This window comes from Dama dama, chromosome 19, assembly GCF_033118175.1.
Source record: "Dama dama isolate Ldn47 chromosome 19, ASM3311817v1, whole genome shotgun sequence".
Classification (NCBI taxonomy): domain Eukaryota; kingdom Metazoa; phylum Chordata; class Mammalia; order Artiodactyla; family Cervidae; genus Dama; species Dama dama.
Genome location: NC_083699.1, coordinates 20220671 through 20464463, shown reverse-complemented (window position 1 = coordinate 20464463; position 243793 = coordinate 20220671). Strand labels below are relative to the sequence as shown.

Genomic DNA, 243793 nt, shown 5'->3' with positions numbered 1-243793 from the left:
AACCGCCACAGTTTTCCTCCAGGTAGGGTCAACCAAGTGCAAAATAAGGTTACTTGATGAGTTGGGCTTGCTCAACGGAAGTTATGTGTTTGTGGTGTGTATGTGTGTGTGTGTGTGTGTGTGTGTGTGTGTGAGAGAGAGAGAGAGAGAGAGAGAGAGAGAGAGAGAGAGAGAGAGAGAATGAATGTGTCTTTTTAAGCATGACCTTGCAGTTACTTTTTGAAATCAGTTAAGTCTGTGCTCTCAATTTCTTCACAGTTAATTTTTATCTTTTTAAATTGACTATCTCCAGTTCAGAAAACTTGCATTCAGATCTTGTCTTCAGATCAGCACAGTAAAGCATGGATTTGCCCAAATCCTCAGGAATACAATTCCCTCCCTTGATATAGATGTGGCAACCTATTTGCAGAATAATGTGTCAGTTTTGCTGGTACGTCAGTTAAATGTACTCTGCATCAGCAGAAAGGATATTCTCTCTCTAGAGCTGTTACTTCTTTTACATGTTCAATTTGTCACGAATCATGTTTTGAAAGACAAGCACATCCTATTTTTCACTTTACTATGTAACTTGGCAGGGGATTGTTTCTTAGCTCTTTTGTTTTGCATAAGTGTGCATGAACTAAGATATTTTCCTAAATATAAGCATGTTAATGTCCATCTAAAGTTTTTGAAAAGTGCCAGAATAATTTATACAATATTACAATATTTTTATGAGTTTAATTTTCTATTGCTCCAGTCAATATGTTGTAAAAACTAATTTTTGAAGTAAAATCAGTGCTGGACAGAAGTGATTAAGGTTTTCACGCAGCAGACTGCTCTAGATTGAGTTGGAATTGAAGTTTGTTTACTGCTCCCTCTGTCTGGAATGCTTCTTGCCTTGACTGTCCCATCTCTTCCTCTATTATTCAGAGACTTCTCTGATAATCTAACCTAATTTGAACTCTTAATTATTTCCTATTTCTTGATCCTGCTTATTCTTCAAAGCCCCTGACCAATAATTATGTGTTTGTTTATTGTCAAATAAAATATACATTTGACAACAGGAGGGGCTATGTTTTCTTCACAGCAGTATTTTCACAACCTAGAACAATGTTTTCAGAACCTGGAACTCCATAAATATTTGTTGAATAAATAAATGAATGAATGGATGAATGAATGAAGGGAAGAATGCTGGAAATAACTTTCCTGGCAATTCAAAGAGCACAGCTGCCTGAAAAATACAGTCCTGCACAAGAAAGTTCTAGTAGCATTACACATTCACTTGAAATCTGTCATTGCACTAGATTTAAAGGAAGGACTTGGTGAATTTATACCATGAGCACTAAGATAACCACCATAGCTGCAAAATCACCACTATTTTTCAACCATGTAGCATCTACTGTGGTTTAGTGCCTAAAACTTAACATACATTGTTTCATTTAATCTTTCATGTTACATCATGCGTGGGCTAAACCAATGGTTACCTTATTTAACCAGTTAAACTGGGCCTTACAATTCACTCAAGGTTCCACAGCAGGTGAGTTGTGGCAGGACCAGGACTCAAACTCAGCTCTGCCCTCATTTCTAAGCCCAGTCATAGCTGCAAGGCTATCACTGTCTCTTCTCATCTATACTGGTTATAATCTTACACAGTTGAATCTACCAAGTGAAAACATTTAATGTGTCCTTAAATAGGTATTGGCAGGCACATTAATATGGAAAGCAGTGGTGCAAGAGTTAGTATCTCAGCTATTGCTTAGCAGTTGAGATGATTAGTCCAGTAATGAGATTCAGTGTGAACAAGCTTAGACATTTTTTAGACTGACTGCAGAACAAACCCCTGACGGCTTAGACGGTAAAGAGTTTGCCTGCAATGCAGGAGACCTGGGTTCAATCCCTGGGTTGGGAAGATCCACTCCAGTCAGGAGAATCCCCATAGACAGAGGAGCCTGGGGAGCTATATCGTCCATGGGGTCGCAGAGTCGGACATGACTGAGGGACTAAGCCCAGTTCAGCAGAACCAACCAGACATCCTACTTGCGGCTTAAGTAAAAACAGAGATCAAAAACTACGGCATTTTTAGGAAGCCAAAAATAAGTTCACCACAGGTGACTCTCTGAAAGGGAAGAGTTGAGAAGTGTGAGTTGATTCTCTCTGTCTCTCTCTCAACCCCCGCCCCCCATGTGTCATATATTTGATATAAGGAAAAGAGCGTTTTAGTCAGAATCTTAGTCAGAGACTTAGATTCTGGTCCTGACTTTGCCTATTGTGACCTTTGGTAAGCAGCTGAACAGTATGTACGTGAGAGTTCTGAACTACTTGGGTTAATTCTTCGTGGGTCTGCCATTTGCTAGCTCTGTAATTTTGTGTCGTTATTCAAACTTTCTAGAACATAGCAGGGGCTCAGTTAAGTGTTAGCCAACTGTTACCCACTCGGGCACAAAGCTTCCAGCACCTGCCCTTTCCCTTTTCTTTTTCTCTTCCGCTCTCTCCTTCTTCCTCCTATTTTAAAGGGCTCCCTTGCGCCCTCTGCGGGCCGACGGCCATATTACCAAGCCTTCTGGTTGCTATGGATACCGAGGTAACGCGGTAACCAAGGAGACCAAGGCAGAAGCTCTGGGCAGCCGGCGGCGGCTTGCTAGGGTGACGCCGACGTCTGGGGGCTCCAGGTGGGTCGGCTGGGTGCGGTGGCGGCGGGCGGTGGGCTTCGCAGTCGGCTTAGCGGGCAGCGCGCCGGGTCTGGGTGGTTGCAGGAGCTGGCGGGACAGCAGGAGAGGAGACTGGGCTCCGGGGGAAGCTGGGGGTGCAGGCCCCGCAAGTGTTTGTTGAGCACCTGCCGCGGGCCTTACGCTGGGCTAGGCACGCGGGCTGCAGGAAGTGGGCTGACTTCCGGAGTTGAGCGTCTTTTCTCTCCCAACAAAAGACTTTCCAGGCAGTGATGCTGTTGGATTCATGAACGAGGGTGAACCCCAGATAGTGAAACTTGGGGCTTCTTCACATCACTTGTACCCTTTCTATAACACAGACTTCTGGAATGAAGTCTTTTGAATCTTACTTGAAAAATTTGGTGCCCTGACAAAAATCATTTTCACGCCCCTTTTGTAACCTTCCTTCTGCCTGGGCAGCCACATGCAGACACTTCATTCTTAGAAGTCAACTCTTCCCAAGTAAAGATCTCGGTGAGGGGTGCCAGATTCCTGAGAAATCTGAAGCTGTGGCAGTTTTTTCTTCTTCCTCCAGTCAGCGTTAGAGGAGCTCAGAAATATAAGTTCACTTACGTGTGTTTATATATGCAGAGGTAGCAAGACGTTAAAAGAGTATAAAGTTGGCTACCCCGGATTAGAACTATGCTAACTGCATGTTTATGGAAGACGAAACACACACACACACACAAACATACACACACAAACATACACACACACCCCTACCTCTACTTCCCTCTAGCCCCTTGTCTAGAGTCTGCTAGAGGTCTGTCCTGACCTCCCATAATATTGCCAGTTGTGTCACAAATTAATTATTTGAAAGAATCTCGGTCCTTTGTTTTTTTCCTTCAAATCACTTAATACTTCCCACAACTATTTGCTTTTAAATTTTTTCCTACCTCCTCCATCAGAGTGTAAGTTAATGAGGGTTAGTGCTATCCTTGCCTGGTTCACGTTGTTCCTCAGTGCTTTAGCTGGTATATGACACATGGAAAAAAGCAAACAAAATGATCTGTTGAAGTAGAAGAGAGGGTGTGTTTGTTTTAATTATTTGTTTTTTCCATTGAGTAGATTATTCATTGAATTTAAAGCAGTGGAAAAAATTAAATACTAACATCTAGCACGTTATTACTGATAGTACACTGTGTGTGGGCACTCTACTAGTTGCTGGGGATTCAAAGTTCAGTGGTAGGTCTGCCTTCAAATATTTGGGATACTTGGGGAAATAACCTTTATATAAGCAAAGTGGGGGAAAAAAATAACACAAGGCAGCATATAGTAGCAAATGAGTGTAATACACATTATTACACATGTTCTTACAGGAGAGAATCTCACTTCTGATGGAAGAAACCTTGATGATAAAGGTGGCCTTCGAACTGGGCACTGAATAAAATAAAAGTTGGTGAACTGAAAAAGTGGAAAATAATGCATAAGGCTTAGGAAGATTGGAAGGCATAATGGAGGATCTTAACTACTAATCAGAGTAGCTAGGTATTTTTTCCCTGTGTTTAGGGGGAACTATTTAGAGACTAAATACATGGGAGCAATTTGACACGCACTAGGGTTTTAGTGGTGTCTAAATAAATTGCTGTAAAATTTAGAAAATAGTTTTGGTCAAACAGTTCTTTCTCTAAATTTTATGACAGCTTAAGAGTACAATAGTGGGAAAAATCTGAATGATATAGATTAGTTATTTTAAGTTGTAGATTTTAAATCCAAAGAGGATCTAACAGGACTGAGAATAAAATCATAATTTCTTGTTTGTCACCAATCTTTGACGGGAGCCTTAATTTTCCCAGGCCTGAAAGATATTCACAAGAGAACACCTTGGATAACAGTGGCTTGTATGAGAATGGATGGGAGAAATAGACTATCAATATATAAAAGGACTTAAGTTTCTAAAAGGTATGGTTTATACATTTAGAACTTATTATATGTAATCATATAAAGTTTTTAGTTGAATAGAGTTAATAGTAATTATATATTACTTTATTATTGTGCCTTTCAAATGACTTTTTAAGCTCCAGAAGAGTTTAAGTCTGACCCAGAGGCTCATTATGTTAAAAATAGACTTGAAATCAGAGCAGCTATGAATAAAGCAGCCTTGCTGCTCCCCTCACTTCTCAAGGTAGTTTCTAAGACTTCCCCTTTCCGTGAACCCTGAACTCTCTGAAGCCCTTTAGGAACTCACAGCTTTATAGCCACGAATCAGAGACCTTTTGTTCGATATTCTGCAAATTAGGGAGGAAGAGGCCCGCAGCATCTTACACTGGATAAACAAAGAGGCTCAGAGACCCCTCTCACACAAAGGTCTCTTGAGTGTAAACTCGGTATTTTTAATATTATCATTTTTATTTTATTTAAGAAATATATTGAAATGTAGTTCGTTTACAGTGTTGTGTTGGTTTTCAGATGTACAGCAAAATAGTTCAGTTATATATTATTCAGATATTGAGTATAGTTCTCTGTGCTATGTAGTAGGCCCTTGTTGGTTATCTATTTTGTATATAGTAGTCTGTATATTTTATCCTTTCTCCTTCCCTTTCCCTTTTGATAACCATAAGTTTGTTTTCTATGTCTGTGGGTCTCTTTCTGTTTTGTAAGTAAGTTCATTTGTATCATTTTTTTGGATTCCACATATAAGTGATATCATATGATATTTGTCTTTTTTTACCCCTGGTGGCTCAGACAGTAAAAATTCTGCCTGCAATGCAAGAGATCCAGGTTCGTTCCCTGGGTTGGGAAGATTACCCCGGAGAAGGGAATTGCTACCCACTCCAGTATTCTTGCTTGAAGAATTCTATGGACAGAGGAACCTGGTGGACTACAGTCCACAGGGTCGCAAAGAGTTGGACACGACTGAGCGACCAACACTTCCACTACTTCACTTAGTATTATAACCTCTAGGTCCATTTCATTCCTTTTTTATGGCTAGTAACATCCCATTGTCATTTTCACAGAACTACTTTTCAGTTTTAGTTAGAAGTTATTTTAAAACGTTATCTTACCCCTTGATGTAAAGCCGAACTTTTTCAGTTTTTTGTAAATGAACCTGCACAGAGAAGGTAAAAAGTGGGTGATTTGGGTACCATTTAGTGCTGTGAAGGACTGCTTAATTATCTTAATTGGCTGAAATACTGAATGCAGCCATGATATTAATCTCTGATTTACTTTCAAGGCCCATGGTAGGAGAAAATGACATGTACTTATTTAGTAGGCCACTCAAGCACAAGATATTATACTATGGATCATGTGTTTATAGTACTTTCCTTAGCTTTTAAAAAATATGTTAATTTTAAAATATTATATATAGCATAATACTTTAATATTATAATATATTGTATATATAATACATAGGTATTTAAAATAAGGATCATATCAGACAGAAAATATTACCATTTTTTATTTAATCAGTTTTAATTAAATTCATTTTTCATTTAACATTTCTTGCTTGGGTCTTTAATTTCTTAGTACTATGGTAAACATTTTAATCCATTCAAAACGGCTTGCTTATTAGACCCCTTTAGTATGTGCTAAAGTAAGGAAAAATCCTTATTTATCGACTTTTAAATCTTCAGGTCTAAGATTATCTGGATGGCTAGAAGAATCAACTAACCTTAGAAAAGATAAATTTTCCATTACATGAAAACAGTGGTTTCCCAAATAGCCCATTTTGCCAATGGTGTGATGGTAAATTCTCTTTGCCTAGTGCAACTTTTGGGGAGGGGGAGGGAGGTTCAGGAGGGAAGGAACATATACATATAATTATGACTAATTTGCATTGTTGGATGACCAAAATCAACACAACACTGTAAACTGACTTTTCACCAGGTAAAAAATAAATAGAATGAGAAACAAAAATAAAGGAACAAAATATATGAGCCATTCTGGGTCATATTGTGCATATGTATCTGGGGGAGAACAAAGTTGAGGACAGAAAAATGATGCAACCTAATAAATCAGGTAAAGAGAAAACTTTCCAAGCAACTACTGAACTTTTGCTATTCAGTTATAAGAAAAAAAATTGATCAAAGGACATATGGAATGATGAGGCTTGCATAACTGTATATCTGTATTTCCCTGGTTCCATCAGGAGACTAAACTTTTGTGCTTTGCTGTTCTTCCTGCTTGCGTTGTTACATCCTTGTTGTCCCAAGAAGGTGACTAATTCTCTGTTGGTTTTAGGAAAGGAAATAAGCAGAACAGCATGACTCACAATTATAATTTTCCTTTTTTCTTCATGCAAGAAAATTGACTCGTGTGTGACTTGATAAAACATTTAATTGAGAAGAAGCCTCACTAATTGCATTCAGTGAAGTGAAATGCCCACTGAATAAGACTATTTATTGGTTAAGTAACATTATCAGCAGAGCTGTAAATCTGAATTATCTCACCCTAATGAAATTTACAGATTTTTCTTTCATTCATTTCAGTCTTTATGTATCCATTCAGCTTTATGCATAATGTACATACACATATAAAATTGTATATATCAATGCATAAATGAAGCTAAGGCAATTTAAGCTATTGTAATTAATCAGACATTAATTTTCCTTTTTTCTTTTTTTTTAATGATAATGACAATGATTACATTATGGAACTTTTCATGGAAAACTTACAGTAGATTGAGGGTCTGGCAGTTGGATTTCTGATAAAAATCAAAAAGGGATATATAGACTATGTTACTCTATGTTCTAGAATTTTTTAAAAGGTATCTTTTGTAGCCTCTGTTTGATAGAAATGAGACGAAAGTTTTACCTACAAAGAAAGGATAGGAGCAAACCAAATTTGGTTTTTCATTCCTGTGATTTCTTCAGTTCTCTTTGACATGGATTTCAGCTTTGAAAGACAGGACTGGGTGGTGGAGAAATGAGTCTGAGTTTGATGTCTCTCCTAGTACTTTCTCCTTTCAGAATGTCCCACAGTATTGTCTTTATTTGTGTGATTTTTTCCTTTGATTGTGAGTTCTTTGAGGGAAGAAACCATGTCTTATTTACCATTGTGACTTCAGGACTTTCAGTATGCATCAGAAAGGAGCAGCTGAATAACTGTTGATTGAAGGCACAAAAAAACCCTAGTCTTATGATATAGCCATTACGTTGCTTACAGTGTAAAATTATTTTGTATAATTCCATTTTGGAATTCTCTTCAGAGAATAAATTCCTTCAGAATTTCTCCAAAGTAGTAAAGCTCTACGCTTCCAGGCTCGATTTGATTTCTGGAGGCAGAGTAACTTGAAACTAGATTTGAGTGAACAGTTATTCCTGCTGGACAGTATCATTTTTAGTTTTGAATGAAGAATAGCAAAGTAGATTTGTGTGTTTGTGGACTCAGCAGACAGTCTCAAAAGAGACATTCCAAAACTGTTTTGGTCAGTGGTTGCATCATTGAAATTATAAAATAATCCCCCAGAGATTTGATTCATTTGATTGTGTGGAATTTAATGTTACAATAGATTTACACTTGAGAACTCCTATTTTATTACACTTGATATTTTACTTACTCAGGGTTGGGAAGATCCCCTGGAGAAGGGAAAGGCTACCCCCTCCAGTATTCTGGTTTGGAGAATTCCATGGTCTGTATAGCCATGGGGGTCACAAAGAGTCGGACATGACTGATTGACTTTGACTTCACTCACTCCTATTCTGATGCCGTCTCTCCTAAGTCTTTGAGCAAAACTTCCAGATTTATTTCCTGTTCTTCCTTATAAAATTTTCATACTGAGTTAAGTAAGTCAGACAAAGAAGGAGAAATATCATATAACACCCTTTTTATGTGGAATCTAAAAAGAAATGATACAAATGAACTTACAAAATGGAAAGAGACCTACAAACTTGGAGAACTAACTTATGGTTTCAGGGGTGGGGAACGGATGGGAGAAAGGGATAGCTGGGGAGTTAGAGATGGATATATACACACTGCTGTGTTTAAAATGGATAACCAGCAAGGACCTACTGTAAGGAGCTCTGTTCAGTGTTGTGTGCTGGCCTGGGTGGGATGGGAGTTTGGGGGAGAACGGTTACACGTACACATGTGGTTGGGTCCCTTCCCTGTTCACCTGAGTGTCACACATTGTTAATCAGCTATACTTCAATACAAAATAGAAAGTTAAAAAAAAAGTTTTATCAGGGACTCTTATTAGCTACATTCTGTATTCTGCATTCTGAATGCTTTAACTAGGCACTTAAAGTCACCCATATTGGGCCTCAGCCTACATTTCCAAATTTACACCTACTTCCCCTCTCCATTCAAGAGCTGCTTTCCCCTCGCAGTGAGGAAAGTTCATCCAATCCACATGTTCATATATTAGCCTCCTTTCACATTAAAGCCCCACATTAAATGCTAGCCAGCTTGAATTCTCTTCTTTGGCTCCCCTCTTATATTGGTAACTTTTATAGCCTTTGTAACTCCTACCTTGTTTTATGGTGTTTATGGATAGGTCTTTTGTGCCCTGTTTGACTCTATACTCTAAGCCAGAAAGCAGATCTTCTTGAGTCCTTCATATCTCTCAGTATAGTGCTGTGTGTGTAACAGAGCCTTAATAAACATTTGTAGGGGTTATGAGTATATATATAAAATGATGGTATCAGGTAGTTTGAGCATTTATACTATGGACTCTATGATATTGCCTCTTATATTTAAGAGTGTCTGAACCTTGAAAGTTTTTATTTATATAAAAATCTAATAATTGTGCATATGCTGTGCTTAGTTGTGTCCAACTCTTTTGTGACCCCATGGACCGCAGCCCGCCAGGTGCCTCTGTCCTTGGGGATTCTCCAGGTAAGAATACTAGAGTGGGTTGTCATGCCCTCTTCCAGGGGATCTTCCCAACCCAGGGATCGAACCCAGGTGTCCTGCACTGTGGGCGGATTCTTTACCGACTGAGCCACAAGGGAAGCCCAATAGTTGTGCATGCAATTCAGTAATTCAGCGTTACAGAGTAAATGATTCTAGAACCCCAAGTAACTGGGATACTCAGGAAATAGGGTGTTCTGAATAGCTTAATTTTCTGGTTAACTTGGAGTTAGGCAAAAAATCTTTTTTTGTTTCATTTCTTGTTGAAAAATTCTTTCTAAATATGCTAATTTCTGATTGTAGGCAGAGTATTGTTATAGTTTTTTGGTAAATGAGGATATTAGACTACCTTAGGGTAATTACTGCATACCTTATATATATATAAGTTTTTGAGCTTGAATTGTGTTTCTAAGGTTCTTTTCACTATATTTAGCTCTGGATTTTATTTTTGGCTTGGAACAAATATCTGATATATATTTTTGTAATCTTAATTATAGAAAGAGTCAGAATATGTGCTCTTTTTGTTTTAATAAATTTATTCTTCACTTTCAGTTGAATGTTTCCACAGTCTTGTGCTATGTAATTTTTGGTAAAATTTTTGTTCCATCAGATATGTTATAGCTATAGCTATATTAGTGTGTAAATATTTGTATAACTTATATTTAGTATATATAATAATTTCTTGTTGCTTAACCTTTGATTTGACCTTGTCTCTCAAAATTATTTCTGGTTTAAAATTTTTCCTGAATTATATGTAGTTTCAAATTTGTAATGTAATCATTTTACCTCTGAAGTAATTCTTTTGCTTTTATTACTTTTTCAGAAATTTTCACAAGTCACAATAATTTTTAGGCAATACTAAGAAAATCATGAACACCAAAGATTTTATGGTTCTTCCATGGGGAAAACCTGGAAATTCTGTAAAGCTAAAATATAAGTAAGTGCATATATGTTTATTACTTAAATAGAAACAGTTGCTAAAGTTTCTATATATCATAATTTAAATACTTTTCACGTGAAGCTATTAGAGTTGAAGTAAAAGTTTGTGAATTATCATCTCCATTTTCTTCACATTGCTCTATTTTTATAAGAGAGTAGGTTTGAAATATTATAAATCTATCATGGTTTAAAATGAGGACTAAAAATATTTATGGCACAAGAATCTATGCGAATGGGGATCATCAACTATTGAAGCAACTTAACAGAAAGTTACTAATTTTTCTAACACTTATTCAAAATTAGAAAAGAATCACCCTGAAGAACTGAAAGAAATTGAAATTGAGAGAGACTGTTAAGGTGAGAAACCTTTAAACAGGGAAAAGAAATCACTAACTACGCTGAGTTCCCTGCACTCTAGAGCAGCTTCCTTCCCAATAGCTATTTTACACATGGTAATAATGTATCTATTTCAATGCTACTCTCAGTGTGTATACCTATGGCTGATTCATGTTGATGTATGGCAGAAACCAACATAACATTGTAAAGGAATTATCCTCTCATTAAAAAGAAATAAATTTTAAAAAAATTATAAAAAAAGATATCAATGACTACCCTTGCACTTTGCAATTTAAAGAACATTACATTGAATCAGTTCTCCTAGGAAGGGTACCTTCTGTCTTAGATTGCCTGGAAGACGCAGTCAGCCTGAACCAAGCAATTCTGGGTATCGTGGGAATTTCAGGACTTGTAGGGGGTACCAAAGGGTTCAATGTACTCTCCCCCTTTGAGGTCATCTAGAATCACTGGAAATTTCCAAGGCCTTCCTCTCAAATATTATTCAGGACCAGCCAGCATGGGCTAGGGGCAGAGTATTGATTTTTAATATTAGTTTCTGAGTTCCCTGATCCAGATCAATAGTACTGTGGTTACTTAGTATCTTTAGAGCTTTCCTAACTCTCACTTCACCTTTGAGATACTGTGTGTAAAAGCATTGTGTCAACTGGAAGATGTTATATGGCATTATCATTATTAGGTTTATTAGCTTTTGGTAGGGAATGGAGCTATCTAATTGCTAGTATTGCCAATTTTCCTTTTTTAATGCAAAAGAAATGGGTCCTGCATTTTGCTGATGTGTTTTAAATCTATGTGTATTTACCTTTAAACACTTATTTAACATTTGTTAAGTACACATATTCTACACATTGTGCTAAGGAATGATGGATACAAAAGAAGGAAGTCACAGTCTTTGCCCTCAGGTAGCTTGTGGAGGATGCGAATATATAAAATTGTATCTACAAAGTCATGTGAAACATGGTGTGATACTAAAGCACAGGCAGTTATGAGAACATGGCCTAAACTGCTAGGGCAGAGGTGAGGAGGTCTTCAAGCTTTGCCTGAAAGATGCAGTTACTTGGGTGGTTACTGGGTGAAACATGTGCAAAGACACACAGACACATAGTCTGGGGACTTTCAGGCTTAGCCAGTTTGCTAAGATTTATAGAACAAAATTGGAGAGACTTGCAAGTCACCCAGTTAATAAATTAACTTGTATGCCACTCTAAGGAGTTTAGGATTTGTCTTGGAGGTGAGGGGGAGTCACTGTTCCCTGGCCTGTATGTCTCCTTGATTCACCCATGATTCACAACCTATAGAGACTAGGCTGGGATCCCCCATTCTAAGGTCGTTGCTCTGGAGTTTCTTTTCTTGCCCTTTCCTGTTCCAAGTCTTTTTGGTTGGCATTGTCTTCACAATTGTCTTAATGTTGTCTGACATGTTAGAGTTCTCCAGCTCTTCTCTCTGTTTCCCAGCCTCCACACAGTGTTAGCGGGTTGTTTCTGCCTCTCAGATTGGCTGTGTTGACATGGTCTCTGTAGGATCAACTTCAGCTGCCCTTCTGGGTCTGCTGTCTCCAGGAGGAATCTTCTGTGTTGTTCTAGACCCACAGAATCCCACAGAATCAGTTTGACCACTTGGTCAGGAGGCCAGTTCCTTTTTTAGTCTCTTTCCTCTACCACAGTGAGAACTTCCAAAACATTAAAAGTTTTGTAAGCGAATAAGTGACACAGTCACGTTTGTGCTTTTGGACTCTTCCTCCGGAGGCCATGTGGAAAGTGTTGTAAGCTGCTGAGACTTTGGGCCAGTGATTCTGAACTGTGCCCACAGCCCACCCCGGAGTGACCTCGTTCAGGAAACAGCGCTTAGGGTTAGCTCGGGTTCCTTCCTTTTCCCTTTTCTGCTCAGTCTTTAAGTCCAGTTAATTTTGTTTCCTTATAGTTCTCGAATGTTGCCATTTTTGTCCCCACTGTCTCTGTCTAGTCAGACCAGCACAATATCAGGGTTATGGAAATAGTCTCCTAACTGGCTTCCTTATTCTCAGCTTTGCACCCTCTAATTAATATTCCATTGTACAGCCAGAGTGATGGTTCTTAAATGCAAGTCTGATCAATTCTCAATTCTCTTAAAACTTTTTAAAGATGCTTATTGCTCTTTAAGAGCACAAGTACAAATCCCAGTTTCTCATCATGGCCTACACAGCTCCTCATGATGCGGCCACTGTCCGCCTCAGCAGTTCCATTTCTTGCCACTTTCCCCTTCCTGTGCTTCACGTCTGGGGACATGGAACTCCTAGTTCCTGGACCCACACACCGCTCTTTTCTACCTGTGCCTGCACTTTGCTTTCTTCCTGGAATAACTGCTCTCACCACCTCCCTTTGACCGGCTCTGTCCTTTCATCCCTTAGGCCTCAGCTCAGTCTTCACTCCCTTCAGGAATGGTTCTGCTTCCCCCAGGGGCTAAGAATGTGCCCTTATGTGCTCAGGTGTCCCCCTCGACTTTGCGATGAAAGCACCATTACACTGTCCTTCAGTCACCTTCATGCTTGGCTGTGTTCCTTTCTATAATGGAAGCTCCATTGGGTCTCACATCCTGTCACTTACGAGTGCTTGTTTGTAGTTAGGGCTGAATTACTCCTTGTGGAACAGATATAATGAAAATAATGCCTCTCTTCCTCAATTTCTTCACCCACTTCTCTGAACCCTCTGTATAGCTTTTGCCTCCTCTTACTTTCCATTTATCTCCCTGGACTTGGGGTCATATCTTTGACTCAACTTGCTTTTTGGTGACTGCTCACTACCTCTGAATTATTTCCCTTTCTTATCTTCTTTATTTTTATTTTGGTTCCTTGCCATAGCACACATACCCAAGTAGCCCACATTGCTTAATTATAATAAAGCACCAATGAAATAATGAAGAGATTTAAACTCACGACAGATAATGAAAGCTAGAGAACTAGGTTGGTTTACTTCTACGAAACAGAGAGTGAGTGACTAATGCTGAGGAGGGACCAGAGTTGTAAGACAAAGGAAATGGCTGTCAAAAGCTTGATGAGATTCAGACATTATTACAGACTCTTTTGTCCAGGAATCTGTTAGGGGCTCTGCTCTATCCTCAGAAAGTTTTCTTTTTGTTGCTTTCCTTTGTGGGAAACAATCAGTGGTGCTTGCCTCAGTTTCCATTTATCCCTTTGATGGCTCCTCAACCAAAACTCTCAACAGGAGCTTTCTTCCTAATAGGCTCCAAGCAAACTCTTCTGTCTCTTTCTTTCGTATTGTTCATACATGGCATAAAGGAAGAAATTTATTGGAGTTTTCCAAGATGATTTATTTAGCAAGTATGTGTATTCTGCCTATACAGAATAGTTATTTTAAACACTGTGATTCAAACTACTTGAATCCTTTGAAGGCAGTGTGAAAATTAGAAAATGATTTTTAGTTTATTTTCTGTTTGCGTGTCATGGATATTTGTGCATATATAAAGACATAGCTCAGGCATAAAGTGAATATGATTTGAAACCTCTGGCAATGTAATATGAAAAACAAAAGTCCAAGATTTGAAGTTGTACCTTGCTTGAGGTTATTAATTGATGGCAAATGCTAGCTTTAGAAACTGTATTTCAAAGATGAAAAAGGAAGTAGTTAAAATACGCTATGACATATTTATTACTCCTAATTTTAATTAAGGACAAATAGGACTATAAAATTATTTTGCCTTTTTTATTTTTTATTTTTGGAAGGGTTTGTTTGTTTGCCTCAAATGAAATTTTACATTTAAATCTTCTGCACTTAAATCTTATTCAGAAATGCTCAAGAACTGAGGATGGAGAAAGTACAGCTAGAGTTGGAGAACCAAGAGATGGAAAAGAAACTACAAGAGTTCCAATCAACAAGAAATAAAGAAAAGGAAGAACGAGGGTGGGTGACACTTTTAAAGAATTTTAGAGAAATAAAGTGATTTCCTTATTATAAGCTGAGGTCCTTATGTCAAGAACTGTTTTATGTTCATGTTTTATGTTAATGTCAAGAACTTCCAATTCTTCCCTGGTGACTGAGAGAGTAAAGAATCTACCTGTAAATGCAGGGAAGCTGGATTCGATCCCTGGGTCAGGAAGATCCCCTGGAGAAGGGAATGGCTACTCACTCCAGTATTCTTGCCTAGAGAATCCCATGGAGAGGAGCCTGGCGGGCTACAGTCCCTGGGGTAGCAAAGAGTCAAACATGACTGAGTGACTGACATGTTCACTTTTTTTTTTCCTTCCAGTGACGATCTGTCCTGAATGAGTCCTTTTTGGATTTTACTGATGAACAAGCAATTTTAAATTGCCCCTCATTTTTCTAACTGTGTTCCCTTCCTCTAAACCTTATTTGGTCTTTGCATGCGTGTCTGCTGAGTCGCTTAAGTTGTGTCCGACTCTTTGCGACTCTGTGGACTGTAGCCCGTCAGGCTCCTCTGTCCATAGAATTCTCCAGGCAAGAATACTGGAGTGGGTTGCCATGCCCTCCTCCAGGGATCTTCCCAACCAAGGGATCAAACCCATGTCTTTCGTGTCTCCTGCATTGACAGGCGATTTCTTTACCACTAGTGCTGCCTAGGAAGCCCACACTTTCTTATTTCTCTTCTTACAGTACTCTTCTTAACCATTTATAGGTCAGAATGTTGGGGCTTCTCAGGTGGCTCAGAGAATCTGTCTGCAATGCAGGAGACATAAAAGATGTAGATTTGATCCTTGGGCTGGGAAGATCTCCTGGAGTAGGAAATGGCAACCTGCTCCGGTATTCTTTCCTGGAAAATTCAATGGACAGAGTAGCCTGGTGGGCAGGCTGCAGTCCATGGGGTCACCAAGAGTTGGAAACAGCTGAGTACTGAGCACCCACATATTGAGAACAGCAGTGAGAGTTTCTCTTTGCTCTCATAAAAGTGCCATCAACAGGTGATTGCCAGTTTATGAGCAGCATATTTTTATTTATTTAAAAAGACTTTTGGGATAGGGATTTACATGCACACAGATAAGAGTTTTCAAACCCTCAAGTATGTTTGAAATATTGTTAGCAAACATGCTTTAGCTGAAGTTATATTAGTGAGAACTCTCTAATAATTACACTTGCATACCTGTACTAACTTTATGGAGAATTTTGCTTTGTTGTAAAAATAATAAATATAATTAAAATCAAGTATAACTGATAGTTATATAATGGAAACGATCTCTTCTTCTCTCTAGGCTGACTCCCAGCCCATACTGTAGTACCACTTTTAACAATTAAAATGTTTGTCCCCACAAATGTCTTTGTACAAGCCTGTATATATATGTGTGTGTGTGTATGTGTATGTATGTGTGTAGGTGTGTATTTGACATGTCTTTTACATTTTTACAAGTGAGGTCATCTATAAAAATATGTGAATGGATTCACATTCTACTTTTCTCCTTGCTCTTTTTGCCACTCTTGCCCCGTCAGCACACGGTGATCTCGTTGTTTTAATGAGTTGCATAATATTTCTTTGTGTGGATATAATAGCACTTATTTTTCAGATCTTTATTAAGTTTTTAGTATTTTGTGATTACATATGCTGTCATGAATATGCTTTTATATATATTTTTGCTTACACATGTAAGAGTATCTATGGGATAAATTCCTACACTTGTAATTTTAGATCAGAGTATATGGCAGCTTACCTTTTTGTAGATACTGGAGAACTTTTCTTTCCAATAGGCTGCAAAAGTGCCTAACTTTTTTCCTGTAGAGAATGAGAGTGCATTCATATACTTCTGGTGTTCCTAAAAGTCTGGTCACCAGACTCTGTGTATTCAATTCGCTTTGCTTAGCACTCAGGTGATGATCATCAAATATCTGTGAATTACCTTCTGAACCATTAAAGAAAATTCAAAAGTTTATTATAGTTTCAGTGGTATTTATCTTTAGAGACTAAGTCTTTGAAAAAATGTTTATGACAGAGCTAAGTCGCTTGAGTTGTGTCTGACTCTTTGGAACCCTATGGACTGTAGCGCCCACTAAGCTCCTCTGTCCGTGGGATTCTCCAGGCAAGAATACTGGAGTGGGTTGCCAGGTCCTCCTCCAGGGGATCTTTCCAACCCAGGTATCAAACCCACGCCTCTTATGTCTCTTGCATTGGCAGGCAGGTTCTTTACCACTAGTGCCACCTGGAAGCCTTCGTGACACATGCACACATCTAATAAGCAGAGCATTGGCTTTTTTTTTTTTTTTTAAAGAAAAACTAATTTTATATTGGCGAGCATTGATTTAATCAAAGATATTTCAATGCGGTACATCATCCCAGGTGACAAAGTTTATTGTGTGTCTTGGTGTTCTTATCCTAATGATCCAATGGCCAGTTCTCTCTTTTTTATTGTTGTTTTTGGGCTTTTGTTTTCTTTTGTCTTTTTATTTTTTTATAAACTTCACTGCTTTGGACTTAGTTTGGGCTCCTCAGCAGACCATGAATAAATATATCTGTGAAACAGAGTTCTGAAATTAGCCCCCAAGAGTAAGTTTCCATTAGTGGAGGAACCTTTTCTAGATGTTTTCAAAAATGTTCTAAAGCTTGCCTGGGTTTTCAGAATAGTAAAATGCTTTTCTAAGGTCACATAGATAGTAAATGTCATAGCCCAAATGAGAACCTGCCACTCACTGGTCAGGAAGATGGAAGTTTGGTTTTCCAGTCTTGGTTTTATTATTTATTATCTCTGTGACCTTGGGCAACTTTTCTTCTCATTATTGTTTAAAATGGGACTTGGGCTTCCTGCTCTGTTGACTTAAGAGGAGTTTGTGAGGCTCAAATGAAAGTGCTTTGAAACTATAAAATGAAACCTTTTTCCTTCTTAGCAATCTCTGTTACCTTTCACTGTGGAAACTAATTTGAAGTCTTAATAAGGCATTCATCACGTAGTTGATCTGCTGAATTTGGGGGCATATTGCTTTGCTTCCTTTTTCTCTTTACATTTGAGAACACTTAGCTTTTAAAACTGCATGGCAATCTGTAAAATTTCCTATAACTCAATAAAACTATCTTTAGTCATTGTAAATGTCTTTAAAAATGAAATTCTTCATCTGTGTTTGGACATTTCACTTTTATTCATTTCTTTTCAAATCTTCCAAATATAGTAGAGTTATATTTTAGAATTACTGAGGCTATTGTGGCATTATTGATATTTCATTTTCATTTTGTGGTGGTCTGTTACATGTTAACAACTGAATTTCCATTTCCTGAAACAGGGAAAATATATTTGTTTTCATTAAAAGGAGAAATGTATTTAGTAATTACATTTTGTCTTCCATTGATATATATTGAAGGTCAAGTGGATATCATTGGAAATCTGGACAAGTGGGCAAATTGGGTAATCAATCATACATGATGTCACAAAATAAAGGAAATGTTATTAAGGTAAGAAAACACTATTTGATTCTCAAGCAGTTTGCTAAGAATATAGAAATTATTTTTTCAGATCTTGCCTTCCCTTCCATACTTAAGAATCGACAATTCTTGTTTTTAAAAGCTTTGCATATTATTGGATTTTGAATTTTATTAAATTTTATGTGTTAATATGCAACTTTCACTATTCAGATATGTTTTTGTTTTTCATCTGCAAGTTGATTTTTAAAAATTCACCTTCAGTTGAATTTTTCTAACTTCAGTTTCTCCTTTCAGTTCAGTTCTGGTTTTCAAGTATGGGAAGTAGAACTACATAGTTCTATATTAAAGTGAAAGTGAAGTTATTTGATATAACAGATGACAGACTTTTTCTGCCTTTTTATTATATCACATTTATTTAATGTGTTCATGTTCTGCTTGAATAATAATTATTCATAGGTTGTTGATTCCATGTGTGAAGATACCCAAGGGAAAACTGCTTTAAAATTTCCCAGCTATGGAATTTCTTTATCTTTACTGTGTATGTAAAATATAACATTACATTATATTTAAGGTTAAAAGCAAAGGAGTATCCTTATGTAATGAAAACTGCTTTGCTTCTGTATTCTTTAGTACAAGATCCGTGACTTTGTAAGTTTTAACTTATATAGCTTTTTCCTTTTTATATACCTATCATTAAACTTTCATTGGACCAGTTGGCATCTACAAATATCTTATTTGGCACTTCTAGCCTTTTTGGCTTTGAAAAGGCATTTTATTCTTTACTGTCTTTCTCTTACTGAGATATGTGACTTTAATTTTTGAGTTAAAAGTTTTATAATCCACTTTGCATTTTTCATTATCTTTCTGAGACATTGTTCCAGGCTTTAGATGTTGTTGTAAATATATTAAAAGTGCTGACTCTTTGTGATTATTGATTTATTTATTCAATAGCATTTATTAAGTTCCTTCTTTGTCTCATAGCGAATTGTCCTTGTTCTCAAGGAGATCCTTACGTGATGTAGAAGACAAGGCACATATGAAAATATCTATAAGAAAAGTTGCTATGTAATTTTTGCCATTTAGTGTATGAATCATTTGTGCTTGGGAAATAATAGTATACCTCTAAAATATTTGAGAGTGTGCTAGATATACTTGTTAGGAAAATTGATGAATAAGTCATAATGCCAGTTCCCATAAACCTCATAATTGAGTAGGAGTCACCCTCCTACTCATGGGGCATGAGTAGGGAGAATGGGGTGGGGTGGGGAGGCACAGAGGTGGGAGATAAAGCAAGATTGGGTAGGATGGGAGGAGGATTGAAAACCAGACTCAGGAGTCTTGACTTTTTTCACTGGGTGAATGGAATTCCCTAAGAGTTTTGAAGGCAAGTTTAAGGTAATGATGTGTATTGGCTGATCTTCTCAACATCCAGTACATTTGGAGTTTGTAAGTAGAATATCAGTTCAGTTCAGTCGCTCAGTCGTGTCCGACTCTTTGCGACCCCATGTATCGCAGCATGCTAGGCCTCCCTGTCCATCACCAGCTCCCGGAGTTTACTCAAATTCATGTCCATCGAGTCGGTGATGCCATCCAGCCATCTCATCCTCTGTCAGCCCCTTCTCCTCCTGCCCCCAATCCCTCCCAGCATCAAGGTCTTTTACAACGAGTCAACTCCTCGCATGAGGTGGCCAAAGTATTGGAGTTTCAGCCTCAGCATCAGTCCTTCCAATGAACACCCAGGACTGATCTCCTTCAGGATGGACTGGTTGGATCTCCTTGCAGTCCAAGAGACTCTCAAGAGTCTCTCCAACACCACAGTTCAAAAGCATCAATTCTTCGGAGCTCAGCTTTCTTCACAGTCCAACTCTCACATCCGTACATGACCACTGGAAAAACCATAGCCTTGACTAGATGGACCTTTAGAGCAAGTGATATTCACATTCTTTTTGATCATGTACCATATCAATAAAGAATTCATTTTGAGAATGAACTTTCTATCCACAATTTTTTATTTGCTTATAGATATAATTTATTTATATGCATACTAATTTACTAATATGTGCATTGTAAAACAAAATATGGAAGTTAATCAAGGATGATATAAATATGAAGAGATGTTTCTTTTTCTCTCTTTGGGCTTCTCCTGAGCTCTCTCAGCCATGCACATATGCTACTTTTGAGGCCACTGATACAGAAACAGAGAGGCTACTTACAAGACTATTAAAAGGTCAGATGAGAAGAGTTTGAATTAGAATGTAGTGGAAGAAATATAAAGGAAACATGGAACCAAACACAGTGAGAAAGGAAAGGAGGAAGTAAAATATATAAGTGATATGCCAGGATGAGTTGCCTAAAAGATAGAATAAATAAAGGAGCTGGAGAAAAATTTCTGGTGTTTAGATTTAGACTTCTTCCTTCCTTCCCTCTCTTTCTTTTCCCAGACCTATTGAGGTATGATTGGCTAATAAAATTATAAGATATTTAAAGAATACAACATGATGGTTTGATATACATATACATTGTGAATGGATTTCCTCCATTGAGTTGATTAACATATCCACATTTGCTTTATCTTTTATAAGAACATTTAACTTCTACTCGTAACAAATTTCAAAGACTTGGAGTTTTGTTTGCACTCTAATGTGCTGGCTGGAGCTGAGAGAGTAAATGTGCACCCTAAGAATTTGTAAAAAAGGAGAAGAAAGGTGTGATGTATAAAGGGCAGGTATGAAGGATAGAGCTTAGAAGATATGGAGGCAAAGAAAAGTTTAATATTTGCTCACTACCTGTTTTGTACCAACCAACGGTGCTTTTCCTATTTTATCTCTTTAAGTGCTTGTGTCACTCTTAAGAGACAGTTGCTCTTTTTTACAGTTCCACAGATAAGTAATTTAACACCAAAAAAGTTGAATAACTTGCTCATGTCAAAGGTCAGGGCCAAGATTTGGAATGCAGGTTTTGAACTGAAGTTCTAAGATAGTTCAGCTTAGTTCTAAGACAATTTCCAGCCCTCTAGTGAAAGGAGCCTGAGAAGAGAAAGAACGGGAGAAATAGAGTCAAAGTAATGTAATTTCATAGGAGATAAAAGTCAAAGAAAACATCTTTAGAAAAAAATGGAGAAGTCAACCTTGACTGATGTATTTGTAATGAAAAAGTTGAGTATAGTTTTAGATCAATGTTTTTCAGCTGGGGGCCGTTTTGTCCCCCAGGAGACACTTGGCAATGTCTGGACACATATTTTGCTATCACCACTGAGAGGGATATTTTTGGCTAATGGGAGTGGCTACAAGTCAGGAGTACTGTTGAGCATTAGAGAATGAGCTGGGCAGCCCTCATAACAGAGAATTATTTGGCCGAAAACAGTGGTACCAAGGTCACAGAATCCTGTGCTACACAATATAGATTAAAGTCCTGACTCATCTAATTAGTTTTGTGATTTTAGACAAAAATTTAACCTTTTCAGGCAAAAATCTAACCTGTGACCTTTCTCGGTCTTATGTTACCATGTTTGTGAACATGCATAACAGTACTTGCTGACTACTTCACAGAGTTTCGAGCAGTGCATGAGATAATATGTGTGAAACCAATTGTAACATGAACTGAAAATCATGTTAAAATGGTTATTTACAGAGAGTGAGAATTTTTAAAAACAATACATTTGATTTGATGGTTGGGTTGTCATCAGATGTAAGAATTTATTTCAAGTTGTTGAAAAAGAAAGGCAGGTGGCAATAAGTAAAGGCTAATACTTTATTATGTGGGAGACGATGCAAGTGAGTTTGTAGCTGAGGGGTATGTGACTAGTGGAGGAAACACTGAAGATTAAATGAGCGAGGCACCAGTTGCTCGGGGCTTTGAAGAGGTGGCTCCTTAAGGAGGACTTGACCAAGGGAAGGAAGGCACATTTCCTTGAGACAGGAAAGATGGAAAACAGGTGACAGTGAAGGAACATTTTTAGAGGTTGCTTTTGACAGGCAGTGAGGCAGCAAGCTGTGGAAAAATCTTTTCTAGGAAAACCTCAACTTTCTTAGTACATTTGAAGGCAAGATCAACTGTTCACATTAAGGAAGGGGAATGGGGGTGAATTTGAGTTTTTGGGACTGGAGAAGATCTGGAGCTGCCACTGTGGGAATCACGTTTGAGGTTTATTAGAAATGAGCACATAGGTTGCTGAAGAGCCATAGGAGCCCAGTAGGCTTGTTCAGGCTGGATTTGTAGAGGACCCAGTAACTAATGGGGCTTCCCTGGTGGCTAAGACAGTGAAGAATCTGCCACCTGTGTGGGAGATCCAGGTTCAATCCCTGAGTCAGGAATATCCCCTGGAGAAGGGAAGGGCCACCCCACTCCAGCATTCTTGCCTAGAGAATTCCATGGACAGAGGAGCCTGACAGGCTACAGTCTAAGGGGTCACAAAGAGTCGGATACAACTGAGCAACTAACACTTTCAGTTGCTATTATTTCATCACAGTGGTAGGTAGTTATGGGATGTCTAAAAGGAAGGAGGTAAGGAGATTGTGGTTAGGGCTCAAAGAAACTCTGAATTTGGGATTTTGAAGGTGTGGCCATTCAGCTTGCTGCTTAGGTCCCAGGTTTGGTCATAATGGTCAGGGTGTGCTGAAGAGGCACTTTAGATATGCATAGCAGTCAGCCTGTAGGAGGGTTTTTCAGCATCAGGATGTCAGGTGAACACAGACATTGAGCCTCCAAGACCATCACCTTAGAGAAGTGATGGAGAGCAATACTGAGCAGACGGCCGAGGTTCAGGTGGGAGAGGATTCTGGGCCCTGGGAAAGGCAGTGAGTGGATGGTGGGAGCTTCAGTAGAGGCAACTCGGCTGAATGATGAGAGCAGAACAGTGTTCTGGAAGCAGCACTGAGGAGCAAACAGGGAGAACAGTTTCCTTCGCTCTGGGTGAGTGCAAGGGAATAGAAATGTAGCTAGTCCCTCTGGAGAGTCCCGTGGGGAAGGTTGTGTGTGAGAAAGATGGGGCCAGTTACTGTGAACTTTTGGGAGAGATATGTTAAGGAAAGGTTTAAGGCATAATACAGTTAAATGACTATTTAAAAAGGGTTTCATGGAAGGGCGGGGCAGCCTGGATGGAAGGAAAAGTAGTGGAGAATGGCAAAGGTTAAGTAGCTAATTGGTTAAGAATGAGACTTTTGGAAAAAGTGGCTTGTGGAAGGAGCGTGGGCCCAGCATGGCAGTTTAGGACATTAGTGGCAGTTTGGAGGCATTTGTGAATGCTAGGGAGGCCGATGAAGACAGCATAGTCTGACCCCAATGGCCCAGATGATATGTCTGAGCCTCTAAGCTGTCCTGGCCCCTGATGAGACCCCTTTAGCATCTCCTGATGGAGGCATAAGTTGGCTAATGAGGTATATAGCTTCAGTATATTGAATTCATAATGTTTTATGCATACAAACATAGTCATATCCATATATATATATATATGTGTGTGTATATATGTGTGTGTATATGTGTTCTCAGTCATGTGAGCATTGAGTCCTGTGAGCATATAGTCCATGGGGGTCACAAACAGTGTAAGATAGCCCACGAGGCTCTTATCTCCATGGAATTTTCATGCAAGAATACTGAAGTGGGTTGCCATTTGCTACTCCAGGGGATCTTCCTGACCCAGGGACTGAACCCATGTCTCTTGTACCTCCTGCATTGGCAGGCAGATTTCCACTTTGCTACCTGGTAAGCTTTTGGACTGCAAGAAGATCCAACCAGTCCATCCTAAAGGAGATCAGTCCTGGGTGTTCCTTGGAAGGACTGATGTTGAAGCTGAAACTTCAATATTTTGGCCACCGCATGTGAAGAGTTGACTCATTGGAAAAGACCCTAATGCTGGGAAGGACTGGGGGCATGAGGAGAAGGGGATGACAGAGGATGAGATGGCTGGATGGCATCACCGACTCGATGGACATGGGTTTGGGTAGACTCTGGGAGTTGGTGATAGACAGGGAGGCCTGGTGTGCTGCGATTCATGGGATCTCAGAGTCGGACACGACTGAGCGACTGAACTGAACTGAAGCTTTTGGAGTAGGGTTGGATTAGGGATACACACACACACACACACACACACAAACACCATGTGTTTGCATATGTGTGTGTGTGTGTGTGTGTGTGTGTGTATCCCTGGTCCAACCCTACTCCACTCTCATCTTTTTCCCCAACAGATAAAAATCAGACTTAGGAAATTCTGTTTGCCTAAAAATAACAAGCTAGCAGTTTGTTCATTGAAATATTATATGCAGTTTGATTCATTTGAAGTAAATATGGCTGTATTCACAGAGCTGAAAAATATTCACAATAACAAGAACAAGCTACAATATGTCCCTAATAATGGGTTTATTCTGCCTTAGTATGTCCATTCTGCCCAGGTAGCCTATAACCACATGTTTCAATTCAAATGTATCATTAAGGTAATAATATTGGAGAATTTGGTTATGAAAAATGGGATTAAATTATCTGTAACTTGTATAACACTGCCAGTTTACAAATAAAAGTGTTATTCACATAAAAAATGACTATTTCAATTCTATTTTCTAGTCTGCTGTGTTTGGTACATAGCATCTGAACAGCTCCTTAAAAAATGTGAGAAAACAAATGCTCTTTTGAAGCAAACCCACTAGATTTACTGAGAATAATTAGGCCTAAATTTTCAAAGATGACTGCAGTGGTACAAGCTATAGACGGAGAGGCAACCATTGTTCTCATATTCTCATGTGCAAATTGGGCAATTGAGCATGGAAATTGAAAATTGAAAATAAGGCATGAATTGACAGTGTGTGTATAAGTGTTCACCATGCTCTGTGAATGTCTGTGTACTTCAGATGTTGGTTTTAATAAGACCAAAGCAGGTACTTGGAATAGGCAAGTCTGTTTCATTTCTTAAAACCTGAAGATCCAAGGATTTTAGGCAATTATTTATTTGAAATACCTAGCCATAATTCTTACGTACTCAATTTTTTTTGGCTACACCTTGGGAAAGTCCGGGATAACAAAAAATATATTTGAAAAAGGCTATGTCTATGACGCTTAAATGCTTTTCTAAATTGGGCAAATACAGATAATAATGTTAGCTTTTTACAGTTTTGTGAGCAGAATAGCTCAGTCAGAATTCAGTTTAGATTCAGTCTACACAAATATTAGACTTTGTGTGTTTTGGAAAGATCAGAGATGGAGAAGGCATACTGAGCCTTTATAATATTTAAAAGCTAGTGCTTTCCTAAAATCATTTCATAGAGATGTGTAACTTTTGTTTAAAGATAATTTATGACATTTTTTCCTGAAAGTTGGCTTATATATGTTTCTAAAATATATTTTCCATTTGTGAATTTTCTCTTGATTTAATTAAAAGCTCTATATTTGCAGTAAAGATGATCTCCTATTATATTATTTGAAAATGTTTGTTTTGTTCAAGATGCAGCAAAATGTTATGGCTTTATAGTATTTTTGTTAGTCACTTAAACTTTGAGTTATATCTGAAAAATAGTATCTATTTTGTTAATACAGTTTTCTGCTGGAAAAGTGAAATTAAAATTACTGAAGGAACAACTTCAAGGTAAACAGTTTACACTGTATTATTAGGTATTGTAGATATAATTATTTTTTTAACCTTTGAATTACATATTGAATTACATTTAACATTTGAATTACAAATTATAGTTCTAAGACTATTCATGCAGTATAATGACTCTAAACCCCAAAATATTGACTCTTTTTCTGTGATATTCACAATATATTTTATCTGTGTTTTGGGGAAGGGCACTTATTTTATATAAAATATCAACTTAGGATATGACTATAATAATAGTATTTTTGAAAGATGAGGACTTACATAGCATTGCTCCTTAAACTTTATTAATATAATATCTTAAACAGGAAGAAAATTCTAGTGGTATAAAATTATAAATTGACATTTTACCCTAGGAAATTAAAAGAACATTGAAATTTGCTTTTTAAAAAGAATTTAAAAGTAGCAAAACCAAATTTTGAATTTATGGTAATTCTAAAAGAAATGAGATTTATAATATAGAGGATAAACATTTAATTTGAATAATTAAGATAGTTTGATAGACTATGTTCTAGAAATACATATAACATTTATTATGGAAGTTGTTCTGTTTTGGCTTCAGTTTCATCCAGAAATGGGACAGAACTCTATAAGAATTCTATCCAAAGTACAGTTTTTAACATTCTGTAATTTTATGTCTAGTTCAGTTGAGCTTACAGCGGAATGTATGTGTGTGGCCCCGTGGTCACAGGGGTTGGGAGGGAGACTGTGGGCTCCCCAGTCTACTGGGAAGATTAGACTTGGCTCCATGCCATTCTTATTGGGCATCTGATATGTATACACTATTTGAGAATATAGAAATGTGCATAATTTCCTTATTTTATCAGTCAGAAAACTGAACATTGTATTTTAATGTGATTGGTCTTTCTTTGTTTTTCCTTTCAGGACCAGTGAAACAACCACTAAATTATAAAATGGCAAATTGTTCTGAAAGTAACAAACCTAAGATAAAAGGGAAGGTCTGCGGGCAGTGTGAGAAGAAAGCTGCTCTGCTGGTAGGTACACTGGGGTCAAATCTTGGAGCAGAACTCTCAAGTGGGCGCATACACTTGTCCCGACTTAACCTGCTTTGGTAGCCACGCACTTTTCCTTCATGACCCTTGCTGGGAGTGAATTGTGCAGGCTGCTGGGAAAGGCCAGTGCTAAATGATGCACTGAGTCTCAACTTCTCATTCCTGTTTAAGAACATGACCTAACTCTTGTCCTCTCTCTCTTGAATCATGCCTATCAGCACAAAAATATGCCACAGTATTTCCCAGACCAAAGAAGAAATTCTTCTTTGATCCCAGATCTCTTCTTGCATCCCTTTCAGTAACACTCCTGAAGAGTTGTCTGCACTTACTATCATTATAGTCTCTCCTCCCATCCTCTCTTTTTTAAAAAATTGAGTTATAATTTACCTACTGTGAAATGGGCAGATCTTAAATGTATATGTCCCCATCGAGAAAATATAATACCCCAGAAGATTCCCTTGTACCTTTTCCGATTCATTCCCTTTACAAAACCAACGACAATTTGGATTTTTAGCAGCATACCTTTAGTGGTGCTAAACTTATTCTTGGAATTTATAAAAATGGAATGACACGGTATATTTTTTCTGTGTAAGGCTTTGTTGTCTTTTTGTATTCTTGACCCCTGAGTTTGGAGTGCCACAGGGCTTAGTCCTCAGCCTCTTCTGTAGTCTGTTTATGTGGTTCTTTAGTCACTAAGTCATGTCTGACTCTCTAGCAACCTAGTCCATGGGACTTTCCGAGGTAGAATATTACAATGGGTTGCCTTTCCTTCTCCAGGGGATCTTCCTGACCCAGAGATCGAACTTGTGTCTTCTGCATTGACAGCCAGATTCTTTACCACTGAGCCAGCAGGGAAGCCAGTCTATTTGTACTTACTGTTTGAATAGTTTCATCTCCTCTCTTGGCTTTAAAGACCATCTCTATTTTGATGGTTTCCAAACTTATGAACACATCTCTAATTAATATTTCCCCCCTGAACTTTCAACTCAGACTCCCAGTCAACACTTCTACTTGGATGACTAACGAAAATCACTTTAACATGTTCAAAATTCAACTCTTCAGATCTCCCTAACAATTTTTTTCCTTACCAAGGTCTCATATCAATAAAGGTCAATTCAAACTACAGCCCTTTATAAAACAGAAACAGCTGAGTTGTACTCTCTAGTTCTGTGAAGCTGCCTCATCCATCAATACAACATTTATCCCTCTTTAGTGTATGTTTATTTTCTGTTTACCTACGATGTAAACTTCATGAGCATACGGACCTTGGCTTTCTTCACTACTCTGTGCCTGCCACCTAGAATTATGCCTGCAATTTAATAGGTACTCAGCACACACTTGTTGAATGTGTTTGTTTCTTTAGGGCTTCTCCAGTGGCTCAAAGGGTGAAGAATCCGCTTGTAATTCAGAAGACATAGGGAGATGTGGGTTCAATCCCTGGGTTGGAAAGATCCCCTGGAGGAGGAAATGGCAATACATTCCAGTATTTTTGCTTGAAAAATTCCATGGACAGTGGAGCCTGGCGGGCTATAGTCCATGGGCCCGCAAAGAGTTGGACACTAAGATTAGTGACTAAGCACAACACACAAGCACACACATTTCTTTAAAATGTTTCTGTTGTTGAAACACTGTTATCACTGAAGCTAACTGAAAGAAAGATACCCAATATCTTTTGCAGTTAAAATATCACACACTTTGGAAGCAGGTTTTTCTCCAAAGAATGTGATGGTTATAACTAACATTTGTGGGTTACTATAGCTAATATTTATTATAATTTCAGAGAATTTGGCTGTAATCACTTCTGATTTAAGATTGTATTACTGGCCTTATTTCATGGCAATTTTAACTGAACTCAGAGATTTAGAATTCTTTCTAGTAAAGAGCTAATAATACTAAATGTAAAACCCTGGCTCTTGGTATAATGCTGTTACTATTATATAATACTTCTTTTCTTCTTACTGATGTAATGGTGGACTATAATTTGAGGAATTTTAGCAAGTTATACTTACCCAGAAATGTTTAGAAAATATAAACAGTGCTAATATTCCTGAAGCTTGAAGTATGAAAGCTAAATGGGACTTAAGGGCAGAACTGAATTGTTTGAAACTGTTCATGATCTGACAATCATTTGGCATAGGAGCTATGAGTCAATATTTCTTGTGACTCCTTTTCTATGTTGAACACTGTATAAAGGCCATGGAATTTGAAAAAAAAAAAAAATGGCACATGTAGATAAGATTTGGCTAGGAAATAAAGGATCTGTTTTTCCAGGGCGACAGAAAAGCAAGCAAAGGACCTTCCAGTGTAAATGGCACCTGCTTTGGCTGGAAAGCAGATGAGAGCAACAGTGTACAGTGATGACAAAACTGATCTGCCTGAAACCTGTTGTAAATAGAAGCCAGGATTTAGGCTCTAACTTAAGAAAGGATATTGTTTGATTTTAAATGAAATTAACATCCCATCATGCTTTTAAAGCACAATGTTATTATTATTTTTTTTAATTTCAAGCTTGGCAAATGTAATGAACTCTGTAGTGTTGAATTCTAAGGTTACCTTGTATTCTTAGCTTCCATCATTCTAGATGGTCATGCTGATTGGATAATCAGAATCAACCTCTCTCTATCTTATGGCATGACCTTCATCAGGGAAGATTGTATAGGGATGGGAGGTAGGGATTAAGAGCTTGCCGTTTGGAGGTTGGCATTTCAACCTCCAATTTACCTGTTGTTAGCTCTGTGACCTTTAGCAAATGACTTAATTCTTTTATATTTCTCTTTTCTCATTTGTAAAATGGGATAAAATGGATAACAGTAGTCTAGACCTCAGAGTTATTGAAGATAATGGTTAATGCATGTGAAGTATTTAGCATCGTGCCTAGCACATTAAGAGGAGGTAGTAAATTGTATGCCTTTTTTGTTGGCACATTTTATATATGTTGTCTTCATATATATTGGTGGTAAAAATAAACCCCTCAATTTGCAAATTTCTTATTTTGAAAAGAAATTCCAGAGGCTTTTGGCTGTTTCTTTATGGCAAAAGGGAAATGGATAGTTGAAAATTACTTATTAATTTGGCAAATGTGGATAATTTAAACTCGGATTCTGAAGTCTTAGCATAACTGACCCAGCCTTGATCAAATTAAAAAGTTATATGCTATATATGTACCACAGCTTCCTTATCCATTCATCTGCTGATGGGCATCTAGGTTGCTTCCATGTCCTGGCTATTATAAACAGTGCTGCGATGAACATTGGGGTGCATGTGTCTCTTTCAGATCTGGTTTCCTCAGTGTGTATGCCCAGAAGTGGGATTGCTGGGTCATATGGCAGTTCTATTTCCAGTTTTTTAAGAAATCTCCACACTGTTTTCCATAGCGGCTGTACTAGTTTGCATTCCCACCAACAGTGTAAGAGGGTTCCCTTTTCTCCACACCCTAATGAGATGGATGAAGCTGGAGCCCCTTATACAGAGTGAAGTAAGCCAGAAAGATAAAGAACATTACAGCATACTAACACATATATATGGAATTTAGAAAGATGGTAACGATAACCCTATATGCAAAACAGAAAAAGAGACACAGAAATACAGAACAGACTTTTGAACTCTGTGGGAGAATGTGAGGGTGGGATATTTCAGAAGAACAGCATGTATACTATCTATGGTGAAACAGATCACCAGCCCAGGTGGGATGCATGAGACAAGTGCTCCAGCCTGGTGCACTGGGAGGACCCGGGGGAATCGGGTGGAGAGGGAGGTGGGAGCGGGGATCGGGATGGGGAATACGTGTAAATCCATGGCTGATTCATATCAATGTATGACAAAACCCACTGAAATGTTGTGAAGTGATTGGCCTCCAACTAATAAAAAAATAATAATAATAAAAAAAAAGTTATATGCTAGAACTGCACTTAGGTATTCCATCATTGACAAATCATCTGTGGTGGAATGAAGCCCTTATCTGTGTTTTTAGTATGTTCCTGCCAGATATACAAATTGCCTAAAAAGATTTTCTAGTTGTTGGTCATTTTCCCCCAATTTAAATCCAAATATGCTTGTATAACAAAATATATAAGCTTGTTCTATGACTCCAGCTTTGATCTTCCAGTACAATATCCCTTTGGTAACTTTCATTAAAAATCTATTGTTAGCAAATATTTGGCCTAGAATTATATGCTGAAGGCTTCCCTTGTGGCTCAGACGGTAAAGAGTCTGCCTGCAATGCAGGAGACCCGGGTTTGAGCCCTGAGTTGGGAAGATCCCCAGAGAAGGAAATGACAACCCACTCCAGTATTCTTGCCTAGAAAATCCCATGGATGGAGGAGCCTGGCAGGCTACAGTCCGTGGGGTTGCAAAGAGTTGGACACATTTTCACTATATGCTCAGACTGACACTCAGTCGTCTATATTACATTGTAGAAATGGTGCCCAATATTTATGAGACATTCATTAAAATATCAGCTGGTACGTTGTAGAATACATTTTGAAACCTACATTAATACAATACTACTTCCATATGTGTATGTGAAATTATAGCTTTTGATTTTGTACTTAAAAATTATGGATTTAGTTGTTTGTATCTTCATTTATTTGAGACTATAGCTCTTGAAACAAGAGTTGACAGGCTATAACTATTTCCTGTACTGGGGATAGTACTTATTTTTCTTCCACTAAAATTATAAATCCAATTTTGTGTAGCTATAATCACACTTGACAAATGCACTTGAATTTTGATAAATACTAGACCATGCCATCATTTGACATATTTGATTTATTTTATTGAAGATTTTATCAAGGTTTTCCCATAAATGATTAGTATTGCAATCAATGGTTAATGATTAATTATTAGTAATGTGGGTATGGGTAAGAGTTTAAGCTTTGAGTCAGACCCTGGGGTTGAAATCCTGTCTCCATTAGCTGTACGATTGGACAAATTCTCAATCATTATGTTCCTTTGTTGCCTCATCTTCACAATGGAGGTACAATGGTCATGCCAACTGTATGGGGTTCTTGTTAGAACTGAATGAGATGGAACACATGAAACCCTTAGAACAATGAGTAAGTGCTTCCCGAATGCTGTGAATATTGTTATTTGATTTGACTTTTCCTTTTTAGTTTCATTTTAGGTACATAAAATTAATTACTCCTTTAACATTTTTTGGGGCAGTTTTCTTAATCATTTCATGTTTAATAAACATGGCTACATTATTGTAGGTAACTGCATCATCATATGGGAATTTGCAATACAATTTTAAAAAATTAATGGACTCCTTTTGAATTTTATTTTATTTATTTTTCATTGAGGTATACTTGATTTACAATGTTGTGTTAGTTTCAGGCATACAGCAAAGTGATTTAGTTAAATATATGCATATGTATATATATACATGTACATTTAGTTATGTATGTGTGTATATATATATTTTCAGATTCTTTCCCTTTATCGGTTATTAAAAATATTGAGTATAGTTCTCTGTCTATACAGTAGGTCCTTGTTGGTTATCTATTTTATATATGGCAGTGTGTATCTGTTAGTCCCAAGCTCCTAATTTAACCTCTCACCTTCCCCTAAGTTTAGTCTACTTTTTTTCATCCTACACACTCTAATCCCTTTTTACTCACTGTGTGGTCTGCATCCAACAGCTGGTGGACATCACCTGGGAGCTTGTTAGAACGCAGGATCTCAGTCCCATTCAGACCTCCCAAACCAGAGTGTGCACTGGAGCTAAATCCCGGGAGATGCATATACATGTGCAGTTTGAGAAGCGTCACCGCTGCATTGCACATCAGGCTACCACTGAACCGGACGAGGCAGAAGACCCTGGTCCGTCACTCCCCAGCCTGCTCTAGCTGCTTTATGCCTATTGTACCCTGATGCAATGAGAGGAGAAGGCGGGGAGAAGATTGGTGGGCATCCTGAAGGGGAGGAAATGAAGGAAAGCTGAAAGGAGCTCCTTGACACAGGCTTTCTGACTGTCTCCAAGCCTTGTGCTTTCCTATTTGTGCCATCAGTTATTCTCAACCTAGGCCAAACTCAAGGAAATGAGGGCCATTGGCCATTTGTGCTATTTTTTATCATACTGTAAGAGGTGTTGGTGTGCCTGTACATCTACACAGTAGTAATTGCTCTTGCAGTAAAAATTTCATTTTCTTTCTTCACTTTCACTCTTGCTCAGCACCATCATAGGTAGAAGTATATCACATTTTCTGACTTGTCCATAAATTTAAAAAAATTGCATTTTAACAGCATATAGCATTTGCTAGATACATACACATTTGTGCATAATCATTTCATCAGGCATAAGCATTGCTGACATGTTTTTTCTTATACTTTTTTTTTCCTTTGAGGAATCTTCTAAGTATGCTTTTAAAAATCACATTTTGAGAATCACCAGTGAAGCAGTGTCATTCAAAGAAGTCTGTGGGGATTTTTGGAGACAAATGATATACGCATCCTTTGAAACAAATTATGTCATGTAAATCCATACAGAAAAATAAAAGAACTCATTATGAAGTAGTTTTGACCCAGAGATAACACTGTTAATTTTTACCAGGTTAAGAAATTTGATCTGAGGTTGCTGGGGTTTTTTTTTAGTGATTTATTAAAAAGTTTTACATATGTACATGCAACTAGCACTTAAGCCTACTTGCAACTGTTATATTTATTTTGTCATGAGAATAGTTAAGGGTTTTCAAGTTAATTTTTCTGAGTTACCTCTTACTGGCACAAATGTTGTCCTATTTCCTTGGGCTTCTCAATTTCTTGGTGTGTAAATGGAGAAATAAAGATGAGAACAATGAGTTCTTTATGCATATGTTTTCTCAAAGTCATATTTGATGAAACTGTATGATTTTTCAATATCTTTTAAGGTATGTCTTGAATGTGGAGAAGATTATTGCTCAGGATGCTTTGCTAAAATCCACCAGAAGGGGGCACTGAAACTCCACAGAACAACTCTTCTGCAGGTATGACATCTTAAAATGCTCTACTTGTAGTGTATTTATAAAATGTTTCAACAGGAAGACATATAAGACCTGTTTAATTATCTAGAATTTAGGACGATTTGCATTAATTTCTAAAATTCTATTATGTACAGTCTTTGCATGTAACTTAAAATTACTTGACAACGGTAATCTGGATTTTATTTTGCTGTTTAAACTGTTCTTTAATATAGCTCCTGAAACACTTAGCTTGATTAGAATTTTTACATTAGGCATTCTAACTGTGAACTTGACATTTAAAACTTAGACAATATTTTTTTCTATTGTGGTTTCAAATGAACACACGATTTGTTTTAAGTATTATTTCTATCTAGTTTATAAATAGAAATCTCTTGCTTTCTTCTCATGTTTATTTTAAAAAGTCTTTTATTTGTCCTCCCTCATTGTTGTTTAAATAAGCTTAGTTCTCAGGTTTCTACTTTTCCTCCTACATATCACCAGCGTTTATTATCCTCATGTAATCATTTTTTTTTTAATGCTTAAACTCAAACCCTGTCAGATGTCTTTAAGTTTCTAATACTTAAACAATAAATATGGCTAAATATAGACTTGACATTTTATGCCAGATACATCTGATGATGCACTGGTTTGTCATAGATTTCACTTATTGTAGAGTCAGTGCGAGGCAGTGACCCTGCACTGATGAATACTACTAGGATCCTGCTCCTAAGGATCTGGAGATAAAAGTGAGAACCCAGGATCTTGGGGTTAAGGGATTTAATATTATCTTGTATATTTTATGATTGTCTATATTTGGAAAGATCACTGGTAGACTTCAATCATTACATGTTGCTTCAACATATATGTCATCAGTAGCTCTCACAGATGCTGAAGACCCGAGTCATAACGGACATAAAGCATAACACTGACCTTCCTTTTATCAGTATTTACCCAAGTCAGTTACTTTTGAGTGGCTCTTCAGTGTTTAGAGCCTTCTGGCAGAAGTGAAGGAGGGAAAACAAAAACCCACTGTCTATTCCCCTGCTTCAGGGAGTATCGTACAACTGGACAGTCATAGGAAATTAAAATGAATGTGCATAAACGTGAGTGTAATAGTTGAGTGTAATAGTTAATAGATAAATCATATAGAATTTAACTAAAGGCACTCCACTGTGAGGGTAAGGAGTATAATCACCCCACTGTGAATTCACATTAGAATTTTCCACTCAGCGATTTATTCAGCATATTTTCCTAAGTGTCACTCAGTGAATTTAGGCACTGTTTTAGCTGTACGGAGTATCAGTTCACTTCAGTTCAGTCCTCAGTCGTGTGCAACTCTTTGTGACCCTATGGACTGAAACTCGCCAGGCTCCTCTGTACATGGGATTTTTCAGGCAAGAATACTGGACTGGGTTGCATTTTTCTTCTCCAGGAAATCTTCCTGACCCAGGAATTAAACCCCCATCTTGTCTCCTGTGTCTTCTGCTTTGGCAGGCAGATTCTTTACCACTAGCGCCACCCGGGAAGCCCTTCTTGCCTTTAATCAATCGTCCCATTGACTATCTGTCATTTTCTTACTATTTCTGTACGCTCTTTAGTCCTTTGATTTTTTTCAGTCATCTTGCTTTATTTTCTCCTTGTTTCCATCATTCTTCCCTGTGCATTAAGGTAATGTTCTTGATGCCGTTGTATGTTGACCTGATGGTCGTTGTTAAGCAGTGAGTGTATATCTCTTTCTGCTTGGTGGTTTAGTCATATTAATCAGCTATAGTATTTTTAGTTCTTCGCCATTTTTGGTAAAAGTCATGAGACTCTTTTTGGTCACCTGTTAGTCACATACTATTGTACGTCAACTGTATCTTAATTTAAAAATATACATATTGTGGAAACAAGAAAAAGAAGTAAAGAGATTTTTTTCAATGACTGTTGAATTCATACCTAATCTGAGAATATATATCTGAATACTAAGCAATACTATATAAAAAGCAAGCATTCTAGGCTAATGGCTGCTGTGCTTTATATTATTTAACCTATGTTGGCATTTAAGAATGACCTGTTTTAAGTGTTGTAAACCATTTCAACCCCAGCCTACAGATCAGTGAGTCTTTACAAAGTTCACAGTCAGTAGGGACCATTTTGTTCTGGCATATCTTGTTTCATTTAAGAGATAAATCCCTAAAAATTATCGAAAGCAAACTATTACCATTTCCATGTTGAATAAAATAATTTCAAAGGGTCTGTCTTTTGGTTTACAATTGATTTATACTTAGAAGTGATTTCAGCACAAGTTTATTTATTTTTTACCTTCTCCAGACCTCTGTGAAATAGTTAATTATCTGCAAAATAACGTGTAAATGCATAGAGTTACTGAGGATGAAAATTCTACTTCTATATTTGGAATAAATTTTCAACAATAAAGGTTGAAAAGAAAGATTTTTTCCACTGGGAAAGCCTCACATTGGTGAAAAATAAGGTTTTAATATATCAGGAATTTGTATTTCCTTTTAACAACAAAAGATCAAGCAGAAGAGAACAAGGTTAATTAGAAATAAACGAAAATGGGGGAAAACAGATGAAAGGCATTCCATTTTGAAGTATGACATGCACAGAGAGAGGCTGGATTGAGTAAATCATTACTATACTCTGGTATGTATATTTTAAAAATTGGAATGGAGATTTTCTTAACCAGAGGAGGAACCTTGGGAAGGGAGTTGGTTAGTCATGAGGCAAGAGATAATTGAAGTAGAATTTCCATGTTTTCTAGTATGAAGCATTTATGTTCATCCTTTTTATCTACAAGATAAGGTATGCCTATATACATATGGATTATAAGTGAGAATATTTGTTCATTTGAACATACATACAGGAGAATAATTGCCAGGCAGAAGCTCAGTTATCATCAGAATACTATATGTTTTCTGACTTAATGGTAGAGTGTTTTCTTTCATTTGACAATGACCAATATCAGCTTTTAGATTCACATTATCATTATTTGTTAATGTTTAGAATACTACAGTATTTTTTGACCATAGCTAGTCATTTAGATAATAACATGGTTACTTGATGATCTTAAGGTACCAGTTTTAAATGCTATGTGCAGACATACTGGAGATGCTATGTTGTGACACCTAGATCCTCCTCTTTAGAACTGAGAAACCTTCCCTAACCTCCTGGAATGCTGTCTGCAGGTCGATCATAGCAGAGTTTCTCCCCAGGAGTTGCCTTTGCCCAAAGAGAACTGCCCGGCTTCTCTTGTGGCTCAGCTTGTAAAGAATCCACCTTCAATGAGGGAGACCTGGGTTTGATCCCTGGGTTGGGAAGATCCTCTGGAGAAGGGAAAGGCTACCCACTCCAGTATTCTGGCCTGGAGAATTCCATAGACTGTATAGTCCTTGGGGTCTCCAAGAGTCGGACATGACTGAGCAACATTCACACAAAGAGAACCGCCACCTCTAAGTTTACACTCCATTTCTGGAGGCAGCCCATCCTCTGGTCAAATATCTGGTCTAGGTTAAGGTACAAATTCTCAGAAACTTATTGCCTCCATTGAGGATGACTCAGATGAACTATTACAGCTCCTCTTTGGGGGTTGACAGTTGCATCAAATTCAGCTTTTCTCTTTGCCCAGTTCTGCTATCTCTCCCACAGCCCACAGGTATTATTCTTAGAGCACACCCCAGTAGAAGTCAGGCAGGCAAATCTCAGAATTTGTTTCTTGGTGAACCTGATCTGTGACGCTGTGTAATGTAGAGTCAGATTATAGATGATTGTTGGCCAATTTTAGAATGTATTGAAATTTTTGAAGGGCAGTATATCACAACTCTTTCTTCACTTTCCAGATTCTAAACCAATTGAGAAATAGGTATTAGAGTCAGAAGGTAGAAATCAAAATATCAGTTCTATTATTGATACAGTCAGAATTAGTGATTGCAGCACAGGTGTTCAGATAAATTCAGCTTCCTGATGCTTCCTGAAATTTAACTTTTTGTCTCTTCTCCCAGCCCTCATATTGTAGACATTTCCCTTTGGCAGGGCAGGCTCAGTCTCTTAAGTCCTACTCTTTGTGACCCCATGGACTGTAGCCCACCTGGCTCTTGTGTCCAAGGGATTCTTCAGGCACCATTACTGGAGTGGGTTGCCATTTCCTCCTCCAGGGGACCTTCCCCACCCAGGGATTGAACCTGGGTCTTCATTGGGAGGCGGATTCTTTACCACTGTGCCACCGGGGAAGTTGGCATGGCAGGATTCACCCAGAAAAAAACCTCAGTGGAGATCTGGATTGGAATACATCTTTCTCAGGGCAGTCAGCCCTTGGAGAAGCCAGGACAGGCAGAGGTGAGCATACTCTCTTTTTCTTCCCAAAGTCTCACAGACAAGAATAGAAAGAGAAGGATGGTGAGTACATGTTCCCTCAAATTAAAGTCCATGTAATGTCAATATCCTGACATTATATAGCAATATATAAATTTGCTATTTATGAATATAGTTAGCATTAAACAAAAGAAAAAAGTAAAATATTTAGAATATATATATATATGTAAACAATTGAGTATTAGCTCAGTTTTTCTTTTCTTTCTTAAATATGAATAATTCCATATAATTTTGAACTTCTGTCAAAGGATTTTTTATGCTGTTTTCTTATTGACCATTTTCTCCTCTATATCTTCTGATAACTTTCGGATCTTCTGAGAACTATTTCTGTCTTATTCATCACTGTATTCTCAGTGCTTAACATCATAGCTGGCATGTAAAAATCACATTTTTGAATGAATGAAAGAAAACATGAATAAATCCTGATGGATACGATGAAGCTCATGAAATAATTTAAGACTACATTTTAAGTGGCACAGTTTCTTTTTCTCTGAATTTTGAAAACCAAAGATTGCATAATTAATTACATGGTATGTTAGTAAGTTATGTTGGTGAAGGGTTAAGGAAAGCTTTTCCTCTTGTGTCTGAGAATTTGACCTTTAGTTACCTCTCTAGATTTTTTTTTTTTTCTCCTAGGAAACAGATAAAAGTCTTAATATCAACTGTGTTTCTAGACCATATATTCATAAAATGACTCTGGATTGGCAGATTGCCTCTCAACAGGAGGGCCGTAGTTATAATACCCGGGGTGAGCCACAAGTCTCCCAGTGCAGTGTTGGGGAGCTTTGTAACCGAGGACCCTCTGGGGCTTCAGAACCGTCAGAACGGGACTGCCTCGGGAAATAAGTCCTTTAAGCCGGGTCTGTCCCTCACCTCTCTGAGCGGTACTTCTGTGTGAGCTATTGTAAGACTCCCACCAAAAAATAACAGCTGATGCCGTCTCATGGGCAGACTGTTGTTCCTGTCCTTCACCTTCTGAGCAGACTGTTGCCAAGAGTGGTTTGATGACAACCTGGTGAGTCTGAAAGTTTATTTTACTCAGGTAGACTCCATGAAGGATGGTCAATTAAGTCTTTGATTAGCTGACATTTCAGAAAACAGAATGATGTTATACCCAAAAGATAAATAAAGGACACACATAGAGACATCACTGACAAGAATTTTTTAAAAAACAGTTTTTATTAAGATGTAGCTCACATACTCTGCAACTCATCCATATGAAGTCTGCGATTCAGTGGATTTTAGTATATTATGGATGTATGGTCTTTGATGACTAGCTGCTTTTCAGGTTCCATCTATGTTGTAGCATGTATTAGTGATTCACTTATTTATGGCCAAATAACCTTCCATTGTATGGATATACCACGTTTTGTTTATCCATTCATCATTTGATGGACATGTAGCTATTTCCATCATTTGGCCATTATGAATAATGCTGCTGTGAATATTTATGTATGGTTTTTTTTGGGATATGTTTTAATTTCTCATTGCTATATCTCTAGTATGGAATTTCTGGGTTGTATGATAACTCTAATCTCTAACTGAGGAATGGCCAGAGAGTGACTGCTCCATTTTATACTACTATTAACAGAGTATGGAAGTTCTGATTTCCCTGTGCCCTAGCCAACACTTACATCTGACTTTTTGATTCTAGTAGCCTAGTGGGCATGAAGTAGTATCTCACTGTGGTTTTCATTTGCATTTCCCCCAATTACTAATTATGTTGAACATTTTTTCATGTGCTTATGGCCATTTTATATCTTCCTTGGAAAAATGTTGATAAGGATTTTTGTGAAGACAGTTTCAGAATACAGGGCATGTTTAAATGTGGATACATTTTAATAGCCTCTACCTCAGTGAAGTTGTATCTGTGATGGTGATATTTTTAGATGCCATACTAAGAAAAGTTAGGGGAAGGGAAGAGACTAAATTTGAAAGGGGTGTGAAAAGTGAGAGTAGGACTTCTGCTATCACTGGTGAAGAATTGGAAGAACATGAGTGGTTTAGGGAGTATATTACAGAATAAAGTGACAGAGTAACAGATGCAGTGGAGAAGAAAGAAGCAGTGTGAGGGTTTAATGCAGTGATGGCCCAAATCCATCTCAAAGGGAAATGAGAATGTTTCTGTAATATTTAGGCTAAAAGAATCTGTAAGATAAAACTCATATATGCAAGCTCAGGATCTTGCAAAAATATTAGGAGGATCAGATTAAATGACAATAAATATGGAAGTATCCTATTCATAGCAGGTGCCCCATACATTCGGTTTTATTAGTCAGAATATAGTATTTAAAGAAATTCAGTGTTAATTGTTAGACCACCCAAATTTAGAATCTAGGAAACAAGGTATATTAATGATAATGAGTCAAAAGAGGGATAGTTTGAGAAACATTTTCAAAAGTATTAGAGTAATATATATCTTGGAAGACTTTTGTGAAAATACAGTGAGGTAAAATTTTAGAGAAATACAGACTTCCTCCTTATCCAGACAGAGAATAATTAATCTCAATAATTAGAGGGGGCAGTAAAGATCATTAATCTGAGAACCCATGACTTACCAATAGAATATGACAAAGGTGAAGGGATTTTGCAAACATAGTTATGGTTCCAGATAAGTTGATTTTGAGTTATAAAAAGACAGCTGATTTCGGGTGGGCCTGATTTAATCAGATGAAAGCCCTTAAAAGGGAAACCAAGGCCCTTCCTGAGTCAGAGAGGTCCTCTTGTTGGCCTTGGAGAGTAACTTGCCCTGGAGTGAGAGGGCCTGGGAGAGGCCATGTGACAAAGTATGGGTGGCCTCTATGAGCTGACAGTAGCCAGCCAGGAAACTGGAACCTCAGTCCTGTAGCCTCAGGAACTGAATTCTGCCAACAACCTTGTAAGCTCAGAAGAGAACCCTAGACTCAGGAAGGAATGTGTCCTGGCCCACACCTTGACTGCAGTCTTCTGAGACCCTGAGCAGAGCATCCAGTTAAGCTGGACTTAGACTCTGACCCAAGGAACCCATGAGATAATAAATGTGTGTTGTTTAAAAAAAATCATTCGTCTGATCACATGTCTGAACCTTTACTCAATCACAATGATGCTGATTATTTGAGGAGTCTTTATAATTTGCAAGTACTACTTATATTGTCTTAGTTTTTTCATGGAGTCTGATAAATTTTACAATAGTTTTTTATTTTTACTCTATTTTATGTTCATTTGTATTTATGAGATAAAAATCATCAGTTGTGAGGTAACAGTATTGCTAGGTATAATAAAACAAGGGGACAATTATTGATTGTTATTTATTGGTGAGTTGATTCTGATATGCCTAAGTGTATTAGTCGCTCAGCCATGTCTGACTCCTTGCGACCCCATGGACTGTAGTATGCCTAAAAATCTGTTTTTCAAAGTATTGCATATTAAATCACTTGTTCTTCATGTGTCTCAAATATGCATAATTGCTGAAAGCAGCTAACTCATCTGGATTCATTGTACACGTAATATTAGTTGAAAACAATAGTACTTGCTAAGATAATTAATATAGTGCATAATTATATGGCATTGAAACTGCAAATAGAAAGCAGATTGCAGGTGTGAATTTTCTATGTTGTTTTCTTGTTGCTATTCTGGCTTTTTTAAGATTGCTCTCTAAATAGAATTTTTAATGTTGCAATAAAATTTGAAAGGCTGAGATCACATTTTGTTATCTTTTTTTTTAGTGTCAAGTGATTTAAAAATTTTGACAATATATTACCTTTTGTGCTATTACACTTATATGCTATATTGTCTTGTTTTTAAATAGTTTAACTGCATTTAGTGTTTTATTTCATTATTCTCACATGTTACTTTATGATAGTACTAAATATTGAGTCCAGATTACTTTTATTTGACATTTACTGTCTATTGAATAGTAAATTGCATTTATAATCAGAGGCATGTATCCAGTTGCTTGCTTATTTTTTATCTCTTTATGTGTCAAGGGGGAATAATAATACATAAATCTTTGATTAATAAAACCTATAGTTTCCATTAGACCTTTAGAGGAAAGGAAAATCTAAGGGTTCTTTAAGTTCTACTTAAAGTTATACTGAAAGAGTGCTAGAATAAGCAATAAACTTCAGTCACATGAATGCCACACTTCCAGGATTTGATTCCTATCTAGCTTGCACTAAGTAGTTCTTTATACCACTGACATTTTTGTACTACTCATGCAAATTCCATATCTGTTTTTAGAAATATGATGAGCAGTACTGGATTTGAAACATGATTCTGTTGTGAGTTCCTCTGCTGCAGTTCTCTTTCATCCTGCAAATAATTTAGTTTTCTCCTATTTCTTCATATATTTATATGGGGACTTTTATTCAAACCCTGTTCTTCTTTCTGGTGTCTGCTAAATGGAAATTCCTGTCCTTGTTTCTTTTTTACCTTTTAGCTGGCCTGAAGTTGACCTTTTTTCTCTCTTTCTTTTGATCCTAACAGTATATGAAAACTTTGCTCAAGCCTTTTACTTCAAGTTTCATAGAAAATTCAGAATTGACCCTATGGCAAAGCCTATTTTTAGGGAATAAATTTGTACTGAGACTACCTGTAAAGATGGATTCACTAAAAGTAAAATAATAGTTTGCCCCAAGAAAAGAGTATATATTTTAATAATGTGAAAAAACTGGGAGATAAATTTCATCTTGATCTTGGAAAAACAGCAACAGGGACTTTGTTCCCTGCCCAGGAATTGAATCTGGGTAACCTGAATGAAAACTCGGAATCTTGGCCACTAGACCACCAGGGCCTAGAGGCTAGAAGCAAAGTTCCCCTGTCTCTTCTTGCCCCATTTGAAAAATGAATTTCTCAAGGAGGCAAAAACTGTAAAAACAGGCACAACGTTTATTACTAGAGACACAACACAACGTGGGGGAAGCTCACAGAGAAAGACTGTTTATTTAGGACAGAAGCAAGGCAGAAATACACCTCAGGAGAGAAAGGATTGTGGGCGTCTTTCCTAATGAGGAGTGCAGTAAAGAGGAAGTTAAATCAGTGGTAAAGGGCAGTTCTTCTGGGTCTTTGCTTACCTTTGGCCAGTTATCTGGATTCTCTTCCCACATCTGACCTGCTCTAGGACACTCCCCAACATGAAAAAGTGAAAGTGAAAATGTTAGTCACTCAGTTGTGTCCGACTCTCTGTGATCCCATGGACTGTAACCCATCAGGCTCCTCTGTCCCACAGGATTCTCCAGGCAAGAATACTGGAGTGGGTTGCCATTCCCTTCTCCAGCGATCTCCCAACTCAGAGATCAAACCCAGGTCTCCCGCATTGCAGGAAGATTCTTAGGACACTCACCAAAATGAGTGTGTGTCTTTTTGCCAACATGTTTTCCAGCATAGAGGGTAGTGGGAGGTTTGACAGCACCTATTATGGGTTGGTGCCCCCTCCCTTTTGACCCCCAAGGAGCCTTGCTGCACAGATGCAGTCCAGGAGGTCTCTTTGACTTCAGGAGTGGTCATCTTATCTTTCTACTTCAGCAGCGCTCAGCTCCTGTCAGTAACTTGGTCCTTAAAGTGTCTGGCAAAGTCAAAGCTCCAATTTTACTCTGCTTGACAAACAGCAGCTGTCCAGCCCAGGGGCCCATTTACCATCTACCTCAAACTTTTTCATTCCTGTTTAATGGTTAAGATGTTCATAATTATGCATTTTTATAAATACTTTTTACTTTGCAAAGATATTTTTACTAGGTGGAAATTTAATGGGCTTGTTGCATCTTATAATAGATACATGATAATTTCAGAAAATTTATCTGCTTGATGTGGTTAGTAGTCCTTTTTTAATGTAGCTCCCGACTCAGAGAGATAGTCTGGTTTGATATTGTTGATTTTAGATAACAGGATCCTTATACTCTCATCATGCACTGTATTTAATGCAATATATAAATAGAAATATGCTAGCCAAATTAATCCGTGGAGGAGATTTCTTTGGGTAAATATACCTTGAGCAAATGTTTTGATGATTTTTAATAAAAAGTATATTTTACTCTAAAATATAATTCTTCAGTGTACATGTATTACTGCCATAACACAATAAATGATTTCTAAAAAACTTGCCATTCTGGATAATCCCCGACCTACCTAACAGGGCTCTGCGTATAATTAGAGTTAGGGCTCCACGTATAATTCAAATCCTATGAGGCTTTGTAATCAAAGCCCTAACAAAAACAGTAAACTCTCCTTATAAAACCACCGATGCATGGACCTTGAGGACTTGTGCTTTTTCTTCTGTGATACAGGTCCTGGTAGCAATTCACACCTAATGTCATCATTTTGCTTAAATGAAAACTCTGAATCAAACTGCTGTCTCCTTTATTAATCCATTACTTTAAATCAGAGAGAGTATCTATATAACATCTTTATCTGCTCAATTGTGTCTGACTCTTTGCTACCCCATGAACTGTAGCCTGCATGGAATTCTCCAGGCAAGAATACTGGAGTGGGTTGCCATTGCTTTCTTCAGGGGATCTTCCCTACCCAGAGATCAAAAGCAGGTTTTCCTGCATTGTGGGCAGATTCTTTACATGAAAGTGAAGTGAAAGTTGCTTAGTCTTGTCCGACTCTTTGCGGCCCCATGGTCCATGCAGTCCATGGAATTCTCCAGGCCGGAATACTAGAGTGGGTAGCCTTTCCCTTCTCCAGGGGGTCTTCCCAACCCAGCGATCGAACCCAGGTCTCCCAGTTGCAGGTGGATTCTTTACCAGTTGAGCCACAAAGGAAGCCCATTTCAGAGATACTGTCTGAAAGCATCTTTATAACTTCTTTATCTGCAGTCATATTCTTTCCAGATAGCTTAACTTCGTGAAATGCATGGTCATAAAAGTCATTAAAATAGTCTATATTCCCACTGTGGGGAGGTCTTTTTATAGATTTCCAGCTTTTTTTCCTAAGGTCTTTATATATTGCTAAGATTTTGGCTTTAATTGTGAGACAGCTTGCCCCTGATTACTTCAAAACAGTAATGTTGCTGGAAAGGAAAACTTAAGAATCAATACGACTCCACATTATACTGACATCATTCCCCTGTTTACCAATTGTGTGTGAGATAATTCACATCAAAGAAACCAAACTGTACTTTTGTAAAATATTCTCGATATGGGGGAAACGTGTTTTCTCAAAAGTAAGGCCAATAAAACCTATATGCATACACATATTCCCATAAAAAATTCCATTAGTGTATAACTGGATCTTCCTGAAATGATTTTTATAATTAAAAGCCATCTGAATTCCAACTGTGTTCAACAATCCTTATAACCAGTGAATCCATAATGTTTTCTTGGGTTCTGTGTATATGGAACACATTTTTTCCCCTGTGTTTCTGCATATGTGTATACCTCTGTCTCTACCTCTATTATTTGCCTCTATTGTGTTGTACTCAGTTGCTCATTCATGTCTGACTCTTCTGACCCCCTAGACTGTAGCCTGCCAGATTCTTCTGTCCATGGAATTTTCCAGTCAAGAATCCTGGAGTGGGTTGCCATGCCCTCCTCCAGGGGATCTTCCTGATGCAGGGATCGAACCCACCTCTCTTGCATCTCTTGCGTTGGCAGGTAGATTCTTTACCTCTGCGCCACCTAGAATACAAATGTCAGAACATCTCTTCTGCAAGTATTAGTTTTCGTTTTTAATACTAGGCTGTGGTTGCAGTAAATCTCTTCTAAAATTTTGGAACTGGAAAATCAATGAAAGTTAGCACCATGAAAAGAGACATTTGAACATTTTTTCCAGACTTAGAACGTAACATAGGTCTAAACCGTGTGTGAACCTCATTGAACTGGAACTTCTGGATTGTATAAGGAGGCCTGGCTATGTCAACATGATCATTAATATTTATTGCTGGAGAGCCAGTGTTTGGGTTGATGCTGGTAGCTAGAGTTCTGAAGCACTGACACTATATAAAGTATATCATTTTTCTAACTAAACTAAAACTTTTACTCTTGTACCTTAACTTCTGTAAGGTGCCATCCATTCTAAAATGCTATAAAATATCAGCCCTCTTTACTTTGATTAATGATACATTGTCAGAGTGATAAATTCTTCTAGAGTGTAATTTGAAAGATAATATCATTCTCGGGAGAAAAAAAAGTTCAAGTAAGAATTTAGAACAGTTACCAGATGAAATCCTTACCATCATGGAGTGTAGCGAAGGATGTGGGGGAATCTGGAAATGCTGGCAGTAAATCACATTCTTTGGCTTTAGTTTAAGCTTCCATCTTACAGTGAGATATATGATTTACTATGTGTCCTGAAGGCTGTTTTAGTTTGATTTTTAAACATTTTTAGTATGTGGAGAAGTTGCACAGGTAAATTTATTCAATTTCAGTCTCCTCTGCCTCCTGTTGCTACCTATTAGTACTACTATAGGTAAATTTTCATATCTAAAAGATGGACATGAAATTATCTTTGAGTTTTAAAATTTGAAAAGATCTTAATAGATATCTGGTAGCATTATGACACTTGATATTTATAGTTATCTATTTTAAATATTTTATAACAGTGACCTTTACATTCTTGTTCATTGGTTACTTATTACGTAAAACGATAGTTGTCATATTGTTAAATGGAAGATAATGTATTTTGTGTTGCAAATCTAGATATGTCCTTGTAAGCAGAGACAAAAGCCTGCAGGATATGTGTGTTCTCAATTGCTCAGTTGTGTCCGACTCTTTGAGGCCCTATGGGTTATAGCTTGCCAGGTTCCTCTGACCATGGGTTTCTCCAGCCAAAAATACTGGAGTGGGTTGTCATTTCCTTCTCTGGCAGATCTTCTCAACCCAGGGATCGAACCTAGGTCTCCTACATTGCAGGTGGGTTCTTTACCTCTGAGGCACTCAGTGATGCTCTCAATGATTGCAAAAACCCAAAACACCTCCCACATTTTCAAATCTCCTTGCCTCAATTGGGAAGGACCAGTCCTTGTATTAGTTAGGTCTCTTTACACTAGCTTGGGCAGAAAAGAATTTTTTCTTGTTGTCAGTGACCTCACAGATGTCTCATTATATGGGTGTAGGGGTGATGTAGCTAAGTCATGATAAGAAGCAGAGCTGGATATTTTAAATTGCTGAATGCTCAGGCAAACTCCTTCTTCCATCTTTATTATTTTTTCTTGTGTGTCTTCTCTAATGTTTTCTTGTAATTAACAAATTACAAAGATACATAGTTGAGGATCAGTGACAGGGAGAACAATGTTGCTTTCTTGATTTTTAAATCTAAATCTTGATGAGCTCAACCTGGTGCTCATTTCTTGTCCAATGAACCATGGCCCAAAGCGCAGAAATGTGTTGAGTAATTGTAACCTCCTTGGTGGGACTGGTGATGATGAGCCCTGCTATGGGTTAGGAAGAAATTCTGATAGAAGGGGACATGACAAGAGATTGAGCATTCACCCTAATGCAAATCTCTGCTATAGTCAGCCTAGTGAAGAAAGAAGCTTCCTGTTTGTTGATTGATTTTTTAATCCAAATTCCTTTTATTGAAATTTAATTTACATGCTATGAAATTCACATTGTAATGTACAGTTTAATGATTTTTAAAGTAAATTTACAGATCTGTGGAATAATCACCACAATTGAGTTTTGGAAAATTTCCATCACACCAAAAATTTCCTGGTCTTTTTTTTGCAACCAACTCTTGCTACCACCTCTTGTCCCTGGCAACCACTGGTCTGTTTTTTTATTGCTTTAGATTTGTCTTTTCTAGAAATTTCATATAAATGGAATCATTCCTATGCAGTCTTTTGTGTCTGATTTCTTTCACTTAGCATAAGATTTCTGAGGTTCTTTTGCAGGGTAACATGTTCATTGTAATAGTTTATTGCATTCTGACCCTGAATAATATTCCATTGTATGGATGTATCATATTTTCTAACTCCAGTCATCAATTGATGGGCACAGATATTTTAAAGACTTTTGGCTGTTAGGATAATGATGCTAGGGATATTTGTGTACGGTCTTTGCACAGACTTATATTTTTATTGCTCTTGTATAGAATAGTTGAGTTCCAAGATTAGTATTTGTTAACTTTTCAAGAAACTACCCAAAGAACAGAATACAGGTATTTCCTTCTCTGTTTTCTAAAAGTGTTTTTATTGGATTGGTTTAATTTCTTCCTTAACTGTTGGATAGAATTTGCAGGTGAAGCAACCTGAGTCTGGGCTTTTTTTAATGGGAAAATTTAAATTGCTAATTCAATTTCTTTACCATATTATTCTATTTTTTTTCTTGAATCAGTTTTGGTAATTTGTTTCTTTCGTTGAATTTTTCCATTCAATGTAAGTTGTCCATTTGTTGGCATAAATATTTCAAATTCTACTATAATCTGGAAATTAGTGTAGGTCTATAGGGATGTTTCTTATATCATTGTAGATTCGTTAATTTGTATTTCACCCCATCCCTTGGTCAGTTTAGTAAAGGTTTAAAATTTTTTATAAATTTATATCCAATTTTGGTGTTGGAGAAGACCCTTGAGAGTCCCTTGGACTGCAAGGAGATCCAACCAGTCAATCCTAAAAGAAATCAGTCCTGAAACTTCATTGAAAGGACTGATGCTGAGGCTGAAGCTTCAGTACTTTGGCCACCTGATGTGAAGAACTGACTCATTGGAAAAGACCCTGATGCTGGGAAAGATTGAAGGCAGGAGGAGAAGGGGATGACAGAGGATGAAATGGTTCGATGGCATCACCGACACTATGGACATGAGTTTGAGCAAACTCTGAGAGTTGGCGATGGACAGGAAAGCCTGGCATGCTGCAGTCTGTGGGATCGCAAAGAGTTGGACACGACTGAGTGACAGAATTGAACTGATAAAATTTCAAGTCTTTCCAATTTTAGTTGCACTGATATTTTGCAGTTGCTCTTATTTCATCAATTCTGCTCTGATCCTTATTTTCTGAATTCTACCTCCTTTTGGACTTTTTTCTTTTCTTTTTCTACCTTCTTGAAGTGAAGCTTAGATTGTTGATTTTAGATCTTTCTTGCTTTCCCAAAATAGCACTGAAAGCTGTAACTTTCACTCTAAGCACTGCTTTTCCTGCATACCATACATTCTGATATGTTGTGCTTTTATTTCCAGTCAATTTTCTAATTTTCCTTGTGATTTACTTTTCATCCAAAGATTATTTAGAAATAGGTTGTTCAACTTCTAAATATTTTATGATTTCCCCAAGTTATTTATTCCTGATTTATATTTTTTTGTTGAGATCAGTGAACATACTTTGTATTTCAATTCTTAATGAATTTATTAATACTTATTTTATGTGGAGCATATGTCTGTCTTGGAAAATGTGTCACATGATCTTGAAAAGAATTTGTGATCTGATGTTGTGAGGTTGAGGGTTCTTTAAATGTCACTTAGGTCAAGTTACTTGAGATTATTAAAGTTTTCTAAGTACTGATTCTCTGCCTGGCTGTTTCATAAATTTCTGGAAAGGAGGTATTGAAATTTCTAATGAAACAGCTAGGCAGAAAATCAGTAAGTCCATAGTGTTAATTACAGTGTTAATAATGTTTCTATATATGATTTTATGCTTTCAAAAGAAAGACAATAAAAGACAAAAAATTAATACATCTTTTCCATTTACTCATATATTTATGCTTCTGGGTTGCTGTCTTTCTTCTGGTAGATTTAATACCTTTCAGTCTTAAAACCTTTCTTTAGTATTTCTTGTAAGGCTGATATGATAGAAATGAATGATCCTCTTACTTTATCTATTGAGGAATGTCTTTATTTTTGCCTTCATTTTTAAAGGACAGTTTTCTGAATGTAAAAATTATCTTTGGCAGTTTTTCCTTTTAGGACTTCATATCATTCTACTACCTTCTGGGTCTCCATTTTTTCAGATGTGGAATCAGCTTGTTATTCATATTGATGCACCCTTATATGTAATGAGTCCTTTTTCTCTTGTTCCTTTCAAGTTTTTCTGTTTGTCTTTGGCTTTCATAATTTGATTATGGTGTGTTTTGGTGTAGATCTCTTTATGTTTGTCTTTCTTGAAGCTTGTTAAGCTTTGTAGATTTTTGCAATAATAGTTTTCATCAAATAAGAGAAGTTATGGGCCCTCGTTTCTTCCTATTTTTTAATGCTCATTTCTTTCCCTCTGATATTTCCACTAAATGTATGTTGGATGCTTGATGCTGTCCCATAAGTCTCAAAAGCTGTGTTCATTTTTTTTTTTTTTTTTCAATTTAGGTGATTGATCTTGGTTGGTCTTCAATTTGATTGGATTTTTCATTTCAAATCTATTGTTAGCTTATATAGGTCATACTCAAGAATTTTCTTTTTGTGTGTGATTTCCGTTTTTAAATCAGCCCTTGTATAGCTCTCATTTCCAGGTTTATCCCATTTAATGCTTACCTGGTCCACTCCTCATCCCAACTGGGACCAAAACCTCAGGTTGTTGGAGCCCTAGGTTTTCCTCATTCATTTATAACCAAAATTTCTAGTTCACTGATAATGCCAATGTAACTTCAAGACTCTCTCCTCCACTGGAATCAGGCACACTCCCTGTTCGCAAGGCTAGTCTTGACTTAGGAATTGACAAACCTGAGAAGGAACATTTAAGATAGGAGCAACCCCATGCAAGTAAGCCTTACACTTCAGAAAATTCAGAGTAGTTTTTTTTTTTGTTTGTTTGTTTGTTTTAATAAATATCTATCAGTTTGTTTGCTTTTGGTTGATTTCAAGAGTTCTGAAATCATTTTTTTAAACAAATTTATCCAGTTTAGTATTTGTTTTATGGTTGTAGAATTATGTACTGACCTCTTCTTTATTCCGTAGCCAGAGATCTATTGAATTTGGCAGGAATTCTATTTTCTGGATATTTAAACTATATTTCTTATTTACAGAAAAATAGTTTGCTATTGTGATCTATAAAAAGACAGCAGTCATTTGAATGTCCTGTTTTATACCATCACTCTACTAAGTGTTTTTCACATAAGATATGCATTCACAACAGCTATCCTAGGCTGACTGTCTTCATTTTACAGGTGCAAACATTTAGGCTTAGAGAGGTAAATGATTTGCCCTTTTCTGTTGTTATTAAAAGTGCCATTGATTTTACCTGTATTGACTTTGACTCAGGTAGCGTGGGTATAGAAATGAATGTTCAAATGGAATTTTTAGTCATTTTTATCTCAGTAAGTCAGTTAAATTAGACTCAACCACCATTTCTCAAGTACTTGTCAGCATCAAATGATGTTCTAGTTGCAAAGCATGAAGGACAGGGCAGCAGGGATTTTACATGGTCCCCTCTCTCAAGGAATCAAGGGATTCATCATCACAAAAGAGAAGATAGATATTTTCAAACTGTAACACAATTGACTGATAAGTGTTCTGACACAGTGATTCTCAAACCTAATGTATGTTCAAATTACAGATTGAACTGTAGATTTTGATTCAGTGAGGCTGAGTGGGGCCTGAGATTTCATATTTTTAGCAGGTTTTCAGATGATAGTGATACTGCTGATATATAGATCACGCAGTAAAAAGCAAAACTCTAGCATAGATGTAAGCTGGGAGTTAGTAGAGCACACGGAATTCATGGGCTTTTTAAAACTTGCTGTGGTTAGTTGAGGAAGAAAACTTCATCTCAGAGTGATCAATAGTTTGCTCTTGGAGTGATGTCAGCATCATGGTAGCATACGATGCTCTGTCTCTCTCTTTCAACGTACTTCTAATAAAACATCCGTAACACAACAAAGCTTCCTCTGTCCAACACGCCAGGATGCCAGAGAGTTCCACACATCTGTCCATCTAGGGGTGAATGGACTGGAACAACAGAGGAAGCAGAGCTGATGAAACAGCAGAGGTGGTACCCATGATGCCAGCCCTCTGGCCATGGCAAATGCTCCCGCAGCCCCAGAGAACCCACCTGCAGCCGGAGAGGCGGAACGCATGCCTCCAGAATCCCAGCTGCAGTGGCACCCACAGGGAAGTGGGCAGTGGTGGAGGCAGGGGTCCTTCCAATCACGGTGGCGCCTGAGATTCCGGCCTTACCCACGTGTGGCAGTGGCGTACTTGAGCCTGACACCCCCAGATGCCGTGGGGCTGCTCACGACCCATGCTTTTCCCCCTGGCCATGGTGGTGGTGCCCGCAATCCAGGTGACCTTGGATACAGTGGAGGTGTCCACTACGCTGGGGGCCCCAGTGGTGGTGCTAGCAACAGCAGTGATAATGGCAGCGGAAAGGCATCAGCAGGCCCTGAGGCACAGGCAGTGACAACCTGGGCACTAAGGATGCCTCTGACAGAGGCTAGGAGGGTTGAAAAGTGCCCACCCTCAAAAAAAGCCAGAGGCAGCTCAGGTAAGGGAAACGACATGTGTGCTATAGCTCGACTCTGTATCAGACCGATCACTAGTCAGGGGATTGAAACAGTAATCAAACCCTTCAAAAACAAAAGTCCAGGCCTAGACAGCTTCACAAGTGAATTTCTACCAAATGTTTAAAGAAGATGTGATAACTTTCCTTCTCAAACTCTTCCAAAAATTTTAAGAGGAGGGAATTCTTCTTTTACAAGGCCAACATTACCTTGATACCAAAGACTAAGCAAGAACAACACACAAAAAATAAAATCACAGGCCAATATCTCTGATGAACATAGATGCAAAAATCCACAACAAAGTAATAGCAAGCCAAATATAATGCATTAAAAAGATCATGTAAAATGATCAACTGGGATTTATTCCAGGCTTGCAAAAATGATTCAACGTTTTCAAATCAACCAACATGATACAACACAGTAACAAAATGAGGGATAAAAATCAAATAATCATCTCAGTAGATGCAGAAAAAGCACCCAACAATATTCAACATCCATTTATGTTAAAAAATATTTAATAAAATGGTGAAGTAGGAAATGGCTACCCACTCCAGTATTCTTGCCTGGGAAAATCCCATGGACAGAGGAACCTGGCGGGCTATAGCCCACGGAGTCTCAAAGAGTCGGACATGACTTAGTGACTAAACATCACGTAATATACTTCAATATAATAAAGGCCACATATGACACACCCACAGCTAACACCATACTCAATGTTGTTGTTTGATCACTCAGTCCTGTCCAACTCTTTGTGACCCCAAGGACTGTGGCATGCCAGGCTTCCCTGTCCTTCACCATCTCCCAGAGCTTCCTTGAAGTCATGTACATTGAGTAAGTGATGCCATCCAGCCATCTCATCCTCTGTTGTCCCCTTCTCCTTTTGCCTTCAGTCTTTCCCAGCATCGGGGTCTTTTGCAGTGAGTCGTCTCTTAACATTAGGGATGTGTGTGCAGTGAGTCGTCTCTTAACATTAGGGGTGTGTGTGTGTGTGTGTGTGTGTGTGTGTGTGTGTGTGTGTGAAATTGCTTCAGTCTTGCCAGACTCTTTGTGACTCTATGGACTGTAAGCCCACCTGCAGGGCTCCTCTGTCTATGGGATTCTTCAGGGAAGAATATTGGAGTGGGTTGCCTTTCCCTCCTCCAGGGCATCTCCCTGACCCAAGGATTGAACTCAGATCTCCTAATGTCTCCTGAATTGGCAGGCGGGTTCTTTACCACTACTGCTACCTGTAAAGCCCCTTTCGCATCAGGTGGCCAAAGTATTGGAGCTTCAGCTTCAGCAGCAGTCCTTCCAATGATATTTAGTGTTGATTTCCTTTAGGATTGACTGATTTGATTTCCTTGCTGCCAAGGGACTCTCAAGAGTCTTCTCAAGCACCACATTTTGAAAGCATCAATTCTTTGGCACTCAGCTGAAGAATTTCGTACTCAATGATGAAAACCTAAAAGCTACCCCTCTAAGATCAGGAACAAGACAAGGATGCCCACTCTTACTACTCTTATTTAATATAGTATTGGAAGTCCTAGTCAGAGCAAGTAGGTAAGAAGAAGAAATAAAAGGTGTCTAAATTGGAAAGAAAGACATTAAGCTGTCACTATTTGAGGATGACATGATTTTATTCAGAGAAAACCCTAAAGACCTCACTGAAAAGCTATTAGAATAATAAACAAAAGACATAAATTTGCAGTAAATTTGCTATCAGTATAAAAAAGTTGTGTTTCTATACACTAACAACAAAATTGAGGAGAGAAATTAAGGAAACAATTCATTTACCATTGCAAAAACAGCAAGAAATGCCTGTTGCTGTGAAGTTGCTCAGTCGTATCTGACTCTTTGTGACCCCCATGGACTGTAGCCTGCCAGACTCCTCTTTCCATGTGGGATTTTCCAGGCAAGAATACTGGAGTGGGTTGCCATTTCCTTATTCAATTTAACCAAGGAAATGAAAAACCTGTGCATGAAAATTATGAAGATCTTGCTGAAAAAAAGTGAAGACACAAAAAAATGGAAAGGTATTCTGCACTCGTTGGAAGAATTAACATCATTAAAAATAACATACATATGATATATTTTTCACATATCTAGGAACTTTGAAGTATTATGGTGAATTTCTAATCTTAATGATTCTGTTAAATTTTTCACCTCTTAGGATCAATAGATGGTTTAAGTTTGTTCTATAATCCTGCTTTTATAGAATATTTTTAACTTTGTTGCTAAAAATCTTGTGCTTTTTTTCTGAAGTCCACATTATCCTTCAACTCCCCTCTCCCCTGCAGTATGCAGGTGAAATAAGTGAAAGGAGTATGTCTATTCCTCGCTTCATCATGCTTGTGCTTGGTCAAACATGGAAATAAATAAGTGCAATAAAGTAAAAATAAAAACTCAACCTCCCACTTCCCACTCCATCCCACCCCTCTAGTTTGTCACAGAGCACCAGTTTGAGCTCGCTGAGTCAATTATCCAAATAAATTAATTAAAAAAACAAAACATGCACACCGAGTTTTAACCACTGGGATGCCAGGGGATTCATCAGTTTTTGTAAATAAAATTTTATTGTAACAAACACAGCCACAAGATTAAAAAAAAAAAAAAAAGCCCAAACTCAACCTAATCTCCACACAAGTGATTGTATATATGTATGTTATATATGAAAGTTGTTTAGAGAGTAAATCCTAAGAGTTTTCATCATGAAGTATTTTTTTTCCTATTTCTTTAATTTTCCATCTACATGACATGATGGATGTTCGCCAAACTTACTGTGGTAATCGTTTCATGATGTCTGTAGTTTTGTTTTGTTAAATGGAAGGAGCGATGTTCATATCTATTATTAGAGATACAATTTAATAATTTAAGTTTCAGGAAACCAAAAATAAAGCACATTTTCTGTGTAAGGTGGTCTCCCCTGATAGCTCAGCTGATAAAGAATCTGCCTGCAATGCAGGAGACCCTGGTTTGATTCCTGGGTCGAGGAGATCCGCTGGATAGGCTACCCTCTCCAGTATTCTTAGGCTTCTCTGGCGGCTCAGCTGGTAAAGAATCTGCAATGTGGGAGACCTGGGTTGGGAAGATCCCCTGGAGAAGGGAAGGGTCACCCACACCAGTATTCTGGCCTGGAGAATTCCATGGACTGTATATTCCATGGGGTTGGAAAGAGTAGGACACGACTAAGCAACTTTCACTTTCACTTTTTTTTTTTCTGTGTAAGGTAAGACATTGTGGGAAAGAAAATTCACATTGGCATTTTATATATTGAATTAACAGAATTTTAAGATGTTTAGATATAGGCTTCCAATGTTTCAGCTATTCATGACATTTACTTTATCTTTTAGCAGTAAATTTAACTGAAGAATTAAATTATTTTTTGGCCATTTCAAGATCTCTTAATATGTTACCTAAAAGTGTTATAAGGATTGTTGAATTATTGTTAGCAAGATTCATTTTGATAGGAATAATCTTTGTTCTGTGTTACTTAAATATATATACTTGAATGATAATTCTATCTTGATAATTTTATATAAAATTAATACTATTGCTTTTTGATATTTTTCAAAATATAAGGTATAAACTATAAGTTTTAACCACCTTAGAAATAAATAATATTTTGTTGTAGGGAATTTAAAATTAGGTTAAATTGGATTACTTTGCTTAAAAAAATATTTATTAAAGTGCAGATATTTCTGGAAAAATGAAACATCACCATTGGCTTAATTTCCTTTTTCTTTTTTCTTGATAAATCAATTTTATTCAGATTCAATTTATGAACCCATAAAATGCACCCATTACTTCTGTGTTCACATTGTTTCAAAATTGTAACATACAAACAACATAAAATGTTACCATCTTAACCATTTTTAAGTGTACAGTTTGGCAGTGGTAAGTATGTTCATATCATTATGTAAAATGCTCCTTTGAAGTATGCAGTTTAATTAGTTCTGAAAATATGTTTGTCAATACACTTGTGTAACCTCCAGTATAATTTAATGCACAGTATTTCTATCACTCCCCCCCAAATTTTCCTTTGTGCCTGTTTATGGTCTTCACTAACCGCAAACCAAGGAATAGCATCAAGAAGGCAACAGGTCCTGGCAAGGATTTGGTGGAAATGGACCCCTTGTACACTGTTAGTAGAAATGTAAATTGGTTCAACCATTATGGAAAATAATATGAGGTTTTCTCAAAATATTAAAAATAGATCTACCATTCAGTTAGACAGTTCTACCCCTGAATATATACCCAAAGAAAATTAAAAGAGGGTTTTGAAGAAGTAGGTACAATCCTATGTGGCATCACTCACAATATGGAAAGAACCTAAATGCTAGTCAATGGGAGAATGGATAAGAAAGCTGTGGCTTATATACACAATGAAGTATCAATGAGCCATGAGAAAGGGGGATATCCTTTGGCCCTTGTGACAACATGGATGGACCTTGAACACTTTACGCTGAGATATGTCAGACAGAGACAGAAAAATACTGTATAATATCCTCTATATGTAGAATCCCAAAAGTCAAACTCATAAAAAACAGTGAGTAAGGTGGTGTTTACCAGGGTATGGGAGGATAAGACTGTTGTTGTTTAAGGGTACAAACTCATAACAAGTGGTGAACAAGCCATGGAGATCTAATGCACAGTATAGTGAATATAGACAACAATTGCATATTATAAATATGAATTTTTTTTAAAAAAAATGAGGACTGCTTAAGTCTATAAAGGCTTTTTGATGATCCTTGGGAAAATTTGGAGCTGATGCCATAGGTCTTTATATGGACAGTAATATGTGTGCATAGGTCATATTAGTCATTTTTCATAGATAAATTTATTAATTCAGTGTGAAATAACACTGGTTAATTTGATGTTCACTGATTTATTCCAAAGCCAGATTGCAATGAATCTTAATAGATTTACAAAAGGTCATAACTGGAAAGTGTCAATGTAGTCTTAGCTATTTAAATAGGTAACTAGATGAAAATTTTATAATAGGGATGTTTCCATGGGAGAGTATAAAATAACCATTTCTGATCCCTGCTGAAGTTTGCTTCTGTCTTGAGAACATTTGTTTAAGAAGCAAGACCTATTCCTTGTGTACCTAATACCAGGTTTTCAGCGAGTCTCTGAAGGGTTTGCATCTTCCCTCGAGTTTATCTGGTTCAAGCTTAGATGAGGTCCAGACTCCTGCAGTGTCCTTGGGCAAATCAGGGTTATTGCTGCTAGGAAGCCCTTCAGAATATAGGACCTTCCTGGGATTTGCCTGTTTTGTTCTTCCAGCCATGTGAAGGCATTTGACAAGGTCTTTGAATTCTTTTGTTTCCCTTATTATTTATTTTAATTCTGTAGTTCTCTCTGTCCCCTGCAACACCTTATTTTTAAGTTATTTTGCTATATTACTATTTGCCAGACACTGTAGTAACTGTAGAGACTTAAGAGACATGATGTTTTTTCTTCTGTGAACGTTTATGGTATCGATAAACATCAAAAAATGATTCAAAATCAGTATTTGTGTGGGCTTGTAAAGATCTTAGAATAAGAAGAGGATACAAAGAATGGACACCTCATGCAGCTAGGGGAGGAAGGCAAAGAGGGGTTCCTGAACCTGTGGGAGTAACTTGGGGTGAATCTAGAAGGGGAGGTAGGGGTCTGCCAGGCAAAGGAGGTAATAGAGGAGGGAGGGACTTCCTGGTATCTCATGAGCAAAGGCATGACAAAAAGAACTTGGAGTTTGATAGGGCACTTCCTGATGTGCACTTTGAATAGTTAATTCTTCCTAAAGATGTTTTATCACCAAGAAAATACTCATTACTGCTTATTCAGACCCCCTCTACATCAACTATATTTAGTTCTTTAGCCATGATGTGCACAAATAGCTCATCTATCTGTTTGGGGTCGATATAGTGGAAAGGCTATGAGTCATTAGAATTATACACACCTGGGGTCACTTCCCAGTTCTGCCACCCACTCACCATGTAACCATGATCAAGTTATTTAAACCCTTAAAACTTTATCACTAAAACAATGATAAAAATAGTTAACACTTTAGAGTTGACTTGAGGATTAAATGATATGGTTTTTAAGATACTGAAGATAATGTGAGCTCAAACTAGTCCTTCAGTATATGGCAACTCTCACTATTATATGGCTGATATAAATGGCAATTTATATTGTTAAATATTGAACAAAATGCATTGAATTTTGCTAGTCACAGAATAATGAAAACATGATTTAATATATATAAATTACTTAGGCTGACATTGGGCTTTTTATTCCTATCTTTTTTTTTATAGGCAAAATCGCAATTATTATCCAATGTATTGGATGCTGCCCATCAGTTTATAAAGGAAGTTAATCCAGATGAACCCAAAGGGGAGAATCGTTCTACAAAAGAGATTAGTAAAAGCCAGCAGGAAACCAAGTCTCGTCTTCTGCAGGGGAGCAGCTCTCAGGTAAATGGAGAAAAATACAGTAGACATTTTCTGTCATACATGATCATGGAGACTGTCATTCATTCACATACTAGAGGTTTAGAGTTTTAAAGATGATTTGATCACATTGTTGTTTAATATGAATTTGTTTTCTTATTAATCAAAAACATTTTTACTGTAAAAATCCTTTTGAGGAGATTGCTTTGATTTCACTGGCTGCTGGTTTTTTGAGGAATGACCTTTTGACTTTATTGCTTTCCAGGCATTTCCACCACATCAAGAAATGAATATTTGGGAGAAACATAAGAAAATAACACAATGCAATATAGCAATTTTATTTTAATCAGGATCTCAGGGAGACTAAAAGTGCAAAACCTTTCTAAGTGTTTTAAGTGACAGGCCATTTCACAGTTATTTAAAATCAGATTTATAACAAATTGTGTGGTTATTCAAATTGATTACTGATCCTAGATAAGCTTATATCTACTCATGTCGGTATTTTAAAAATAGACTTGTATTGATTCTTTAGCAGGAAACAAATTTCCTCAAATTTTGATCCTTGTAATAATCCTCATTCTTTTAGGTGTCACTCACCCTTTCACATGGGCGTTCCTGATAGCTCAGATGGTAAGGAATCTACCTATAATGCTACCTGGGTTCAATCCCTGGGTCAGGAAGATTCCCCCCCCCCCCAAAAAAAAATGGCAACCCACTCCAGTATTCTTGCCTGGAAAATTCCATGGACAGAGAAGCCTGGTGGCCTAGAGTCCCCGGGAACACAGAGTCAGACATGACTGAGCGAATAACACTTTTGCTTTCACCTTTCAGCGTACTTCAGAAATAGTGACTTGGCAAAAGTCACACACACACAGCTTGTTACGTTATGACAGAGTCAGGCTTGAACTTCAGTCTGTTGAGTTTCAAACCCTTGATCAGAGAACATAAAAGAAAACATGTTCTGTGTTAGCAGGGTCTCTTTACAGCAGAGAAACTATACTTGAATTGTCTAGAAAGAGTAGCAATCTGGTGGAGATTTCACTAGTAGATCTGCCACGGGTGCTTGTGAAGAATCACTGAATGAGTTACAGCCTTATAATTAGAATAATAATATGCTAAGGACCAACCATGCACCAAACATTGTTCTATGTATTTTATGTGTATCATCTCTTTTCTATCCTTTTTTAATTTTTTCTTTTTTTCAAATGAGAAAATAATGTCAAAATATAGTTTTTTTAAACTGCCCAAGATATCATTGATTGTGGAACTTCAGTTTCAACTCAGATCTTATAACTCCAAATTACTGGTTTTTAATCACTACCCAGAGGCTGAGATTTTAAGAGTTTCGCTTTCATGCTTGTCATTTTATCTAACTTATCCTACCAGTAAAAATAGTGATAAATCAATAGACTCACATTTATTAAATATCATATGCTAGGCATTGAGCTTAATCCTTTAGTTGCTTTATCTTATCCAATAATGACAATAACCCTATAAGTGTTGCATTATTATCATCTCATTTAACAGATGAGAAAGTCAGAGAGGACTTAAGTTACTAGCTATACTAGAAAGCTATAGGGCTAACTCCTTTGCCTGAGCTTTTAATCCCTAAATTAAATGCTGCCTCTTGTCCCCATCAGTAACTGTGTCTGCTCTATAGACCCTCCACCTCTGGTCTTAAGCTAAAAACTATTAATTCAGTGGTTTCATCCAAGAGTGCCCAGTAGAATCAACTGGAGAAACATTAGGGAAACACATGTGAGTGAGTTCAGCAACTCTGGGGGTGGTCCAGTGATGGGCTTCGAACACCTGCTTGTTCTGTCGAGTACTCCTGTTTGGGCATCATTCCTGCTGTCAACCTGCATACAGGGCACACAGTGAAGTGCCCCTGGCGTACGCTTGGTACTCCTCTGTGCTGTAGAGCAGAGTTTTTCCAACTGCAAGAAACATCAGAAGTACTGCATGAGCTTTTTGAAAATATGCATTCCTGGCTTGCCACTCAAATTTGGATTGTTTTTACATTTAGGTTAGGGTCCAAGAATCTGCTTTTTATTTATTTACTCTTTAGGACTAAATTTTTTATTAAAATTTTTTTTCTTTCTTTTTTTTTTTTATTAGCTGGAGGCTAATTACTTCACAACATTTCAGTGGGTTTTGTCATACATTGATATGAATCAGCCATAGATTTACATGTATTCCCCATCCCGATCCCCCCTCCCACCTCCCTCTCCACCCGATTCCCCTGGGTCTTCCCAGTGCACCAGGCCTGAGCACTTGTCTCATGCATCCCACCTGGGCTGGTGATCTGTTTCACCATAGATAGTATACATGCTGTTCTTTTGAAATATCCCACCCTCACATTCTCCCACAGAGTTCAAAAGTCTGTTCTGTATTTCTGTGTCTCTTTTTCTGTTTTGCATATAGGGTTATCGTTGCCATCTTTCTAAATTCCATATATATGTGTTAGTATGCTGTAATGTTCTTTATCTTTCTGGCTTACTTCACTCTGTATAAGGGGCTCCAGTTTCATCCATCTCATTAGGACTGGTTCAAATGAATTCTTTTTAACGGCTGAGTAATATTCCATGGTGTATATGTACCACAGCTTCCTTATCCATTCATCTGCTGATGGGCATCTAGGTTGCTTCCATGTCCTGGCTATTATAAACAGTGCTGCGATGAACATTGGGGTGCACGTGTCTCTTTCAGATCTGGTTTCCTCAGTGTGTATGCCCAGAAGTGGGATTGCTGGGTCATATGGCACTTCTATTTTCAGTTTTTTAAGAAAAAATACTTAGGAGTATATCTACCTAAAGAAACAAAAGACCTATACATAGAAAACTATAAAACACTGATGAAAGAAATCAAAGAGGACACAAACAGATGGAGAAACATACCGTGTTCATGGATTGGAAGAATCAATATTGTCAAAATGGCTATTCTACCCAAAGCAATCTATAGATTCAATGCAATCCCTATCAAGCTACCAACGGTATTTTTCACAGAACTAGACCAAAGAATTTCACAATTTGTATGGAAATACAAAAAACCTCGAATAGCCAAAGTAATCTTGAGAAAGAAGAATGGAACTGGAGGAATCAACCTGCCTGACTTCAGACTCTACTACAAAGCCACAGTCATCAAGACAGTATGGTACTGGCACAAAGAGAGAAATATAGATCAATGGAACAGAATAGAAAGCCCAGAGATAAATCCACGAACCTATGGACACCTTATCTTTGACAAAGGAAGCAAGGATATACAATGGAAAAAAAGACAACCTCTTTAACAAGTGGTGCTGGGAAAACTGGTCAACCACTTGTAAAAGAATGAAACTAGAACACTTTCTAACACCATACACAAAAATAAACTCAAAATGGATTAAAGATCTAAATGTAAGACCAGAAACTATAAAACTCCTAGAGGAGAACATAGGCAAAACACTCTCCGACATAAATCACAGCAAGATCCTCTATGACCCACCTCCTAGAATATTGGAAATAAAAGCAAAACTAAACAAATGGGACCTAATGAAACTTAAAAGCTTTTGCACTACAAAGGAAACTATAAGTAAGGTGAAAAGACAGCCCTCAGATTGGGAGAAAATAATAGCAAATGAAGAAACAGACAAAGGATTAATCTCAAAAATATACAAGCAACTCCTGCAGCTCAATTCCAGAAAAATAAATGATCCAATCAAAAAATGGGCCAAAGAACTAAACAGACATTTCTCCAAAGAAGACATACAGATGGCTAACAAACACATGAAAAGATGCTCAACATCACTCATTATTAGAGAAATGCAAATCAAAACCACAATGAGGTACCATTACACGCCAGTCAGGATGGCTGCTATCCAAAAGTCTACAAGCAATAAATGCTGGAGAGGGTGTGGAGAAAAGGGAACCCTCATACACTGTTGGTGGGAATGCAAACTAGTACAACCGCTATGGAAAACAGTGTGGAGATTTCTTAAAATTTTTTTTAACTGTAAACTTTTTATTTTGTACTGAGGTATAGCCAGTTAATAATGTTGTGATAGTTTCTGGTGAAGAGTGAAGGGACTCAGCCATCCATATACGCGTATCCATTCTCCCCCAAACACCCCTGCCATCTAGGCTGGCACATAACATTGAGCAGAGTTCCATGTGCTGTTAGAAAAGGTCCTTGTTGGTTAACCATCTTGAATATAAGTGTGTACATGACCTTCCCAAAGTCCCTAACTATGCCTTCCCCCTGCCCTGGGCAACCATAAGTTCATTTCCTAAGTCTGTGAGTCTCTTTCTGTTTTGTAAGTAAGTTCATTTGTATCACTTCTTTTTAGATTCCACATATGAGGGATGTCATATGATATTTCTCCTTCTCTGCCTGACTTATTTACTCAGTATGACCCTCTCTAGGTCCATCCATGTTGTAGCAAATGGCATTATTTCATTCTTTGTAATGGCTAAGTAATAAGGAATCTGATTTTCAATTGGTTTACCCAGAAACTTGAATGCCTGGAAGAATCAAAATGGTGGATTCAAGCCAGTGGATATCCTTGGAAGGGAGTGTAGTTCATGAAAGCTTTCATTTTACAGACTGAAACCTGAGCTTGAAATACTAACTCTGGTTTTCTTACAGCTTATAGTTTTGTAACATTGGGCGATTTACTTAGCTTTCCTTTCCTTTTCTGGAAAGTGGGGATATTAAAACATATTTTGCAGGGGTATATTTGGCGTAGAGGCCATAAATGACAGCTGAAACATTTAAGAGTGAATATACCATCCTCTGGCTTTTTCCTGTCCTATCACCGCTGTGTGGAAACCAAGTATTCCATAGGCATAGCTGTAAAATGCAAATGTCTTATATCTCTTATTCACTGCTTGGAAGGGAGCTGCCCTGGAGAGCTGCTGAAATCACTGGAACACTCAACTCATTTTGTATTAAGCACTGAGTTTTTAGTGCTTCTTCATGAGTGTAGTGCACACACACACACACACACACACACACACACACTGCTTACTACTGAATACTTGAAAATACCTTCTCACATACTTCTAAGACTCAGTATTTCCAAACTAAGTTCATCACCTTTTCTCCAAACCTATAGATATTACTGTTGGTGACAGCTTTCTTCAAGCTTTTCAAACTAGCAAGAACAGTTATTTTCTATAATCATTTATCTTCTTCCTTTGCAATTCCAATCAATTACCATGTCTTAAAACCATCTGAAAACCCTTGAGTATTTGGTCACTTCTATTCTTACTGCTCTTCCAGATACTAAAATTAATAATTTCTTAAAGTGCAAAAGGTTTGTAAAGTGAAAAGGGCATTTAATTATCTCCCCTTTTGGAAGTTAATAATAATTTCAATTTTGTAGGTATGCATTAACACAAATACTAATATGTTGCATGCTGCTGTGCAAACAGACTTTTTACTTTTAACAATATACTGTTGTTATTCATATAAGTATATCCCACAGCCTTCTCATTCTATATTAAAGTGAAAGTTGCTCAGTCACATCTGACTCTTTGTGAGACTCTTTGCAAAGCCCTGGATTGTGACACTCCAGGCTCCTCTGTTCATGGAATTCTCCAGGCAAGAATACTGGAGTAGGTAGCCATTCCCTTCTCCAGGGAATCTTCCCGACCCAGGGATTGAACCCAGGTCCTCTGCATTGCAGGCAGATTCTTTACTGTCTGAGCCACCACTGAAGCCCAAGAATACTGGAGTGGGTAGCCTATCCCTTCTCGAGGAGATCTTCCTGACCCAGGAATAGAACCGGGGACTCCTGCATTGCAGGCAGATTCTTTAACAGCTGAAATACTCCATTTATTAGATATGAAATAACTTTTTAAGCTATGCTTTCTGTTGATCAGTATTTACACTGTTTCAGTCTTTTGCAAGTATGAACTATAGTATAAAGAATAATTTTGAAAAATATTGTTTTGTATATGTGTGTGAGATAAAATCCTAAAATTCCTAGGTGAAGAGGTTTATGTGTTTGTAATGTTGATATTGACAAATGGATGTGAATTTTAATTGGTTTCCTTACATCTGAACTCACTATTCTCCAATTTCTTTCTCTCCCACACTACTGTGTGGGACTCTGCAGTAGCTTTGCATTTCCAGTATATTTAAGTATAATTTTCTTTGGATGGTGGGAGGATCCTTCACAGTCTGCCTCTTCTTTTTTCTACCCTTAATATTTTCTTATATCCCACTTTTTGCTCTGTGAATTTCCCTGGTGGCTCAGATGGGGCTTCCCTGGTAGCTCAGACAGTAAAGCATCTGCCAGCATTGCAGGAGACCTGGGTTTGATCCCTGGGTCAGGAAGATCCCCTGGAGAAGGAAATGGCAACCCACTCCAGTATTCTCGCCTAGAGAATTCCATGGACAGAGGAGCCTGGTAGGCTTTAGTCCATGGGATCGCAAAGAGTCAGACACGACTGAGAGACTTCACTTCGCTTCTTCAGATGGTAAAGAAACTGCCTGCAATGCAGGAGACCCAAGTTCAATCCCTGGGTTGGGAAGATCCCCTGGAGAAAAGGGAATGGCTTCACTCTATTATTCTTTTGCTCTAGAATACTGCCCTTGCCACTTTTTGCCCATGGGATTCTTGTTTTCTCTGAGTTAAATTTTTTGTTCTTTGCTTCTGTTTCTATTGTGGACTTAGTAAGCTGTGTTTCACAGCAATGACTAGCGTAGTGTTTGTAGGTTTTAGACACTTTTTGTTTATGTTGAATTTTATATATGCACATATTTAACAATCTTCTCTCAATTGTTCTCTAACAATGTGCCTATTTATTTTGCAATTAAGGGCTGAACATAGTGGATTCTACTGCTTTATCTAGAAGGTACACAATGGAGCTTTAGCAATTTGATCAGTGTAGGTAATCCACATTTTATAATTCAGAACTGTTGTGGAACTTATTTTGCTTTAGTTCCCCAATTTTGGTGTTTTCTGTGATTCACTGGATAACTGCCAAATCGTATCTTTATTTTCTTTTGTGTATTCACAGTAAATCTATATTTTGTACTGAATTCTCCTTTCTCTCCAGCATTATACTGAAAAGCAGGCAGTATTTCATATGCATTAATTGATATGTCCTTTCATTCAACTGACTTTTAATGAGCACCTGCTTTGTGCCAGTTACTACTCTTGGCCCTGAGGAAACGGGCAACATTCCAGAACCCATTATATTCTAATGGGGAGAGATCAGCAGTAAACACACATGTAGAGTAAATTCAGGTGGATATAAGTTACTGGGAGAAAAATAAAACAGATAAGGGATCTGAAAGTGGGGGAAAGGACTTTGTTTTTATGTCATCAGTAGGGTCATTGCTTATTCTCTGAGCAGGTGACATTTGAGCCAAGACTGAATGAAACGAGTGGAATGACTATATGAAAATATGGAGAAGGATCATTTTAGGCATTAGCTACAGCTAGCATGAGGCCCTTGAGTGGAATATGCTTGATGGGTTCCTAGAATTGCAAGAAGAGACGTTTGGCTGGAACAGGATGAATGAAGGGGAGACCTGGAGGAAGTGGAGTGAAAGGCAGGGGAAGACAAGCTTGTGTACAACCTTGTGAGCCCTGGTAGGAACTGAGGGTTTCACAGTCTTGGAGGATTTGGAGCAGAGAAACCACCTCAGATTTACATGGTAATGAAACTGCTCTTTCTGCTGTGGGGAGGTTGCAGGGAGCAGGAGATTGGAGAAGTAGGGTTTGATGCAAGGCCATCACTGCTTTCCAAAGAAAACCCTCATGAATAACATAGTGGCAAATCCTCAGTCCTGTAGGCTCTAGCTTTAATATTTTTCAAAGATACCATTTATAACTGTCTATAGAGTTTTAAAGAAATCAGAAAAGCACGTAAATAAGTACAAATTAAAAACATAAGTAAAAAAAAAAATGTGTGATTTCACAATGCTCAATAATCAATGCTTCCTGTATTTTAAGATACAGAACATTTGGCAAAGCACACTTAGATGCACTGTTAATTCATTTAGGTAGAAGATCCAGCAACAAAAAAAGAAGAATGTGCAAATCCGAAAGACAAGCCCTTGTGTGAAGTGCCTTTCAATGAAGAAGCTTCTGCCCAATCCTTTCAGAAAGTTTTAAGTCAGTGGAGAAATGGACATCATGATGACAATGAGACACAGAACTTACATGCAGCAAAATCAGGTACAGTTTTTTTTTTTTTAATAAAACGAATGCTTTAAAATAAAGCTGATTTTATCTCCATTCTCTGTGACAATGAATGCAGTGTTCAGAAGCTATTAACATTGGGATAGTAGTTTGATATAACTCTTCAAATGAGTAGTCACTCTGTGGCCATTGGTTTGGTGGTTTAATATTTATAGAACACTGAATGGGCCTTTTTGCCTTTTCATAAGTCTTTTTGCCTTATGGCAGAAAGCAAAGAACAAAAGAGACTCTTGATGAAAGTGAAGGAGGAGAGAGAAAAAGTTGGCTTAAAACTCAACATTCAGGAAACTAAGATCATGGCATTCAGTCCCATCCCTTCATGGCAAATAGGTAGGGAAACAATGGAAATAGTGGCAGACTTTATTTTTCTGGGCTTCAAAATCACTGCAGATGGTGACTGCAGCCATGAAATTAAAAGACGCTTGCTCCTTGGAAGAAAAGCTATGACCAACCTAGACAGCAAATTAAAAAGCAGAGACATTACTTTACCAACAAAGGTCCATTTAGTCAAGGCTATGGTTTTTCCAGTAGTCATGTATGGATGTGAGAGTTGGACTCAGTAGTCATGTATGGATGTGAGAGTTGGACTATAAAGAAAGCTGAGTGCCAAAGAATTGATGCTTTTGAACTGTGGTGTTGGAGAAGACTCTTGAGAGTCCCTTGGATTGCAGGGAGATCCAATCAGTCAATCCCAAGGACTGATGCTGAAGCTGAAACTTCAATACTTTGGCCACCTGATGTGAAGAACTGACTCACTGGAAAAGACCCTGATGCTGGGAAAGATTGAAGGCAGGAGGAGAAGGGGGCGACAGAGGATGAGATGGTTGGATGGCATCACCAGCTCGATGGAGATGAGTTTGAGCAAGCTCTGGAAGTTGGTGATGGGCAGGGAAGCCTGGCATGCTGCAGTCCATGGGGTCTTCAAGAGTCAGACACGATTGGGTGACTGAACTGAACTGAACTGAATGGGCCTTGGGGATATATTTGCCTTTGTTTCCTGCATAAATTCAGACTGTCAAATGAATAGAGAATTGGATTCTTTCAGCTCCTCCTCTTCTAGCAGAAAGTTTTTGTTAGAACAACTGTTCCTTTATTGAACTGTAATTACAACACATAAAACAGGAGGATCTACGAGACAGTAAAGTAAATAATTTTTTTTAATATGTGTCTTGAGAAATATATTTCAAGGACTGCTGTGAAGTTCAGGGGGATAATTAATTTGTCTTTTGTTTTTCTTTCTTTTTGAAGAAATATTTCTTGTTTTTATTTTTCCTTGGTGATTTTTTACAACCGTATTCTAGACGTTGAAGACCTGGATGGCCGAAGTGTACAGAGTCTTTGCTTTGTTTCCCAGGATCTTTTGAGGGAAATCATACTTTTAGGAGTATTCAGTTTATTGATTTTATTACTCAGAATCTTTTTGAGGCTTCCAACTGCTTTTCATTAAAGATAAAATGCTAGATAATAAATTTAAACCATGTAACTTAGTTGAAAGTGTTCAATTTTGTGATTTCTATTTTCACTCTTTCTTCTAATGAGACAACTTTCCTGTTTACTGCTCTTTTGAAACATAGTTTAATTCCTGGTGTCAAATATCATACACCTTCACAGTTAGAATTTGATCTTCTTCTTAATGATGTTCTTTCTTTCAAATATATTCCCTACATTTGTTCATGATACATCAATTTTGTTAATATTTCCAAGATTTTGCTTGTATACCCTGTTTTAGTATGTACCCCAGTATTACTCTCAGTGATTCTTATTTTATGTGCTCTTTTTTTGTGTTTTCACATTTTTATTTATTTTTTTACTTTTCTACTTTTAAAGGGACTAAGTCTTCTATAGAAATACCTTTATGATTGGTGCACTTTGAAGACATAGTATTTAAAAATGATAGAAGAACTGATGTGTTGTAGCTTTCCTCTATAGGCTAAAGATTGTGGATGGAGATAGTTAGATGGAATTGAACTGCCTAATTTCAAAGGAATCATAGCAACCTGGAATGGTAGAGGCCAGAAGTTGGTATATAATTATCAACGTTTTAGTGAAAAAATTACCAATATACGGGGTAAGGAAGACTAGTAATTGATTGTTTCAGTTCACAGAGATCTGTGATACTAATTGGAGTACATAAGAATGAAAAAAATTTTGTATACTCTCCTGTCTTTTCTGAGTAGAAAATTTCTATCCGATGCACAGAGACCCATCTTAAGCTACCATATTGGGGATTTAGAGTTTTTATAAAGTTCGCAGCCCTAAGCTAGACCACAGATCTGAGATAGATGCTGGGTCCTTTTGCAAAGTTTTGTAGTGTGGCCACAGGGTATACTATGCATTTTCCTCTATAACTTCACTACAGAATTTACAGCTATTTACCAGGAAAGTGAAAGTGTGAAAGCAAAAGTGGTAGTTGCTCAGTTATGTTTGACTCTTTGGACTATAACCCTCCAGGCTTCTCTATCCATGGGATTCTCCAGGCAAGAATACTGGAATGGGTAGCCATTACCTTCTTCAGGGGATCTTCCTGACCCAGGGATTGAACCCTGGTCTCCTGCATTGCAGGCAGATTCTTTACTGTCTGAGCCACCAGGACACCACCAGAATAAACATGCAGTGAGGAAAAACAATGCCCAAACTTCCAGAGGGGTTATTAGACCTTGGGTCTGAACTGAGAGTTATCCCTGTAGACCCTTAGTACCATCATAATCCACCAGTCAGTGTTAGAGATTTGTAGAAGTGGAGTGATAAGTGGAGTCTTATCTTTATTCTGTCTCTTAGTGCGTGGGCCGGTGGGACCATTATGTGGTTATTTTCCCAGTCTTGATTATATAATGAGAACGGATATACTTAGTAACAGTAATAATGCCTATACTGATGGTCTGAGCTGTGGCATGAAGATTGTTATGGTTGTATATAAGTAGAAGACCCTAGAACTGTCTTCCTTCCTTGCCAATGTGTATGCTAAAATACCATGCTGGAAGCAAAACCAGGGGGTTGCAGTTTCTGGGAACTGCAAAGATTAGTGGCAACATCAAAGACTTGAAAGATGCAGGAATACTGCTTTTTATTATGATGGTTTAGTCACTAAGTTGTATCTGACTCTTGGAGACCCAATGGGCTATAGCCTGCCAGGCTTCTCTGTCCAGAAGAATTTCCAGGCAGGAATACTGGAGTGGGTTGCCATATCCTTCTCCAGGGGATTTTCCCACCCAGGGATTGAACCTGGGTCTCTTGCATTGTAGGCAGATTCTTTACCAGCTGAGCTACCAGGGAAGCACATTTCCATTTAACTTGTGTATTTGGTACAAAAGCCAATGATCTTAGAAAATGACTGCAAGTTAGAGTAAACTTGATCAGATAATGACAATACAGGTCATAGCTGCTTTACTGAATGTAGCATCTTCTCTGGAGAAAATCAACACATTCTCTATGGCTGGAGGAAGGAGATAGCTACTGACCTAACCCAGGGGCTAATTTTTCTATAATTTTCTATATCCATCACTTTAAATATTTTAAGCTAAAAATAAATAAATAAATATTTTAAGCTTTGAGGGCCACTCATAAGGGTCATACAACTCTGCCATTGTAACATGAAAGACAATATATTAACAAATGAGTGTGACTGTTTTCCAATAAAACCTTGTTTCTGGATGCAAATTTAAATTTTACATAATTTTCACATGTTGCAATATATTATCCTTGTTTTGATTTTCTTCAACCATTAAAATATGTAGAAACCACTCTTAGCTTGAAGGCCATACAGAAATGGCGGGCCACATTTGGTGCAAAGGCTATAGTTTGCTGCTCCAATATCAAATATATTCTTTTCTATTTCTATCAATAAATATAATCAGAAATAGTTTGATATCATATGGCAGATGTCATAGTATACATTCACAATCTTGCTCCAGACCTCCATTAACTCTCTAGCTTTCTAGCATTATATAGTCCCAAAGAACCTTGATTGTCTTGCTATTGCACAGAAGATAATGCTTGATTATTAGATTGATGTCTTGATGCTAAGTGGATTTGGTGAACAGGGAGTATCTGTTACAGAATGATTATATTGGACCCTTTCCATCATGGGCAGTAATTTGTTCCCACAGGAAAAGCTACGTATTTCAGAAAAAGATTTGCCTTCTCTTCCTGTAGCGTGCCAGCAGAACCTTTGTCACCATGGTATCTCACACAACGAGTGTCTGAGAGCAAGAGACTCATTTTGTTATGAAAGAGGTATAGAGATAGGGCTCATACCTGAAATTCACTCATCTTACCATATGCATATCTATCCAGCAGGCCTGATAGTTTTATGGAATGGCCTGCTGAAGTTTCAGTATGGGTTCCAGCTGAGAAACAACATCTTGTGAGTTTGGGGTGCTGCTTTTCCTCCAGGGTACCATGTATTACATAAAACTCCAGCAAAATTTCCATTAAACAGGAAGCTGAGACTACCCCTTGCCATTTGGGGCTCATCACATTGAATTAATAGTCAACAAGTGTCACTGTACTGACCATGTTGTTTCAGCACAGGCAGGAAGGAATGATTGGATTGTTATCATACAGTAAAGAAAAGATAGACTTTATCTGTAAACAAATCAGCAGCAAACTTAATAGTTTTCCTGTGTTCAGTAATAATGTTCATTGGAAAAAAAAAAATGTGGTAGTCCAGTGAAAAGAAGGCTATGGTCTTGAATCTTTGGGAATGAAGATTTGAGACACTCCACCAGGAAAAGGTATCAGCAGACAGTGAGGTGAACATCCAATAGGTGGTGAAAGAAGGAAGCTATGATAATCAAATCAAGGTAGGCTTCAGTTGTTATTGTTTAGTTGCTAAGTCATGTCTGACTCTTTTGTGACCCCGTGGACTGTAGCCCGCCAGGCTCCTCTGTCCATGGGATTCCACAGACAAGAACACGGGAGTGAGTGCCATTTCCTTCTTCATGGGATCTTCCCAACACAGGGATTGAACCTGAGTCTCCTGCATTGCAGGTGGATTCTTTACAACTGAGCCAAAACCAGCTACAAAATGAAGAATGATGGCAGCTATGTTTTATGTTGAGTAATTATTTTTTTCTTCTGTTTTTCCTCCATACTAATATGACACCTACTGCTGGTATCTAACGTTTAAATTTAGTTGGAATTATCACTACATTGAAATCTGGTGGCTCAGTTGGTAAAGAATCCTCCTGCAATGTGATAGACCTGGGTTTGATCCCTGTGTTGGGAAGATCCCCTGGACAAGGGAACAGCTACCCACTTCAGTATTCTGGCATGGAGAAGTCCCTGGACTGTATGGTCCATGGGATCACAAAGAGTCAGACATGACTGAGCGGCTTTCACTATGATACCCAGTGAAAAGTTTGTATTTTTTTATGTGCTTCATACTATAGAACTTTGTGTTTTCTATGTGCTTCAGACACGAGTCAGGTTTTTTGTTTTGTTTGCTTTTTTTTTTTTTTGCTAGTGATAAAGAATCCACGTACTGATGTTGGAGACACAAGAGACACCGGTTCTATCTCTGGAGTAAGAGGTGGCAACCCACTCCAGTATTCTTGACTGAAAAGTCCCATGGACAGAGGAGGCTGGTGGGCTACAGTCCATGGGGTCTCAAAGAGCTGGACACGACTGAGCACACTACTGCTACTGCTTGCTTTTTGCAGAGAAATAGACAGACATACAAATGGAGGTTTAGATGCAAACTAAGTAGACTGTCTCTCTGGATTCATTTTCTCTTATTTTTACCTGATTCTATGCCTCTAGAGGCTGACTCTAGAGACTGCATCACATAGCTCCCTTGTTCTCTGGCTTCTAGTTGGGTTTGGCTAGTTGGAGACACTAGCGAAACATTGAAGGGTGAGAAGAAAAGGGAGAGGTATCACTCTCCCTCTATTTTTTGATGTGCTCAGATTTTGCAGTCACTTCATTGTCCGCCTATGTTACTAGCAACACTCAGATTACCTTTTGTTCACAATTATTGCTTTCCATAAGTACTTACAACACTCTGTCCTCTCAAGCCTAAGGTTGGTAACAGCTTTCTACTATTTTTAGTCTCTGCTTCAGCATCGCTTGTTCCCTCAGCTCTGCTCCCTGATTACAAGTTAGTTCCTTCATTTGACCTCTTCAAATTACCCCTTTGAGCTTTCTCTATCCTGTTAGGATCTTGACTTATACTGATGATCAAAAAAAGGATTTCTAAGAAGCCAAGGTTCAAGTTGAGGTCTAGAAAATGAGTTGAAACGTAGAGACAGATTAATATGTGCAAAGCGCTCCATGATGGAGAGTTCCCTATTGTGTTAATGGAGCTGAAGGGAGATGTGTGTGGCTGGATCTTAGAGAACAAAGGAGACTGTTGTAGCACAGTAGGCTGGAGAGGAATTACAGTGTGGCTGTTGTGGAGAAATCATCAAGACGAGGACTTCTGTTGATAAAATATGTGATTATTTTGCCTCAAAGTATTATAAATATTGCTGTTGTTGTGTATGTATATTGTATGTATATGTTTATAAATATTTTCCTTTTTCTAAGATAGTAAATAAAAAGAACATTTATAAAATTTATATACTTTATGGAGAAAAACTGCAGTAAGAACCTCTTCTCGCCCTCTTCCCTCCCTCTAAGAGATTATCACTAGCTTGGATTTTGTGTTTTCTCATTCCCTTAATTTCCTGTGGTTTATTGCATGTATGCTTCTCTAAACAATATATTGTTAAACTTGCATGTATTTAAACATAGTATGGGCTTCCCTAGTGACTCAGCGGAAAAGAATCTGCCTGCAATGCAGGAGACAAAGGAGACATGGGTTCAGTTCCTGGGTCTGGAAAATACTGATGAGGAGGAAATGGCAACCCACTCCAGTATTCTTGCCTAAAAAATTCTGTGGACAGAGGAGCCTGGCGGGCTATACAGTACAAAGGGATGCAAAGAGCCGGACACAGCTGAGCGACTGAGCACACACACAAACACTGTGTAAATGGAAAGCTAGTATATTATTCTTTTACAACTGGTTTAATATTTTCAGGATTATTTACCGAGATTTACCCATAAAGATGTGCATAGCTGTATTTCATTCATGTCACTGCTTCACAGTTTTCTGCTTATACCACTATTTACCTGTTTAAACATTGACGATTGTCTGGCTTGATTCCCATTTGGGGGAGGAAAGAGGTTGAAGTATTTCCTCTCCCTCTTCTTCATGTGCTGAGGTTTTTGCAGTGACTGTATTCTCCGCTTATGTTACAAAGCAACACTCAGATGACCTTTCATCGACAGCCATTGCTTTCAGTGATTCTTACAAAGTTTTCCTACATTGTCCTCTCAAGCCTAGGGTTGGTAACAGCTTTTCATAATTTTTACTTTCTGAGTGCTTCAACATCACTTGTTTCCTTAACCCTACCCAGCAACCACTACTCTTAAGAATATTCTTGCCCAGGTCTCCTAGCACTCATGTGCACACTTTTCTGGGTTCCTATTCCTAAGAGTAAAATAAATGGGTTATGGGGGTATCCATGTCTTCAACTCTACTAGGTAAACTTGAATTATTTACCAGAGTATTAGTTTATACTCCCTCTTGCAGTGTTTAAATGGCCTGGCTGCTTCCCATTATCACCAACACAAATTGGCAGCTTTAAAAAAAAAATTGCTGGCATGATACAGATGAAATTGTATATATAATTTGTGTACCTCATTGCACATGACATTATGTTTTCCTATGTTTCGTGGCCATTAGCTTTGAATTTTCAAGTTTCCTAGTTATTTGTGTTATTGATTTCTAACTTGATTATGTTGTAGTGAACTCTAAAATCTCATTTCCTTCAGTGTGAAAGGCAAGTACTTACAATGACCTAGAAGATTCACTAATATTACGGCTGCCCTGATGACTCAATGGGTACAGAATCTGTCTGCAGTGCAGAAAACCCCGGTTCAATCCCTGAGTTGGGAAGATCCCCTGCAGAAGGGAATGGCTACCCACTCAAGTATTCTTGCCCAGAGAATTCTATGGACAGAGAAGTCTAGCAGGCTACAGTCCAAAGGATTGCAAAGAGTTGGACACAACTGAACGAATAAACACACACACAACTGGCCTCCTGGTTGTTCCTTAAACACTTTTGGGCAAATTTGTATCTTAAGGCTTTTAAAAGCGTTGTCTATTAAGGAAAATGCCTATCATTCCTTTAGTATAAACAATGGAACATCTTACACTAAAGGTAGCCAGGAAACCATTAAACAAGGGAGCAAACCAGAACCTAAGTTACAGAGCTTGCATGGCATTGTTCAGGGAGGCATGCCTCGTAAATCCATGTGTTCTAGATTTGTTTTCTGTAAGCAACTTCAAACAAAGATTATCCTGCTTAATGCATTACATAGCTAAAGACTCTTTCTAGAAAATATCATTAATCCATTTGCCAGGAGGTCTAGCTAGCATATTCACAGTCAAGGTAACCCAGGCCACCTGCCATCTTATTTCCTGGGAATGTACTATTGGTAATGGGAGGAGAGTGAGGCATAGGCCAGTTGCTTCATCTCCTTCCTCCTCATCACCCTCCTAAACTTGGGGATTATCACTCGTCAGTGGCTTGACTTGGCCAGAAAAAAAAAAGGTCCTCATTGTTTTACTTTCAGCTTTCCTGTTGGGAATTTTTTGTTTTTTTTTTCTCAAGAAAAGGAGGACTCACAGTGGAGGGCTTTTCTTTCTCCTATGACTTTGTTCTCCTTGACTCCTGCTCTTTTAGTTCATGCATCCCGGTGGTGGTTCTCAGTTGTTGTTCAGTCATGTCCGACTCTTTGCGACCCCTGGACTGAAGCACGCCTGGCTTCCCCTTCCTTCACTATCTCCTGGAGTTTGCTCACATTGATATCCATTGAATCAGTGATGTCATCCAATCATCTTATCCTCTGTAGTCCTCTTCTCCTCCTGCCTTCAATGTTTCCCCCCATCAGGGTCTTTTCCAATGAGTCGTCTCTTCGTATGAGGTGTCCTAAGTATTGGAGCTTTAGTTTCAGCATCAGTCCTTCCAATAAATATTCAGGACTGATCTCCTTTAGGACTGACTGGTTTGATCTTGCAGTCCAAGGGACTCTCGAGTCTTCTCCAATACCACAGTCCAAAAGCATCAATTCTTTGGTGCTCAGCCTTCTTTATCAGACCTTTCACTTTCACTTTTAAGTGACTTTCACTTCCACTTTCTCAGCCTTTATGGTCCAACTCTCACATCTGTACATAATTACTGGAAAAACCATAGCATTGACTATACAGAGCTTTGTTGGCAACGTACACCTTCTAATTGCTTTATTCAGCACTTTTCTATACTGGGGGAAGAACGGGAGTGAATGACACATTCTTTTGGTTTGTTTCCATTGTTGGCATTTGGCCACTTCTAAAAGCTATTTATTAAAACTTTCAGTATGCGCTTGGGATTATTCTCTGGTTTCGGTCTATAAAAAATAATAGTTTCCCTCTTTACTGCTTCCCTATTTTCTCCAGGATTTTCCTCCTATTATGGTCAGTTTGGAGAAAGATCTAATATTTAAGAGGGCAGAGAGATGAGTAAATCTGGATTTACACTGCTCTTTTTTTTTTCTTCCCCAGAAATCTCCATCAATTTTAAATATCTCTGAATGGTGGTTTTAATTTAGTAGTACTTCAGAAACATCTTAAGCATCTGGAAATAAATTGCCACGTAGATATAAATTCATGAGGACAGTTGTCTCCTCCAGGTGCCATTCTGAGTTATTTATTTTCTGTTTCCCATAATGTGTAAATATTATTGTCAGTGGCTGTAATACATGCCTTTGTGTGTGTATGCCTTTATAGAATATATAATGAATCTATTTTTTTTTATCTTTATTGTGTAAAATAACTAGCTTCTTTAAAAACATTCTGAATCATAAAATTTCTTTCATTTCAAGAAATGATTGAAGAAAACTATGAAAATATAATACATCACCAATATTTAGCACTTTTGCAGCATTTAAGCATAGAACTATTGATTGTATATACAAATATCAAGGCACATTTGCCTCAAAAATGGTGAGTTCTGTATCTTGAAAGATATGGTAATTTGTATCCTAGGTTATATTAATTATGTGCATTATGTTTTTTTTTTTAGATTCATTGGAAGAAAGTGAAGTACAAACTAATCTGAAAATTTGGACAGAACCACTTACTATTGAATTTAAGGAAGATAGTCTATCTTACATGGAAAAATTATGGCTTAAAAAACACAGAAGGTATTTTCTGATTTTTTGCATTATCAATAAGAAATGTAAACACTATTTCTGTTCCTTTCTTGTGTGACATGCTTTTTTTCACAGCAGTGTTATTGATGTACTTCACATCTGTGTAAATAATTTTAAAGCAATATTAAATCCCTGTGAAACTTCTACCATACTGATAAGAATTTTAATTCAATCTATGTATGTAATGCATGATTGATTTAGGATCTGTCTAAATGAAAATATGTATGTGGGGGGGGAAAAGGCACAACTATGGTATACAATTTAAAAAAATAGCAAAAACAATGCAATAAATGAAAGCTCACTTTGAAAGGTGATTTTTGAGGCTATACTCTTTAGAAACTTTGAAGCTACTTTTAAGTTAACCAGACTTTTAATTTTATAGTTTTATTAATAGTATTCAAGTGTATTTTATTCAAAAACTGTATCATTAGCTGCACCATTTCATAAATTGTTCAGAAGTTTAACTATTAAATATCAAACCAAAATGATTGAGTACGTGTTGGAGTTGTTCATAATTTTACTGTGATATAAGAACCACTGTGGGAGGTTCCTTTAAAGGCCAGGAGCTCCGTTTGCCCTGTAGCAGTGAGACTCACACTTGCCTGTGAGTCAGCTAGAGACTATGGCAAAATACAGATTCTTCTTCAGTAGCTATGGGCCGAGCCTGAGATCTTGCATTTCTGAATTCCTAACAGCTCCCACGTGATATTGTTATGGATAATGCTAGTCTCTGAACCGCATTTTGGCATGTAAGGTGTAAGAAAACCTGTCTAGAATATACCAGAAGAGTGGTTTTCAAGCTCTTGTTTCACTTCTAGTAATACAAAACCATCTCCTGAGATGGCTTACTCCATCTTCTGGAACATTCTGCCTGTTATAATATCTCCTAGTGAACTGTCATTTTTTTCTGATTGGTTGCGAAACTTGGTCCCGATTCTACTAGTTCCCAGTACAGACCAAATTGACTTTCTCCTCTTCATGATATCCTTTCCTATTTTAAAATCATATTTGAAATTCAAATCATGTTTAAATTCATATTTTAAAAATCAATCTTCATGCCTTTCTTGAAACTTTTATTTGACGGATTGCCATATCCCTTTGACTGTTTTTCATGGATGTATTCCTTTTCTTTCAATTTTCTTATTTTGAAATAAGGCATGCAATTAAGTGTTACAAAACAGTATGAAGAATTTCTACATATCATTCATTCAGCATTCCCTAATGGCAACAGCTTATATAATCACAGCATATATCAACACCAAAAAATTAACACTGGTAGAATATGAATCACTAAACTACACACTTTATTTGAATTTCAGCAGTTTTCAGCAGTTTCATCCTTATTCTGTTTCAGGATTCAGTTCAGGGTCTCACAGTGCAGTTTTGTCCTATCTCCTTCTCCATTGCAACTCCTTGCTCTTTCCTGGTCTTGGGTGACATGGACATGAGTACTTGCCGGGTGTTACATAGAATGTACTCAGTGTGGGTCCATCTCCTGTTTTTTCATAAGATTGAGGTTGCACATTTTGAGGAAGAATGCCACAGAGAGGAGGTGCCTCTTAGTGCATGATGTCACATGATCATACTGTCGGTAGAGCTCATCACCAGGTTGTTAACCTTGAACACACAGTTGATGTGGTGCTCACCAAGATTCTCTGCTGTAAAATCACTCTTGCCTTAATAATGAATGTTGTGGTCTGTTCATGCTATTAGAATACCATTGACTGGGTGGCTTATAAAGATGTTTATTTTTCACAGTTCTTAAGAGTGGGAAGTCCAAGATCAAGGTGCCAACAGACTTGGTGACTGGGTTATCTTCTCATTGTGTCCTCAAAGGGCAGAAGGGGTGAGAAGTCTCTCTTGGGTTTCTTTTATAAGGGCACTAATCCCATTCATGTGAGGTCTACTGTCTTGAACAAATCACCTCCCAAATGCTCACCACCTAATACCATCACCTTGGAGGTTCGAGTTTCAATATACGAATTTTGTGGGGACACACACATTCAGAACAGAGCTTTCTGCTCCTGGCCTTCCACAGTTTATGACCTTCTCATTTAAAGAATATGTTCATTCTGTCCCAGTAGGCCCTAATGTCTTAAGTCGTCCCACTGTCACCTCAAAATTCTAGTCTAATTCTAAAGTCTTATCTAAATATCATCTAAATCAGATGTGGGTGAGATTCAATGCATGACTCATTCTGAGACAGATTTCTCTCTTAACTGTGAATCTGTGTAATCAAAGATGTTCTGTGCTTCTGAAATACAAAGGTGGGACAAGCATAGGATAGATATTCCTATTCCAAAAGGGAGAAATTGAAAATAAAAAAGGAACAAGTCCTGAGCAAGTCTGAAACCTAACAGGACCATGCTGTTAGACCTTAACTCTTGAGAATTTTCCTCTTTGTCAATGCTCTGCCGTCCAGGCCCACTGGGGTGGAAAACCCTCTTTTGGAGGGCTTTCACACTGAGGCAGTAGTGCTGCCCTGAGCCTTGTCTGGCAAGGGCTGGGCCCCCAAGGCTCTGGGTGGCTCTGCCTGTTTCGCCATCCCCATGACTTGGGTGGCCCCATTCCTCTGATGACTCTGAGATGGGTCACATGGTTGTGATTCCCCTGACCTGGAATTGTGACTGTTCTAGTCTGGGGTCATAAGGGCAGCCTTACCCTCAGGGTTTTACTGGACACTGCTGTATTGGAGATTCTCTGTTATGGGAAGGATTTTTTTTATTACTTAGTTGCTAAGTTGTGTCCAATTCTTTAGTGACCCCCATGGGCTATAGCCCACCAGGCTCCTCTGTTCATGGGATTTCCCAGGCAAGAACACTGGAGTGGGTTGCCATTTCCTTCTCCAGGAGATTTTCCTGACCCAGGGATTGGATCGAGCCCACATCTCCTGCATTGGTAGTTGGATTATTGACTACTCAGTCACCTGGGAAACCCAATGGGAGGGATAGCCTTGATAATTTCTGAATTAACTTCAGGACCATTCTTCCATTTTCTTGGGTAATAACTGAAGTCTTCTGTTTAGATGACTGAGTGATCTCCCTGTTAGATGATCCTTTGGACATATACTGGTACTTCCTGTTATATCTTTTCAAATTAATATTTTCATTTTCTTCAAATAAATACCTGGAAGTGGAATAAGTAAATCATATGGTAGTTCTATTCTGTTTTCCATAGCAGGTGCACCTTTTTTCATTCCCACCAACAGGGTATAAGGTTCCTATTTCTCCATATCTTCTCCAGCATTTGTTATTTTCTTACCTTTATGACAATAGCCATTCTAGCAGGTTTGAGGTAGTATCTCATTGTGGTTTCAATTTGTGTTTCCCTGGTGATCAGTGATGTTGAGCAACTTTTCATATACCAGTTGGCCATCAATGTGTCTAGTTTGGAAAAATGTCTATTCAGATCCTCTGCCCATTTTTAATTGGGTTGTTTGTTTGTTGTTGTTGAGTTGTATGAGTCATTTGTGTATTTTCAATGTCAATTCCTTATTAAATTTATGATTTACAAATATCTTCTTTCATTTGATAGGTTGTCTTTTCATTTTCATTTTGTCAATGTTTCCTTTGCTGTGCAGAAACTTTTTAGTTTGATGAAGTCCCACTGGTGTAGTTTTCCCTTTTTTTCTAGTGGATGTTTTAAGTGCTAGGGAAGTTTCATGAAAGGGATCATACAGTTTGTATTTACAGTATTTTAAGGATGGATATTATCAATTAGTTGGCATTTCTACTCCAATCCCCCTATTTTAATTATATCTGCTTCTCAGTCCTAGCTGATCATCAGAAGCATGGGGGCAAGTGAAAATGCTGATTTCTCTACCCAACCTCAGACAAATCAGTGTTTTTAAGGATCGTCTGAGGCAAACCTAAAAATCAATGTTTTTAAGGATTGTCTGAGGCTTTGCATTTAAAAAAAGATTTTCCCTGGTGATTCTGAGGCTAAAAGGCCTGTACTGATTCACAGAATAAATTTAGAACACTCATTTAAAGAATGATTTGGTCAGTTTAGTTCCCCCAATGAACTGGTCAATGTTGGGTATATATTTGTTTAAATTTTTTAAAAGAAAAATCTGGTGAGGTGATCCTATTCTAAAGCATATGTCATCTTTTATTTATGTGGCATGATCTTTTAACAAAGCAATGGTGCTAGGGTCTTAATATCCAGAATGCAGACTTAGTTTGTTCACTAGCTAGTTGTTTGTTCATGGGCAAATCACGTTAATTCTCTTGGTCCACATCTTCTCATCTGCAAAACACTGTTTGAAATAGATCTAAGGGGCCCCTTCAGCTCCAATACTCTTATTATCTGGACTCTACCATGCTTTGGTTGAGAGTTTTCCCCGTAAAATTAGATGTTTTCAGTTCGTGAAGGACTATCTAGATATTAGTACATGTATGTGTATCAATAATTGAATTTTTATAAAGTATTTTCATGTCAAACTGGAAAGAGGTTTCTGGTGGCCAGTTGCCAGTTTGTCTTTGACCTTTAGTCTCTAATATTTTCCATCACTTAATTAAATTGTGGATGTAACATGACATGCTCTTCAAAGCTGGATAATATATAAATATTTTGGAGTGTACTGACATATACATTGCATATATTGGGAAAATTCATGGTCACAATTTGCCAGGAGATCATTAAATTTTTGGTGTCTTTGCAAATTGTGAGAGAGGCAATATAGCATTAATGATCAAGAACATGGGCTTGGGGAGGCAGACTGCTTGGATTCAAATTCTCTTTGCTGCATTTACTCACTGAATGACTGAACAAGTTGGTTGACTTCTTTGTGCTTCCATTTTCTCACCAAATTAAGATACTACTAATGCCTATTTAATATTCCAATTAAGATTCAGTACCCCAAATGGTTTAGAACATAGCTTGGAACATTTTTTTTTTTAAATTGATGTTACCTGTGGATGTTATTAAGAAAGCCCTGAGTTTTATGTGTGGAACTCCACAAGCACATATAATCTAGAAGGGATGTGCAGCTACTTACTTTCTTAGTTAAAACGTGACTCCCTCCCCCACTGCTTTGGAATATCCTTTGGAATCATGCACAAGACCTCTAAAGATTCCCGTGCTTCATTGCCTTATATGTGAGACAGGCCACATCAGACCTCATTGTTAATCAGGTGAAAGATGCTTCAGCCACAGCACCTCATGTTCATATAGTGGAAGCCTGTTTTATCACCCTGATTGTTGGCTGGGTGGAAGTTTAGAAAAGTATCTTCAGTTCCCTTAGAACTTTTCAACATATTTCCAAGGCTGTGAGATGCAACACACCTTTGTAAATTAGCTTTTTAAACAGCGTGATGTTTCATGGACTCCATGTGTTTTTTGCGAGAACACTGAATTCTATCATAACTTTTATTTTCATCCTAAACAGGAAAACAGTAGGATATGCAATTAAAAATCTTGTGTGATGTTAATTTGATTTACAAAATTGTTTTAGTAGATTGTGTTATGCAGTTGTACATTTCTTCTGTAAATTAGAGGTATGGCTATGATTTTCCTTATTAATTTTGTAGACTCATTTGTTCGTGAAATAAATTAAGATCTCATCTGGAAAAATTTTAGATGGTGTACTTTAGGCTTTTAATTGCTTCTTGTTTTGTAGAACTCCACTGGAGCAACTTCAGCACATGCTACCGGACACCTTCATACCTCAGTGTAAAACCACTAGTGAGGCACAATGTTCTCAGAATGAAAATGATGAAGATAGTGATGGTTAGTTCAGCCTTGATTAGATTTTTTGTTTCATTTATTTTTATTAGTTGGAGGCTAATTACTTTACCATATTGTAGTGGTTTTTGTCATACATTGACATGAATTAGCCATGGATTTACATGTATTCCCCATCCCGATCCCCCCTCCCACCTCCCTGTCCACCCGATTCCTCTGAGTCTTCCCAGTGCACCAGGATATTTTTGAATTTACTATTTCAACTTATATACACTGAGAATTAATCAGCATCTGCTTTTGGTTTCCTTTACTGTATCATTCTCACTACACTGTACACTATCTCTAGATCAGAATGACACACACTCTCCTTCCTATTCTCTAGATGTAGCTTGTTTTATTTTAAATAGTTTCATTTAAAAATTGATTGTTAAATAATTGTTTATTTTACTTGAGCTGGGAAAATTGAGAGTATTTATACCTTTGTGTGGCTGCACAGAAGAATATTCTTCCATTGTTGCCTATGTTATTTGAAGATGAATTATCAGGTAAGATATACTCTGGATGATATTATTTTTAATCTTATTTTCTAGTTGAGGATATCAAGATGCAATCCCCAGCTCTTTTTCTGTCAATAGAAGAATTAAACATAGAGAGACCTGAACCAGCTCTAAAAATAGTTGAACTGGATGACGTAAGTGCATAATGACCACTCATATTACTTAACAGAGAAGAAATTCATAACACATAAATAATAAGTAGTTACAGCTACATATTATTTTTGGCAAGATAATTCTTTCATAATTAAGCATAGTTTAACAGTATAAATTTACAAGTGTTTGAATTTAAATATGCTGATAGGAATACAGCAGACTATTATTTTAATGTAGACAGTAAATTTGTGAGCTAAATTGATATTGTGTCATAGTATGGGAGATGAGAAGATATTTCAATCTTTTAACTTGTAGAGACAGTGTTTAGTGTTTGTTTTATTGAGTGGCCAAAGGTTTGTTCCAAGATGAACCTTTTGACCAACCCAGTATTTAGTTTTCTATGTTATTGTGCTTTTAAACAAAGATTATTCTCATTATATGATACTTATTTAATAAAATTTTTATGGATTTACTTTGTTTAATGTCATTTAATACTTTTTATTTAAAGGAAAAGTAGTTTTAAGATTTAATGGATATAGTATAATAATAAATTGAAAATAAGCCTCTGGAAAACACCAAGTAAAATCAGCTGGAGCTAGAGTAAGTCAGGAGCTACAGCTCCAGGATGAATTCATTTCTGAATTTCTCATCCTCTAGTAACTGAATATACCCACTGTCCTCAATATTGCTTTTACTATGGTTGTCACAGTGAAGGAATACAATAGAGGAAGTACTTTTTGACATACTACTTTCCTCTTTAGGTTAATAGCTTCTGCAGTGTGCTCACACGCATGTGTGTGTGTGTGTGTGTATGCCTAGCAACATATTTATTTCTGCTTTGGATAAATTGAAGATTCTGAATAGATTAACACATACATGCATGTATATTTGTGATTGCTCTTCATTAAATTGTTGCGGTATAGAGTAAGCTTATGACATGCTGGTCAGAGAACTAAAAACATCTACTTGGCACTTAGGGCTTCCCTGGTGGCTCAGTGGTAAAGAATCTGCCTGCAGTGCGGGAGACCTGTGTTTGATCCCTGGTTGGAAAGATCCCCTGGAGAAGGAAATGGCAACCCACTCCAGCATTCTTGCCTGGGAAATCCCACGGACAGAGGAGCCTGAACTCCATGAGGTTGCAAAGAGTCGGACACGACTGAGTGACTAACATTTGTACTTCACTTGGCACTTTGTAGTTACAAAATAAAATCTAAGTTGTTATGTTTGGCTCTGGATGTGATAGTGGTGATAAGATGAACTATACAGCAAAAGCTCTCAACAATTATCTGTTGAATTTGTTTAGCTCTCTTAGAATTCATGTTCTATGGCATATAGTCAGTGAGTTTATGACATTTTTTGTGAGAAGAAAAATTCTCTAGATACTGTGCATAAGTTAGCTGGTTAATGTATCATAAATTACCTGAACATACTAATATTATACAACATCCGTTTAATAAGACTTATGAAGTGGAATTTGAAGAACCAGGAAATGCCGTGCCTTATAAAGTTGAGTTAGCAGATGCAGACAGTCAACAAAGGTAAGATCTTTCTAATTCACTTTTAATGCTTGTTAAACACTCACAAAAATTTTTTCTATCTTTTGAGAAGTTCACAACATAAAAAGCACATGAATTTAGTGCTAGAGCATATTTTACTTAAGCCATCTTTAAATTTGGGTACAGTATTACTGGGCTTTCCTGGTGGCTCAGTGGTAAAGAGTCTGCCTGCAGAGCAGGAGATGGAGGAGGCAGAGGTTCAATCCCTGAGTCAGGAAGATCTCCTGCAGAAGGAAATGGCAACCCACTCCACTATTGTTGCTTGGAAAATTCCATGGACAGAAGAGCCTGGAGGGCTGTAGTCCATGGGGTTGCAGAGAGTCAGATGTGACTGAGCATAGCACACAATATTACCAATATTTATCAGCATTCAATAATTAGAAAATTATCTATAATTATATGTTTATGCTTTTACCTAGCATCTGGATTATTTAATAGATGCTTCAGAATTTAGGAATTGTCATTATTTGAAGTGACTGACCAAGTCTTATATATTTCATATAAACTTTCTTACTTTTTGCAAAGATACTCTTTGGATTTTGCTTACTTCAGTTTGTTATGAACCCTAAGTAAAAATGTATATTAATGATTAGGTTGAGAGACAAAAAAAAAAAGCCTCCGAACTACAGATTACTTCTTAGGTAGATTTTACTGTGTGATAAATAAATGAATTATAATGATTCAGTTTGTAACTTTTAAAAAAATTTTGTCATTTCCGAAAAAAATAACATCTAGCTGTATCTACTAGTAATGTGTAAATTATTCCAAGTCCTCTCTGCTGTCAAAACCTCAGCTAGGATTTCAGGTGTTTTGACTGCAAAGTATTAAGTCGGGTAAACAGCAGAATGAAGCTTCTATTAGGTAGCCCCTACACCGATTCTTTGTTTATATGTTCAGATCAACTTAGGCCCCTGTCAGTCTTTTGGAACAGCAGTGGGCCTAAGTGATGCCCTTGGACCTGAAAGTATTCTGGCCTGGAGAATTTCATGGACAGAGGAGCCTGGCAGGCTACAGTCCATGGGGTTGCAAAGAGCTGGACAGGACTGAGCAACTTTCACTTTCACTTTGGACACATAGACCCAGATATCTAGCAGCAAATGTGCTTTTGGCAGGAGACAAGCAGATTCTGGTCAGTAGGTAAGAGGTTTATACTTATACGCACTACTATAAACCTAAGGAAGTACAGCATTTCTACTCTCCAGTTTGAATCTTTTATATATTTTATCACAAGCCTTTCCCTTGACCTCCGTGTTAGACAAGGCAGAGAAAGTTACTGATTATGGTTTGGCAATAGTTTTGCATCTTGGGTTTGGAGGTGTCCATAGAGCTTCTTTTCTGGAAAAGTCATAAAGGATCATATGTGACACAAAAGAACCTTTTTGGTCAAGCATAATCCATGAGCTTTTTTGGTGGTACTGTGTAGGGCTTGCAGCTTCCCTGGTGGGCTCAGCAGTAATGAATCAGCCTGCAATGCAGGAGACTACCTGCAAAACAGGAAATGCAGGTTCCCTCTCTGGGTGGGGTAGATCCCCTGGTGAAGAAAATGGCAACCCACTCCGGTATTCTCACCTGGAAAATCCAAAGGACAGAGGGATCTGGTAGTTACATTCCATGGGGTCACAAAGAGTCAGACACGAATTGGTGACTAAGCCACCCACCACCATGTAGAGCTTACATAACATCAAGTATTATTAAATACATTATTCAACTCATAGAAAGTGTTATTCGGTTGTAACTGCGCTTGTATATGGTAATCATCATTAAAATTGAGATATAAATACCGCATAAGGCTTTTGAACCCATATAGTCATGATGAACAAATAAAATGTTTATTTAAGCAATAAAATCTTGTTTTCATCAGCTTGATGAGATCGAAAGATATCTCTTCATTTTTAGAAGAAAGACCATAAGAAATTAAACTTACTTTAGACTATTTTTAAAAAAAGAAACTTTCAGTGAAAAGTTTGCAGTTAAATCAGGTTTGTTCCAGTTGCCTATTTCTTTTAAATTCATAATACTGTCAAGGTACTTACTGTTTTAGAGTGTGTCTACAGTATGTTGAAACAAGTATTAAATTAATGTGAATAACCCTATTTCCTTAAGGTTTTACTATATTTAGTTTAATAAGCTGAGTTTTAAAATTTATTTATAATTTAATTTATTAATTTATAATAAGTAAATTACTATATTTATTTTAACAAGCTGCATATTTTAACATTTTTATGTATAATTTCTTTCAACTATGTCCTCTTATTTGTCTGTAAACATGAAAGTCACACATTTCGTGATTATCAGAATGCTTTTCTGTATGAAAATGACATCCATCAACATCATGTATTCACCAAGAGAAAATCTGACCTCTTCCACCTTCATCTGAGTAACAACTCTTTTTTTTGTAAAGATAACTCAAAAGGTAACTTTTTCAATTTTTGCTTAATGTTATTAACAGTGAATGTTGGTAGTTAAATAAAATCAATAGGTAGGTATTGCAGGTTATATAAAGCTTTGCCTATTTGCTGTTCATTTTAAACCCAGAAAATTACATACTCAGAACATTGGTTGAAAATACGTAATTTTCTATCAAATATTCTTTTTAGTTAACGGACAATGGTATTTGTATTCAGAGAAAAAAACAGACTATAAAACTATTCTGAAAGTTATTGTACCTGAGCTATCATTTAAAAGTTTACATGGTTGGGCTCTTAGGGACAGAAGTCTGATTGGCATGCTTTACTTTGTCCTCCCTTGAACTATTTATTTTCTTAAAATATTTGAGTTTGATGTAAAGCTTCACATAAGTGATAAAACCAAACCAATACAAATCATCTCTTTATATAGCTACATTGTTATTACTAGTTGTACCCTGGGGATCTATAGATTAGAATACTGTGTACTAACGTCTGGTTTTAATTTCCAGATGCTGAGATCATTTTAAAGACAGTCATACAAAGTATCCTGGCCTGGGAGTCAGATTTTGTTTTCATTTCTTCCTTAAATCACTGTGTCACTTCCTTTCTTAGGTCTCGTTTACCAAAACTACAATATAGGAATTAGATGGTTTCTAATCTACTTTTATCTATTTAGGATTTTACTTTATCTACTTAGATTAGAAAAACCAACAAATATTTCGTATGTGAAGAATTTGAGAGAGACCAGAGATCATTACTTAAAGTAACTTATAGTAAAACTGATGATTACCTTTTCATTGGGTAGCAGATGGTAGAGAATAGTGATTTAAGGTAATCCTGCTGATTTTAACATCTTTGAATACTAAGCTTCTAAATCGTATGACCACGAACTATATCCATATGGGGATTTAGGCCTTTGCAGGGCTCCAAGTCTAGGCCATAAGCTATTTTTAACCTTCCTAGAGCATGGTGTTACAACTGTGTTTGGGAAAATACTGACTACAAATACCCATTAAGTGTTACTTTAAAGATTCTTGATTTATTTAAATAGGCTTTTTTTTTTTAAAGCTGTTTCAGGTTCGTAGGAAAATTTAGCAGGAAATACAGAGTCCCCATATACTCTCAGCCTCCACAAATTCATAGCTTCTTTCACTCTCAGCATCCCAAACCAGAGTAGTACATTTGTTATGTATCATTTTTCCTGAGTCCCCAGGTTACGTTAAGGTTATCTCTTGGTGGTGTACGTTCTGTGGGTTTGAACAAATGTATAATGACTTGTAATCAACATTATAGAATAACACAAAGTATTTTCACTGCCATAAAAATCCTCTGTGCTCTGCCTTTTCACACAACACTCCTTCCTAACCCTTGGCAACCACAGATCTCTTTACTCTCCAGTTTTGTCTTTTCCAGATGGTTATAGCTGAAATCATACAGCAGTGTTTTCAGATTGACTTCTTTTACTTAATAAAATGCATTTAAAGGTGTCCCCATGTGTTTTTCTGGCTTGATGGCTCACTCATTTTTATTGCTGAATAGTACTACATTGTCTGGATGTACCACAACTTATTTATATGTTAACTTGTTAAAGAACATCTTGGTTGTGTCCAAGTTTTGGTGTTTATGAATTAAGCTGCTATGAAAATCCATATGTGAGTCTTTGTTTGGACATAAGTTTTTAAGTCATTCAGGTAAATAACAAGGAGCACAGTTGTTGGATCATGTGGTAAGAAATATGTTTAATTTTGTAGGAAACCACCAAACTGTCTTTCATATTGACTTTACCACTTTTCATTGCCACTAACAATTAATGAGTCTTACTGTTCTTCATATTCTTGCTAGTATTTGGAATAGTCAGAGTTCTGGATTTTTGTGATCCTAATAGTTGTATTGTTTTCAGTCTGTCTGCCCTCTGATGGAGAAGGCTAAGAGGCTTATGGAAGCTTCCTGATGGGAGAGACTGACTGAGGGAGAACTGGGTCTTGTTCTGATGGGCAGGGCCATGCTCAGTTTAGTTGCTCAGTCGTGTCTGACTCTTTGCGACCCCATGGACTGCAGCACACCAGGCCTCCCTGTCCATCAACAACTCCTGGACTTTACTCAAACTCATATCCATTGAGTTGGTGATGCCATCCAACATCTCAGCCTCTGTGGTCCCCTTCTCCTCCTGCATTCAAATCTCTCCCAGCATCAGGGTCTCTTCAAATGAGTCAGTTCTTTGCATCAGGTGGCCAAAGAATTGGAGTTTCAGCTTCAGCATCAGCCCTTCCAATGAATATTCAGGACTGATCTCCTTTAGGATGGACTGGTTGGATCTCCTCGCAGTCCAAGGGACTCTCAAGAGTCTTCTCCAACACCACAGTTCAAAAGCAACAATTCTTCAGCACTCAGCTTTCTTTATAGTCCAACTATCACATCCACACATGACTACTGGGAAAACCATAGCTTTGACTAGATAGATCTTTGTTGGCAAAGTGATGTCTCTGTTTTTTAATATGCTGTCTAGGTTGGTCACTACTTTTCTTCCAAGGAGTAAGTGTCTTTTAATGTTTTGGGAGCACCCCAAAATAAAGTCTGTCACTGTTTTCACTGTTTTCCCATCTATTTGCCATGAAGTGAGGGGACCAGACGCCAGGATTTTAGTTTTCTGAATGTTGAGTTTTAAGCCAACTTTTTCACTCTCTTCTTTCAATTTTATCAAGAGGCTCTTTAGTTCTTCTTCAGTTTCTGCCATAAAGGTGGTGTCATCTGCATATCTGAGGTTATTGATATTTCTCCTGGCAATCTTGATTCTAGCTTGTGCTTCATCCAGCCCAGCATTTCTCGTGATGTGATCTGCATATAAGTTAAATAAGCAGGGTGACAATATACAGCCTTGATATACTCCTTTCCCTATTTGGAACCATTCTGTTATTGCATGTCCAGTTCTAACTGTTGCTTCCTGACCTGCATACAGATTTCTCAAGAGGCAAGTCAGGTGGTCTGGTATTCTCATCTCTTCAAGAATTTTCCACAGTTTGTTGTGTTCCACACAGTCAAAGGCTTTTATATAGTCAATAAAGCATAAATAGATGTTTTTCTGGAACTCTTTTGCTTTTTTGATGATCCAGTGGATGTTGGCAATTTGATCTCTGGTTCCTCTGCCTTTTCTAAATCCAACTTGAACATCTGGAAGTTCCTGGTTCACATATTGTTGAAGCCTGGCTTGGAGAATTTTGAGCATTACTTTACTATCGTGTGAGATGAGTGCAATTGTGCAGTAGTTTGAGCATTCTTTGGCATTGCCTTTCTTTGGGATTGGAATGAAAACTGACCCTTTGGCTACTGCTGAGTTTTCCAAATTTGCTGGCATATTGAGTGCAGCACTTTCACAACATCATCTTTTAGGATTTGAAGTAGCTCAACTGGAATTCCATCACCTCTGCTAGCTTTTTTCATAGTGGTGCTTCTTCCTAAGACCCATTTGACTTCACATTACAGGATGTCTGGCTCTAGGTGAGTGAGATGACACCACCCTTATGGCAGAAAGTGAAGGTCCCATCACTTCATGACGACAAATAGATGTGGAAACAAAGGAAACATTGAGAGACTTTATTTTCTTGGGCTCCAAAATCACTGCAGATGGTGACTGCAGCCCTTAAATTAAAAGACGCTTACTCCTTGGAAGAAAAGTTATGACCAACCTAGACAGCATATTAAAAAGCAGAGACATTACTTTTCCAACAACGGCCCATCTATTCAAAGCTATATTTTTCTAGTAGTCATGTATGGATGTGAGAGTTGGACTATAAAGAAAGCTGAGACCGAAGAAATGATGCTTTTGAACTGTGGTGTTGGAGAAGACTCTTGAGAGTCCCTTGGACTCCAAGGAGATCCAGCTAGTCCATCCTAAAGGAAATCAGTCCTGAATATTCATTGGAAGGACTGATGCTGAAGCTGAAACTCCAATACTTTGGCCACCTGATGTGAAGAACTGACTCATTTGAAAACACCCTGATGCTGGGAAAGATTGAAGGCAGGAGGAGAAGGGGATGACAGAGGATGAGATGGTTGGATGGCATCACCGACCTATTGGGCATGAGTTTGAGTAAACTCCAGGAGTTGTTGATGGACAGGGAGGCCTGGTGTGCTGCAGTCCATGGGGTCGCAAAGAGTCGGACATGACTGAGCCACTGAATGGAACTGAATTGAATAACTGTGTAGTGGTATCTCATTTTAATTTGAAATTCTCTAGTGACATATATTGTTGAACATCTTTTCATATGCCTATCTGCCAAATATGTCATCTTTGGAGAGTTGTCTTTTAAGGTCTTTGGCCCATTTTTTAATTGGGTTGTCTATTCTGTTACTTTGAAATTTTAGAGTTCTTTTGCATATTTTAGATTGCAGTGTTTTATGTATGTGTTTTGCAAAAATTTTCTCCAATTATGTGGATTGTCTCCTCACTCTCATAGCAGTATCCTTCATGGAACAGAAATTTTTCATTTTAATGAAGTTGAGCTTATCAATGATTTCTTTCATGCATCCTGTCTTTTGTGTTGTATCTTAAAATGTCATTAGAATAACCAAGATCATCTGAATTTTCCCCTATCTTCTAGGAGCTTTATAGTTTTGGATTCTACATTTAGTTTTATTTTTTCTTTGCATTAACTTTTGTGAAGAGTCTGGTCTGTGTCCAGATTTATTTTAGGGCATGTGCATATTCACATGTTCCAACACCACTTGTTGGAAAGACTATCTTTTCTCCATTGTATTGCCTTTACTCTTTTGTTAAAGATCAGTTGATTATATTTATGTGGATTTGTTTATGGATTCTCCATTCTGTTCCACTGATCTGTTTTTATACTTTTGCTCATACCACTTTGTCTTGATTACTGTGTTGTTTATTTGCTAAGTTGTGTCTGAATCTTTTGTAACCCCATGAACTATAGCCTGCCAGGCTCCTCTGTCCATGGGATTTCCCAGGCAAGAATACTTTAGTGGGTTGCCATTTCCTTTCCAGAGGATCATCCTGACCCAGATGTCAAACCTGCATCTCCTGCATTGGCAGGCAGATTCTTTACCTCTGAGTCACTAGGGAATCCCCTTGCTTACTGTAACTGTATGGTAATTTTCTAAGTTGTGTCCTGTCAGTCCTTTGACTTTGTTCTTTTCCTATATTTTGTTGCCTGTTCTGGGTCTTTTGCCTCTGCATATAAACTTTAAAACCAATTTGTCAATATATACAAAATAGCTTGCTGAGACTTTGATTAGGATTACATTGAATCTGTAGATGAAATTGGGAAGAACGGACATCTTGACAAATTGAGTATTCTTATCTATGAATGTGAACTAGTGTGAAAAAAACACTTATTTAGTTTTTTTAATTTCTTTCATCCAGTTTATTTTTTTCATTCAGTTTTCCTTATATAGGTCTTGTTTGTGTTTATTTTTTTAGATTTATACCTGAGTATTTCAATATCATGTGCTAATGTAAATGGTACTGTATTATTAATTTTTAATTTCACTTGTTCATGTTAGTGTGTAGGAAAGCAAATGACTTTTGTTAGCTCAACTTGTATCCTCAACCTTGCAGTAAGCACTTATTAATACAAGGAGTTTTTTGTTGTTGTTGTTAGTTCTTTTGGATTTAGTACCTAGACACTCTTGTAATCTGTGAACAAAATCAAGTTTATTTCTTCCTTTTCAGTCTGCATACCTTTTATTTCCTTTCTTGTCTTATTGCATTAGCTATGACTTCCAGTACAGTGTTGAAAAGGAGTGGTAAGAATGGACATCTTTGTTTTTTTCCTGACATTTGAGATAAAGCTTTTAGTTTCTTATTATTAAGTATTTTGTTAACTGTAGTTTTTTGGTAGGTAGTCTTTATTAAGTAGAGAAAGTCTCCCTTTATTTCTAGTTCACTGTGATTTTTATCATGAATGAGTGTTGGATTTTGTTGAATGCTTTTTCTGCATCTGTTAATATGATCCTGTGATTTTTCTTCTTTAGCCTCTTGATATGACAGGTTAGAATAACTGATTTTTGAATGTTGAACCCAGACAATTATTTTTTATGACTTAACAGGGCTTCTAATGATTAGAATAAATTAAATCATATCTGTACTTTCTGCATCACATATTATGTATTATTAAAAGGTTGTGTTCTCACTTTTTCAGCAGCAATAAATCCTAATAATGGAATTTTACAATCTAGCAAAAATACTGTAGAGGTTAGTTGTAGACATTTACACTTAGGAAATGACATCTCCTTCCACACAAAAAAAACCCCAAAAAACAAAAACTAGATTCAGATAATTTATTTTCAAGCTTAGTAGGAAAGTACAACATTTTCATAAAAGTTTATTACATTGAATAGCTTTCATAAAGGTTTTCTATAAAATATTTTTTTGACATACAACTTATTACATTTCTCATAGTACTTATGCAATTTAAAGGTGATAATTGAAAATGGAAGTTCTAAATATTATGTGCAATTGCTGAGTTATATAAACATTTGATTGCAGCAATGGGCTGTAAGACAGTTTATATCATGGAAGACTACTTTAATTTATAGCTTCTACTATTTTACCCAGTCTGTTTATACAGATAAGATATGCATATTGGAAAGCGAATATGGGCTAATCAGATGAAGCTATATTTAGTTTGGATAAATATGTGTATGTGGTAATGAAAGCAATATAGTGTAAAATTTTTTTTAAGAATTTTATTCTTAAGAAAATCTAGACCAAAGTTTCATAATCCTAGTTTCACATTATAATCACCTGGAGAGCTTGGTGGGGGAGACGGGGAAAGAAACAAACAAGCAAAATGCTTGATTCCCACAGTCAGTGTTTGATTTAATTGGTTTGGGGTCAGGCCCATACACTGACAGTTTTAAAGAGCAACTTCAGACGATTCCATTGTGCATCCAGGTTGAAAACCAGTGATCTACTCCAAGTGATTTATTTAAAGCAGACATAATGAAGTAGGTGATTAATATAATCTAGCTCATTTGTAGCTTTCCAGAGGCAGGTGTCTCAGCCTAAACACTTGCTATGCCCCTCACTGCTGCAGCTCTTTCATCTGGCAGACTTCCCATGGCCCTCTCTTCATCACTAGTTATGCTAAGCAAAAGAGGTAAATGTGGAAACTAGGGTTTTCTCTGCATTATTTCTCATAGATTACTGATATAAAACGGGTGGGAGAGAGGGTAGAAAAGTAGAAATTGAACCTCAGGCTGAAATGGAAACTTGTGTCAATTTCAAGATTGCATCACAAAATAAAATCTTGTCTCCCTCCATGAGTCTAAATCATTTAAGTCTAAATGTATAGGTAAATTAGGATTGTTGTTTATGAACATAAGCTTTATAAAAGTCTTTAAAACTGAGGACTCAGTAAAGAAAATTGATTTAAAAAATAGTGTTTAATGATAAACATTTATACCGCAGAACTTTTGGTGAATGAACAGTTTAATCCATCCATTTATTTATATTTATTTACTTAACTTTTGTAAATATGTGTTTTCAACAGCAGGAACTTCCCATGCAGATTTTGATACCTTTGTGGATCCTGACGCGTACACTCCTGCTATTGAAAAATTAGAGGAAAACAGCTTTTTTGAGAGAAATTTGAAAGAGGAAGGCATAGATATAGAAAGTAATAAAAAGCATGACGATTCCCACATAACACTTGAGAGCAAGGATTCTTTGCCAAGTACCTGCATTAAGGAGAAATTATCTCAAGAGGACAAGAAATCCTTGGAATTCAGCAACCTGCATGAGAGGCCAAACTTTGAAGATTCTAAAACTGCAGAGTCACCACTGGTAAATATCTATTATTTTTATTGTATTAAAATTTTATAATTATCATCATAAAAATGTTATATTGACACAGTATATTCTTAAATGTTACTTCCTATTGAATTTAAAATGTACAACCTTATAGTCGAAGAGTAACTCGTATGGGAAAGAATGTAAATGATTTACAGAAGAAATTCTAATATGGTAAATGCCATTATAACAAATGACTTTCTATGACAAATAATTTAAGGCCCACCTCATGCACCATAGTAAGAGTGCTGTTACTTTCCTAAATGAAATTCATTATTATGAATAATTTAGTATAATAAATCCTTTCTAGCTTTCTACTCTATAGTTACTGATTAAAATGAAAAAAAAATTGCAGCTTTGTAGATAAAACCAGTTTTGTGGCTTAATATAAACATAACATTCAAAAGGTAATTCTTCAGGAATATAGCTAATAAAGAAATAGGGTATAGTTTTGTTTCTTCTTAGAGGAAAAAGATAAAGTAGCTCATTATTGCATTACTGCCAAATTTAAAAACTATATTTGAATCTCTGTTCTATGTACTAAAATCTTAAGTAATTATAATTATTAATAATAAGTTATTTAGAAATTGGACAAATTAAATGTTAAATTCCTTGGAAATTGGGCAAATCAAATATTTTAACAAGATTTTAAAGTCATTTGCAATGAATCGCCATAGTACCTAAACTGAAGATAGGACCAAAGAGTTACAGAATGAGTATTGAGCTGCTGCTACTTCTGCTCAGGGATTGAATTTCTATACCTACTTAGTGATAGGCCTTGTTCCTTTTCAAAGTAAGAAATTAGAACTGAGACCTCTGCAGAAACCTTAGATCCCTAAAAGTCTGCTCTGTCTCTGACGGAATACACAAGGAGACATACTCACAGGTGCAGGATGAAAGGAAACTACTTTCTGCAGGGGATCAGGCCTAAGTCAGTAAATATCTTATCTGAAAAATGGAAATCTTGGGCTTTCATCTAGGTTCGTTTAGAATTTGACTATACATTTCTTACTTGGAATCTGCAAGTTCCAAGTAAGAAATGTTGGAATCTGCAACATTAATGTTGACCTGTGTCTACTGATGCCCTTAATGTATCTGACAAAAGTAAGCCCCAGCCCCTCGTAGAAAGACATTCCCACAATTTAGCCAATAATAGTGAAAGTGAAGTTGCTCAGTTGTGTCTGACTCTTTGCAATACTGTGGACGGTAGCCCACCAGGCTTCTGCATCCATGGAATTCTCCAGGCAAGAATACTGGAGCGGATTGCCATTTCCTTCTAGATTCCCCCAAATCAACCTCCACTTCAGCTGAACTTCTCCCCTTTCCAACTAAGAAAACAATTGATCATGGAATGAATTTCAGCAAATAGAACAAACAAGAACTCTGATTTTCCAGTTTCTAAAGGGCATCGTGCTTAGAGCTAAGTGGCACACACACCGTTGCTGTGTTATCCAGAGGAATTCTGGATACACTCAGATGTAATTATAGTAAAAAACTTACATTGTAATAGTGTATGTCAACTTCAACACAGTAACACAGTTAATTCATTGAAGGCAAAAGGATGAGGGAGGTGGCAGAGGATAAGATGGTTAGATAACATCCCTGACTCAAGGGACATGAATTTGAGCAGATGCCAGGAGATGGTGAAGGACAGGGAAGCCTGGCATGCTGCAGTCCATGGGGTCACAAAGAGTCAAACACTGCTTAGTGACTGAACAACAACAGCAATTTAATGTTACATATAAAGTCTAACATATATATTGTAGAATAGATACCAGAAGCAAGTGTTTTAAATTACTACTATTGTATGATAAAGTTACATTATGTGTTGTACACATCTATATAAAACATTTCATTATTAAAATTGAAATGTTAAAAAAAACTACTAATAATTTTGATCCCCTATACTACTATTGTAAAAAGAAAAGTGGTAAATGATTGCATCATAGAGCACAGTGCTTTACACTTAGTTGTAGAATCTACTTTCCTTTCATCCCAAATGACTACACAAGAACTTTTTACTTTCTTCCTGCCCTAGTAGAAACAATTCCCTGAGCAGAAACTGTTTAGAAATCTGCTGTGATCCTGTAGAAAATTCATTAGTGAGCAGTAGGGGCAGATTTTAGCAGTGGCATTCCTTCAAACAGAGTTTGAGACAGTACATTTTGCACTTCGTTCTCTAGACATTGAGTTCTTCATAAAGGTATGGAATTGTAATTAGTTGTAGAGCAGCAGAAGTGAGGTGGAGGCACGTGCAAGGAAGAATATGAACTAGACAGGACCTCTTGGTTTTAAATGTGGAACTATCAGTTGTTAACTAGATGAGATTGGGCAAACAAATTCACTCTCATTGTTCTCTGTTAACCTAAGCTTTAAAGAAATTTCCATGTTTTCAAATGTCTGATCCAGATATGAGCTCCACCAGAAGGGCTTCTGTGGATTGGTGATCAGTGTCTGGAAGAGCCGGTGAAAATGTCATGAGTAGGGACTTGACTTGGACTTGCCTTTGAAAGAAGTGCTTTATTGGTCCCTAGCTTCAATTTGTAATGGTTTATCATTTATATGACTTGTCCATTTGAATGGAGTTATAATAATTTTAATTGTGTGATTAGCACCTTGAAACGGACTATGTTTGGGCATTATTTAGATTCATTAGGGAACTGTTAAATACTGATGGCCACTCTAATGGTATTTTAAGCCCATCTAGAGCTCTCACTGGGCTTCCCCAGTTGCTCAATGGTGGAGTCCGCCTGCAATACAGGAGATGCAGGAACAATGGTTCAATTACTGGGTCCGGAAGATCCTCTGGAGGAGGCCATGGCAACCCACTCCAATATTCTTGCTGGGAAAATCCCATGGACAGAGGAGCCTGGCAGGCTACAGTCTGTGGGATCTCGAAGCATAGGACACAACTTAGTAACTGAGGACAGCACAGCAGCACAGCCTTCTCACTGGCAGATCTCTGATGTTTTCTGCCAGACTCATGTACTTTATAAATCTCATTTATATTCTTCCCTAGGATGAAAGCATATCAAAAGAAGAGCTCACACCATGGTAGGGGAAGCCTAGGCTTCAAATCAGCGAGATCTATATACAGAATCTAGGTCTGCTAGTTTTTAGCTGTATAAACTTCACAAATTACTTAGCTCACTCTTGGCTCAGTCTCCCCTTGTATATTTTCTTCATAGTGAATGTTTTGTTAACTTGGATTTTCTCTGTGACCAAGATCAGATAAGATTTGTTTCCATCCGGTATTTTGCTTTCCTCTTTGAATTTATTTTACATATAGTTAAAGACACTAGTCAAAAGCATAGCATATGAGAAAAGACTCTATTTTCCAGAGTAATTTATGTGCAGAGACACTGAGGAGAGAAAATAAGGAAAGAAAAGAGAAAACTTGATTTTTTCTTAAATGAACTTCAATCCTCCTTAGATTTAATGGCAACTTTCAGATCATTACCATAATTGTGGTTTATGCATTTTTCCAAACTTACTCTGTATAAATGTTGTGTAACAACTTATGTCTCCACAACTAGAACCTAAACTTGATGTGGGCAGAATCAATGCTAAAAACATAGTAGGTGCTCAGTGAATGAATTGCTACTTTGTGTGGATAAGATAAAATAAACTTAATTTTGTTGAATATTTTGTTTCCTAGTTGTTACAAGAAGTAGCCCTCAGGAGTAAGCCCATAACTGAACAATATCAAGGACTTGAAAGATTCTTTGTTTTTGATAAAAATGAAAGACTCAACTTACTTCCTTCTCATAGCTTAGAATGCAACTCCTCCAATACCAGGATTACAATTGCAGGTAAATTCAGACATAAAATCAGATGGCCTGTGGACCAAGCTTACAACTTTCTGACATGTTTTAAAAAACAGTTTGTCAACATCTTAGGCAATACTGAGTAATTCTGTTTACCAAATGAAATTGTTTTCTTCTTTTCTAGCTGGAATTATTGACCCTATGAGAGTTACCAAATATTAACATTTATATTTAAGGCAATGTCAGAAAACAGGACTATAATGAGATTGAGAGAGATTATTTTTAGATATTAGAAGTATGGCCCTTAATCAACTAATAGTACATCTTCAAATCACTTGATTAACTGTTAAGTGTTACAATTCTTAGATGCCATCTTAAAAGCAAATCTTAAAATCTTAGGATAGTGGAAATTCACAGACACAGCCGTCATTTCCTTTTAAACCCAGGTCTTGGTATCACCTGTAGTCTTAGATTTCTTATGTATTCAAATGTATTTTTTCACATGCATACTATTTACTTTATGTTATATTGCCTGTATATTTTTAAAAATATTTATTTCTGTTCACACTTGTGTGTGTCTTTTGTGTGTACAACCTCCTTGAAGTTTATAACTCATTCCTTTTATTGTATAATTATGAGATTTTTATCTTTCATAATATACACCTCACTGTCATACATGTTTTCTCTTTAGCAAAATATTATCCAGTAAGACAATACACATAATGAATCAACAACATGGATATCTCCTCTTTTTCTGCCTTATGTAATTTTACCGTTTTAGGGGACAGAGAATGGATCCCAGGCCACAGTGTAAGTGCATGTGCTGACAACACGGTTGCCTTGGGTGTTCTGAAGTTTTCCCAGGAACGATCAGCAAGGAGAACACAGCTAAAGACTGGTAAGATTGACTGTAAGGCTGCCGATCCATATTGTAGCTCAGTGTGTTTATTAGTTTATCTCTTAGTACTTTACTGGGCACCTGAAAATTCATTTTGTCAGTTATTTAATTTAAACTTATTCATTTAAACTGTTCTGGACTTTTCTTCCAAAGCCAAAAAACCAAGAATAGTCATTACTCCTCTCAAAAACATACATTTTACAGTCTTAGCTATTTTCTGCCACAGTGTACTAGAGAGTGATATTTTAAAAATGTAGCTCAGGATAAAGCATATATATTTTGAACAACCCTTATAAAATACACACTGAGTTTCATTACACTTTCAAGAAACAGTATATTTATACTAGATTTTGTATCTTCCTCTACTTGATTCATATTATGATCACACAAAGCCATGAGATTGCTGTTTGCTGCTATGGTTAAGACACTGCTGGTTTAAATCTAATGCTTAATGTGTTGGCCCTGGAATCTTGATTTCAGTTTATTAATTCTATTTTCTAGCCAAAATAATTTTGAGGTTTTTCTATACCATAACTCTTTTGACGTATTGAATGCTCATTGCAGTATTTTTCTAGTAAGTGCATGCAGAGAGTTTTGACGTCATTAAAATTGGTAGTGTTACTGGTTATTATTGTTATCTGAAAGTACCTGATAAAGTAGATTTGCTTTGTGATCAATTTCATATGAAGTTGCAGTTGATGACTGATGAGTTAAGACAATTCAACACACATGGTGAGTATGAGGACCTTGTGCTGGGTCCTGGGGAAAAGAGTTGCCTGAGTCATGTTCTTTGATCTTGGGAGCTCATGATTCAGGAGAAACATTTGACAGGAGGGACTGTTTGACTTCATCTGAAGGCCAACTTCAAGCCAGAAATTTAATTACGTATGATTTGTCCATATATGTAAGATTTATATTTCTCTCTTGCCTTAAATCCTATGATTAAAACAACTTGGCCAGCTTAGATTCTTTCCATATGCATTTATGTTGAGAAACTGTCAGATTTTAATAGGCTTTTTTTTTTTTTTTAGTGGAAAATCCATTCATGTATGATAAATGTTTTTTGGCTCTATAATTAGATATCTCATATCAAAGGCTGGGGCAGCTTTGAAAATTCTGGCTGCTTCCTTCTGAGGTAGTCAAAGGAACTTTTTAAAGTCACCATAGATTGATAAAGACAAACTCTCATGTATGCCATGAGAATTTGTTGCTAGGACAAATCTTTATGAGTAAGTAGCCAAATGCCTTGAAGTATCCATTTGCCGTGGTCTGTTGAAATCAATAATTTGCTATAAAAAACATTTGAAGGAGCACCTGCTTGAGGCATGGTGATATAAAATAAGCCACCTTCCCAGAAGCCTGAGAACTTAGAGTCCAGTTCAGAGGCCTGCAAGTGTCAGTGTGAGTATAATCACCTGAGAAACTGTTGTGGCATTCCTAGATCTCACCATTAGAAATTTTGGTTCATTAAGCTGAGATAAGGTTCAGGGATTTGCATTTATTTTATCAATGATTCCACTTCATGCCGACGTATATAGTCAAAAAATCATACTTTGAGAAAACTGCTGTATAGATATGTTGTTGTTGTTCATTCACTATGTCGTGTCTGACTCTTTGCCACCTCACGATCTGAAACATGCCAGGCTTCCCTGTCCTTCACTATCTCCCAGAGTTTGCTCAAACTCATGTCCACTGAGTCAGTAATGCTATCCAACCATCTTATCCTCTGTTGCCCCCTTCTCTTCTTGCCTTCAATCCTTCCCAGCATCAGAGTCTTTTCTAATGAGTCTGCTGTTCGCATTGGGTGTCCAAAGCATTGGAGCTTCAGCTTTAGCATCAGTCCTTCCAATGAATATTCAGGACTGATTTCCTTTAGGATTGACTGGTTGGATCTCCTTGCAGTCCAAGGGACTCTTGAGTCTGCGCCAGCACCAGAATTCTAAAGCATCAATTCTTTGACACTCAGCCTTCTTTTTGGTCCAACTCTCACATCTATACATGACTACTGGAAAAACCATAGTCTCGTAAATACATAAATTATACCATATGTAATAAAAGGTCTATAAAAAACATGAATAACATGCTTCTGGAGACTGATAGGTAGCTAATAATAGTACATATGATCAGTTATAATAGGGGTAGGTGCATGTGCATTTTTTTAGGAATGGAAGTGGTAAAATAATTGCTTTGCCATTGAAACCTATCTGTATGCAAGATTTTAGACGGTAGGTGAGATTTCAGCCAAATCTTAAAGAATTGTTAAGACTTCCCAGTTAGAGATAGAAGGAGATAACTACAGAGGTAATGACCTGAAATAAAAATGAAAATTTCCTGACTATGCCACAAGTTACAGAAATCTTATATTCTGAGTTGGTGCCAGTATATAAAGGAATTACTCTTTCTGTAAGACTTTTAAATTTGTGAATGTAAAAACCTGGGAGCTATGAAATACATGTGTGTTTTGCAGCAAGTTCATTGATTCTGCCCACCCACTGCCAAAACCTACTGTTCCCCCGCCCCAGATTCCTCTCTCTGTAATCTGAGGAAATTATAGATTAACCCTGATCACAGTTATACTATAAATATAATAAAATAAATTGTCCTTGGTGTTAGTTCAAGAATAATATGCTATGATTACTAACAAGACCAGCAAAATATTGGGATGATAATGTAAAATAGTGGTGTGGGTTATATTAATGGGTATAAGAATACCAATAAAGATATAAAAAATATTAATCACTCACTGCATAGCCTTTAATACAGTGGTAATTATTACTGTTCTAAATAAAATATTAGAATTGGATGAAATATAAGCAGAGTAACCTGCTTTTTGCATAGTGTTTCAATAATAAATAACATTCTGACCAAAGGACTCAATATATTTTCCCCTGGATAAAGGTCACAAAACATATTTGTCTTTTAATATTCTTGCTCCACTGTGTAAATTACTGAGAATTCATACATTAGAAAATGTATTTTCTAAGTGCTCCTGAAACATTTATGGAAATATTATTTACATTGCCAGTGATGGCGTAAGTTATTTCCAAAAGGTTACTTCCAAAAGATTATGGTTATAATCTACAAATTAAAATACAGGATGATCCCTTTAGTCATGGCATTTTTCATTTGTGCCTGTCTTAACCGTGTCTCTAATCTTAACCCTAACAATAACATTAATAATCTTATACAGGAAACATTAAAGGGAATGACATATTTATCTAAATAAACAAAATAAATAAAACCAAGAACCAAACTGAAACCACTCTGTCTTTCTATGGCTTATGTACATTAAATTGCACTTTGAGTATACTTCCAGTAAGAAAAATAGTCTCTTTCTTGCTGTATGGTAAGCATGTCTGACCTACACCTGTGTACTTTTTCCTCTCAATTGGGATCAATTAACCTCTAATACTGTGGCAGCCAGATGTTGTGATAAGAATTCAGCAAATGTTCGTAATCTGAATTTTCTGAAGGGCATATACATTATGTTAAAATTTTCTCATCATATTTCTCTGTGTTGGCAGAAGTCCAGTTTTTTTTAATAACATCTTTCATGTGTTTTATTTTAATGAGTTCTAAATTCCTTTAAATTGTGATTGAGATGTAGCACAGTAAGATAGAAGGTGTGGTTTTCTCCATAGATCTAGTAGTTTCTATTTTTAAAGCTGAATTATTGTATTATTGTTTATAGCTGAATTATATACTCTCTGACCTGTACTTCTACCATTACTGTTTCTACTGCTGGTTCACTTATGAAAGTGGCAGATTTGTTATTCTTGATGTCTTTAAATAAAATATTGATTCCTTACAGGTAAAATATTTCCAACTTCTAGTCATTAAAATAAATCTTAGGGATACTTGACTTTTTTAAAAAAACATAGGCACATTTTTGTCAGTTGTTTTTCTTTAGAATTATCTCTGAGTGCAAACAGATACAAAAAGGTCAGACTTTTAATTTATTTACAATTTCATTCCAACAAAAATTGTTTTCAAAATTGATTTCTGAGATGTTTATTAAAATTGGTACCCTTTGGGACTTACCTTAGTCAGTTTTAATTGCTTAAATAATTACATACTGCATTAAGATTCTTCTTCAGTTCAGTTCAGTCGCTCAGTCATGTCTGACTCTTTGCAACCCCATGAATCGCAGCACGCGAGGCCTCCCTGTCCATCACCAACTCCTGGAGTTTACTCAGACTCATATCCATCGAGTCGGTGATGCCATCCAGCCATATCATCCTCTGTCGTCCCCTTCTCCTCCTGCCCCCAATCCCTCCCAGCATCAGGGTCTTTTCCAATGAGTCAGCTCTTCACATGAGGTGGCTAAAGTATTGGAGTTTCAGCTTCAGCATCAGTCCTTCCAATGAACACCCAGGACTGACCTCCTTTAGGATGGACTGGTTGGATCTCTTTGTAGTCCAAGGGACTCTCAAGAGTCTTCTCCAACACCATAGTTCAAAAGCATCAATTTTTCGGTGCTCAGCTTTCCTCACAGTCCAAGTCTCACATCCATACATGACCACTGGAAAAACTATAGCCTTGACCAGACAGACCTTTGTTGGCAAAGTATTGTCTTTGCTTTTTAATATGCTCTCTAGGTTGGTCATAACTTTCCTTCCAAGGAGTAAGTGTCTTTTAATTTCATGGCTGCAATCACCATCGGAGAAGGCAATGGCAACCCACTCCAGTACTCTTGCCTGGAAAATCCCATGGACGGAGGAGCCTGGTAGGCTGCATGCAGTCCATGGAGTTACTAAGAGTCGGACACGACTGAGTGACTTCACTTTCAATTTTCACTTTCATGCATTGGGGAAGGAAATGGCAACCCACTCCGGTATTCTTGCCTGGAGAATCCCAGGGACAGGGGAGCCTGGTGGGTTGCCATCTATGGGGTCGCACAGAGTCGGACACGACTGAAGTGACTCAGCAGCAGCAGCAGCAGCAATCACCATCTTCAGTGATTTTGGAGCCCCAGAAAATAAATTCTGATGCTGTTTCCACTGTCTCCCCATCTATTTCCCATGAAGTGATGGTACCAGATACCATGATCTTAGTTTTCTGAATGTTGATTCTTCTTAGGGTACTAGCTACCTTCAAAGTAGATCTTAAAAAAAAAGACAAACTCAATAATCATTGACTGTTTATTACAAAACAATTGCCTGTAGCCACTCTTCTGAATTTTACATTTTTCTTTTAGTCAATAGGGTGGGCATGATGTATAACATATATTCAGTCAAATCATAATTTTAATGATAATGGCCATAGCACTTCTTTAAAGAATCCAACATTTTACACAAAGGCAATTTGTATTAAGGGAATGCAAGATTATCTTATAAATTATTTATATTTAATATACATGTATTTATCTAAATCAAAATAATGATTCACTATATTGACACTATACCTGTGCTATGAATATCTAAATTTGTGCCTTGAATATTCTCTTGGCCTTTATTAAAGAATCTTATGAGCAATACCAAATGATATATATAGTTATGTTTTGTTAGTGTAAATTTTGAAGGGATTTTTTTTTTTCCTACTATGAAAGAACCACACATATTGAAGAAACCAATTAAGTCAACCTTTGAAATAAATCAAGACAAAATGGTGACTGCCCTCGTGGAACAAAGTACTAATCTGAGTCAGATCTCTGCTTCTGTAATTTTTCCACTGAAGTGCCCTATAAAGCAGCTGAGAGTGAACTAATATTTAGGAAAATTAGAAATGTACTCTCAGTTTTCTTTAAACCCTTTGTTTTTCCAAAAGATTTTGCATACTGGTCTATTTTGTCTCCATATCTGTTTTAATAGATGAATGTACACACCATCAAATAAAATTGGATCATTAGGAAGTGGTACCATGTTTATCCTGTGGGGTTTTTTCTCTTACAAGGCACAGTGCAGTATTGTCCTAGAATTTAAGAAACATAGTACAATGGTTGGCCATGGAGTAGATGATAAGATTGGTATGTTGAATTGTTCTGGAATTGACTGCACTTACAGACTTTTGTTTTAATTAATATTGAAATTAGCTTGCCTTTCTCTACTTCTCGAAAGTAGGCAAAATTAGGGAAGAATAACCCAAAGTGTTCTTTATAACACAAAGAAGGTAATTTAGGATTCACAAAAGGAGGTAAAGCAAAATACATGATAATCTAAAGTTCATTTTCTCATAAATTCTGTTGCATGAATTTAACTGAGTTCAGGAGGCTAGTATTCTGTATCTTTTAAAGCATTCATTCAGAATTTTTAAAATGGTTGATTAATTTATTTTTTATTTTAGGCCAGATATCACAGAGACCTTCAACAGCAAATTTACCACTTTCCAACTCTGTGAAAAGAAGTTCCAGTTGCTTTTCTTCTTCTCATCCCCGGTCAAGAAGTGCAGTTGCTCAATCACTCTCTAAAGCTGCTTCTGAAATTTCAGAAATTGAATATATTGATGATACTGACCATGATGAGCCTTTCTTAGATGACACTGATGATCAGCAGACCTTAGACAGTTTGGAAAAAGAATTAAATGAGCTGAGAAATCTTGCAGGTAATGCTATTTTTTTCACCATAAACAGTATTAACTCTGCCTTCTGCCTGATTCTCCATATCATGCTCCAAGCAAACAAACTTTTCCCTTTTCCTCTTTAAACCATCAACCTTTGTGTCTGTTTTCTTGACTATCCTCTGATGTCACCCTGAAAATGTTATAGAACTTGTGTGTGCCCAGCCAAATCGGAGATTATCCCCTTAGCTCATATAATTCACAGTTAAGTGGTGGCTAAGGTCCTTCACGTGGACAGAAAAAAAAATTTTTTTTTTCTCCTTCCTACAAGCTCACTGAGTGACTAATCTCTTATAAGAGCCACTGCCTAGTATTGTTAGAGACAAGAGCCATTCCATCTGATCTTTTGAAGCAGTATTTCTCACTTTTCAATGTGTACATAAATCCCCCAGGGGTGTTGTTATAATGCAGGTGTATGTCTGGGGTGAGATGCAAGATTCTGCATTTTTACTAAGACTTCCCAATTTTGAGCCTTTTATTTTCATTCATTTCTAGAAGTTTTGATTGTGGCATTCTTGAAAATGTCTGTTTTATTTTTAGAGTCCATTGGCAAGTCAGATTAATTTAGCAATTTTTTTCCTCGGCACTTAGTAGGCATTTCTCCGCTATCTTCTGTCACTGGATAATGTGCTAGTTGGTACTTTGGCACAGTTTCTCCATTTAACTTTTGTTTGGTTGAATTTAATTGTCAAATTCTTTCCCACTGGTAGAGCTTGTGGTAGCTCTGAATCCTGTCATGTTGGAGAATGCCTGCTACCTTTGTATTTGAATGGCAAATTGACTGTGGGTATTCTTGCATCTGGGCTTCCCAGGTGGCTCAGTGGTAAAGAATCTGCCTACCAGTCAAGAGACATGGGTTTGATCCTTGGGTCAGGAAGATCCCTTGGAGAAGGAAATGGCAACCCACTCCAGTTTCTTGCCTGGGAAATCCCAGGGACAGAGGAGCCTGGCAGGCTACAAGTCCATGGGGTCGCGAAAGAGTTGAACATGACTTAGTGATTAAACAACAACAAAATCTCCTTGGGTCATTTTTCTCTTAAACCTTTTATGCACTGATTCATCCTTTCCTGGATCTGAATCCTGCTGTGAAGTAGTTCGAAGTTTCTTATTTTTTACTTTACTCTCTTTTGCATGTGACATGCTTCTTTCTTGATGGGATGTTTGAAGAATTTTTTTTCTTAATATTTGAAATTCAGTTATTAGACCAGGATTGTATTTCAATATCAGTAATTCAGCATTTCTTAAAGCACAGAAGTTGCTCTCTGTTCTCAGAGAAATTTTCTTCTGTCATGTATTTGAATTGCTTTTCTGTTCCATTTGGGTTTTTGCTGCCGAGAAACCTGTTTTGTTTATGTTGGATCTTTTTACAATGTTTATGTTTCTTCAATTGCTTTAAGCTGTTTTTATTTTGCTTTTTATTTACTGTGATTATCTCAAGTTTGTCTCTTGTATCATCATTTCAACTTTCAGCTAGTTATAGTCCATTCTTTATGGACTGACCCAATAAATTAGCTCTCTACAGGTATTCTTTTTTTGGGTAATTTTTACTTTGATGTAATTTAAACTTAGAGAATTGCAAGAATGTAAGAATAGTACAAGGAACTTCCATATACACTTCACCCATTTCATGACCTGTTTGTCTTTTACCTCATTTGCACATATGTGCACGCACACACACACACACACACACACACAAATACAACTCTTTTTCTGAACCATTTGAGGGAATGTTACAAGAATCATGACCCTTTTCCAAAAATATATTTTAGTGTATTTCCTACAAGCAACAGCTTTTTCTTGTGTAACCATAGTATAGTGATCAAAATCAAGAAATTAAACATCAATACATTGTAATTCTCAAACCTTCAGTACATATTTAATTTTTTTAAATTGTCTCAGTGATGTTCATTATAGCATGTTTTTTTCTGATGCAAGGTCTAATCCAGGAACAAGTTTGCTTTTCCTTTTTGATGTCTGACATGTTGCTGTTTGATCTTTTAAATTAGTTTTATTCTTTTTAAAAATGTCATTCTTATTATTTATTCTGCAACCAAAGGATTTATGAGAGAATTTTCTTAGGGTCTTGATCTGTTATCTACCAGATTGCTCTTTCACTTAATCATTTTTTGTGTGCAGTGAATTCTTGGAGTCCAGCTTGTTTGCTGTCATTTCCTTGTGTCTTACTTGTTCACATGTGTTGTGAGTGGCTTTGCTTGTATCTTCTGTCTTTTCTGATATAGTGAGACTTCACTCTCCCTAAAATCTACTCTCTCTTCTCTACTTGGGCTGGACGTGTCCGTCTTCTCTATGGAGCTGCTGTTTGTGAGTTGGCCATTGACTCTTTTCTGTATCCCGTGGCTCAAAGGCACAGGGGAGAGTAGATGAAGGACTGAGGAGTTCAGCTTCCTTTACTGGAGGATCTGGGCTCTCTTGTCTTTTTCTGGATTTTATTGAATGCCAAACTTCATTGGACCTGATTTCAAATGTGTTTTGTCTCTGTTGGGCCACCTGCGGGTATGCGATTGTCTTGCCTCTGCTAAGATATTATGGTGGATGTTCAGGGCTTAAAAATATTTTCAACATTTTCTCCTTGCTTTCCCCTTACCCACTTTTTTCCCACAATTTCTTATGATACTGGGAAGACTTGTGAGCATCTTAGGTGACTCTCCTTTTCCTATTACTAGTTTGTGTGCATACTGAGTGGGCAGGAGAAAGGGTGTGGACAGCAGTAGGCCCCCAGCTGGACCTTAATGAATCTTCTGTTTATTCCTTTGTTGTCCCTGACTTGTCAATGTTTATTATGTGAATTTGTATCTCTTCCTTTCATTCCACTTATGATTTTATTTTATTTTTTATTTTTCTCCCTTTCCTATTCATTTCATTAGGGATTGGAGAAGAAGAAATTGTGATTCACCTTTACCTATCATGCACTTGCCTTATCCCACATTACTAAAAATCAAATATAAATATGCTTGGAGGTAATTCTCATGTCAAATGTCATTTCTAGGGACTTCCCTGGAGGTTCAGTGGTTAAGACTTTGCCTTCCAATGCAGAGGGTAGAGGGCTCAATCCTGGTTGGGGAGCTAAGATCCCACATGCCTAGTGGCCAAAAAACAAAACAAAACCAGAAATGATATTGTAACAAATTTAATAAAGACTTAAAAAAAAATGGGTCACATAAAAATACCTTTAAAAAATTAGTTCTAAAATGAAGCATATCAGATCTGAACTAGATCAAAAGGATAGTAATGCAATTTTTAATCAGAAGATGAAGGTTGTCTTATTTTTTAAATTGATCAATTTCATTATTTACAAATGAGATACTTTACAAACAGTAGTTTTGGGTTGTTTGTCTCTAACCTCTCAGCTTTTTTATTTTGTTTATCAGGTTTGTGCTTATGTGCTTCACCTTTTCCCTGTCACTCATTTCCTCATACACCCACACCAATATTTTCACCAGAATACATAACTTTTCATACATTAAAAACAAGTACACACTACATAGCCTGTGAACTACCAGAGTTTTTTGATGGGTCAGGAGCAGAGTGTAATCACTTACACTCAGTCCACCGGGGAATGGCTGTCTTTCTCTTTGGGAAGATTGGCCTTGGATGAATGCACAGCTTTGGAGAAATTCACCTGGAGCTGAGGAAAGAAGAGGAGTGCACATCAGCCAAATCGTCCCAACAGTCAGGGAGGCGACAGCTGCTGTGGTGCAATCAGGCTTTATTCTGGAAAATTCATTGATTCTGCACAGACTTTTATATTCTGTTCAGCATCAGCGGGTAGAGAAATTCCATCCACACTCACTCGTGGTGAGTTCTGAAACAACTCTCAATGAAGTCTGGTCTCACACAGATACAGCTACACAACTGTCCTCATACAAATGTAAATGGGTGTGCATTTCCATGAAAGCTGCCTTTTTTGTAAGCAACATACGTTATGACTGATTTTATGTCAGCTCTAGGATACCTCCACTTCCTCCAAGTTCTAGGAAAAGAGCCCTGCCAAAGAGTCTGGGCAAGAGAAGACAGGAAATAATTACATTGAGTAGTGTTTCTCCTTCGACTCCAATTGCTGAGGCTGACAACAGAGTCATTTCAGAAGGAGATGGGGCCAGTGGGAGATGAGGATATGTGTGTGTGTGTGTGTGCGTGTGCGTGTGTGTGTGTGTGTGTGTGTGTGTGTGTGTGTGTGTGTGTGTGTGTGTGCAGGCTGAATCAGGAAACAAGGAACCAGCAAAGCAGGGTGGTTGAGAGCCAGGCTCTAGGGCCAGGGGTTTGGCTCTGCAATGTGGAGCTACAAATTCCCAGCTTTGTGACAACGGACAAATTATTATACTTTCTTAATCTCTCTCTGTATCAGTTTCCATGTATGAAAGATGAGTATGATAATAGACCCTATCATAAATTGTTCAGTGATTGAATTTGAGTATATATTAAATACTAATTTTATAAAAATTTTGCACATACACGCACACATGCACTTTAACATTGAAGTGCTTAGCACATAGTCTGTCCTGAAAACACTGTTAAATTATATAAGAAACCAGTGGACAGTGCTTTTGACATACCGTAAGCTAAGGTGCTCTTGGCATGTCCAACTTTTAGTCAAAAACATAAAATCTGTTTCTATTCTAGAACCATGTTTTCTTCTGGGCCACTTTGAGAATTATGGTTAGCTCTAGTTCATGCCGTATAATTATTCCTCCACAAGTACCTTTGTAAATAACACTAAATTCTGCTTATGCTTTAGTCTCTCAGTCATGTCTGACCCTTTGTGACCCTTTGGACTGTAATCTACCAGGCTCCTCTGTCCATGGTATTCTCCAGGCAAGAGCACTGGAGTGGTTGCCATTTCCTCTTCCGGGGGACCTTCCAGACCCCAGGTATCAAGCCTGTGTCTCCTGTGTCTTCTGCACTGCAGGTAGATTATTTACCACTGAGCCATTACCAAGGCATAATTTGGAAGTATCAGAAGATTTGCATTATGAGAAAATATCAGTAATCAAATACAGTAAAGCATTCACCTCTTCAGTGGTTAAAAATTATTGTTTGGGGCCTTCTCTGGTGGTTCAGTGTCTAAGACTGCATTCCCAGTGCAGGGGGCACAGCTTCAGTCCTTGCTCAGGGAACTGAAATCCCACATGCCATACCATGCGGCCAAAAAGAAAAGTCTCATTTGTTTTAAACTCATTCTGACTTGTTTGAGTTTTTGTGGTCCTTAAATTCCTTTGGCAATCCTATGCTTGTACGAGTCCACAGGTACTCAGCTGAGTAATTAAAGACAGAGAACTTTTTCTTAAATAAGAAAGAATAAAAATCTACCTGATACTAGCAGATGTAGCCATACTAACTACAGTATGAAGTCAAATAGTGAGGCAGTGGTTTCCTGAGTAATTAGAAGGCTGACCATCAAGTAAGATATTAAACTGTAAAATGGCTAATCAGGATTATAGTTATCTAATTAACTTGATAACCCTTGTAAAGACAGTCAGGTGAAATTGAATTAGAATGGCATTTTTTTTTTTTTTTGCTATAAAGTATCTTGGAATTTCAGGAAAAATTTGAGTGACACATAAAAGTGAAAGTCAACATATTAAAAAATTCTGATGTAGGAATATGAAGCCATTCAATAAGTCGTAATAATCACTGTTTGTTCTTATATGAGCTGTTGCTCCATTTGATCTTCATCGCTATCCTGTTGGTAGATGGGTGAGGAAGTGGTGCTACTTTTGGTCTCCCCTGTGTGGCTGCAGTAAGTGAGACTCTGGATGGTGCAGTGACTGCCTCCCCTGGGTGCCCAGGGGCACCCACGCACAAACCCAGGCAGGTCTGCCCCACGTGCCTTTGTCCGATCACCAGAACCGTGTGCCACTTAAATAATTTGAGATCCTTCCTTCAGATCACTATTGTGATCACTTGAGACGGAGAAGGTGTTGGGCAGAGTGAAGGCAAAGGAAAGAAGGGTTGAAGGATAAATGAGGCAAGACAGTGGAGGAGGGGAAACAGGCTGGTGGGTTGGGCTGGGTGGGCTCGCAGGTTACTGGGGGAGGGTCCTGATGGTCATATCTTCCGGATATCGGGATGTCTTTTGTATGTGTATCTAGTCCTTTAGAAGTGGTGTTTGTTTTTGTTGGTGGTGGTGAATTATTTACTGGGAAATTGCCTATATGCTTTGTTTCTGTTCCTTGAAAGGGGTTAACCTGTCATTTGGTCCTTCCTTTCCTCTTTACTTCATTTATTTATTCATATGTGTTTATTTCCCTGTAGAATAAAGTTTTATGTATGTGTTTTAAGTGACCTGAGTTTTAGAAATATACTGTGGAACTTTGTATATAGTCGATTTTCCCTCTTTGCCATTCTTTATTATTGCATTTAAGAGATTCTTCAGTGATCAAAGAACATACACATATCCCATTTATTCCAGGGATAGGAAAGGTTTAACTTCAATCCACTCTCAACAATCAGCTGATTTGACGGTTATAAAGTAAAATCTCCAATGGAAATATTAATGCAATCTTCCCTGGTCCCATATGAGAAAAATCAGAACACTTGGGTTTTTGTATGGTTGACCTTTTAGGTTTTAACAGTAGGGTTTAGCAGTAGGGTTTTTGTTAAAGTTTTATTTTTTTCTGCCTTGAAAGTCAAGTGATGTCACCTCTGCTCCTGTTAACCGAAATTAAATAACTACTCCTATTAATTCTGAAATAAAATTTTGAGACTGAATGATTATGCAAAAATAGTCCCATTCTGTTTGTACAATTTGAATTAGCTCAGTATTCATTCAGTTAGGACTTGAAAGACTAACAGAGAGACTTGAAAGACTAACCTCTCCTGGTGGGATTCCTTAGATCTAAGCATCACCATTGGGTTAGCACTGTGGTTCTACCAATTCCAAATCCTGAGCTGACTACTTTCCCATGGGTAACATTCTCTTTCATGGGGTATGTAAAGGGACCTTGTATACCTGTTTTCTTTCACCTTGTGGAGGGGGGGGGGGGGGCGGACACCTTCTTGTAGAGAAGATAATAGCCCAATGCTAAATAATTAGATTCTGGAACATAGTGATTTATGATTGTGGTGAGCTGAAAGAGCTTAGGTTGAGTTCCAGTTCTTCTACTTGTAGTTGTGTAAACAAGTTATCAGTCCCTAGTGGGCCCTCAATTTCCTAATCTCCAATAAGTGGGGATGGGACAAAAATTTTCACTAAGGAATCTTGTTTTTCTCAGAAGTAATTTTATAGAGAATTCCCAAACATAAATGAGACCAATGAAAGCTGTCTTGCTTGCTTTGGGGTAATGGGAGCAGAAGCTTTAACCCTCAGCCTGCCGGATTTCTCCACATATTGTCATTGTGAATGCTCTGAACTTCTAAGGGCACTTACAGTTGTAAATGTATTGATGTCTATCTTCAGTTCAGTCGCTCAGTCGTGTCCAACTCTTTGCAACTCCACGGACTGCAGCATGCCAGGCCTCTCTGTTCATCGCCAACTCCCAGGGTTTACTCAAACTCATGTCCATTGAGTTGGTGATGCCATCCAACCATCTCATCCTATGTGGTCCCCTTCTCCTCCTGCCTTCAGTCTTTCCCAGCATCAGGGTCTTTTCAAATGAGTCAACTCTTCGCATCAGGTGGCCAAAGTATTGGAGTTTCAGCTTCAGCATCAGTCCTTCCAGTGAATATTCAGGACTGATTTCTTTTAGGATTGACTGGTTGGATCTCCTTGCAGTCCAAGGGACTCTCAAGAGTCTTCTCCAACACCACAGTTCAAAAGCAACAAATCTTCGGTGCTCAGCTTTCTTTATAGTCCAACTCTCGCATCCATACATGACTACTGGAAAAACCATAGCTTTGACTAGATGGGCCGTTTTTGGCAAAGTAAGGTCTCTGCTTTTTAATATGTTGTCTAGGTTGGTCGTAACTTTTCTTCCAAGGAGTAAGCGTCTTTTTATTTCATGGCTGTAGCCACCATCTGCAGTGATTTTGGAGCCCAAGAAAATAAAGTCTGTCACTGTTCCCACTGTTTCCCTATCTGTTTGCCATGAAGTGATGGGACCAGACGCCATGGTCTTAGTTATCTTGCAGGAGGGATATTCTAAGTTCATTTTTGTAGGGGAATCTCTGCTTGCTCACAAACTTCAAGTTAATACTACCCACCCCCAACTATCTTCAGTCAGGGGTCTGGTGTTTCGTCCTTCTGATCCTGTCACTTTCATTAAAGTGAAGGGAGGAATGCGTGCTAAGTCGCTTCAGTCGTGTCCGGACCGTAGCCCGCCAGGCTCTTCTGTCCAAAGGTTTCTCCAGGCAAGAACACTGGAGTGGGTTGCCATGCCCTCCTCTAGGAGATCTTCCCCACCCTGGGATCGAACTCCCCTCTCTTACATCTCCTGCATTGGCAGGCAGGTTCTTCACCACTTGCACTATCTGGGTAAGCCCAAGAATAGCAGCCAGTAATTTTAATAGTTTTAAAAGTCACCATACATAGCATAACCTCTTGTGGGAGTTAGATGGCTCTGACACCATTATGTCTAATTACATAGTAATCATATTTCCTTCTATACTTGATATTTTGGTAGTTCATGTAAGAAGGTATTGCTTACACTTTTGATATTGAACTTGCACTATTTGTCCTTACTCAGACTGAATCGGGAGAAGGCAATGGCACCCCACTCCAGTACTCTTGCCTGGAAAATCCCATGGATGGAGAAGCCTGGTAGGCTGCGGTCCATGGGGTCACTAAGAGTCAGACACGACTGAGCGTCTTCCCTTTCACTTTTCACTTTCATGCGTTGGAGAAGGAAATGGCAACCCACTCCTGTGTTCTTGCCTGGAGAATCCCAGGGATGGGGGAGTCTGGTGGGCTGCCGTCTATGGGGTCGCACAGAGTTGGACACGACTAAGTGACTTAGCAGCAGCAGCAGCAGGCTGAATCACAGGCCAACTTCAGGAAAAAGAAGATGATTTAAGGCTTTTCCCCTTTCACATACACATGGTTATTATCTACCCAAATAAAGCAAGCCAGTCTAAAAGAAACAGTAGCTTTTCCAAAACTAACCTTTGCCTCAGATTGTGTGGGGGCAAACCTTTTATTTCTTAGAAGACAAAAAGATATAATAAAGTGTTTAACATTCAGGCAAGTTGAGGAGTTGCACAATATCGTAAGTTTAAAAAAGATTGCTTGTATTTCCTTGGAACTTTGTAAAATTTCAGAGCATTTGGCACTTAAGTTTAGTGTATGTTAAAAATCAATGTGGCTAGGCAAAATAAGTCAGACTGCTGTTTAGTTGCTAAGTCGTATCCAACTCTTTGGGACCACATGTACTGTAGCCCACCAGGCTCCTCTGTCCATGGAATTTTCCAGGCAAGAATACTGGAGTGTGTTGTCATTTCCTACTCCAGGGATTGAACCCCAGTCTTTTGCATCTCCTGCACTGCAGGCAAATTCTTTACCACTGAGCTACCTGTGAAGCCCCTATCCTTGTACTGCTTAAAGTTTACTGAGTAAACTTTCGGCACCATATGCTCTGTATTTGTTTCTTGAATTTATGTGTTGACAATGCATGAAATAAAATATTTCAGATCCTTCAGAAAAACTTTACAGCCTAACCTCAGAAGAGTTACCAGCCTTCAACAACCATTTGCTGAATACAAGTCAGACCACCCTAGATTTCCTTAAGGCCTCAGGTGTGAGGGGTCTCTGTGGATTGGAGGAACAGAGGTAGGTTAAATATGCAGCTTATATGTACAAAGAGTGCATCATAAAATTTTTGACAACCCCCAACTAGTTACCTTTACTACATAAATAAAGATTGTCCTCATGTGTGTATTTATATGGCTATTCTTTATAAAATGTTTAGGTGCTTTGCTAAGCTTTTATCAGGATTTAGTGAAAGGCTTATGAAGTTGTTGCTTTAGTGTGAAGAGATAATTCTCTGCTGCACGATATGTGTCAGGAAAATGAAAAGACATTTGGAATTTAATAATCCTTCAGCATTTCTTCTTATATTGAAAAACATTTGCCTTACTTGTCTTCATTAACTTACTGAATTTCAATACTTTGCATTCATAGACTCTTAGTCAATGTGAATAAAGTTTTTAGAATAGAGTATGGAGAAGTCTCCTTCTTGAAATCAAGTCTAGATTGTTAATGATATCATTTTAATCTATATGACTTCATTCTTCCCTTACACAGGATAAGAGCATTTAGAGATGGTGATCAGTTTATAAGGAACATTGGTAAAACCAATAAATCTTCAGAAAAGTAGTCTATCATGTCAAGGTGTTATGGTCATACTAGAATTCCCTGAAAAAGGAAATGTGATTCTTCTAAACAGACTGAGAAAAAAGTAAAATAAAATCCCCTTGAATTGTAAATTCCTTTGATTTGTTGAAGTCTAATATTGTAGTAAAAAGGAATCAAGAGTTCATATTCTGTCTTTCTGAAGGAGAAAATCATTTATCTGTGGCTCAAGGATTTTTCCATTTCTAACACCACTTAAATTTTTTTTAAAAAGGGATCAGTATAAATTTGCTAGTTTTTTCCCTAAAGATAAACCAAAGTAACTAAACCAACTTCATAAAATGAAGGATATTTAGGACTAAATATAAGGGAATTATATTAATAGAATAAAGCACAGTTCTTTAAAATTAAAAATTTCATGAAAAAGTTATTACCTTGCCCTTCTTTTCTCTGTTTAGGCCAGTGAAAAGTTCTTTTGTTTTTGTTTTTAATCACATTTAAGATCTGAACTGGACCACAGACAAGAGTTTACGAAATGCTGGTTTAGCCTGTTTGGGGCATAAAATCCAAAGAAGAGTTCTATCCACCACAGGGTGAAATATTTTATATTATTTAGTAGTGTACATGGGTTGAAATTTTTAATAACTTGGACCAAAATATCTGAAGTATGCGGACTCCTTTCTGTGCCCCCATACTACTTCTGACTCCAAGCCTCAGACAGCAACACACTAGAGTTTCCATGAGTTCCTTTTCACCATAAGATGCAAGAAAATAAAAGAACTACATAATTGCTGTCATTAATTTTGGCTTTGGCATATCTAGACTGGCTATTCACATGGTCCTAATTTACTGTACACAAAAGAAGTGATTTATCTGGCAGCCTATGCATTGGGATTCTGTTAAACCACCAACGTAATGATGAATGTTCTTAACAAGAACCTGGAGGCTCTGCAAGTTTCTGAAGTACCTTCTAAAGTATCATCAATGAAAGATGCAACCAGAGACCATAAAATCTTCTCTCCTTGGTTCCACTGTGGCTTTATCTCTTGAGAGGGAGAATGATGAGAATCACGGAGGCTTGGTTTATTGGGCACATTGAGAATTATGGTCTTAGCCCGTGGAAATAGCCCCCCTCATGTCTCCCTGCCTCCAATAACTTCAGTGTGTGTAGTATTGATCAGAAGATAAATGAAGAGTTGAAACCTGGTTCTGTATATTGTGTATTGACATTTTAATGCATTTTCAGCTCTTCTGAAAAGGATACTGGAATCCAGTCTTTGCTGACAGTTTCTGAAAGCAGTACGGACGAAGAGGAAGAAGATTTCCTTGACAAGCAACATGTCATTACACTCCCGTGGTCAAAGAGTACCTAGTAATCATTCATTACTTTTTCCATTTTGTACCCAGAGTAAAGCAAACCTGAAAAAAGTTATCAAGTGATTACCTGTCCGGGTGATAGAGAGTTTTGATTATTGTCTCTAATATTTCAAGGTTTACAGACTAATAAAAATTAGTGATATTATAAGTTTAAGGGCTTTTTCTTCCAAATTGCACATTATATTAGAAACATTCAATGAAATTTTAAAAATAAGTTATAACTGTGTCTCTAAGAACTTATCAGAAGGTAGTACATGATTATCTTTTTAAAATTAATTTATTTTTATTGAAGTATAGTTGATGTACAATATTATATAAGTTAGTACATGCTTATTTTTAAAGTTATATTTAATTGTTAAATTATATTTTAAATAATTATATCACCAGTGTACATTTGATGGCCTAGTTATACTTGGCAGTATCGCTGAGACTGGAATCCATTTTTTACTTTGTTTCATTTTTTTTTTTCTTCTTAGGGTTTTTGACATTTACAGGTGTTTTGGTAGCATCAAAAGTTGCTGCTAGAAAAGAAAAAGAGGACCTGAAATAAAATGAACATGATACTTGCCATTCTCTGTTATGATAAAACACTGGAAATATCCCCTAATTATCTTATTTTGGGAGGGCCAGTGTGATAGTTCATTTTATGTAGCAACTTGGCCAGGCTAAAGTACTCAGATATTGGTCACATTTTATTTTAGATCTTTCTATAAAGGTATTTTTCAGGTGAGATTAACATTTAAATCAACAGACTTTGAGTAAAGCAGATTACTGTCCATAGTAGACTGAGGTCCTCTAAGGAAGAGAGAATTCTGTCTTCAGACTGCCTTCAGGTGAAGCTAAAACATCAACCCTTCCCTGGTCCCAAGCCTAGCTGTCTGCCCTGTAGATTTTGAATTTGCTAGCCATCACAACTGATTCTGTTCCTCTGGAGAAGTACAAACTGTGTTTCCCTGACTAGTACAAACACAGTCAGTATGGAAGATTGTTGTGATAGACTAAAAAAAAACAAAAAACCAAAAACTACATTTCAACTGTTTGCTAGTCCTGAGTGGTAGTGGTCCCTGGGGTTGGTTTGTATTCAAGGTTTCACATAATTTTATAATACCAAGAGTTTCAAAAGGGACAGAAGATGAAAGGAGGATAGTTTTATGGATATCACTTTGCAATGTCTTCAGACAGTTTCTCCTTAAGGCATTTGTTGACTTACCAGAGAAACATCCCTACAGATTGGCATAACCTTTATGCCATCACCACAGCATAGTCATATCTCAGGATTCAAACTCTTTTTAATCTGGATAGTATTCTAAGATTCTAAATTCTGAGATTCTAGGTAGACCCCATATAGACTTGATGGTTGCTTAGTGTAAATCTATCTTTGATACTTTTTTCATGGCATCAATAAATTGTGCTGGCATTCACACACATCATCTACTTACAGGGTAGAAAAGGATGATAAAGAGATCTATCAGCATTTCTATGTCTTTTAGCATACAAATGCCGTTTATAAAAAGTGATTTACATAAGTGAACACAAAGTAATCAGGAAAGCCAATCATACTATCAGAGTATAATTTTTCAAAAGAAATAACTTGAAGAATGTGAGTCCTCAGTATTGTTATTGTTCTCTGAGCACTTCTTCCACCACAATCCCCAAGAGAGACAACAGTGAGTCACCCTTGAATCTATCATTTGTGTCAAAAGCCCTTGTGGTGTCTTACCCTGAGGCTGAATTTTAGTATCTGTAGTTAAAATGGGGATTTCCTCTTCATCTGTTCAGATAGGAAGAGCTGCTATTTTTCTTTTCAGCGTGTCTGCTCCGGTTTAAAGTTTCTCTGCTTTTCTTCTCCTCCTTTGCTCTAAGACATCTTCCTTTCCCTTTGGATGAAAAAGAAAATTGTTTCTCTGGGTGCAATTTATAAAACTCTTATTTTATTTTTTTCCTCAGATGAAATGGTAGGAGATGTTATCCTATTCTCATTAGGAAAGTAGGCCCACTTCTGTGTATTCTGTGTATTCAGTCATGGCTTGAATCTTTCATTAACTAGCTCAGAAGGAGACTTTATAATATTCTATTACTTTTTATAATTAAGAATTTTGAAGTAAAAATTAAGATGATAATTAGTTGTCATTGGTGCGTTTCTGGCCAGAATTTGAAATAAGTAATGAACCATTGACTTTGTCATTTGACTTCCAATATAACATTGAAATTAAACATGAGGGTCCTTTGGGGCAGAGCAGACCCCCTTCTGCCTTTATTTGCTTCCCATAACCATACATTTAGAAAAGTTCCTAATTCATTTGTCATTAGTCTAATGAGGAAATAAAAAACTAAATAAGATTAGAACCTTTGCCTGAAGCAATTTCAGTGTGTTCTCTCATCTTGGAGATCAAGCTTAAAATAGTTGTTAAAGGCATGAGCCTAGTTCTCACTGTGGAATTGAGAGAGTAACAGACATTCTAGAAGAATCACAACCATATTCCCAATTCTAGAGTTAGTACAGTGTGCCTCTAGAAACTCCTGGACAAGCGATAACATGATTTTACATGCATATTGGGATTTCACAATTTATATTCAGACTTGCCTCTGGTGTACAGTCAGAGTAAATCCTGTAATTTTACAATTCTGGCCATACACATGATGGAAACAAAATTAAATTATAGTTGATAATTTTTTTTTTCTTTTTTTTTTTTTTTATTATTATTATTTTTTTTTTCCAGTGGGTTTTGTCATACATTGATATGAATCAGCCATGGATTTACATGTATTCCCCATCCCGATCCCCCCTCCCACCTCCCTCTCCACCCGATTCCTCTGGGTCTTCCCAGTGCACCAGGCCGGAGCACTTGTCTCGTGCATCCCACCTGGGCTGGTGATCTGTTTCACCATAGATAGTATACATGCTGTTCTTTTGAAATATCCCACCCTCACATTCTCCCACAAAGTTCAAAAGTCTGTTCTGTATTTCTGTATCTCTTTTTCTGTTCTGCATATAGGGTTATCGTTATCACCTTTCTAAATTCCATATACATGTGTCAGTATGCTGTAATGTTCTTTATCTTTCTGGCTTACTTCACTCTGTATAATGGGCTCCAGCTTCATCCATCTCATTAGGACTGGTTCAAATGAATTCTTTTTAATGGCTGAGTAATATTCCATGGTGTATATGTACCACAGCTTCCTTATCCATTCACCTGCTGATGGGCATCTAGGTTGCTTCCATGTCCTGGCTATTATAAACAGTGCTGTGATGAACATTGGGGTGCACGTGTCTCTTTCAGATCTGGTTTCCTCAGTGTGTATGCCCAGAAGTGGGATTGCTGGGTCATATGGCAGTTCTATTTCCAGTTTTTTAAGAAATCTCCACACTGTTTTCCATAGCGGCTGTACTAGTTTGCATTCCCACCAACAGTGTAAGAGGGTTCCCTTTTCTCCACACCCTCTCCAGCATTTATTGCTTGTAGACTTTTGGATAGCAGCCATCCTGACTGGCGAACACTTTCTAACACCATACACAAAAATAAACTCAAAATGGATTAAAGATCTAAATGTAAGACCAGAAACTATAAAACTCCTAGAGGAGAACATAGGCAAAACACTCTCCGACATAAATCAAAGCAAGATCCTCTATGACCCACCTCCCAGAATATTGGAAATAAAAGCAAAACTAAACAAATAGGACCTAATGAAACTTAAAAGCTTTTGCACTACAAAGGAAACTATAAGTAAGGTGAAAAGACAGCCCTCAGATTGGGAGAAAATAATAGCAAATGAAGAAACAGACAAAGGATTAATCTCAAAAATATACAAGCAACTCCTGCAGCTCAATTCCAGAAAAATAAATGACCCAGTCAAAAAATGGGGCAAAGAACTAAACAGACATTTCTCCAAAGAAGACATACAGATGGCTAACAAACACATGAAAAGATGCTCAACATCACTCATTATTAGAGAAATGCAAATCAAAACCACAATGAGGTACCATTATAGTTGATAATTTAATATGTCTTTTGATACTTGTTGAAGTCATCCATATTTGGTGCACTCTGAATGTGTCACGCAATGCAGGCCAGTGGCACACCCCATGCTTAAGACCACCTCATTCTGTGTTTTATACAGGAGGGGCAAGGAAATTTTTTCTTGAACAGATGAAATACACAATGGCTCCATCTCTATAATAAGGCACTGAAATATTTAAAATAATGCCTTGATTCAGAAAAACCAGTTCTCTTTGTCCCTATGATTCAGTTGTTGGAAAGATCTTGAGCAAAGCTTATCTCATCTTGGCTTTGGGCACATGCCATTTTCTCATCTCCAAGGTCTCAAAATGTACCTTCTTAACAGACTCTTAACTTCTATCTAAATTAATTCCCATTATTCATTTTATTCCTTCTCATAGTGTCCTACTTTTTCCTCTGTAGCACTGATAGTTTTTAATTTATTTGTGTGCATTTTTTAATGTATATCTCTCAACTAGATGATACAGTTCAACAGAGCATGGAGTTTACCTGTTTTGTTCACCACTCTAAGTTTAGCCCCTGTCTTATGCCTGGCTGAGATTGAGTGGTCATTAGTAATGAGTGAATGAATGAATGAAAGAAATAATGTACAGGATCCAATTGATAAGCTGTCTCAATCCCTAACTTTTCCCAAGGAGAGACAGCATAGTATATATAGTGGGAGAAACACAGTTTATCAGGTTACACTGCTTACTAGTTGGCAGATCACTTAGTTGAATGTGTTCCTTTCTGAATTGGAGGAAACGATACTGACTGGCTTGATTTAGCTCAAAAGATAGTGTGGGTATAAAATGTATTGAGTTCAGAAACCCTTTGGGAACTAGAAAGTGTTGTGCCATGCTTATTGTCATAATTTCTCATGTGTTTACCCTACGATCATTGAATATACAGACAAATTAATGGCTGGATTAATTAGTGAGTTTAGGGCCAAGTTGACATAAACGATCTATGAAAAATTACTCAGTATCAAAAATGAAGACTGCATCAGTGAGTTGGACAATTAGATTGAATATTGTATAAAGCTGGCATTTATGTTGAAATCTAAATATCTAAATTAATTTAATTAAAAATATTTCTGAAACATTATTCTCTGTGTTTATAGATTTCTGCTATCAAGTGTAAATTCAGAGTTTTTAAATATTAAAATTGCACTGGTACTTTATAAACACTGTGCATCATACTTCCAGAAAGGAGAAATTTTGAAAACATACTATTTATACCTCCTCAAATCTGTTTTTATAGAGCATTCTGTTTCATCATAATTTTCATTCCTGGTTATTTATTACTAGCCACATTTGCATGAAAACAATCTTTATTTCCTCAGAGTTCATCTGTGCCTGTAGTTTATCCCCCACCTAAAGTCATAATTCTTTGTTAGTGATACACTGATTGTTTGCTGGGTAAATGATTATGATGTTGCAAACAGGATTATGGCTTTAGCTAGGGAATAACCAGCAGGCATAGACGAACTTTAAGGAAATAAAGATCCTCCTCTTTTAATGCAAATGTCTTTCATAGTTAAAGGAAAAGGAGAGAATGTTCTTAATGTTCTCCATGAGGTGACAGTTATGTTTAAAATGAAAAGATTTAATTGATTGATGGGATTATCTTCTGTTTCTTTTTTTCTTTTCAGATACATAGACAGTACAATAACATTTATGGAAATGTAGGTGTGAAAGGGCTCTTTTTATGCCCTTATTTTTGCCAGAAGGAAGCAATAGGTGAATTGTTTTCTATTCAGAAACAAATTCACATTATTCTACATACAAATGCTTAGTGAAGTTTTTAGGAGGGAAGTGTATTTCATCCCTATTTATAATTAACTGAACCTTATATATTCTAAATAACTCTGAAAGAGATGTTTTAAAGTAAGTTTTGATATAATTTCACATTATTTAGGTAACTGTCATACTTTTATCAGATAAGGTTCTGTCCTTGTTTATTCAAACGATCAGAGTTCTTTGACAGCTTCTATACTTAAAAAATGAAAGTTGCAAGTGGAAACATGAGACAGACAGATGCACATTTTAGTTTTCAGAAGTAATCATCACATTTACTTTCTCCTCTGACCTCCTATGCCATAGCTCTGGAAGAATATCTTGTAAGGTAGACTACTTAATCTGTTAGGATTTTCTTTAACTTTATATTACAGGAAACATCAAAGAACAGTGGAATAACATGGTATTTACTTCCTTGTATGTAAAGTCTGGGATTAGGCAGTCAGGAGTTCATCAGGCAGATACGTCTCACTGTGTTGCTTCTATCCTGAAGGTCCCCTGATCCTCAGTTCAGTCAGTCGCTCAGTCATGTCTGACTCTTTGCAACCCCATGAATCGCAGCATGTCAGGCCTTCCTGTCCATCACCAACTACCGGAGGCCACTCAAACTCATGTCCATCGAGTCGGTGATGCCATCCAGCCATATCATCCTCTGTCATCCCCTTCTCCTCCTGCCCCTAATCCCTCCCAGCATCAGGGTCTTTTCCAATGAGTCAAATCTTCACATGAGGTGGCTGAAGTATTGGAGCTTCAGCATCAGTCCTTCCAATGAACACCCAGGACTGATCTCCATTAGGATGGACTGGTTGGATCTCCTTGCAGTCCGAGAGACTCTCAAGAGTCTTCTCCAACACCACAGTTCAAAAGCATCAATTCTTTGGCGCTCAGCTTTCTTCACAGTCCAAGTCTCACATCCATACATGACCACTGGAAAAACCATAGCCTTGACCAGACGGACGTTTGTTGGCAAAGTAATGTTTCTGCTTTTTAATATGCTATCTAGGTTGGTCATAACTTTCCTTCCAAGGAGCAAGTGTCTTTTAATTTCATGTCTGCAGTCACCATCTGCAGTGATTTTGGAGCCCCCCAAAATGAAGTCAGCCACTGTTTCCACTGTCTCCCCATCTATTTCCCAAGAGGTGATGGGACCAGATGCCATGATCTTAGTTTTCTGAATGTTAAGCTTTAAGCCAAATTTTTCACTCTCCTCTTTCACTTTCATCAAGAGGCTTTTTAGTTCCTCTTCACTTTCTGCCGTAAGGGTGGTGTCATCTGCATAGCTGAGGTTATTGATATTTCTCCCGGCAATCTTGATTCCAGGTTGTGCTTCTTCCAGCCCAGCATTTCTCATGATGTGCTCTGCATATAAGTTAAATAAGCAGGGTGACAATATACAGCCTTGACATACTCCTTTTCCTGTTTGGAACCAGTCTGCTGTTCCATGTCCAGTTCTAACTTGCTTCCTGACCTGAATATAGGTTTCTCAAGAGGCAGATCAGGTGTTCTGGTATTCCCATCTCTTTCAGAATTTTCCACAGTTTATTGTGATCCACATAGTCGAAGGCTTTGGCATAGTCAATAAAGCAGAAATAGATGTTTTTCTGGAACTCTCTTACTTTTTTGATGATCCAGTGGGTGTTGGCAATTTGATCTCTGGTTCCTCTGCCTTTTCTAAAACCAGCTTGAACATCTGGAAGTTCATGGTTCACAGATTGCTGAAGCCTGGTTTGGAGAATTTTGAGCATTACTTTACTAGCTTGTGAGATGAGTGGAATTGTGTGGTAGTTTGAGCATTCTTTGGCATTGCCTTTCTTTGGGATTGGATTGAAAACACCTTTTCCAGTCCTGTGGCCACTGCTGAATTTTCCAGATTTGCTGACATATTGAGTGCAGCACTTTCACAGCATCATCTTTCAGGATTTGAAATAGCTCAACTGGAACTCCATCACCGCCACTAGCTTTGTTTGTAGTGATGCTTCCTAAGGCTTACTTGACTTCACATTCCAGGATGTCTGGCTCTAAGTGAGTGATCACACCGTCGTGATTATATGGGTCGTGAAGATCTTTTTTGTACAGTTCTTCTGTGTATTCTTGCCACAGGGATGGCAATTTTTAGCCATCACCAGCTGAGTTTGAGGCAACTAGAAGTAGGACAGTAGGGAGAGCAGGATAGGCACTTCCTAAATGAGGCAGCTTCCTTGAAACTAGTCTCTCTGGAAATCTCACACAATACTTCTGCTTATATCTTATTGGCCAGAACTTAGCCACGTCTAGATGCAAGGGAGCTTAGAAATGTAGCTGCTTAAGTGGTTGTGTTGCTGCTCAGAATAAAGCTGGGGCCGTGTCACTGGGGAAGATGGGGAGAGCAGATACTGAGGCAACTGACCTCTCTGTTACAGAATGCTATTCTCATCCTTGATCCACAGATCCATGCTCTCAGAATATATGGATTTTGACATTAATGTGATTTGAAAATACATGGTAGAAACCAACCTTTTGAGATTTAAATCACTCAAATTTAAGAGACACAGACTTAAATCATTCAATTTCTTATAGAAACCATACTTCTTTTTTTAGTCTGAAAGACCTACTGGAGTTACACAAACAGAGACGTCATCATTATTCAGCTTCAAGTTTTCACCTTAGGACTTCTTGAAACACATTCTACATCTCTTTAAAGTTCAGTCTTTGGGCTGGTGCCCAAATCCAATCTGCTTTGGCAAAGACTCAGTGCACTGTTAAAAATACTGTGATAGGAAATATTTGTCTCAAATGAATGTTCCAATAGTAGGCTATTTTGAAACCTATGATGGAAATTTTCATAAGAATACACAGAGAACAAATATAAAATAATTTCTTCTTATAGGATTGTTGAATATTTGTACAGTGGAGCCAGAGATTACAGATGGTCTCAGAGATAAAGCCCCAAGGTTGTGTTCCTATAGGGCACTGCTGAAATCCTTTAGAGTACATACAAAATGAGAGATTAATTGCTTTCAAACTGAGTTCTGGGGACTCTTAGTGTTTCTTGATCTGGTCGGGGAGTATAAGTGGGATTGAGTTGCCCAACAAAAGCATCTGTAGTTGGATATGTTTTATATGAAGGGGTTCTTTGTAAGACTGAAGAAAGAATTTGTGAGAAAATTTAGCGATCATTGGTCTAGTGTTTGGGAAGATCTCTGAACGCCCTTTTGTTAGGGGAAGCATGCTGATTGAAACCACCCACCCTGGCCAGGCACCAATAGTAACCATTTGCATGAGTTGTTTTACAACAAGAGGTCCTGGTAAGGAACAGGGAACTAATAGGCCTCCACCAACCAGAAGAGTTTGGGAAAGGTCAAAAGGAGACACCACCTGTCCAACCATCACCCAGAATCCTTTTCTCTGGCATCCATCTTGGCTGAACAAGGCGTGCACCACCAGGAAGGGCTCTGAGTCAGAATGATTGGCTAAAGACAACCTGGAAACTAATCCCATCACCATAAAACCCGAAACTACAAGCCATGTGACAGAGCAGTTCTCCTGGGTTCCCTTACCCTTCTGCTCTCCACCCGGGTGCCCTTTCCCAATAAAATCTCTTGCTTTGTCAGCACATGTGTCTCCTGGGACAATTCGTTTCCGAGTGTTAGACAACAGCCCAGTTTTGGGCCCTGGAAGGGGTCCCCCTTCCTGCAACACTTTCAGGCTGGTATTCTGAGACTTATTGTTGTCACAGAATATTAGATGTTGTTAAGATACATGACTGGATTTATATGTCTTTGGTTTAAGACTAGACTCTAGAGAACTATGGAGGGAAGACAGTTTCTCCTGCTCAATTTATTGGAAGGTATTCAAACATTGGAGAAGGAAATGGGAAATCACCTACTCCAATATTCTTGCCTGGAGAATTCCATGGACAGAGGATCCTGGCAGACTCCAGTCTGTGGGGTCGCCAAAGAGTCAGACACAACTTAGTGACTAAACAACAATCCGAACATTATCCAACTTTAGTCAGTTGCCTGTATTGCTAACTGACTTCTAGTTAAATTTTTTTTCTTCACATATAAAAGCCCACTTTTTTAATGAGCTTATTTTGTGGGCTTATTTTAATGAGAAGTGGAATTGTGTGGAAATCCAAGAACAGGAACTATAGGAGAGTTGACCTCACAGGGATTTAGACTTGGCCTTGAGATAGTTCTCTCTCCAGATGGTTGTGGACACTCATGGGTCCCTGATCTGAGGCCGTGGTGGGTAATGGGGCACACATTAGCTCTGTTTCTCCTTAATGGAATGGTCCAGTTTATATTTTCAAATCAGGTAATGTGATTGCCTAAGGAGGGCCCTGGGCTGGGTCAGGCTCAAACAATTGTTTCCAGACCATGGAGAGGGAGTGGAGAAAGGGAAGGATAGCTTGTTATAAAATATGATCTCTGCACTCAACAGGCCCAGGGCAATGATTTAAGGCTGTTTTGAAAAGTGAAGTGAGTCTGATAACCACAGTCCTCTCTGAAAGGCCCTCAGGGAAGGAATGCAAAGTCAAAGAGAGGAGGTTTGTAGGACAGTTATAAAAATATTGGAGTGGGTGTGAGGAGAGGGACAGTGAAGGGGAGGGAATGGGGGGCTGGTGGCAGGTCAGGATCACCCTGAGGTATGGGAACAGGGCAGGTGGTCCTTGTCTCAGACAGCAGCAACCTGCCATTCAGGGGCTCTTCCTAGACCTCCTCCAGGTCACGTTCCCAAACATGACTGGAGTATAAATATTACTCTATTCTCAAAGAGCCATTGCTGAAAATGAGTAACCTGGATCTTTGGTCTAAGATTTTTTCCCTGATGTCCTCACCACAGCGCTTTTTCATTTCCAGGACTGATCTACTTGACAACTATGAAGTGAAATTTCACACCGAATTCTCCTTGGGGCAGAGTATTCTCTGGAGGCCCCAATGGACTCTCAACAGCAATGTTACAAATGTGGCAGGTGCCTCCCCTTGGCTTGCCTGCCATCCATAGCCAGATGAGTCTGACAGCCTGTCTCACACAGAGTCCCCTTTATTGGTTTTTGAAATAGTCCCATTTTGTTCTTTATAGAGGAGGAACGAAACCTCAACCAGATGCTTGTGATTGAAATAAGGGATAATGATGATAGAACTTTTACCAAGGATATGTCTCCTCCTGCTATCAGATAAATACCAAGGCGAAAATGAGCCATTTAACCACAAACAAACATTGCACTAGGGGTAAATGGTTTATTTTCCAAGTTTGAAATAATTATACTTTGACAGCATCACTCTCAAGATTTTAGGTTTATTATAACATCATTAAAAATACATTTATTTGGTATTAGTGGAACATAGTTCATTGCACTGTTACATAAAAGACAGATTTGACATTAAGCTAGTTAAAAGGTCCCAATTTAATTTTCATATTTCTAAAAATATTTCCTACCTTTTCATGAATTAAAGTATCTGACTCACTGAGACTTCTTTAAATGAATACAGTTTTATTTTTCTATAAATAAGAATGATAGATTATAATTGTACCAAATGGCCAATTTTTTATCGTATGATATCTTCATAACACTTCAGTTTCTCAACTAGATTTAGAGAAATTATTCTGTTTGATTCTACAACACCAGTGAATGTAAATGGTACTTTAGAAGAAGTGTTTTTGCATTTTCTTCATGAAATCCCAACTGTACAAAATTTAAATCGAGCTTAAGCTTTTTTTTTTTTTTCTTTTTCCTTTTCCGGAATGAATACCCATTCCAATACTCAGCACAGATTTAGTAGGAGATTTGTTAATAAAGGGGCTTCCCTGGTGGCTCAGTTGGTAAAGAATCCACCTGCAATGCAGGAGACCCCTGTTCAATTCCTGGGTTGGGAAGATCTGCTGGAGAAGGGATAGGCTGCCCACTCCAGTATTCTTGGGCTTCCCTTGTGGCTCAGCTGGTAAAGAATCTGCCTGCAATGCGGGAGACCTGGGTTGATCCCTGGGTTGGGAAGACACCCTGGAGATGGTAAAGGCTACCCACTCCAGTATTCTGGCCTGTGAGATTGCAAACAGTCGGACATGACTCTGCGACTTTCACTTTGTTAATAATGGAGATAGAATTCCTATCTCTTGTTCAATTCAAAAAGTTCCTTTTAGAGGGGGGACAGCATATTGTTATGACTTCCATTGAAAAAGAGACTTCTTTGAACCCATATCCTCATGAGCCATTCCCCTTATAATCACTTTTTTTGCTCCTTCTATAGTAAAATTTCTCAAAAGCAGTATCAATGCCTCACCTCCTGTGTTCTCTTTGACCCATGAAATTAGGCTTTTGTTCTTGCCACCTAATAGTGTTCTTGTCAGTAACAACCTCCATTTCTCTGAGAGATCACCTTAGCCTCTCAGCATCATTTGATGTGGTTGACTCCTCCATCCTCTGTGAAACTGTTTTTCACATTATCACTGGTGACACCACAGTCTCATGAGTTTTTTGTTTTTAATCTTAGTGGCTGTGCCTTTATAGTGTTGTCTGAAATTCCTTCTACTTTTCTCAGCATCTGAATATCATGGATATTCCCTGAAATATTGGGGAAAAATCTTGTGGCCTCCTATATCTATATTTTTTAAAACTGATCCTTTCCATTCTGAAATACATAATTTCACCTTAAAAATCATCCCTTAACTCCGAATTAGGATATTGGCAGGTCCAAAAGAGAACTGTTGATTTTTCTTTGCAAACTGGCTCCTCCTTCCCTCTTATTTTTCAGTGACAGCACTGCTCACCTAATTGCTCAAGCTAAAGACACTAGGAGTCACCTTTGAATCTTCCTTTTCCTTGCAGGCATTAACCCATTCTGCAGTAACTTCTGTTAATTCTGTCTTGAAATAGGCCCTGAAAATTTCCCATCCAACTACCTCCTCCATCACTCCCACCCAATCCACTCCTCTCACACTGGACCCGATAGCTTGACTTCATAAAACAGCCAGCATTATCTTTCAAAAATGAAGATCAGATCATGTTGTCTCCTCAGCGCAAGCCCTTCCTTGCATTACAGTTAGAACTAAAGTCAGTTTCCCAGTGTCCACTAAAGCTTCATAAAATCAGGTGCCTGCCTCACTGTACAGCCTCATGGACTACCCTTCCTTAGCTCCCGGTTCTCTGAGCTGTTATTTGAACTCAAGAAGGTTCTAGCTTTAGGACCACTGTACTTACTCTTCCATCTGTGACACTCCCCGCCACCCACCGATCCTTGCAAAGCTTTCCCTTTTAGTTCAGATCTCGTCTCAAATGATCAGTCAGAGAAGTTAGTTGCTGTGGCTGCTTAGTCTTTCAGCCTTGTCTGACTCTCTATGGCTCCATGGACTGTAGCCCGCTAGGCTTCTCTGTCCATGGAATTTTCCAGGCAAGAATACTGGAGTGGGTTGTCATTTCCTACTCTAGAGGATCTTCCCAACCCAGAAATTGAACCTGCATTTCATATCTCCTGCATTGGCAGGTGGTTTCTTTACCACTAGTGCCACCTGGGAAGCCCAGAGAAGTTTCACTGGTCTCTTTATATAAAGGAGCCACATGTTTTCACTCACCCTCTTGTATGCTAAACATTTTCCCTACTGTTATACAGAAAGCATTGACTCACCGTTTTTTCGACATCCTCAGAATGTAAGTTCCCTGAAAGCTGTCTCATTCATAACCATGTCACCAGTGTGTGTCTGGCACAGAGAATATTAATTGGTGAATATCATCATTAGTGAATACTGATCGAATTAAAGAATATTTTTTCTTGGCAAAGATCTGTGGGTAGAGGTTGAGAAAAAATTTTCTATCGCAACTTTCTAACATACATTGAGCATCATAATGTAAACATTTTCATTGCCTTACAACAAGGATACCTGGTAAGTACTACCAATATTCCGTATTTTGCATATGAAAAAATAGACTCCCAGGATGTTTAAATAATGTGCCCTAGGTTACTGAGCTAGTAAGTGAGGGTGTTGGATTGCAAATATAGGCCTTCCCATTCCAGGAGTCTATACTTGCCAATGTGTACAATACTTCCTTTCTACTTTTTTCCACCTTAGTGAACTTTTAAAAGAGAGTTTACTATTGATTTATAGAACAGATCTTAATCTCAGGTGCTGGGATTGGATTTTGAATAGTAAAATATTGAATGTAGCTTTATTATAGTTTAATTCTTTAAAATGTGTGTTCTTGAAAAACAACAACAACAACAAAATCTCCTAAATTGCTTTCAATAGATCTTGGCTGAATAAAATATCAATAGCAAAATTTAGATGTGTGGAAATATTTATACTCTTGGCATCACAGTGGTCATTTTACTCCTAAAGGTTGTGTATGTAGTTTTGTCAGTGCTAAAAGGTGGTTGGCAGGGGAGCTAAAGCTAGTGTCTGGCTTTTTTGTCCTTGGCTGTAGGCTCAAGTACCACTTGCATCATCAGATTTCCTAGTATTCCTGGCCACAAAACAATTCTGTGAGGCACCTCATTTATATCAGTAGTCAGTATTAGTCACTTAATAAACATTTTTGACAATCCATTATGTGCTAGGCCCTGAAGTAGGCTCTGGGGCTAAATGAATAAAGTATGAATCCTGCCTCAAGGAATTTGTGATCTGATCCAAAGGATAGACACATGAATAATTGCACTAATGAATGCAGATTGACCTCACCTCTCTGAGATTTGTGTTAAGGATGTCTTCACAGATGAAGTGATCTTCAATTTGGGTCTTGAGAATGATTTAGATGTTGTCATCTCAGCCAAGACAGTTGGGTGGAGGTTGAAAACATTCTTGGTAAAATTTATGTGACAGAAATATCCCTCCCAGAGAGGGCATCAATTGCCTTTTGGGTTTTCTCATTAATAAGTTCAGTAATTATCATTTAGTTATGTATTCAGATAATTTATAACTTGAAGATGGAAGATTTTGCACTTCCATGTACTAAGTTTATCTTAAGGTTTGACATCAGGTATCAGTATATTCTCTAAGCCCTAGGGATTTGATATTCTGCCCTAAAGAAACAGGAAACAATAGAATCTATTTTCCAATTTATACATTAAGTACTGATGACAGTATGGAAAAAGAGCAAGGGGGACCTCCACTTATACATGGGGACAAGCTGACGGCAGCCATACGTGGCAGCATGGCTAGAATATATCACACAGCAGAACAGCAAGGCGCTGAATTGTCTTCTCGAATTACCGGAAAAACAGTCATCACCAGGGAACTCTAGCAAAATGAGCAATGGAGTTCTGAGCTGTCTTCCTTTTTTTTTTTTTAAACTTTATGGAAGATGGGAAGCAGTATCTGTACTATTTGTTGAGATATTTATTCCCTGCATTGTCATATGCAACTTAGATTCAACACAGATGAAAATATTTTATGTCAATATGTTTGAAACTCTGCTCCATGGAGCATTAATAAGGTGGTCCTAAGAAGACCTCTCAGGGTGGAGGACATAAGGGCAGGGTTGCAACCCCTACCTGAGTTTCAGTGCAAATACTCTACTTCTGTCTTTTCCCTATCACTTTTTCTGTATAGGATTTTTCTCCACTGAAGATTTCTCATCTGAAATATTTAAACAACACTGTTCTAAGTGCTCTCTGATGAGAAAGGAGCCCTTCTTATGACTGCTGTTCTCATTGAGTGGAATAGTACTGTGTACATGCTTAGAGCAGCATAATGCACAAATCCCTAAGATGCACCTTGTTTTGGAAAAACTCAGCTTGACTCAGAAGCTGAGTCATTGTTCTAATGATGTACTTTTATCAATTGAAGAAACACTTTAACTCTGTAGCCTCTGATTCTACCGAAAGGAGTTTAAGCAATAGCCTCTTAATATGTAAAGTGACTCTACAGCCTATTTTTATTCACTTCTAGTTGTAAGAAGCTGAAGAAATAAGAGAGATTTTTAAAAGTCTTTTCATTTAAGTGATATCCAATATCAGAGGGTTTTTTCTTTTTTCTTTTCTACTTTCAGAGTCTTTGAAAGTGTTTTGGAGATAGACCTGAAGATATTGGAAGGGTCCAGGACCTAGACCAAAATCATATTTCCTCTGTGGGACAGGCACTGGAGCTTGGGGAAGGTACATTATCCATCTATAGACAAAGGGAATGAGCCAGTCTTATGCACACACATGAGAAATAACAGGGAGGAACAAATAGCTGAGCTCCTGCCGACCCCTGGTATTTAGGACAGTAAATGGAGTAAGATAAAGGCAGAACAGCAAGAGACGATCCAGGATGTTGAACAGATCATCAGAACACGAGGCTCAGCAGCAATGGGATACATGGAGGCTTGATCAGGGAATTAGATTGAGTGCATTTCTTACCTTGAGGTCTCTGGAATATGGTAGAAGAGGTCCCTGAAAATCTCCAGAGAGTTTGTGAATCCTATGAAATTGTAAACTTGCATAATTTTGTACTCTGGAAAGAGTTCATGGTGTTCTTCAGAGTTTTAAAGTAATCTATATATGAAAATGCTTCACGATTTCTGGATGGTCCCCAGGGGTAGATTGGACTAAGGTAAAGGCAGACTTGATGATGAGGTGTCTAAATAACAATCTGCTTCTCAAAGAAGGATAGAGACGGACCCATAATGTGTGTAGAAGTCAGCCTACCAAAAAGGTTAGCTGGCCCCTGCTTTGAGAGAGAGAGGAAATTAGGCGAAGTATAACTGTCTTTCCTGAAGGTTCTCCCACTAGCCAGAGTTAGGGAAATCAACAAAGAGTGCCACTTCCAGCTCATCAGGGGAGATCTGAATGCTTCCTCCTTTCCAGTGAGGAGCATCTGCAGTAACACAGGACTTAAGTTCTCTCCTGTAGTCATCTAATGTTTATTTAGTGCCTACAATATATTTGACCGTCTATGGGGTCGCACAGAGTCGGACACGACTGAAGCGACTTAGCAGAAGCAGCAGCAGCAGGCATATAATGGATTTTAGCTCTCATGAAACTTATATTCTAGTAGGATAGATAAGATAATAAGTAATTATAGATTGTTGTTAGAGATAGAAATAAGCAGAGTGCTGAGACTATTAGTTGGGACAGACTAAGTTATGCAGCAATAGCAAACGAACATCCAAAAATGAGTGGCTAATTCACTGAGGCTTTACACTGTCATTTGAAGAGAAGGCTGATGGTATTGCTTCCATCTGGGACATTATCAGTTACTATAGCACAGAGAAAGAGAATGAGGTAACCAGACCCTCCTTCTTTAAACTTTTAATCAGAAGTGACATGTCACCTCCATACATATTTCTTTGGTTGAAGAAAGAGAAAGAGTGATGCATCATTCATCATCATCTGGTCACTCAGTCATGTCTGACTCTTTGCAGTCCTCCAGGCTCCTCTGTCCATGGGATTTTCCAGGCAAGAATACTGGAGTGAGTTGCCATTTTCTTCTTCAGGGGATCTTCCCGACCCAGGAATCAAACCTGGGTCTCCCATATTGCAGGCAGATTCTTTACCATCTGAGCCACTATGGAAGCTCCCTATAAATATATATTTATGTATTTATTATATGTTTAATCTATACCATAATACTTCTCAAATATATATTTTTGGTTGGGGTTAAATCTACCTAGCTACATACAGTGATTTTTAACTTTTATAAACTATGAAATTAGACTGATTTGAAATTCACACCATTTTGTGGTTTGATATCATTCTGTGGTTTGATATCATTCAGAAGTGATGCCTATCATATCTGCAGAACAGATAGCTGCCTTTAAGTATGCCAGTTGATCCAAAATATATTGAATTAAACAAACGTTAATCAATTTACTTATGAGAAATCTGAAAATAATATAGTGAATGTCTTCAATTGATTTGCATTGGAATGTGATCGTTGGTTAATTCAGAGACTTACTGGGTGACCAGTCTAGCCCTGAGGTGGAGATAATGGACTGCTAATTGCATGCATTTGAATCTGTTAATTTTCTGTTTCCCACCAGCTTTGTTCCCTCCTGTTGGCATGTCTGCCAAAGCAGATCAACCTAAGTTGCTGGATAAGAGTAAAGTGCTTGCAGCATTAAAATCTCCAGCCAGTTCCCTCTCATATACTGCTAAATATATATATATTTAGTTCTTCATAAAAGAAACATTGGAACAATTAGCTATCATAGAGACATCTTTCTCTTTTAATGCCTCATAGTTTACATGGAGCCGTTAGTAATGAGGACATACAAGTTGGATCATGGGGATAACTAAGAACACATTTAGCAAGAAAAACAGAAGTTATGAAGTCTCAAGGGCTGTAAATACTTGAACTTGGACCAAGAAAGACATTATTTAAAGGCAGACATCTTGCCTGAATTTTCAAGTTGACCAGTAGGTTATAAGGGGCATTTGGTCATTAATCATACTTCTGACAGAGGAGAAAGAGTGTTAATAGAAAGTTAAGAGCAAAGATTGACCTGAAAGATCAATTTAACCCAAACCAATGATTTTATAATGGAAACTTGAAGACCAGAAAGGTTAAGTAATTTGCCCGAAGTCATAGAGCAAGTTAGAATCAAAGTTGAAACTAAATTTTAACTCTGGATTCTTATACAAAATCTCTTCCAGAATTTATGACTTATGGTTTTCTAGCATATGTTCTCCCGGGAAAAATCCATTTGGTTTTTACTCCTTTACTGAAAAAAAAAAACAAAAACAAAAACAAAAAACCTTTTTATTGAGGACCTACTGTGTTCCTATTTGGAATTATGAATCGATATGCTCTCGACTTCAAGAGGCTTACATACAAGGAAGGTTGGGAGGACAGTATAGAGTAGTGATGAACTCAAGCAGAATGCCAGGTATGGGCATGGAGTGAGAAGTCTAAGGGGAAGGCCGTATTAGGGGTCGAGAGTTAGTCTAACGATAAGTAGATGATTGTTAAGTAAAGGAAAAAGGAAGTGGGACCTACTCTGGATGACAAGCACCTTCGTGTAAGATTTCAAAAGGTGTCCTCTTTGAGAAGTTACAGCCTAGTGGGCACATAGCTTGAATAATGGACAGAGGACTGGATTTCAGCCCCAATTACTCCCTGTGCCTAACTTCTTATGTCAGGCACAGTCACCACAGAATAAGCAGAAGGATGTTCCATGCCGAGAGATCATATTAGGAAAAACTATATGACCTTTCATCTGTGAGGGCATTATTAATTTAAGAGAGATGGGACAAATCCTACACCTTTCTCCTACTCTTTCTCTTCCTAACTCTAACTCCCTGATCTGTCTAAATGCCAGAGAATGACATTTAGTACAAAATATTTCCTTTGTTGGAGAAGGAAATGGCAACCCACTCCAGTATTCTTGCCTGGAGAATCCCATGGACGGAGGAGCCTGGTAGACTACAGTCCACGGGGTCGCAAAGAGTCGGACACGACTGAGTGACTTCAAAATAATATACCTTAATTTACAAAAATTAATATTCTGGGCTGTAAAAGAGTATTTATTACAAGTTTTGAATCTTGGCTCTACCAATTACTTATTAGCTATGTGAAATAGGGCACGTTCAGTTCAGTTAAGTCTCTCAGTCATGTTCGACATATTGTGAACCCATAGACTGCAACATGCCAGGCTTCCCTGTCCATCACCACTTCTTGAGCTTGCTCAAACTCATATCTGTTGAGTCTGGGACACCATCCAACCATCTCATCCTTTGTCATCTCCTTCTCCTCCTGCCTTCTTTCCAATGAGTCAGTTCTTCCAATGAGGTGGCCGAACTATTGGAGCAAGTTACTTTTGTCCTATAAAATGCAGACAAAACATGCAGTAAGATTCTTCTGCCATTTTTGTGAGTGCTTAAAGAGTAATAATATCTAGTGTGTGTATTCTCAGTCGTGTCTGACTCTTTGTGATCCCATCAGACTGTAGCCCACCAGGCTTTTCTGTCCATGGAATTTTCTAGGCAAGAATACTGGAGTGGGTTGCCATTTTCTCTTCCAGGGAATCTTCCCGACCCAGGGATGGAACCCAAATCTCCTACATCTTCTGCATTGGCAAGTGGGTTCTTTACTACTGAGTCACCTGGGAATCCCAATAATATCCAGAGTGCTCCTCAAAGTGCTTGGCATAGAGAACGTGTGCTAAATCACTTCAGTTGTGTCTGACTCTTTGTGACCCTATGGACGGTAGCCCACCAGGGTCCTCTGTCCTTGGAATTTTCCAGGCAGGAATACAGGAGACAGTTACCATGCCCTCCTCCACAGGATCTTCCTGACCCAGGGATCGAATCAACATTTCTTAGGTCTCTTGCATTTGGACAGGTGGATTCTTTATCACTAGCACCACCTGGCATATAGTAAATTCTGCATAATGTTAAGTATTAACATCACATTTGATTGGTATAGTTTATGGTGGCTCAGAGGGTAAAGATTCCGCTTGCAATGTGGGAGATCCGGGTTTGATCCCTGGGTCAGGAAGATCCCCTGGGGAAGGAAATGGCAACCCACTCCAGTACTCTTGCCTGGAGAATCCCCTGGATGGAGGAACCTGGTAGGTTACAGCCCACGGGGTCACAGAGAGTCAGACACGACTGAGAAACTTCACTTTCCCTTTCTTTGATTGACATAGTGATTCCATAAAGTCAGCAGAAGTACATGAATATCCCATTTAACACATGATCCACATATCACTCAAGCTCACACCTAGTTAATATCTTTATGAGATTGATCATGTGTTGTAGAAGCTCAGCACCCTTCTAAAAAGTTGTTTGTGGTCTTCAAGGCTTGCATTGCCATGATTGCCTTGGCTCCTCACTCTACTCTTGAAGAGGACTCACTCTCACTGAGTCACCCCTTCTTCCTCTGAATCCCCTACTATTTACCATCAACTATCAGTATAGTGTAACTATATTACTCTCTAGAGTAATAGAACTTCCTCTGAAATTTGAAAAATTTGGTGAGTGATCAAATTGGACCTTATACTACCACATAATTGCACTCATCTCATACGCTAAGAGAGTAATCCTCAAAATTCTCCAAGCCAGGCTTCAGCAATATGTGAACCATGAACTTCCAGATGTTCAAGCTGGATTTAGAAAAGGCAGAGGAACCAGAGATCAAATTGCCAACATCTCCTGGATCATTGAAAAAGCAAGAGAGTTCCAGAAAAACATCTGTTTCTACTTTATTGACTATGCCAAAGCCTTTGACTATTTGGATCTCAATAAACTATGGAAACTTCTGAAAGAGATGGGAATACCAGACCACCTGAATTTCCTCTTGAGAAATTTGTATGCAAGTCAGGAAGCAACAGTTAGAACTGGACATGCAATAGAATGGTTCCAAATAGGGAAAGGAGTACATCAAGGCTGTATATGTTCATCCTGCTTATTTAACTAATATGCAGAGAACATCATGAGAAACGCTGGGCTGGATGAAGCACAAGCTGGAATCAAGATTGCTGGGAGAAATATTAATAACCTCAGATATGCAGATGACACCACCGTTATGGCTGAAAGTGAAGAAGAACTAAAGAGCCTCTTGATGAAAGTGAAAGAGGAGAGTGAAAAAGTTGGCTTAAAGCTCAACATTCAGAAAACTAAGATCATGGCATCCAGTCCCATCACTTCATGGCAGATAGATGGGGCAACAGTGGGAACAGTGACAGACTTTATTTTGGGGGGCTCTGAAATCACTGTAGATGGTGACTGCAGCCATGAAATTAAAAGACACTTACTCCTTGGAAGGAAGGTTATGACCAACCTAGACAGTATATTAAAAAGCAGAGACATTACTTTGCCAACAAAGGTCCATCTAGTCAAAGCTATGGTTTTTCCAGTAGTCATGTATGGATGTGAGAGTTGGAGTGTCAAGAAAGCTGAGCACCAAAGAATTGATGCTTTTGAACTGTGGTGTTGGAGAAGACTCTTGAGAGTCCCTTGGACTGCAAGGAGATCCAACCAGTCCCTCCTAAAGGAGATCAGTCCTGGGTGTTCATCGGAAGCACTGATGTTGAAGCTGAAACTCCAATACTTTGGCCACCTGATGCAAAGAGCTGACTCATTTGAAACGATCCTGATGCTGAGAAAGATTGAGTGCAGGAGGAGAAGAGGATGACAGAGGATGAGATGGTTGGATGGCATCACCAACTCAATGGACATGAGTTTGGGTAAACTCTGGGAGTTGGTGATGGACCTAGTGTGCTGCAGTCCATGGGGTCACAAAGAGTTTGACATGACTGAGCGACTGAACTGAACTGAACACCACTTCTCCCTCTACATCCCCTACTATTTACCATCAACTATCAGTATAGTGTAACTATATTACTCTTTAGTGTAATAGAACTTCCTCTGAAATTTGAAAAATTTGATGAGTGATCAACTTGGACCTTATACAGCTAACAGCTTAAAATTTATATTGACTTCTTCTCCTGCCTCGCTGCAGAAATTTCCAGTGCTGTGACATCATATATTGTGTCCCAGACTTTTGCCATCTTGCTGTCATATCTCTTTCTTTCCTTCTATTTCCTCCTTTTTTTTTTATTCCTCTTTGCACTCTCCCTTCAAAATTAAGAACGAAATTTTCATTTTCTCATGTGAAGAAAAAACTAAGACTTTTTTTTTTTTGTCTTGGCTCCTATGCTCAGGACCTTATCTCTGTCCCAAGTGTCTTATCATAGACCTTTTCTAAATAAAAACAATTCTCTTCCTGGACCTAGACCAGCTGTTAAGAAAATTGGTTTTTTTCTTTTGTGCTACCACCACAGGAAGAAACCGAAGCACAAAAAATTATGTGGATTGATGAAAGTTACCTGTATGCTATTTAGCAGAACAAGGACTTGAGCTGGATTGCTTTGACTTATATCCAGTACATTTTCTGTTGTCTTCTTATTTAAGAAATATCTGTGAGATACTTTAGTGTCTTGTCTTTTGACATATTTATTGAGTATGTGTTCAGTTGAAGGCACTATTCTAGGTATTAAAAGTTTTAAAGATGAATAAGATTTAGTCTGTGCTCTCAAAGTACTTAAAAATTTACTGTGGGAAACAGAATTCTTTACAGGTTACAAAGAAAATGGCCTTTCATTAACTAGAATAGTTTTGCTCTTTCCAATATTACTTCTTGGGTGACTAAGACTTTTGCTGAAGCAATAGTTTATAGTTTTAAAAAAAATAAAAGGAAAAGAAATAAAAGAAAAAAGAGATAATCCTGTATATAGACAGATTAGTGTAGAAGTTCTTTGGCTCACCATTATAATACTTTCTTAAGCAGATGCCCTGATATTTCATGACTAATAATTTGATTCCTTTCTCTTTAAATAACCATGTATTGTTTTAAAGTTTAGAGGAATGTAAGGTGAAAATAAAATTAACCTCATTTACCCTACACATTTAATTCTGTTAATTTTTGTCATATTTCCATCTAGTTTTTGTCATAACATATACCTATACATATAGCCAGAGGAGAATCTTTGTGCAGATAATTGGTGTAATGGACTAAATTACGTTCCTTCAAAATTCACATGATGAAGTTACAAACCCCAGTTTCTCAGTATGTGACCTTATTCGAAGACAAAGTCTTTAAAGAGGTGATTAAGTTAAAACGAGGCTGTTAGGATGGGGCCCTATGACTGTGTCCTTAAAAGCAGAGGAAGACACAGGGGCCAGCATAGGTACAAGAAAGCCCACATGGGGAGGTAGCCATCTGCGAGCCCAGGAGAGTGGCCTCAGGAGAAACCAAGTGCCAATATCTTTATCTTGGACTTCTAGTCTCTAAAACAGTGAGAAAATTACTTTCTGTTGTTTGTCATGGCAGCCCTCACAGATGAATTCAACTGGTGTCGTGTCTCTTCCACAATTAATATTAGATCATGGGTGTTTTGCCATGTCAATAAAAATTCGTGATGAGCTAATATGCCACTGAAGGGAATCATCATAATATAGTTCACTGTTCCCTATTGTTGGATAGTCAGCTTTTTTCCCTGTTTGCTAAGGAACTCTCAAAGTTCAGAATTAATGAAACCACAGGCTCCTTAAGGTGATCCAAATGGGACATTATTTGGTTGATTTTCTGTCAGATTATTTAAACCAAGAATGGTAAAATAGGCATTCCACTTTCTACTACAAACAATGTTGTTTGATTATAGAGCCACCTCATTATTGCTAAAACAGTTCAAGGCCTGTCATGAGAACCTTCATACTCAGGGTTTTAATGACTATTAAGACTTTATATGAAATGAAATTTTGCAGAATCAGTTTTCATGTTTTCTTTTTAAACCCTTCATTTCTCAGCTTTTATTGTGATTTGAATTTCTTCAAAATGATAAAGAGGACTACCAATAGCTTACATTTTAGATTTTATCTTTGGATTCTTTAATCTAACAGCTTTGTTTTCAAATGGAATTTCATAGACTGTTACTTGATCATATTGATTGGTTCAGCTTACTAAGTTGTTTTAAAACCAAAACACAGAGATATTGCATCCTAATAAAGGTTGCATATCGCCAATAGCTGCTTCTCAGCTATTTAACCCACATCCTGATAACACTTCTCACAAATCAGAATTGAAGAGAACAATTGCCCGTTCTCTGCCCTGTTACAGTATTTCATGTGGACAAGCTTTTCCTGAAAAGCTTGAAACATCATAGCATGATAGGAAGACCACTAGACTGTTAGTCACAGTTGTGCATTATTCAATCCTGCTTCTCTCACTAAGAAGCTATGTGGCCTTGGATATCTCTAGGGACATCCTTAAACCACATACTGATTACCTGGATGGTAAAGGTAGTGTTCACAGTAGGCTCAGTCTCTCCCCACCCACCACAACTGTTAGCAACCAAATGCAACTGAGGAAGCACAGGTGCTTCACAAATCACAAATGTTAGTTATCATTATTTCCTGGTGTGTCGATGACCTACATTGACCTTTACAAAGAGAGAATGCTGTGTGTGTGTGTCACACTAAGTCCTTTCTTACCAAGAGAATACAGTGTGTGTGCGTGCGTGCCAAGTCACGTCCACTCTGTGTGACCCTAGGGATTGTAGCCCACCAGGCTCCTCTGTCCATGGGGACTCTCCAGGCAAGAATACTGGAGTGGCCTGCTATGCCCTTCTCCAAGGGATCTTCCCAACCAAGGAATCAAACCTGTTTCTCTTATGACTCCTCCACTGGCAGGGAATTCTTTACTATTAGCACCCTGGGAAGCCCAACACAACGTGCTTGATATTTAAAATTGGAGGCCTTCCTAAAATAAAGAGAACAAAACCTTTCCTTGATAAAGACTCTAAGCATTTTTCATGCCTTCAGGGAACAACTCTCCAGAAGTTCATGTTCCTATCTGGAGAGTTGCATATTTTTCCTGTTTTGATGAGTTTGTTTTTTTAATTATAAACTATTTGAAATGCAGAGACACAACAAGCAATAGACTGCATTTCTTAGAGTTTGACTCACACTGTTATTTTTAGTTATTTAAACTGTTATTTTTAGACAATTTTTTGGTGGTTAGTATGAAAACTTAGTTATACCTTTTATGTTAGTGCAATTTTTACCTCAGGAGCTCCTGACTCTATATCGGTAATCTAACATGAATTATCAATCAGTATAGGTTTGTTCCTGTTTATAACTGAGGATGTCCAGTCTTCATTTAATGTCACTAGTTGGAAACCATCCATGATGGAGCACTTATAAATTATCTCAGAGTGGAAAATATTCTTTGACTTTTCAACTGTTTAATGAGAAAGGTAACATTTTTTACTCATGAGAAGATTCTTCTTCTTCTTTTTTTTTTTTTTTTTTTCAGTATTTGTGAAAGGAAGGAAAAGGGGCTTGTATTAGTGAAAAATTTTCCTGGTGATAGAACTCTCTATTCAGACCACTGAGTAGATCTAAAAATAACTTCTGCTTTGGAAATACACAATTGTGCTCCCATTTCAATCTACTTTTACCAAACCCAACCCGATTCTACCATACTGACCCTGGACTGATATGAGAACCAAATATAAATTTAGGTTGTGTTTGAGTTATTGCACAGTAGGGTCTAAATTGTATACTGTGATTCTTGTGGAGGTTTTCAAAAAATTAAACCATTCTGGGCCTGCTAAATCAGCACCCTTTGGGATGAACTATAGACATTCAGAACATAGGGACTCCCGATAGACAATAAAGTTAGAAACCGCTGAATTAGGTGACTCATCCTTAAATAGGCTAATGACTCCTTCCTTTGGTCAAGTTCTTCTTTCTGCCTAGAACATACCATCCTTTCCATCTCCTAAGGCCCAATTCAAAAGCCACCTTTCCATGAAATCAGACCCGAACCTTCCAGAATGGGAGGGATACCAATGAGTTCATGTTCCTTCCTCTTTGTTCGTACATCTTTGGTGATACATGTTCTGTCTTGCAGCAGTTACAGGAGAGGTGTCTTTCTCATCACTCTAACTAATGTAGGTTCTCTGGGGCAGGGGGCACATCTTCTCTTCTTCTAGCATCTGACCAAGGGTCCATACTCATTTTTCACATTATCCTTATATATTGTGAATAATTCAATAAATATTCATTAAGACAAATTCATCAATACTTCAGACTTCAGGAGAAATTGGGGCAAAAGAGGAAAAAGGTTACTTATGCAATTAGATAAAGTGGATTACAATTAAAGTAAAACTGAGTTTTTTCCAAAAGGACTGTGGAAATGAGGTGATAATGAAGATCCTGGGTATCCTCTAGGAATAATTTTTCCAGATAAAAATTAGAGCATCCAATTAAATTTTAATTTCAAGTAGGCAGGTGATTTTTAGTATGAGTATTCTCCTTGTAATATCTTGGGATAATACTCATTGTTCATCTGAAAGTCAAATTAACTAGGCCTTCCAAAGTGGTGCTAGTGGTAAAGAACCCACCTGCCAATGCAGGAGATGTAAGATATTTGGGTTTGACCCATGAATTGGGAAGATCCCTCAACTGTGAAGATCTCTTGGAGGAGGGCATGGCAGTCCACACCAGTATTCATGCCTGGAGAATCTCATGGATAGAGGAGCCTGGCAGGCTACAGTCCATTGGGTTGCAGAGTTGGACATGACTGAAGTGACTTAGCAAAACACATGCACTGAGTTAAATTGTAAGTCCCCCAAATGTGTGCCACCTGGAACCTATAAGTGTGATCTTGTTTGGAAATAGGGTCTTTGCATAAGTAATCAAGTTAAGATGAAGTCCTATTTCATAATGGTGGACCTTAAATTCAATCACAAATGTTTTTACAAGGAAACACAGACACACAGACACAGGGGGAAGAAGGCCAAGTGTAGATGGAGGCAGAGATAGGGATGATGATACTTCTACAAGCTAAGTAACACTGAAGAGTACTGGCAACTGCTAGAAGCTGAAGAATCAAGAAAGGATCATTCCCCTGCAGAGCCTGCAGAGAGAGCCTGGCCCTGCTGATATGGTGATTATAAACTTCTAGCCTCCTAACTGGGAAACAATAAATTTTTGTTGTTTGAAGGTGCCCAGTTTGCAGCACTTTGTTATGACTCTTGAGAAAATGAATACATTGCATGTCCAGCATTTTTATTTGCCAAATCTGGTAACCCTGTGGAGGATCTCTTCAGTCTCCTAAGAATATTCATTCGATCATATTACCAGGCACCTCACAATAGCAGGGTACATTGTGACTATAGCTCTATATTCATATAACATCTCTATTAGGTCATAGTTTCAGTGGAAATTTGATTATTGGAAAAGATGAATTTTTGATAGATTCTAACACTAAACAAAAATCCACTGGTTTTGTCCATAATTATGTGCATACATTATCTTTTAGAAATTTTACTGTTCAGTTCAGTTCAGTTCAGTCTCTCAGTTGTGTCCAACTCTTTGTGACCCCATGAATTGCAGCACGCCAGGCCTCCCTGTCCATCACCAGCTCCCGGAGTTTACTCAAACTCATGTCCATCAAGTCGGTGATGCCATCTAACCATCTCATCCTCTGTCATCCCCTTCTTCTCCTGCCCCCAGTCCCCCTCAGTATCAGGGTTTTTTCCAATGAGTCAACTCTTTGCATGAGGTGGCTAAAGTATTGGAGTTTCAGCTTCAGCATCAGTCCTTCCAATGAATACCCAGGACTGATCTCCCTCTGGATGGACTGGTTGGATCTCCTGCAGTCCAAGGGACTCTCAAGAGTCTTTTCCAACACCACAGTTCAAAAGCATCAATTCTTCGGTGCTCAGCTTTCTTTACAGTCCAACTCTCACATCCATACCTGACCACGGGAAAAACCATAGCCTTGACCAGACTCCTCAACTCACTGTATGATGAGTAAAGTATGAGAGGCATGATGAAAGGATATGTGTCTACGTGTGATTCCCTAGGTCAAAGGGCATAGCAGAGGGCAGTAGTGGCCCACTTCTCATCCTCTTTGCTTACCCAGAAAGTCACCTGCAAACAATTCCCATACAGTCTGATGGTTTTCTGAGTTCTTCCACCTCAAAGTATTCTCTGAATGCTATAGTTAGCCTACTTGGCAACATAAGGCCAGATGAACAAGGAAGTTCATGCCCATGAAGTTACCCTCCATCAATAAAAGGTGAGAGTTGGTGGGTCAATCTTCCAGCTTAATCAGTTCTCAGTGGTACAATCGTGAAACCTGTCTTATAGTCTCTCAAATGGTCTCCAACATATTTGGGGCCAAGTTGCCCACAGAGGTAAACTGCTTATCAGCTCACACTTCGTTGGCTTCCCCTTCCTGCTTCCATGGGGAATAGGACTTCCCTCTCCTGCTTCTCTTGAAATCACATACCAATTTGTGTCTAAAACTTTACCTCTGTATTTTTTTTTTTTTTTTGGTTGTTGTTTTCTTTCTCTTCTGCTTTTAGAAAACTTCAGATAAAAACAAAATGAATGCTCACTTTTAAAGTTTTATGTTTTAAAATAGATAATGTTAAATTGCATTCCAGAAAGATTAAATCTGCATGCACTCCTACTATACGGCCTTTACTTTCATTAAAAAAAAAAAAAAAAAAGAAAAACAAATTAAAGACTTGCCCAAACTTCTCAATCCTGTGTGACAAAGATAACCCTTGGCTGCCTGACAAGTGCGGGGTGCTTTTGAAGGTACATTATGCCGTTAATGAGTCCAGAAGCTGAAATTTTAATGAATTGCTCAAAAAGCCTAAGTCAAAAACTGGTTAGCTTTTGCCCAGTGGTTTTTAAAGCTTTGTGTCTCCATTCAGATCTGATAAGTATTTTCTCTATCATTTGGCTGGAAACCTGACACAATTTTAAATTGGACCTTTTAGACAAGACCCTTTCCATTTAATCTTTCAACTCTTAAAACATAACCTCACTATTTTATGGCTTCCATTTTTAAGCTTTTCTCTTTAGAAATAGTTACAGGATCTATGCTAACAAATTTTTAATTGACCTTTAAAAGAGCTATGCCACCTTCAAATATAAATAGGTGAAAGTACTGTTGATTTTCTTGTCATAACCATACTAATACATTTCAAGGGTATTATAAAGAAAGTTTTCACATTTTAATTTTAGATACTCATGTGCTGTGACAATAACATTGGAAAGGAAAAGGAGAGATCTTTAGGCTAATAATGCCCTTATATGAACTCTACCCACATTCATTGCCACATGTAAAAAATACAGCAAACAAAAAGAGGTCAGTATAGGAATGATTCTAAGAAATTGTTTCAGTAAGGGGAGCTATAGACAACCAGGACATTCCTATTCAAATAACTAAGATGTCTAGAAAAGGGTTATTATGTTTTCTTTCTTTTTTGGGTCTTGGATAATTTTCAAATAAAATGATGGAAAAATCAATGTCAATCTTCTAGAAGAGATCCTTCAAATGACCCTTTTTTTATTTAGCAATGAATCCTGGAAATAATTCCTTCAAGGTTGATTAACGAGATTTTTCTAAAATAGCCCGTAGGTACCTATACAGACTGAGCGGCAAGACTTGTGTCATGAACACAGACATTTACCTTGGTCCAGCTCCAGCAGTTCTGGAGAATGAGAAAAGATTAAGAGTTAGTCTTTCAGTCATGCCCAACTCTTTGCAACCCCATGGTCTGGCAAGAGCCATTTCCTTCTCCAGGAGAATGAGAAAAGATTAACTCTCATAAAAAAGACAATGACAAGGAGTAAAGAGATAAACATCTAGATTGTATTTGTGTTCATGTGTGATATGGGCAACTGCCGTTATTTATATATATGCTGTAAAGCCAGCTCAGTCTAGGTAAAAATGATTGAGGGAAATATTGAGATATTATTTGACTTGTTATTCAGTTGGACCAATTAGGGTAACTGAAGAATGATATGTTGCGAGATGAAGAGATGATCATTTTTGTTGGTTATTTCATCCAACAGTGTACTTTGCCTTTGTAGACTGCTTTAAATAAATGAGCCTTGACGGTAATCGCTTAGGTAAGATTTCTTATGTTAAAAATGTCTTTATTTTAATTGTGGTAAGAGCAATTCTATTAGAAATAATGTGTAGAAAACCATAGCATGTTTATAAGAATCAAGTTTTTTTTGTTTGTTTCAAGAGTTCAGATCTGTTGTTACCAGAGGTGGGGGATGGGGGATGGGGGAATTGGATGCAGGTGGTCAAAAGATGGGAACTTCGTTATAAAATTAGTATGTACTGGAGATATAATGTACAACATGATGACTATAGTTAACATTACTGTATGATATATTTGAAAGTTGCTAAGAGAGTAAATCCTAAAATTCCTCATCAAAAGGAAAAAAACTTTCCTTTTTTGATCTACATAAGATGATAGATGTTAACTAAACTTATTGTGTTAATCATTCTATGATATATATGTCAGTCACTATGCTGTCCTTGAATGAGCTTGCAAAGAGTTGGACATGACTGAGCAACTAACGGGGTCAGGGTAAATGTAGACTGCTATATGTCAATTATTAATAAATCTCAATAAAAACTAAAAGAAAAAATTCATGTAAAAATGAGGTGGAAACTAAATTTAAAGAAAGATGGAAAACAGATGTAACCTAGCTGGAATGTTTCTAAAACAACAAAATGTAATTAATCATAATTAAATCATATTAATATTTCCATATACATATATTTAAAAATTAGCCATTTCATAGATATGGCTGAGATAAACTAGAAAATAGCAGCTCATATAAAAACAGCAAAAATTTTAGTGATATTACTTGACTCCCCTGTTTAACATGTGATTGTCAAAGAAAACAATGCCATTAAAAAGGAGATTTTTGGAGAGGTCTAAGGTGGCAGCAAAAGAAGATCCTGCACTCACCTCCTTCCACAGACCCACTGAATCTACACCTACACACAGTAGTTTTTCCTGAAGGAGACCTGAGGACTGATTGAACAGCTTCTGAACATAGAGGGACTACAAAGAAATGTGCAGGAAAGATGGAGACGTGGTGTCCACAGTAAGCCCACCCCTGACATAGTGGCCTGCAGTAAGTAGACAGAGAATCACTGAGGAGTCTACATGCAAACTTGACTGCTTTGGGACACAGTGAAAAAACATCAGTTGACGGGGCACCTAGGCTAAATGGAAAGGAAATTCAATTATTAACCTTAAAATATCTGTCAACTGCTGGTGAAGAAGGAATACATAGGGCCTGGGCTCCATCTCAGGCCTGTCTGTGCTGATCATACTCGGCCACCTCTCCAGTGGACTCTGAACTCTCTACTTAGTGCCTGTGGGAACGACAATGGAAGGATAAGACCCCCTTCGGACAGGGGAACCTTGAAGATCATATCCAGGTTACTCATCACCTAAGAGAAAACAGACACTAATCACCCCTGCCTCCGGACACTATCTATCAGAATGTAAGCACAGGCTTATCGGTTATTAACTATTTGGAATGTAACTGCGGGCTTATTGATTATTGACTGTTTGGACACGTACACATGGGGTAGGTGGTGGGTTTGGACACGTACACATGGGGTATAAAAGATTTTCACAAATGCTGGACGGGGTCCTTGGCTAAGAGGAGACTCTGCCTTGGGCCCGCTGGTGTAATAAACTGCACTCCACTATCTGCATTGTCCTTCTGAGTGAGTCTGTTTCCCGGAAAGCGTGGCTGTAACACTGGGACTCTCCAAGGTTGGAGGCACCAGGCAAGTGCCATTGTTTGTGTGCCCTTAGGATGGACCCCAGCCTGTGCCCAACCCAGGTCCTGCCAGCCTGCCAAACTGACCTAGGTGTAGCAATCCTTGGACTTCCTATGGTCACACACACTCTAGCTCCAGTCATCTGGTACACACAGTCTACACAAGGGATGCTTATAAATAAGGGCACAACTTTAAGCCTGGGAGAGGTAGCTGTTTCACCCAATTCATAGAGACTATTCAGAAAGTGTAACAAAATGAAAAAATAAAGGAATACATTCCAAACAAAAGAACAAAATAAAACTCCAAGAAAGAAAATCCAAATGAAATAGAGATAAGTAATTTACTTAATAAAGAGCTCAAAGCAATGGTCAGAAAGAGGCTCAGCAAACTTGGCAGAAGAACGAACGAACTCCATTTCTTCAGCAGAGTTAGAAACTCTAAGAAAGAACCAATCGGAGCTGAAGAGTACAATAACTACATGATGGAGGTCATTGAGAAGAATGTATAGCAGCCGTAGTAATTTAACAAGTGGGTGAGAAATGATTGAAAAGTGGCTTTGGTGGTTTCAGACATATCGCAGGCTTTGTAGTATGCATGTATCCTTTTTTACTGATTGCATACATTGTGGAAATCCAAGAGAGTTAGAGAGAGTGAAACTCCTGAACTTCAGTGTTAAGTGAAGTCTTGGGTTTATGTAATGCCAGATGGTGTAAACTCCTGTGACAGCTCTTGATTAGTTTATATTGGAAACCACTGCTTTAAATTCTTTGGAATGTAGAGATAGCTTGAGGCTTTCTGTAGGCCATTATAAACATCAGAAATGATGCATTTTCAGGATGCCATTGCAGTTTCAAGTTTTACAGCATACATGGTTATTTTGTTCTCTAAGAAATCCCCAAAATATTATTGTCACAGCAGATGGTGTGACTCTGCAATGTAAGAATTACTACATATACCAGGAAGAAAATTAGTTTTATTAAATTTTAGTCTGATTAATACTGATGCTGATTAAATGCATACTTTCAAAAAGGCTGGGCAACTTGAATTTCTATGTAAAATATTACTTGGCAAAAGATTAGTTTGGCCTATGCTTTGTTTTCATGTTATTAAGAACATTCATGATTATTTTGAGGATTCTTCATATTATTTTATGCTAGATAAGAAGGAAGGCTCTTAGTTTATAATTTCTCAAAAGCAGATTGACTAACACCAATCTCTTGTTGCCAGGTTCTGTATTAATTTGAATGATTAACCTAAGAATTAATAATGAATTTCCATTCAGTGATATTGATCAACTATATTCCTAGTAGAATTCTTTTCTCATTGGGATAAGTGTGCTGTATTAGGAGAAATAAATGCTAGGGGGGAAAAGAGTTGTCAAATTGTTCTGAAGCTTAGGAAAATATACTCTAGTTCATCCCAATATTACCCAATTTCAGGCAGAATCAAAGACGAAAGAGGAAAGCCATCTACCTAAGAATCATTGACCTCATATAACAGTCACTATCTGGGACTTTAATGGTAAATTTTGGGAATCTGGTACTGTGTATCCTTGTGAGGTAGATTAAAAATAGCTGCAAGCTATTTGTCACACTTTCCACTGAGTGATTGACTATATTTCCCCTTAGAATATGGCAGAGATGGTGCTGTGCTAGCTCTAGGTCAAGACTTTATGAAGATTGGACAACTCTGTTTTCTTAATCTTAGAATTTCACTCTTTAGACACTCCTTAGGCTCTGAACCCCATCCTGAGAACTCAGCTCATGGAAAGAAGCTCTGGTTAATAGGCCAGGTGAGCTGTGAGTGGATGACCATGGGATGAGCCATCTCAACGGTCCAGTCTAAGCAAGTTTTCCTAGGACTAGAAACCAGCTTGTGCTGCCTGGCACAGAAGAATCACTCAGTTAAGCAGAGTAAACCCACAGAAATGTGAAAGATAAAATGGTTATTGTTCTGAGCCATGAAAAAAGAAAAGAGAGGAAGCTATACAATTTTAAAAGCTGAGAGAATCATGACTACCACAAATCCAGTAAAAGAACATATTTAGCGACTACTTGATAATCTCCAAAATTTATTTTTTTACACTGTTTGGCATATACTATGATTGCTTCTTCATCCAACAGTGCTTTTTTTTAAAATAAGGTTTTCAATATTGAGAAGTAAATTTATTATAGCTTAGTTAATCAAAATGTGTTTATTATCACTTTCACATCTCATTATTGGTAGTCCTACATTTGTAACTTCTATAATTGCTTGCACTGGTGTTTCTTGTCCAGGAAAAACCCTCAAGGAACTTCAGGCCTTCACTTTTCTTTAGAATGACCTCTGATTCTACAATTGGCCCAGCTCAACTAGATCCCTGTAGCTGATAACTCTCTGAACACCAGCACCTCCCCATCTTGGGTCATCCATTAGGAGAACGTTGCCATGGGACAAACAGCATCTAATTTCACATTCTATTTTTTGGGGCCAAAGTTAGAATACGGTTACTTAAAGAGGCTGCAGGGGCAGCTTGTTGCTGGGGACTGTTACCTTGCAGGATTTGTCACTTTGGAGCCACCATATTTATCTTGGCAGCCACTGCTTTCAGGACAATTCTGGGAGTTGTCTAATACTTAAAGTCTCTTACTCTGCTTTCAGACTGAGCCAAGCCTTCATGAAGAGAAGCACAGCCATGAAGACCTGTAGCTAATTCAGAAAGCCCCAGTAGACTCTTTGCATTGGGATGTTCTGAAGTTCACGTCAAAGGCTGATCAGCTCACTGGCATTCTCCTTTCAGTGTTCTGCACACTCATCCTCAGATGTTTGTGGTGTGAATTTCAGTGAATATTTCCATTTCAGAGAAGTGATAACAACTGACAAGTTGATAATCTCACAGCTGCACAAAACCTGTAGCAATAAAACCATGTACATTATTTGCAGTTTTTTAAAATAAACTATATGTTTTACCTCATTCTATCTTCAGAATCCTGTGAGAAGGTTACTACTACTGCCAATTTATTGATAATGAAACTGTGGTTTCAATTGGTCGGAGCTGCTTAAATTGCAAATGATATAACTGTAGTTAAAAGAAAAATGCTTAAGTTTCCAAAGACAATGAAAATTTTCCCTGTACTACCTAGATGTTATGCATACTATCCTAGAAATATGTACATGAAATGACAAGGTAAATGAATAAGAATATTCATTGTGTACCTGTCATGATAAAAAAACAGTAGACTAGAAAACTAAACATCTATCAATAAAGTTTTTAAATTAAATTAAAGCACATATGCTCAAGAGATTCTATAATATTATCAAAATGTAAGGTGGGTCTCTATGGACCTAAACAGATATTTAGTGAAAAAGGCAATTACAGATTACTGTGCAAAATAAGGAAATATCTGTTAAAGGGATATGTCTGCTATAAATTCTTAGCATATACTAGAATGAACTCTAATGTAAATCATGGACTCTGGGGTACAAGGAACACTCTGTACCTTCCATAATTTTTCTGTGAATCTAAAACTGCTCTAAAATATAAAGTCTTTGCTTAAAAGTGCTTTTAAATATCTATATATATCTTCATATATTTATATCTTTGTATATATGTATAAAATGGACAATATTCTGGAAAGATTTGTACCTATTTACTGGTATTTCTCTGGGATATAGAATTCAGGGGGATTTGGTATGGGTGTGTGTGTGTCATTGGCATTTGCTTATTAATATATATCAAAACTGTGGTCAAATAATGGTTGATTTTGATGTTTTTTAATGTTTTATTGTTTTGAAACTTTTGAAGAGTATGGCCATTCCTCCTGGGCTTGTTGACATCTTTCAATTTGGAACGTTGAACTAGGGTGAGCATAAAGAGTCTCTAGGTGTCAACATGGAGAGAATTTTAAGTGGCTTCATTGTGTTCAGATCACAGGAATCTGTTTCCTTTTCTAAAACCTGAAGCCTTTCTCTGACTTCCAGTCTTCTGGAATAATGTAATTAGAGAATATAGGAGACGGAAATTTTGCCATGGCACAAATTGACATCTTAATTGGACTCATAACATGACATTGGCCTATCAGATTATGAGAAGTGAAAGTTTTAGTCGGTCAGTCATGTCTGACTCTTTGTAGCCTGCCAGGCTTCTCTGTTCATGGAATTCTCCAGGCAAGAATACAGGAGTGGGTTGCCATGCCCTTCTCCAGGGGATCTTCCGGAACAAGAGATTGAACCCAGGTCTTCCACATTGCAGGCAGATTCTTTATTGTATGACTCACCAAAGTATCCTAGGTCAAACTTAATTCTAAGAAACAGACATTTTAAATATCTTATAATCTCCCCAATCGTAATTTTCCAAGTTTATTCCCATTCTTCAACACATCTCTCAATCCAAAAATATAACAATCACCATCATAAGATTGAGAGAGTAAAGTTTGAGAATCACAATTGTCCAGCAGATCCTTAATCTGTCCCTTAAAATTTCAAGTGGTTCCTCAACAACTTTTGGGGGGTCTTTTGTCAAAAATCAGCTGCCCTGACCTTATATACTGGATAGCAAGAAGCACACTCACATCACCCCTTCCACTGCCGTCTTGTTTAACTTGGAGACACTAACACGGGCCACGGCAGGGAAAGCACCAAGTCCTAACCACTGGACCGCCAGAGAATTCCCAAGAATCACTCTTGTTTCTAAAGGTATTCTAACCCAAAGAGTCGGACAGTAAATGAGTAAAGGAAAGCCATCCTGTAGATGAAAGGTTAAAGCCATCAGGTCTTCAGAGTCAGTCGAAGGATGAGGAAATATTTTGTATTCGTAATACCTCATTGTAAATATTAGATGTATGTCTGACTCTCAGTATCATAATAATGAACACTTAAAATTGCATTATGGATGTTTTTTTTTTCTTGTGCTGATCACACTTATAACATTTATTCATCCTTTAAGATTTTGACGTACTCACACTCCCAGGGAGCTCAGCTTGGGGCTCTGTGGTGACCTAGACGGGTGGGAAGAGGAGAAGGGGAGGGAGGTCCTGGAGGGAGAGGATATGGGTGTACATATAGCTGGTTCACTTCATTGTGCAGCAGAAACTAACACAACATTATAAAGCAACTATACTTCAATTAAAAAAAAAGGTTTAGTTTAGACATCACAGTTAACCGAAGAGGTTAGTGGTGCTCTTAATAACAATTTCCTTGTACATAATTCACTTTCAGGGCTTTCACACTGATTTACTCCTCCTCTCTCTCCATCTGTCTTCTCCAATGACTCATGAAGTCTTTTAAAAATGCATGTTTTATAATATTTACCTGTTTATTTGTAGATCTCAGATGGATCCGAAACATTAGACACTCAATAAATGTTTTGATAAATGAACAAACTAAATCTTCCTTAATACCACCCTACTTTCTTGTGTCAAAAAGATTTTTGCTCACTTCCCACATGTTTTTCCTCCAAATAATTGATTTTAAGGTAGGTAGTTCCACTTATCCCAAAGAGTTTAACCATACTGTCTTTAACCTCACGCATATTTTTTTTCTATTTTTTTTTCTTTACTATAATCCCAGATTGTCTTCTTTATCTTTGAGGTAATATATGGAACGTATGTCATTCTGGAGATCCCGGGGATTCTCTCATGCTAGTTTTCTATTTTGAGACAACCTACCAGTTATTATAATATTGAAATATATTATCGATATTAACTGTTTTTTCTAAGTTCCTGTTTTGTGATTCAATGCAAGAAATGGAAATCATAAATCACTTACAAATTTTCATAAATACTGGTGAATGAAATACTAGGCAGTTTTATGCAGAATTCCAATATTCATTTGTATCCTTTGCCACCTCAGATGGTAATATCCTTTAGTATATATTTTTCAATATTAGTCTGCTGCAGCCTTGGTATTTGTTGGGCTCATTTCAATTTATTATTCAAATGCAAATTGGAACTGCCGAATTTTACATGACTTATAGCTAATGTTCCAAATAATGTTTGTTTTCATTTTACTAAGCAGCAGCACAAGGGGATTTAGTGTGACAGTGGAATGCAAAGCTCCATCATTCACAGTCAAAAGAGAGATGTTTGATTCTGGCCTCTCTGAAAACCTTCAGTGCCAGTCACCAATTATCATTTTCCAACTTGCCAGGATTATTCCAGCTTTGCTCTGATGCACACACCATCCTCCTGAATTTAGCAGAGTTGGCTCTGAGCACTCCAGATGGGCCACCAATATCCAGGAACAATTCTTCTGGAGCTGGGGTGGGAGAAGATGTTTTCTTGTAGTATAATCCTCACATGGGACCAGCAATCTGAGTGAAATTTTGCAACTCCTTTTCAAAGATAGCTTTTTCACTCTTGCCACGATTCTGCCAGAAATGTACTTTTTTACATTTGCCATCTCACTTGTCAAAGAAAAGTACCTTTCCGAATAAGATTGGTATCATATATAGTATTGTGACAAGAGAGGGGGAGTTAAAAAAACAAAACTTAACTGAGCATTTTGTGTCTAATAGAAAACCTCCCCTACTTTAGCTCCTTTTCACTTCTGCAAAATAAACAATCAAAACCCCAAAAGATCAATACCTGGAGAGAGGTCACTTTTTGCTGAACAGAAATGTAGTATTCCAGTTAGAAGATAATAATTCATCCTCATGCTACAATAAAAAATACACTTTAAATTTAAGTAGGTAAATATTTCAAAGGTGGCAGGGGGGATGTGGCATCCCAATTCCTGTAGTGAAAAGAAAACTCAAATCATCAACATATGATAAGCTAGAGGAAGTTTTGTGACTATGGCAACTTTGTCAATGGGACTTTACTCCTCTATTTTTATCAGTGATATATTTGAAGGTGGGTACCCTTTTCGATTCTTCAGTTCCAAATTGTCTGCTTCATTTTATTGATACTGTTGGCTGAGAAAGCCTTTTGTATGTATTTCACTGTTAGAATGAAAATTTACAGAAATCAGTAATTTAGATTATGTCTGTGCTTCTCTTTGTAATTGTTCCTCTGCAGCAGAGGAAAGTAGCAATATAGTTGTAGCTATGTAATAGAAACATGGCATTCAAGGCAACGGGACTCAAGAGAGAACAAGGACCACATAACTTTCCTAGGTGGCTCAGCTGTAAAGAATCCACCTACTAAAACAGGAGATGCAAGAGAAGGTTCGATCCCTGAATCAGGAAGATTCCTTGGAGTAGGAAATGGCAACCCACTGCAGTATTCTTGGCTGGAAAATTCCATGGACAGAGGAGTCTGGCAAGCTACAGTGCATGGGGTCGCAAAAGTCAGACATGACTGAGCTCACACACGTACAACTTTCAGTGTTGGGGATAAACTCAGAAAGACTTCTCCCAGGCCTGCCTGCAAGATGATTGGTTCTTGTTTATAACTTTCTTTCCACAAATGTTTTTTGAGCATCCAGTATATGACAGCATTATGCAGGTAACCTATGAACAGCACATGACCGCTGTCTTCATTTTACTTAGTAGAATTTCCCAGTGTAATTTGGCAAGAATCAAGAAGAGAACATTTAGGGAAAGACTACTGATTCATGGCAAAACTGCTATGCTTATATATTAAAAATGTATATGGACAAATGACATGGATAGACTATTCCTCAAATAGATAAAAATTTGAAACAACTTTTGACATAATATAATCAGTAATACACAAGAAAAAAGAAAATTAAAGCAAAATATCCCATTTCACATATATTAAGTTAAAAATGCTATATATAAATAGATGTTATGTAAAAATGTTTTATGTAATATGTAATGTCATCTATACATAGAAAACATTTATATATACCAATGAGTATGAGCAATTCTAAAATTGTTCCAGTTTTCATTGTGAATGAGAAAATAAGTAAAAATCTTTTTATGAGAAATGAGCAACATTTATGAAGAAAAATTAAGGGCACATGGATATAATTCCATGCACTGAAATTTACCCTGTGTGGAAAAATCAAAAGAAAAGTTGGTTATGTGCATCAAGATGTTCAATGGATTTTTGCCTATAATACTAAAAAAAATTTAATGCAGCCCAAATGTCTATTACTAAGGAAAGGTTAAGTCAATTATATTTTAACTAGATAGAACAATGTACAGATGGAAAATGATGATTGTGAATATGTGTCACTTGAAAAATGCTTATTTCTATGTAGGAGAAGCAGAATAAATGCTGAATTCAGTTAAAGAATTCTAGTATACATAGACGATACATGGAAAAATGAAAGAATGTGACTCCCTGGGATGGCAATATTTTGGATGATCTTAAAGAATGTTCTGACTGTAGTTTTAATGTTTTTACAGACTTCATAGTAGGATCACATATTATGATCACAACCAATATTGAGTATTCAGGGAAAATTAATGTAGCTTCTTCTGTTTGCTCCATTTTCTTTACCAAACATAAAGTTTACATAAACAAAATCTACCCTTACAGAAAACAGCTCAAGAAAGTTAAAAAACAAAAAATGAGTCATGTAACCACAATCACAATCAAGATAGGAAATAAAGGACAGAAAAAATTCTATCCTCCCAAATTCTATCCTGCCCCTAGAATCAACCCCTGCTCCAATGCTGAGCTTTGGTTTTTTATTTCCCATAGTTTTGCTTCTGAAAGGATGATATGTAGGTAGAATGATAGAATATGTAGTTTTTTTTTTTTTTGAGTCTGGCTTATTTTACTCAGCATAACACATCTGTGATTTTGAAATGCTATTGTGTGTATTGGTAGCTTTTCCTTCTTGCTGCTTATTGATTTCTCATTGTATAAATGTACCACCATAATTTTATCCATTCCTTAGGGGAGGGACGTTTGGGTTGGATGTAGTTTAAGAGCAATCACACATAAAGTTGCTATATAAATGTGTATTTATAGGTTTTCTTTTTGTATTATAATTATTTTGAGATATTGTTAAATTCACATGTATTTGTAAGAAATAATACAGATGAATCTTGAGTTGCTAATAGTAACATTTGCAAAACTATAATATAACAGCATGGCCAGTATATTGACAATGACTTGGGGTCCTATTAAAATCTGTTTTAATAGGCAATTAACCTGTTGTGTTTAGCATATAAGTCCTGGCCTATTGTGGGCTGTGTTTCCAAAGCATCATTAAAAGTGCTTATTTCACATCTTTATATCTTTTTTGGTGAAATTTCTATTTGAATCTTTTATCCATTTTGTTTTTTATTATTGACTTTTAAGAGTTTTTAATCTATTTTGGATAGAAGCCCTTTATCAGTTTTTATCAGTGGTTTACAAATATTTTCTCTGGTTTATGGCTTGTCTTTTTATTGTTTAACCTTGTTTTGAAGAGCACATGTTTTAAAGTTGGAGCAAGTTAAATTTATCAATCTATTCTTTAATGAGTCATTCTATAACCAATTTTTATTTAATTTTCATATAAGGTAAGTTGCTTTTGAATTGCAGTGCTAGAGAAGACTTTTAACACTTTCTTGGACTGCAAGGAGATCAAACCAGTTAATCCTAAAGGAAAGCAACCTTTGATATTCATTGGAAGTACTGATGCTGAAGCTTCAATACTTGGACCCCCTGAGGTGAAGAGCAGACTCATTATAACAGACTCTGATGCTGGGAAAGATTAAGAGCAGGAGGAGAAGGTGGTAACAGAGGATGAGGTGGCTAGATAGCTTCACTGACTCGATGGACATGAATTTAAGTGAACTCCAGGGATAGTGGAGGACAGGGAAGCCTAGTGTGAGGCAGTTTATAGGGTCACAAAGAGTCAGACACAACTTAGCAACTTAATTACAGCAACAAAGTTGCTTAAAATGAAGACTCTTCATTGTTTCACCTATGGATATGCAATTTTTCCAGCACCATTTACTGAAAAAAAGATTCTTTCTCCATTGAATTTCCTTTCATGTTTACTGATAATTGAACATACATGTGTAAATCTGTTTCTATTTCTGAAATCTCCAGTTCCATTGGTCTATAGGTTTATCTTTGGTTTTAAACTTTTTATTTTGTACTGGGGTATAGCCAGTTAACAAACAATGTTGTGATAATTTCAGGTGAAAAGTGAAAGGACTCGGCCATACATATACATGTATCTATTCTCCCCCAAACTCCCTTCCCATCCAGGCTGCCACATGACACTGAGCAGTTTCATGGTTATCCATTCTTGGTTCTTCTTGGTTATCCATTTTAAATATACCAGTGTGTACATACCCATCCCAAGCTCCCTAATTATCCCTTCCCCGACTCTTGCCCCCAGCAACCATAAGGTTGTTCTCAAAGTCTGTGAGTCTGTTTCTATTTTGTAAGTAAGTTCATTTGTATCATCTCTTTTTAGATTCCACAAGGAAGAGATGCCATAGGATATTTCTCCTTCTCTGTCTGGCTTCACTCAGTATGACTCTCTGTAGGTCCATATGTTGCACATGGCATTATTTCATTGTTTTTTTATGGCTGAGTAATATTCCACTGTATAAATGTACCACATCTTTTTTATCATAGGTTTACCTTTATTCCAAAACTATCCAAAATGAACCAAAACTATCCTGGCAGTTGTTACACATTTAGAAATCAATTATTTCAATAATTGAAATGCCAAACTTTGTTTTGTTTGTTTGTTTTAAATCATCTTGTCAGTTTCTAAAAAAAAGCCTATTGAGATATGAGATATCAAATGGTATTGTACAAGGACACACAGAGCCCCAGTGTTAGAAGATTTTTTGTTCCCTTTTCCCAGCTGTAGTGCTTTTTTTTTAACAGACTTTAAGGCAATGTGCTTTCCTGTCCTAAACCCAGGTATCTAAGTCTTTTCCATAGGAGAGATAGATGAGAAGAGTCTGGAGAAGGATTTTGTGCTTTTTCTGCAACACTCTCTAACACCTTCACCTGGAAGGAGGTTTTTATCATTATTTACAAGTCTTTATCATTCCTACATAGTCTTTCTTGCAAGAAAATTTTGTCTTTGAAGAATCTCCATGAGCCGATGTGAATTCACCTTGTATCTGTGGCCTCAGGGATTCTGTATTCTGATTCCTGTCCACAACTGGCCTATAGCTATTTTACCTGAATTCTTTTTACCATTCTCATTGGCAACAGATTGTCCTCTGGGTAAACAAGTGCTCTATCCCCCGCCCCAAATTCTACCCTGCCCCTGAGAATCAACCACTGCTCCCATGCTTAGATTTTGATTTTATTATTCTTGGAGGCAACTTTTCTCCTTGGATTTCAGGTCAGTGTTTTTTTCTGAGACCTCAGCTCTCTGATGGGTTCAAGAAAGTTATAGATTTGTTGATTATCTGGTATTTTTGTTTATTTTTGTTATAATAGAGGAAGCAACACTCTTTAGCTTTCTGTATTTTAAGTAGAAGTTGTAAATCTCTCTGATTTGTTCTAGTATATGGCAAAATATTTGAGTAGAATTTCAACATTAACTTGAATATGACTTTTGGATTAACCTATCTAGCTAAACTGATTTGAATCATAGGCAAAGTCATGTTGATGTTGCTTAGTCTCTAAGTCCTGTCTGACTCTTTTGTGACCTCATCGACCACATGCCAGGTTCCACTGTCCATTGGATTTCCCAGGCAAGAATATTGGAGTGGATTGCCATTTTCTTCTCCAGGGGATCTTCTTGACCCAGGGATCAAACTCATATTTCCTGAATTGGCAGGTGAATTCTTTACTGCTGAGCCACCAGGGAAGTCTGGACAAAGTCATAGCCACGCACAATTTATCCATAGCTTTATAATACTTGTGGCAAGAATGAGTCATATCTTTAGTTGCTTTGGTTGGTTGTACATAAGCATATGGTCAAAATGAAACTACCTATAGATAGGGTTAGAGGATACTACCACAGACAATTACTGGTTGAGAAACTACTATTTACTTTATCTCCTATATGCTAACATTTTGCATATATTACGTCTAATTGTCTGCAACATCGCTTTCAGGTAAAGGTTATGGTCTACTGTCTAAAGATTAGCAAATTCAATCTAAAGAAGGTTAAATTTTTATTATTACTGTTATTTTTTGGCCACACTGTGAAGCATGAGAGATCTTAGTTCCCTGACCAGGGATTGAACCATGCCCCCTGCAGTGGAAGCTGAGTTTTGACCACTGGGCCACCAGTGAAGTCCCTAAGGAAGATTAAGTTATATCCTCAGGTACCAGAGGCAGTAAGAGGTAGGGTCCTAATTTGACTGTAAGTTTAGCTCCAAAACAAGTCTTTATCTTTTTCTTTCTCTTTAACATTCATGTAACCTCAGATTTCACTGTATGATCATACATTTTTGACACTTGGAAGGGCTGTTGGATTTTAATTTCTTTGGTGAGATTTAAAACAAAACAAACAACAACAAATAAACAAAGTTGCCTCATTTCATGGGAAATAGATGGGGAGACAGTGGAAACAGTGTCAGACTTCATTTTTTTGGGCTCCAAAATCACTGCAGATGGTGACTGCAGACATGAAATTAAAAGACGCTTACTTCTTGGAAGGAAAGTTATGACCAACCTAGATAGCATATTAAAAAGCAGAGACATTACTTTGCCAACAAAGGTCTGTCTAGATTTTTCCAGTGGTCATGTATGAATGTGAGAGTTGGACTGTAAAGAAAGCTGAGCACTGAAGAACTGATGCTTTTGAACTGTGGTGTTGGAGAAGACTCTTGAGAGTCCCTTGGACTGCAAGGAGATCCAACCAGTCCATCCTAAAGGAGATCAGTCCTGGGTGTTCATTGGAAGAACTGATGCTGAAGCTGAGACTCCAATACTTCAGCCACCTCATGCGAAGAGTTGACTCATTGGAAAAGACCCTGATGTTGGGAGGGATTGGGGGCAGGAGGAGAAGAGGATGACAGAGGATGAGATGACTGGATGGTGTCACCGACTCAATGGACACGAGTTTGAGTAAACTTCGGGAGTTGGTGATGGACAGGGAGGCCTGGCGTGCTGCGCTTCATGGGGTCACAAAGAGTCGGACACGACTGAGCGACTGAACTGAACTGAATTGAACTGAATCTAAGGATTCCAACAGTGGGCAGTGATGGTTAAAGTGCTGTAACAGTCAGGTTTTATCTTAATGCTTATTTTTTGTTCATAATAAAGTTTTATTTTTCAGCATAATATTTACCTCAGTCAGCTCTTGACCTATTTTCCAGATTGAAATTGATTTTAATCCTTAATTTTCAATATGTTGAAATGTGATAGAAGATTTAATGTAGATTTGGTGATTTTATCAGTTTAAAATAAGTGTATAGGTATGCTTTTAGTGAATCATAGTGAGTTTGCCATGAACTTAATAAATATTAAGTTGGTTAATATTTGTTCCAATTGTATAGTTCTTTACTAGTTCATTCCTTGGCCTAATTTGTTGTTGTAAATTGTGTTTTTTAGAGCCCCACTTCACCCTAATTATATATTTTAGGCTCTATAAAACTGATTTCTTCTTCCTTGGGCACAATTTTTAATCTCTCAAAGTTTTAAGATTTGCTACAGTTTGGCTGAGAAAGGTTTGAGATATAGTTTTATTTTGATTCTGCTAATTATAAAGTCTCACAGGAATCAGACTCCTCTTTAATTAAAAGGAGATAGCATTCCAACAGGCTATCATTTGCAACAACAAAGCCCTTCTGAAAAATGACTTTTGGCAAGTAAATGCAAATATATCTTTTGTGTAATTACCTATCTTGTTCCATATTGAAAGCTTTGTGTTGCAAAAATTAAGTAAAACATCAAGAAATGTTCAGGTATATTGCTTCAGAGATAATATAGGAAATGAGGTCAGGAAAATCATCTGAATATAGAGGAATAAAAAACATAAATGAGCATCTTTTTAAGATTCTGAGTAAATGTGAATGCAATAAACTATTTCTAGGTTTCATCTTTGCTAAAGGTTTTTCTTTATGGCTGATACTTTTTGGAAAATATGCTGTACAATTGATCAAATCTAATGTAAAGGTAATTGTTGCACATTACTTTGGTAATTCTCAAGAAGTGCATTTCTGACTATTTAAAAGACAGTTATGATGTACAAGACTTCAATATACAACCTTGTTTGCAAGTACAATTCATTTTTAATACAAATTAAAATTATCCTAATTGTGTTAGATAAAAATCACCAACTTCAATTTTATATGCTGAATGAAATGTGTCTTTTTGAAAGTCAAATAACTTTACTCACTGTGCATTTTGAATGATGAGTTTTCTCCACCTGAAAGATATTTGGTTTTATAATTTTAAAGATGTTGACCATATTTAGATGATTTTTGTGAAATTTATTGAGCATACCATTCCAGCTATTTATACTGATAAATTGTCATACTATTCATTACATTCTTGGGCTTCAGGAAGAAAAAACAACAAAAAAATAAAGAGTCAATAAAGCAAAAACAGTCTGAATTTAAAGGTATATTAATATTCTTATTATTTACCACCAATAGGTCTATTTATAGTAGATAATGAGAGTAATAACCCTCAAAGGAGAAGTTAGAGGATTACTCTAGTTTGGGATTTTACCCAAAATATATGACTTTATTCAGAATAGATTTTATTTAAAAACAGAGACACATCTCTTGTGGTCCAATGGTTAAGACTCTGCCTTCCAATGCAAGGGACACGTGTTTAATCCCTGTCAGGGAACTAAGATCCTACATTCCACGGGGCAACTATGCCCATGTGCCACAACTAGAGAGAAGTCCAAACCCTGATGCAGTCAAAAACAAATAAATAAATATTTAAAAAATAAAAATTGAATAAATAAGATGATCATATGCCTTTTAAGTGACATTGTAAATGATAATGACTAGTGGGTTCTTGATGATGACTATAAGATGGCAATTTAAAGAATCACATTAAAGCATTTCCACTTGCTTGATAAAGGCGTAAGAATGTGTGGGTGCTTGTGTGTGTGTGTGTGTGTGTGTGTGTGTGTGATGTTTCCAGACACTCTGATAAGAGTCTGTCTGTTGACTCTTTTCAAGAACTGGGTTTCATTTTTTAAGAAAAAAGCATGCAGATTTGTGCATGACTTCCCTTAATTAAGTGACTGCATTTCAATAGGGAAGTTAGTTCAACGTACCTAATTTCACACCATCTTTTTTATAGGTGGTTTAACATTGGAGTTATATAAACCTCCACAAGATTTGGTTGATTTAAAAAATATGGCTATTCTAATGAAAAAACTAATAGAGTTTTTGATGACTTTGTGCCCTCTATCTCTGAAATTGTAGACAGTAACACTCTTGTTAGCTCGCCCAGCTCAAAAGTATCTGGCTAAATAAGTCCGTTTCCAGAATTTCCAGTATCTGGATCTCAGCTTTATTGAAAGCTCTCCAAAATGTAAGATGTACTTTTCTTGAACAACACTCTGCATGCAGAATCCCATGATGACTTTTTTAAAATGGCAATATATATCCATTTTTCATGAAGTTATACATTTTCTATTTGGAGATTTCATTTTCCCTAATAATGTTGATGGTGTTTCTTTTTAAATTAGATTTTTACTATGTCATGTCTTATATTTCAGTTTTAAACAAATTTGAACTTATTTTTGTATATGATATGAGAACGTGTTCTAATTTATTGATTTACAGTTAGCTGACCAGCTTTCCCAGGACCACTTGCTCAAGAGACTGCCTTTTCTCCGTTGTATATTCTTGCCTCTTTATCATAGATTAATTAACCACAGGCGTGTGGGTTTATTTCTGGACCTTCTATTCTGTTCCAGTGATCTACATGTCTGTTTCTGTGCCAACATCATGCTGCTTTGACTACTGCAGCTTTATAGTATTGTCTGAAGTCTAGAAGGATTATGGTTTCAGTTTTGCTCATTTTCCTCAGAATTGCTTTGGCAATTTTGGGTCTTCTGTAATTTCATATAATTAAGATTTATTTATTCTAGTTCTGTGAAAAATGTCATGGATATTTTGATAGGGATCATACTAAATCTGTAGACTGGTTTAAGAAGATGTGGTATATCTATGAAAAGAAATATAACTCAGCCATAAAAAGAATGAAATATTGCCATTTGCAACAACATGGATAATCCAACATGGATTATCATACTAAGTGAAGTCAGAGAAATACAACTATCATATTATATCACTTGTATATAGAATATAAAAAATGTTACAAATTAACCTATATACAAAACAGAAATAGACTCACAGGCACAGAAAACAAACTTGTGTTTTTTAAAGGAGAAAGGGAGGTGAGGAGTGATAAATTAGGAGTATGGGATTAACAGAAGCATACTACTGAACATAAAATAGACAAGCAACAAAAGTTTATCACAGAGCACAGGGAACTCTATTCAATATCTTGTAACAAACTATAATGGAAGATAATCTGAAAATACATGGATATAAACATATATATATATATATATATATATATATATATATAACTGAAAAAAACTACTAATGTAATTAAAGGATACTAATCCTTAAAACCTGGGATTTTGGGGCTCCAAAATCACTGCAGATGGTGTCTGTAGCCATGAAATTAAAAGACGCTTGCTTCTTGGAAGAAAAGCTATGACCACTTAGATAGCATATTAAAAAGCAGAGGCATTACTTTGCCAACAAAGGTCCATTTAGTCAAAGCTATGGTTTTTCTGGTGGTCATGTATGGATGTGAGAGGTGGACTATAAAGAAAGCTGAGTGCTGAAGAATTGATGGTTTTGAACTGTGGTGTTGGAGAAGACTCTTGAGAGTCTCTTGGACTACAAGGAGATCCAACCAGTTCATCCTTAAGGAAATCAGTCCTAAGTATTCACTGGAAGGACTGATGCTGAAGCTGAAACTCTAATACTTTAGCCACCTGATGTGAAGAACTGACTCATTAGAAAAGACTCTGATGCTGGGAAAGATTGAAGGCGGGAGGCGAATGGGATGACAGAGGATGATATGTTTCGATGGCATCACCAACTCAATGGACATTAGTTTGAGTAAGCTCTGGGAGGTGGTAATGGACAGGGAAGCCTGGTGTCCATGGGTTCACAAAAAGTCAGACGTGATTGAGTGACTGAACTGAACTGAACTGAATCCTTAAAAAATTCAAGCCCATTGTCATTGGGTAGCTGTTGATTACTGTTAATGTCTGAGAGACAAATGTATTCTCTTTTAGCAGCAGCTGCTGCTGCTGCTAAGTCGCTTCAGTCATGTCCGACTCTGTGCTACACCATAGACGGCAGCCCACCAGACTCCTCTGTCCCTGGGATTCTCCAGGCAAGAATACTGGAGTGGACCGCCATTTCCTTCTCCAATGCATGAAAGTGAAAAGTGAAAGTGAAGTCGCTCAGTCGTGTCCAACTCTTAGGGACCCCATGGCCTATCGCCTACTGGGCTCCTCCGTCCATGGGATTCTCCAGGCAAGAGTACTGGAATGGGTTGCCATTTCCTTCTCTTTTAGCAGAAAGCTGGTCAAATGTCATTAAGCACATATAAGAAATCAAATGACAATTTACAGCTGATAGATAAGCATTTAACAATATCATCTTATCTAATCTTAGAGAAGATAAAAAGATATAAACATAATATTTTAGATTAGATGATAGTGCAGCATAAACCTAGTTCTTAGATTTAATGTTAATAAACAAATAATGAAGAAACTATTCAATAGTCTTAGCAGTCTAGTAAAGTGAAAAAAAGTGAGTCAACATAATGGCCTGTGCTTACTGCTTAGTAAATAAGCTAGATGTTGAGGTTTTATAAATAAGTCTCTCTATCTGTCTTTCTATTGTCACTAGGGCTGGAACCCTATGAAGCATCTCTGCAGGTTTAGTTGTAGTGGATAATGTCAAACTCGGTGGGCTGGTCATTAGTACATGTAAAATGGGCCAATTCTTAAAAGACCTTTATAAATTACTATGGTATAATCACTATCTAGCTTCTAAATCCATCTTCCCAGGGATGTGAATTGGAAATAATGATGAGTTTCACATAGTGAGGAGCCTTAGTAGATAATGGTGACAGGAAAGAATTGGCTGAGCATGTGGAGAAATAACAGAATCTGGGAATATGATACTGAATTTTAAAGACTAGACTCTAAAATAATAATTAAATATATTCCTGTGAGGATGTGCTTGACATCTCAGGGCATAATAATAGTACATTTTGATTGGTTTATTTAGAAATTTACATAGGAAGACTTTAGAAATTTCTCATTTCCAAATGGCATTTATAACTGTGCAAAATGATTATTTTTTTTCTCTACCCTGAATGTGACATTACTGCTATTCTGGGTGGCTTAGTAAACAAGGTATAAAATTTTGTTCCATGACTGCATATAAGTGAAAGTCATTCAGTCATGTCCGACTCTTTGCAACCCCAAGGACTATACAGTCCATGGAATTCTCCAGGCCAGAATACTGGAGTGGGTAGCCAGTCCCTTTGCCATATAACATGCTTTTTTTTTTTTTTTTTTTTTTTAAAGACTAGATAACCTGTTTTCAAGTTTTGGATTTTGGTTCTTTAAAAATAAGATAATCAGAAATAGACCCACAGACATAGAAAACAACCTTATGATTACCAAAGGGGAGAGGAAGGAAGGATAAATTAGAAGTCTGGGATTATCAGATATATACTGTGCATGCGTGCGTGCTGTCACTTCAGTTGTTTCTGACTTTTTGCGACTCAACTGTAGCCCATCCTCTGTCCATGGGATTCTCCAGGCAAGAATATTGGAAAGGGTTGCCCTGCCCTCCTCCAGCTAAGTGCTAAGTCACTTCAGTCATGTCCGACTCTGTGTGACCCCATGGACAGCAGCCAACCAGGCTCCTCTGTCCATGGGATTCTCCAGGCAAGAACACTGGAGTGGGTGGCCATTGCCTTCTCCACCCTCCTCCAGGGGATCTTCCTGACCCACGGATCGAACCCGCATCCCCTGTGTCTCCTTCACTGCAGGCTTATTCTTTACTGCTGAGCCGCCAGGGAAGCCCCAGATATATACTACTATATATAAAATAGATAACCAAGGACCTACTGTGTAGCACAGGGAACTAAATGTTTTTTAATAATCTATGAGGGAAAAGAATCTGAAAAAGAATTTATTTGTATACACTATATAAATATATATACACACATATACAAATGCATATATATGTATGTATCTGGGTCATTTTATTGTATGCTGAAACTAACACAATTCTATAAATCAAGTACACTTCAATTTTAAAAACTGAAGAAAAAAAAAAGAAAAACAAAATTGCACTCCTTTAATAGTCCTGGATGACTGCTTCTCCTATGTGGATTAGTGGATTTATGGAGATACTTGGACAATCTAGAATGGCATAAATTCTAGAGGCTTTCAGTTCACATGGTGTCATCACATGGCCATTTTATTCTGAGTGAGTGACACGTGAAGAGGTGGAGGTTCTACTTGATGTTACTAACCCAGTGAATGTGGAAAGATGACCTCTCCCTCACTTCTTCTTGGCCTTTAGTACTTCCATGAAAGCATATGATTCCTGGGGTCATTTTGCAGCTATTAGTGGAAAATTTAAAATAATTATCCCGGAAGTTCCCCATCCCGAAAGTGCCTATCATGGGTTATCTTGTTATACTGGAATTTGTTTATGCAAGTAGTCTGTGGCTTTCTAGCTAAACACATCTTAAATGACAGAATCTTTTTTTGTTCAGTATATTCTCTGTGCTTAAAGCTTTTAATATCCCATGGGCCCTATATCCTTACTGTATTAGGGTTCTCTACAGATAAAGATCGATAAGATATATGAGATATATAGAAAAATATATATTCTGAGAAATGGGTTTCCCAGGTGGTGCTAGTGGTAAAGAACCTGCCTGCCAGTGCAGGAGAGTCTTGGGTTTGACCCCTGGGTCGGGAAGATTCCCTGGAGGAGAGCATGGCAACCCACTCCGGTATTCTTGCCTGGAGAATCCCATGGACAGAGGAGCCTGGTGGAAAGCTGGCATTGTAGTTCTAGTCCAGACCGGAGGGCCTGAGAACCAAGGAGCCCAATGGTGTACTTTCTATCTGAGTCCAATGGCCTGAGAACCAAGAACATTGATATCTGAGAGCAGAAATAGATGGATGTTCTAGCTCAAGCAGAGTGCAAAATTGCTCTTTCTCTGCTTCTTTCTATTTAGACCCTGGATGGATGGGCTGAAGCCCAATTTCACTGGTGAATAGGATCTTTTCTACTTAGTCTAATAATTCAAATGCTGAGTTCTTTTGGAAACACCCTCACATATACACCCAGAGATATCAATAATATTTTACCACCTCTCTGGGCAACCCTTAGGCCAGCCAAACTGACATGCAAAATTAACTTTCACATTGATTACTCTACTTCAGAGTCACACTGATTATTAATTTTGCTAATGAAATGTGGAACCCAAAATTGAAGATTATATCCTAGACAGGATGACCAGTGCTGATTGAGAGAATCTTTCTGTTTTTGCCAGTGCTATAAAAAATTAAATTAGCATTCTAGGTAATTCTAATAAGCTGTTTGCTTTGATGTGGTTATTAGTAAAAAATAAACAAACATAAAAATGACATTCCATAAAACAAAGTAACATAACAACACACTTTGCATCCACTGTGAGGCCAGACATTTGCCTTCTTGTATATTGTTTAAAATAAAAGCATAACACTTAAATAATTCTCTGAAATAATTCAAACAAATAATTCAAATAAAGGTAAACTGAAGACAAAAGAATGGGTCTTTTTATTTCCATTGCTCAAACATGCATCCCACTCAAGAAATAACAATTTATGGCAAATTCTTTTGGAATTTTTTCAAATCATTTATTTTTATTTAGTATTATTTACATGGTATGTATTTTTGCAAATTTTTATTTTTTATTTTCAATATATATTGATAAATTTTTCCTATTGATGATTGCCACTTATAGATCTAGACATATTTTTTAACTGCTTCTAGCATTCCATGACACAAAAATGTTTAAAAATACATTTAACTACTTCATTATTAATAGGTATTTCAACATTTTCTAATTTTTGTTATTACAGTGAAATACTTAACAATGCTATCCATTTTCTTTATGTATCTGGATGGGTATTTTTTTGTAATAGATAAATTTAAAAATGATTGAGTCAAAGAATTTGTGCTTTTAAATGTTGAATATTGTATCAGTCATAGTTCAGTAAGGAAAACACAAATACTACAAGCATTATGAAAAAAAGGGTTCATTATAGTGATTATAGCTTATAGAAATGTAGGCTGGAATTTTTGTTGTTCAGGAAAATGAATTTTGTTAGCAGTGTGTACGGTTAATGTGATGAAAGACATATACAGGAATAATAAAAGGACCTTGAAAAATGGAACTAACACTTTGATACTTGAAATTTGGAAAATTTATGAAGAATATATAGCTATATATCACAATGGCTAACTGTGGCTAAAAGATTGATTTTGAACAAGAAATAATATAAAAACATATTAGATGGATTAATCATGAACAAAGGCACGGAACCTGGAATGCAGTGGGTATAACCAGGAATTAAAAATTATTCCACTTTGAAAAAATAAAAATAAAATAAAAATTATTCCACTTTGGATGAAGCATTGATCATTTGGATGAAAATAGTGGAATATAAAACCGAAGATGAGCTCATATCATGAAAGACAAGGTAGAAGGCTAGTTTTGTTTTCAGGCATAAGAAACAGAGGTGGAGAAATGTAGCAGTAATGGAAATGAAAAGACTAGAGCCAATTTGAGATTGTAGAGGTCAAAGCTCCTCAGTTTAGCATGTGAAAGGAGTTAGAATGTAAAAGAAGAATCACATTTTTCTGTACATCTGTTGATGCAAATCTGCCTTAGCCAATAGTGGTTAGCCCATAAGTGAGCATCTTAAAACATTACAAACCATTGCCTTCTGTTTATAAGTCTGCAGGCGCTATTAAAATAGTTGAGCAGAAACCAAATGAGAAATAAGGGTTAAGAACTTTATCTGTTGTCCAGACATCTGTACCCTCAACAAGCTTTCAGAGGAAATGCTGCCTTGGAAGCCAAAGTCACCCAGGGGGCTAATCAGCTTAAACACATGACAAAAGTCATAGACAATTCCAAAGTGCTAACGACGTTAACTAATAGTGTTGCTTGCCAAGGAGTTGCGCATCACTGCCAAAAGAAAAAGAATTGTTCCCTCTGCTGAGCTCTTGGAATTCTTTTTTTTCTTAATTTTTTTTTCTCCCTTTTTCAATTATACTTGGAGAAGATAGTAGTAGAGAGGAACTTATGAACACTCCATCTGGTGAGAAAACAGAGATCACAAAGTTTGGCTGGTTTGGGTGCCAAGGAAAGGTGGTTTAAAAGCAAGTCAATGAGTGTTTGGGGATAGAGTGCTGCTTCATGAATGTTTTTGCAGCCCCAGCTCACTTCTTAGGTTTGCCTTCTTTTCCATGGCTGGCAGTATGAGGAATTAATGATTGCTCAAAATTATTTAAGGATCACTCTGCTCTCTGACTTTCAATCTCTCTGATCATATGACAAGCTAATAAAGGTCTTGTGTGGCTGGATTTCCCTCTTACTTTTCTCTATCAGGTTTCAGTGTGAAACTGCTAAAGAGCAAGAATGAATTGAAGTGTGTGTGAATCATTACTATGGAACTATTATTCCCTTGTCTTCTTGTCAGTCTGTTCACCAGAGTCCCTGGTTAAATTTTACTTCATTTCCTACACTTCTCAATTGACAGGAACAATGAAGTAATGGCACTATAATCTTGATTTTTCTCAACATGACATTTTGTGTTGGTAACTTTATTAGTTACTCTGTTTGAGACACTTTCTATTTGGGGTATCTCTGTGGTTCATCTTATATCTTTGTAATTTTGTGAACTCTCAGGGTGACCATTTGAAAACTTTAAAATGTGGTCTTGAGAGATCTTTGTATCTTTTTAAATTTAAACTCACCTTAAGGTTAGTCTTTATTTTTACATAGATTTGTAGATCATATTTCTGGTTTATAGTTCAAATATGTATTTTTCCACTTGCTAATAGAACATAGTCAAGAATGGTATTATAAGGTGCATTGTGGTCTTGCACACACCAATCACTCATTTATTCTCTTCTGTTTATTTAATAATTATTCACTGAGTAACATGTGTCATACCCTGTTCTAAGCACTTGAGATTCAACAACAAACAAAATAGACCACAAATGGGCCTATCTTTTGGGGATCCTAGTTCCTATGGAGAGAGACAGTAAGTGAAATATAATACTGGTTGTAAGTGTTGTGAAAAGGGTGCAGTGAATGCCAAGAGAAGTTACAGAGGGACTATGATTTTAAACAGGTGGTCAGAGAAGGTCTCACTTAGAAAATTGTATTTGAGCAAAAACCTTAAGGAGTTTAAAGATCAAACCATGTGATCACCATCTAAGAACATTTCAATCTGAAGAAACAGAAAATTTGAGGGTCCTGAGGAGGGAGAGTATGTTTAGAGGACCTCAGAAAGGCGACTGTAGCTCTGTGAAAGGAAGGAGGGGAGGAGAAGAAGATGAAATTGAGGGTGGGGAGTAGAAAGTGTGGAGGGGACAGGATAGAGCTTCAGAGAACATGGTAAGGGCTTTGGTTTTTATTCTGAGGGAGAAAACTTTGGAGATATTTGTGCCAGAGAAGTGATATGATCAGAGTTATGTTTCAAAGGATCATTTTGGCTGCTCAGACTTGCAATGGTGAAGCAGGAAGAACAATTAGAATGATCTCTGTGCTCTCATTCTAACATGAGACCTCCTCTGAATTCACAGCTTTAGTCTGACTCTTAGTATTTTTGGAAGTGTCATAGAATTTGCATGTATATTTTACTCAAAAGAGAGTAGAGAAGAGCAATTGAGGACTTGAAATCAGAAAGCCAGTTATTGATCATAATTCCACCTTGGGCAAGTATCTAACTTCTCTGAGTCTGCATTCCTCTGATAGCATTTCCTTTCTACATTATGGAGATGAATGGCACTAGTGGTAAAGAACCTGCCTGCCAATGCAGGAGACTTTAGAGATGTAGGTTTGATCCCTGGGTTGGGAAGATCCTCCAGAGGAGGGCATGGCAACTCACCCCAGTATTCTTGCCTGGAGAATTCCATGAACAGAGAAGCCTGGCAGGACACAGTTCATAGCGTCACAAATAGTCAGACATGACTGATGTGACTTAGCACAAATGTGACAACACATGTAAAGTTATTTACATGGTGCATGCAAATAATAGGCATTCATTATACGTTTTCTATTATTAGTACTTGCTATTTTATTATTACATTTTCATATCATTTATGAAATGCATAATATTACATCCTTGGTAGTTATTGAAGAGGTAATCATGAGCCTCCATTTCAACCAATTATGTAAATAGTGCACCGTTCCCTTAAGGACACAAAGGAATCTCCTTGGAAATTTCAAGAGTAGGATAGATTCTTATCTGTCAACTGGTGGCCACACATCATTCTTAAAGCTCTGATTTTGCTTGAAAACAGACTGACACCCCAGATTAGCCCTACAAAGCCATTTTATCTTCTCACTGAGAGTGGATAATAAGCTGAGTCAAATGCCTCAGAATATCAGTTTCACTCATCCTGCTCTCTAAGCTTGGCCACAATGGGGATGCATGTGGAAAAGCATGCAATTAAAGAGAAAACATTTTTGTATGTATTGATATGCCTTAATTGTTTGACTATTTAAGGTCCATTCCAGCCTAAGAACATTTAGGAGAAATAAAGCTCAGATTCAAATGCTACATTTTTAAAGCAAGATGAAGGAGAGAAATGAATCTACCTAAATAATACAGACACAATTTTAAAGCCCCGGAAAATTAGGCAATCTGATTCTGCCATTCCGATTTCTGAGCTTAGAGGAGGTAGACAGACAATAGATTCCTTGGAAAAGGAAGAAGAAACTCATAGTGTTTAGATCTAGTGCATGCTCCCAGGTAGTGTTAGTGGTAAAGAATCTGCCTGCCAATGCAGGAGATGTAAGAGACTCAGGTTTGATCCCTGGGCAGTTAAGATCCCCTGGAGGAAGGCATGGAAACACTTCAGTATCCTTGCCTATTGAATCCCCATAGACAGAGGAGCCTTGTAGGCTACAGGGGTCTCAAAGAGTTGGACGTGACTGAAGCAACTTAGCATGCACTTGTGCACTAGCCCGATATACTTATGTTAAAGGGCTTCCCTGATAGCTCAGTTGGTAAAGAAACTCTCTGCAAAGCAGGAGACCAAGGTTTGATCCCTGAGTTGGAAAGATCCCCTGGAGAAGGAAATGGCAACCATTCCACTATTGTTTAGGGAACCCTATGGACAGAGGAACCTGGTGGACTGTAGTCCATGGAGTCACAAAAGAGTTGGACACGACTTGGCAACTAGAGCAAACCATACAGCTACTAGAGACATCCAGGGCTTTTAAAATTTTTGTGAGAATTATTTTCTTGGGGTCTTTTGATCTCATTTGGTTGAAAGCAGTAATTTGTGGGATGCTCAGTTGGAGAACTAGGACTGCATCCTCTTTCAGAGTTGGGTTTGACACTAGAAAGTTAAGAGGCTAAAGTAAGTTCTAGAAGAAAAGCAGGGAACCGTTTTTCTTTTTACAAGGCTTGCTTAGGTCAGAGGCTCTGTGGGAGAAAGATTAGAGCATACAAACTTATGTCTTTAATTATTCTGAGTCTTTTCAAAAGCTTTTTTATTTTTATTTATGTTTGGCTGCTCTGTGCTGGCACATGGGATCTTGCTTCCTGGAACAGGGTTGGAACCTGCACCCCCTGCAGTAGAATGCATAGTCTTTAACCAGGGAAATCCTGAAACTATTTAGATTTTATTCTCTCATAACATTACTTTGAGTTGCATAATAGTACTTTCACCCATTTTATAGATGTTGAACAGGTCTCAAAGCGCTAAAGATTCTGCTGAGATCTCAGATTGAGCTAGTAATAAAACTGGGTCTTAAACTTGGACCCTCTTCCAACAAGATCCTGTAATTTCTCCTTTTTTGAAGGATATATTTGCTGGTCATTTTTTAGTGGCAGATTATATATTGCAGTCTTCCAAATGGGATGTACGCTTACCAAAAAAAGCCATGTTGCTGAATATTAAAACTGCTAACTTGGATATGTGGTGTGGCAGATATTCTAAAATGATGGTCATCATGACTGCGATCTTTAGTCAAAAGTGAAACTTTATGAGTGGCAGGGCTGCAGTCGTCCATATTTAAAAATAGAATTAGTAAAACAATATCTATATAGAAAGAAGTCTCATGGTCCACTGCTTGTAAGGAGAATTCTTGTACTTTATTGCTGGACCAGACTCTATGTTGAGGTAAGACCTTTGACTTCACACTTGATTGACTTGTACCTCTGTCAGTCCAGATGGAAAAATGGGGAAAATGCCAGAACTCACTGAAAACCAGATGCTGCATCTGAGCTGTGATTTCCTAAGTAAATGAATTACAAAACATTGCAGAAAACAGTATGCTTTTGAAATATCTTGGTGAGACTCAGTCTTGTCCCATGTTTAAAAAATTAAATTTAAATTAAAACATATATATATACATACATATATATATATATATGAGAGAGGTTATAAATCTTATATGACAATAATTTGAACACAATGACATTGCAAGTCAGAAATGAAGTGATTTTTTTCATTGTTCATGAGCTCCTTAGTGAGATAAGTGTTTAACGTTTGCTTTTGGGAAGAAGGGTGAATCTGTACTGCTAGAAATTGCCTTTGTGGAGGTATTTAGCTCATGCTAACATATTTAGAGGGCTTCTCTGGTGGCTCAGAAGGTAAAGAATCCTCCTGCAATGAGGGAGACTTGGGTTCAATCTCTGGGCTGGGAAGATCCCCTTGAGGAGGGCATGGCAACCCACTCCAGTATTCTTGCCGGAAAATCCCCATGGATAGAGGCGCCTGGCGGGCTACAGTCCATGAGGTTGCAAACAGTTGGACATGACTGAGCAACTAAGTACAAGTACAAATGTATATAGAAAATAATAATTAAGGTAATAATAATACAATAATTAAGGTACTTAACATGAATTAATCATTAGAAAATGTAGTTCCTAACATGGAAAAAATGAGCCAATCAAGTTCAGAGGCAAAAGGAAACCTATTATTTCCAACAATAGAATTTTAAGAGAATTTTGCATTTCCAGGTCACACAGAGGGTAAGGACAAATACAACTCCAGTGTAGAAAAGTCTGTCATCAACATGTGGTCTTAAAATCTAGCTGCTCCTATCATTCTCATAATTACAATGTGAACACTGGAATATCTAGTAAATGGAATTAGAGGAAGATTGTTGGATGCAATGGAAATTCAATCCACTTCAGTTCCAGGCCTAGAGGCATGCTGACCGTGAAAGGCCAGATTGGACAAAAATAGTAATACCACCTACAGTTTGAATTACATGATACCAACCAGAGATTCTGTGAGGAAAAAAGTAGGAGAAAATTTTGTCCTCAGGGCAGCCACATTTGGCTGAGTTCCAGTGGGAACTGATGTGGAATGGGAAGCTGATAAGGGCTCAGGAATATTTTTAGAGTTCCTGAGAGATCATAATATACTATTTATAGTAACATGCTATAGGAATTCTAAAATCACAAAACACAATTCTTTTTGATTTCTGTTCTCTTTTGTGTGATCTAATCTCCTTCAAGACACAGTTCTCCCTGTATCTACCCTGTCCAATATCTAAGTTATACTCTTCAAGTTAAATTTTGAAAATGAAAATCTGATAATGTCATTCCCCTGCTTGCCATAGGGTAAATCGAACTCCACTACCATGGCTTTTGAAGCCTGGTCTGGTCTCCTCTTACCTTCTCCATTCTCATCTATGACTAGACTGTCCCAGCTGCTTCCTCTTACCTTTTCAACCACTCTGACTTCCCCATCCATCCTCCTCAATTTCCCTCAGCCTCTTTCCTTCACTGGCAGCACTTTATTCTCTGCTCTTGCACAGCACTAGGTGAAGGCTTCTTCTGGCCTCCTGAAAAGGGTCAATCTCTTTTCACGAAATCTCTTACCACACTTGGAAGTACTTGTCATAGATGTAAACTGAAATTCATTTGCCAGATTTAAGTAATACCTTTAAGTCTCCTCTAGATCCTGTTTCTTTGAGAATTGGCTTTGCTACCTACTCAATGTCAGTCAAAAAATGAATGAATGCATATAACCATATGTAATATGATATTCTTGAATAAAATGCAAATGGGTAATAGAACTGTAGTTATACAGGTAAGTCAATAAACATGATTTGGGGAGAATCTCTTTATGAGTAATTATATTTTCCAGTTGATATACGGTTAATTACCTAGCACAAAGGAGGAAGCTAAATTGTTTGCTTATCAGCCAAAATCCATAGGCAATGTTAAGGCACTGCTTTAGAAAATCCCTTTCCCCCTTCAAGTGCTTTATGTATGTGTAGTGATAAGACTGCAGCCCATTTTCATCTTCTTTCCAGACTGTGTCATATAGTAAAAGTAGAAAATGCTTCATGCTTGCTGTTATGTCTTGTGGGAATGGTATTACATCTAAAACATATATGACAGTTCAGACACCAACTGTGCAAGACATATAATATACCTTCCCTCAATGGAAGATGTTGTTTGTTGCTTGAATATATATATACTCCTCCATTCTTAGTAGTGTAGACCCTCAGCTGTGTCCGACTCTTTTTTTTTTTTAAAGTTGTAAAATACTTTTTATTGTAAAAACAGAGTCAATAGAGGTTGACAACATAAATGTTATCTCAGAACATTTCCCCTTGGTTCTTGGATTTCCTAGGTTCCTATGTACCACCAAGTCTCCATTAGCACATGTCAGGTTTTATGGTTCTTTTCAGATATGTTTATTGATTATGTGTAAATATTGCTTAGAAACAAAAGTCCATATGATATTAAAACAAACAAAATACCTGCTGTGCCTTTCTTTCACATTTCCTACAGGGAGACCTATCTCAGGTGCTTTCACAATTTAAAAGTTAAGTTAGTGCCTTAACCAAACCAAAGAATCCTCTGTCACAAATTATTAAATCAAACCTCTCATGACATCTCCCATACATCCAGATTTAAAGATTTTAAAACAAAATGAATTTAGAATTTAAAACAAACTTCAGGCTGATTTTTCATATTTGAAAGACTATTTGCAGCATACAAATGGAGAGAGTAGTGCAAAACGCATCAAGTTTTATATGATAAATATACTTTCAACCTAATGGCTGCCTCAAAAGCAAAGAGTGAAAAATTATCCCTTCTCAAAAGCAATCTAGATGGACTCAATAAAGTTCACAATTTAGAAAGATCAACTGCTACTCTATTTCCATAGATTGCAAAATGATTTCAGAAACATATTAAAACATACCATTGTTTTACAAAAATAGAAATATTATTTGGGACTTTACAAAATTTTATAAAATATAACACTATATTTGTAAATTCTAGATAGTTTCACACTGAAATAGAAAATACTTCCACAGATATGAAGTCTATCAAACTTAACTGGTCTGTACTGACCATCCTCCTAGATTATTTCTTCCAAATCTTTAACTATTATCTGTGCTCTAGCATGAGATTTTTTTAAAGAGATTGTTTATATTTCAAGAAATTGTATAAGATTTTTCATTTTTGAAATAATGTTAAAGCAGATGAATTTATACCTAAAAATGTGTCAGTGGAAATAATGCAATGACCATTTGCCCTTGGTAAATTTCAAACCAAACTCCTAAGAATGGCAATTATAACTTGGTACCTATAGAAAGTAAAAATATAATAACAATAATATTTTATGAAAAAAATATTCATACAGAATGAAGGACCTCAAAATTTAGTTACTTGTAGGTGTCAAATGAGAAGCATTTCCTAATTACACCCATCTATAACATTCATTTTATCACCTCAGAAAGCACCAGTGTACTTTTAAAACAAAACTAAAAAGTGAGAAGGTAGGGGCTTATTTCATGCAACAGTGCTATTATGATAAGGCACCACCTGGTATATGAAAAAGTCAAAGTATTTCCAAAACATGTATTTCTGTTACTGGTATCTTAACCTTTAGATAGGATGGTTAGAAAAAAGCTAATAACATAATTCACTAACCACATCTTACTCCTTTCTCCATCATTCTTTGCTTTTAGTTTTTCCATATAACAGAACATATAATAAACAACAATGCAGCACATGATATGTTAAACGTCTCTTCCCAACCATCCAAGAAAGTAGTCTAGAATTAAAACAAGAAACCAAACATTTGTCTGATATATTTGCAATAGCCTATCCCTGTAGAACAGGGAGCTGGGGGAGGTAAGGAGAGGTTGCGGGGGGAGGGGGATGATAACAGGACCTATTTTCTATAGAGTATACTGAGGCACATAGGTTGAAAATTTCTCAGGCAAATTCATGGCAAGAGCAAAATGGAGAGAAAGCTCATAATTTTACATTCCCCCAGAGCTGATTTCTCAGACAGTCACACCCAATTAAATATTTCAAAATATGCCCTTAGTCACTGCTATCATCATCATCATCATCATCATCAGATACGTCATTTAAAGGCGGCTTCAGTGACTGACTGTAAGAGTCTGATCTAGCAGGCTGGCACGTGGCCATGTCCCCAGTAGAAAGCAGGTCATAGCAGAAGTCACAAATCCGCACAGGCTTAGAGGACTGGCTGGGAAGAAGAAATCTCTTTTCAGAGCAGGGCCCACAGACAACAAAACCACATTTGCGGCAATGGTGACGACGATTAACAGGTGTGAATTTTGCTTTCTGACAACGCATACATACAGTTGCCTCAGAGTCAGGAACCCAGACGGCAGCATGTTCATTACTGGGTGTCTTCCCACTTTTGGAGAGTAAATCAGTGACACATTTATTTATATGATTCATCCATTCTGACTTCTCAGTGGCAGTGGCAGCATAAACTGCAAATGATTTCGTTGGTGTCTTGATCAGCCATCCATTCCTCAAGTCTCCCTCATCTTTGATGGAATCAATTGTGACATTTTCCAGGGGAATAATATGTTGTTTGTTATATTTTTTCTTTTGGATGACAATATTGCCATATACAAGAATATCATTAAATAAGAAAAACTGCCTTGCTTTGGGCTTTTTCCTGCACAACTTAGTCAATATGCCTTCGCCAATAAGAACACGTCCAGGTATAGTTAAAGGTTGGCCAGCTGCTCCAAAACAGTTTTCTACTATATTTATACGTCTAGTATTTGCTTCACTATTTGCCAAGCGATCCACCATCTTTTGCTAATAGCCCAGCCGGGCGCGGACGGCCGCAGCGGCGAAGGTCCGACTTCTCCTCGTCCCGGGCGCCGCGCACGGACCCTCCTTGCTTCCCTGCCCCAGCTTCGCAGGGTGTGCTGCCAGCGGCCCCGCGCAGCCGGCCGTGTCCGACTCTTTGAGACCCCACAGACTGTAGCCCACCAGGCTCCTCTGTCAACATAATTCTTTTTTTTTTTAATTTTTTTATTAGGTGGAGGCTAATTACTTCACAACATTTCAGTGGGTTTTGTCATACATTGATATGAATCAGCCATGGATTTACACGTCTTCCCCATCCCAATCCCCGCTCCCACCTCCCTCTCCACCCGATTCCTCTCGAAACATCCCACCCTCGCCTTCTCCCACAGAGTTCAAAAGTCTGTTCTGTATTTCTGTGTCTCTTTTTCTGTTTTGCATATAGGGTTATCGTTACCATCTTTCTAAATTCCATATATATGTGTTAGTATGCTGTAATGTTCTTTGTCTTTCTGGCTTACTTCACTCTGTATAAGGGGCTCCAGCTTCATCCATCTCATTAGGACTGGTTCAAATGAATTCTTTTTAATGGCTGAGTAATATTCCATGGTGTATATATACCACAGCTTCCTTATCCATTCATCTGCTGATGGGCATCTAGGTTGCTTCCATGTCCTGGCTATTATGAACAATGCTGCAATGAACATTGGGGCGCACGTGTCTCTTTCAGATCTGGTTTCCTCAGTGTGTATGCCCAGAAGTGGGATTGCTGGGTCATATGGCAATTCTATTTCCAGTTTTTAAAGAAATCTCCACACTGTTTTCCATAGCGGCTGTACTAGTTTGCATTCCCACCAACAGCGTAAGAGGGTTCCCTTTTCTCCACACCCTCTCCAGCATTTATTGCTTGTAGACTTTTGGATAGCAGCCATCCTGACTGGTGTGTAATGGTACCTCATTGTGGTTTTGATTTGCATTTCTCTAATAATGAGTGATGTTGAGCATCTTTTCATGTGTTTGTTAGCCATCTGTATGTCTTCTTTGGAGAAATGTCTGTTTAGTTCTTTGGCCCATTTTTTGATTGGGTCATTTATTTTTCTGGAATTGAGCTGCAGGAGTTGCTTGTATATTTTTGAGATTAATCCTTTGTCTGTTTCTTCATTTGCTATTATTTTCTCCCAATCTGAGGGCTGTCTTTTCACCTTACTTATAGTTTCCTTTGTAGTACAAAAGCTTTTAAGTTTCATTAGGTCCCATTTGTTTAGTTTTGCTTTTATTTCCAATATTCTAGGAGGTGGGTCATAGAGGATCTTGCTGTGATTTATGTCGGAGAGTGTTTTGCCTATGTTCTCCTCTAGGAGTTTTATAGTTTCTGGTCTTACATTTAGATCTTTAATCCATTTTGAGTTTATTTTTGTGTATGGTGTTAGAAAGTGTTCTAGTTTCATTCTTTTACAAGTGGTTGACCAGTTTTCCCAGCACCACTTGTTAAAGAGGTTGTCTTTTTTCCATTGTATATCCTTGCCTCCTTTGTCGAAGATAAGGTGTCCATAGGTTCGTGGATTTGTCTCTGGGCTTTCTATTCTGTTCCATTGATCTATATGTCTGTCTTTGTGCCAGTACCATACTGTCTTGATGACTGTGGCTTTGTAGTAGAGTCTGAAGTCAGGCAGGTTGATTCCTTCAGTTCCATTCTTCTTTCTCAAGATTACTTTGGCTATTCAAGGTTTTTTGTATTTCCATACAAATTGTGAAATTCTTTGGTCTAGTTCTGTGAAAAATACCATTGGTAGCTTGATAGGGATTGCATTGAATCTATAGACTGCTTTGGGTAGAATAGCCATTTTGACAATATTGATTCTTCCAATCCATGAACACGGTATGTTTCTCCATCTGTTTGTGTCCTCTTTGATTTCTTTCATCAGTGTTTTATAGTTTTCTATGTATAGGTCTTTTGTTTCTTTAGGTAGATATACTCCTAAGTATTTTATTCTTTTTGTTGCAATGGTGAATGGTATTGTTTCCTTAATTTCTCTTTCTGTTTTTTCATTGTTAGTATATAGGAATCCAAGGGATTTCTGTGTGTTAATTTTATATCCTGCAACTTTACTATATTCGTTGATTAGCTCTAGTAATTTTCTGGTAGAGTCTTGAGGGTTTTCTATGTAGAGGATCATGTCATCTGCAAACAGTGAGAGTTTCACTTCTTCTTTTCCTATCTGGATTCTTTTTACTTCTTTTTCTGCTCTGATTGCTGTGGCCAAAACTTCCAACACTATGTTGAATAGTAGTGGTGAGAGTGGGCACCCTTGTCTTGTTCCTGATTTCAGGGGAAATGCTTTCAATTTTTCACCATTGAGGGTGATGCTTGCTGTGGGTTTGTCATATATAGCTTTTATTATGTTGAGGTATGTTCCTTCTATTCCTGCTTTTTGGAGAGTTTTAATCATAAATGAGTGTTAAATTTTGTCAAAGGCTTTCTCTGCATCTATTGAGATAATCATATGGTTTTTATCTTTCAATTTGTTAATGTGGTGTATTACATTGATTGATTTGCGGATATTGAAGAATCCTTGCATTCCTGGGATAAAGCCCACTTGGTCGTGGTGTATGATTTTTTTAATATGTTGTTGGATTCTGTTTGCTAGAATTTTGGTAAGGATTTTTGCATCTATGTTCATCAGTGATATTGGCCTGTAGTTTTCTTTTTTTGTGGCATCTTTGTCTGGTTTTGGAATTAGGGTGATGGTGGCCTCATAGAATGAGTTTGGAAGCTTACCTTCATCTTCAATTTTCTGGAAGAGTTTGAGTAAGATAGGTGTTAGCTCTTCTCTAAATTTTTGGTAGAATTCAGCTGTGAAGCCATCTGGTCCTGGGCTTTTGTTTGCTGGAAGATTTTTGATTACAGTTTCGATTTCCTTGCCTGTGATGGGTCTGTTAAGATCTTCTATTTCTTCCTGGTTCAGTTTTGGAAAGTTATACTTTTCTAAGAATTTGTCCATTTCATCCAAGTTGTCCATTTTATTGGCATAGAGCTGCTTCTAGTAGTCTCTTATGATCCTTTGTATTTCAGTGTTGTCTGTTGTGATCTCTCCATTTTCATTTCTAATTTTGCTAATTTGGTTCTTCTCTCTTTGTTTCTTAATGAGTCTTGCTAATGGTTTGTCAATTTTGTTTATTTTTTCAAAAAACCAGCTTTTAGCTTTGTTGATTTTTGCTATGGTCTCTTTAGTTTCTATTGCATTTATTTCTGCCTTAATTTTTAAGATTTCTTTCCTTCTGCTAACTCTGGGGTTCTTCATTTCTTCCTTCTCTAATTGCTTTAGGTGTAAAGTTAGGTTATTTATTTGGCTTTTTTCTTGTTTCTTGATGTAAGCCTGTAATGCTATGAACCTTCCCCTTAGCACTGCTTTTACAGTGTCCCATAGGTTTTGGGTTGTTGTGTTTTCATTTTCATTCATTTCTATACATATTTTGATTTCTTTTTTGATTTCTTCTATGATTTGTTGGTTATTCAGAAGCATGTTATTTAGCCTCCATGTGTTTGAATTTTTAACAATTTTTTTTTCCTGTAATTGAGATCTAATCTTACTGCACTGTGGTCAGAAAAGATGACTGGAATGATTTCAATTTTTCTGAATTTTCCAAGACCAGATTTATGGCCCAGGATGTGATCTATTCTGGAGAAGGTTCCGTGTGCACTTGAGAAAAAGGTGAAGTTGATTGTTTGGGGTGAAATGTCCTATAGATATCAATTAGGTCTAGCTGGTCCATTGTGTCATTTAAGGTTTGTGTTTCCTTGTTAATTTTCTGTTTAGTTGATCTATCCATAGTTGTGAGTGGGGTATTAAAGTCTCCCACTATTATTGTGTTACTATTAATTTCCTCTTTCATACTCGTTAGTGTTTGCCGTACATATTGTGGTGCTCCTATGTTGGGTGCATATATATTTATAATTGTTATATCTTCTTCTTCGATTGATCCTTTGATCATTATGTAGTGTCCTTCTTTGTCTCTTTTCACAGCCTTTATTTGAAAGTCTATTTTATCTGATATGAGTATTGCGACTCCTGCTTTCTTTTGGTCTCCATTTGCATGAAATATTTTTTTCCAGCCCTTCACTTTTAGTCTGTATGTGTCTCTTGTTTTGAGGTGGGTCTCTTGTAGACAGCATATATAGGGGTCTTGTTTTTGTATCCATTCAGCCAATCTTTGTCTTTTGGTTGGGGCATTCAACCCATTTACATTTAAGGTAATTATTGATAGGTGTGGTCCCGTTGCCATTTACTTTGTTGTTTTGGGTTCACATTTATACAACCTTTCTGCATTTCCTGTCTAGAGAAGATCCTTTAGCATTTGTTGAAGAGCTGGTTTGGTGGTGCTGAATTCTCTCAGCTTTTGCTTATCTGTAAAGTTTTTGAATTCTCCTTCATATCTGAATGAGATCCTTGCTGGATACAGTAATCTAGGTTGTAGGTTATTCTCTTTCATTACTTTCAGAACGTCCTGCCATTCCCTTCTGGCCTGGAGGGTTTCTATTGATAGATCAGCTGTTATCCTTATGGGAATCCCTTTGTGTGTTATTTGTTGTTTCTCCCTTGCTGCTTTTAGTATTTGTTCTTTGTGTTTGATCTTTGTTAAGTTGATTAATATGTGTCTTGGGGTGTTTCGCCTTGGGTTTATCCTGTTTGGGACTCTCTGGGTTTCTTGGACTTGGGTGGCTATTTCCTTCCCCATTTTAGGGAAGTTTTCAGCTATTATCTCCTCGAGTATTTTCTCATGGCCTTTCTTTTGGTCTTCTTCTTCTGGGACTCCTATGATTCAAATGTTGGGGCGTTTCACATTGTCCCAGAGGTCCCTGAGGTTGTCCTCATTTCTTTTGACCCTTTTTTCTTTTTTCCTCTCTGCTTCATTTATTTCCACTATTTTATCTTCTACCTCACTTATCCTATCTTCTGCCTCCGTTATTCTACTCTTGGTTCCCTCCAAAGTGTTTTTGATCTCACTCATTGCATTATTCATTTTTAATTGACTCTTTTTTATTTCTTCTAGGTCTTTATTAAACATTTCTTGTATCTTTTCAATCTTTGTCTCCAGGCTATTTATCTGTAACTCCATTTTGTTTTCAAGATTTTGGATCATTTTTATTATCATTATTCTAAATTCTTTTTCAGGTAGATTCCCTATCTCCTCCTCTTTTGTTTGACTTGGTGGGCATTTTTCATGTTCCTTTACCTGTTGGGTATTTCTTTGCCTTTTCATCTTGTTTAGATTGCTGTGTCTGGAGTGGGCTTTCTGTATTCTGGAGGTCTGTGGTTCCTTTTTATTGTGGAGGATTTATCCAGTGGGTGGGGTTAGACGATTGGCTTGTCAAGGTTTCCTGGTTAGGGAAGCTTGCATCAGTGTTCTGGTGCCTGGAACTTGATTTCTTCTCTTTGGAGAGCAATGAGTTTTGAGATGGGTCTATGTGTTAGGTGTGACCTTGGGCAGCCTGTATGTTGACATTCAGGGCTATGTTCCTGCGTTGCTGGAGAATTTGCGTGGTATGTCTTGCTCTAAAACTTATTGGCTCTTGGGTGGTGGCTGGTTTCAGTGTAGGTATGGAGGCTTTTGGACGGTCACTTATTACTTACAGTTCCATGTAGTCAGGAGTTTTCTGGTGTTCTCAGGTTTTGGGCTTAAGTTTCCTGCCTCTGGATTTCAGTTTTATTCTTCCTGTAGTCTCAGGACTTCTCTAACTATACAGCACTGATAATAAAACTTCTAGGTTAATGGCGAAAAGATTCTCCCCCGTTAGGGACACCCAGAGAGGTTCACAGAGTTACATGAAGAGGAGAAAAGGGAGGAGGGAGATAGAGATGAGCAGGAGGAGAAAAAGGGGGACTCAAGAGGAGAGAGACAGATCTACGCAGCTGTCTGTTCCCAGGGTGTTCTCCGTATCTCAGACACCTACAAAGATTCACAGAATTGGATTGGGAAGAGAAGGGGAAAGGAGGAAATAGAGGTGTCCTGAGGTAGAAAACAGAGAGTCAAGATTGGGAGAGAATAATCTTTGGTTTAAAAATAGGGCTTCTCTTCCTTTTTTTTTTTGTAAGGTTATAGTGTATTGAAAATGAAAATTAAGGAGTAGTAGAGGAGTACTAGAGGACTTTAAAAGAAATAAGAGAAAAAGAAAAATAGAAAAAAGAAGAGAAAAAGGAAAGAAAAAAAAAGAAGAAAAAAGAAAAAAAAGAAAAAGAAAAAAAAGAGAAAGAGAAAAAAAATTTTTTTTTCCTAATTAAAAAAAAATCGTAAAAATCTATGAAAATGAAAGTGAAGGAGTAATGGGGGAGTAATCGGGAATTTTAAAGGAAAATAAAAGAGAAAAAATAAAAAAGAAAAAATAAAAAAAGAAAAAAAAATTTTTTTTTTCTTCCTTACTTAGAAAAAAAAAAAATGTAAAAATGTATCTAGGAATTTCTCTGGAGCTGTTGCAGTCAGTGTGGGTTCGGCTCAGTTTCAGATAGCTCCTCGTTCCAGCTTACACTTCTCGATATCTATAGGGCCCTTCCGGTGTAGTCCGTGTTTTCTACGGGGATTTTAATCTGTTGCACCAGTCCCTTCTGAAGCAGTTCCCTTTGTTTATTTGGCTTCTGTTTGCCGGTCTCTTCAGAGCCTCATTTCCGCCCTGACACAGGCGGGCGGAGGTGGACTCTTATTTAGGTAGCTAGTTCCGTCGCTCTACGGGGCGGGGCTTGCGCTGCGGGGAGGGGCTGGCGCTGCCGGGAGGGGCTGACGCTGCGGGGACGGGCTTGCGTCGCGGGGACGGGCTGGGGCTGCTGGGAGGGGCTGACGCTGCTTTCTCCGTCTGCGCTGCTCAGGTTCCCGGCTGTTCTATATGGAGCGCGCCCCGCGCTGCGAGAGTTTCCAGCCCTCGGGTGTTCCACAAAAGCGCGGAACGAAAAGCTGCGCCTGCTCTCTGTGCCTTCCCCGTCAGAGTGGTCCAGGCAGCGAGGGGCTTGGTGGGCGCACTCTTCCCCAGGTGTGGCGCCCACTCCCTTCCGCGGACCCAGTCTCAGTTTCCTCTGGCGCCAGTCGGGTGCGTGAGCCTTCTGCCCTCCGCGTCCCCAGCCCCAGTCCCTGCCCGCGCCGGTCGGGTGCCTGCGCCCTGTGTCTTGCCGCGACCTTCCCCTCCCCCCTGCCTCCTGCCTCCGGTGGGGCTGGGCCGCTCCGCAGCCTGCGAGCTCTTCTCTGGACTTTCTCGGTCTCTTTGTTCTGCGAACGGCCGGCAGTGTGTTCGGGCCGGTTAATTTACTCTCTCTCTTTTGGTCTCCCACAGTTCAAGTTGGCAACTCACAGAAGCTCCCTCCGATTGTCCTCAGGGCACTCAGGCCCGGACCCTACCCCAAGCAATGCCACCTAAGACTCCCTTCCCGGGACGGATCTCCATCCTCAGCTCTTTTGTCTCACTTTTTATCTTTATATTTTGTCCTACCTCCTTTCGAAGACAATGGGCTGCTTTTCTGGGTGCCTGATGACCTCAGCTAGCGATCAGAAGTTGTTTTGTGAAGTTTGTTCTGCGTTCAGTTATTCTTTTGATGAATTTGTAGGAGAGAAAGTGGTCTCCCCGTCCTACTCCTCCACCATCTTCTATATGTTCTCCCAGAATTCTTTAGGGAAGAATACTGGAGTGGATTGCCATTTCCTTCTCCAATGTATCTTCCTGAACCAGGGATTGAACCTGGGTCTCCTGCATTGCTGGCAAATTCTTCACTGTCTGAGCCACAGGCTAAATGAAATGCGGGGTCCCTTGGTTACAGAGAGCAGATGATACTGACTTCCTTCCTGTCCCTTGCCTTACTTTCAAAGCAAAAATGTCACCAGTGGTAACCAAGTCCTGACCTCCTTCGAAAAAGAAAAGTTATTTGGAAAGCTCTTTTACCTCGGCTTGTGTGATGCTAAACCCTTGTAGCCAACCTAGTCTGAAAAATGAATGGATGCTAAACTTACTGAATACTTATTTTTCTCTTGCCTTTTAAAAACGAGTGTATCTGTTGAGAAAACTCTTGTGATCCTGACAGCCATAATGAAATTCATTTTCAAAGGTTGCACTGCCCTTCTAACCCAAGAACTTCTCTCTTCACTGGTCTTTATCAAAGACCCCATCAGCCAGCTATCCTGTTCCAAGAAGTCTTCCTCATCAATAAGCCTGTCCTTTGCTTTATGTTTGATCTTTACAAAAGTGGGTCCTAAACAAATCCCTAGGTCCTGCACGTGTCTCTGCTCTATTAAATTCTAAGTGTGTACCTCACAATGGTGGTTAATGGTGGAGAGAGGAACATGGTGTGGTAGTAAGACCACTGAGTGGACCATCAGAAATCCTGGGTTCCAGTTCTGGCTGTGGGAAATTCACCAGATAAAGGAGTTATTTTGGTTCCTGACACAGAGTAAGAGATGAATTATCATCAGCTAACATAAGTATCACATTATTGGTCTATAAGATTGCCAACTTTGTTTCAATGACTAAAATGCTGTGTTGTTGTTCAGTTGCTAAGTTGTGTCAGACTCTTTTGCAACCCCATGGACTGCGGCACACTCCGTGGAGAGAAGTGAATGGTGCCAGCTACTGACAGCTAGAGAATTTGTAGATTACTCTCACATGGAAAAGAGAGGGGAACATCCTTCAGTCAGTTCAAGGTGACTTTGAAAATCAATGAAATGAATAAGAGAAAATTATTTTGCCCATAGACAAATTAGGTGACATAATTTAATCTGAGGTTAGGTATCAGAATAAGAGCGCTATAAACAAATTAAGTAGCTATATATAGTTACTAGTTGTATACAACCTATGCATCTGCTGTCACAGGTTTTATAGCTACAGTGACCAGGCATTTGTATCCCTTATGCTGGGGTCTTCAATACTGGGGCTGCGGACTGGTACCTTCTATCAGATCAGTGGCAGCATTAGATTAGAAATACAGTGCACAATAAATGTAATGCACTTGAAACAGCCCCCCTCTGCAATCCCGGTTCATAGAAAAATTGTCTTTCATGAAATCAGTGCCTGAGCGCTAAGTCGCTTTAGTCATGTCAGACTCCTTGTAACCACATTTTCCTATAGCCCGCCAGGCTTCCCTGTCCACGTGATCCTCCAGACAAGAATACTAGCATTGCCATGCCCTCTCCAGGGGATCGTCCCAACCCAGGGATTGAACCTGTATCTCCTGTGGCTCCTGCATTGGAGGCGGATTCTTTACCCCTGAGCCACAGGGGAAGCCCCCCATGAAATCAGTCCCTGGTGCCAAAAAGGCTGGGGGTAGCTTCCTTATGAGACAGCCTAATCCCCTTGCATGTTCCAGCCACCCTGGTCATCTTTAAATTACTCAAAGGTATAGAGCCCCTTTTATGCCTTTCTACAAGCAAATCTCCCCTGCCAGAAAAGTCTCTCTCCTACTCACAATCATTCTCCCTACCTAATTAAACCCTACTTACCTTTCAAATCTCAGCAAAAAATGTCAGTTTCCCTAGAAAGCCTTCTCAAATGACCTCAGACAAAATCAGGTCCTCTCCCTCTGGGTTTATGGCTCCTTATAATTTTCCTTCATAGTGATTGCTTTAAAATGGACACCTGATGATCATTTTATCACAGTCTATTTTCCATTCCTCTGGGCAAGACAGAGAGTTCCATTAAGGCAGGGCCCCTGTTTGTCACACTCATCTGGTCATCCAAGGATGCCTAGCACACAGGGCTGATGGATAAATGGCACTGCATATGTATGTGCTGGGTGAATGGGTTTCAGAATTCAAGCTAATAATATTTGAGTAACTTAATATACCATCACATCACTTCATGGCAAATAGATGGAGAAACAGTGGAAACAGTGGCAGACTTTATTTTATGGGGCTCCAAAATCACTGCAGATGGTGACCACAGCCATGAAATGAAAAGACACTTGCTCCTTGGAAGAAAATCTATGACCAACCTAGACAGCATATTAAAAAGCAGAGACATTACTTTGCCAGCAAAGGTCTGTCTAGTCAAAGCTATGGTTTTTCTAGTAGTCATGTATGGATGTGAGAGTTGAACTATAAAGAAAGCTAAGCGCTGAAGAATTGATGCTTTTGAACTGTGGTGTTGGAGAAGACTCTTGAGAGTCCCTTGGACTGCAAGGAGATCCAACCAGCCCATCGTAAAGGAGATCAGTCCTGAGTATTCATTGGTAGGACTGTTGCTGAAGCTGAAACTCCAATACTTTGGCCACCTGATGCGAACAGCTGACTCAGACAAGCCCCTGAAGCTGGGAAAGATTGAAGGCAGGAGGAGAAGGGGATGACAGAGGATAAGATGGTTAGATGGCATCATGGACTCAATGGACATGAATTTGAGTAAGTTCCTACATTTGGTGATGGACAGGGAGGCCTGGCGTGCTGCAGTCCATGGGGTCGCAAAGAGTCAGACACAGCTGAGCAACTGAACTGAACTGAACTTAATACACTAGTGTTTTTGTATAACTGCACACTGTCACATAGTACTTTCATATTTAAATTCTCAAATTGAAGAACAACTAAGTGAAGTCAGAGGCCACAACCATTCCATAAACCAAATAGGGATGCTCTAGACGTTCAGCAGGGCTTCCCAGGTGGTGCTAGCAGTAAAGAACCCAACCTGCCAATACAGGTAGACCTAAGAGACATGGGTTTGATCCCCGGGTGGGGAAGATCCCCTGGAGGAGGGCACGGCAATCTACTCCAGTATTTTTGCCTAGAGAATCCCAGGGACAGAGGAGACTGGTGGTCTATAGTCCATAGGGGTCTCACAGAATCTGGCATGACTAAAATGACTTTGCATGCACTCATGCACAGGAATTCAGCAATGGCTTTCCATACAATGTGTATTAGTGGTAACTTGCATCGGCTTTTATGTCATTCAAAACTGTTGTGTTTTGAATATCTATGAAACATCAAAAAAATGGATTTTAGGATCATAACTGAAGATCTCACAGAGGGATTTGCTCACTTTGTCTGATGAAACAACAAGGTATAGGGCAGAGGTGAGAGGACACTCCGATCCCCACAAGTCATTTCATGTTGCTGACTTAGGCAGCCCCCAGCAGAGAGAAGCCTGCTTGTCAGAGCCCGACTGCTGTGGCCCAAGCCAGGATTGGGGTGGAGCTCACAAACCAGAGCTTTGACTGGAGAAAGGCAGGGGGAGGCAGTTCAGAGAAGAGAGCCCCCAAGACCTCCTGAGGAAGCAAAATCTAAGAGCCAGGAGGCAGACTCAGTCATGAACTATAAAGAGGAGGTTCAAGTATTTCGAACCAGGGTGCCAGAGGAGATAGAAGTGAGACAATAAGGGGCCTAAATAGACAGTGGGGAAAAGGCAGGCACAAGTAGGTTTTGGAAAGTTGGTAAATTTAAAATGTTGATTTCGTTTGTTTCCTTGGGTCATATCTGTTGGATTTGCCTAGCTCCTGACTTGTCACACTTGTGCCGAGCATGGGCTCAGAGGATCCCAGTCTTGTCATGTCCTAGAACCCATTTCTGAGTTATGTATGATGGCCACTGAAAAAAGAGAAGTTGAATCACATAGATAAATCCTAATTTCTGCATGATTTGCCAGATCCTATCTTACAGGTATAAACCTTGCTTAGAATCTCAGATTGGATTTATTATCTAGTGCTCTTTGAAAAACAAGTTATATAAAGTCACTCCAAACAGGTTTTAAATTTTATAGTGAATAGGGAAGTAGATCAATTGTCATAGAATCAGAATTTTAGTAACTGGTGTGAAGTTAATGTTCCTTTAATAAACATTAGGTAGTGAAATACATACTGTTGCATAACAGATCCGATATAACAGTCTCCTCTTGAATCTATCTCCAACATCATTTATCATAAATGATAAATTTATGCTTTATTTTCATTAGCAGTTTCTTTGGGACTGCACTGGGATCTTTGCTATGACCAGTGCTAAATGTGAGAGGAGCAGCCCAGTAAAAGATTACTCACTTCTATATTGTGCAGAATGCTCCAGAAGAGTTTACGGGAATGAGCAGAGTGCCTCTTAGATGAAGGCAGGATTAAGGGATTTCTTAAAAGAAGGAGCCTTTGACATACTGAATCCTGTACTTTTGAAATGTGTGATGCCAAGGGCAGAAAAGGAAGGATGTTGCTTTTGATGAAGCAATATCCTCTCTAATAAACCTCAATTCTGTGCATGTAAAATAATAAAACAGTAGGAATCATACCTGTTTCTAAGAATTAAAGCTGTTCCTGCAAAGCTAAACACAAAATACAAAACTAATGCCTACTGTGGAGGAAAAAGGTTTCTTCTGCCTACTTATCAACTATATATCATCTATCCAATCAATCATTCTCTCTCTCTCTAGTCATTTATGTCTAGCTATCTTTCAGACAGGCTTTCCAGGTGGCTCAGTAGTAAAGAATCCACCTGCCAAGCAGAAGACTCGGGTTCGATCCCTGGGTCAGGAGGATCCCCTGGAGAAGGAGATGGCAACCCACTCCAGTACTCTTGCCTGGGAAATCCCATGGACAGAGGAGCCTGGAGAGCTACAGTCCATGAGGTTGCAAGAGGCAGACATGACTTAGATACTAAACAACAATATTTTTCAGACAAATCTCTACTGAACATCACCATTCCAAGGGTTAATTTCCATGTTTGTGAATATCTCATTTCTACTTTCCTTTGTACCTTTTCCTGTGAACACAGAGCATGGTACATAGCAGGTGTTTTGTAAGTGTTGTTTGCGATATTTAATTTGTTTTCTTGAACTGAAATTACTTTTTTTCTCAAATGACCCATCAACAGTAGCCAGACTCCTTACTACTTCATCAATCACTACCATACCATGCACTTACATTCTCTCTCAAATAAAGCAACGTGATGATGATGATGGCTGTGATAATGAAGATGACAATGACAATGTCACAATACCCTTTTTTCTTGATCCGATCTGTAAGGGAAGTACAGTTAGTGAGAAAGTGTTCATGACACAGGATCTCTGAAACATTCTTTCCCTCTAATACAAAGCTTCTACTGTATCACTTTGCATAACTTTACAACCGCTTAGAAGCTACACTGAGATCTGTCACTGTGGGCCATGTTGAGGCTCTGTAGGAAAGGGGACTGTTTCAATAGGCTCCACTCAAAGTGACATTTTTCTCTTGAACATCGCTATTGTGGTAGTGACCCTGGCACAAAAGGGGATTTATTTTCCTTTGTGTTCTTTTTAATGAGGTGTAGGTGGAATAACTTATGGAGACTAGAACACAGGAATTAAGATCTTTTTCCTCTTGATCAGTCTTTGTAGTCAGAGAAGGTAGATATTTGGTGAATGAAAAATTGAAAAAGTTCTCACTAATAATTTATTTGATATGGAGATTGGTACTTTTATTGTCCCTGCTCGCCCCCTATATCTAAGCAGAAAAACTTACTTGTTCAAATTATTTTTAAGTGGACAGGAATTAAAAAAAATTCTATGGTAATGGATTGTAAAATGTATGATGAAGCATTTTGAAAGAAGCTCTGAAGACAAGTGATTATTTATGCGTGTGTGTGTGTGTGTCGCTCAGTCATGTTGGACTCTTTTGTGATCCCCATGGACTGTAACCCACCAGAATCCTCTGTCCCTGGAATTTTCCCAGCATGAATACTAGAGTAGGTTGTCATTTCCTCCTCCAAGCGATCTTCCCCACCTAGATATTGAACCAGAGTCTCCTGCATTGCCAGGCGGATTCTTTACCACTGAGCCACCTGGGAATCCGTGATTATTTATACTTGACTACAAAAGCTGATCTAAAAATTCAAGTATCCACTGATCCTGAAGAAGGAAATAATTACTTCTATTTGGAATTAACATGACTAACTTTGGTTGGAAAATTGCTATTCCCTAGATTTTTCAGGAAGCACAAGTTGTAAGCTTCTATAAATTTGGCCTTCTGAGATTTTTAGGGTCCTTATAAAAAAGATTTTTGTGTTGAAACCATTAAATTTATTTTTTAAAGCTGGGAGTTTTACTGTCTTTATGTTCGAGTATTTAAAAAAAAAACAAGAAAGCTCTCTCCTTTCAACTTTTCTTTATTCCTTTCTGTAGATGTCACTGTAGTATAGGAAAAAGAAACAGCATTTTTCTTCTGAAAATATATGACTTCTATATGCAAATAAAAGAAAGTGGTGATTTGATTTATTATGCTAGGGTTGTCATATCAACAATAAGGTTTCCAAGCAACTAGCAGAATAAATTATTTTATAGATTTATTTGCTTAGCCTCATAAAGTGGACCAAATGGAAGATACTGTTTTTTCCACCCGTGATTATGTGGTAATTAAAAAATGTCATTATAAAGAAATTATGCATTAAATTCACATTATTAAGGAGAGTTCAAAATGAATCATGTGAATGCAATCAATGCCAAAAGACTTGATGAAGATTTGCTGCTTACAAGGAAGCATTGTTGGCTTATGTTTCTGTATTTTCAATAATTGGTTTCTAGTGTCTATAACCACGATTTGTATAAAGTTGTTCTGAATTTACTCTTCAAAGGATCTAACACATGCAGCCTTGGCTCATTCAGTGTACCCTTTAAATACTCCTTAGAATGACCTCCTCACAGAACCCTGAGCTCCTTCTATTAGACGGAGTGCCTTAGAGTCCTGTACATATGCAAACAGCCTGCGTCAGTTCTTTGAAAGACTTCCAAAAAGTTACTTGAATGTACTAGAAAATGAACCATCGCCCTGGGGATGTTAGAAACTTGTTAGACATTCACGATCTGTATTCCCCAAACATCCTTGTGTAGTTTAAACATTTTCATTGCTATTTTTGAGTTTGCTTAGGGATCTACTTGGGAAAAGCTTGGCCTCTATGTGATAGATCTGGTCTTCCTCCAGCCTCTTAACTTTTATTAAAATTTTATCCAAAATTTTTGATTTGTTCAAATTGCTGATGTTATTGGGCTTCCCAGGCGGCACTAGTGGTAAAGAATCTATGCAGGCGATGCCAGAGATGCAGGTTTGATCCCTGGGTCAGGAATATCCCCTGGAGAAGGAAATGTCAACTCACTCCAGTATTCTTGCCTGGAGAATTCCAACGACAAAGGAGCCTGGTGGGCTACAGTCTATGGGGTCTCAAAAAGAGTTAGACATGACTGAGCATGCCCACACACACACCACCCATGGGGGTGGGGGGGAAGACATACCAAACTTCTCAGCTTAGGCAAGTGAAGCAAAAATCTACCACGCTATCAGTCCCAGGATATGGTATTTTGTATTTGTATCCATCTACTGCAGATGCATTTGTTGATATAGAAAATTATTAGTGCTCATAGAAAGCACCTCATTTCCTTTGATTTACCAAGAATGGGTTTCCTTTCACTTTGTTTGGATTCCTCAGGAAATATTATTCTTTTAAAAACTCATAGGCTATATATAGCCAAAGAATCAGGAGGGAAAAGAAAAAACTTATACTGAAAAATTACTAAGTAAACTACAGCATTCAACTGGATTTTTTTATTTGAAACATTTGAAGAAAATATAGCTCCAATTCAGATGCATCTGCTCCATTATTACCCACATCTTTCATACCCTTATAGACATTTCAGAGACTCAGCAAGTGGAAGGGAAATATTTCTCCCTTCAAATGACATTGTCCTAATATTATTAAGCTTGCAACACGGTTGCCAAGTAGTGCTGCTTCAGTCCAGCTTTAGACTACGAGTGTTTTCTTCCTTTTTATTTTGTTGTACTCAAGACACCATTGCTTCAGAAGAAAGGAAAATCAATTTTGAGATTCACGACAGTGTTACATATACCCAGGCATTACAATAAACAGCCTTCTGTACTGCGCTTGTTTTCTTGTTACCTGTCAATGCTCTGCTTCATTGCATCTGTATCTTATTTTCAATAGCGTGCTCTTAGGCAAATTTTCCCTATTATCTTTCTGGAGAAGTCAATCTATGTTCATCTTCTCCTGTCACAAAAAACAAACGGACAAATTTTCAAAGAATCTTACTCAGTCTAGTCCTTTTTTTTCCCTTTACTTTTTCTATAAATTTTTTGTATGTAAAACCATGCCTTTGATTTCTTAATTGAACTCACAAGTGGCTGCATGTGCTTTCTCAGAAACAGACAACCTGGGGCTATAATTATTTCTGTGAAATAGGTGAGAAATTGTAAAGTGCAGAGGGAAAGTTTCCCTTATTTCTTTTTTTTTTTTTTCCCGGTATGATTTCCTTCGAGTCTTGGGGAAAAGTCATCATGATCAATGCTTGCCAAACTTGTGTGTATGGAATAATCACCTGGGGACCTTATTACAAGGTAAGCTCTGGTTCTGAGAGTGTCTGGAGGCGGGATCCTGAATGTCTTTGCTTCTAAACAGCTTCCGGGTAATGCCCATGGTGCCGATTTATAGATCGCACATTGTGTAGCTGCATCCTGGAACATTCCTGTCCTTCAGGTGAAGAAGCTGAAGCCTAACAGCTGGACAGATGTACCAAATGCATTTCTTGGTTTGTTACTTGCATTTCTTGGTTTGTTACTTGATCCGCTTAGAATTTCAGTGTCCCCAAACAAGAAAAGATGTATTTTCCTGTGCAGGTTACGTGAGGAAATGGATGCCAACTTCCCTGTGCTGGGAACCCTTTCTTTTTCCCTTCTCTGTATCTGGTTTACGATTCTTTCCTCATCATGAACGTTTCCATGTTTAGTCATCAATAAAATTGACATAGAAGAAAATCAAACTATAATATCTTTGGAACTCAGTGCTATCATTTCTTTTAATCTGAGAGACAGAGGTTTGGGGAAAATAAGCAAATTTATCTTCAAGTAATCAAGAACTACTTGATAGCAAAGGCAGAAATATTTTAACACTAAGACTTCATCATTATGTTTTAGTATAAGCTTTTCTATTTTTAATAAGAGCTTTCCAATAGTAAAATAAGTGCAATAAAATAGTTGGAATAAAACACTGATGGTGAAGCAATTAATTTTCTTTGATGATTCATTTTGTTATAAAGGAAAAAAAACAGTAATTTAAAGGCATGGATATTGCTCTGGGTGTCAATTAAAAGAAACCTTGCCGTTTTGAAAAAACTGAACTGGAAAGAATCTGACCCCTCCTTCCATCTCTAATATTTTCTGCTCTGATTACTTAGGCAAAGCTTTCTTATTCTCATGTTATTCAATGAGTGTCCCCTTTAGAATGTTATGATTGGTCAATAAGGACAGTTTTTTCAGATGAATTAAAAATTCCCATTTTGGCTCTGTTAAATTGGAACTTTGCATCCAGGGAAATTTGGTAGTCTGCATATGTCCATTTATCAGTTTTTAACATACAATTGCAGTTCTAAAAATGGAAAATAATAAGATATTACCATTGCCAAGGTGAATAATTTGTCATAGTGAATAAAAATTCATGCACCTAGATCTTGTGGGACCATGAACAAAGGTGGAAGAGAAAGAGGATTTTGGTCAGTGGAAACCAAGACCTAAAGATACATACTATGAATGGAGTGCAATTCAAAGTTGAGTTGACAGCCTAGCAACAGTGATAAAGCAGGGAAGTAGGGAACAGGATAACAGAAAACTCAAAAGTAGGGCCTGTTTGAGCCTCTAACACCTGCTTATTTAGCATTACAAATGAATGGTTTCCTAAGGCGGAGCTCAGGTCTTGACTTGAATATCAACAAGATCAGAAAGTGTCCCCTAATTGTATAAAAATTGTGTATATGTGTATGATTTGCCTTGGAGAAATCTGTAATTTTCAGTAGATCCTTAAAGGGACTCTTGACTACTAGAAATGAAGTTCCAATGCTTTATAGTAAAATACATTAACTCACAGCACGTGGTGAAGAAACTCTCCTTGGCCCCAAATGCATTTAAACTCGTGTTTTAGATTATTCATCTGTGCAAAGAATGCAAACAGACATATCTTCTTCTTTTACAAAGGTAAGTTTTACTTTGTGTCTGAGGCCTTGGGCCTTTTCTAATTAAGATAAGCCAGATCAACTTTTAAGAAACTTTATTTAAAAATGTTTTCTGCAGAAACTGTGGGAGTGTGAATTTTAGAAATGTAGAGAGAATTAATTATTATTATGGCCAAGTTCTATGAATATGAGACATTTTACTTGTTGTCCTTATAAATTTACTGCATTCAAGAAGGAAAGCTTTTATTTATTCATATACAGTATTAATATAGAAAAATTAAAGCAGAGTAAAATACGATTTTGAATAGTTTTTTCTATTTATAATTAATTATCTTGATTTAGTTGAATAATTTAATTGCAAAAAAATAGAGCTCTTTCACCATCATAATAGTTCTTTTTCTGGACAATCTGCTCTGTGGTTTCTGTTTCTTTTTGCCTGACTCAACCCAGTACAGTCCATTCATAGACAATAGACAAAGAAAAAAGCATTAACAGACAAGAAAAAGTGCCCATCTGGCCTAAGAATCCTTTTGTACACTGGTGAATATATGTCAACATGAAATATATTTACTCTTTCAGAAAAATGTCAATGCACGTTACGTTAATTATCTTTATGTTTGATTGGATGTTTTTTGTAGACTCAGGTCATGGTTGCTGGGTGGAGTGTTTGCCTACTGATACAACGTGATTTTTGGTGCATATTGTTTGATTACAGTGGATTTTATAGTAATCATTGACAAATTACATCATGTCTGACAGGACAGATGATCTTCAATACACTCAAGAGGACACTACTATGTCTTTTTTTTTTTTTTTTCACTACTATGTCTTTTTGTAATATCAGAAGTATTCTACTGTGGAAGTTGGACAGAAAGAAACAGAAGATTATGGAAAGTCACATATTGACATCTTTGCACAGAATAATGGAAAGATACAATGACTGCTAGATTACCCAGATTTTATGGATAACAATATTTCAAAGGGATTAAGGAATATGTAACATTTATATTTAAAACATGACTTTGCATTAGGTACTCAATTTGTGCTAGACTCTTTTGGTTGAGCCATAGAGATTCAAGGAAATTGATTTTTCTATTTCTTGAAAACAACAGAACAATGAACAGTTATACATGATTACTTTATCTCTGTTCATACCACCAAGGCATTTAATACTAGTCAGCTGAGTCAGTAATCAGAAATATAAGTTTATTCTTGGAAAAATCTAACTAGCTATCATTTCTAGGATCATGTTTAGTAAGTGTGTTAAATATTTTTTCTAAAGAGACAAAATAAAATGTTGTAGTTAATAACAGCTTTCCTGGAAACACATGAAGTAGTACTGGATACAAAGGTAGAGTATTAGTTTGAAAGATTATCTACCTGTATGGAGTCAATACAGTGATATCCCTCTGTATGTTTTCATAGATAACAATGGGTGAGACATGCTACTCACAACAACAAAAGTGAAGACACCTTTAGAACATTCCTGCTATGTTTCGTCAGATATAACACCAAATTTTATCATTTAAAAGCGAATCCCTATTGAATGGACAAATATGGACACAGGATCAAGTCTATTTTGGTCATTTTACTAAGACAGTTCCTTATTTTAGGGGCAGTAAAAATTGAACATCTTTATTTGAACATTTCATCAGGACAATAAAGGGTTTTTGTTTCTCTTGGAATTCTCTGTAGATTAAAACACCACACCAAATTCTGCTTATATAGTAGACTGCTTCTAATCTGTTGTTGAACACCTCTGAGATTCAAGGTTCTTTTTTTTCTATTTTAAAATAAGAAGATTAAATTCCTTTACTGCCCCAAAGTGCTACAAAATTATAAATGTCAACTGAAAGTAATGGTAATTTTTAGAAATATTACCAAGGAAAAATTTTAAATCAATATTTAAAAAATGCCTATATTCCCTTATAAACTCATTGAAAGGTGGATAAAATAAAACACTAGAGAAATTGTTGTCTTTCCAAAAAAAATTTTTTTTCTAGGTAGAAAGAATTTTCTATGAATTCTTAGGTAATTGTGATGTTTATTGTAAGTTATTCTAAAATTCTTTGTATGATCTTGACTTATGTAAAAGTCTGATTTAAAATTTTGGCAGGATATGCAATGTCAAGGCTGTTTGAACCGGAAGTGTTCCTCACACATATTCTGTTGTAGCAATAGTTCTGAGAGGAATTCATGCCCTGATATTGTTAGTAGGTTACTAAGCTAGGGGAGGTTAAGGGACTGCCCATGGTCATTTAAGAAGCTTCCCTGATGGCTCTGATAGTAAAGATTCTACCTGCAATGCAGGAGACCTGAGTTCGATCCCTAAGTCGGGAATATCCCCTGGAGAAGGGAATGGCTACCCACTCTAGTACTCTTGCCTGGAGAATCCCATGGAGAGAGGAGTCTGGTGGGCTACAGTCCATGGAGTTGCAAAGAGTCAGACATGACTTAATAACTAAACAACAACAACAATATGGTCACTTTAAATGAAGGTGAGGAAAGAGAGAATTTCGGCTGCCTGATATGATGTTCCACCTGTCAGCCAGACTGTTTCTCATAATGAATAATTTATCCCCATTAAGAGGTAAGAGCAGATAGTTTGTATAAATGTTGAGAAAAGGAACTGAGGAACCCGGTAATAACATTCTTAATTCAAATACTTAAGTTCCATATATTTGATAAGAACATAACTTGATTGAGCAGCAGCTCTGATCGGAGAGGAAGGCTATCCTTAACTGACTGAAGGGGAGTGCAACTATAAATGTTGTTACTTTCTGCAATTGAATATGTAGTCCTAGTTTGGTAGTAAACAGTCAATCCTTGAGAAGATATATGCAAATAGTACAGAGACATAACAGTCAGGTACAAAGACATTAAAACTATGATAGAACTGATATATGCCAAACTGTACACATTTGAATTATGGAATTTAACATGTTTTGAATTATGTATACCTCATAAAACCAACACGATGATAAGGGTAGTAAACACATTGATCATCACCAAAAGTTTCCCAAGCTCCTTTATAATCCTCGCCTCCTCCTGCTCTGTCAACTAGGCAGTTGCTGGTCTGCTCTCTGTCATTAAAAAGTAGCTTGCACTTTCTAAGATAGAGTATGTGTTCTTTTTTCCCTTTTAAAAATTTAGCATAGTTATATGAGATTCATTTACATTGGAAGTATGGATAGTTTATCACTTTTTATTTTTGAGTAGTATTCCATTGTATATACACCACAATTTGTTCATTTATCTATCAATATTAATGAACATTTAGGTCATCTCCTGAGAGGGCAATGGCAACCCATACTCTTGCCTGGGAAATCCCATGGATGGAGGAGCCTAGTAGGCTACAGTCCATGGGGTTGTGAAGAGTTGGACACAACTGAACAACTTCACTTTCACTTTTCACTTTCCTGCATTGGAGAAGGAAATGGCAACCCACTCCACTGTTCTTGCCTGGAGAATGCCAGGGATGGGAGCCTGGTAGGCTGCCATCTATGGGGTCGCACAGAGTCGGACATGACTGATGTGACTTAGCAGCAGCAACAGGTCATTTCCAGTTTGGGATGTTTTACTAATAAAGTTTCTGTAAACATTTGTGTATAAGTCTATGTATTAACATATGATTTCCTTTCTCTTAGGTAAATAAATACCCTAGAAGAGAGCCAGCTGGGTCATGAAGTTTAATTTTTTTAAGAAAGTGCCAATCAGTTGTGTCAATATACATTCTCAGGAGCAACAGTGCGTGAGCATTTCATTTGCTTCACAATCTAGCCAGTGTATATATATATAACTTTATTTATTTATTTTTGGCTGTGCTGGGTCTAAGCTGTGTGGGTTTTTCTCTAGTTGCAATGAGTAGAGGCTACTCTCTAGTTGTGATGTGTGGTCTTCTCATTGCAAAGGCTTATCTTGCTGTGGAGTACAGGCTCTAGGAGTGGGGGCCCAGTAGTTACAGCTCCCAGGCTCTAGAACACAGCCTCAATAGTTGTGGTGCAGGGCTTAGTTGCTCTGAGGTGTGTGGGATCTTGTCGGATCAGGGATAGAACAGGTGTCTCCTATACTGGCAGGCAGATTCTTGACCACTGAGCCAACAGGGAAGTCCATCTGAGTTTTTAATGTAAATATGTAGAGAAATCCATAATAGGTATATAGTGATATTTCAATATGGCTTTAATTTGCCTTTCCCTAATGACTAATTTGAAAGTTATGACAACCTAGATAGCACATTAAAAAGCAGAGACATTACTTTACCAACAAAGGTCTGTCTAGTCAAGGCTATGGTTTTTCCAGTGGTCATGTATGGATGTGAGAGTTGGACTGTGAAGAAAGCTGAGTGCCAAAAAATTGATGCTTTTGAACTGTGGTGTTGGAGTAGACTCTTGAGAGTCCCTTGGACTGCGAGAAGATCCAAACAGTCCATCCTAAAGGAGATCAGTCCTGGGTGTTCATTGGAAGGACTGATGCTGAAGCTGAAACTCCAATCCTTTGGCCACCTCATGCGAAGAGTTGACTCATTGGAAAAGACCCTGATGCTGGGAGGGATTGGGGGCAGGAGGAGAAGGGGATGACAGAGGATGATATGGCTGGATGGTATCACCGACTCAATGGACACGAGTTTGAGTAAACTCCGGGAGTTGGTGATGGACAGGGAGGCCTGGCGTGCTGCAGTTCATGAGATCGCAAAGAGTTGGACATGACTGAGCGACTGAACTGAACTGCACTGAATAACTAATAATTTTGAACATTTTTATATGCATATTTGTCATCAGTGTATGATGACTCAGATGGTAAAGAATCTGCCTGAGTGCTGGAGACCCAGGGCTGATCCCTGGGTTGGGAAGATCCTCTGGACAAGGGAATGGCAACCTAGTCCAGTATTCTTGCTTGGAGAATCCCATGGACAGAAGAACACCCAAGGGGGTCACAAAGAGTTGGACATGACTAAGTGACTCACACACACACACACACCCCTTCTTTGGTGAGTTAACTTTTTTGGGGGTCATTTTTTTGTTGTTGTTAAATTAGTTTGTCTTTTCTTAGTATTGAGTTCTAAAACTTCTTTATATACTCTAGAAACAAACCAAAATTTTGACATACAGGTTTTGAAAATATTGTTTCCCTTTCTGTGAGAATCAAGAGTCTCTCACTAGTGTCTTTTGAAGAGCAGAAATTTTTAATTTTTTTGTAGTACTATTTAACAATTATTTTCTTTTAGGGATTGTGTTTGTTGTATCTAACCCAAATTTACAAGAATTTTATCTTATATTTTCTTTGGAAGTTATGAAGTTTTGTTTTTTATTTTGGATTATGGTCAGTTTTAAGTTAAATTTTTTTAATGTGAGGTAAGAAACCACTCAAAGTAATTTTTTGGCATGTGCAGATACAATTATTCCAGCACCATTTGTTAAAAAGGGGGAAAAAAAAAAGACCTATCCTTCACTGAATTGTCTTTCTTTATTGGTCAGAAACTGGTTGATTGCACAAGTTCAAGTCTATTTCTAGACACTATTTTTCCTTTGATATATTGGATGCCAAACATCTATCTTTATGCCATTATAGTACTTCTTGATTTTTTTATTGGGATTATAATAATATAGTTGACTTTGGAAAAATTGACTCTGATATTGATTATATTAATGTAATTAATCTTGACATTGACATTGAGATATACCCTCAGAACTGGTATATCTCTCCATTTACTTAGGTTTTTAATTTCTCTCAGCAATATTTTGTAGTTTTTATTACACAGGTCTTTATCCCTAAGTGTTTCATATTTTTGGTGCTATTTTTAATGGGACTATTTTTGTTTTTAACTTCAATTACCAATTGCTCATTATTAGTATATAGAAATGCAGGTCAATTTTGTATATTGATCTTGCATCTGGAAGCAAGAAGCCCAGTGACACTTGCTGAACTCATTTACTAGTCTGAGTAGCATTTTGGGGTAGGCCTGCGTGTGTGAGTACTCAGGGACTTCAGTCATTTACGACTCTCTGTGACCCGTGGACTGTAGCCCCCCAGTCTCCTCTGTCCATGGGCTTCTCCAGGCAAGAATATTGGAGTGGGTTGCCATGCTCTCCTCCAGAGGATCTTCCTGACCCAGGGAGTGAACCTTCCTCTCCTGTGTCTCCTGCATTGCAGGCAGATTATTTACCACTGGGTTGCTGGGGAAGCTCTGCATTTTGTGGTAGTTTTTATCAAGTTTTCCACATACATAATCATGTTGTCTATGAATAAAGACATTTTGAATTCTGTCTTTATTACATAATAGGGTCTTTTATTTTTATTTCTTCCCCTATTATACTGACTAGACCCCCAGTACAATGTTGACTAGAAGTGTGATAGCAGGAGTCTTTACCGTGTTCCTAATCTTAGGGGGAAAGTTTTCAGTCTGTCATCAAGTGCAATGTCAGTATTAGGTTGGTCACAGATGCCTTTTAAATATCAGACTGAGAAAGTTTTCTTCTATTCCTAGCTTTCTGACTGTTTTTAACAGGAATGGATGTTAGGTTTTGTCAAGCGTGCTTTCTAGTGGTAGGTTTAGAATTTATGGAATATGTCTTTAACCTATCACAAACTACCTTGGAGTGATATACCATTTCACATGTAGTGTAAGAACTGTATTTTTTTTCCCAGGGCTGTTGTAATAGCTCCATAAACTGTGTGACTTTAAACAAGAGAAATTTCTTCTTTCACAGTTCTGGAGGTTATAAATTCAAAATCGAGGTGTCAGCAGGGCCATGCTCCTTCTGAGACTCTGGGTACAATTTTTCCTTGCCTGTCCTTGGCTTCTGGTGGTGGTTGCCAATCTTTGGTGTTCCTTGCTTATAGCTGTCTCACTCCAATTTCTGCCTCTGTTGTCACATGTGTCTTTTCTGTTTGCTTATCTCTGAGGCCCTTCTCCTCTTCTTGTGAAGGCAAAAGTCATATTTGATTAAGATCCCACTTACCTTACTTATTTCAGTGTGATCTCATCCTAATTAATTAAATGTGTAACCACCTTATTTCCAAACATGCTCGTTTTCTGAGGCTCCAGGAAAAACATGAAAATTTGAAGGTCATTATCCAATCCAATACAAGAAATTATCAAGAGGATACTTCCATTTCTTCCCTCTAGAACTATATAGGGCTATTGTTTATATACTGGCAGCTCTCAATACATGAAGACAGCAGCTGTTTTACTCTTGGTACCTTCCCTGCTGACCAGTCCCTGCCTTGCCCACACCCTACTCACCCTACTGATATTTCCTCTTAATCACAGAACCTAATTAGTAAAAGCTTACATACTTACCCCATGCTCCAGCTAGTGATTGTTCTAATCTTTACATCAGAACTATTTCTATGGTGATAGTGTATCAAAGGGGTGTGCCTATCTGCTGGTTTTCCTGGTAACTGATGAGCCAACCTGATGTTAATTCCCTCTGTACCTAGTGACCTTCCCTCCCCATCATGCTGCCACATCTTGCCAGTCACCTGCATTGTGGGGTGTATTAGAAAAGATCCTGATGCTGGAAAAGATTGAGGACAGGAGGAGAAGGGAGTGACGCAGGATAAGATGGTTGGATGGCATCATGAGCTGAAATGCACATGAGTCTGAGCAAACTCCGGGGGATAGTGAAGGACAGGGAAGCCTGGCATGCTGCAGTATATGGGATCACAAAGAGTTGGAAACGACTTAGCAACTGAAAAACAACAACAATATACATACACATATGTACTATATATAAGTTCTTTGTTTCTTATATGTATTGCAAATGTTTTCTCCACTCTGTGGTTTAACATTTTCTCTTTCTTAAAAATAGTGCTTTCAGGTGAATGGATATTCTGACAAGATAATTTAATTATCAGTTTTTCCTATTATAGTTAGTGATAGTGAAAAAAGATAATCTTACCTATTTTGAGTTCATGAAAATATTCTTCTCTGCTACTTTCTGGAAGATTTAATGTTTGTTAGAGTAAAAATCCACCTGGAATTAATTTTTGAGCATGTATGACAGTAAGAATCAATTTTATGTTTTTCTTTTGTATATGGATGTATAGCATTTTTTAAAAAGATTATTTTTTGTGATTTCCTTTCAATCAAACATTTTCTTTGTCATTTATCAACCATCTATATATTGGAAGGGAGAAAGGGAAAGATATACCCAACTAAATGCAGAGTTCCAGAGAATAGCAAAGAGAGATAAGGCCTTCTTAAATGAACAATGCAAAGAAATAGAGGAAAACAATGGAATGGGAAAGATGAGAGATCTCTTCAAGTAAATTGGAGATATCAAGGAAATATTTCATGCAAGGATGGGCACAATAAAGGAAAGAAAATGTAACAACCTAACAGAAACAGAAGAAGGTAATGGCACCCCACTCCAGTACTCTTGCCTGGAAAGTCCCATGGATGGAGGAGCCTGGTAGGCTGCAGTCCATGGGGTCACTAAGAGTCGGACACAACTGAGTGGCTTCACTTTCACTTTTCACTTTCATGCATTGAAGAGGGAAATGTTAACCCACTCCAGCGTTCTTGCCTGGAGAATCCCAGGGACGGGTGAGCCTGGTGGGCTGCCGTCTATGGGGTCACACAGTCAGACATGACTGAAGCGACAGCAGTAGTAGCAGCAGAAACAGAAAATATTAAGAAGAGGTGGCAAGAATACACAGAAGAACTATACAGAAAAAAGGTCTTAATTACCTGGATAACCACAACGATGTGATCACACACTTAGAGACAGACATCCTGGAGTGTGAAGTTGAGTGGGTCTTAGGAAGCATTATGACAAACAGCTAGTGGAAGTTAGGGAATTCCAGCTGAGCTATTTCAAATGCTAAAAGATGATGCTGTTAAAGTGTTGCACTCAATATGCCAGCAAATTTGGAAAATACAGCAGTGGCCGCAAGACTGGAGTAGGTCAGTTTTCATTCCAACCCCAAAGAAAGGCAATGCCAAAGAATGATCAAGCTACCATACCATTGCACTCATTTCACATGCTGGCAAGATTATGATCAAAATTCTTCAACAGGTTTTTGCAGTACATGAAATGAGAACTTCCAGATTTACAAGCTGAGTTTAGAAAAGGCAGAGGAAACAGAGATGAAATTGCCAACATTCATTGAGTTATGGAAAAAGCAAAGGAATTCCAGGAAAACTTCTACCTCTGCTTCATTGTCTGTGCTAAAGCCTTTGTCTGTGTGAATCACAACAAATTGTAGAAAATTCCTAAAGAGATAGGTGTATTAGACCACCTTACCTGCCTCCTGAGAAACCTGTATGCAGGTCAGGAAGAACAGTTAGAACCGGGCATGGAACAATGGGCTGGTTCAAAATTGGGAAAACAGTACATCAAGGCTGTATATTGTTACCCTGCTTATTGAACTTCTGTGCAGAGTATATCATGTGAAATGCTGGGCTGGATGAATCTCAAGCTGGAATCAAGATTGTCGGAAGAAATATCAGCAACCTCAGATAGATAGATGACATCACCCTTATGGCAGAAACTGAAGAGGAACTATGGAGTCTCTTGATGAGGATGAAAGAGGAGATTGAAAAAGCTGGCTTGAAACTCAACATTCAGTAAACTAAGATCATGGCATCTGGTCCCATCACTTCATGGCAAATAGAAGGGGAAAAAGTGGAAACAGTGAAGATTTTTTTGGGGGGAAGTCTCCAAAATCCCTGCAGACAATGACAGCAGGCTTGAAATTAAAAGATGCTTATTCCTTGTAAGGAAAACTATGACAAAACTAGACAGCACCTTAATAAACAGAGACATCATATTTTCTGCAAAGGTCCATATAGTCAAAGCCATGGTTTTTCCAGTAGTCATGTACAGATGTGAGAATTGGACCATAAAGAAAGCTGAGCAGAAAGAATTGATGCTTTTGAACTGTGGTGTTGGAGAAGACTCTTGAGAGTCCCTTGGACAGCAAGGAGATCAAACAAGTCAATCCTAAAGAATATCAACCCTAAATATACATTGGAGGGACTGAAGCTGAAAGTGAAGCTGCACTGTTTTGGCCACCTGATCAAAAAGTTGACTCATTGGAAAAGATCCTGATGCTGGGAAAGATTGAGGACAGGAGAAGTGGTTGAAAGAGCTTGAGATTGGTGGATGGCATCACAGACTCAATCGACATGAGTTTGAGCAAATACCAGGAGATAGTGAAGGACAGGGAAGCCTGGTGTGCTGCAGTCCTCTGGGTTGCAAAGAGTTGGACACAACTTGGCAGCTGAACAACAACAAATATATATATGTCAGTTGTTGAACCTACTTTTTGTTTCACAGGCTTATTTATTTTGCAACAATGCCACACATATTGCTTTAGATTTATAATCAATCTTGATATCTGGTAGAGTAAGTCCTCTGTTTCTTCTTAATGTTAATGGCTTACAACCAAATCATTACTTTTTGCATAAGCATTGCATTGATTGTGTAGCACTTGTTGAAACTAAGCGATAGCATTTAAACTCATATTGAAAATGTTTTTTCTTCTTAAAATATTTTTCTAAACTTCTGAAGGTTAATCTTTGTTTCTTTTCTCACCAAGAATATATCAATAAAATTCTTGAACATTGAAGATTGAAAAATTGTCTATTTTTGTCCCATGTTGCTCATGGCATATTATAAGTAATTAATCTTCTCAACAATTTTTAGCTTTAGCAATTGCTATTAGCATAATTTCTTATTAGAATATTCATAAGAAATATCTATTTATTCAAGTACCTTTTGTGGATTTAAAAATCCATTATTTCAAAAGTAAATGGGCTCTAAATTCTTAATCTTTGGCAGTAAGTTATGTATTAGGAAGATAATGAAATCTTCTAGATGACTTTGCCAATTAGCATTGGAGTAATAACAGTAGCGATCTGTGCACCCTCGTGCAAACAAGGCCATATGCAGGTTTATAAGTTCACATTAATATGTGGAAGTTGCTTAGAGACAAGCTTTGGTGACTGTTTTCTCAGTCTCTGACATATTCCAGTGGATTCATAATAAATCCTAGTTACGAGGAAAAGGAGTGCCTCATGTCTGAGAAAAGTTAATGGAGGTGATGCCAAGTCATCACACATCCTCACACTCTGCCTCATAGTCTCCGCTCACTGTCTTGTGGGTGAATTCACATGTAGAAACACAGGAAAAATTGAATAAGGACATATCTGGTAAGTTCCAAAACAGAACTGTCTAAAAGATAAGAAAGTCTGGAATGTATGTGGTTTAGTCGCCAAGTCGTGTCCCACTCTTTTCTCCTGCATTGCAGGAGAATTCTTTACCACAGAGCCACCAGGGAAGCCCTCTGGAATGTGTGTGTGTGGGTGTGCATGCAAGCGTGTGTGCTAAGTTGCTTCAGTTGTGTCCCACTTTTTGCGACCTCATGGACTGTACCCTGCCAGGCTTCCCTGTCCATGCGATTCTCCAGGCAAGAATACTGGAGTGGGTTGCCGTTTCCTACTCTAGGAGAATCCTCCCGACCCAGGGATAGAACCTGGGTCTCACGTTTCCTGCATTGGCAGGCGGATTCTTTACCACTAGTGCCAATACTAAATAGTAAATCAAGTCTATTGTCCATGAATGTAAAGATTTTAAGTATGTCTTTTTACAAAAATGGAGCTGTCTGTTAAGACATTCCTGAGCTATAAACTGCCCTGTGGTGGCTTTCTTATTCCTTCAAGATTTTGTGTGTATGTGTGTGTGTTTGTGCACTTGAACCTGTGTCTGTCTGTCTGTGTGTGACTAGAACCTCACGCTGTGATCTATGTTCCCAGGTGGCCCTTGCTCCATCACTTACCTAGAGAAAGCCCTGCCAGATTTCTACATATAATGCAGATTGTTGCTAACCATTTTTCCAAATCTTCCAATCAGTTATTTATGCCATACTCAAAATTCCATGAATAAAAAAGAACTATAGGAATTCAAATATGTAATATGAAAATTTATAAATGTGTACAAATCATTTTGGGCTACAGAAAGCTATTGTTTTAAAGAGCCAAAGAGGATGTCATCTCAGAAGCATATTTATGATCACTGAAGGTCTTATACCTGGAAAATATGGTTATTATAATCTTGTATATACCAGGGCTTTCAATTGCACTTTGTGACAAAGATCATTTGTCTTTTGTTTTACTTTGTAAATCATTTCCTCAATAAACCCATATATAGCATGTTTCAAGTGAAGCATTTAATTTACATAGTATAGAATAAAGCTAATTAATTACAAAATAAGATCAGCATTAAATTTTAGCCATGTAATCTAAAATAGCCAAGCAGATGTTCATGTTTTTGTTTCTTTATGAATAAACAAATTCTATATTTACCATTTTTGAAGGTGCTAATAATCATACCTACCTTATGAAATCACATCAATGGTTGTAAGGCTATTTTAGGTTAGGAAAATAACTGATAAGATGAGTATATAAAATTTTATTTAGCAATAGCTTATATATTTCCAGATTTTTTAATATTACAGAGTAGTATGACTTTAATTAAAAATTGATTTATGTAACATATAACCACACTTAAAGAATTTGCCCAGGAAAATAAAGGGAACATATAGTCATTGAAAGGGAAAAATAGAATGCCATTTGTTCTCACTATAATTTCATAAGAAAAATGATATTTTAATAGAAAAAACACAGGACAGAGATAATTTCAAATTATAATTTGAACTCAATTTTTATAAATCTTACACAAATATGAAATTATCAATTTTTCTTCTTCTGACACATATTAGTAAAAACTTAGTTGTAGACCAGCTTTCATCTATATAACATCTGGGAACTGATGCCCTAGGAAAAAATCTTTGCATATGGTGGCAGCCTTCGTACAAAACTCTTCTCCCTTTTGGTAAAGTAAGACTGTCTGCTAAGTCAGTGATATGTTCAAAATGCTAGAGTATTCTTAACTCAAATGAATTATAACATATTTATTCCATGTTAGTTCTATGCTACCTGGTAGAAATAAAGAATAAGATATGGATTCTGCTCACAAGGAATGCCACCGTTTAGTTGGGAGTGTGCAGCAGAGTCCCACACATATGTTCTTGGCCCCACCATTGTGTTCCTTTCGGGCTCAACTTCCAGTGGAAGCCGCTGAAACCTGCCCTATTTGCAGGGCTAGCAGAAAAGGCCAAGTAATAAAAGTCTTCAACCTCTTACCCCTTACCAGGGGCATTTGTGTTTAGTTGCTCAGTCCTGTCTGACTCTTGTGATCCCATGGACTCTAGCCCACCAGGCTCCTCTGTCCTTGGAATTCTCCAGGCAAGAACACTGGAGTGGATTGCCGTGCCCTTCTCCAGGGGATCTTCCCAACCCAGGGATTGAACCCGGGTCTCCCACATTGCAGGCAGACTCTTTACCGTCTGAGCCACCAGGAAGACCACCAGGGGCATTTAGTAGTTACATAGTTGGACTTCTTTGCTCACTGATGAAGTACTCTAAGGTTTGTATTTTACACTTTTACCTGGGTCCCCCAAGGTCCCACCCCAGTTTTCTGTGATGGCAACTTTCTGATTTACACATCTTTTACTTTTCTGGATTCTTTCCCCTGTCTCAGCACTGCTCATGAGGACTACTGTTTTCTGATATTTCCTCTCTAAGAAACTACTTCTACTTGAAACCTTGTCTCAGAATCTGATTTTGGGAGAACTTGAATAAGACAAAGTTGCTACGAATTATGCTGTAAATTTGAAACAGAACAATAGAAACAATAAAATAACTCATTTAAATGGTTCTTGGTTAGATTAACATTAAAATTGCAAAAAATAATTGACAGCAAGAAACTTTAATATTATCATTTAATAGCTGTGTGACTGGGCAAGTCAATGATATATTTTTTTTCCTAACCTTTTTTTCCCCTTGTCTTTGTTTTCCTTTTTAATTATTATTATTATATTTTGTTTGTTAAGAATACAACATGAGATTTACCCTCTTTAAAAAATTTACACACAATGATACAGTATTGTTAACTATAGGCATAATGTTGTACAACAGATTTCTAGAATTCATTCATCTTGCATAACTGAAACCATAGTTTTTGAATAGCAACTGTCCTTTCACCTTCTTTACAGCTCTCACTAACTGCCATTCTATTCTCTATTCCTGTTTTACTATTTTAGATTTCTCATACAAGTAGGATCATGCATTATTTGTTCTTCTGTATCTGACTTATTTCACTTAGCATGATGTCCTATGGATTCATCCATGCTGTTGTATATAGCAGGTTTGTTTTTTTTTTTAAGCTGAATAATATTCCACTGTGACTGTGCACCACATTTTCTTTATCCATTCATTCCATGGTGAACACTTAAATTTCCATGTCTTGGCTACTGTGAGTAATGCTGCTGTGAACTTGAGAGTGCATATATATCTCTTTGAGATACTTAACAGTTCATTTGAATGTATGCCCAGGAATGAGATTGCTGGATCACACAGTTGCATCATTTTACATTCCCATCAACAGTCTACAATCATTCCAATTTTGCCATATCTTCACCAACAATTGCTATTTTTTTCCTCAGTTGTACATAAGAATAACAACTTTTCCTTGACATTGTGATTTATAATGTTATATACCTTATTATTATGCAAAGCACCAATGCATTAGAAAAGACCCTGGTGCTGGGAAAGACTGAAGGCAAAAAGTGAAGAGGGTGGCTGAAGATGAGATGGTTAGATATCATCACTGACTCAATGGACATGAATTTGAGCACACTCCTGGGGATAGCGAGGGACAGGGAAGCCTGGCATGCTGCAGTCTGTGGGACTGCAAAGAGTTGGACACGATTTAGTGACTGAACAACATTTGTATGTTTGGTTATTGTCTCTGTTTCTGGTGCAGAGCTCCTAAAAGGCTTAGGACTTCCTGTATCAAGAGCAATAAAGTTGACTTTTGTTATGTTAATGAATTGACCAGGAAAGCACCTAAGGAAGGAGCTGGTTGCCAGTGGAAACACCCTTGAATAGAATGTTGGAAATTTCAGTGCCTGGCTGCTCCTCAGGGGTAAAGAACAAGCCTGCAAAGCAGGAGATGCAGGAAACATGAGTTTGATCCCTGGGTTGGGAAGATCCTCTGGAGGAGGAAAAGACAACCCATTCCAGTATTCTTGCCTGGGAGAATTCCATGGACAGAGGACAAAGTTCCCAGAGTCAGACTTGACTGAATGACTGAGCATGCACAGGGATACAGGAAGACTTGGAGACTGAATCATTGGCCAATTATTTCATCAATTGTCCCTGTGTATAAAGAAGTTTCTGGAAAAACCCAAGAGGAGGAAATTTAGAGAGCTTCCAAACCAGAGTGCTTCCTTGTGTCACTGTGCCAGGTCCCAAGCCCTGGGAGCACAGACGCAACTTTGTTCAGGACCTTACCTTCTGTATTGCTATCTCTGCATCTGGCTGTTGATTTATACTTTGTATAATAAACAGTGAATATAGTGAGTAAATTGGTTTCCTGAATTCTAGGAGCTGCTCTAGCAAATTAATTAAACCAAGGACAGGGTCATTGGGACTTCCAATCTATAGCTACACAAGTGAACACTGGACTTGCAATTGGTGGCTAAGTGTGTGTGTGTGGTTGTGGTGGGGGCAGTCTTATAGGACTGAGCCCTAAACTGAGAGAGCTGATGTTATCCCTGGGTACAGTGTCAGAACTGAGTGAAACTGTGAGATACCCAACTTGGTGTTAGAGAGTTGCTTTGTGATGTAGGGAAGACCCACACACACTGGAATTGGTGACAAAAATTTTACTTTCTTAATAACTGTTAGGCACAGATAGGACAATACATATGAATATATTTGCATAAGTAATTCACCAATATAAGCTGTTAATATTTTCCACGTCACTTTACACTTATCTGATAACAAGGTATTCATGAAAAATATTATGAAATAAGGTGTGTTAAAGAAATATCAAATGATATAAAAGTGTATAAATTATTAATTAAATTTTTTTCTTTGCTGTGCCCTGTGTGGGATCTTAGTTCCTAGATCAGGGGCTGCATCCACCACCCCTGCAGTGGAAGCTTGGAGTCTTAACTACTGAACATCCAGGGAAGTTCCTGGAAGTGTATGAATTAAAATGATCTCACTCTCCACTTTCCCACTCTAGTCCTTTTCCCCAGTGCCCAGAGCAACCATTGAGGATTTCCGAATTTGGTTTTTCTAATGATTATCATTAATTTAACATTGTGTGTTGTGCTCAATTGCTCCAGTTGTGTACGGCTCCTTGAGACCCCATGGACTGTAGCCTGCCAGGTTCCTCTGTCCATGAGATTTCCCAGGCAAGAATACTGGAGTGGGTTGCCATGCTGTCCTCCAGGGGATTTTCTTGACCCCAGGAATCAAACCTGAGTCTCCTGCATTAATCAGTTGTGATCAATTCCATTGACTCGTCACCCTGAAGTATAAGAAATTTGGTATCATTATTATACCCTGCTGTTGTTGCTCAGTAACTCAGTCATGTCTGGCTCTTGGGACCCCATGGATTGCGGTAAACCAGGTTTTCCTGTCCTTCACTACATAATTTTTAACAGCTATATTTTTATTTAGGTTTTTTTTTTTTTTTTGAAGGTTGTTTACCTGAACTTTCTTAGATCTGTGCTTCTTGACTTAGTGAATTTTGGCAGTATTTATTGACTTTTGTTTTGAAACAAGGAAATTAGCACATCTGCCTTTCTTTCTGTCTCTTCTGCTTCCCATTCTTGTTTCTGTTATATTATTATTTTTACAAGGTCAAAGTGGAAGACAATACATTATGTTCTGTAATTCTAATTCATTATCCTATCCTTTGTCAATTTGTAGGTTCTAAACACAGAAAACCCCAATAGCTTGTTAGCAATTTATGATTACATAAATATAACACTGTAGTAGAACAGTCAGAACAACACCTAGGAAAATAAATTCTTGTGCTGCTAATTCTTTTTCTTCAAAATAATATTCTTCAAAAATAATAATTTTTCTTTTTTTATGATTTTACTTTATGCATTTGTTTGTTTTTGGCTGTGCTGGGTCTTGTTGCTCCATGGGCTTTTCTCTAGTTGTGGCGAGCAGGGGCTGCTCTTCATGGCAGTGAGAGGGCTTCTCATTGCAGTGGCTTCTCAGCATGGCTCTGGGGCTCACAAGCTTCAGTGGTTGTAGTTCCTGGGCTCTAGAGCACAGGCTCAGTAGTTGGGGTGCACAGGCTGAGTTCTGAGTCATGTGAAATCTTCCCAAACCAAGGATCAAACCTGTGTCTTCTGCATTGGCAGGCGGATTCTTTACCACTGAGCCACCAGGGAAGCCCTCTGAACATTTTTCTAATAGAATCTGTTGACAGGAGAAAACATTTCAAAGAAATGAAACTTTCTGCAATTCTTCAGTGTGATACTGCCACTGATTCTTATGCCTTATATCATACCTATTTCTAGATTCCTTATTCTTATCCTGGACTATCTCTTTGAATAATTTATTACTACAGGGAATTTTAGGATTATTTTGCATGCCTGTAAACACCCTTGTATATCTGATAATTTCCCTGGTATAGATTTCTAGTGATGTAAGATGATTTATATATCATTTTGAATGTTATTTTGGGGATATACAATAAAGTCAGTTAATTATTTTTTTAATCTTTTTTTGTACTTTGAATTGTGAAATTTTACCTTAAAATTTCCTCATATGATTTTGTTCTTGCAGTTGTTTTCATCATTTAGTCTGCCTGGTACTAGGTAAGCTAATCAGGAGAAGGAAATCACAACCGACTTCAGTATTCTTCCCTGGAGAACCCCTTGGACAGAGGAGCCTGGTGGGCTGCTGTCCATGGGGTCGTACAGAGTTGGACATGACTGAAGCGACTTAGCATGCATGCATGCATTGGAGAAGGAAATGGCAACCCACTCCAGTGTTTTTGCCTGGAGAATCCCAGGGATGGAGGAGCCTGGTGGGCTGCCATCTTTGGGGTCACACAGAGTCGGACACGACTGAAGTGACTTAGCAGCAGCAGCAGCAGGTAAGCTAATAAATCTGAATACTTGTGCCGTTTTTTGGCTCTGGACCTTTTAAAAAATTATTTAATTAACATTATTAAATATTTACTTATTTCTCATTATAGATTAAACTTTTGCTGCATGCTGGGGTTAGAGATAGCAGCTGAGGTAAAATGATACCTGGAAAAACATCCCTGGACTTTGATACAAAGTAAGGATTTAAGATACATTTACCAAATTTTCAAATAGGTAAAACAGTAATAGTTTGGGGAGTGGGGAGATGGAAGAAAGTAATTCTCTTCTTTAATAAATTTTATCTTTTACATATAATGTCCCTTTGAAAACGTTATGCTTTTGTGAATAGAATATTATCTCTGATATCTTTAAGTCCATTAAACTAAGATTCATGAGAATCTTCTTGAATCTTCTTCTGCTCCCTAAATTAGCATTGCTTCCTTCAGTATCATGAATTGTATTGTTTATTCATCTTGATTTTGACTAACTTGATATAGTTTTTTTAAATATCTAGTGATCTCTTTTGGGTCTGTTATGTTGAATTAGAGATTTTCCTGTGCACCATGATGATTTGTTTCTCTGTTGGGTCTTTCCACCAAATGTGAGGGGAATTGTAGGCTTGGTGTGAGTGACTGGGTAGGTTTTTCTGAAGGATACATGGAAGAAGAGCAGACTGGTAGCTGTTGTTTTTTTCTCAGGTGTTAAAATAGCTAGAATTCTTTGGTCTTGTTTACTCCTAGAAACATCATCTGTTTCTGCTGCATCAATTTTTTCACTGCTTGTATTTTGGATACAGAAAGAGCTTCAATGGAAATTTCCTTATTTTATAGGTCAGGAGATGACAGTGCTGGAAATTGAATGACTTGCATAAACTCAGAGAATAAATGGTGGCAAAGGTGAGTTAAATTAAAGAATTTAGAATTCCTGATTATAAATCCAAATATTTCCCATAATCTCAAGACTTCAACTCCGTTTGGGAAGTGTATGTTCTCATTCATATGTAACCTTCTAGGGAAGCTTGACAATAGCAGAATTATTGCGCCAATGTCAGCTAGGTGTTCAAAGCTATTTAAGAAGCGAAACCGTCTGTATAGGATAGGGAGATGTTAAAAGGTATTTGACCTAAGAGGCTGAATGTCTATCTTGTTCTTGAACAATTTTTTATCGGTCTGAGAAGTCCCAGAGAGAAACATATAGACGAGTATAAGTCTATTTTGAACAGCTATTCAAAAATAAAATATTTGCTAAGGATAGTAACCTTCTGAAAGTCATTGTATATCAACATCCTCAAAATCTGAAGAAAACTGGGAAGAGAGAGCTCAGAAAAGCAACAATATCTGATATAAACACTGAATAGATATATAAACTGAATAGATAGAAGAGGTAATTTCTACTCATTTGTTAAATGTGTTTTATACCTTATGCCAAGTTATACCATCTTCAGGCAGCCTCATGTAATCTTCACCTCAAAGAACTTCAAAGAGAACAATCTAATGAACTTTTCACTGCTCATCCCGTCTTCTTACCTGCAGGTGAGACTAATTTGCTATTTGGCATGCTGAAGTTAAAAAGAGTTTGGGGAATAAGGAAATTTCTGTTTGTCTTTGAAAATAAAACTAATTCAGGGTAGTCCTGCAAATTGTAAAATGATGCTCTTTGTAGACATTGTGAAAAATGCCTCTAATACCATAAGAGAATAAAATCTACTAGTTTTCAAGAAATTTAATTCACTTCCCAAGTTAATTCTTTATCTCTGTTTAACTTAAAAGTAAGGAAGCTAGTTAAATTAAAATTAACTTTTAGCATGTCTTTATAGTTAAATATGGTTACACTGTAGTTCCTGCTAATGAGATGTATAGAGAAAGAGTCAGAGACTTTTGGTGAGCCAATTGGGTCTGAAAAGTATCTCCCAAAGCAACAAATAAACAAAACAAACAAAAAGCAAACAAACAAACAAACAAAACTATTTTGTTCAAGTATTATAAAGGGACTGATTTATAAACTAGAATGTGAAATTATTATTGTAATGAGAGATACAGCTTAGAAGATTACCAACATTTGGCATTTGCAAAGGAAATTTTCCTTCTGTTGGGGCAGTATACTCAGGACTCCTTGAGTCCATGAGTTCAGATGGACAAAAATCAAGTTAGGATTTTTTAAAAGGAATATTTATCTCAAACTACAGTAGCTGAAAAGTTATTCTTTATGCTAGCAAAATTATAATTAATAAAAAATAATTGTTTTTTTAGAATCAGCTCCCTTTTTCACATGGAGAAAGTAACATGTAGGAACTTCTTAAATGTTTAATAATTACACTAAGTGAAGGAAAGAAATAACAAAGCTCAAATATTTTCTTTCCTTTTTTTTTTTTTGGCCTCTAAATTCTTTGGCTGTGATTACCCAATTGTTTCACAATGTTATGATATGCTTGAGCAGAGTAGAACTTTATTTCCTTTAGTTACTTTCCAGTCACCTTTTTGTTGTGTTGTTTTTGTTTCTGGTTTGAGACTACAGAGACAGTCTGATCCCAGAAGCAGTGTGTTGAGCTTGGATTCAGAGCGCTTGGATTCAAATCCCCTTTGTATTTCTTGCTAATTGCCTATGTCTCATTTTTTTCTCATCTGAAAACCAGAGATAAGGCGAAGGAGCCTGTGGTGAAATGGGATAACATATGTAAAAACAAGTGGCATTACTCCTGGCACATAATGGGCATTCACTGAAGTGCTGATTGAAGCCGAGTTCATGCTGATCACCTTTACAGGATGTGGGAAACATCCTGTTTTGTTTTGAATGTATTTAAGAAAACTTGATCAATTCACTCTCTCAAATGGAACACACATTCATATCTTTTCAGTTCCTTAGACACTGTTACCTATGTAGATGTCTAGGTTCAAGTCTATTTTTCCTTCAATTTTATAGGGCAATATTTTCTGCCTCTGTTCCTAAATTATAGGCATGTCTTCTTTTAGAGCTTATCGTGTGTTCTAGACACGTTGTGTGCTGGTTGAGTTCATTCTGCCCACGTCTTCCTATGTCACCATCAGTAACTTCATGTTAAGAGCTTGAAATCAGCCATGCTGAGAATATTCACAACATGGAAATTAGCAAACACAAGTCAAGATTTCAGGCTGATGAAAGTTCTGTCATCTCATATCTGCTTCATGGTACCCTAGTCATGTCAGAGAAAGAACAACTGGGAGGTTTTGTATTACTTTTCTAGGCATTGACTTCCATTCACAGCCATTGTCCAGAATTAAGTAAATGGCTGAGCTTAAATGCAAGAGAGCAATGGAATAATGAGGATTACATATGTTTAGTGAGCACCATAGTTTATGCCGTGGATCATGGTTAAATGTTAAATTAAATAACTGTTAATTCTCGGTTATAGATTCTGTTACTTTGAGAAAATCATTTTGCTAATAATCAATAATGATTATCTTGATGCAGTAAAATTATCTTTATTCCAACTTATAGCTATTCTTGGATGAAGATGGCTGGTCAAACACCCAGAACTGATGAGGTAGGTCTACTGGGATGATGTTTTTCAGAGGGCCTGGGAGCCCTGTGAGAAAGAACTTATCCTATGGGAAGAAGGAATGAATCTACAAGTTTGGCCAAATATAGAAATCTTTGATCCCAAAGAAGGAACTTTCAGAGGAATAACATGGAGTTTGTTCCTCAGGTATGACTGTCATCTCAGGTCTACCTGCATTCATATTTATATTTGCAGGAAGGAGGAAGAATAATAAATAAAAGCCAATAAATGCTATTTTGTATCTACAATGTATAAGATGTTGGAGCACAAACTATGATGCCTTAGATTACTGATAAGGGAGTAAAATGAAGAATAACAGAAGAGAATTTTACCCACTTTCCCACATACCTCTGCAATAATCCTTAACCTTTGGTAAAAGTAATATACTGATGTCTAGAATAATATACATACAGATATATTTAGAAACACATCCAACATATGAATTCTAGCAGTCCATGTGGTCCCATGTGATGTGTCCCTGCTAACATTCTCATGGAGTGAGCAGTGCCAACACAGGGGCGCTGGTGATAATCTTAGTGGAATTAACTGTAAGCAGGAGACAAGTGGAACCTGACTGAAGAGTGATGCATAGGAAGTGAGAGTTTTACCACTGGGATGACCCATTAGCTAGTAGGAAGTAGCACTACCCAAGATAGAGTGATACCGTTTTAAAACTGCAGAGCCAGTTGAAGTCTCTACTGCAGGCATTGCTTTGAGTAGTGAGTTTGTAGAAGAAATAGGACCTGTATTGTTGTAGGGCTTCCGAGGTGGCACAGTGGTAAAGAATCTGCCTGCCACAAATGGATAAGGAAGTTGTGGTACATATAAACAATGGAATATTGCTCAGCTATAAAAAAGAACACATTTGAGTCAGTTCCAATGAGCTGGACAAAACTGGAGCCTATTATACAGAGTGAAGTAAGTCAGAAAGAGAAACACCAATGCAGTGTATTAACACATATATATGGAATTTAGAAAGATGGTAACGATGACCCTATATGCAAGACAACAAGAAACACAGATGTAAAGAACAGACTTTTGGACTATGTGGGAGAAGGCAAGGGTGGGATGATATGAGAGAATAGCATTGAAACATGTATATTACCATATGGAAAATAGGTGACCAGTACAAGTTCTATTCATGAAGCAGGGCACTCAAGCTGGTGCTCTGGGACAACCCAGAGGGATGGGGTGGGGAAGGAGGGTGGAGGGGTTTCAGGATGGGGGGACACATATACACTCATGGCTGATTCATGTCAATGTATGAATTACTTTACAATATTGTAAAGTAATTAGCCTCCAATTAAAATAAATAAACTAAATTTTTAAACAAGCAGATAAAGCACACATTGTTAATACAAACTGCAATGATAAAATAAGCACAAAGTTGCTGAGATATAAAGCACAGGAATTTGATAATGTCAAATGAGCCACTTAGTAGAACAACAATGCCTATATATGATTTAGAAATGTAGGTGATTAATTGTCTCTTCTGCCTTATAAAATTGCTAAGTCTTCTTCTGTGACGTTTGATTAAAATAAATTATTTTTTTCTGCACACACACACACACACACACAAATAATCTGCCTGCCAATGCAAGAGATGCAGGAAATGTGGGTTCAGTTCCTGGGTTGGGAAGATCCCCTGGAGTAGGAAATGGCAATCTATTCCAGCATTCTTGTCTGGAAAATCTCATGGACAGAGGGGCCTGGTGGGCTATAGTCCATGGGGTTGCAAAGAGTTAGACATGACTGAGCAGACAGACATACAGATATTGTTATGAGTTCTCAACTGTTTCACCAAAAATGAAATTTGAATGGGAAACTCTAGAAGATCTGTAGTACCAACCTTATAGAAATAAATGAGTCAATATATATGTAAAAGGCTTATATAAATGCCTGGCACATAGTAAATGCTACATAAGTGTTAGTTGCTATATTACTGTTATATTTCCTGTACCATAATCATCTTATTCCTATGTATTTTAAAATTAAACAGCATTCTGTTTAGAAGTAAAATAAAAACAAAATGAATAAGGTTTTGGAGTTTATGGCACCATGGATGTGCATGAATGATTACTAGTAATAAGGAAATTAGAATAGAGAAGTGATGTTAAGGTCATTTTTCTGCATGGACGTGTAAAGTAGAAAATAAAGATATATATATTTTACATTTCAGTTCTTTAAGTCTAACTTTACACCTTATCTATATGAGAGTTAGATTCCTATAAAATTTCAAGCTTTAATTGATTTAAACATTGGAGAAGAATTTAGAAAATACAGACATTACCCTTCCCCATAATGATGAGGTGAAAGACAGTACAAGGCACATGCCATTAGGTACTGAGCATGGAACGATGCATGGGAGCTTATGTCAATCATTTTGAATAAGTAATGCTTTTAAATATAGTGCATACTTTCCCCACAGATGTTACTAGAACAAGGACATTTTGAAAGCAGTTGTCTTTAAGTAAGTCATTTCTGCTTCTTTGGAATATATTTCTAATATTAAGCCATTAATGGTGCAGCATGATGCAATTGCATTTTCATACACTTTGCAATGTATGAAAGGTGGTGTGACCATAAAAACAAAAGAAAATATCATCTAGGTCTTTTTGTGTGCGTGGTAATAAGCGTGTCCCATCATGTATGAAGGATAAAACTGGCTTTTGACTATAATGCTTACCCACTGCAGAATGCCATGATTTATAAATTTTAAAGCAATCTTGGAAAGAGAGCATAGTGAAAATGGAAAATTAAAAGCAGAAATTTAAACTCAGAAGAAATGAAAAAGTAGAAAAAACTTGAAAATGTAATAGGAATACATAGGTAAGCAGTAAAATAACAGAAAATCAAGTAATACCATCCTGCCATTGAATGTTAATTTACCAGATTTATTCACATTATACAAGTTCAAAGTAAAGATGAAATGGGTAATGAAGAGGGGTTGTTCCCTTTTCTTGTCTTTCCCGTAATGTCCCTGAGGATGATATGAACATTCTCATATATTAAGCTAGGAACTTAAGGTACCAAACTAATGAGGAATGACTTTCTTTCATATTTCAATTTGATAGGAAATAAAATCATGCATTAGTATGCATGGACTTTCATAGAGTATATTTACAACAGTTTCTTTTAAGGTGTTATTCAATTGTATATCCACATTCCTAACTCTAGAACAGTTTATCTAGTTGGAATTATTTACTTGGAGAGGAGGAAGAAGGTGAGAAACCTTGCATGTGTGATCTAACATTTTTTGTTTTTTTTAAATGACCTAGTCCTTTGTTTTGGCCTTTTGTATTGATACACACAAAGATGACTCTTATAGCTGGTTGCTTATAACAGAGACCGTGAAGGGAGTCTTTCACTGTCTGCTGAGTTCAGCTATTCTGGGTAATTGGAGGGAGCTGTGGCTTTCTCATCCTGACCCTTTAGAATCAGCGAACCAGCATAAATGCCAATATGTCACTTCCAGTGGGAAAGGAAGGAATAACACTGAGATCTTCTGTTATACATACAGGGAGCAGATAGGCACACAGGAGACTGAGGTGGCTGACTTCTGGTTAATTTTCTCTCATTGGCCTAGAAAGAGAGCACTCAGGCTTTTCTCCTGAGAAATGCCGGCCCAAATCAGACTGGTGCCAACCTAATTAAGGAAACGGTGGTGTTTTCCCCCGAGGAAAAGATGTAGGGGAAAATGAGAAGCAGTCCCTTGTATTTGGTGGTTATAGTGTTTTGATTTCAAATGCCTTGGCTTGCTAATTTGCATACCCTCTCTTCCGGAGTTCACTACTCTTATTTCTTCCCTCTTTGCCGTCCTTTCTCTCTCTAACCATGCAATAAATTTAGCTGAATCTATGGTAGAAAAGGGCAAACCAACTACATGAACATAGAAAAGCAAAGGGTGTGACTTCCTCCAGAAGATCAGTCTTTTGCTGGTTAAACTCCTTGCGGGGTTGCATAGGTTGAGAATTACAGGTCAAGGGAGCAGCCTGTGCAAAGACACAGACACATACTGCGTTGTTGTATCACATGTATTGAGCATAGAAATGCTGAAAGTTGGAATTTTATCTGATTTCATCTGCCTACTAGAAGGAGTAGGTTATACTTCTAAAGTGGAACATTTAGAAGTATATCGATTCCAAGGGTGAGTTCGAATTCTAGATGGCGCCATATATTAAACACAACAATAATAAAATCTCATGCTAAACCTGGATGTGCATGGGGCCAGAAGTGAGGAAGTCCAACTGGGAGTCCTAGATCTGGATATCATGTAGGCAGAGATGGAGAGAAGAGGAGAAGAGATAAAGGGAGAACATCTGGAATTTACGAGCCTCTTCCTGCTCAATTGCCATCTTCTGCCCTTCTCAGACTGTCTGCTGCTGTGTCTGCTGCCCAGAATGTTCTTTCCCCTATTCTCTGTTAACTCTTACTCGCTTTTTTATGTTTTTTAATTTTATTATTGGAGTATAATAACTTTACAATGCTCTGTTGGTTTCTGCTATACAACAACATGAATCAGCTACATTGTTGTTCAGTCGCTCAGTAGTGTCCGACTCTTTGTGACCCCACGGACTTTAGCACACCAGGCTTCCCTGTCCTTTACCATCCCCCGGAGCTTGGTCAAACTCATGTCCATTGAATCAGAATTGCCATCTAACCATCTCGTCTTCTGTCATCCCCTTCTCCTCCTGCCTTCAATCTTTCCCAGCATCAGGGTCTTTTCTAATGAGTTGGCTCTTTGCATCAGATGATCAAAGTATTGAAGTCTCAGCTTCAGCATCAGTCCTTCCAATGAATATTCAGGACTGATTTCCTTTAGGATGGACTGGTTGGATCTCCTTGGAGTCCAAGGTACTCTCAAGAGTCTTCTCCAACACCACAGTTCAAAAGCATCAATTTTTTGGCGCTCTGCTTTCCTTATGGTCCAAATCTCACACCACACATGATTACTGGAAAAACCATAGCTTTGACTAGATGGACCTTTTTTGGCAAAGCAAAGTCTCTGCTTTTTAATGTGCTGTCTAGGTTTGCCATAACTTTTCTTCCAAGGAACAAACATCTTTTAATTTTGTGGTTGCAGTCGCCATCTGTAGTGATTTGGGAGCCCAAGAAAATAAAGTCTGTCACTATTTCCATTGTTTTCCCATTTATTTATGATGAAGTGATGGGACTGGATGCCATGATCTTCATTTTTTGAATGTTGAGTTTCAAGCCAGCTTTTTCACTCTCCTCTTTCACTTTCATCAAGAAGCATTCAGTTCCTCTTCACTTTCTGCCATAAGGATGGTGTCATCTGCATATCTGAGGTTATTGATATTTCTCTTGGCAATCTTGATTCCAGCTCATGCTTCATCCAGCTCAACATTTCACATGATGTACTCTGCATGTAAATTAAATAAGCAGGGTGACAATATACCGCCTTGACCTTCTTCTTTCCCAATTTGGAACCAGTCCATTGTTCCATATCTGGTTCTAACTGTTGCTTCTTGACCTGTACACAGATTTCTCAGGAGGCAGGCAAGGTGGTCTGGTATTCCCATCTCTTTAATAATTTTTCATAGTTTGTTGTGATCCACATGGTCAAAAGCTTTAGCATAGTCAATAAAGCAGAAATAGATATTTTTCTGGAATTCACTTGCTTTTTCTATGATCCAGTGTATGTTGGCAATTTGATCTCGGGTCCCTCTACCTTTTCTAAATCCAGCTTGAACATGTGGAATTTCTTGGTTCATGTACTGTTGCAGTCTGGCTTAGTGAATTTTGAGCATTTCTTTGCTAGCATGTGAAATGAGTGCAATTGTGCAGCAGTTTAAATATTCTGTAGTATAGCCTTTCTTTGGGACAGGAATGAAAACAGATCTTTTTCAGTCCCATAGCCACTGGTGAGTTTTCTATATTGCTGGCATACTGAGCACAGCACTTTAACAGCATCATTTTTTAGGATTTTAAATTGCTCAGCTGGAATCCTGTCACCTCCATTAGCTTTGTTCACAGTGATGCTTCCTAAGGCCCACTTGACAGTACTGCACGATGTCTGGCTCTAGGTCAGTGATCACACCATCATGGTTATCTGGGTCATAAAGACCTTTTTTGTATAGTTCTTCTGTGTATTCTTGCCACCTCTTGTTATTATCTTCTGCTTCTGTTAGGTCCATACCATTTCTGTCCTTTATTGTGCCCTTTTTTGCATGAAATGTTCCCTTGGTATTTTTAACTTTCTTGAAAAGATCTCTAGTCTTTCGCATTCTATTGTTTTCCTCTATTTCTTTGCATTGTTCACTTAGGAAGTCTTTCTTATCTCTGCCTTGCTCTTCTTTGGAACTCTAGATTCAGATGGGTATATCTTTCCTTTTCTCCTTTGCCTTTAGCTTCTCTCTTTTTTTTTTTTTTTTTTGGTCAGCTAATTGTAAGACCTCCTCAGACAACCATTTTGCCTTTTTGCATTTCTTTTTCTTGGGGGTGGTCTTGATCACTGCCTCTTGTACAATGTCATGAATCTCCCTCCACAGTTCTTCAGGCATTCTGTCCATCAGGTCTAAGCACTTGAATCTATACATATATCCCTTCCCTCTTGAGCCTCCCTCCCATTTCCCCACCCCTCCACTCCCACCCTGTGGAGTGGGAGTCATCACAGAGCACTGGGCTGACCACCCTGTGTTATAGAGCAGCTTCTCACTGGCTGTCTGGTTCACACATGGTAAGGTATATATGTCAATCATACCCTCCCAATTTGTCCCACCCTCCCCTTTCCCCACTGTGTCCACATATCTATTCTCTACGTCTGCATCTCTATTCACGTCTTGCAAATAAGTTCTTGTGTACCAGTTTTCTAGAGTCTATATCTATGTGTTAATGTATGATAGTTATTTATCTCTTTCTGACTTTCTTCACTCTGTATCACACTCTGTTCATATCTAAGGGGATTCTTTCCCTCAAATCCTTCTCACAGTGAGGCCCCTAGGTTAGGATGCTGAAGGCCTGAACCATGAAATTTGGATAAAGAAACTGGTAGGTTTTTAGGTTAGCTTAGGAGATAGAATGGACAAAGTCGTGGCTACTTTCACTTGATGAATGAAAGGCAAGCCTGGCTAAGTAGTTTGTGGGCCCAGTGCTAAATAGAATGACAGACTGCCTTGTTTACTAATGATGAAGTTCTAAAGGTGAGGCTGAAGCATTTGATCAGATGTGAGGCCCTTCAATGAACAAGGACCAGCGTACCTGCACAGACCACATACTCCTGATGCTAGCCCTGAGGAAGGAAGGGAGAACGTGGAGAGGAGGGTTATTTTTTGCACAAGGGGTGAGTTGTGACAGTTGTTTGTGACACTTTGATCAGATGGTGTCCAGTGGGCATATCTGCCGGTAAAATAATCTGTTTTTATTTTCTTCATTACCTACCTGCTCCCTCTTAGGTGCTACAATCCACATTCCCTAGGAGTTTTTATATTTTAGGATGGAACAAAATTTTAAACCAAAAGAATAATTGAATCTGCTTAAAAGTAAAAAAAGGGGAAGCTTTGTCTCCATCAGGATTATAGGGTGTATTGTGCTAAACACCGGGAAGGGAAGAATCCAGTTGACTGTTTAAGTGCACTGAAAACAGTGACTGATTTCCCAAGCCGAATCCTGGAGACTTGAAAGCAGTAATAATCTTCCAAAGGTACCTTATTTATTGACCTTCCCACCTCAGAGATTTTTATTTATTTTTTACTTTATATTCCTTGTGGTTGACTTCTGTTTAGTAAGCCATTTATTTCCCTAACAGTCTTAACGGTATTTGTTTCTGAAATTACATGAAAGTCAATTATGAGGGCTACAATTTAAAATCGTCCTACGCAACCCAGCTTCCTAGTTTCTGACATGGGTCTTTATGGAAAAAAAGGTGACTGGTGTTTAGCTATTGTGTTCAGTCTATTGAAAGATGACACGGATGATGGTGCTGCTGACTGCTCTCCCATGACTCATAGATGAAGTTGCCTAGTAACTAACCCAAAATAACATCGCCGATGCACATCAAACCTGAGAAGCCTGGGCTGCTGTGAATCAGGACAAAGGTGTCCCAGTCAGCAGCTAACTTTACTTCTCATTCATGGTTTTAATTTGGAAATCCTCTGGTCTTTGGTCAGTGATCCATAGAGTGAATAAGAACTTCTGGGTATACAACATCAAATCTAGTGGCTTTCTCTTTTTTTCTTTACTGACAGTGGTATATAGGCTTCTTTGAAGGTTTGATCCAATCATGAAAGATATGGGGGTCAGTTCAAACTAAATAGAGTAATAAACCAGCTCAGCCTTCAAAGTAGATCACACTTTTCTGGGATTTGTAATCTGTTTGAGTTGCTTTCTATTTCTATTTTTCAACTATCAGAATTAAGATATACTCCTGTTTCACAATTTAAATTTAAAAGCCCCCTTGTTACATGTTCTTCCAAAAACACATGTATATATTTTAGTGCAATTGATTTTAATTATGTTATAGTCAGTCATTTTTACCTTGCATAACTAAAGACTGGAATGTCAACTATAAAAAGAATGATAACAAAAATTCCAAACTACTTGTATGTTTTTATATATGCAGATATGTGTGTATATGTATGTTTACATATACATTCACATTGTGGAATTCAGTAAAGGGTAAAATGAGATGAAGATGGAGAAAAGTTCATTGGATTTGCAACTTAGGTCAGCATTGGTGATGTCTGTCTAAACAGTTTCAGTGAGCTTTGTCTGTACAGGCTCTGACAGGGACTGAGGGATAGAAGCTATGTATTGTTAAGGAAATATAGGTGTTGTTGTGGATGTTATTTTTAGAATAGGTTGAAAAATAAAAGAAGTTGAAAAATTTGAGAATATCATGTCAACTCTTATCTCACTGCTTTTCAAAATCTGCACACTCATTATGCTTCTCTAAATGTGCTTGCTGCAATTTATTGCACTTCTTTTCATTAGTAGCTGTCTTTAGGCAGAGACTAAGGGTGTCTCTTTCTCCTAAAGCACTTACTGACTTCATTTCTTATTTGTGGAGGAATGTGTGTTTGTGTTGGGGAGGGGACTTTCTTCATTCACACTGTCTTTCACACAATCAGTTAGAGACAATTCTCTGCGCTTTGGGTTTGTAGGTATACTTGGCATAAGATATGTGAATGGTAGTGCATGCTCATGCACCTGGACCCCGTGGACTGTGGCCCGCCAGACTCGTCTGTCCATGAGACTTCCCCAAGCAACAATACTGGAGTAGGTTGTCATTTCCTTCTCCAGGGGATCTTCCTGACCCCGGGATAGAACCTTCGTCTCTTGCATTGGCAGGTAAATTTTTTACTGGTGAGCCACTAGGGAAGCCCTGTGAATGGTAGTGAAAGTAGTGAAGTCGCTCAGTCTTGTCTGGCTCTTTGCCACCCCATGGACTGTAGCCTGCCAGGCTCCTCCTCCCATGCGATTTTCCAGGCAAGAGTACTGGAGTGGGTTGCCATTTCCTTCTCCAGGGGATCTTCCCAACCCAGGGATCGAACCTGGGTCTCCCACATTGCAGGCAGACTCTTTATTGTCTGAGCCACAAGGGAAACCAAAATAAATTAGACCCCATATTGCTGTTCATGTGCTTCCAACAGTGTGTAGCCTTTCACCCACAACATAAATAGCCAGGTTGGAGAACAATTCAGCTTCTCTCTCTAAGGTAACAGCATTCTTCCCCAACTGGCTATGTCTCAATAGGGAAGGGTGTCAAAGTCAGCTGGATGGTAGTAATTCTATCTAAATCCTAACTACATTTTTTTCAATGGGGTAAAAATAAATAATTATCAAAATATCACATTTATTTATACATTTTCAGATAGTATTTCAGCATAGAAAATAAATTAAGAAGAAACTAAATTTCAATCCATTTCTGTAATTTAAATATAATATCAACTATTGTAGAAAATTTCTTATAGACAGCAATAATGAGATATGTGATCTTAATGGGATTAACCAAAAGGGACAAGGACAGTTGACTTTCTCAAGCACTCTTTGAAAGTTCGAGTTCCCATTCTACATTACAGAAACCTTGAGAAACAAGGAAATCTGAAAATATATGTTGTTAATAATCTTCCTCCTGAAGTCAACACAACTGGTTATGAACAAACTGTTTCTTCAATTTTCACTTTAATATTCTTAATGTTTGTGTTGGAAATTATGATCAAGCTGTTCAGGACTTCAGAATGATCATCTTTAGCATTTATCCCCAGTTTTAATTTAGAGTTTGGCTCTCATTAATGTCATGCTAGGAACACTTTTAAATCATAATAACTATTTAAGCAAGGATGTTCTACCTCTTATGAGGTAGTAGATGCTGGAATGCTCTACCCAGAAGACATTTGGGCACCTAGGTGCCCATTCTTTTAGCTGCTGCTAGTGTTGACAGCTGATGACTCAAAGCTAACTACTTTACTAGGAATTGCGTCACTAGAAGGAAGCTGCTTCACCCACGTCATGTGTCTCCCCAGGGGCAGTCAATACTCAATGACTTGACCATGTGGGGACACACAAACTTGACCCCTACCTCCATTATGAAAACTTCGAAGGCAATTTCAGCTTCAAAATTTACTATAGGATTGGCCATGGTTCTGATGCAACAGCTTCACAGTTTGACCTCTTCCTCTGCCTAATTCATCCCTCACAGGTATTATTTCCCCATCCCTGGTAACTTCTGCATGAAAATCTTAGTGTCACAATATATTGTCAGCTCTTTTTCACATTATTCATTTGAAGAATCTGCCTGCAATTCAGGAGACTGGGATTTGAATCCTGGGTTGGGAAGATACCCCAGAGAAGGAAATAGCAACTCACTCCAGGATTCCTGCCGGGAAATCCCATGGACAGAGAAGTCTGGCAGGCTACAGTCCATGGGATTGCAAGAGTCAAACACGACTCAGCTAAACCACCACCACCCCCACCACCATAAGCCAATTAAGAGTGACATTTCCCCCAAGCAACGGGGACCAGAAGAGTTCTCTGACACTTCTGAAATATTTTAAAGAGGAAGAAACAGAATAGGATTTTAGAAAAATTATTTTGGCCACTGAAGGTTGGAGAAGACTCTTGAGAGGCCCTTGGACTGCCAGGAGATCCAACCAGTCTATCCTGAAGGAGATAAGTCCTTGGGTGTTCATTGGAAGGACTGATGCTGAAGCTGAAACTCCAGTACTTTGGCCACCTCATGTGGAGAGCTGACTCACTGGAAAAGACCCTGATGCTGGGAGGGATTGGGGGCAGGAGGAGAAGGGGACGACAGAGGATGAGATGACTGGATGGCATCACCGACTCGATGGGCATGAGTTTGAGTAAACTCCGGGAGTTGGTGATGGACAGGGAGGCCTGATGTGCTGCGATTCATGGGGTTGCAAAGAGTCGGACACGACTGAGGGACTGAACTGAACTGAAAGGAATGAGGGATAAGGGAAATGCAGAGGTGTCAGTTCAGAGGCTGCTTTTGCTCATGTGAGAAATGTTGGCAGTAGAAAGACAGTTGATGCAGTGGTTGCCTAGCCACTTTCCTGAGCCATATGGGAGAGAGAACCACTGGACTTGGTGGTTGGATGTGACATGTGAAGGAGAGAGAGGAATCAGAGAGGAATGAGAGATTTCCGTATGTGTTGGCTGGCTGAGTGAATGGCTATGTTTTTCACTGGGTTGGGATAACTAGAGGGGAAGGGAAGTAGGCTATAGAGGGAAGATAAATCAAATTTTAGACCAACTGAATTTCAACAAAAAGTACTTAGAATAGAGTGATGTCAGATGAGGGAGGAGAGGCTACTTTGACTTGGATATTAGAAACAGCAAGGTGTTTTGTATATTTTCTTTTGGTAAAAAATAAGTAGTATTAGTCAGACTTGATATAGTAAGATACCTTTTCTATCTTTATTTTTCTTTGTCCCCGCTGTCTATAGTTCCCACATTTGTTCTCGTCTCACCAGACAACTCAGATGGGAGCTTTATTTGAGCACATGCATCAATTTACCACAGCAAAAGAGATTCTGGTCTGAGATGGGTCCCCCAAAAAGCATTGGAAAGACTGGTTATCTGGTTGCTGACAGTCACTTTCAATAGCATAACAAATTTCAGTTCCAAATAGAAAATGAAGCAGCAAGAAAGTTAGGGTATATTGTCTGCCTTGTCTCAAAAAAAAATATTATTCAGTCATGCCTTAAATTCTCTTTATTTTACTAAGGGAAACACTGAACAAGATTATTTTTCTCTCGTTTAAATTATAAACTCTATATAATGCTTTCTATAGTATATCATATTACATGTATATTATAAATGCATATACATACATATATATATATATATATATATATATATATATATGTATTTTATAACTTCACTTCTGAGAAGCCCCAGTAGATCAAGAGGTAAAGAATTCACTTGCAATTCAGAAGACACAGGAGACACAGGTTTGATCCCTGAGTCAGGAAGATTCCCTGGAGAAGGAAATGGCAACCCACTCCAGTATTCTTGCCTGGAAAATCCCATGGACAGAAGAGCCTGGTGGACTACAGTCCATAGGGTTGCAAAGTCAGACGCAATTGAGCTTGCACAGGCACACCAATAACAACTTCATATCTATCCACATGACAAATATGGGCAAAATGTAATCATTCCTTCATCATTTTTTAACTTGGCATCTAAGTACAGAATAAATTACAAGAAAAAAAATTTTTTTTTTTTGGCAAATATCATGCTTTAAGGGCATATATAAAGGAAAAGTTTATGGAATGTGGATTACACAAGCAGAGACTTGTGTATCTGCCCTAATTGTGCTCTTCTTAACTTGTGAAACTCATAAGGACTTCCTTCCTCATTTCATAAAAGCAAGTCCTACATGCCCTGATAATGAATTGAGTCAATTACTTTGGTATTTATTAATGAACTGTCAGCATGTGAGCGCATCCCTTCATTGGGATGGACTCAGGAATTCCTCTCTTGACAACTTTTCACACTAGAAAGGTCATACCAATAATTAAAACAGCTTGCTTTGGATGAGACAAACTGCATGTCACTATTAGTGTATGCAAAGACAATAACAATGCAGTCAAAATAATCAATTTTACCATATTAGATACATTTCTTCAAAAGAGCTTAGACCAGATCATCCAGACATTATATATTTTGATCATTTGTGCTTTGGGTCATCTGCCATTTGTGTATGTTGACTTGTAATTTTTCTTTTCTCTTTTTAAAAATACAAATAGACTGGAAGTGCTGGAAAATATTAAAAATCAAGGAGTAACAAGAAAATAGTCTTTGTTTCCCTATGAGTCATATACTTTAAGTGTAAATATGAAAATGTGGCCTCAATAAGCTATAGACTGATGCCATCTGCTCACCTGTGGCTGTCTGTTTCATGGCACAATGCCTACTTGCAGACGCATGCTGGAGCTGTAGAACATGACATACTCTTGCCTGCCCCTACTCCTCCACTGCCCTTCTGTTCCCAGAAATGTTTATTTATGCAGAATTAGGAGTAACTGGGAATAACATCAAAAGAAAAAAAAGCTCTGTTACTTGTAATTATTCATCGTCTCAGCCTCTCTAGAATTCATTTTTCCTGCAGAAGCATTATAAATCCCACTGGATCATATGTCAGAAAAGAAGAAAAATTTCTACCTATGGAGCACTGAAGTATCACTTTAGTTTTAGATGAAGAAACATGAAGTAATTTCACTCCAACCCTTTCAGAAGTTTCATATATGACTTCTTTCAATTTTGACCTACCACCAGGGTAAAACCCACATCCATTTCATTAAAAGTCATGAGGTTTATTTACTTAGGGTTTTTGATGAAAAGTGAAATAAATGTCATAGTGTAATTAAAAGTGACTTTTTCAAGAGTCGGTGCTGAGTGTCATCAAAGGAACTTCTGTTAGATGGAGAATCGTTTCATCTTCCTGAGTCCTGGACCCTACTGCTGGACATCTAAGCCAGCAGTCCCCAGCTATTTTGGCACCGAGGACTGATTTTGTTGAAGGTAATTTTTTTCCACGGACTGGGTCGGGAGATGGTTTTGGGATGATCCAAGTGCATTACATTTATTTTGTCGCTGCTGATCTGACAGGAGGCGGAGGTCAGGTGGTAATGCAAGAGATAGAGGGTGGCTGTAAATATAGATGAAGTTCTGCTCACTTGCTTGCCACTCACTTCCTGCTGGGCTTCCAGAATAGGTCTGTGGCCAGCTGGGGACCCCTGATCTAAGCAAAGGCAATGAAGTTAATTGTTGAACATATGATGCTTAGGAGTGTGAAACCTAGAAAATGTTGTTGTCTAATACATTTGGGATTACATATGAGTTTCTAAAGTAGAGAACTGGCTCTTAAATTCAATCCATGAAAAGGGTAATCAGAGATTTAACCTCCTCTTTGGGGGCTTCCCAGGTGGCTCAGTGGTAAAGAATCTGCCTGCAATGCAGGATATGCAGGAGACGTGAGTTCAATCCCTGGGTCAGGAAGATCCCCTGGAGAAGGAAATGGTAACCCACTCCAGTATTCTTGCCTCGAAAATCCCATGGACAGAGGAGCCTGGCGGGCTACAGTCCATAGGGTCACAAAGACTCAGACATGACTTAGGGATTACACAACAACAAGAAGGAGGCAGCAGTAAGTAGAGAAAAGTTGGATCCAGTTGAAACTCCAGGTTCCTAACTAAGTAGCTGAGAATGAGTGCACATTAAAAAAAAAAAATTCTTTGTGTCTTGTTAATTTGATAAAATCACTGGGAGTGATTTTACTTACCTCATGTAGTATATAGTATAGGGAAGTAAAATAGGAAACCTCCTGGCACATGGGAAGTCAATGGTCACTTTCCCTTGCATTTTTAAATCACACCTGTTATTTGGAGAAATGTATTGTTAAGTGATCAATTGCTAAGTCCCGTCCAACTCTTTATGACTCTATGGACTGTAGCCTGCCAGGCTCCTCTGTCTATGGGATTTTGCAGGCAAGAATGCTGGAGTGGGTTGCCATTTCCTTCTACAGGGGATCTTCCTGACAGAGGGATAGAACCCTCATCTCTTGCATCTCCTGCACTGGCAGATAGATGCTTTACCACCAGCGACACTTGTTAAGTACATATTTTTTTCTGTTAGCCGTTTTGGCCCTCTTTTTGAGCTAACCCAAAGGATTGAATTTTCAAATCTAACTCACATGAACCAAAAGTATTGCCTGTTATTAATCTTAAATGCATTTGGGAGGCTCAGACAAAGTAGAGAGAAGTCTGGGATGTGAAGGGCAACTTCTGGGTCCTTTTTTTCCTCCATAAAACATGTGCTCTCTGGCCAGAGTAGATGTGGTTTTCCAGTGAGATTATCTCCTCAAACAGGAGGGTTTTAGTTCTTGCCATTTTATACCATGGTTTATGTAATAATGTCCAAGTTTCATAAATCTACAGATTCTGGGTTTATTAACTGCAAGCAATCCTAAGCCATAGGAATGAATGAAATGGCAACCCACTGTGTATTCTTGCCTGGGAAATCTCAGGCTCAGAGGAGACTGGCAGGTTACAGCCTGTGGGGTTGCAAAGAGTCGGACATGACTTAGCAACTAAAGAACAACAACAATCCTAAACAATGGGCGCCCTTTAAAGACTATTCCAAGAATAAAGATCCTCCTTTTACTAAATATTAGTATTGTATTTGCCTAGAGATCTAGAAAATTGTTGGCAAGGATATTAGACTAGACGTCCTGACTTCTATTATTTCCCACAGCAGTATCCCACTGGTTAAAGGAGCCAATGGATCACAGCTACTTTGCTACCTTCCCTAGATCTCCTCTCTGTTTAACAAAAGGTTAACACAGCAGCTGGTGCAGGGACATTCAGCTTCCTCTGTTCTTCTCACTGTACCTTCATGTAAACTTCTGATAAACTGATCCTTGTGAAATAATGGAAAAAGTGTTGGACAGGCCTTCAGGAACAGGAACCCATGTTCTTGTCCTGATCTTGTGCATGTTACTAAAAGCCTTGGGGTTTTTTTTGAGGATTACGCTAAGACAGACAGTGTAATCTAAATACTTCTGAGTCATTTCTTTATCTGTTACATTGAGATTATACTTGTCTTGGATACTCAGAAGGATTTGGGGAGTTATATAGTACAGATAAATGAAAAATAATAGAAGGTGTAGGAGTGTAATATATTGTGCACTTATCAGCTCCTTTATTGTTCAATTTTCAGAGAGATGTATACTATATAAAAATCTACTTTTTCCACAATGAAAAAATTTGGGACGTATATGAACCATGCTTGTTGTAAAGTAGTTAAACAATTACAAGAATATATAAAATATATATAAAAAGAATATATAAATTTTTTTCTTAATTCTATTCCCCGGGATAGCCAGTTGAAATCTACAGCATACCATTTTAAACAGCATATATAATATATATGCAGGCATGCAACATATCTTACTCTTTCTCTATATATCTATATGTATATAAATGTTATTATATTATCATTAAAATTTGGAACTTGCTTTTCTCCTCCAATATTTTGTCATGTCAATATAAATAGATCTACATCATAATTTTTCCTTCTTAGGTAGTCTACGTTTATATTCATAGATAAACTTTTTAAAGTGTTAGTCACTCAGTTGTCCAACTCTTTGTGACCCCATGGACTGTGGCCTGCCAGGCTCCTCTGTCCATGGAATTCTTCAGGCAAGGATACTGGAGGAGGTTGCTATTTATTAATTACTTAATACGCAACTATTAGTGAAGTGTCTGCACTAAACCTTAGGAGTTTATAGTTATACTAATTTTATGCATCATGATAGTTTGTAATACAAACCGAAGTTTTACTATAGCAGTGGTGCTCGTTCTCAGTTGCTCAGTCATGTCAGACTTTGTGATCCCATGGACTGTTTCCTGCCAGGCTTCAGTCAATGGCATTTTACAGGCAAGAATACTGGAATGGGTTGCCATTTCCTGCTCCAGGCGATCTTCCTGACCCAGGGATCAAACATGCATCTGCTCTGTCTCCTGCTTTGGCAGGTGGATTCATCACTGTGCCATCTGCAAAGCCCATAGCAGTGGTAGGGGGACTATGTTTACCATACTTATAGATGGCAAAATGATTATGATGGTATGTTCATAACACATTTTATATACATGATAACAGCTGATGGTGATTGAGAGCAAATAAGTGCTTTGTATTAATGTACATTATCACATTTAATCTTCACAATATTTCTATAAAATAGGTACTATTAGTGTTTCCAGGTCACAATGAGTAAAAGTGATATGTAGAAGGGTTTAAGATCGAGATCAAACAGCTAGTTAATGATCTGATTGAGTCCAAAACACAAGCTTAAATACTATGTTAGATATCAAGAAAATCTAGGTTCCTCCATATATTGTGATGGGAAGTTAAGTTTTCATTTTTCCCTTTGCCAAAGTTCCTAAGCATACTTGAATGGGTGCTTAGAGTTTCTGGTTCCCTTTAGGAAAAGAGACTTCAATAATTATCTTCTTAAAATAATTGAACTTGGGCTAGAGGGCGAGAGAGGGAGAGAGTAGACATAACCAGTAAGCAAGTCATATTTTCATTTTATTTCCAGCAGTGCTGTTCTTCACAGCTCAACCAAACAAACTGCCAATATTTTCAGTTTACTCATAGCTCTATATGGGCAGCAAGGTCATTATTACTTTAGGGACCCTTTGACTCAGCAGTCAAAGCCACATTGCTTTCTGGCTGGGGCTCTGGGCTTTGCCTTCACCTTTGGCTATTGGGTTTGATTGGCACAGTGGTTATTTTCTTTTTAAAGCGGTCCAGTCCACCATAAAATTTGAGACATTTTCATTTCATCATCATGAGAACATGTGTTCAGTTATTGCCTAGTCTTTACATAAGGGTAACCTAATATTTTCAGAGTGGTGAGATTGACAGAAAAATTGTATTGGGCTTCTTTGAGTCAATTTTTCATTCTCTAGTGGGTCACCTTCATCTGCAGTTAAATTCAATCCAGAGCAGCAAGAGCTTGAATAGTATTCAGTGCCTCACCTATGGTTTACCTTAGGGGGGTCTTTCTCAGGGAAATCTGAGGCTCAAAGGTTTCTTAGAACTGCCAGTATCTACTGCAAAAGTGTTGGAGAAATTTTGCTAACTTCTACAAGTGGGTTGAAAGTTAAGATGATAGACTGCAGGAGGGATTGAATCTAAAGTGCCCTAGCTGTTGCCTTCTTTGTATTATACATTTCACTCCTTCATCTTCCAAGCAAACCAACCAAAGTTCTAATGATTCACCTGGCTTCAGCTAGTCATGGTCATTGATTTTCCTTCTTGCACTCTTGGTTTAGGTGTCTTTCTCTGTAACTGTTTTCTGAAGGGCATCAGAAACTTCTGCCCCCTTATCCCTAGGACAATCTTAGTACTAATTGTTACAATGTCTTGAGACTGACCACCATATCGATTAGGAAGTCTGATGTCTGAAGGAGAGTTACAACAACAAGGTCAGCTCTCTTTGAACCCATTTACATATACTGATTTATAAACACCTCCCCATTGTTATTAACAAGCAACGAGTTGGAAAAATAGTTATTGTCTGGGTGACAGTATGATTTGGACAATGTATTTGTTACCAATTCCCATGAGCTTGCCTCTAATCCCATTTATTAAGTTGAAAGACCCTCATTTTCCTTTTCTAGGAAGCCATACCTCTATCATCAGTATCTCATCCTTGCTGATACAACTGTTTAGAACTGGAAAGTGTCAGAAATTTACTCTAGTTGCAAGCAAACAAGTTAGTTTGCTCATGGAAGTGGGCAGAAGACATGAGATTCTTGTGTCAAACACATAAGGCCTTATTTCTCACAACAATATTGATCCTTTGAATATTAGCATTTTCTTCTTTTAGTCCCTCCGTGATGGGAAGAGGAACAGATGATACCTGCTCAAACAGTATCTGAGCTTAGGGAACCCAAATCATTCATGGCAGCAAACCAGATCACCTTTTGTTCTAGTAAGAGACATTAACTTTATCATTTGTTGTTGTTGTTTAGACACCAAGCCGTGTCCGACTCTTTGTGACTCCATAGACTGTAGCCCACTAGATTACTTTGTAAGACGTGCAAATGCAAGAGAATGATGAAAATTGTCTCCTGACAGGGTGGTCGGTTATACCTCAACTGGCAAGGAAGTTTCAAGATTTATAGTTTTGAAGTTTTCAGCCTTGTTTATGACTGCTCACATGTTTTTATCCATGTCTCAGCATTTCACTTATTCCCTACCACTGCCTTAGCTGGCTGAATTGGTCATTTAATTGAAACAGCAATTCTAACTGTTATGATTAGGTGTTTGGCTTGGTTCTCAGCCATGTCTGCTTCCAGCTAGAAGAGATGAAAGCTCTACAAAGCTCCCAAAGAAGCTTTCTAATTGTCCACTTGCATCTCCTGTTGAGTCACACATCTCAGTTTCTCCTTCACTTCTTGTACACTCTCCAGGACTTCAAAAGTTAAATTATGCCACCATCTTTTATAATCCATGTTTGGTTATTATTTTTGCAACTGCATTTGTTATATCAGTGCCACAGTTATTTGATTGCTTTTTGCCTTCACTCTGCATTTCACTAAGTGTTATGGATGAAATATTTATTAAAAAGGAAACTCAATTTTCCTCCTTCTCTGGAGGAAAACCCAGTTCTTCCCTACTGTGTGTTTCTTACTTGTTAATGTCTTTGCTACTGATGCAAAACAGTTCATTCTGGCCAAATGTGTGGAGAATTTTCTCCACACCAACCAATTTTCTGTGAAAACCAGTTGGGTCTTTAATTTACAATCTAACTCAGTTCTGACACTACCTGGAAAAAGAGTCAGATCCCATTGGGTAAGGGCTCATTCCCACAAAATTCCACCCCCTCACTGTCTATCTTTGTTCCCCACTCTAGACACCATTTACAAGCCCAATTTATCACTTCTGCCTCTTACCGATTGGCTATAAGACAGAGATTCCAATGACCTCTTCCTGAGTTCCAATTAATTTGCTGGAGTGGCTCAAAGAACTCAGGGAAATACGTATATTTATCAGTTTATTAAATGATATAATAAAGGACACTGATGGACAGTCAGGTGAAGAGAGACACAGGGTTAAATCCAGGAAGGTCCTGAGTGTAGAGTTTTGTCCAATGGGCTTGGGTGTGTCACTCTCCTGGTGTGTGACTCTTTGCCAAACTATAATAAGCTCTCTGAACTCTGTACTTTTGTGATTTTATGGAGGCTTCCTCAGGTAGGCATAATCAATTATTTCCAGCTCCTCTCACATCTCTGGAGGATGAATGGTGGGGCTGAAAATTTCAAGCTTCTAATCATGGTCTTTCTGGTGATCAGCCCTCATGTAGGAGCCAACCCAGTCTCCTCAATAAAACAAAAATGCTTCTAGTGTTCCTATCACTTAGGAAATTATGAACATTTTAGGAGCTCTGTACTGGAAACTAGGGACAGATATAAATATATATATATATATATATATATATATATATATGTATATATATTTCTTATAATCTCACAGTTGTGTCCTCCGAAAATTCATATGTTGAAGCCATAATCCTCCAATGTGAATATATTTGGATATAGGGCCTGTGAGGAAGCAATAAAGGCTATATGAAATCATAAACTCTCATTCTATAGACTAGTTCTCTTATAAGAAGAGGAGAAAACACCAAAACTCTTTTTCTTTCCACATGTACCCAATAAGGAAAGGCCATGTGAACATACAGTGAGAAGGTGGCTTCTACAATCCAGAAGAGAGCTCTCACCAGAAATCAACTATGCTAATACTTTGATCATGGACTTCCAGTTTCCAGAAGTGAGAAGATACATTTTTTGTTGTTTAAACCTTAACATCCAGACTGTGGCATATGCAGCCAAGCAGACTAAGATCCTAAGCCACAAGCAACAGTAATTTGAATTATTGTAATATGCCCACCTGCTACAGATTACCCATTCCTTATTTCTTCCTGCCAAATTGATTATCCCTGTACTCATCAAATACAAAAGCAACCCAACCCGAGAGTTTCATTTTTGACAATATCTTTCCTGAAGCCACTGCTGGTTATATATATATATATATATTTCCAACCCCCCCCCCCCCCATCAGTCAGTACTAGAAAATACATCCCATAAACTCCAACTGGGTAACTTGAGAACAGTTTAATAAAAGGCCTATTTACTGTCATCTGAGCAGGGTGTTTGGAGATCTGCAAGAGGTACAGCATGTCATCACTAGGTGCTGAGGAGATAAGAAGAGACAGTGGTTACTGGAAGCTGGGAACCGAGAGTGCCGGACAGGACCCCAGGACCTCAGGAGGAAAGGCTGGCTGTCCCACTCTAGTCCTCATGGGAGGATCAGGGAACTCCCTCCTCTCAAGACCCCTTATCACTTATTTTCAAACTGTTTTTTCTTTTCTTTTTAAACTGTTTGAGTGCTTTGATTGTACTGAACCTTTCCATCATTTAAGGACTGGGTACATACTTCAGGTATGGAATCATCTTTTATGTATGTGAGGTTTCCTCTAAACATTTACACACTTTCAGAGTAACTTATCCTTCACTTTGGATCTCAAACAATGAATCTCATGTAGATAGAGCAGTTGATGGGATGCTATATGATCCCTCTGCTGGGGACACACATTTTCATCAGTTGAAGGATGAAAGTGGATGCAAAAAAGCAAAGAAGATGAATTGTAGAATAACTTCCATCCGCTCCCACCCTAGGCTCCCTTTCACTTTTCTTTATCTTTCTTCCCACTCTGGAAGCAGCTCTACATGGCTGTATGGATGGAAGGAACAGAGTGTTCCAGGGGCACTGGTTTCGCTTCCATTGGGTTGCCATGGTCTGGCTGCCATGTTTGGCAGAAGGTCAAATTTGCTGGGAGTCCACGGAGATGTCTCTCTTTCAGCAATTCAGAAGCTGTGCTCTCGTATCTAGGAGAAATACTTGTGTCCTGATTTTTACTAGTCCTGCATTATTCTAGTTTCTTTTGTGTTTTCTTATACCCTTGCCGCATATTGGTAAATCGTTCTTTTATCAAATTACCCAGTTTGAAAGTGCCATCTGTTTCCTGTTAGGACCCTGAAGATACAGCCACTCTGAACCATATTGCTTCCTTGATTCCTTTAGGTCTCTGAGCAGTCTGATGAAATAGGTTATGATAACCCTTTTTTTTTTCTTTCAATTTCTCCTTTATTTATTTATTTATTTTTTCAGTGGGTTTTGTCATACATTGATATGAATCAGCCATAGATTTACACGTATTCCCCATCCCGATCCCCCCTCCCACCTCCCTCTCCACCCGATTCCTCTGGGTCTTCCCAGTGCACCAGGCCCGAGCACTTGTCTCATGCATCCCACCTGGGCTGGTGATCTGTTTCACCATAGATAATATACATGCTGTTCTTTCGAAACATCCCACCCTTACCTTCTCCCACAGAGTTCAAAAGTCTGTTCTGTATTTCTGTGTCTCTTTTTCTGTTTTGCATATAGGGTATGATAACCCTTTAAAGGTAAGTATACTGAGGTTATACAAGAGGTTGGTACATTTCTTTCCAGGGCTTCCCAGGTGGCTCAGTGGTTAAAGAATGTGAATGCAGGAGACAAAGGAACTTTAGGTTCGATCCCTGTGTCAGGAAGATCCACTGGAGGAAGACTTGGCAACCCACTCCAGTATTCTTGTCTGGAAAATCCGATGGACAGAGGAGCCTGGCAGGCTGCAGTCCATGAGGTTGGAAAGAGTCAGACATGACTGAGTACTCAAGCACATTTCTTTTCAGCTTTCTATGAATTGCACTTTAAAAAAGTTGAAATCATAGCTTGTACAAGTTATATCTGCTTTTTTTTCCCTCGTCATTTTCTCTTTGCTTGTGTCATGAAGTTTTCTTCATAAATATAATTTTAAGCACTGCATGACAATCTACTTTGTGGATATGACATGATTTATCAAACTCGTTCTCTTATGCCGAACGTTTGGATCATTTTATGTTCTTTACTACTCTGAATAAAACTGTGATAAACATTTTTGAGAGTGGCACTATCTAATCTGATTTGCTCATCAGATACATACACATAAATATGCATTATATGTATATATATACATATAATATGTAAATATATACAATATGTACTTAATAAAATATATAATCTATAATATGTACATATATTCAATTTGAAATATTATCCTTCTCTCTATATAT

General features: G+C 37.8%; 2 protein-coding genes across 3 annotated transcripts; one reads left to right on the top strand and one right to left on the bottom strand.

Annotated features, from left to right (window-relative positions):
• The first annotated feature begins 10345 nt into the window (after positions 1 to 10345).
• ZBBX (zinc finger B-box domain containing) lies at positions 10346 to 118147 on the top strand. Of its 2 annotated transcripts, XM_061167867.1 has the most exons (19): positions 10346 to 10413; positions 14552 to 14665; positions 18059 to 18149; positions 25641 to 25689; positions 26587 to 26696; positions 33581 to 33676; positions 58638 to 58796; positions 66768 to 66942; positions 77073 to 77193; positions 82823 to 82932; positions 83478 to 83578; positions 84996 to 85075; positions 87367 to 87506; positions 95013 to 95305; positions 98970 to 99123; positions 99860 to 99976; positions 106259 to 106516; positions 116114 to 116252; positions 118021 to 118147. In XM_061167867.1, exons 1-19 carry the CDS (start codon positions 10346 to 10348, stop codon positions 118145 to 118147), a joined length of 2502 nt encoding a protein of 833 aa, XP_061023850.1. The 2 variants fall into 2 exon arrangements, with proteins under 2 accessions (XP_061023850.1, XP_061023851.1); XM_061167868.1 differs by lacking the exon at positions 99860 to 99976.
• Positions 118148 to 178587: 60440 nt separating this feature from the next.
• LOC133074218 (pleckstrin homology domain-containing family F member 2-like) lies at positions 178588 to 181299 on the bottom strand. Its single transcript, XM_061168262.1, has one exon. It carries the CDS (start codon positions 181159 to 181161, stop codon positions 180409 to 180411), a length of 753 nt encoding a protein of 250 aa, XP_061024245.1. The 5' UTR covers positions 181162 to 181299; the 3' UTR covers positions 178588 to 180408.
• Between the last annotated feature and the right edge of the window lie 62494 nt (positions 181300 to 243793).

What these genes read in the sequence shown, in the direction of transcription:
- ZBBX (XM_061167867.1), top strand. Translation starts at nt 10,346, where the DNA reads ATGAACACCAAAGATTTTATGGTTCTTCCATGGGGAAAACCTGGAAAT. An exon ending in CTTACATGCAGCAAAATCAG is followed by an intron (nt 66,943 to 77,072) that starts GTACAGTTTTTT and finishes TTTTTTTTTTAG; the next exon opens with ATTCATTGGAAGAAAGTGAA. An exon ending in AAATGATGAAGATAGTGATG is followed by an intron (nt 82,933 to 83,477) that starts GTTAGTTCAGCC and finishes CTTATTTTCTAG; the next exon opens with TTGAGGATATCAAGATGCAA.
- LOC133074218 (XM_061168262.1), bottom strand. Translation starts at nt 181,161, where the DNA reads ATGGTGGATCGCTTGGCAAATAGTGAAGCAAATACTAGACGTATAAAT.